The 237,789-nt window shown below is 41.6% G+C and overlaps 1 protein-coding gene and 1 long non-coding RNA gene across 25 annotated transcripts; both read right to left on the bottom strand.

The window, feature by feature from the left end:
• Window positions 1–10,530: 10,530 nt before the first annotated feature.
• On the bottom strand, window positions 10,531–234,857 carry celf2 (cugbp, Elav-like family member 2). 24 transcript variants are annotated; one of them, XM_034225887.1, is made up of 15 exons: window positions 234,648–234,857; window positions 195,037–195,072; window positions 107,861–108,057; window positions 91,530–91,612; window positions 73,600–73,648; window positions 60,606–60,773; window positions 53,445–53,524; window positions 38,517–38,753; window positions 36,233–36,296; window positions 30,599–30,733; window positions 24,968–25,081; window positions 22,110–22,307; window positions 20,791–20,934; window positions 16,678–16,910; window positions 10,531–15,357 (listed from the first exon to the last, which is right to left on the bottom strand). In XM_034225887.1, exons 1-14 carry the CDS (start codon window positions 234,698–234,700, stop codon window positions 16,783–16,785), a joined length of 1,686 nt encoding a protein of 561 aa, XP_034081778.1. In that variant the 5' UTR covers window positions 234,701–234,857; the 3' UTR covers window positions 10,531–15,357; window positions 16,678–16,782. The 24 variants fall into 24 exon arrangements, with proteins under 24 accessions (XP_034081778.1, XP_034081782.1, XP_034081780.1 ...); XM_034225891.1 differs by having other exon boundaries at window positions 38,592–38,753; XM_034225889.1 differs by having other exon boundaries at window positions 60,639–60,773.
• On the bottom strand, window positions 137,902–139,637 carry LOC117552460. The gene is made up of 2 exons (XR_004569970.1): window positions 139,527–139,637; window positions 137,902–138,176 (listed from the first exon to the last, which is right to left on the bottom strand). It is a non-coding gene; the product is annotated as an uncharacterized LOC117552460 (long non-coding RNA).
• Window positions 234,858–237,789: the final 2,932 nt, after the last annotated feature.

The following is a 237,789-nucleotide window of genomic DNA, read 5'->3' as shown; positions in this document are numbered from 1 at the left end:
AGAGGCACACGCAGGGAGAGAGGTCCCCACTGGAACCAGAATTGGTTAGAGGTAAGGAGTAGGTCTGTGGCTACGTTCCACACTCCCCGGCCGGGCTAGGCCTTCTCTGCAACCTGTTACCCTCTATTAGAACCTCGAGAGGTCAGAGAGGGGAAAGGTTTTGGATAAAGTTTTAAATATAAGATCTAAGTTTTTAGGATTTAAGTGAAAGAGTAAGAACTAAAAAAAATGTATAGGTGAAGAGGCACAACGTATCTAAGTCAATGCACTCTTATTAGATTATTTTATTTTATCACTATAAGCTTTATCAAAAAGGAAGGTCTTAAGCGCACTCTTAAAAACGGATAGGGTGTCTGCCGCCTGAACACAAACTGGAAGCTGATTCCACAAAAGTGGAGCTTGATAAGAAAAGGCTCTGGCTCCCATTGTACTTTTAGAGACTCTAGGAACAACCAACAACCCTGCATTCTTGGAACGCAATGCCCTAGTAGGACAGTAGGGTATAATGAGTTCTTTAAGGTAAGATGGCGCCTGCCCATTAAGGGCTTTGTAGGCGAGAAGAAGAATTTTAAATTCTATCCTGTGTTCTATAGGGAGCCAGTGTAAGGCAGCTAGAACAGGAGTAATGTGGTCCCTTTTCCTAACTCTAGTTAGTACACGAGCTGCAGCATTTTGAATCAGCTGAAGCGACTTGACTGACTTCTTCTCAATGTTTGATCAAATATAGGTCCTGATGAGCCATCATCATAATGCCAACCACATTTTTAGGAATAACATTATCATTAGTACAAATAATAATAAACAGATACTACTTCCAAAATGTTACTACTTTTATCTTTTAAATATTTGTGTATTCCTTCTTTATGTCCTATTTATTATATATATATATTATTTTCCTTTAAGGAGCCTCCAGGCAAACGCATTTTACACAATTGTACTTGAATCTTAACATAACTTTTAATTCAACCAGAAAGTGTCTTGATATAGGTAACCAACATGTATTCTATGGAATGAATTCAAGCTCAAACTGGTACATACAAAATATAAATGTATTAGTAAACTTGGATTACGAGGGGTGTCATACACAGATTCATATAATGGACGTAGAGCTGATAGACTAGAGCCAGGCAGGCATGCTCAGACTTGACGTGCCCACAATCCATCTGATGCAGATCAAAACTTCAGATGATGCTAAATATGTTCAGATTCCACAGTTTCATGCAGGCCTGCTGCGTGTTTGGCTTCAGGCCTTAAATGAACTCATAAACTCCATCACACACACTTCACCGTTTTCTGTGGCTTTCTTTTGGAATCTCGGACATTTGTCTCATGTTGCCTGTGGAATCCATTATCTGTACATAACTACACAAAGTTATTCAAGGCATTTAGTTGCCTCTTTAATACATCTGCTCTCCAGTAGCATAAGCATGTGTCACTCCATCTGTGACCACAGTTTTCCTCTGAAAAAAACATAATAATTAACACAATATGTATATCTGTCAGGAGGCTTGCAATGATCTGTTTCTTCTTCTGAGTCTTTTAGTTCACACTGACCTCTATTGGCAGAAACAAGTGTAGAGCTCCACCGGGCCACAATATGTTATATGGCTGACAGAAGTGGGGAAAGAGGAGAACATAAAGATGGAGAGCTCTAGTTGAAATGATCTTAAAAGACAGATCATATTTCTTCGACATTGGACACAAAAAGGATAAGAAAGGAAAAAACTAAATGATTTCGATGCAGTGCTACTGGCCTTTCCGTGTATAAATGACTTAAATACACTGTGTACACAAGTTGGAATTAAACCTTTCTTACCTCTTCTCATGAAATGATTGTGACAATGTGATTTCTTCTTGATAGATAAAGTGTATATCTTCTCAAAACGTTATTGATCATCCCTTCCAAACATATCACAGTGAAAATAAACCACAATTAAAAGAGGAATGTGTCTGGAAAAAAAAATGTTTCCAACTTTAAGGTCAACATGTCTTAATTTTGGCTTTTATACAACCTGCAAAAAATCTGAAATAGTCTTGAATTTGACTTTCTTTAATCATGTGGCATTTTGTAGCTAAAGGAAAGGAAAAGGAAATAAAGAAAGAGATAAGGAAAGGAAAGAATAGTTGCCGATCAGGACAGGACTGTTGCTGGCGGTTCTCTGTTTAAAAACTTCTTTTAAAAAACGGTTAAATATTACTTTCTCTATTATACACTGCTCTTGCATTATATGACATTAAAGGTAGGAAGGGAAAGGAAAATGAATAGAAAATAAGAAACGAGTTAGGATGATCAGGAATATGATTTCTGAATGAAAACGTTTTTTAAAGTCCCAAATATGCCCCTCTTTAATCTGCAGTTTTCTTTCAATACATGAAAGAGAAGGCGAGGAAAGGAAAGAGGAAGGAAAGGAAAGAGAGTGGAAGGAAAGGAAAGAGCGCTTTGACGATCACTGGCAGTTTTCTGTTTAAAAGGGTCTTTCAAAGGTCTTAAATCTCAGTCATTCTCTGTACATCCCTGGCTCTCCTCCAGCTGCAGATCTCAGATCAGCTCGGCTCAGTCTGCTGTTGTGTGTTCCACTTCTGTTACAGCAGGCGGGTGGGGTGGGGGGGGGAGTTTGAATGCTCTAGAGGAGCATTGAACACACACCCAGAGTGCATAATGAGGGATGCACTCTTTACTTGAGAGAGATGGTGTTTATAGAGACGTTATTGATTGCTGGGACTTCACATGATGCTTCACATGCAACAGGGGCGTGGTGATGAATACAAAGAGGACAGGTCAAGGTATAGTAACCAGCAGGAAGAATACTTGTGCCGTTCTACTTCAATGACATGCAGATCTGATTCTATGGAGTTTGAATGCACTGATTTACTGTGACGCTTGACAAAATTGCATTTCCTTCCTCAGAGCAAAGCTGTTTTTGCATTGTGCATTATCTCCATACATACATTAGCTTGCAATATCCTCCTACCTTGCTTTTGTTTGCATATAAATAAGTAGTTTTTGCGCATTACCGCCACCTAATGTAGATCACAGAATAGCAGAAAACCGGTAGTAGCCTGATAATTACACTCACTCCACTCCATATATAATAGCCAACAACTCCAGTGAGTACCTTTAATATAGGATTCTTGGAAAACAGTTGTTTCCAATTGAATGTGGTGTAATGTAAGGGAGACAGAGCCATAGGCAGGGTTATAGAGAGATCATATCCACATTTGCTTTGAATTATTTTGATTATTCTTATTTTTCACAATATATTATTTATATATTCAACCAGATGTTACATGTTTTCGCTTTTTTATAAATACATCTAATATTATAGCTTTTGGTGCGGTTGTTGGGATAAGAGGAGTTCAAATCAAACACAATAAAAATATATATATAAAATGTAGAAACTGAATTAAAACATTTGTTATACACAACTTTTTGAATTGCAAACTGTAAATTCCAGATTGCTCAAAAGTGTATAGTCATTTTTAAAAATAGTTTTGAACTGTAATTTGTTGTAATTTGATTGCCGCTGTAAAGCAAGTCTTGACAATTAAGTGAAGTGAAGGATCTTTTAAATCAGTCAGATTTCGCCTCCACTACAATCGAGACACATCTCTGTTATCTTTTACAGACGCATACACAGGTACTGAGAATAAGTAATGAGTTTCCATCCATTAAAACCCTTGAAGATTCAATATTTTTACAACAAATAAGGGAATAAAGCAGACTAAAATACCTCTAACAAATCTCTGAAATTGAGTTAAATTTGGTTTAGGACCACTTCTGCACCTGCACTTCGGTAATGACAGAGTATTGACTTTCTATAACAACATTAGACTGAACAAAATCAGCTATTGATTCATTCATTTGCTGCATGTTGCGTCCATTTATTGGACATGTCCGTCACTTGTTGTCAGTAAGTATACCCACGTTCCACCGAGGAAGAAGGTAAGTCAAACACTGGAACAAGAAAGCAACATAAATAGAAATGTGGTCAGATGAATGAATCAGTGTTTACAGCATCACAGCAGGTGTTTGGATGTAATATGTGTTATAGTCTCATGTCTGACCGTGCTGCAGACCTGTACCACTTACCTTGTTAGGGCCAGGCGTTACGGCCTGTTTGTTTTCCTAATGTGTCATGTGACCATGTTAAGGGGGCGATGAGAGGGACAGGACTCCGGCTGCGAGTGTTGATTTCACGGTCTATTAATCTGCTGATTGTGGTGCTGCTGTCTGCAACTAATTCTACATCAGTTCCACCTACAAGTGGTGCTGCTCACTGTGTGACATTTACAGGAAACACACACAGAGGAAGGTGATGGAGAAGTGTGTGTAAGTTCAGACCAGTCTTCCACTTTACACTTTTACGGGGGTATGAAGGGATGTATGGAAGCCATGAGCCAAAAAGTGTTGTAAGGCAGATTTAAGTTTTTCCTTCTTGGTTTATGATATAACATTGAAATGTTAACTTATTTGTTTTTATTTTATTTATACATGTTTGCCTTTACTTTCATCTTTTTTATATACATGTTTCCTATTTTATTGATTTTCTTCTTGCATGATGTATATTTTATGTTGCATTATTGGAGTAGCCAAGGATTTTCATTGCCAAAACTACGCTGCGGTTATTGTACATATGACAATAAACCCTTTGAATCTATGGACAGGTTTTGCCGTAACAATCTCACTAATAAGAAAAGGAAAAAGTGTTGCTTTTTGTTTTGCATGATCATTTTTTGAGTTACTTTTGTATCCATCCGTGGATGACCTGTTATAACACATACTGTACATGCATCTTTCAACCTCTTTTAGCCAAAGTAATCAAAAGCTGATATGAAACAAGTGCCGACAGGGCATGAAAGAAAAACTCACTCCAGGTTTCAATGATTACAAGTTTGTGCCGGTAACACACAGGAAGTGACTTCACTGTCCCGGTGTGCGGTAATTGATGGTCTGAACACACACACACACACACACGCACACGCACACACACACACACACGCACACACACGCAGGCACACACAGATCAAAGCTGCTGAAACTGATCCGACACGCCCAAAATTAAATGTGGAATTAAGGGCCTAATGAAAGGCATATACAGTGTTCATCTCATCAAAGAGTGGGCTATTTAACACGCACACACACACACGCACGCGCACACACACACACCACATACACACACACACACACACACACACACACACACACACACACACACACACACACACACACACACACACACACACACACACACACACACACACACACACACCACTCACACTCATACACAAACACACACACTATCCTAAGATAGGTGACATGCTCTTTGTCATGTATGAACAGAGCATAACTTTTTTAATAATGATTCTGCATATAAAAAGAAAAGAAAAGGATGTTTACATTTTGGATTGTTTAATTCTAGTCTTTTAATTTCTCTAATGTACAATGCCTTGTCTTTTTATGCTGCTGCAACGCAATTTCTTTTACCAAATTGGGATCAAGAAAGTATTCTATATCTTACAGTATGTGTACTACTCACTACATTACTGTTTACTTCCCTCTGTCAGCAGCAGATGGCAGCATCGTATCATCTACCCCTTAAACACTAAGCTATATGCATTATTGGTAACTGTTTTTATAATAAAATGATCTCCCACCTACTGCCAAGCTTAAACATTGCATACGCATAACAATTCAGTGAATATGTTGTGGTACAATGAGGAATGAGTCACTTCAGTTCTTCAAAGGAGTGCACAAGAAAGGGTGGGAACATGTAAAAAAGAAAAATGACAAAAAGAAACCCTCTCCCAGGCTTTCCTTTGATCAACACTATAATTTAATTACCTGCATACCAAAGAGAGCCTTTATTTGGATATTCAGTCTCAGTCGTCTCATTTGCTCCGTGGCACAGTCAATTCAAAGACAAGGGAAAATAATAACAATAATAATTCTGCACTTGCTCCATGAAAGTTAAAAACCATGTTATTGGTAATGTATGATTATTATAGTGTAGCTTGATTGAATCATAAACAAAAAGACAAAACAATTAAGGCATATAACGTGGCTATTTTATCCTTGAATTATTGATCCGAAATGACACGTAAATTCTTTAAATATTTGCTTTAAAAAAACAAGTAAATGAAAGGCTGATGTTAAGATATCATGCCTTTAATTGTAGCCTCTTGTTTGAATAATGGAATATGGCATTTTAGTATTAAACAACATGAATCCCAATCATTATAGATTGTATGAAACTATTTGAATAAATAATACTTAACAAAATATATGCATTACTTGTAAGGCCTACACATCTAGCACAGTGCATATATCACCAATAAATAAATAATAATACAATAATAAAACAAAAAACTGAAAGGGGACCTATCATGCAAAATGCACTTTTTGATGTCTTTTATACATAAATATGTGTCCCCGCCCCGGTGTGTCGGGGAACTCACGCAGCGTCAGAAAATAAAACCCTCTCTCTTTTCCTCCGTACCCAAATCTCTAAAAACGGGGGTACAACGGAGCTGATCCAGATTTGCGTCCGATATGACGCAATATCGGAAACGTAGGCTGGCTTTACGCCCACGGCCCTATCAGAAACGTTGCTATCAGAAACAATGCCCGACTGTTTTAGCATCACTAACACTCAGAGCTAACCTGTACTGGAGAGCATGTGTGTGAAGAAGCAGGAAATAAAAAGGAACTCACCTTGTGGTATAACCGGCAAGAGAGAAAGCCTTTGAGCTCCATACTGTTTCAGAAATAATCCTTGATAATCCATGATATGGCGTTTCATCACCGCAATATCTGCCGGTAGCATCTCCCGCATGAGCTCAGCCCCCTCCTTTTTTTTTTAATCAAATCCTTTTTATAAAAAAAAAAGCTTTATACCCCAAATCAGCACTTTTGAAACAGGAAGTGAAATTGAGGCATGGCTAGAATGGGTGATCTGTTTGATATTTGGAGCAAAACACTTCATAGACATGTTTTTTATATTTTTGTATATATCTGAGACCTATGCTATTGCCTAAAAATAGCATGATAGGTGACCTTTAAGAAACACCACAAAATTAAACCTGTGAAATGTGTTGTCTAGACCGGGTCCTAAACCCTCTACGCTCCCACTTCCTCTCCATTTGAGTGTCTGCTTGGATAGTCGCCACATAAAGTGCCCTTTCAAACTAACTAGTTCGTGGGAGTTATAAAACCCTCAAACAGGAAGTCTGCATCGGTCCTGATTTACCAGCTGTCCTACCTGACCATGTACAAAATGAGACAGACATTTAATATTGTCCTACAGATGTAAACGACTTTCATTCTTTTATGTAGGATCATACTGTATACACCCATGTCTAGTGTAGAAAAATGGTTGACGGGTTCATTTGATTGTAAAGTCTGTATTAGGCCCAAGAGAACTGGAACTTAAGTACTTCCTGGGTCATTTTACTCCATGAGGAACCTTCCTATAAAGGCCATTCCATCCTGGCAGAGCATGGGCCTCAGCTGGCTGTTAATCTTCATTAGCTCAAGTCAAACACTTCCTCTCATCCTCTCTCTATGATCTCCCCAATTTCCTGCTCTCCAGCCCACTCCCTCAGCTCCTCTGCTTCCCGCCGAGTTCCTCGCATCTTCCACGTTTTCCTACAGGAATGTGACGGATTGAAGACCAACGTGTGTGTGTGTGTTCCAGCCCCTGAAGCACACACTAACTCTGTGGTTTAAGAGCTTCTTGTATCTTCAAAAAAACATTCACAGGGTGCTGGCAAATGGCCTGCTGATTGTCTGCATAATGCATTAACCGGCTATATTTGATCCAAATATGACCTGAATTACAGAAACATCGCCATTGTTCTGATGTTTCATTGAGCGTGACACTCTTATTTTCATCCGCAAACAATGTCTTTGTGTTTGGGCTATTGATCCAGTATCACTGATGTCTCCTCACTATAAATAGTGTGTTATTGATTGTGGGATTTATTCATGTGTTATTTATTCCCTGCATGCAGCTGAGAGGCTTCATGATTTTGAAGGTTTTCTCAGAAAAAGAAGAGTTTGTCAAGGTTACCTGGAAACATGGTTATCATGACCAGGTCACTCTTGAAAAAGAGATTTTAATCTCAATCAGACTTTTACCTGGTTTAATAAAGGAAATATATACAAACAGTGGTGAAATCAGATGTTTTACTTAAGTAAAAGTAGCAATACTAAATTAAATACTCACTTATAAGTAAAAGTCCTGTATTCAAAGTCTTGTACTTTGTTATGAGTGGTGGCCCTTTTCAAAATGTATAATAAATTATTTGATTATTATTATTGATGCATTCATGTGTTCATAACAGCTGGTAAACGTGAAGCTAACACTATATGAAAAATATGTTTATTTTTTAATTCAGCTAATAATCTGAATGTGTAAACTAACTAAAGCTGTGAAATGAATGTAGTGAAGTGAAAAATACAATATTGTCTCACAAAATGTGGTGAAGCAAAAGATAAAATTAAATTACTCAGGTACCTCAAAATTGTACTTAAGTACAATACTTAGAAACCACCACTGGTTATAAGTAATGTATTGTTCATCAAAACACACCAAAATGTGCTCCTTAACCCTTTCATTTGATATTTGTTGCACATTACTTTGTCTTCAGAATTGCTTGCATGCATTAGTAAAAAAAAAAGAAAGCAATACTCTGATGTGGAAGAATAACATGTTGCCTTGAATCCACTGTCAAATTGAAATGGATTGAATGCTTCCGGTGGCAACGTCGGCCTTCAAACCTCCACACTTGTCTAAATGTGTTGTCTAACTGTGGGGATCTTACCTTGAATTTGAAATGTTCCTGGGCGAGGGTTGATGTATCGGTCATCTTCAGACACTCACTTTGTCCCCAGCAGCACCAAACTCCTCAATATGTGTGCACAACCATCGAAATACACATAACTCCCTGGCTGCTTTCTAAAAGTGATTCTATACGAGGGAATAAAATAAAGTAAACATCTAGGAAAAAAATCCTGAGCTGCAGACAGTACAGGCCACACGCTGACAATAATAGAGGTGTAATATTATCTATCCATGGGCAGGTTCCACAGACTGAGGGCAGTTTATTGTATGCCTTGCCTGAACCTCACAATCAATATTTAATAACAGACTTAGAGGACTGCTGCAGCGATGAAAGGGAAAGATGCCCTAATGTGCCGCAGAGCACATAATGTACAGCAACGTGGATATTGGAGGTATGAAGTTATAAAAGATAACAAATATACCGTTCTAGCTTCGGTTTAGAGTGAGGGTAGGGGGTCAGATTCATTATTATATCCTTCAAAAAGCAGCCAGTGTTGTTCTCGATCTTCCCATACACATATTTTTGAAAATATCTCACTAAGAAAAAGAACCACATCTTATTGAAACACACAGCTTTGATACCTGTGAATGAAAAGGTGAAACTTTGACCTTTGACTTCTCTTTCCTCTCTCTGTACGGGGGTGGGGGGGGGATGCAGTTGTGACGGTTAGACAGTGCGGGAGTGGAATCGAACACAAAAAGGACACACAAGTGGACAGGCCTCGCCCAGGACAGCGGACAGCACGGGGTGGGGTGGGGGGCGTCCCCTAAGGAGGGAACGCTAACTACGGCCAATAACTCAAATATAGGTTTGCCTCTTATTCAAAGAATCTGCCAAATCCAGGGTGAGCTAAGGTAACAGCTGAGAGCACATTTTGTAATAAAGAATAACAAATGTTTGCAATTCTCAGTGGAAATATAAAAAGAAAAGGGGCTTTGTAAGTCAGATAAAATGAAAAAAGAAATGGCCCTTTAAGGAATAATTCAATATTTTGGGAACAATTCACAAAGTTGCTGAAAGTTAGATGAGAAGATAAATACCACTCATGTTGTTTGTGTGAAAAGGTATTTACATACACATTATCCTGTGTCAATTTCAAGTAATAAATATTTTCATTCAAATAAAACTTGGTAAAGTCACTATGAAAGGAACAAATGCTTAGGTACAAATAATGAACCATTGACTAATAACACATCTTATTAACTATCTGTAATTACCCATCATATGTTATTCTCCTCTGCAGCAGTATAAAGGAGTCCATGGTACAGATCTTACCCTCGGTTTGTGATAAGGCATATTTCCCAAAATGGCAAACTATTCCTTTATAGCTGAAAAAAGTGAATGTGTTTCTTTTGACTGGTGCCATTTTTGTTGATATTATATATGGGGTAAGTTTGGCTCTTTTCAACGTATTTCTGAACTGTCACGCGGCGACTTGGGCTACACAGTAATATACATACAAACACTTCGATGTATATTTACTATGTTTAGTGAGAACAGCAGAGTGAGTTGGGGATGGAGTCAACTTTACTGTGGTAAAAAACAAACAAATGTGAACACGAGGGTAAAAGATAGAAATGAACGAGAGACTATGAAAGAAATCGAAAGAGAGAATGGCAGGGAGAGGTTGTGAAACAGTACAACATCAGACAGCCACTGGAACATAACAACACAGAGAGAGACAAGTATTAGGAAAAATGGTTTAATATAGGAGACAGAAGCAAAAAACTGCATCACACAAGAACATACGTTTACAAAAATAATTCTGACTGCTTCAGCTACACAGTTGGTTCACAGAGAAGGACAGAGAAACCGGAAAAATCTAAACAGCTAAAAGCAAAACGTTTCTAATTAGTTGATCTCTTCATTAAACTAATACATTAATCCACTGAAGGTGACTAAATATTTCTATACCTTCTTTTTCTATAATTGTCTTATCGTGTAGACGGCACAATACAGAAGTCAAATGAAACTTACCGCTGTTGTATAGACAAACTTGCTAGAACTATTTAAAAAGCATAAATTAAAGATCTGACACTCACCTACACTCCGTTTTTCAGAAAGAAATAAAGACTGAAAGGAAGGCAGAAAGAAAGAACAACACTTAAGTGAGGAAAAAGAAGTGAAAGAAATAAAGCCAAAGATCTTCTAGAAAATCTTATATCAAAAGCCAACGTTCTCGATGCCAGCTAGAAATCAAACTCGGGGACCAGTCAGGGTCAGGCCACACCACCAGGCCAGACAGCTTTTTTCTAAGATTTTTTTGTTGTATCCTTTAATCTCCAGTATAAAAAATTCCACTGGTACAAAATGCATAAGTACAATCAGTTGTAGAAATAGGAAAGCCTGCATTTTTTGTACTTTTTAAATCCCATCCAGTGACAGATTTCCAAGTGTTGTCAAACAAACATACATCACGCTTACAGGATCCACTGAAATGCATTGACTTTGGCTTCTCTCAAGACAATTTGAAACTACTGAAAACCTTTTTGAGAATTAAAAGAAACAAACCAAAATAAAAATATTGGATAATCTCTACAGACAACAAGCTCTTTTTTTTACGTCACGGAAAGACACAAAACATTTTTCCTCAAAAAACTCGACATAAGCCATAATGCAAAGAAACGACAAGTTCAATTTTTTTTTTCTTTCAAATTTCATTGTTTGATAAATAGCACTTAAGATAATTAAGAAAGAAGGAGAACAGAGAAGTGACGAGATAGAAAGATTACAACGAGCATCGGCGATGAAAGCCCCTGAGGTGAGCCGCTCCACAGGAACTCTGCTTTACGACCCTTTTGTGCTTCGACATTTAAACAAAGACAAGATGCTTCACACTTGACGTCAGGCTGTGTGCAACTCTGTGAGATTTGGCAACATTTTTTTGGGGGGGACATCTAAAACGCCTGTACCCGCACACACAGCCATAGAGTAACGCAGATTGTGTAGCCTCCACCATTAAAGTTACGTGAATTGTGCGAAAGTGAGATGTGAATCGTAGATGCTGCAGCGAAAAACGATGCGAAACCCTGCACACGCGCGAGTCAGAAAAAAGTGGTCCATTAACACTGATTAACCAGCTTTCATACAGGTAGTTATGGCTGTTTGTGGCTCATGTGTAGGCCTACTGCATTTAGGAGAAAGAAAAGTCTGCTCGCCTCCCTCCACTAAAGTTTGGGTATGAGAGGATATGAAAGCCTCCATCTCAGGCTGTTGTTTAGCCAGCGTGGACGTGACCCTTCCTCTCCAACCAACAAGCGCTTTATTTCCCCTGTCGCTAGTCTAATAATACGACGCCGCTTCTAACTCCGGTTAGCTTGGGAGACAACAAGCAGACGAAGAGCGGCTTCCTTCCTCGAGGTCATTTCACGGAGGAAATAGAAAAACTTTGACGAGTGGGAGGCTAACTGCACACACAAGTGAATAGACTTGGCACACATCACTGACAACATCTTCTACTCTTGTAATACTGATACGACGCTCCCTGGTTAAGGCGACTGGTGAGCTTCTGTAGAAAATAATGCTGCCTTTTCTTTCTTTTTTTTGCAGACCGTAAACTAGGCTTTCAGGGAGGGGGATGGGGGGCAGTTGAATAGACTGACAACACTGTGCCATGTAAACGGCTCGACTACGAGAACACACTTTGGCATCTAAACATGATTTTGGCCCATTACACCACACATATGGAGTAGTCTCACAACCACTTATAAAAGACGTGAAAGGATAATAAATCAAACTTGCTCCGGAACGTCCCGCCTCTTTTTTTTTTCGGACGACGGCGTGTGCTTTTTTTTTCTTACCTCAAGAGATCGAGTTTCGTTTTTTGTGCGAGCGAGTCTTACCCTGTGCTTACATCATGAAAGCTAGCGTTCTCGTATGAGGTGATACACAAAAGTAATGATCCTCGCCGTCTCAGAAATGTTTTCAACTCAACTGAAGAGGATTTTAGAATAAGGCGTATGACTCTCACCTCCATTTTATTTTTTTCGGCTGAGGAGCGGGACAGTGCGAGAAACCAATCGAAAGAAAGCAATCCAAACAATACGAAGTGACGCCTGTGTGCGCGAGATACTAATAGAGAGAGAAAAGGAGTGCAACAATTTGTGATAAGGCTTTGATGAATAAAACGGCTGTACAATGGCTAAAAATATCAGTGCGTGTGTGTTAAAGTGTGTTTGTGCACGCTGGCGGGCGGTAGCTGTGGCTGTCGAGGCGTTCACACTCAGGGGCTCTCATGCACAACAAGAAAGTAAACTGTGAGGTCTGCACGAGAATGTGTGTGTCCGTGTGTGCGTGTATATAGATATATATATATATGACACATGGGCACTTTTTTTTACATCTTTACAAAGAAAAAAAGCAAACATGACATTTTCAGGCAACAAGACCACAGAATAGCAAGTTAACAAACTCTTTTTTAAATCTATATTTTTAAATATGAGGGATCCATACAAAACACTTATAATAAAATACCCATGTTATCAAATAATTTCACAAGAAATACACTGACGCGCTAGGCAGGAAGTACCTTCAGAATTTGGCACTAAACTCCACTGATCTTGTCTTTTTTTCATTATAAGACATTTTGCTGAACAACAAAACACATCTAAATATTGTTTCCCACGAGAGAAATAAAATAATAATGACATTGATGCTTCACAAGCTGACATTATATATATAGATATATTTATATTTATATATATTTTTAGGAATTTTATATAGCTAATTAACCAACAAGAAATTTAGCAAATAGGGACTCCTTCAAAAAAGAAGTAACAAAAAGAAACAAATCAACAAAGTAACTATTATAGTAATATGAAAGGCTTTGTCTATTGTTCAAGTAAACTGATTTTTTTGTCTTCTCTTGAAAAACATGAGACATTTAAGACCGTTAGACTTGTGATGAAACCACAACTAAACTCACGAGAAGCACCGACGTTAACGCAGGTTACAAGTATCTTAGTATTTTTTTTTCCTCTATACATTTAAACAGTAGAAAATATAGGTCATTTCATCATGTGCATTTAAACCACGGATTGTCTATCTGTGAGTCAGTTCAGCAAAAGGTGACACAAGTAGGTAGCATTTCTCCCACCCAAACAGGGCAAATGTCTTTTTTTATTTTTACCTTTAAACTACTCTAGAAAAAAGTGGTTCTATATATAGACTTTGAATGAGAAACAGAGCCACTTAAAATGGCCTTATCAAAAAACTTTACACTGCCTGAAAAATGTAAAAACCATTGGAGAGCTCTGAGAGAGTCTAATATTGATCAGACAGTTTTTATTCAAAACTGTTTGGAAGTAGTCTTATTTTTCAGAGAAACTGGCGCGGACTGCTTCTGGCGGACTGTTTTTCATCGGCGCCAGAAGCAAGATGACGCGCCAATTCCTGTAGTGAACTTTCAAGTTTACTTTAAATGAAGAATAAAAGAAAGGAAAAACTGACATAAAGAAGAAGAAGAGGCAAAAGAAAATGCAGGAAAACATACTGAATGGAAATCACTTTGCCACAGGTTTTTTTTTCTTCCAAAAAGAACATTTGTTTTTCCGTAAAAATCTCAGTCTTTTTTGTTTTTCATATGAATGCAGCTTTATATCTTTTTCACATTGATTCATTTTCTTGCCCTCCCCTCCCTTGTTGCCTCCCTGAAACCCTCCCCAGAAAACAGATCCAAATGAGGTCACATGCAAAAAAACACAAAAAAGAACGGGAAAAAAAATCATACAAATCCAAAAAAGCTAAAAGTTCAAAAGGTCAGTAGGCAGCGGAGGAGGAGGAGGAGAACCAGGTTATGATCAGGTGAGCTCGGAAAAGACATCAGAAAAAACAATGACGGGGGAGGAGGACGATGACACTTTTTTTTGGAGGGGATTTTTTTGTTTTTGTTTAAAGTTTTTTTTGTTTGGACGCCACGGAGACATGCTAGGCAAACGATGAGCTAACAGGCATGGAGATGGGTTGTTCTAAAAGGGGGAAAGAAAAAACAGGGGAGAGGAGAGAGTTACACACAGAGAGCCAGAGCACCACAACACTACAGCCTTTTTGTGAAAATCAGGAGAAACAACAACAACAAACAACAACAATGCAAACCAGCAGAACAGCAACACAACTCACACTGGCAATTTTTTAGCTTTGATTTTTTTTATCATTTAATGTTATAGGTCTATGCTAACAACACACACACACACACACACACACACACACACACACACACACACACACACACACACACACACACACACACACACACACACACACACACCACACACACACACACACACACACACACACACACACACACACACACACACACACACACACACACACACACACACACACACACACACACACCACACACACAACAGAGACCACCCAAAGCTTTATCCATCAGATCCCAGATGGATATTGTCATTTGGGAGAAAATAGTCATATTTTTTCAGGGAGAGGGGGAAGGGAGACTTCAAATTTCTTTCCTTTTTTACATGTTCTAAATCTTTGTAAGGGGGGGGGGAGGGGCTACGTACAAACAAAAAACGCAAACACTCAAAGTAAAAAAATTGCGAGGACAAAGGTAGAAATTCGACAAGTAAAGAAGTAGTCCCACTACGGATGGAGAGAGGGAAAAAAGAGAGATGGATGGATGAATGGATGATCGATTAGCACAGAGTGTGTGAATGAATAAATGACACAGGGAGGGAAGGGGGGGTTGCGGTTTGAATGGCAGCGGAGTGTGTTGTGATTGTGGTTTCTGCACTAAAAAAACATGAAAAAACACAGTAGAACCCAAATTCCACGAGACTTCTCCACAAGGGTCTACTTTAATGATGCTGTATACTTTATAGGAGTCCAATAACTTAACGATAGGCAATAAATAAAATCCTTTTTTTTAATCTGAGGCAGTAAAAATGTTGTATAAAAATAGAACTGCTTTTTTTACAAATAAAATTTACAGGCCTGTGGCTTTCTGTACTTTGAATTATTTTTTAAATCTCTCAACAGACATCAAGTATTTGCAGCTACTACCGTAACCCATAAACTCTTATATTATTGGAATTATCATTATAGTCTTCATCAAATTCTGGATGTTGTTTTGAAAATGCTGTTATATGTATTTTCACAACAAAGACCAATGTGATCTGACCCAGAAAAGTAGTTACTATTTATTTTTTGTCACCTTCTGAGAAATAAAAAACTGTATTTTTTCACATAAATAATAAGGTGCTAGTGTTGCTTTTTCTTCTTCTTTTGTTGGTGGAGTGTAACTGACTATAGTGTAAAGAGGCCACTGTTTTGCAGCCTTTGCTCCCGGGTTGCCAACAGGCATAGAGGGGAGAAGCAGCGGCGGCCTGCACCCAACACCGGAGGTCAAAGGTCGAATGTGCATATCGGCATGCGTGTAAAAATAAAAATGAACCCTTTGCCAGGCCTCAACGAGAGAGAGTGGGAAAAAAAAGGTTTAAAAATCGTCATGGCTCCTTTGTCTTTACCTCAGTTCCGACTGTAACTAGTCCTCAAAAATGTATAAATAATCATTGAGAAATAAAAAAAATTCTAAACAACATTTTAGAAAAGCTACCCAAGATCGCTATTTTCGATCCATTGTAAAAAAAGAAAAGAAATTGCACAAAGTAATGGCGGTAATGGAAGCGTTCATGTGTGTCAAAAAAAAGTGTAATAAATTATAATAGTTGAAAGCTAACACAAAAATCTTTAAAAAAGCAAGAAAAAAAATAAACAAGGCGTGTGTGTCTCCCTCAGGGTGGTTGTAGGTCGTCTTCCCCTCCCTCCCACATCCCTCCCCCATCCCCCCCCCCCCCCTGTACAGAGAGGTCGTGGCTCGGTTTGCTGTTTTTTTTGTTTGTCATTTTCACCTTTCTTTGGGGGACTTACCCTAGCAGTGCTAACATGGGGAGCAGATAGACCCTAGTGCTAAGATCAGTACGGTTTGCTGTCGTTCTTGGAGCGCTTCAGCTGCACCTTCAGCCGCTTCATGCCGATCTGGAAGCCGTTCATGGCCTGGATCGCTGCTTGCGCCGACACAGGATTGTCATAGCTGACGAAGCCTGAGAAAACCAGAGAAAAGTGGAGAGTTGGTGAAAAAGTAGCCGATATGAAACTTGACATAGGAAGTTTACTAGCATTAAACTTGCAACATTAAGTGTCTTAAAACATTCAATTATTTAAAAAAGTTATAAAAATAGGTTTGGTTATTTTAAGTTGCATGAGTGAATGTCTAGCTATTATGCTATTATTTGACTTACAGTGTCTCATTTTGGATATGTTTCTTAGTACACTGTCATGCTGTGCTCTGTGAACACTTGAGCAGTGCGTACTAGTGATGTGTCGGTCGCAAACGAGCCGGCTCAAAGAGCCGGCTCTTTTAAGTGAACGACGGGAGCCGGCTCGCGCCCGCGAACGAGCCGGTTGTTTTTTTTTGCGGAGGGATCTAGATCGGCATGAAGGCACATTATGCAATGTGCACATTATCCCGCTTATTACATGGCCACATTCTCAACAAATTAACGACATGACTCCCAATATTAATTGAAATGCTTTTATGGATTTAGAAAATGATTTTATTGATTTATTGAGTTGTATGTATTTAAATTGACATGCATCCGCTAAGAAAAATAGTCCGTTGTTACTGTTTGAACTAACGTAGCAACGGCAGGAACTGCTTCGAGAGTGTTTTTGAGGAGCTTTTTGTTTACAGATTTGAAAACATCGTTGCTTGCTTTAAAAGTAGCACAATTCATTATGTCAAACTTTGGAAAGTATCTAGATATCCCTGCCCTAATGCCAAAGTAACTGGCAACTGAATATGTGTCGCCGTTTGATGTCTATGTCTGGACCGCTGCGTAAAAAGGAGGGTTTCTGCCCCATTACTTCTCTTCTTACTTCAATAAGAATAAAACACAGAGGAGGGAGATCTATTTTTCTCCCCCTCTTCTGACAGCCCAGCAGCTGATCTCAGAGCACGCTGCCCTCTCCTGCAGGGGGGCGTGGTCAGCTGCAGCTCACATAATCATATATATACTTTATATAGATATGGCCCTACAATATATTGTTCAAATATAGCATGATAGGTCCACTTTAAGTAATACAAGACAGAATGATGATGATGATCTCCGCGCTACAGCTGCTCCGTGCATGCATGCAGGTGACATGTAATATCCAAGGATTAGAGACGGTTGGATGCTGCTGTTTTGAGCATTGCAATATATTTATTTTCACTATGTTATTTATTTATGATTATCCTTAGGCTCAGCAAAGATTTGATGTCAGCTGTTGCTGTCTTTTTTCTATAGCTAATAGTTACTGAAATAGAGCCCTGCTGTTTTGTCAGGGCCTTTTCTTTAAATATAATTTTAAAATGTCGATACAGTAGCCCCTTTTTTAAAATAGTTTTTATAGGTGTTGCTATCTGTTTTGTGTAGCGTGGTTCGACAAGCAAGTCAGTGCATTCATTAGGTGGTATCAGAGAGTTACACGGGTCTGTAAATGCAATGAAAACATTTGGCCACAGCAAATCATTTATATTAAACATGTCATTTTTACTTTTGAATACTTCAGTACAAAGGATGTATTGAATAATTTAAGTGATATATGTGTGTACACATATAAATCATTAGTCAAAACAGGGCTACATTTGATTTAATTAAAAGGTATAATATGTGGTAAACTGAAGAGCCGTTTGGGAGCCGAAAGAGCCGGCTCTTCTTGGTGAGCCGAGCCAAATGATCCGGCTCACCAAGAAGAGCCGGAATTCCCATCACTAGTGCGTACATTTCCACCATGTCGTGGCGTCTCAAATTGCACACGGCTAATGTGCCCTCACTGGATGTCACCACTGTTAGCTAGCTAGCTAACCTTTATAAGGGTGTATTACTGTTTGATGCATAGAGAGTGTAGAGGAATTGTTTTTTGTTTACCGGATAACGTACCTTTGGACATTTAGCTTTAGCTCCAATAAATCATTTGATAGACTATTGTTTTTTTTAAATGGGCTAAGTAAAGTCAAGAGCTGAATTGTGAAAATTAGCTAACCTGTTGGCTAACAGATTACTAGCTTGAGTCAGCAAATACTATAAGGTCAGAAACATATTTAATTATTATCTTGCCGAGATGGAGGCAACTAAGCTGGTGAACAAGACCTGGACAAGCCGCAGAAAAAGTATAGATGGAGGGCGTAATGAGAGTTGTATGTTTTTGCTTGCATCCCCTAAAATGAAGAACGAATTTCCCATAATCCTCATTGCTCCCTATCTAACATTATAATTTCTGCAAGTCTGTTATGCCTTCTCTCTTTGTAGCAGATTTCCTGACACTAAAATGAAATGCAGACAGAGACCATTATAGAATGGGTCTTGGTTATACATTTATAAATAATTGTGTTATAATAAACAGGTAAAATACTACAAGAGGCACTCTCAACATCTCTTTGTCTCCAGATCTGATTTATCTGGTTTACATATACTTTACATAACACCCCTGGTACACAATAAGAAATATTCAAATGTAATGACTCCCAAAGAGGTTGTCGCATTAAAAAAGCTATTAGAGTTACTGTAAGTCAAACGCAATATACATAATAGAAAAGCAAATAGGGGGGTGTAGTGACATTTGTGAGGCATGATTCGGCAAAATCCTTAAAACAATATAGGAATCCTGAATAGATATCACAAAAACACAACTCCACAAACATTCAACCACCAACATTTTGATCAACAGCTTGACAAAGGTCACTGTTGGTCAACATTTCAGAGTAAAGGTTTTGGAGCAGAAGGGGAAGTTAAGTTGTGTTTTATGTTGTTGCTGTCTTCTACAGTATGTGCACGATTCACTTCCTCTTGTAAAATCTGGAGCTGAAACCTGACAGTGAACTACTCGTCTCGCTTGTCTCGCAGCTGTCTTCGCGATGCATTTGTCTGTCAAGTATCACTGCTGTCTGTTTGTCTGCTTCATGCTTGATTTATTCCTTTTTCCCTGAGCTGCTACGTGAGGAATGGAGATGCATTATATTTAGGTTTTGTTGTCAACATGGACAAATGCTAGGCACAGGAAATAATTTCAATCCATTTCACCCTAAAATTGAAGCTTACAAGCCAAAAAGGTTGTGCTAGGTTTAAATAGGTCACTTGTCCCAGTCCAGGAGGGGATCATGTTATCAGTTTGAATTAATGTGGCTCTCTATCAATCTTAGATTTGTCTTTAGATTCTTGTACCTGCCAAATGTTTACCTGAATAATGAGAACAACAACAGTTTGTCCTTTGCAACCCTCACTATCTTGGAGTTTGGGTTTGAGTGGTCATTAATTACAGGAATTAGTCATTTAGAGTGATACTTAATGGGACTGGTCCTGTAATTACTTGATCATTCCCTGCTTAATGTGGTGGAAAGAATAATTTGGTACTCATTTTGGAGAAAATAAAGACATTGGACTTCAATACATTGACATTTATTTTCCTAAAATCTGTTTAAACAATTTCTTGCTCATATATAAATAAAAAATACCCATAGAAAAGCATTAATATGACAGAGCATGGGACTCCAGAGGTACTTCTTCAGGAAGTGATGCCAAAAGAGCTTCATATTCAGTAGCAGATATAAAGTACCAGACAAATATATTTAAAGGCCATACTTCTTTTTAAAATAATGCAAATAATATTATGAATATATTAATGATAACCTATTTGTAACACATGTGCAAATATGTAAGTATGCTTGTGAATGTAGCTAGATTTTGTTCGGTTGAGTTTTCGAATATAAGTTTCGTTGGTAGTATGATTCACAGAGTCAGGATGATTTTTCTTAAATGGACTGCGAAGATAAAAATGTTACTGAATGTTCCACCACAAAAAAGTCATCCAAAAGTTCCATCCCGAATGCGGACTAAGCAATTAAAGAAGCGACACATATCTGCAGATGTGTGTGACACGTACCGAAGCACTTGCTCAGGTTCGTCTGTTTGTCGATGAAGACTTTGGCAGAGACCACGTTTCCAAAAGGCATGAACATCTGCAGTATGTCCTGGTCTCCAAACTCCTGGGGCAGGTGGTAGATGAACAGGTTGGCACCCTCGGGACCTGAAGGGGGGGGGGGGACATGCAGAGCGAGTGTGAGGTCATTTCTTTCACTGGCAGGCAGGGCAGCACACACTGTGGCTGTCGTCATAGGAACTGAGCCGACGCATTATACGGCGTGACCTTGGGTTTGTTATTATTTATTATTAACAACATTCTCCAATTGTATTGAACATTAAACAAAAATGAATGCTTTTCATTTAATAACATTTCCACTCTCCAATGAAAATTTCGCATTTGATTCATTCTTTCTTTCTGCTGTGCGCCGTCTCTCTTAAGAGGGGTCTTATTGCAGGTCACCCCCTCTTTTTATTACAATCATTAAATACGCTCTTCATTGCTAAATGAACCCTGTCACATCTTTGTGTTCCTGCAGGGTTTTGAACTGTCGAAGAAAGAAAGAGTCTTTACAAATGAATCGTTGTTGGATGCAGAGATGAGAAATGGACGAACAAACGTGGCTCTATTTCTTTTACAAAAAATGTGATCATCTGTTTTGTATTCAACAATGTCGTTAAAAGCTTTAGTGAGCATTTCAATTCATCTGCCAGGTTCTGTTTGGGGGTGGTACTTTGCAAAATAACTGGTATGTAGACTGTTTTCAATATATTGAATAGAGAGGTCTTATAAAACACAAATGCTCCCTTCTCTTTACTAAATGTTAAATTTTTTGGAACAGAAATATTGTGCAGTTCCTTTCAAATAAGAAGTAAAGTAATTGTCAAGTACTGAGTTATATATTTTATTTCTGGTAAATACACTCTATTGTATACCTAAAAAAAATCCAGCTTTTATTTATACTTCATCAAAAGCTGTTGAAGCATTTCCTAAGCATTATTGACAGGAAAAAACATCTTTATATTAATATATTATCTTTTAGCAGGAAACTAAACTTGGGAGTGGGAATCAAAAATAAATCCTGGTGTTTTTCCACTTCTGCTCCATTTAAAATAAGTGTGTCTTCACATATTTACTATACTGTACAAAATGTATGTGGCGCTTTACTGATATGATATTTAACTTGTGATTTGTCACTACTTTTATTAAAAGGATCATTCTAGGTTTGTTTAAATGTCTGCTGTGCCTCTCTCTGAGTTTCTCCTCCTGCTGTAAACACTGTGATGCCGACTCCCACTGAGCAGCAGTGATGTGCAGACTCGTGGCCCCGGGCTACTGACCTTCCTTCTGGCTGCCGGCGGCCCCTTGCTGCTGCAGCAGGGACTGGCTGTAGAGGGTGGGCAGCGCGGCGGCAGCGTACTGCTGGATCCCTGAGTAAGCCTGCGTCAGCGCGTCCATGGTGCCCGCCGTCCCATTGGTCAACCCTGCGCCACCCAGGCCTCCGTTAAGTGCCGCCATACCTGAGAGCATTTGAGCAACTTTACATAAAACCCAACAATAAAGAAAGAAGAGTGCACTTACTCGTTAGCGCTCCCATTTTAGGTTATGTTATTAGCACACACACACAAACATTACCAGACGTCACACACACATACAAAGACTTTACTGTAAACGTCACACACAGAAGACACATCCATAGACAGACATTAAACTGTAAACACGGGACACACAAAGTTATACTTTTAACATTAAATTACAGCTGATGACAGCCAGCGCTGCACACAGGTTTACTCTAAATCAGAAGCTAGCAGTGACAAACAAAAAGACACACTCAAAGAAAACAGTTGACAATATGTAAACTTAGGGTTTAAGAAAACACATTTTGTAACTAATTTCTAAACCTATTCCTTTCACTATAGGACAAAACACTATCCATTGAATCATGGGTAATGGAGTAGCATCCATTTCTTGAAAAATATTTGTACCAATGTCTATTGTGAGTTCATTAACTTTTTTATTTTAATCAATATTCATTTTCTGTCACAGCTGATCATTATAACCGTATCTCATGCTTATCTTAGTTTGATTACATTTAAAAATAAAAACACAGATACCTTTGTATGGATGTATTAGTTTAATATTCTTTTAAATGCCGTATTATATGTATTGGTATTGACGTGTGACATCCCATTATGGTTCAACTTCACCAAATATCACATAATCCTTCTATTTTGCCAAAGTCCAATCACCGACTGTTTCCAGCCTGTGACGTCTCACTTTGGGTCTGAAGACAGGCACGTGGAGCACAGAGGGAGGGAGTGGGGGGGTGTTAGTCTGGTTTGAAAAGTGAAGGAACGCAGCAGTAACACTCATTAGCTGCTTGTAACGGCATAATATCACGGCGGAGGGCAACTTGTCTGAGGGGGTCTGACATTGGCTCGGCGTCCTGTCGCCTCACCGTCAGACACAGTGAAATAAATTATCACCGCAGAGCTTCGGATTATAGGTCACTCATTTATTCAGGAATAATTGCACTGGTGACCTTTGCAATTCAATTAAGGCCTAGATGTGTTTAAATGAGGGTTGTTGGAGCGTGGATGGACGAGAGGGGGTGCACAATGCGGAGACAAGGGTTAGCCGGGACAAAATGGGATGCAAAACGAAAGCAACCCGTTCTGTTTAAAAGGATGAGCATGTGTGTGTGTGTGTCTACCAGTGTGCGCCTGAGTACACGCGTATATGATTTACACAGCGGATACAGCCGAGGAGCGCTAAAGGTCAGAGGAGAGTAATGTGGTGGAAGAGGCCGGTGGTACAGGATCTCTGCTGTAATAACAGCTCTGATTAAGATCCCAGCCTCGTCTCCCCGGAGGTCAAAGGCAGGACACACACTCAAAACACAACGTCAGACCGCACGAGCCGCGTAGTCCGCACGATTCTCAAAACATGATAGAAAACATGCATCTGCTCTGCATCAAAGCAGTAAATCATCAACCTCCTATTATAAAACTACTATGGGAGGAAAATTGTAATTTCTTTGTTACTTGGTCAAGAAAACCTTAGTCTTGTTCGGCAAGTATAAGCTGATTTATATGCTAGACTTTTGTACTTTTTGTAAATGTCCATGTTTGTTGAAAATGTGTGTTGTTTTTACACAAAACTTTTGTATTGATGTCATTAAATTGGTCAGGTTTTGTATTTATGTGACCACAACATTAAATATAATTGTATATTATAAGAAAGGTGTATCATTTAAAATATTTTGGCAGGATAATTTGTATTTTCTGGAAAGGAGCAGCCAGCGTTTTTGGCATCAAAATGATAACATTTACTTTGTATTGGTCAGGGTATTGGTCAAATATTTAACATATGCTTTAAAGTTAATCATTATTGTAGAGATGGCAGAAAAACCATCAATGGAACAAGAAACCAACACGACGTGGAACAAAGACACCAGCGCTCTTTCAGCAAGCAGCACAAAGGACACTAACAGGAAGCGGATGGAGAGAAGGATTAATGGATGAATGGAATGAAGATCTGCTGCCAGGTGAGTGGAGGATGTAGCCGGATTTGAGCAGGTAAGAACAAATTACAGTCAAGTGCAATTGAGTTGCAGAGAGAAGACAGCAGAACCAAACTCTGTGAGGTTTCGATTGTAGTTCCTTCCGTTGTCCTTGTCTTTAATTTTTAGAAAATGTAGGTTTTTAATGGAGGAAATTATTCAATTCGTAGTCTACGAAAATTGATACATTATCAAATCTTACCCACAAACTAAACTGAACTAGTATATTTACTATAATTCAAATTGATTTTCATTTATACTGTGATATACTCTGTACATCCGTTCATTGTTTTTTTGGCCTTTATATCATTTAGATAAAATCCAGGAGAAATTCTGCAGGATTTATTAACAATAAAACAATTTAAAATGGGTTTTATTAAGATTTGTAGTTCTCTTCTCTTAAAAGTTCTCAAAATGAAAGCTAAAAAAAGAGGAATTCTCAGTTTTCATAAAGAACATCACAACATCGGCTACAGCCTTCAAAATCCCACATTTGTCGAACTCTAATGTGCCGGGAGCTGTACCGCTGCGTCTCTCTGCATGGGCTCACAGTGTGTGTTGCGTTGCTGCAGATGGGTGTGGATGGAGGTAAGCGGAGGTGTGGGTGGAGTCGCTGATGGCAGGGTGAATACTCACTATTGACGCTACCTGCTAGTGCATTAATGTTGTTCAGGCCGACGGTCGCGCCTGCCAGGCCCTGCAGGGTGCCCAGGGAGGTCAGAGAGTTCATGGCGCTGGCGTTGGAGGTTGCTGTTGGGCCCGGTGCTTCGGGAAGAGAGGGATATAGCGGGGGGAGGGAGGGAGGGGAAGGAGGGGAAGGAGGGAGGGGAAGGAGGGAGGGAGGTAGAGACAAAGGTAAAGAGGACGGAGGTGAAGAGGGAGAGTAGGAGAAAAAAGAAGCAGACGTGTTATACAAGCTTCAACAAGGTTCCTATTGTAGAGGTAAGGGCTTAAAAAACTTCTTTATATATTTTATGCAGAATTGATCTTTCTGAAATATTCGTGTTTAGAATGCAATCAACTGAAATCACTGCGGAGAAGACTGGCTGCCTTTATTTGCCTTCATACTTTAGTTTTCTTTGTTTGTAGGATATCACAACATGTCAAACACTTCAATGCCTATTGGTGTTATAGAATAGGTTTGATAGAGATAACACCACAACACTTTGAAACAGAGGGACGTAGACGCAAAGTTCTGCAAGTTTCTTGGATTTATAATTGAAGAAAAATCGACTAATTCTTCAGCCTTAAAAGATTTCTGACCATTTATTTTGGAGAACTCTACGTTTTGGCTACAAATGGAAACCAATATTGACACATTTGGACCATATCGTGCTCAATGATTCCAAAAAGAATAATGTAGGCTTTCATTCACATAATTAGTTTCTAAGTGGCTGAAAGCTTGCGTAGCCATCACATCTACATTTAGAAAGCAAATGTACTCATCAACTAGTTACTTGATTATTCTTTTAGATAGTGCTGCATAAGCAAGATACATTTCAATGTTCACAACAAAGCACTAGGATTTGTACCACTACTATTATTACATTTAATGCAGATCTGAATCCATGTGCGGACAAAAACCTACGTTTCCATTATAAAGCAAAAGCTAAATTGCATCGAAGGCAGAGGTTATACTATGTTTTCTAGTCTCCGAGATTAAATCTGTTGTTAGATATTTGCAGGAACTCTTTTCTTTCAGTGCAAGCCGAGCTAAAGCCTTTTCATAGTGAACATGAATGCTTGCAGGCCGTCAATGAACAAGTCTTTGTTCATCCTTTATAAAACATCTCCCTTTCTATTAGCGATAGAGTTCAAGGGAAATGTGAACTTAGGGCAGCCAATTGTTCCACAGTGATCCCAGTCCCAAAAATATAACTATGCTAACCCTGTGTACACAATTATACAAGGATAAAAACACAGAGAATACAGCTGTAAAAGATATTCACAAAAACAGATGAATTGAAAGAGTGCTGCATTCAAAGTGATGCTGTAATAGCGTTAAAAAAACACAAGGACCATCCAAAAAAAGCAGACATATGTACAGAAAGGCAAGAGCACAGACTTTTTATGCTAACAGTAATCTTTCGGAAAGTGTGAAACTACTCGAATTCTCTCTTATTTACAGAATATTTAATGGACGTTTTCAAGAGCACAGTTTAAATCACCAAAACACACACAATTCAACACAGTGGACACAAACCCACACACACACACCAACGTGAAATGTGTGCCACACATGAACTGCTATGTCAGTGGCGGTGGGTGAGATGGCGGGAGAATATGGTGCACAAAGCTCGCAACCTCGTTCTGTTTCCCTGACAAAATAAAATGTAATCTCTTCATTTACCGTTGATCTCATCAAAGCGAAGCCAACAAAGCAGGATTGCTGCTGAATACACGAAGAAATGGTGTGATAAAGGGAGCGTTATGTCGCCACATGGTGCAGAAAAACAAAAATGCTTGCCTGTCTCCATGCAGAACTGTCTATGTTTATCACGTTTTCACTTTCACTGACACATGCAGTAGAACGCCACTCATTCACACTGCTCAACCTGAGAGTGTACTATTCAAGGTTGGACTGACATTCAGAGTCAGAGAGAGGAGGAGGTGGAGGAATAAAAGAGAAGAGGTGAGGAGTGTGGAGAGATTGAGCTTAGGAAAAAAGGAGACAAGAAGGTGCATGGGGGCAAGAAGTGGGATGTAGAAGCAGCGTTAAGAGAGTGGTGCAGGAATGAGTCCTAAAACCCAGATATGAGTCAGCATTTTACCACTTCCAGTTCCCTCGGCTTAAATTTAACGTTTTCTTGAGTGGTTTCTGGTTAGATGCTTGAAATAAGGTCTGAGTTACATAAGCCTGGTGAATGTCAGCTAACAAGTGACCAAATGAGATGCCTTAACGTCGTCGCAAAGAAGATTAGCCATCTTTAGCTTAGCAGTCGCAGTGGAGAGCCGCCAGGGCCCTCTAGGCCCTCTCTGGGGGCCTAAGATATTCTAAAATATAATATTTGAAAACATTAAAACAATTGTTTTATTATTAGTTTTACAAACAATTATTTGATTTAATTGGATTTAAAATAACATTTCCAAAGAAATAAATCCTTCGAATCTGCCTGTTCAGTTTCTGTTGGAATGTGAAGGGTTAAATGAAAGAAGCACGTCTGGCCCTCTCTGCGAGTTACTGTCCTGCTGTAGATTCACAGAGGGCCCGCTATAGTAACTCAATAGGCGCGTTCACACCGCAGTACTTTTCCCACTTTAGTTCCGAAATGTTGCGTTCACACCAAAAAGAGCCGGAACTAAAATTAGTTCATGAGAACCTTTTCACCCCCTTTTCCGTCCCTGCTAGAGAGCAGGGACTTTCGTGGGAGAAAAAGGTTCCTATTCTTTCACACACAGTGACGTCACGAGCTACCCACAATGCAACACGCGCCATATAAATATATATAAATGCGCCATTTTCCTGGAGGTGCTAATATCCTGGAAGTGCAAATATAAACAGCTAGCTAACGTAGCCAGGCAGAGCGCAGTAGGTTTTTTTTCTGAATTAACGACAGAAATCGCTGCATGTCTTCGGATTACATCTCTGGACTTGAGGGGTGTGCTTTAGGTCGTTACCAGCGTAAACTAGAGCTGTGTGGGTTGTTACAGACTGCCTGCAGATGTATGGAAACACGACAGTGGCCTTCGTCGATTTTGGCTGCATCTACGTCTAATTTATGGAAACACCAGGTGAATACCCCACTTGTCACAATAATATTATCATGCCATTGCATATATGTGGTATTTTAGAGTTGACTAGATATTGATTAAGGCAATAGACTATGATATTCAGTACAGGAAGCTTAGCAACACCTAGACGGTGTACGGCTGCTTGCACCTCGCGTAAAACGGCGCAGACCGGAAGTACGGTGTCACGCTCGGCCCAATACCCGTATGTGTGTGTGAAAGAATGTCTGATTGGCAAACCACGCCCCGTAAAACTCCCAAAAAGTTTTGTGAAGCCGCCATTTTATTATCCTCGCATTAGCATTATTAGCATTAGCATTAGCCCAGCGCAGAAACGCAGAGAGACTAACTTATGGCAACACAAAATAAAACATGGGAGCGGTGGAGATGAGGAGGTGTCGGCGTTCTGGCGATTTACTCGTCCCCAACTCCCCAACTCCGGGGACTTCCGGCCGGGGACTTTGGGCGGCAGTATACGGCGTGAAGTGGTTTGCGGCCTGCCAGTAAACCCAAAGCAGAAGAAGAAGAAGTGACGTCAGCGGCTTAATTTGCCTAATCCTCCCCCAGGGACTTATTCCGGTGTGAACGCGATCTGTACTTAGTTCATGAGAACTAAAGAGTTCTCATGAACTAAGTTCTCATGAACCTTTGTGGGAAAAGTACTGCGGTGTGAATGCGCCTAATGAGAGAGTAATGTCAAATGACAGTACAATTGACCAATCATGTCTTCCCTCTAAATGGGTGGGCTTTATTTTTCCGCGGACTTTATGACAAGTTCTGCCCGGTGGTGCAGTGACGCATCCTAAAACCCGGAAGTAAGCTTCGCTCGGATTCCCTTGACAAAAAAGCAATGGGATTTCTCCATAGGGTTTTGGAAAATAGCTCGAAATAAGGTCTGTGGAACAAACCTGTTAGATAAATGCACGTTTTGTTCAGCCGGATAATATCCACATGTCTACCCTACTTTTATAATTTTCGAATCATAAATCGAATCGATAGATTTATGATCGATAGATTTATGATTAGCATAAGTTTGTTCATGATGGCTCACTTCAGTGATAGTGATGACATCGTTGCGAAATTATTAACCGAGTCATTTTCAAGATTGAGTTACAATGATAAACTGGAGTGGCAAAGGAGGCAGAGGGCCTAGGTATAAAAGTCACAGCTCGCCACTGAGCAGTGGTGATGTGAAGTCATGTTACATTGCTGTAGTTCCTTTATAGCCCAACGTTAACGCTTCTTACTTCAGCCAATTGCATTTAGGCTTCCGAAAAGTTTGGTTAAAATGTCCTGTTGAACAAAACGTGTAAGTATCATCAACGTGTGTTTGCCAGCAAGCTGATTTTCGGCAATATTCCTAAAAAAGGGAGCCATTGCGATGCTAACTTTTCTAGCGCCGCTCGTCTGGCAGTCTTTTAAAACAACTCCTACTCACCGCTGAGTATTTTATATCTTTACTTCTTTATTTATTGTACTTTCTGTAAAACTCTTTTGTAAATACTTTTCTAAATTATTGGTCGAAACATGGACCCCAAACCTGCACTGCTTGCACTGGTTATTTATCTACCATTTTGTTTTTTTGTACTTATTGTGTTATTAATAACAGGTGTATACTTAGTCATTTTTCGTTTTTTTAATATGTAAGTCTATTCTCCTCACTTTATCTGCTCTGGTAATAATGTACATTTCCCAGTTGTGGGACAAAAGGATTTCTGGTTTCTGAATTTACGGGGCAGCCCACAATAACACATCATTACTGCACCACTCTGTGAAGGTGTGAGCTGTGTGAGCTTTTTATAATCATGCTCTGTTGGCAGTGCGCTCCAAAAGAGACGGCAAAACCACGGCCGCTGGAGCGAGGCCCCGCCGACATATAAAGAGAGAATGATGGAGCAGAAACAGAGAGGCTTGTCAAAGGCGAAAAGACGAGGGCAACGAGAAGGAACACAAGGAGAGGAGAGAATGAGGCAGGGTGGGAAGAAAGAGGAAGGATATTTAACCTGCGCCGAGTTCAGACATCAACCTACTAGTTCTTTGACCCCCCCAAAAAACACCAACACACACACATACAGGTGCAAACAAACCCCGAAACAACAAATCTGCCGACCTAACGTTTTCTGTGAAGCACAAACAAATAATTAAAAATAGAAACATCTGAACCGGACAGAAAACATTGAAGCACAGAACACACAGACATGCACACACGCACACATATACAGTGTGTGTATGACAGGATGGTGTTGGTGAGGGAGTGGTTTGAGGACGCAGGTGGGCGGTGCATCGATAACACAGCATGGTTTCTATGGAGATGGAGGTCTGAGAAGCGGTGGATACACACACCATGGGAATGTGCCAGAAAGAACACTGACGGGAGGGTCTGAACAATGGAGATGTTTCGGTTGGTTGATGGTTTTCAGTGATGGCGGTGGAAGTGCCGGGGCGACAACAATGGTAACGGTGGAGAGCGGAGGCAGGCGTTGGCCCCCCCCCGGCGTCGGACCCCCTCCCCCCCGACCTGAGTCACTGCGGTGTTACCTGGGCTGCCCAACGCTCCCAGGGAGGCGGCGCTGGCTGACAGGGGGTTTGCGTTGGAGGGACTGGCTGAGTTTTGGGCCACCGCCGCTGCCGCTGCTAAAGTGGCCAGGTTCTGCAACTGCAGAGCACTCATACCTGGAGAGAGGAGCCAGAGAGGGTGGGGTCAAACCTGGGGAGGGAGGCTGAGCCGTAGCTGGACCGGGACATAGCACCAGAGGACGAGTTAGCTGCTTCATGTGCAGAGGAATAACAGAGGAGTGTATGTGCCTGGAAATAGTGTTTTTTTCCTGCTCTATCTTTAGCCCCTGTGAAGAGTCTGCAGTGTGTGAAGGCAAACTACAGCAGCTGATTTCGCTAACAAGTCCCAAATGTGTTTAAATCAGTAAAAGCAGCTGTTCTAGTGTTGAAGTTTGGTGCGTTTCTCTGAGCTGCTCTGGCGCCAAAAATAATCTCAGTGATTTAGTTAAACTTCTATTTTTCTTTCCAGGGAACGCTCCGTGGAGAAGGCTAAAGAAATACAGGAAGACTCTAACCTCCCTGGTCTCGTTATCAAATGAAATGTTCTCAGCTATAAAAACAATTGACATGGTCTATAAACATCGACACATGTACTAAACTGCGTGATGAGTAGAGCTTGACTGATGTGGAACTCCTGAGGCTTATAGACAATGTAGTATTTTGTATTAAATGGAAGCCTTACCAACATCTGTCAAGGGATATCAAACAAAAATGTGCCGTTCAGAGGAACTAAACAATATGTTTAAAAAAATGGTGGTAGCTTTTGACTTACTTAATATCGACATTTCAGGTCAATTAAACATTTCCATAAATATGGCTATAAGTATGTTTTAAATGTAACTTAAGTAAGTTAAATAGTTTCCTTCTTTTTCCTGGAGAATTTGATTATTTTTAAAAGCACTGTCCTCCAAGATACAATTGAGCATCTTAGTATTATAAATCCATTCTAAGAGACTCTTTGTTATCTGCAATTAGGTGGAAAAAATATGGTGTTTCTGGTACCAGCCAAAATAAGTAAAAAAATGTAGGTATTCCAGAAATAAATCTGTGCATCCATAATAAAATAAAGATGTATTTTACACTTGAATTGAGGAGGCTGGTGTGATTTATATCAGCAATAATCGGCCTCCTGTCGACATCAGTCATGCTCTAGTCACAGTGGCCCATTATTGAGTCTTTTAGCTTTAAAAATACAGATAATAAATATTAAACTGCGCACCACTCAGCACTGCTGTATTACCTGCAGGCTGAACTCTGCACATTGTTAATCTGCCTGCTTGCATTAGCATACGAGCCTGTACTTAAGCATAATTAATGACTACATGCCAACACCCAAACGATGGCGAAGCAAAGGCTATAAAACACCTTCTGTGCGAACAACTAAACCTTTCACCTCATTCAGTGGATGTGTGTGTGTTTATGTAAGTGTGGAAATTATGAGGCAGGCGCTCATAAAGCGGAAACAGAATCAGTCACCAGTTCTTACCACAGGAAGCTTCCACTGAGCTGGTTAGAATTAGAGGACGGACACTGTCAATGTGAGGTGTATGTGTCGTATATACAGCCTGAGTGTATATACAGTACCATGGGAATACGCACACACTCACGCACACACACATACAAGTAGACACACACAAACAAGACATCATGAAGAAGAAGATCCATGTAAAAATACAGATATTTCCTTCACCCGGATACAAAGTGGCCAATAACAACAACTGGCTGGATCCATCGCTGGGATGCACACTTTTCATTGGTTAAATACATATTTAAAAAAAGAACACTGCCACTTTCTATATGGTCGAGTTTGTATGCCTGCTGTTATATGCATGTACACTTTTTTTTTTAACATATCTGTGCTTACCTCAAGCCAAAACCAACCAAAACAGTGCCGTAAAAATACAATATATTCATATATATCATTTTCCCTTTCCCCTGAGTTACATCTTTCAACCAATTTCAGTTCTGATCATAAGTATCACATAAATGTCACGTATCAAAGTTAGAAAAATATTACAAACAATCATTTTCAATCAGGGCTTTAGATTGAAAGCTTGATATCTTTTAATCCATGATGTTATGGTGTAATTGCTGAAAATATTGGTTTTAATAAGTTTCAATGAGGACATTTGTGTGAGTGTTTGATTTAATATACAAGCTGAGGTTAACATTCCAAATTCACAACACCCACATGTTAGGCCAGATGCCTTTACACAACCAAAGACATGGACATATTTCACATTAAAAGACAAACATGTCCTATAGTGAGGCACAAGGGTTGGTTACATATGGAAAAAGGCCACTGCCAGTTTCTAAATGCTCTGTTTCTCCCCGGGTGTGTATGCCTGCTGAAATGAGCACTTGTGTGTGTGTCTTTTTTTTAAACTAATCTGTGCTTACTTATACATCAGAGCCAAAACCAATTTAGTTCTCAAAGCGACTTTCTCCAATTTTCTGTGACAAATCAAAAGCTGAAATGGATTTCTACTTCTACGCAAGGTAAGAAAACAGCCGCTATCATTGTTTCTTTCTCCTCCTGTGAAGGCACGTTTAAATCGTGCACTAATTCCAACCGTGTTCCTCTCTCTGAAACGCTCCACATGAGCGAGCAGAGCTGCGCTGAGAGAAGCCGGCTGTTTATACGAGCGCTCCTTCATGTCTCTTTATTATAATATAAAAGCCATTTTTATTTCACTGCCATTTCCCCCTTGCTGGGTTTGACCACAGAGGCTCAGATCGACCCACTAAAACATTTAAGGACAAAAAGCCTTTCACTAGAACGTAAACAAATAGTCCCTGTGGAGCCATTCTGTTGTTACTTCGCCTCACCTTGACTGACATTTCATTAGTTTTCTTGACTTTCCTTTAATTTCTTTCATTCATATTTACCTTAATTCATGTCCCTTTCCTCTTCCTTTGTCTGTTCTTTATTACATTTTAGATGTATTTCCTTACCCTTTCCTTTAAGTGCTCCTTTTTGATTCTCAATTTCTCCCACTATCACTGGCTTTGCTCTTTTTGGACTGTCCTTAACAAACATTTGTTTTAGGTTTCTTTCACTTTCATTGAATTTATCCTTTTGCTTTTGAGACTCATCTTCTTTCTTTTCTTACTGTATTTTTCCTTCAATCACATCACCCTTTTCCCTCTATGTGTTTGCTTCCCTTTCCTTTCTCCATTTATATCTTCATTTCCGTTTTCCTTCCTTTCCTACCTTCCTTTTCCATGCATAATTCCTCCTTATTTCCTATTCTTTTCCCATTTCCTTTCCTTTGCCTCCTTGCATTTCACATTACTAATTGGTCCTTTCATTTTCTTGCCATTTCCCATCTTCTTTCCTCCATTTTTATTTTCCTTCCCTGTTTCTCCGGCAAGGCTTTTCCCCCCGTTTCTCAAAGCTTCTCCACCCCAAATCTTCCTTGCATTTGTCAAAGGTCATCTCCCTCATTGAAAATAAATGTTGAAGGCAGTCACGTGGAGAAAAAGGAGCAGGCGGGATGTAAGAGTAACCGGGTTAGAGGGGAATAAAGTGGAGCCGTACGGAGAAAGAAAGAGAGACAAATAGAATCTACTCCCCACATCACAGTATCCGGGCTGTGCAGATGGTGCGTGTGTGTGTGTGTGTGAGGGACTGTGAGCACATATGTGTGCGAGGATGCATGTGTGTGTGTGTGTGTGTGTGTGTCTGTGTGCAGCCTGTATGGCAGCGCTGTGCTGGCTGCGTCTAATTGAATGCTCATTGGTGTAATTGAAGCCTCTCAGCTCTGCAGCTCCTAGTGTTAAAGACTGGGACCAGATGTCATTCAGCTGTGTCACATCTCCTGCCAATCACTAATGCTAACTCTCTCGCAGATGGACGACCAACAGATCTCCAGATTCAGACACCGTCACTCTCCCTCGCTTCCAAATCCCACAGCCTATTTATCCGTGCGAGTGTGTGTTTGTAAGGAAATGCGTGTTTGAGCTCACTGAGCAAACGTTTTAATCAGCCAGAGGGAAACGGCAAGGCGTCGTAACTCAAGGGAACAGCAAACTGCAGGATACAAGACGGCCACTTTTAAGAAACTCCCATCACACTTAGAAAATGTTATTGTGTCTGCGCAATTTCCTTATCCTGTCTTCCACAAGTCAACTGCCTAAACGGCGTGGAACTAAGAGCTGACACCTTGCTAAGAAACTCACAGATGAACAGAGGAAGAGGAGAGAGAACAGACAGAGTGGGAAAGGCTGGAGGGAGGCGTTGAGGTGAGGTAAGAAAGTGTGATGGAAGAGGGTGGGAGGCGCAAGAGTTCCTGCTAAAAGAGGCTTAAAATAAAGAAAAAAGAAATGAAAGTTTAATGGAAAGAGAGAAGAAGAAGTCAGAGATGATGAAAGCGAGTATCCACGGGTCCCTGGAAGTCTTAAATAATCTAAATTTAAAGCCCAAAAATTATATTACTTAAAGACAGAGATTTTATCTTGTTCAACATTTAATAGGAGTCTTCCTGGCACGCTCAAGGCTCGGATTAATACAGAACTGGGTTAATGCATTATGCATTCCTTATGGCTTCAGCTTCACTTAGGAGAGTTTCACTGTCCCTTACCACTTTATTTCTCGGTGTCCTTTCTCTTACTCAACCCATTTAGAGTTTGAGAAACTTTCACCGGCCATTCATTGCGAAATAGATACATTCATATCTTTAAGTCTTTTTTAAACTGGCTTTAAAACCTATTTCGTATACGTCTCACACAAAACTCATGTTGTATTATTTATGTTGCTTTGGACCCCATTGGTAATTTGACATTTGTTTTTGTATTACATTTTAAATTCTCTTTTTCTTTTCTCTATACTAGACACTGCATTTGTCTTACCCTCTCCTGTAATGACTTAATTACTCAATTAAAAAATTTAAATAAATGATTGTGCCAATGAAACCGTTTCTGAACATGGACTTGTAGGAATGTATTTTTTTTACTTTATTATTTTCTTTTCACCCTAGAAATAGGTGTATATGTGTACATATGTATGTGTATGTATATAGAATGTGTCTTTATCCTGCAACTGGTTGACTAACGGGAGGCCTACCTCTGTATAAGCTATACTTTATACTAATTCTGTTTGTTTGTCGGATGTATAAATTGTCTAATTGTTGAAATAGTAGAATCAATAATAATAAAAAAAAAACCTATAAGAGGCTTCAATTTGCCATAAACCTGCAGATGCTCTTGAAAGGAAATCTTAGTACAGATGACAGAAGAAGAGAGCAGTAGATGGCGCCAGTCTGCAGTGAAAGATATCGACATGAGAGCCCACTTTCACCCATTTGATCCACTCCCTTTTCTCCCAACCTCCCCCTTACCCACGATTCATCCATCCCCGGCACAGCCTCGGTGTTACTGTCACACGCCCAGGGCACCACTCTTGGTCTGGCCTCATTAAAAGATCAAGACAATTCTTAGTAACAGTTAATACATCTTCAGGGCAGAGATCTCTCTTTACTGCACCACGCGAGTTCATCTGTTATGCTCTTTGGTCCTCTTTTAGAAGTCTGTGGAAAAGAATAGGCGCAACAAAGGGTCCGTTCCCGTCGTTAATGGCGGTACAGTGAAGGTTTATCTACTTTTCTTTGGACTCACCGGCCATCTGCTGGATCCCGCTGAAGGCTCCGAGGTTGCTGGAGGAGGTTGCCTGCTGGAGCAACTGATGGGGAAAAGAGAGAGAGAGAGAAAGAAAGAGGAAGAGAGACAAGGCAGAGAAAGAGAAGAGGGAGAAACAGAGTGCGTTAGGCGGATTCAGAGAAACTTATAGGGTCAAATGTGATCCGTTGCTAAATGTTTAAACATCAGAAATAGGGGGAACAAACATCACATGGGTGGTTTCTAGCTTAGCAAAAACTGTTAATGATGACTACTTTCATTGAATTAAAGGCGTTTTATTCAAATGTAAAGCATTTGTTTATTCAATTTGACCTTATTTTATCGATAAAAGTAGGTCGAATTTCACGGAAAATAGGCCTATTGATCATATATTCCAAAAACTGCCACTGTGTGGATTGACATTCTTACATTATCTATTTTACACGCATAAACATACTCTTCTCCATTTCTTTTTCTTCTTGCACTCGCTTTATTATTTATATCTTATATATATATTTACGTTGCATTGTTGAAAGAACCTGAGATTTTTCATTTTTCATTGGCCAAACTAGCGATTGTAAATATGACAAAAAAGCATTGGCGCCTTGAATCTTGAAACAAACGTTACATGTGTATTAATGTGTTGGGGATGAAGTTGGCTAAGAAGGTGTAACACAGATGTATATTTTATGAATCCTAAGCAGTTAAACCTGAGCAAAATCAACGGGACAGCACATTGCTAAATGCATGGCAACACCGAGAAGCTAATAACGAGAGCTTTACTGTGGGTTTTGCCTCAGTACTCGTAAATGAGCTGCTAATATAGTTTGATCTCTCCTCTAAGAAAACACTGTTTGTATTCCGGTGTGATTCTTCCAGACAAGTTGAGCATGAGAGCTCTAATCTAGCCAACTAATTAGATTTCCAAAACAAAAGTGGAATACTGATGATCAAAAAGTCATCCTCCAAAGACTTGAATTAACAGCAAATTAACATCTTGTTTCTGTACTGTGTGTGACTTCTTTCCATCTAGAATGGAGCTTAATATAAAAGGGGGCTGACAGAGGAGACACATGTTGGAGCCCAATTTAAACATCTCACATTTTCACACAAGCACATGCATTATTATCCAGTAAAGGTGGGATGTTTGCCTGGGCTGACAGGTGTTAATTGCACTTAACAAATCTCTAAACTTTCACATATAAGTAGAATTTGGGCTGTTAGTTTAGAAAGGGAAGCGCAATTGAGGAAAGGGTTGGGACTTTCTACACAAAGAGTCCCGAGTATAAGGCTCTGAAAATGTAAAGACTGAAGAGAGAGAGAACGAGGTTTCTGAACACTACTTTAAAACCAGCAAATCCCCCAAATCAAACAAATGAACTGCAGAGGGTCTCAGATGCTGAGCAGCAGACCCTCCAATGCAGGATTCCTCAAATTGGGGATCAGTGGACTCCCAGGGGCCCCAAACTGTCCCTGCAAGTCTTTTTTGGGGGGGGTTAATCCCACACAAGTCTTAAGAATTGACCATAATAGGTGAATATATAACATTAATTGAATCTCTGAAACTTGACTTGGTTATGGCCAAGTATTTTACTTAATCAATTAAAAAACAAACAAACAATAATGTATTGTTTGTCGAAAGGTTTAAATTAGCACATTTGGAGATAAGGTACATATTTTTCAATGGATAACAATTATTTACGGCATAAGGAAAACCAGAGAGAACATGGGTAAATCCTGGGTCCTAAACATGTGGTTTGTATACTATGAAATTGTTATGGAAATGTATGTATTTGGATTAACACTAAAAGGTAGCCACTGGGGTGTACATCCTCAGTTTCAACCACTTTGACAAATGCTAGGAAATATTAATAAATGTATTTATTTCCGGGCTTTTGCCACAGAGACTTTTAATGAATATCCAACCAAGCAAGTCAATGACATTTCTAGGAGGAAACAGTATTGGGTAAAGATATGTACAATTGTTATTTTGGGCCAAAACATGTACTGCAATTTACAACATTTGTAAAGACAAAAAATGTGTCCTTGCATTGATAATGTATAGGGCACTAACAGGTGAAAAACAGAGGATGTATTCTATATATTTTTTTCTCTTGTTACATTTTTGATATACATAACATATGATTGGCTTTTAGCATCCTGTTCAGAGACCTCATTTCCCCGTCAGCCCATAGGAGAGGATGGAGGAGAGGAATAAGGGAACAAAGGAAAGAAGGGAGGAAGATTTCAGGGGATCTGGATATTTTTGAATATGGGCACTGACTGCAGCGACGTTGGCCATGGTGCTGCAGTAAGGGGTGTAGGAGGGGGGGGAGGTGATGGAGGCGGCGCTCCTTACAGCCAGGTACTGCGGGGTGAGCCCCCCCAGGCCCGTCAGGCTCCCCCAGGTGGTCGCACTGTTGAGCTGCTGCATTTGCTGCGCCAGCTGCTGCTGCAGACGCCGCTGCTCCTTGTCCTTCTGCGTGTCAGCAAACTTCACCACGATGGGAGACGAGCAGCCCTGAGAGGGAGGAAGGGGGAGAGGAAGGGGATGAGGAAAAGAATCAAGAAAGTGTAGAGGAGAGAAAATGGGAGGGAGGATGAAGATGAATGCAAGAGGAGAGTAAAAGAACAGGGGAGCAGAGGATACGAGAAGAGAGGAGACAAGAAAGTACATAGAACATGAGAGGAAGATGAAAGAGAGAGGAGGAAGTAAAAGAAAAATGGAAAGAGCAAGAAGAACAGAAAAGGATATATAGAAATGAAAGGATAGATGTAGAGAGGAAAGGGAAGATGAGGACAATGGGAAAGGAAACAGAAGATAATTAGGGAATCTGGTAGGGAACACACCTAAACATTCAAATGAATAATACACTGAATACATACAGTATAATAACGGCAAGAAAATGAAGGTTTTTACGATGAAGGGGAACACACGCACGCACGCACGCACGCACGCACGCACGCACGCACGCACGCACGCACGCACGCACGCACGCACACACACACACACACACACACACACACACACACACACACACACACACACACACACACACACACACACACACACACACTGGAGGGACTCACAAAAGAACAACCACACATTTCTGTATTAACGAACTTTACATCAGCAAAGAGAAAAAAATCTATTCTTAATTAAAACCACCAAATACAATTTCCTCGCACTCACACACACACATACACACTGAGTGACATAGGACACACACACAGAGTCACACAGGAAAGTTGACTCTAAAGCCGGTGGGCTTTCTTCTTCCCCCCACAAGGGCTCAGTTATCTCTTAGTCCAGAACACTTTCACCAGAAACAGATTTCCTGAGTTCGCCAACTATTTCATCATCTCATATGAAGAGAGACTTGAAGTGTGTGTGTGTGTGTGTGTGTGTGTGTGTGTGTGTGTGTGTGTGTGTGTGTGTGTGTGTGTGTGTGTGTGTGTGTGTGTGTGTGTAAGAGAGGAAGAGTGTGTAAAAAAAGGCAGAGATTGGGAGACCCAGAGGTGGAGAGGGCAAGAGGAAGATTTTGAGATTTGGACAATGGGACAATGGGAAGTGTGACTAATTGTCCACATGTCTATCCCCTGTGTGTCACAAAAGAAACGCTCCTGATTAAAGTTGCAGCGACGGTTGGAACACACAAAGCTTACCACAGAGTCATAATCACACCACAGAATTACTCACACGCTGCAATCAAAGCCTAACTAGGGGCGAATCCGTCGGAAACAAAGGCAATCTGCCACGGGAGAATAAAAAGCTTTTGATTGAAACATTTAGTTTGAGGCACGATCCGCACTCGGCAGGGGAGAGGAGGGATTTGGCTTCTTTACAGTCAGGAGATATATGTCAAGTGTGTAACCCCGTGTGTGTGTGGGGCGGAATGTGTCAGTTCAGGTGTGTTGTGTAAAAGTGAGGTTCTCATTCATAACACTCCGTTCGATGTCTCACTATGGGATGCGCCTCATCGCGGAGCAAACAGAAGCATCAATCTCATTACGCCAATCCTGATTGGCTGGTGATCTTGACGTCAGCGTCAGGGAAATCACCCCCTATAAGTAGCTTGCGCCACAACGCATGCGCCATTCAAACACCTCTTCTCGCTTCAGAGCACATCTCTATAGTAGCCGGACAAGCTTAACGGTCCACAGACTGAACCCAAATATAACCAATTCGGTCGACGGGCGCTCGCCGGCTACTCCTTCTGCTTCGCAAGAAGACGGTAATACTAACGCCAGTTAGTATTAAAATCGACCTCGCCGTTCTTTCCCCGGAAAGTAAGGTAAGGTTTTGATTTTCTCAAGCTAGCTACGCACCTGTTGCTAGCTAGCTTCCCCTTACTACCGACACCACGGTAGCGAGGACGCTTTTCTTTTTCTCTCTCACGGAGGAGAAAAGGATTAGAAGTATATTGACACACCAGTCAATATTCTTTGAGAACAAAGGACCCACACCGTCCCTTTTTCTCCGGATTAAGGACGGGTTGGTAACACTTTTTCTCTCAACGACGTACCTGTTACGAGCGGGTCCTCTCCACGCCACGATGCGAACAAGATGGACGCCTCTCCCCCTCACACCAGAGGAGTCAGGGACTCGGAGGCTCGGTCATGCGGCTGCGGGTTGAAGATAGCAGGCACAGACTCACACCAGGTCTGCTCGTCCTGCCTCGGGCTGGAACACGCCCAGGAGGCTATCGACAACCCCGGCTCGTGCGGGCATTGTGCCCTTTTCACCCGAAAGAGCCTCCACCGACGGCTAGCACACCAAGCTAGCTTGTTGGAACAGGACTCCCTCATGTCCACTGATTCGCCGTTTGGCAATCAAGACACGGGGGCGTCCGCCGCAGAGACTGAGCCCCTCACTGTGTCGGTCTGGGGCTCACTAACAGCGGCAGCTGCGGAACCGGGATCCCACGCCGTTCAGGCCGGGACCCGGTGGCGGCAAGAGACGCGGGAACGGAGCCCCACGCCTCACCAGGCGGGAGCTCCCGGCAAGACCTCACCATGGTCTCGCCCGTAGAGGCTCGGCCTGCTCCGCATACCGCCGATGGAACTGCTGGTGGCAGCCCACCTCCCACCGAGGATGGGTCACCAAGCAGGAACCCCACGCTGCCAGCGAAGGTGGACCGTTTCCAGTCGACCATGACTGAACGGTCCTACAGAGCCGCAGCGTTGTCCGCCAGGGCTCTGAACGTTGTTCAGGATGTGCTTGACATGCCCATCGTTCCCGAGGGGATTTTCGGCTCCGCTCTTGCCTCCATGCAGAGGAGATGCGAGTCGAAAAAGAAGGAGGACGAGGCCCTCCACCTCTGCCTCCCTCGAAGGGCCCAGCCGCTGCCTTCGCAGCGGCAGCCCTTCGTCCAAGCTGCTCCGAACTCTGCTCGGTTCAAAATACCGAAAACGCAGAGGTCGCAGTCCGTCCCGAGTCCCCAGCCCAGGCAGGGGACGAGGGCGAGCTGGCCTAGAAAATCTCCGGTTCCGGCTGCAGCCCAGGCGCAGCCAACCCAGAATTTCGGCCAGCAGTCGAGGAAGAAGAAGCGAGCGGCGTGACAGCCCCTCCTTCTCCCCTCTGTGACAGAGCTGGAAGTCTACGGTTCCCCAGCTCTAAATGTGTTGCCGCCGCCTCGAGAGATGCCTCAACACCATCCTCAAGTCCGCGTAAACACATGTCACACACTTATTGATTTTTCTGTCATAAAACATTTTCCGCTGACGTATCCAGGCTTCGAGCCAAGGGCGTAGCTCGAAAATGAAAAGAAAAACAATAAAAACAATAAACAGTCCGTCAACTGTTCCCCTTCTGAGAGCAGCTACGGCCTCTCTCAAAGGGCGGACAATTGACGGGTCTGTGAAGGCACCACCGTCACGCGCATGCGCAGTGCCGGCTGGGGCTGTAAAGGCACCACCGTCACGCGCATGCGCAGTGCCGGCTGGGGTCGTGAAGAAAAGCCCGCCCCGAGGGCGAGCTGGCCTAGAAGGGCGAGCTGGCCTAGAAAATCTCCGGTTCCGGCTGCAGCTCAGGCGCAGCCAACCCAGAATTTCGGCCAGCAGTCGAGGAAGAAGAAGCGAGCGGGCGTGACAGCCCCTCCTTCTCCCCTCTGTGACAGAGCTGGAAGTCTACGGTTCCCCAGCTCTAAATGTGTTCCCGCCGCCTCGAGAGATGCCTCAACACCATCCTCAAGTCTGCATTAAACACATGTCACACACTTATTGATTTTTCTGTCACAAATCATTTTCCGCTGACGCATCCAGGCTTCGAGCCAAGGGCGCAGCTCGGAAAAATGAAAAGAAAAACAATAAACAGCCCGTCAACTGTTCCCCTTCTAAGAGCAGCTACGGCATCTCTCAAAAGGCGGATTACAGGCGGGTCTGTGAAGGCACCACCGCCACGCGCATGCACAGTGCCGGCTGGGGTTTTTAAAAGCACCACCGCCACGCGCATACGCAGTGCCGGCTGGGGTTGTGAAGGCACCACCGTCATGCGCAGTGTCGGTGGGGATTGTCGAAAGGGGGGCACCACTATGTTCAGACACTAGAGGGCCCCATAACACAACAAATAGAGACTCAGAGGGGAAGAGATGTGACATCTCCACTGGCTCTAAGGAGCATGCAGTGGAAGATGCTCACATCATCTGCCTGGGTTTTCAAGACAGTAACACGGGGCTACAGACTCCAATTCGCTGTCACCCCCCCTCGCTTCTCGGGCATTCTGCATTCGCAGGCCCGAGGAGAGTCAGCCCATATTCTGGAGAAAGAGATTCTCTCTCTCCTAGAAAAGAGGGCTATATCTATTGTACCCGCCGAGCAGAGTCAGGGCGGCTTCTATTCCAAGTACTTCCTCGTTCCCAAACGGGGAGGGAACGGAATTCGGCCAATACTTGATTTGAGGGCTCTGAACAAATATCTAAGAGGATATAAATTCAGAATGCTCACTCACACATCTCTGCTGCGGCTCGTGCGACAAGACGACTGGTTCACATCAGTCGACCTGAAAGATGCGTATTTTCACATCCCAGTATATTACCCACACAGGAAATATCTGAGATTCGCATTTCAGGGGATCTGTTATGAATACAGAGTACTCCCCTTCGGTCTGTCTCTCAGTCCAAGGGTGTTTGTACGATGTACGGAAGCCGCGATAGCCCCGTTAAGACAACAGGGTATTCGCCTGGCGACCTACCTGGACGACTGGCTGCTTCTCGCACAGTCGGAGCAGGAGGCTGTTACGCAGACGAATGTCCTCGTAAAGCACCTGCTCAACCTGGGTTTCATAATAAACACAGAGAAGAGCATGTTGTGCCCCGCGCAGACTATACTCTTCCTGGGTTTACACCTGAACTCGGTGCCCTTTTCAGCTCGCTTGTCAGCGGATAGAGTGAAAGCTTTCAGAGCTTGTCTCGCTCTCTTCCAGCTGCGCAAACATGTTCTCTTCAGATCATGCCTGCGATTGCTGGGGCTCATGGCGTCAGCCATCCTGGTCGTACGACTGGGACGCTTACACATGAGGGAGTTTCAGCGCTGGGTGGCCGCCCTAAAACTAAACCCTGCGCGCCATGGCGCGCGGAGAGTGATGGTTACTGTGAAATGCGTAATGACACTGCGCCACTGGCTGCACCCGACTTTTCTAGTACGAGGTGTGCCTATGGGTGCTGTCCTTTCACGGAAAGTGGTCACCACGGACGCATGTCTGACAGGTTGGGGAGGTATTTATGAAGGTCGCCCGGTGAGGGGTCTCTGGAGCAGAGACCTCCAGCGGGCACACATAAATTACCTGGAGCTTTTAGCGGTGTTTCTCACCCTAAAACGCTTTCTGCCTTTCCTCAGGGGACATCACGTCCTCGTGAGGACAGACAATACGACCACGATATCGTATATTAACCGCCAAGGGGGTTTGCGTTCTCTCCAGTTACACACACTGGCGCGCAAACTTATCCTATGGAGCGGTAGGAGTGAGGAACTTCGGGGGCAGATCTACTGTCCAGAGGTATACCACTTTATGCAGACTGGACTCTACATCCAAGGATTGTGAGCCAGCTGTGGGTGCGTTACGGCAGAGCCGCGGTGGATCTGTTGGCATCGAAAGACAACGCTCAGTGTCAGCTGTTCTTTTCGATGCGCGATCTAAATGCACCGTTAGGCGTGGATGCACTCGCGCACAATTGGCCCCCGGGCCTTCTGTACGCGTTCCCACCCCTGGCTCTGATACCCCCAACTCTGGCCAGAGTGAGAGAGCAACGCCACACACTTATCCTGATAGCTCCGCACTGGCCAGCTATGTACTGGCTAGCGGAGATATATCAGCTGCTGTGCGGGCAGCCATGGCAGCTCCCACTACGCAGGGACATATTGTCCCAAGCGGGGGGGGCGATCTTTCACCCACACCCAGAGCGCTTGGCTCTATGGGCCTGGCCCGTGAGTGGTACAATCTGAATACAGTGTGACATGATGCTGACCCTGGCAGCTGCCAAGCGAGCCAGTGGCACTCATGCACTATCTGTACAGTTTTCATGCACTCAGTTTGCCCCAGGGCAAACAGAGTGTGGTTGAAGCCTGACCCTGCCTTTATCTTAAGGCGGTCGGTTCGGGTACCACATTTGACATTAAGGCATCCTCCCCGCCACTGTATTCCTCCGGGGAACAGCGGCCGGATTTGCCGTGTCCAGCCCGTGCTTCACGCACGTACAGGGACAGATCAAGGGTGCTTTGTCATAATGACCAACCCCTTGTGTCCTGGGCTAACCCTTATAAGGGCAAGCCTGTTACTAAGCAACGGCTCTCCCACTGGTCTGTGGAAGCAATTGCTTTGGGGCTCATACGAGTCAGAGTTCGCAGGCACCCTCGGGTCCACGAGCTCTTTCGACTCAGAGTCTGGCTGCATTCTGGACTCTGTCCAGGATGTCTCCCATCAAAGACATTGGTGCAGCGGCGAGCTGGTCCTCGCCGCTCACTTTTGTCTGCCTCCTAACAGGCTGGACGTTCTGCTCCCAGTGTGACTCAAGCAGTGCTGGGCACCTGGTTGAGTCAGAGCTCTACCTGTTAAGTTCTGGTTGGTTTGGTGATTTTCGAGATAATCTCGTCTGGCAATACGGGAGCTACAATTTCCCATAGTGAGACATCGAACGGAGTGTTATGAATGAGAACTATAGGTTACTTACGTAACCCCAGTTCTCAGAGTAACATGAAGTGAGATGTCTCACCAGACGGCCCTCCTTGCTATGGTGAAGCGAGAAGAGGTGCTTATTTTGAATGGCGCATGCGTTGTGGCGCAAGCTACTTATAGGGGGTGATTTCGCTGACGTCAAGATCTCCAGCCAATCAGGATTGGCGTAATGAGATTGATGCTTCTGTTTGCTCCGCGATGAGGCGCATCCCATAGTGAGACATCTCACTTCATGTTACTCTGAGAACTGGGGTTACGTAAGTAACCTATAGTTTTCGTGACAGAGGCTTTGGATGGCACTGCAAAAAGCAGTTCTTTGGAGAAAGAGGTTATTTCTGAAGCAATGAAAAAAGAAGTAACTTTGTTTATTCTTTTTCATTATACATTTTTTGTATTATTTATTTTCAATGTTCCTTTCTCTTTTCTTTATATATATGTTTTAATTATTTATTAATTATTTTCAATGTTCTTTTCTTTATTTTTCAAATGATTTTTAAATATCTTTTCTCTTTTCTTTCCCAATTTTTACTGTTATTAATATCATCACCCAGATCTTAAAAAAAATAAGAAATGTCTTACTATAGATATATATATTTATCTTAATACTATTGATCTGTATAAAATGTAGTATTTTTTGTTGCATTTTATCATATTTTTAACTCATGTGCAATGCCTTGTAAACATGCTGCTGTAACAAAACTATTTACCAATTTGAGATCAATTTAGTATATCTATTGTCAATAAGAATAATACAAAAAAAGATAAAAACCTATCTATATAAAAAAATTCCTATTCAGTAAATGCATCATTTAAAAGCACACTTTTACAAATGTACTCTGTATATGTTTCTCCTTGTGTGTGACTACGGCTGGACGTTATCAGCTGAGCGTGCATCTCCCCTGTCTTACGGCGGCCATATTTACTGCCCCCCCCCCCTCCATAATTTCGCCTCTTTATCCTGCCCGCTAACAGATAAAGGAGACGAGGGGAGGATTGCATTGGGAGGGAGAGTGTCAGTGGATTCCCCCGGAGACAGTACTCCCCAAACCTCTCTGCTAAATATCTCATTACTCCAGCTGACACCCAGCGAGCGGGAGGAAACAAGCCCAGAATGAGGGTCCTGCCCTGGGAGAGGGGCCGGGGGCCTCTACGCTCGATGCTCCCTGAAGACTCGGCTGCACTTGAAAGTTTTACGGGCGATCGGATGGTTGGTCAACTTTGGCCTTAAGTGATGAGAACATGAGGAGGGAAAGTGGCATGTGTTGGTTTTACTTAGAGAAACAAAACCAGCTTTGATCTGACCGTAGGGGGATATTGAATAATGTATTAAAGATTAGAAACAGCTCAAACTTTCAGATATGTCACTAATGCGTGGGAAACAACATCAATGATCAGGCAAAACCATGAATTAACAAATGATTTGTAAATATTACATTCAAGTCTTAACAATGAACAGGAACAGCAAGGAACAGGGAAGAATCCTGACTCCCATCCTCTCATGCACGATTGAAGATTTTTGTTGTCGGTTTCAGAATATAATTTTTATAGATTTGAGTCTATAAAAGACGTCTGTTAAAACTCTGCCTCTGGGTGCGATCACACTTCATGTTGTATTATTAGTAAAGCATCTGATTTGTTTTGAATGGGCCACCTTTGGACGAACAGCAAGGGGCAACAGGATGATTCTACGTCGCTAGAATATTCCACGAGTCCCTTGTAGATTGTAAAGATATAACAATACACTGAATTTATTAATAACAGTCAATTAATGTTAACCAACAAACTTTGTGGTCATTAAAAAGTTGAAACTGCTTTGTGTTTAATGCTCTCTCGATTCAGATATTTTGAAAATAACATGTCATTAACTCGATACCGGTGGTGGAGCATCAATTTATTTTTGATACTATTTTAGGAGAGAGATTTTCAGCGGCAGACTGTCTCCAACGTTGCACAGTTTTCACATCTGAAGAGAATAAAGCATTCACAGAAATCTCTCTCCCCAGGAGACAATTCCACTGGGAAAGAACTCCTCTCTGAAATGTTATTTTTGTTTTGTGTCTTACAATTTTTGACAAATCTACACAAAAATGCCTCACGTGGATACTTTTCTGCATAATTTGGATCGTTGAAGGCACACAATGTCAATCATGCTTTAGCAAGAGGATTGGCCCTCATAAAACATCTCCAAACACACACATCTCTACTGTATGTTGTGTGTTTTTTCATGTTATTAGTAGATGGATCAGTGTGTGTATAATAACCATTCATCTCAAAAATAAACTTCATACGTATAGAGTGCATAGGGATGACGTATTGTTGTTGACCAACCCAAGAAGGTAGCATCGTAAGGGCTCCCCCGACAAAAAGCAGTGGTATGTTTTCATTGGATTTTTGAATATTGCAGAAAAAAAGCTATGTGGCAAAATATGATACTTTAAAGAATGTTATGGCAGGATAATCTCCACCTATTAACATCAATGTTATGATTGTTAAAGCATTACTAAAAGTAAAAAGCTAGGCTATAAAATAAGTACAACACGGTCACATGACATAACGTCAGCACCGCTAAGCTAAAGTCTAGCATAATGACATTAAGTAGTCTCATTTCACTTTTGTAGCAGTCACTGTTTTTATTTTTTTTATTTAAAGTTATTTTTGGGCAACCAGAGCCTTTTATTGTAGCGACAGATTTGAAGAGGGCAGACAAAAGAGATGAAACCAGCTCTATCGCTCTACCAATTGAGCTACACTGTTTTACCACACAGGCTTCAGACGTTAGCCAGATGCTAACGTTAGCCAGATGCTATTTACTGACATATTTTATCGTAGAACAAAACATGAAAATCTATTCAGCTTGTGTTGACCACAGACCTTATTTAACCTTTACTAAGATTCCGTTTCAGAATATATCATAGAGTTTGGATGATTGTAGCCCTTGATATACGTGTTTTTCATCCTCAGATGGAATGTGCCTCAGACCGTGTCTCCAGAAGTAGAAATCTCCTATTTTTATGTGATTGACATATGCGTCAGAGTAGCCATGACAGCCTATATTCTCAAAATGATACATAGCAATAAGCACCTGCACAATTATGGAATCCATATGTATAATTATGTAATTACAGTGTTTAAATATACACCTCAGCACCTGCGTCAGGCCGTGGTTTGACCCTCCGACGCAGAGAAGTAGAACTTTTTGTCAGAAGTTACAGACTTGAGCAGGAGTTCTCTCCCTAATAAAGCTGACTAAACTCCCTGAGGTCAACTCTCAGAGACAAGCGTGGAGAGAGCCTCACACATCACTTCCAATCTCTCCCAAGCATACACGCAAACTGAACTTATAAGCTCCGGTCCGTTTACCTTGCAAATCAATCTCTCATAGCTTTCAAGAGAGTTTATGCTCTGAGCCTCCTCCATCTCATTTATTTACCACCCACTGAGCCTTTAAATGTCAAACCATGTTATCTGCAGCTACTAAAAGGGAAGCAGGAGGCCCTCTTGTCCGTACAAGTGTGCACATAGAGTCTGGAGCATCCGTGCACATTTATTTTAACCTTTTGTCTCCAACACACGAAAAGCACAGAGAAAAGCATTAAAAAGGGTGCTTTTCCCTGATATTTACAGCTACATGATTTGGAAAAAAGAACTAATTGTGATTATTTTTGACTCATATTGCAAAAACAATAAGTGATTGGAAATGTTTTGCCTCATTCTCATTGAAAACATATTAAAATGTCATGGTGTGATTGTTCTAAGAAGATCTGTACAAAACAAATATGTGTTGGTGATCTTTAGAATAAGATGTGTAAACCTGTTGCTACACAAAATATTTAAAATGATATAAAACAATTGTATTCTAACATATATTTAGCCTTTAACAAAGATTGTGCTTCCTCTAATTTGAATATCGCACTACTCCATATTGCAAATTCAAAACAACGACTTCACTCTAGCCTATACTCTCCTTGGTCTCCAATGCCATTTACAGATAATGGTTTGATTTCTCAATTATTTCTCAATACATCAATTTTTTAATAACCGATCTCTGCAATCATTTCTTTGTCTGTTTTCTACAGACAAAAGGTAGTTTGTTTGTTTGCATGATAACATAAAAGCTCCTGACTCGAAACAATGTTATCCATATTTTCATAGTAGAAGGTATAGTAATGCCGTCCCTAAAACGGATAACATTTGACGTATTATCACTTAGGGTTTCTAAAAAAAGAAAACTGGTGATTTACAACCCAAACATTAAAAATCCTTTGTCAGATGTGATAAAACACAGTCAAAAAGTAGATATCTTGAGACTTATTTGTGGAAGTGGATTTTATAAGATAACTTTATTGATCCCTGTTGGGAAATTCAAGCGTTAAAGCCGCAACATGAAAACTATTGAATCACAGGATAGGACAGGTAAGAGTGGGCCATGGTAATACGAATAAACATATAAATAACAGTATATTAAATAAACAACTACGGACTTCGGTGAAACTTTATATGTATACACCTATGGTTGTGTTATATTGACACCTATGGGATCATCCAGCTTTATATGTCCCTCAACATCAGCCCTTATTAATCTAATAATGTCTTCCTCTTGTCTGATCCTCTTTACTGCAATTGACAGATGTGGTTGTTTACTATTAAAACAGACACTGCTCTGTTGTCTCTCATGCTCTACTTAAGCTCTCATTTACATGCGCTCGAACGCGTGTGCATTGGCGGTGAGAGTGTGTGTGTGTGTGTGTGTGTTTGTGTGTGCAGCGGGGGCAGGATAATGTTTGAGTGGGCCTCTAGTGTCATGTGGGGAGAAAAAGGAGCGTCGGAAACAGAAATCAGTGTTGATGAAGCGTCGCACAGGGGGAGCTGAGTGCTAAATGAGTATGTATAAAAGGAGTAGATAATGTAAAGCACAACGAAGCCAGCCCACTTCCTGTGTGTGTCTTCAGAGGTTCGACAGTGAATTACCTGTCTCGCTCATATCCACTTTCATTAGGGCCTGACATTCAGCCAGCGCGTGTGTGTGTGTGTGTGTGTGTCAGTGAGTTGTGTGTGTGCCACCGTGTACCTGAATGTCACGCCTTAATGAGAATGGATACGACAGTGACAGGGCCATCAACACACACATTCCCATTTATTTTTTCAGCCATGACATGTACGCACAATCTCGCTCTATCTAAGACAGAGGAGTGCAATAGAGCCAAGACAATAACCAAACTCTATTTACCAGACCTCATTCCCTCACACGGACTCGAAGTAATTACTTTTAAATTGCAAAAACTGAGGAACATTAACAAACGGTTGCGGCAATTTGGAGCCCGCCTGGGGCTACACAGCGTGTTTTCAAATGGAAATGAAGGTATTTTGCTTTTGTCCACTGCAATATCGTTATGGTTTAAGGCTTCTTTTTCTGTGTGCCTGATAAAAGCGGAGGACACTGGCAGTGTTTACCTGGCTCAAAAAGAGGATAATTCCAGCTTAATGCTAACGCCGTCACTGCTTCTACTCAGACAGAAACGCCGCTGCTGCTCAGCGTAAATCCACACACACTTCAATGATATCCGCATCAAGGAAGTCACTTTGTGTTAGTGGTGGGGACTTATTTGTTCAAACAGTCTTCAACATGCCATTTCAGGAAATGTAATAGGTGGATTGGAATGAGGTAGATAACGATGGCGGAAAAAATTGCGGTGCATTGAAAGAGCGTAGGATATTACAGAATTGACAATGTGAAAATAGAAAAACACAATACAAAACCCTCACACTGTATACCAAGGCTTCACGATTAGAAACATAAAAAAATGATGATGATTATTTTAAATGATATTGCGATATGATATGAGATATTAGAGGGATTTAAAAAAAATCTATATAATTCACATTTTAATTGAGAAATATATTAAATAACCATGGTGTGATTTTTTAAGTAAAGATATGTTATTTAGGCTGAACATTATGTTTGTTGGCCAGAGCTTATCTGCAGCTTCACATAACTTAACAGCCTTAAGTTAGACATTTTCACATATTTTGCTTTTACCAAAAAATACACTAACTGCACTTTGGATACTGCACTTGTCCATTTTGCCTTTTTAATAAAATGTGGATGAATTGCGCAGCCCTTCTGTAGTCTACAGACAGTCACAGGGTGCAGCATGCGTTTCCCCCATGTCAGGGTCACAGCACATCAATAGCAGCCATGATTATCATGATCAGTACTAATGAGGGGGCTCGGGGGTGAACGTCTCTTTTCTTGCACACTGTTATTACCACTTTTTGTTCCTCTCTCTGACACTCGTCTTACACCATGTAATTCGGTCCCAATCACAGCCTGTCACCCTGACCTGTCACCAGCCTCACAATGTTGACAAAAGCGCCCCCCAAAAAAAGAGGGAACACAAAGGAGGAGCGGCCGGGGCCCATTACGGCCCCGCCGGGGTCGCGGTGCAGCTGATGAGGTCTATAACACCACCTGCACATTGTGACTTTCAGGTCAATGGTGCTGCTTTTTTCTCACATTGGAGCCTCTGCCAAAGTTTGTTATTGGGAAATGTGTGACCAAAGACATAACACTGCTGGCTTCTGTTTCAGCAATGCAGGAGCCTCAAACTACGACATCACGCATTTTCTAAGACATTAAAGGAACACCAAATAAAAGCCATTTGTATATCAGTTGCTCACGCTGCGTTACATTCAAACACCGAAGAAAAGTTGTGTTATCTTGCACGCCTCCACATGCACTTAGAATACAAAAATGGAAAAATAATCTTATGAATTAAAGTAAATAAGGGCCAAAGGCAGAACTATATTAAACCATCTGTTTACAATATTTCACAAAATGCATGCTGTGTAATCCAAATCTCATTTACCCATTCACACCCCTTGCTTTCCTCACACATGCATATTTGTTTTAACCAAAACACTTATGCAAAATAGTCTCATCTGCAAGTTAGAAGTATATCAGATAATAAGGTTATAGTACAAATGCAAGTGTAGTGAACATTTGACTGAGTAAAACAGACTTTTAAAAGGGTTTTCTGCTTTAGAATTTGGCCCAAGTTTACGGTTATTCCATATCTGGAATATTTCTTCAGGGTGGAGGCATGAAGGACATTTAAAAAAAAAAATCACCTATTATAAGCATTTTCAATGATATATTATAGGTTTCAGATATATACAAAACATGTCTCTGAAGTGTTGAAATACCAAACAGATCATGCATCCCATAATCCCCTCTGTTTCAGCCCTGTTTCAAAATGGCTGATTCTGTAGCTTTACATGCTAATGATCTGCTGCTGGCCACGCCCCTCTGAGAAGTGATTGGTTAAAAAACACAATGGCGCTCTAGGAGGAGATTCAGGTGATAAGGTGGGGGTGGGGCCGAGGGGGGGGGGGGGGGGTGGTGTTACCTTGGTTGGTTATTGGCTAATGGTACACAACCCAAAAAAACATTGTGACATCACAAAGTGGCCAAAATCTGATCAGCTCATTTTCAGACAGGTTTTTATATAAATGGATAAGGACAAAAAGAGAGAGGCTATTTTTTCCTGAAACTTCCCCAATCTATTTACACAGAGGGGACACATGTGTATGTAGAAAATACATGAAAAGCGGATTTTGCACAATAGGTGACCTTTAAAGAACTTAAGATCACGTGGGGGAAGTAATTAATATAGAAATTGGTGGAGTACGACTTTACGAGAGAAACGTCTAAATATGGCAGTGTGATCTGAACGTTTTTTTCATTCCCACATTTCCAGAAAACTCGTGACATGTGAGATTTATTTATTCTTGTGTTTAAAATCAACTGTAAAACCTGTCTAAATGTAACCAAGTGCTGCCTAGACCTTAACATTAATATGACAGCATTCGATTCAGGCTCGTAAATTAGATTAAATGTTACTCGCCCAACTTCAGAAGTCTCGAGGTGTAACACAAATTCAAACATGAGAGCAGCTATTTAAAATGCGTGGAAATGAACAGGGTAAAGTGCATGTTCAAAATGAGAGACAGAAAGAGGCAGAGAGAGTGAGAGTACAGTACCTCCATAGTCTGAGACTGGTGCATGGCTTTGATTGCATTCTGTGCCATAGCTCTGGTGGAAAACGTGACAAACGCACATCCTGTAGGGGAGGGGGGAGGGAGGGATGGAGGGACAGTGGAAGGGAGGGGGGGGCAGGAGGAGGAGGAGGAGGAAGAGGAAGAAGAGGTGGGAGGACAAGAAAGAACAAGAACAAGACAAAAGGGTTGGACACGTCGTTGTTATAAAAAAAATTCAAACAGAGATTGATACAGAGAACAGCTCACAGGAGGACAACGGTGTTATCAGTCGCTGTGGAAACAACAGCCGGAAGAACAAGCACAGTGTCATGACAACAACCCGGGTCAGCCTCAAAGTGTATACATGCACACAGAAGGATTCACAAATGTAACTGGGGATTTATATATAAATATCTTCGTCCAAAAATGTTTTCAATGCACAGACAAAGTATTTATATTTATAAAGTATTTTAAGGTTGACTGTCGTTGTTATGCTCTGTTGTGAACATTGGTGGAACGTAATTACGTACATTTACTCAAGTACTTCTACTTAAGTACGCTTTTAATGCAAGTCTTCAAAGAAAACCACAAACAATTGCAACAAAGTTCATAAATGGAGAGCGTTTTTTATGTTAATGGTACAGAAACTTGCGAATACTTTTAAATGCATATATTTGTGTATTTTTTATTATTTTAAAAACGAGAAATATGTATCTGTGGAATCCCAAATATATTTTTTATTATTTTTTATTTTTCTATTTTTTAAACTAAATATTTTTTGTGTGCATTGAATTTTTGTGGGTGGAAACATTTATATATAAATCCCAAAGTACATTTCCTTCTGTGCCCATTTATTCATTTTGAGACTGATCCGACCACATACCCCCCATAACCCCATCCCACCACCTTTCCCCCGTAACCCCATCCCACCACCTCCCCCCTGTAACCCCATCCCACCACCTCCCCCCACCACAGGACAAAATCATCATCGGGGGCTTTTGATTGGCTCTTCCTCCTCCTTTTTCTCTCTTTCTGTCACTGTCTCTTATTCTCTCCTATCGCTGCTACACACTGACCGAATTAGTCATACCTGAATTCCACTCAATGTAAATCAGGCCGAATCTGCATATATTTGAATTAATTTGGCCCTGTATCGTGCGTCTGATTGGCTCTTTCTCACTCTGTCGAACAGGAAAGAGACGGGACAAAATATCTGCGGGCGCCTCGAGAGTCAGATGGAAAATCGTATTCAAATCAATCCACGGAGAGAAAAGCAGGAGATGAGCGGAGGTGTAGTCGACCTCCTTTGTGACTGACACTGATTTTAGTCAATCAAGTTTGGACGCAGCTCGAGGGGGGTTTGTTATTGGCTGTTGGAGCGTAAGGAGGTTGTGTTTGTCTGACTGGTAAGGGAGTGATTAGAGGAGATAATGTGAGAAGTGCTTCAACAACCCCCCAGACTAATAATATGCTAACAAACTCACTAAGCCATGTTAGCGCAGCCAGGCCTGAACTGATTACATACATGCTCACACACACTCTCACACACACACACACGTTCAGGTTCGGCTGGCTGACTCGTGGTTTGGCGATAGAGGGGGGTATCTGACAGCCCTGGTCATCAGATAGACTGTGAGGATGGGATGAAAGGTTTTGGAGGAAATAGGGAGGAGGGGATGGATTATGCAAGAGAAAGAGAGAACGGACCGATGTGTTCAGGAAACAGATGCCATCATGTCCTGCTTCACCTTTATCAACGCTGTTTCGATGACAGAAGCTGTGTAGAGTGATCAGTTTTTCTCTTATTCCTTTTGTTTAGTGTGTTATTGGACATTTTAATTCAACTTCTTATCTTTGTAAAAATAGCATAATTGTATTTCATTTTGTGTTTATACTCTTAATCGGATTTATTTGTTATTTATCTTATATCCATATTTTATTTTATATTTATTTGTATTGCTAGTTCTTAGATTAGATGGTGGTTATGGTTATGGTTATATACATCTTTATTTAATATATTTTATTGTTACTTTTTTTAATTTATTCTGATATAAAGTATTTTGTATCAAATTTTTCCGATAACCTCACTTTGTACTTTATACTCATATTTACTTTATATTTTTATTTAATGTCTCTTGAAATGACAATATAGTTGAATCCATCCATTTATACAATACTGTATGGAAAAGTGTTTTTGTTAGTTAGTGTTATCTCTTGACAAAAGTCAAGGTTTCTTTTTCCAATCACCCCAATGTTTAGATAAACTGAAGTGGTTTCAATTGAACAAAATCAAAGGACATGGACAACTGTGGTTCCCATTATATTTGACATACCATTCAATAAGGTCTAGATTCAATTTGAGTATATATTAAGCATGATAACGATCTTTCCCTAACCTTAATAAAGTACTTTAGTAGCTTAAACTTATCTAGCACTTTAAAGAACAAGAGAACAGTGCTTATTTGTAAAAGTTTTAAAAAGCTTACATGAAGAGGCGTCACCTTTGAATAGGTCTTTATTCAAATAAATACATACAGAACTCAGCCTCAGAAAGATGAGAACTTTCAGCAGTATGCACCACACCTGCTTTTATTTTGTATAACACATATTTGACCTGAAAATATTTATGTTTTCCTCTAACTGGTAAAGTGGAAATGTGCTAAAATGTTGTGTAAATCTGCCTTTCTGACCTAACATTAGAGAACAGTAGAGACTGAGGCTATCACATGTTGCAGCACTGACCTAGTAAACACTGCACAGGGCTGCAGTTCTAGCTAATGTTATTTTAGATAGGACATTCAAAAAGGGGTCATTTCATTCTATTTTCGACGGGCCACGATCTGTCTGCTTAGCATCCAGCAGGTTTCCCCGTCCTCTGCAGAGAAGAGCTGCCCCAAAACTGGGTTGATTTAGTTAGCTCTAGGATAGTCCTCCAGACTCACAGGTCCTGACGCTTTACTACCATTTATTTGTATTTTTATAAAACTGTTCAGGAAGAACGTAATTGGTTGTCATCTCATGGAAATACAATGTATTATTATTTATTTGATCTTTTATTGCATATAATTACTTTAATTTCCTGTGATTTTATCTTTAATCTTACATGTTTTTGCTTGACTCTTTATTGCCTATTTTCACTTTGTTATTTTCTTATTGTCTTATGGTTAAATCATTATTTTCTTTTTTTTCAATGAATATGGAGCGACTGTTTCAAAACGCAATTTCCCCCTGGGATGAATAAAGTATTCTGATTCTAATTTCAAAAGAGCGATTCTGCTGAAGCTTCTAAATAAAGAAGTCTTCCGTCCCCGAAAAAGTGCTTTATTAAAGTCAGAGCTGCTAAAGAAAAATAAAACTGTAGAATCCGTGCTTTGGCTGGTTGGTGCTTGTCTTATTTTTCATTTTGGCAGAGGGGTGGGACGAGGCTTAAGCGCTAAAAATACCTCACGGGCCGCATTCTGTCGTCAGCGGAGAACCAAACAGTCCTTTAATGAAAGTAGGGTAGCTCCCAAGGCCCAGACATCCGCTGGTGGTGTGATCCATATTTTATTAATAGTGGGATAGAGGAGCTCTCTGCTGATTGATACCGTGCTTTAACACGAGTTGGTGGGACTGAAGGCCTCTAGGGACCGACAAATCCTTAAAGACCTATTTATTTACAACCTGGTTAGGCTTTTTATTTACTAGCCAGATCCGAGCTGGACTAAAAGCACATTTCCCAGCGCTAAGTGGTTTATCAGATCTAGAGGAACAAGGATTTGGCCTTCAATCTGAAATATTCATGAGGACAAAAAAGACGAGCTGAAAAGGGATGGAAGAAGAAAAAACGGAGGGGGATGTCTGGGCGAAGGAGGACAAATTGATGCAAGACTGGATTCTAGGACAGCGATGGTAAATAGAGACTATTTGAGGCGCAAAGGAACATGGAGTTTGAGGAGTGTAGTTTGAGGCAAAGATTGCTTCTAGATAGGGACAACCTTAAGGAGAAAGAGAGACATTGAGAAAATGAGACTCGAGTCGACGAGAAAACATCCACAAGGTCCGACAAGCACAGAAAAAAACATACGACAGATCCACATTGAACCTTTCGTGACGATGACAGTGACAGCTCGTGTGACAGGAGGAGGAAAAGGAGGACAGAGAGTTTTTCAAAAGCCCCTCCATCTCCTCAGCACATAGAAACCACAAAGGGGAAGAGGGGAGGGGGAGGTTTTGGGAAGAGAGTAGAAATGAGGGGAGGAGGGCAGGGGCCTGTGTTTGTGGGGCAGGATGGTTGATGATGCAAGGGATCCCTGTGTTACTACAAGGGCTATTTATAGAGCTACAATCGCTGGGTGGGATTGATAGATGAGTGGTCAAAATGCAGACCTTATGATCCACTGAAATTGTGACTTTGGCCACTTTTAAAGTACTTATTTTAAATCCCTGTACTCTAGTTTGATGGGGATTTCAGAAGACGACAAATCGAATTGGTTTGACAGCCTGATAATGGGCCTGCTTCTCGTTTTCTAACCAGCCCTGGAGCACTTTGTTTAGAGTACATTATGTCAACTTAACGTACTGCAATTACATTAAGCAAACACGGCATGAAATCAACAAGTAGACTGTTTGCCTGGAAGCAGTTTGTACCCTTCTCCACATCTAGTAGAACAGCTTAGTGAGATACTGCCATATTTGGAGTATTGATGATATTTACTCTTGTGTTGACAGATTATTTACCTTTTATTTCGGAGCAGACTTATTTTATTCTTCATTCTCCAGAACAACAAACAAGAAATAGTTGCTATTCCATTGGTTTCCATTCTTTTTTATAATAATTACAATTCGCTTGGTACTAATTGTTTTATATTTGAGGCGGTAAGACAGACACTGCCAAGTCAGATTCATATTATTTGACAACCCAATGTCTTAATAACATCTTGATAATTTTAAAGTAAAGCTGCTTTTGACATTTGAGACTTTGGCGTATTTTGATGAATAAAAAAAGGGACTGTTCAAATACTGTATTGAATACAATTTGGTAACTATTAACTTAAGTAGTTTCAGTTGCTTTAATGTAAACCAACCAGAGTGTTAGAATATTTTCATGTCATTAAATAATGAATCATGACCACCATATCTCCTTTACCTTAATGAAGTAGTTATATAAGCCTGAGCCCTTTATACATTTGTATTGGCTCCAGTATAGAAGATTTAAAATAATACCTAACCCTACTTATGCATTTTATAAATGAATATATTTCTTTGTTACAATTGCAGCATGTTTACTTGATTCTGGTTCTACTAATTTCCTAGTATAACCTTTTAAGAACGACAGTCTTAAACCAATCCAAAAAAAAGGAAAGGAAAATGGCTGCTTGGCTTTGAAATTTAAATTCTTCTGTGTTAAATAAAGCCAACGCACTGCATAAATGTAAATGCAACAAGCAGCAACATGTCTCCCTAAAATGCCCTTCAGCTTCACTGCGGAAGTATCAAAGAGCCGAGGACTGTCTTACAGTGAGGCTAAACTGGAGCAGCGGGGAAGGTGGAGGATGTGAATGGAGGTTAGGAGGTCGGAGGGGGGGGGAGAGGGGTGATCTGGGGCTGAAGCTGAGAGAGCGAGGGGGGGGGGGAAGAGAGAGAGAGAGGGGAAAAGAGATATATAGAGCGAAAAGGAGAAGCATGTATTCACAGTGGTCACAAAAGCCTCAAGATGTCGCTGAGGTTCGTGTGCGTTTACTTCTCATCGTGACTCTCTCAGAACCTCGAATAAATCTCGACCAACAAGCAGCTGGTAGAAAACAGAAGCGGATGCAATGAATTAAGTAGATGCAGATAACATCATTTAAATACCATGCTGTCTTGAAAGCCTTTGGTCATATTATAGTATTTGGACAACGCTATGGTATTGTTGCTGGTTGCTATTGTTCATGTTCAAATGTTATTCACAAAAGGTGATAATGCATTATACGCAGCTTTCAGGGGCCAAAAATCGTTTTTAACTACGATATCCATAAGATGCTAGAAGCACGTTTCTATGGGACAAGTATTGACTAAAGTATTTTCATTTTTTGCTAATGTTATAGCTTATACCATTGAATCATTAAGTCATTTAGGGTTAGAGTTAGATGTCATTTTGAATGGAAACCACCCACTAAGATATGCTTGGAGACTAAGTGGCCTAGGAACTTGGTACATTAAATAAACGGCCACTATCGTAGATATAGAGTGAAATATAACGTAACATTTCTGATTCCAACCATTTTTTGGTGGATTTAATTGGTCTTCTTTAATCACGGTATGACAATTATCTCAATGATTTTGGTATTCTGAGGCCTTACAGCTCACAGTAAAGACATCACTTAAGATTAGCACTATTCACCAGTTCTTTTTGCTGCTAAGATGTGTACAGAGCACCCTTCCCCGACAACCCAGTGAAGCAGAAGAGGACTGATGTTCGATTTCATTTCAGTCAACCATTTCACTATCACTCTTGGTTCAGGAACATTACATTACTCACACCTGTGCTCAGCATTTTAACTAAAAAATATGCTGCTAACTGACATAGCTCTTTTTAGTGACTGCAAAGGAAGAAGACTGTGTACAGAGAGCTGGGATTGGTCAGTGTAAAGTCTGCCATATTTGTTGGCCAAGGTATGGCGAGAATTCCATCTTAACACAGATAGAAATAATATTTTTTTTAGGTAAATGAAGCAGATTTAAGGCAACTGTCTTCAGACGTGTATTTCTCTAGAAGCGTTTTATGTTTTTTTCTCAAGGAAGCAGTCACTAATAATCACCAATGTTTACAGTAAACATTGTCTTCCTGCGACATTGACAGCTCAGGAACAACATCCAGTAATAGACAGTGAGGAGAAAAATAGTTGGAAATGCAAATAAGCTGCTGATTATGCAGTAACAACTTCTAAGTGAGTAGAAGAGTGCTTTGAATGAAGCCTTTTCTTAAAAAAAACATTAAATTCCTCGATTTTTGGGTACATTATCACTAAGAAAAATGTAGCTTACACTCCAGCCATTGGCTCAGAAACCATCTCCACCAGCCAACTGTGGTCAAGACTTCCTGCAGGGTTTTGAGTTTGAGTCACGACAGAAGCAGACACACTGAACAGCAACATCTGCTGGAGGCCGTTGCGGTAATAAAATTCACATGAGGAGCATTACGTGTGGATGGAAGTGAGTCGGAGTGACACACACCTCTGCTCAGTCCGTCCGGCCCTCTGAGGATTCGGCACTCCTCGATCTGTCCGAATGCAGAGAACATGACCCGGATGTCGTTCTCGTTGCACTTCTTTGACACCATGCCAATGAACAACTTCCTGTCTTCCACAGCTGCAGAGCCAAGAAGAAGAAGGATAAAAAAGATAAAAGTGTTAATAAGACTTGATAGCACAGTTATAGCTTTATTTGCAGTGTTGGCTGTATATCAGAGCATTGGTTGTATTTTCTTTTGGCAACATTTTTCTTTAAATCTCTGCACATTTAAAGGAATGGGCAGACATGGTGTCATTTGTTTGAATGTGGTGTTTTTGTAGAGAGTTAGATGAGAAGATCAAAAAAACATTTAGGTTAAAACACTGAACAAACAAACTAGATAAAACATGCATAATTAATTAGCTTAAACCTCATTGGTTGGTGGATTCTGTTACTTTCATATAGAGCATAGCTAGCTGTTTCCCTTTTCCCCCAGTTTTTGTGCTAAGCTAACCAGCTGCTAGCAAACACTTCATATATACCATACAACACGAGAGGTATGAATCATCCTGTCTAACTCTGGGCAAGAAAGTCCAAACAGTATTTCCTATGATTTGGAGCTATTTATTGAACTGTAAACGGCATGGATGTTGAGTGTTTATGAGGTTCTGTGTGTATTAATACATAAACGTGAGAATGCATGTGGAAATGTGCACTTGTAGTATTGTTTCCCATTGCAATGGTATGCATTGCTTCTTGAACATTGGTGGCGTTTACACCGGGGACGCTTGAGACCCACCATTTTTTATACGGCATATTACTTTTTCAATGTATCATTTGTAAAACATCTCCTGAAAAGAAAGCTTTAATCAAGAACTAACAATTAAAAAAAAGAATTGCTCAAATAAGGGAACATGTTAAAATAGAACAAATCAGCTATGAGCATAACCTAAATAATCCCGAGTTTACTAGTTATGAAATAAACAAAAACGTTCATGTACGGATCAGTGGCGTCAAAAATGTGCAACATAGTTTTCCCAATCTCAGTAACTATCGACTTTGAACGTGAACCTGATCCCCCCGCGATTGCATTCCCAGAAATACTATTTGTTAAGAACCATTTAAAAATCTTCTGAACCCGTTGTTCTTGAACATACAACAATATAGGAGAATACACTCAAACATATGACAGGAGAAAGAAACGCCTGGTGGGAATAAAGACAAAGAACAAGTGTAATCCAGAGCAGAAGAAGAAGATAAAAGAAGTATGGAAAATGCAATGAGACAGAACAAAACGCCAATCAAAAGAAACAGTCAAAGAAAAAGAGGAAGAAAGGGAAACAGGACAGTGGGAGAGAGATGAAGACAGACAGAGTGCATGCATTTCATCATGCCATCTGCCAGGCTCTGATCAATGTCTCATTATCACTTCAACAGCGACCGCGTGCTGAGACTCTCCAGCTTGTCCTCTCTCACCCTCTTCCTCCCACCACCTCTCCCCCCTTTTCCTCCACCCTTCTCCCTCATGGATTCCTCCTCCCTTCCTCCCTCGCTGACACAATCCCTCCTCCTCCGGTGCAACATCCAGGAATGTGATCCGGCGGCAGGTAGCGGTGAGAAACGTTGTGTACGTGAGAGAGGTTAAGTGTGAATTAGGCTGAGAGTGAAATCCTCAACGCTCCAAGAAACAATATGTGTGTACGTGTTCCCACCACATTCAATGCAATGCTAATCCAATTCATTTTTAATGAGGAAACTGTCAGCTCTTACCGCAAGGCGAAAGAGATAAGCGGTCTGTTGCACTCTGGGAAATCAATAGCGCACTTGTTTATTTTGCTGTTTGAATTGTTTGTGTGTTTAAAAAGCAAACCGGCGGGATACGCTGTCAAGATAAGTGTTGTTTCAAAGAGCTTTAACTCCTTTGTACACAGTGTGAGTGTGTGTGTGTGTGTGTGTGTGTGTGTGTGTGTGTGTGTGTGTGTGTGTGTGTGTGTGTGTGAACATCACTCCAGAGGAAGATTACCACAAGTCTAACAGCAATGTAATTAATTTACTCTGTGTCGATAGAAAAGAAAAGAGCGGCGATATGGTTACAATTGACTGTTTCTGTTTTTCGGGGGGGTGATAAGACTTATAAATCCAGCTCTGAGATGAACTGGAGTCAGCTTTGCATTCTGGGGGATATTGGAGCAGAACCGGCTTCACGCTGAGTTTTAACACTTTAAAAGAGGCCGGAAAAAAATAATTACACAAGCTTAGTGAATGGAAAATGCACTGCACAGGATTTAGCAATAATGTTATCTCTTTGTTATAATCAGTGATGGTTTGTATATAAATACACACTCAAGCTGTGTACTTTGCCTGCATTTTTTCTCTCACATTCAACTACTTTATACTTCTATTCCACACCATTTTAGAAGCCAACATTGTACTTTTTCTTCTGCAACATTTCTCTGACAGCTTTCACATTATTAGCTAATGCCGATCATTTAGTACTTTTACTTAAGTACAATAATTATTATTTGTAAAAGAGTATTTTTACAATTAAATATTGCTACTTTTACTGAAGTAATAGGTCTTAGTAATTCTTCCACCACTTGGAATAATGTAGCTCTCTTCTTCTCCTCCTCCACTGACTAGACTAATAAAGCTACAAGGATCCATTTGTCACTGTTACACTGAATTTACTGAAGGTCATTCATTACCATTAAGTGGATGGATATGTTACGTATGGTCTGCTTTATATTTCACTATTAAGCAGCTTATTAAGTTCCGCCATCATTACCCTGACGGTTATGTCTTATAAAGTCGTATATCCACATATAGAGCTACAGTAGAGCGGATGATGGCTTTCATAAAGGTTACTCCCCTAACTTTGTATTGTATTCCCCGCAGAGGAAAGCAGTTGTGAGTATCTGAGTATTCAGATCCTTCACTTCAGTAAAAGTACTGATAATACACTTTCAAAATGCTTATCTTCTAAGGTACTGCATTGACAATGGTTATTAAGTAAGTATTTCGGAGTGGTCAGGATACAGTAATAGGAGTAACAGTAAACTCAAAATATATATTGAAATATTTTAAAAATATTTTTAAGGGAAATCAGCAAATCTTCACATTTTAGAAGCTTAAACTGTGAAATGTTTAAATGTTAAAATTGCTGCCAGTTCATAATCTGTTAACCAACTCATGGTTTTATGTACTTAGATATAATGTTGTATGGGTTAATCTATACCAAAGAGCCACATTTTAAAAGTTCTCCGTTGTGTTGTGTGTACAAATCTGAATTTATAAGGTAACTTAATCTGTAAATTAAATGTATTGAGATAAAAACTTATAATATTTCCCTTTGAATTGTACTGGAGTAGAGGTATGAAGTGACACATAAAGAAATGTGTTGGATAATGTACCTCAATTTGTACTTTAATATAGCACTTGAGTAAATGTACTTTTCCAATGGTGGAGAGTGATGGAGCAGGCAATGCTTTTATGTTTAAAAAAAAATAACCTATTTTTAAAACCGGCACTGGATTTTAATGGTCACTTCATCCAATCATGCTTGTATCCATTTTCATATTCTGCTCAATTACACATGTTTAAGGGTCACTTCACCAAAATTGCAAAAACACACATCTTCCTACGTAGCCATGCAAATCATTTCAATTTTATTTGCCAAATTCTTCCCACATCTGCTGTAGAGATTTCTAGCGCTATGTCACCCTGAATAATCCACTGAAAACAACTTGAAATGGTAAATATTTTTCCACCTGAGGTAAATAACCGCTGGTAGTTCTTTGGATTATTAATGGAAAATTGGCTCATGTTGCTGTTGTGCTTTTCATGTTTGTTATATTGTGTGCGCATAGCAAACAAAATTCAATTTATCTCGAGAATATTTGTGAGCAAAAAGCTCCGCAGCAAATATCTTCAAATACCATTTCATGAATGATTTACCAAGCGGCCCTAAGAGGTCAAAGAGACCCCGAACATTAAGGTTTATTCAGATTTTTTTAAGCAACTGCTGAAAGAGATTTAAAATCCGCGGTCACAAGATGGGTCTCCTCTTTAGCAGTTGTGGACGACAAACTTATATCTTTTTCCTAAGTAAAATCAGAACTACATTAGTCTTAAAATAGTCCAATACAAGTAACATTTCAGAATTCAAAATGTTACTTAAGTAGAAGTAGAGAAGTATTTTCAGCCAATTGTACTTAAAGTATCAAGGGAAAGTACTCAATTTCAAAATATTGTCTTTTCACAGTATTATATTATAACAGGATCCTGATTCATTACAAACAAATACATATAAGAGTATTTTATTCTTGAAGTTTGTCCATGTTGAGTTTTTATACATTTTATATATATTTTTGAAATACAATATTGGATCATATCATATAAACATATCACGTTTTGTATATGTAAAAAGTAGCTAGCGACTATAGAGTGTTAACAAATGGTTACAGTGGGAAATGGATGAGTAGAGTAATTACAGTAAGTATGTCTATAAAGTATTTCATTATAGCGCTTAAGTAAAAGTACTTTGTTACTTTCCACCACTGCTTAAATATGTTATTGTCTAGAGGCCTGTCGTTTCAAAATCCCTCCATAACACATAAAACTAGAAAACAATCCTAAGCAGAAAATAATATATACCAGGTTAATCAACCCTCAAAGCCTTAAAATAGAAACCAAATAAAATGTCTTTAGGAAAAATGATGTCAACCATATTCAACTCTCAAAAATCTTTAATTACATCGCCTTTTAGTTTCCAAATATACCTTGACTAAATATCACAAAGCATAATGAACCTGACAATCACACTGATTGGAATAATAGAGCAGGAGAGAGTTGATTAAGTCACGTTTTAACGCTTTTCTCCTGAAACTTATCAGCAAGATATAAAGTGATACTTTTGCATGATTCTGTGGGATTTTGCTGCCCTACTGTGAATATCCTGCACTTACATAAAGGGCCATAAGTCATTATTTGGTAAAGGAAAAGTAGGTGAACATATCTTTATGATCCACGGTGGTGCTGCAGAGGTCCAGGTATTCTACAGACTTAATAAAACGTCTTTGTGTGGTAGTCTTAAAACAATCCCACCATGATTATTTTAATATATTTCCACTGAAATGTGAAGAACTTTTGTATCAATCCCTTCATTATCGCGAATCCAATCCCAATTGCATTATCAGTGAAAACATTTGAAATGTGTTCGTCTTTTATAAATGCCGCATGCAGCCCTGTTGCTGTGTAGTCAAGGGTTACAGATATGTGTTATTGTCTGTAGGAAACACCTTGTTGTTGTTTTGAAAAGTTTGTCATTTCTTCATCTTTAACAATGCAGGTGAGACCGCTTTGGTTCCCTGTGGTTCTCCTGAGACGCTGTGATTGAAAGGTCATGCCCACTTCGAGGCAATCAAATTAAATTAAAATCTCTCCTGAAATGATGCCCTGCTCAGTGCTCACACATTTCATCTCGCTTTTACACAGAAGCAAGATGCTATCATTCAAGTACTCCAAAATAAATTCCCAGCGCACCCCAGGAAGGAAGCACTGCTGAGCATCTTCAGTTTCCTTGGGGTAACATTAGGGCTGTGCATCTTCACTGGTCTCACGATTCGATTCGATTACGATTATCCTGTCAACGATTCGATTCAATTCGATATCCCGATGCATCACGATTCATACCAATGCGTTGCATCCTCAATTTTCTATATTATTGCACATGGCTTATTTTTCATCAATGCATACATGCAGTAAATACATATGAACTCGCTTTTTATTATTTAGAAAGTGCTTCAGAAATCAATAACAAATGTCTTGACATTAATTTATAAACCTAAATGAATTGTATAGGTCTAGCCTCCCTATATCTGTGTGTGAAGTTGTTCCATCCTCAAAAACAAAAAAATAATGCTTCTGCAGTCTAGCTGCAGCTTCTAGCAACAGTCTTCTGTTCAAAAAAGGACACTGAATGTCCTGAATGTGGCATCACACACAGGACTTGAGTCTGAACACAGCAGACAACAGGAGTATTTACAATAGCATATACAAACAAAAATACTGCATGTGGGTGCACACTTACATTCTCTGTCTTACTGTTACATAAATCCCATGAATGTATGAGATTAAGTTAGCTTCATTATATCTCAGTGATTAAGTGAATAATAACGTTTCTATTGGGTCACTATCAGCCTGTCACTCATTATTTTCAGGGAGGGGGCGGGGTTTGGAGGAACGGAGAGGAGACGGTGATCGCGGAAGCTTTTTTCCTCCTGCCTTCACAAACTTTACACACGTATATATCGTCTGAAAATTGATAGAGGACATTCATATTCTGCAATCCAAGACTTAATTAAATCCACCAAAAACCTGACATGATTGTAACGCGATTATTTTTGAAAAACTGAGCCGCAGCGACATGGAGTGATTCAGAGCGGGTCCTGCTGCTGTTGGTTCTGGACTGGTGTTCTTGTGTTGGTGGATAAAGCAGACTGCTCCGTGTTTGGTGTTGCTGTGCCGCTGTCACGTCTGTTCCCTGATCTCTGCGTCACCGACCAATTTGATATTAAAGTGACAGAAAAAAAAACGTTATAGTAAAGCCGCGGCCGGAAAATCAGGAAGCAACGTTACTACGCTATAATCGATTATCTTCCGTCACTGCATCGATACCGAATCGTCCACGTCCGCATCGCAATGCATCGTAGAAACGATTATTTTCAACACCCCTAGGTAACATATGAGTATAATGTTTGCTAAAACAAAATAAAACCACATACAGTATTTTAAACTGTTTTAAAAGATTCACGAAATAAGTAAGAAACAATAGGGAGGGAATGTGTTTGGTTTATCCACTCACACCTCTTTGCTATACACTGACATATTTGTGATATGTCAAAAACCAACATCTGGTCAAATCTGGAAGAATATAGATTTCTCTCAAAATGTGATTGACAATGCAATTTTGTTGTATGGGAATGTACTTTTTAGGAGACCAGCACAGGTGGAAGAAGGACTCATACAGTATATTTTACTTAAAAATAGCAATACTAGATTGTACAAATACTCTCTTACAAGTCAAAATCCTGCACCTTACTTAAGTAAAAGTACAAAAGAGTTGGTATTAAATTGAAATATTTAAAGTGAAAGTACCTCTAAATGCAACACACTCTCACTCCATAATCGTCCAGGAGCGAGGTTTGGTCAGGGTCCCGTGGCGTGCAGTTGTGACGCTCCTAGGCTCCTTCAGCTTCATAAAGGGACGCAAATAGCTTTCAACTGATTGCAATGTATTCCCATCTGCGGCGGGATTTGACGCTCATGGAAGCACGGCATTCGTTTGTGTCGGCTGCCCTTAAAGGCAATGTGAGCGTCCATTCCCATTGGATAACGGAGAATTGTACACCCGGAAGTAAGTATTCCCCTTACTGTCGATTGATTTTACAGTGATATCTGCACTACTCATCGACTAAAAAACACCAGATTATCCTTGTTAATTACACAACATTGATTGGTTTAAATTGTGTGCAATGCTTTTGTATTTTTCCCCTTCGATTCGGAGAAACAAATATTTTTTCGGAGTAAAGGATGGCAGAAGACACTACACTACCCAGAATCCCCAGCTATCGTTTAGGACTACACCATGGGCTCTGTTTGACAAACCCCGTGATTAGTTCTCAAGCTCTGTGATTGGTTGACCTCCAACTGCATTCAATATGAAAAAAAAAACGTTTCGTAAAAGATAAAATCATACTTTATTCAGCAGTGCTTTCTTTACTCTTTGAAAGTCATCACATGAATGCATTGTAATAAATGGTTCGGCTGTATTAAATATATTACACATCTGTCGTAGTTCTTTATTTTTATTTATCTACAGAGATCGGGCTCAGAATAGACCGGAAACTATTCTTTTACCGTTGAGTTTGAATTTCACAATAAAGTTAGTAATATTTTGTTTTGATATTATTGTTTTTTATTAACTACTAGACCGCTGGGTCATGTTAAGACCATCTTTTCTGTGTTGCTGTGGGTTTTTTCCATCGCTTTTGTGTTACAAATATCAAAACAATAACTAAATGGGTCATTCCAGAATTGGAGGACAATTTCAACACCAACATTTTAGAAAAATGAACCTTTTTTAAAAAAAAATGTTTTTATGTATTTAGGAAAAACAGATAATAAACCATCAAAAAAAGTGATTTGCCCAGCTAGGCATCAAATGTATATTTTCCAATGAAGAATTACCCCTGTTACTCTAATTATAGTAACAGGGTTGAAAGTAACTCTTTTAAGACTGAAAAGATTGTAAAAATATGAACAATAAAAGAGAGGACTTAGTTTTGGTCTACCCATGGCACTAGCACATGGCTTGCTGATGTCACTTCCACTGTGTCATCTGACTTACAGTTTTTTCACTTCCTGTGCCAATCAGTAGCGTGGCGTGGGAAAAAAATTAGGAGAAGCCAATAATACGTTCTTTCTTTTGGATCGGGGATGTGGTGGTCATTATAATAACGTAACCAGATTAGTGATTACAGCACCCGGTATCATTTTACACACATTTGTATCAGATGCAGGACTTACACACGCCTGTTATCTAACCGACAGGTCTGCACGCTCTCTCCAGCCGAAACTCTAATAAGCATTCATTCACAAACTAAATCAGGAGACCTTTGACGTTTTACGTCCGATTTGCTCCTTTTTTCCTCGCTGTACACAGCTCCAGTTTGGGCATTGGCCTGTCATCAGATTGTATTTGTTGTTGCTGCTGTAGCGGAAGTTTAGTACAATTATTTTTGATGAAATACTCCAAATCTCCACCCTCCATTATTGCACTTGCTTCAGTTGCTTGTTACTTTCTAACGGCAGTGAGAGTGATGCAGTGACGCTATCTATCTTCTATCGATTAGATTTATGATTAGAAAATTATAAAAGCTTCACTGCAAACATCGCTGCTACAACCCGTTGCTGCAGATACACGCTTTACAACATCAGGAAGATACGTCCCCAGCTGACTCAGAAAGCGACTCAGGTTCTGGTCCAGGCTCTCGTCATCTCACTCCTAGACTGCAACTCCCTCCTGGCTGGTCTACCTGCATGTGCCATCCGACCTCTGCAGCTCATCCAGAATGCAGCGGCTCGTCTGGTCTTCAACCTTCCTAAATTCTCCCACACCACTCCGCTCCTCCGCTCCCTTCACTGGCTTCCGGTAACTGCTAGAATCCACTTCAAGACACTGGTACTTGCTTACCATGCTGCGAATGGATCTGGCCCTTCCTACATCCAGGACATGGTTAAACCGTACACCCCAGCGCGTGCACTACGCTCTGCATCAGCCAAACGACTCGTTGCACCCTCGCTGCGAGGGGGACCCAAGTTCCCATCGGCGAAAACACGTGGGTTTGCTATCCTGGCTCCAAGATGGTTGAATGAGCTCCCCATTGACATCAGGACGGCAGATAGCTTGCACACCTTCCGGGGGAGACTGAAAACTCATCTCTTTCGACTCCACTTCGAGCGTTAGAACTATTAACGAAGCACTTTTATACTAATAAAGGACTGGCTTACCTAAAGCCAGTTGAGTAGCATTTGAAATGTTTGGCTCTATGAAACCTGATGTACTTATATGATTCTGTTTTCTTCAAGGTTGTGTCTTCCTGGTCGAATGTACTTATTGTAAGTCGCTTTGGATAAAAGCGTTAGCTAAATGCAATGTAATGTAATGTAATGTAATAAAAGTAGGGTAGACATGTGGATATTATCCGACTGAACAAAACTTGCATTTATCTAACAGGTTCGTTTTCCACTGACCTTATTTCGAGCTATTTTCCTAAATCCTATGGAGAAATCCCATTGCTTTTTTGTCGAGGGAAACCGAGCGCAGCTTACTTCCGGATTTTAGGACGCGTCACTGCAACACTAAGTTGATGCGATTTGATTGGATTGTGAGGCAAGGGAAGCCAGCCGCCTCTGGCTTCCCTTGGCATGACCCTGACCAATCACAGGTTGGCAGGGGCATCACGTGAGCCTCATCTGATTGGTCAATACCTCAATTTTTTTCACCAAGGGAAGCAAGATTCGGCTGGCCTCCTCTCGCAACAGTGAGTGCAATCTACTGTTTCACCATAACATCTAGAGGGGCGCTGTTTGTTTCACTCTTTGTAAAATACTCAATGAGAATGGGGGAGAGACGGGCCGGCAGCAACACACAACAAAGGAGAATTATCGAAACAAAACAAAGTGTTTTTATTTATTTATTTAAATGATAACTACAATCCGAAAAAACAGGGGAAGCCTGGCTTCCCTTGGCCTCCGGGAGAAAACGCCACTGGTGCCAATCTAAAAAGGTTTGGGTAACAGGGTTGAACGCATGTTGAGGGACACACCTTTTGTGCAAAATTACTGTTATTTAAAATATGTTTATGATTTAACAAATTGATTTTACCATAAAAGAGACATATATCAAAAGAATAATACCAGAAAAAGTAAATAAAATCCCTATTTTAAATGTTATTTTTGACATGCAAGTTGGTCACCAAGAAGCGGGGACAAGAGACAAATGCCATTTAAGGGGATGTTCGAGAGCTATTTGATCATTTAAATAATATTTTGAAACCACTTTTTCTACAACTTTATATACATGTTGTCTCAAGACAAGTATGTTTAACACAACAAGTGCATGTTTTAGCATTTTGGGCATGGATTATTAGATTTTTTATATGGGGGACATGAAATGTCCTCCAATTCTGGAATGACCCAAATATATCCGTCGTAAACTAAACCAGAAACAGCAGTATATTTTATTTTGTTAACACTGTAAATTTGACAGCTTTTAAACCCAAACCACCTACTGGTTAAAGCACGTTATTACACGTTTAGAGTAATGCAATGCAGGTAGATTGTGTTGCTTTTTAATGACTGTTTAAAATGCCTTTTTCTTAATGTATTTTATTATTATTAACTACTTGTTACTTGTTGCTAGGGACGCTGCTATCGATATTATTATTATTGTTACGATTATTATTGTTATGTTGTGTAACTGTTTAATGGTGTTATCTTTATTGCTACCCCCTTCCCCGTCGGTTGGTCATGTTGGTCCACAGCGCAAACGTATTAGTTTAACAAAATCTGCATCTAAAATTGTGGCATAGATAGCCTACGTTATTTTCCCCTGTGCAATTCTCCATTTACTCAACAATAACACATAATTATCCTTGTGTTTATTTATTTGTTTGATTAATTAACACAAGTTGGAGTCCGTCAGGACCGAGGGTCGGAGCAGCTCATTTGCTTTAGAGAATATTACACCGGGAAGTAAGTATTCTCTCCGCTTCGCTTGACAAACCCCGTGATAGTCCTCAAGCTCTGTGATTGGAGAGTGTGCTCCGAGGGTTAGCCTACGCCGAGCGTCGAACAGCACTTGAAATGGGATGGAACCACGGCAGACTGTCCAAAACTGGATTTGAACGGGTCCACCGCGTCCATCTTATAAGAGTATAATACATATGTATAATATCAGTTAAAATAAGTGCTTCAACATAGTTAACATTGCTGGAGGTATACACAAATATTGATAGATGTCTTGTAATGCACTATTGAGGAACCTGCGACCCAAGTTTTTCATTCAATGCATAACTACACCGTTTGTGAATATAATATGTCAATAAACCTTAGAAAATCTTGAAATCTTGAAAGGGATGTGCAAAATAGTCATTATATACAGTCTTTAGTGAACTATTAGTAGAGAATAACGAGTAATGAATATACTTTATAGGGATCCTATTAATATCTAATAATATAAATAATACATTTCAATAACATGCTTTAACCACTAGGTGTCCCTTTATATCAGCTGTGCACCTTTATGGTGTAAATACAGCCTATCTACCAATTGGATCAAATATAAAAGTCAGCCGAATTAGTGTTGATACTGCAAGGAGACGTATTGTGTGAAAAGAAATGTAAGATGTTGTTTAATTGCTGATATATTTATGATCCACGTCACGTTTTCAGTTCCTCATGTTTGTCTAGAAGTCTTCTCCTCAGGGCTCTATAAATACAGAACTACGGCAGATATGTAATATTTAATGCAGCCGAACCGTGTATTACAATGCCGTTATGTGATGACTTTCAAAGAGAAAAGCAAGCACACTCTTACACACTCTGTCTTATTTTTAAAAAATGTTTTCGGTCTGTTTTCGGTCTGTTAATGACGATGTGCTGTGAGATGTGAGACTGGAATTGCACAGGGTAAAATAACGTATCTTTAGACACAACTGCACGCCACAGGACCCTGACCAAACGTCGCTCCTGGACGATTATGGAGTGAGAGTGTGTTGCTAAATGTTACTAAAGTACAGTACTTGAGTAAAAGTACTTCATTATATTCCCCCAGAGACAATGTGTGTACGGTCAAACAGCCTCTTTAGATTGAAATGGAATGAAGTCTCGGTTATAGGAAATCTCTGGAGAACTAGATCTGCAATATGTAGTTTGGAAATGGGGTGATCTGAGGGTGTGTGACAGCGCTTGTGTGGAATATATGCATACAATTGCATGTGTGTGTGTGTGTGTGTGTTTGTTCAGCATGTTTGTTGGAGCGATCTGCCTTCAGGAGAGGGAGGCCGGTTCACCATGAGGCCAAACCGATTCAACTCGCTCTGACCTCCTTACGAAGCACTTTAATAATTCATCACTCATATAAGAATATAGTTATAGATGCATTCCCCCCCCCCCCTTTCTCTATCGCTCTTTCTCTGTTCCCCTTTATGTCTTTCGCACAGTCTTTTCCCCCCAGTCCCCCGTCCCGTCTGCGAGCAAACACACGGGTGAGATAGCTATTACGAGGCAAATTTAAAAAGGCCATTGATGCGTGTGCTAGTGAGATATCGACGTGTCTGTCTTGTGTGTGTGTGTGTGTGTGTGTGTGTGTGTGTGTGTGTGTGTTTGTATGGACACTCACCGTTAGATTTCTCACTGTCTGCAGGTTTCATCTGAATAGGGTGGTGCATCTGTGGAGACAGAAGAGGAAAATAAAACATCTGAAATCCCTGCACATATTAACAATGTATGGGAGACCGCTATGGCTCCCTGTGGTTCTCCTGAGAAGCCGTGATGGATCAGATGCTGCCATCACTTACAGTTCTCTCGAATCCAGAACAAATCCAGATAAACATTCATTCACTCATGGGTGTATGAGTGTGCCAGATATAGAATGTGATAGCCCTAGATTTGTTTTTCTGCAACACAAATCTTGCTCAACCTTAAAACCCTTCACTGCAGAAGGTGTTGGCAATCACCCAAAGTTGTTTGCCGGTTTGTTAAAAACACCACGAATAGAGAAGAACAAGCCAAAGACCAGAAGTTTAAGAGCAAAATAATGGAGATTCTTTCAAACCAGAAGACTAACAATAAGTGCACTTGGAGCGCTCTGACCTCTGCTAAGGCTGTGAGAGATAATGTGTGCCCTGTGATTTGGATCTTTTCCAAAACGTAACCTCCAAGCAGAGGCAGTCCAAAAACAAGAATGTACAACGAGGAGCAGCAGCAGTTTATTATGCTAGAACCAGTGTAGCTTTGCAAGCTATTACAGAAAGTAGCCCCCAATAGAGACACAAGTCACGCCTGCCTTAAGTCCAATCACACACTGCCTTCTCTTATTTAGTCACAATCAGTGGTTGAAAGACAAGGTGTGTGATAAACAGGAACAGTACTCTATGAAATATTATTTCCCTTTACTTTTGATTCTATTTATTTTAGCTCTTGCCTCTCCTTTCACTCCCCTGTCTCATGCAGGCAAATGGCCTCTGAGCTTTAACACCGTGTGACCCAGATAGTTGATTCTGCTTGCAGTAAGGACATCTTATCAGGTGTATAGCTCCCTGGAGCCAGTCAATCCCTTCTAGGAACAGAGCTTGCTTTGACTTGTTATCAAATGTTGATTATGCTCTTAGGAACAGTAATATATCGAGGAAAGAATCGCAGAGTTGCTTGGGCAGAGGCTGTGTCACTATGCAGTGTTTCCCCTACCATTGTCTTGCAGGGGTGCTGCACCCCGCCAACGGAGCCCCGCCAACGGAGCCCCGCGCCCCCCCTGAAATTCAAGGTGTTTAAAAAATATATATTATAATTAATTATTTTTTTATTATTATTATTTTTTTATATATATATATAGCACCAAATTGCAAATAATCTATAACTACTGTCACTTTTCACATTGAACATGTGCTTTTTTATTACATAAACTAAACGCTTTCATTTTAAGGTGTGAGTTTAGTGTTTGTGACCCTAAGAAACACTGAGCATTAATCAATAACAATAATCCACAGCTCCTCTCTCTGCTCCAGTGGATTTAAAAAATATATATCCCAATGCCCCAGTAAACCTAGGGTTTACTGCTTTGGTGTCTCAGCATATGTCCATTTCAATTATCCAGCCACCCTTCCAATAAATATTCAGTGTCTGACATCAGTTCAAAGCTCTCTCTTGTTACATCTGTCAAAAGTGCCGATATTCAATGAACTGTAGCATTAGGAAATTCAGTAGAGACAACCAATTTCAGTTTTAGATACAGGAAGTGTTTGACTAATGAAGTTACAATTTGCCATTTTGTTTCCTAAGGTATGTTATTGTAATCTGTAATATGAAACCGTGACTCTTCGCCAGATTTTCTTGACATATGATTATGGGCTAAACTCTCTTTAACCTTTAAGCCTCTGGAGTAATTGACAATGATGTTCTGTATCTGATCTTGTGTCACTTCCCATTTCTCCTTTATAAGCGTGGGGTGAACAAAAGAGCAGTAAAGATTACCTATGCAGAGATGGATGCATTTACTGCGAGGAATCAATCAGGTCACTAAGGTGGAGGATGGGAAATGAACCTCTGTAAGCCCCTCCCAAGGTGATTTCAGACATCTGTAATCCATCTCTAAGACTCTGGTTATACGTTATTTACATCCAATATGTATCAGATCATATGCCTTTGCATTTAAACCTGGAATCAATAAGTGCTCATTATCTCGACTCTGCTCGGAATGGCATCGAATCTCGATAAACTCATTTTCATACAAACTCCCAGGATGAAAGGTACGGGGATACATATTGCTTGTGTCTGCCAGGTGTAAATGGTGTCTAAACGCTCGCATTTACACTTGTCTTTTAAGATATCTCTCTGATGCGCACAAGAAGCAGTTTAATGGAGCTGAATGATGGATGTGTTATTAAGCTGCCGGCTCTTCTTTATGGAAAACAAGAAAACACTTCACAGCTCAGAAGGCTTTGTCACCTCTCTCTCTCTCTCTCTCCCCCTCCTTCCCACTCTCCCACTCTGTCCCTTTTTTATTCCCTTCCCCATCTCTCTTTCCTTTATGGGAGATTATGTGGCTGTTTGATCTGCGAAGAGACGAATGACAGTGATTCTCCAAATCTAGCCCAGTATCAATCACACTCAGAGTCAAATACCAGCAGTGAGGGTGAGGGTGAGTGTGTCTGTCCATACGTACGAGTGCGTGCGTGGCCTGTCTTACCCATAACGCCCCTGGGCTCAGTCACGCTGCGACAGAAGGCTTTGATCTTCCAATTCTATCACACACCTTTATCCCAACTCTCCCCTTCTTGCTCTCTTCCTTATCATCCTCACTCTCCGCTCCTTTTTCCTTCTCCAGACATGTCCCAGACACACACACACACACACACACACACACACACACACACACACACACACACACACACACACACACACACACACACACACACACACACACACACACACACACACACAAACACACGCACACACACACACATCCACTGATTGGTTCCCAAACCTGCCTGAAGGGGGCAGTGAATGGTGGAGGGGGAACAAAGGAAGACAGACAGGCACCTGACACTGCAGACCATTACAGACTCCCTAAAAAATATAACCAAAAAAATATCTGCACGGAGAAAAACAAGAACGTCTGAAAGACAAAGGGGAAAGAAAGAACAGAAGACATAAAGACTACAGAAAGATAGAAAAACAAGGAAGCAAGGGTGGACAACAGAATAGTAGGAACCGTACAAAGAAAATGAAAAACAAACAAAAAGGTATTTAAGAAACTATAAATGTACAGTGATTGTTGAATGTTTCTCCTTTCAATGTATTTTCACACAAAGGTCTTCATATAGTGAAGGAAAAAACAAAAAAAACTACAATAAGTAACAGACTGAAAGAGGGCGCTCAACGACAAAGTAAAAATGAAATTAAAATGTAATGGTTGAATGCTTTAACTTGCACTTTGGTGATTGCATCAGCCATGAATGTCTACGTGGGGAAAGAAAGGAAGAAATGACGATGTCTAGACAAGACGGTAAGACAAAAGGAATCTCAAATAAAAGAACATCAGAAAATGGAGAGGAGAAAACAAAGAAAGAAATAACAGACAGTGACAGAGATGTGAGAAACAGATGAGAGAAAGGGAAGAGGGTCACTTCGAGAACCAACCCCCCAGGCTGGAGTATCACTAACGAAAGGACAGATGGAGGGACATGGATGAGGTGTGTGTGTGTGTGTGTGTGTGTGTGTGTGTGTGTGTGTGTGTGTGTGTGTGTGTGTGTGTGTGTGTGTGTGTGTGTGTGTGTGTGTTGGAGCCACATCAAAAGAGGGAAAGTCGTGTCAAAGCAAAACCCTGGAAGTCACATCAAGTCAGCTCTCGTTAGTCCATTTCAAAGTTTGTCCTCTAACGGCGAAAACACGAAAACAAAAGCCACGACAGCATCCTCCGTGCTGCCATCATTCACTCTTCAAAAACACAGCCAAAAGCTGCCAAACACATACACACACACAAACAGCTCTCTGCTTTTCAGGCGTCTCCTCCTAAGGTCTGTCTACCCAGAATGCCCGGCGGGTGGCAGCGCTGTCGACGTGTTTGATCTCTGAAAGCTCCCGCCGGGACCCACAACTCAAGACTCTCCTTCGCTATCCCACAATTCCACAGTGCTGTTTCTTCTCGCCTGGCAGGCCCACAGCCGCAGCCTGCCATTCATTACGCGCTCAGCGGGAGCCCGGCAAAACTACTCAGTGCTCGCCTCGTAAAAAAGCACAGAGAAACCAAAAGCTTCTCCACGTAAAGCCATGTGTGCAGCCGGCATGATGCTGCGCTGGCATTTAGCTTCACAAATGTATCCGTCTAGTCAGGAGGCCGCTCTGCTTCCTGTTTACCTTCCATAACAGAATCCACATAAAAAAAGCACTACAGTATTGTTTTTCTATGCTACTGCAACGCAACCATTTCCCAATTTGGGATCAATACAATACATTTCATATTATCGTAATCCAAGTGCGGAGTAAAATATGGGGGGGTTGTGGATTAGAGATTGAAAGCTGGAGTGAATAAGTGAGTTTTGAATGGGGGAGGGACTTCCAGAGGGAGGGTGGGGGGGGGGCTGCAGCAAAGACCCTGTCACCCCCAGGCCCGGAGCTTATATATTGAAGTTTATTGAGGGTGTGAAACATAGAGAATGCTGTTGCAGTAATCCAGTCGGGTTGTAATGAAGGCATGGAAGAGAGTTTTAGTGGCAGTGGATGAGAGGGAGGGTCTCATGGAAGCTGTGTTTGTGACCTGGTTGACGTGAGGGAGGTGTTATGGAAATGATGGTATTAAAGCTTAATAAAGTGTAATCCTAATGAAATGTAACTTTTAACTAAGTGGTATCCTTCCAAGTGTTTTCAATCCTAATGTATGAGAAGAACATTTGGTCTGTGTTCACGAGGGTAAGATGAAGGGTTTTATGACTGCGACACTTAATTGTGCTTTGTAGGGTGTGAGTTTTGCTTATTTGTGATAAGGCGACCACCTGGGCCCAAATGTTGTTGTGGTGTCATGTGATCTTTGATGTCTTCCTATAAGAGAGCCTGTCACATACAGAGCAGGACGCACTCGAGAGGAATCGTCATGCTTGCAAGCATTAAACAAAGATCTTAAAAAACGTTATATGAACATTGTGTTTCTTTGCATATTTTGCCATATTGCAGACTCGCTGTAGGTTTGGGTGGAGACGGGTCAGATTGGAATTGTGCATAAAGCAATACCTTTGAATCTTTAATGAATCTTAATCAACCAGAGCATGACTTTACAAAATAACCAGGCTGAATACTTTAGATGACAGATGTACAGTTAACAAGAAGGACTCAAATTGAATGTCATTTCCTGATGTTTCGATTATTACGTTGTTGAAGTTTGTCTGAGCTTTAATCTTTATTATTTGCTCGTAATGCGTCTGCGGTGCACCTCAAGTGTCACCATTCGTTTTTTAATCTTGGAAGGAGCACTTGAATTGCCGCATTACAAGCTGCAGTGTTTCAGTTGTAATCACAGAGGCTCGCTGTAAACCACATGGAATACGCGAGACATTAGAAAATCGATTAACAATCATATTACAGATGCAAAATGAAAATCCTCACTCACACCACTACGGTAAGTTGTCCCACTCTTTAGGAACTACTTTTCTGAGAATAACAAGTCCTTTCTACAGCTCTACAATTACTGCAAAGCAATGTGTTACATTTATTAGCCTGCTATACAATTGTTTAATTTGGATTTATAGAGTTGGTGGAGCAGCAGCTACACAAGAGTCAGCGGTGAGTGTTTTGCTTATTCATGTCGAAATCACATTTTACTTAATGACTTTATTCATCTTACAAACGAGGGGGGGGGGGGGGGGGGGGTTCTGATTTTGTTCAAGTTGTTATATAAGCGGAGTTCGTTCCTTCTTCCTGACTGAGAGCTTCATAATGTCCTTTTTATTGAAGAGGCTAAAAACATATTTTTTCATGAATGTACTCGTAATTTAATAGCTACAACTCTGGCTGCACGGATATGTAGTGTAAGTGTAAATAGATTATACTCATCCCTCAGGACAAATGTACAATATTCAAGCATCGTATCAGATTTGTAATAATTTCGTATAACATATTTAAGACCCAATAATAACAAAGTATATTTCATTTGAATAAAAAAAATGCAACTTACACACTTGAATAATGTATGTATATCCTATGTTTGTATATTGAATTGTACTAGTTTAGTAGTAAAAGTGGTTGTTCTATTAAAGTGTATTCTAACTTTCTCTGTATATTTTATTTTCTAAAGAATAAATACATGGCAAATCTTATCTAATCAAAACTAATTACAAAAGGGCGCAAAAATCTCTTACGCAGAAAAATATGTGCGACTGCTGGCTTGTGTTATAAAGTGCTTAAAAGACTATACACAAAATAAATGCTGTATATAAATGCAACACATTTCCTTTCTTCACTTTTAGCCGCTGGTTGTCACTCTGGGATTATCGCTTCATTTCTCACAGTGCTCTCTATTAATATGAAATATTCGAGTAATTGAGCTTTAATTTGTCTGCGAGCATGACAAGTCAAAATTGTCACCTTGCAAGAAGAGCTTATCGAATCACCAGAGGATATTTATATCAGTTAAAAGCCAGACGAAGGGAAGCACGAGGTCCACATCACACCGGAGGGATCAGAGGACGGATTTGACGAGTTTCCAGTTACAGGACAGTGTCTCTAGTTCCTTTCAGAGGCAAAGTATCTACATGTAGGACTATCTGACACCCGCTAACCACCCTCTTTCCCTTTCAACCTTGTTTATATTTATGCCCCCCATCATGTACAGACTCCGAGCAACCTATCCTGGCGATATGTGCTAAGTAACCCTCCCCCAATAAAATACCCCCCTTGGTACATTGAGTGCAGGAAACTGGACACTTCCTAAATGTTAACTGCAGCTCCGGGGTTAACGTGATCCCCCGTTGGCTCCAAATGCCCGCCGACGTCTTCCAGAAGTGCCCCCATGCTTTAAAGTTCAGAGGTCGACGTCTCCTGGAGCCACCGGACTAACTCCAGGCTCACGCTGGGAATAGGATGAGTGTGTAAGGAGTGTGTGTGTGTGTGTGTGTGTGTGTGTGTGTGTGCCCTTTGCCAGCACCTTCAAAGCAACGGCCAACTTCACATGACCAGAGTGTGTGTGCCAGAAACCAGAGAGTGCACATACTGTATGGCACCAAACACCAGCGTCTCTCTCTGTCTGGGACACACACACACACACACACACACACACACACACACACACACACACACACACACACACACACACACACACACACACACACACACACACACACACACACACACACACACACACACACACACACACACACACATATGCACATGGCTGCACACACACACTCTCTTTCTCCGCCCTCGCCTCTGAAGGTGTGACGGTGAGCTGCTGGGTCAAAGTCAGGCAGATGGCCCTCGCAGTCGGGATTCAATATCAGTGACCGGGACCATACGACCTGCCACACACACACATGACCTCTAGACAGTGATCTTCGGCAAAACACTGAAAAAAACGCATCACCTGTGTTCTTATATAACACTCATTGACAAATTCCACTTAGGAAGAAGAAATAAAGACACCTTTCTGAAGCTTTTGCAGTCTTAACAATTTTCTAAATTAAGTAGTGTTTGGGGGCTTAGTAGTGATTTTGGATTGGTGGTAGATTTGCTTTTCTTTCTAAGCTACAGTCATTGGCAGGGCTTGAATAACATGAGTACAATTAACATATTGTAGTTATAACAGTGGGTATGGTATTTACACACACTTTGTACTTTGCCATCTTATTTGCAGCTATAATTACCATATTCATCTTTCGTCATGTCATTGTATTACCGCCAGAAATGTTATGTGTTAGATCTAGTGTGTGGGTTTTACTGAAATAGGCCAGATTTTCATGAAACTTGATGGAAGGGTGAAGAATGGATGACTTAAGGGCATTTTGAAATCTGAATAACAATGTGAATACACTTCTAGTTATTGTCTGTGTACTGGTGGTGGTTTTCGTTCTATACTGTGCGTTTCCTTGAGGGTGGCTTTAAAGACACATTTCCATTTTCTTATGAGGATATATCAGGTCTTTATTACATTACATTGCATTTAGCTGATGCTTTTATTCAAAGCGACTTACAAGTACATTCGACCAGGAAGATACAATCTTGAAGAAAACAGAATCATATAAGTACATCAGGTTTCATAGAGCTAAAACATTTCAAGTGCTACTCAACTGGCTTTAGATAAGCCAGTCCTTTATTAGTATATAAGTGCTCTGTTAGCAGTTCTTTGTTAGTAATTCTATCGCTCGAAGTGGAGTCGAAAGAGATGAGTTTTCAGTCTGCGCCGGAAGATGTGCATGATGCGTGTTAAGTATTTATGTTAAATAAACAGCACACAAAGTCATTCAAAGTGATCCAAACTTCCAGATGGCAACCACATTTGTTTGGTGTGTCATGTTTCCAGCTAGTTGGTGGTTTTCTTATTGATTAGGGATCAGGGAATATGCAATTTGATTCAACTTCCTATAAAGACGACATGAGTGGCCTAAAGTCTGTCACACCTGGTGTTTAAAAAAAAAACAGCAAGCATGAATCTTATACTTCTATCAGTAAAAATCATGGTTTGAAGTGCCTGGTTTCCTATGATGTAGTCTTGAATGTACATCACATAGACAAAAGTAAACTTCAGGTGGGTTTCCCCATATGCTAAAACACAAGCTGTACACACACTTGACACATTACAAACTCTGCTTCAGCACATCCCTCTGACAAACACCTTGATACAGATAAAGAGTGACTTTAATTCCCCCTCTCCTTTCAGCAAACAAACCACTTTAAATCAAATTGTCCTTTACAATATCCCCTGTCTTAGAAGTGCTTAGCGCGCAGTTAGCCTACATTATCCCCACTTCATTTAGCTCGGTAAACAATTAACCCAGCGCGCGCGTGTGTGAGCTGAATGATTGAGGGATTTGGCATTAGCTATGCTGCGTGGCATCTCCACACTAACTACTCTAAGTGTTTAACATAGTTAGCCACCGCCCCCCCCCCCCCCTCCCTCCCGCTGAATCAATATGTTTAAACGCTGCTACAAACTCGGAGAGAAAAGAGGAGTTAGGGAAGTTTAATTGAAACAAGCTATTCATATTTCCTTCCTTAAATAAAGAACACTCGGCGCATCGATGAGGTTTTTCTTCCTTCAGCCCTGTTTTTGTTTTTCAGCATTTGGGTTCCACTACACTAAGCAATTACAGCCTTTAATTGAATTGATTTCGATAATGAGCTCCTGTAATGACACCGCTGTGGGAACGGTCGCGTGTACTATGTGTGTGTGGCGTCGAAAAAAATTAATCGTCTTTGGGGACTTGAATTATTTAACGGTGAAACATTTAAAACACTGGTGTCTGTGTGCGTGTGTGCGTGTGTGTGTGTGTGTGTGTGTGTGTGTGTGTGTGTGTGTGTGTGTGTGTGTGTGTGTGTGTGTGTGTGTGTGTGTGTGTGTGTGTGTGTGTGTGTGTGTGTTGGTCAGCTGTCAGCCTTTTCATAACCCGCCGCTTGTTCGAGGTCTAACCTTTCAGCTTGTTGCATAATATCCTCCAGGCTATAACACATGAATGTTTGATGACACATGGCTTAGTACATGATAGATTTAATATCCTACACTGCTGCATTTCCGCCGTTTCGGGCTTAGCCCCACCCAAAAGTATTTCCCAGCTCCTCTGGCGGTTACGGTGGTCAGATTTTTACGAGGGCTTGTCTGCGGAAACTTAAAGTGGCCGCAGAGTAAATCAGTCAGTAGCATTTACCTCGTCTCTTTTTTCCTGCCAGTCTGCTGCTTAAGTGCGGCGTGGAGAGCTATTGTGATAGAGCAGCGATATGTGTAATAGGCTCACATCTGAACAAACAACACACATGGACTGACAGGCTGTGGACATGAAGCTTTCCTCCCCTCACTGAACTGCTATCAAGCTCTACCGAAAATATACACTTGTGCACCCTTGAGGGGAAGCCCAGGTATCAGTTAGCTGATAAAAGGGGCTGCTGCTGCTGCCCTTTATTTGTCTTGCTTGCGCCGTTGCGCCGTTGCGATGATGGATTTGTTTTGATTATATTCAGAAGGTGTTATTGAATTGTGAAATGCTGTTTGGATCGGATTCCACTCGCATCAGGTATCTGCTGAGACTGTCAGTGTCTGGTGGTCTAAATGCTGTCTGAGACGCTTTTATGTCTGAATAAAAACAGCCATTTCTGTGCAGAACACTTCTTTATCTTCCAAAATACAAGATGGGATCTACACACCATATGAGTCGATGAAACTCAACATAATTCACAGTTGATTTCAAGAGATAAAGAGTAAACTGGGAGGACATTTGGGGATTCAGGACACTATAGGATGTATGATATTGTTAATGCTTAATAATCCAGAATAAACCAAACAATAGGTACATCTTTTAAGTATTTTTTGTTTTGACTGAACGTCCATCCATCTTCTCCCGCTTATCCGTGGTCGGGTCGCGGGGGTAGCAGTTCCAGACTGAATGACTGAACGTATTGTTTGAAAAATGAATTGTACACGAAATAACTGGTGGTTTTGTGATTTTTCCATCAATCATACTAGGACTTTTAAAGGTCTCCTATTATACTATTTTTCATCAATATATTATAGGCCTCGAATATTTACAAAACAGGTCTCTGAAGTGTTTGGCTCCAAATATCAAAAAGATCATTGCAGCATCCCATAATCCCCTCTGTTTCAGCCCTGTTTCAAAAGTGCTGATTCTCTGTCTGTTACTTTAGATGAAAATCAGGAGCCCCTCCCCACTCTAGGAGGAGATTCAGGTGATAAGGTCAGGGGGTGGGGGGGTTACCTTGGTTGCTGATTGGCTAATGGTTAAACAAGCCAAAAATTCGTTATGACATCATAAAGTGGCCAAAATCTGATCAGCTCATTTTCAGACAGGTTTTTATAGAAATGGATCAGGACAAAAAGAGAGAGAATCTTTTTTCCTGAAACTTCCATAATCTCTTCACACAGAGGGGACACACGTTTATGTAGAAAATACATGAAAAAGTGGATTTTGCATAATAGGTGACCTTTAATAAAAATGTGACTTGGCGTGTAGGATTACTGTCCATCAGCAATAATATCTAGGTTCTTGTGTAAAGATAATGTTTTGAAAGTAGTAGTTTAACCCTAAGTTGTGGATCAAGTCTTCTTAGATAAATGCTTAACTTTCAAAAATGAATGTCACCAGTGAAATTAAATAAGATTTAGACTTATAGTACACACTGCGAGGAGCCACAGTTCTTTAATATTTCTCAAGCATGCTCACTAGTTCCCTTCAAAGGCGGGAACAGTCGCACTCTTCAGACCACAGGGGCTTTTGCATGAAAGAAAACGATTTCTCACATCAGTGAAAATGATAATACACATTATCACTTACAGTCAGTGCTTCTGTCTCTAGCCCTGTCCACTAACTTGAAATAATAAATGACAGATTAAATGACTTATGTCTTTGGATTATAAATTGCTGCTTTTTAAACCTTAACCTTGCTTTGATGAGCGGCCTTTCATGTGCCTCCGGTTGCACGAGCACATTGTTGCGCCTTGTATTCTGGCAGTGGAGCGTCACTAATTATCTCACCAGCAGAAAGGTAAGGGAGGTGGGGACCTGTGTGTGTGTGTGTGTGTGTGTGTGTGGTCTCAGTACGACGGTAGCTTTTAATGAGCCCCACGCTTCTTATCAAGCTTGGCGCTCGACAAACGCTCTGATCCGCCCACATGGAGGACGGGGCTCAACTGATCGCGTCTGAAGCCTCCAACACAATCTACGTCGCCCCCCACCCCACGCCATCCACACACCCCTTCAAAAACCCTGATCACCCTCCCTCCTCCTCCCCGCAGCCTTACTGTCAGAAAAGAAATATCCTTGAGAGAAACTGTGAATCAAAGAGCTTTTCATCCCTCCTCACAAAAGAGAAAGAGAGAAATGAAAAGGGAGAAAGATGGAAGGAGAAATTCAACAGGACAAAAGAGAGAAAGAGAGATAGAGGGTGAGGATGCCGGGAGGGCAAGAGGTCGAGGGAGTGAGAAAAGAAAGAAAATCGGCGATAAAGGAGTGAACTTCTCCAGGCTGGAGGGTGCTCCAGAGGACACGTCCTAGATTAGCTCGCACCCCTCCATCCATCCTTCCATCTCCTCCACCCTCCACCCTCCACCCTCCACCCAGCTTCAGACGGAGAACAGTGGCCTCGGGGCCCTCTTGGTGGGCGCCGGGTGTGTGTGTGTGTGTGTGTGTGTGTGTGTGTGTGTGTGTGTGTGTGTGTGTGTGTGTGTGTGTGTGTGTGGAAAGAAAGAGGAGAGATACCGGGCATTTAGACATCTGTCAGCCACTAATGAATGAGTTCAATTTAGTGGAAAATCTCAAACAACCTTGTCTGACAGCCTGGCTGACAGGCTTTAACTCGCTGTGTGTTATGTTTTTGTTATTGGTGTGTGTGTGTGTGTGTGTGTGTGTGTGTGTGTGTGTGTGTGTGTGTGTGTGTGTGTGTGTGTGTGTTTGTGTGTCTCAGCATGTGTGTGAAACTCAGCGTGTGTTGTGTCTCGAGTGGATCATGAGGGTGGAAAACAAGAAATAAAAAGGGGGTGCAAAAGAACAAATGTAATAAACTCAGAATGTGCCGGGGCATACAGTATGCTTGTGTGCACATAAAAGTGTGTGTGTGTGTGTGTGGTGTGTGTGTGTGTGTGTGTGTGTGGTGTGTGTGTGTGTGTGTGTGTGTGTGTGTGTGTGTGTGTGTGTGTGTGTGTGTGTGTGTGTGTGTTACAAAGTCATGCAGGGTTGTGGATCAGCCCATGCAGCAGGGATTGGGTCTTATTGCTTTAAATCGCTCCAGGGGTACAGGCCATGTTTTTCGTCGATAGATGGGTTATGGTTTGGGTTGTGTGTGTGTGTGTGTGTGTGTGTGTGTGTGTGTGTGTGTGTGTGTGTGTGTGTGTGTGTGTGTGTGTGTGTGTGTGTGTGTGCATATTTAGACCTCACTAGTGCTATTAGAGTTGGAGAGATGAACACACAGCTCTCCAGGCAACACACACAGACACACACACTTAGTCTCCGACCCCCCCCAGAGCTTCATTAGCAGGTCATTAGAAACAACTTCAGTGAAAGCTGTTTTCTTTGCTTCATTGAAAACACTCCATGTCACATGGATTCATTCTACTTTTTATTACGGAAAATATTATCTAAAATGCTAATTTTGCACAAAATAGAACTCTAAAAGTGGTATTCTCTAGGATTGTTTTAACAAACCACACCACAATGTCAATGCTTTGGTGTGAAGGGTGACTGAACATCAGCAGAATTACCAATGTTCTGTGTAGAAACAAACGTTTTAAAAATGGATGTTTGGAAGTTTTGAATCAATAAGGAATCTTATAATTCAAACGTTATACCCTCCCCTGCCCTGACCTCCAAATGAGTTTACATAGACGTCATAATCGCGTTTTAACTTTTATCAACTTCAATATTCTTGTGTGTCACTCATCACAAGACAACTTTGTTTACTTGACACTGAAATGAAATGTCTAAATGTGTTTTAATAACAGAGACACTTTTAGCAGTGGCAGGACCATATTTAAAAAGAAAAAAGTAGGCAGTTTCTTTAAATCATTTAAGAACCATTAGCAAAGCATAATCCAGCTCCTCTTCTGGCCTGTACACATTTTGACAACTTAACTGTATCACTGAAGTATGAGACGAATGTGTGTTATTGAATATACACTTTATGCATGCGTTACATCACGTATGCATACGTTTGGGAAAGGTGCACTGTCGGGCGGCTGATAAAGCTTCAGCACAGACAGCTGGAGAGAGATGGAGAGAGATGTGAAGAGGCGGAGCAGCAGCAGGAGATAATGTCTGCTGCTGATTCCTTCCTGCGTGTCACCCTGTGAGAAAAACCTGAATCTCCATCCTTCACTCTCGTCAGCGGCGCACAGGGACAGATTTATCACATTAACCACAGTCCGCTTCCCTTAATGCCCTCCTAAAAAATGGCAGCCGTTCAAATGTGCCTGCCCTGAACCAACATGGCTGCCGGCTGGTGCAATGCCCCTGTATTTCTCCAATTTGGCCCCCGCCCAGCTTTCCACTCTGATTGTATGTCCCCCTTTAGGTTTGGGAGGAGAGATAGGGCGAGGGAGGGGAAGGGTGCCAATACAAACATTGTTCTGCTGGCTCTTTACAAGCCAGGAGAGTGGGGAAGTTAATAAGCAGCTATTGGTTTTTAACTGCGGCCCGTTTATTGCTTTGCCCTGGAGCGTGCTGGAGAGCTTTATTCATCTTTTTCCTGTCCATCTGCCCATCATTCCCGTTCAATTCCTCCCTCTCCCTTTTGTCTTAAAATTAATTCACTATCTCCATAACATTCTATCTTCTAACCTTTCCCTTTCCTGCCCCTTTTTATTTTATGCTGATATGAATTAAAACAAAAATGATGTATAACCTTCCGCAGTGTCATTATGCCACTATTGATTCAGTGTTTTGCTAGTGTACTGTATTTAATGCTCCTCCTCAGTGCCGGTGTATATCCGTCTATCAATACTCGCACGCTTATTAAAAATGGGATGTCAGCCAGTCAGTGTAATCCAGTTCCCACATGATGAATTGGATGAAGGTTTAATAAAGTACATATTGTGCTGTTGATCAATGTCGTCCGGGTTTTAATGGACAGTCTCTGCTCTCAGAAGCTTTTCAGCAATGCCAAGAATAAAAGGGAGTTTACTGGACACTCAACACTCCATAAAGCATTTCATCTCAAAGCTGAGACCTGAGGTTTCTTACTTTGATGTGTAAACCTTTCATACATACAGTAAATCATGGTTATGATCAATACCAGGTTTATTAGAACAAGCTTGGGTATTGCCTTTCATGATACAAACAGACCTGAGAGGGAGCTGGGAAGGAACCTCTCAGTTGTAGCAAACTTAATAACATTAACAAAATCCTTGCATTTAATTATAGTTGTTAAAGATTAAGGAACCCTTTGATCTGTCCCACTCTGATACTAGCCTCGCAAGCAACTGCAATCCAAATGAAATAACGGATGCTTTTCAGACTTAAAACATGGTCCCCGAATGATTGTGTTTCCATACCCTTTCCCTGAAGACCTCCTTATATTTCTTTACTTAAGCACCACTAAAACTGTTTATTTTTGACCAAATGCAGCACTAGGATTGCACCTTTTTTTTAATATCTGAACCAAATCGCAATATGGAAAAGAGCAATACTGAAATAGCTTGATGCACAATATTTGTTAAAGGCTTAAATATGTGTTCAAATATCATTTTGATTGCACTATTGTGGATCTGCAGCTATATCCCGGCCTACAAGTCGTTTTCTACTCGACAACATATGTTTGTCTGGTACAGATCCTTTAAAAAAAAATAAAAAATCCCACCATAATCATTTCATATATATAATGAATATTATTGATTCCAAAATGATCAATCCCTCCAATATCATGAATGATCTCCATTGCAATATCAGTCAAATCAATCTATGCCCTATGCAGCACTCTATTGTTCCTTGACAATCAAGATCAATTTGAGTGAGGAGCTAAAGGGATGTCCAAACATCAAACTATTCAAAAAGAGGTATAAAGCCACAATTCTCACAAGGTACAGTACAGGGAGGAAACTGCTAAACCATAACTGTTTATATTCTTGTTTTGTATTCTATTTATGAATTTGTGTTTGTATGAATTTGTGTATGTACATATGTGTATATATATATATATATATATATATATATATATATATATATATACATATAGAGACCATTCTCCTAACTTGCCTGTTTATATTATATGAATGATTATATAAATTATTCAAGGTTAAAGTATACATTTATATTGTATGTTAACATATATTAAGATGTAAAACAAACACATTTTTTTTTTTTAAAAGCGAGAAGGGGTCGGATTAAATAAGTGTAAACTTCTTCCGACCCCTTTTCGGACGTGTAATTAGCTAAAGCTTTGTTGTTTATTGATATCAGACAATGATACTATTATTCAATTATTAATTAAATATTTCGTTTTGTTATTGCATTAATTTGTAATGTATCATGTCTGTATCATCTTTTGTTTCATTTGTATTTTCTTTGGTTTTACACGCTCGAAAAAAGAAAAAAAAATTAACTAAACTAAGATGTGCTAGTACCAGACAAAGAAAGAGCCCCACAAATAAGAACCAGATAGAGATGCCGCAGGAGAGAAGCTAGTGAGTAGGAGTGATGACCAGACGGAGCAGAGGGAGGAAGGGTTTTATGGTGGAGACGAAGGCGATTTCATGTTCCTATAATCCTGAAAGTGCTGCAGTATGTGTCCTCCCCAGGGCTGCTTCACACCTCCAACAAGGGATAAGTGACTAACTCTCACGGCACAGGAACACAAACCACATTCTTCTTCCACCAGCAATTAACACGGTGACTCTGTGCAAAAACAACACGTTTGAACTCGGAAAATCAGGAACCCGAGCACAAATCCTGCGTACGGCTCTTTTGGGATTCACAGTATCCACCCTGTCCTGCCCAGGAGGGCTATCCGCTGATCCAACCCACAGAAGCAAAGGCGCTCAACTGATGAGATTCCAGTTAGCCGGCGCAGCCAAGAGGAGAGGCGGGGAAGCAGCCAATAGCCATAGCAGAGGGGATCTAAGGGGCCTCTAAATATCCACCCAGGGCTAAGAGAGAGAAAGCACGAGCAAACACTTCCTATATTGCTCTCCTGGGCAACAATAGAAGAGCAGACAGCATGAAAGAAAGGCAATGCCACAGCATCAACACCTGGCTTTGGAGGCAAGCTCGTGTGCACGTTTCCAGATTAGCACGCACACAAACACACAATTCTTAAAGTGCTTATAAACTCTAATTGTGCTGTAGAGCAGGGTCTCAATGATACCATTTGAAGCTAGCTGGCGTTAATTCAGGTCCTTTCACAGGCTGATCTCACGCACTGTTCACAGTCATACATTAAGAGACGTGCACTGTACTTAGTGCACTCAATTTGTAAACCAAATCAGGTTGGGATGGATGGGTGGTTCCAAAAAACACATTTGGAAAACATGTTCTAAAGATATTATTGTAAAGATATGTTTCCTAAACTAATGTTTTTCAGAGATTCGTCCTACTGTCTGACCCCATCCGTGAAATTAAAAAGGGCTACTATACAATAACAGTACTGATACTAAATATTTGACGAGTTGTAGTCATCATGTACAATATATGGAGACTATGACTGAAGCAGGCACATTAATCTTTTTAATTATTTGCGCTTTGTTTGACAAATTAACTAAGGACACAGAACAATCTGGTGCCACTAAATGTTTTTAAAGCTCGGTTGGATGCTAGTCAATCGGAAGCTATTGGTACCTGTTTATGTAGATAATTATGTAAATGATGCTGTATGATGTCCTTTTGTTGTTCTATTTATGTTTTTATGTTTCATGTGGAACTACTTGAGCAGGTCTCCCTTGAAAAAGAGATCAATGATCTCAATGGGATTTATCTGTCTAAATAAAGGTTTGAAATGAAAAAGAACATACTAGAGTGTTTTCACTTTAAGGCTCAGTTTTAGTATCCCAGTAAGCCAGGAAACTGCGAGAGTGAGCCAACACGACAATATCAGAAACCTAGAAGTGAAGCAGCTAAAAGGAATTCCTCCATCCTTCAACTTAAAAAACCCTTATCATGGGCTAAATTGTTTGACAAACTCACACCTGCAGCCAGTAGCTCACCTGCTCACACGCTTGTATTCACTTACTCACTCGCTTGCAAATGCACTGCAAGACACTGATGCTCATACCAGTGTATTCTCTCACACACACACACACACACACACGCACAAACACACACAGGTTGTGCAGGGGTGGGGCCGCCTCAGGGTGCTGCTGTAAGTGTGTGATTAGAGGAAAAAGTCGGCAGAGGAGAATCCAGGACAAACACTCACCCCTGTTAAGGTCTTTATGTTATGCAGTGCATTCTGGGCTTCAAGGGCAGCTTTCCTTGTGTAAAACGTGACAAAACAGCAGCCTGGGGAGAGAGAGAGAAAAAAAGAGAGAAGGGGGGTGAGCATAAGGAGCAACAAAGAGCATTTTCTCTATTCATCTGCTTGGCATCACCTGTCGACACTGGCAGACGCCGAGTGAATGATAAGGGCGACACATCCTCGCGGAGAGGGAGGGAGAGAGCTTTTGGATTTGTTTCAACGCTGATGACTTGAGCCTCGAGGAAGTGTGCGCACAGAGCAACACATACGCACACACACGAACAATACAAATACACAGAGGAAGAGGAAGTGCTGCCTCTTCATTAATCCTCCAGTAATCTGTGAATAGTTGCGCTCATTCACTGAAGAAAGTATTTATTCACTTATTTAGTGCTCACACTCTCCCAGCTAACTAGTTCACACCCACGAGAGCCTGGCTAATTTAAAGACTTACTTCTAAGCAACTTACACTGATTGAATTAATTGCAGGTGAACGACTTGAAGAAGAAGGTAAAACGTTAAGGAAAATAAGAATGTTGAGTCAGCAGCACCTCATATTATTTATATAAATATATTTCATGAGTCTGATAGTCAGGATGTAAAAAAAACACATTTTTCTTTACAATTTCGCCCGGTTTAACCTTGCCTGTGAACCAGAAAATTACCAAGCAAAAGCTGACTAAGTTGCTTACTCACTCACACACAGCAGGCTACAGTGGGAATGCACACACATACACAGTGAAGGAATAAAACGGGGAAAGAGAGAGAGGGATTTGCCTCTTCTTTAATCTGTGTGTAATCCCTGCAGAGTGGGGCTGAAACTCCACGGCTGCGGGTCATTCTGGGCCAGCACGCAAACCTGCACAGTCAGGCAAAAACCAGCGGAGGGGGGGGGGGGGGATATTTAGGCCAGACACAGAGGTGTGATTTTTCTATTTCCCCTCACATAAAAAGCAGCGGTTGGAAACATTGTAAAAGTCACAGTATGGACTCTGTATTTATGTCCTCTTGACACTTTTGACATTCTTTTTCTAAAAGCCAGAGGGGAATCCTAACCCAGCACTGCAGAGGAAGGATGAGGTTTGAGCCAACTATAACATATTGAGGATTCACTGGAAGAACAAATAGGAAGCCCTGAGATTCACCATGCATCATCAGGAACAATGGAAAGCTGGGTTTTAAGTGATGGCACGACCTTAAGCAAAGCATCTATCTCTGACTGTAAGGCTGCCTCATTCTGCAGAGGCATGTGAAACAAGAGTTTTACTAACATCAGTCTTTGGAGGCCAATACCAATTTCTATCAGCCCATACATGTATTTGAACATATACACATAATGTAGGCAAGCATTTTTGATAAAGTCTCTTGAATTGAGTTACACATTGAAGTGACTAAGGCACTACATTTACACATTCTTACAGAACGTGGCAGAACTGGAAGGTCTTCAACCTACTTGTAAACTCGTGGGGGAAACCCAATAACCACGGCTTTATGAACATGCTAACAACTAAAAGGCAACATAGATAGGTATATTTGCCTCTATTTACCGGAAATAAAACCTGTTTTACATGCACATTGATGTCAGAATGTGCTTCCAAAGTTGGTTGGTTAATTGTAAAAATGCCACAAAAAAAATAGGGAAATCTACAACAGTTACTCTCTTCTGAAGAGGACCTGGAACACATTGCTTTTAACCACCATAATCAGTTTTTGTTAACCTGGTGAGCTAGGTTAATCTACAGGTGATCCACTGGAACATTTGTTTTGGACCTCCTGCCTCCAACTTCGGATAATTTCTCCATTTGGGTTTGTATTTATTTATCCAGAGTTGAGCCAAGTGCGACATTATTTTTGCTTTGTTTCCCTCTCCATTGTGTTCATGGGACAAATAAACACAGTGTGAATGAGGCGTACTGGCGTGGGATTCGCTGCCCACATCGCAGACATCGGCCCCTCTGACACTCGCCCTGCAGTGCATCTTAGTGAAATCCAACAGTGAGCATCTGGTGCGGATTTGGCATCCCGAATCCCAGCGTCCCTTTGATGGGGCTGGGGGCGTAATGGATCGGAATTCCTGGGGTGTCCTCTGGGTGCCACGGCTGTTGAAGAGTTGGCCCTTCGCCTAGCGTCAGCAGCGTGATTGGAGTTGTGATTCAGAAGCTGCAGTGCCTGTGTATTAGCGGGATAACTCCCAGCTTAGTGTTTTTCCTCTATGACCCCCAGCGTAAAAGGCAGGGTGTCACTTCACTAAACCCTAAGCCCCCCACTCCTACTATCAGTATTAATTTACCAAGCGAGACTTTCACACCAGCTTCTCCTAGTTAAAGGCAAGGAGATAAGAGGGGAAATAAGTTACGACTGGCTGACTATCACTGGGCGAATGTGTATACAATTTATTCCATGTAGGTCACCAAACTTATATGGCTTTTACACCCAAAAATGAAAATTCGTGTCCAAAAGTGTAGATCTCTGGCAGCTCTGCTTCATCTTTGGTCTGCGTAATTATGACTGGACTCACTAAAGATAAGGTTGAGGAACTGAGGTATGGAAATTCTTGAATCTTAAAGTCAAGTTACAAGTTAAAGCAATACTAAAAGAATATTTAAAAAAAAAAACAGTTGAAAGAACTTGGGGGGCCCCTGAGGAATGGCCCCTTTTTTCAAATTATTAAAATCAGTTTAAATGAAAATGCTCAAAACTAAAATCTGAAACGTTACCTTTATATTTTCATATTGGAATACATTACTAATTCCCTAACCTATTTCATTTTTACAATAATCTGAATGATGTTTTGTGATTGAATGAAACAAACATTGTTTCCCAACAACATACATATTCAAAATGTATTCAATTAAATGTGAAATGTTTAACTGCAAATTACCAAGGAGCTCCAGCTGTCAGATACAGATACCTCTTTTTTTTAATATTGTAGAAGAGAAGTATTAAAATAAATGTACGAAAACGCAAGATAAACATTTTCAAAGTACTCGAAAAACATATTTTAGTTCTAATTTATGCTAGGTTATGTTACATTTCCAGGAACTAATAGGTGCTCCTTTTTCTGGGCTTAGTCCAAATGCAAACAGTACTAAACTGTCTCTGCTAATGCCCAAAAGTTTTGCTAAAGTTGATCTCTACTACCTTTTAATGTTTAATTATCTGTGCATGGAAATAAAACGTCCTACCTGCCACTTAATATGCTGCCTGCACTCCATTTAAGCAGCTTTCCCTACATAACAAGTGGCACGGCTGAATGGAGCATAGTTAATAACGACCGTACTGTAAAACTGCAAGCTGTTACTTCCTAACAGGTGAAACCAAACTGAGAAGAGAGTGACGAAGTTGTCAGAGAGGTGAGTAAGAACAGTGAGAGTGTGCAGGTGTACCATGTGTAAGGCCCACACTGCTATTGCAATATAATTCAAGATATTGGAGGGATTGATCATTTGTTATCATTATCATTGAAAAACATATCATGCGATTACTTTTTAAGAAGATCATAAGAAGAAAATATATATATTTTGTTCATCAGGTCATTAGAATGTGTCTTGCAGGCCGGGATGTCTCTGCAGCTCCATATTACTTCAAACATTCAGGGCGACTGTTGTTGAAGGCTGTCGGTTCGATGCCAGTTAGTGAAGTCAACATGTCGATGTATCCTTGGGCAAGATACTTAACCCTGAGTCTCTCCCAATGGCCAACGATGTGTGAATGTGTATGAATGTTATCTTCCCTAGAGCAAGTGTTACTGCTGCGTGAAGGAGGTGAGAATGGGTCGTAGTATGTAAAGCGCTTTGAGGGGTCGAAAATATCTGATAAAGCGCTATATAAGTACAGTCCATCTACCATTTAACATATATTTAGCCTTTAGCAAGAGCTTCCTGCGGTTCGAATAATATTGTGCTTCCTGTGGTTGGAATATTGGACTAGTTTGTATATTGTAATTTCAATAACATTTCCATTAATTGTGTAGCTCTAAACACATAAAGTGGGTCTTTCTTTAGTCAAATTATAATTCAAGTTGCAACTGTGTTAGGCCCCTTGTGTGCGATTAGCATTTCCAATAGTCCTGTATTAGTCTTAGCTTCTAGCTACGCCCTGTGAATTATGATTCCAGAAGCATTTGTGCCATATCTGTTCATGGGAGGGTTAGCTTTCAGCGTTAGCATTAGCGATCCTGACAGTGTATAATGTGGGGGAGGTTAGCTGTTAGCGCTGCGTTAGCCGCTGTGTGTTGTGATTCCCGCGGTGTAGCCGGGCCCCGGAGCCATGCACCGTGTGACGGATCGTCCCAGGTGGTGGGCTGTCAAGACGAGGATCAAAGAGCAGTGGAGTGGACCTCACACACACACACACACACACACACACACACACACACACACACACACACACACACACACACACACACACACACACACACACACACACACACACACACACACACACACACACACACACACACACACACACACACACACACACTTAAACCCACACACACACAAACACTTTCCCTTCAGTGTTCCAGTCCCACCTGTTTAAGAGTCAGCACACTTGCAGCTCACACACACTGCAAGCCAATAAGAGCTTGCATATTATTTTCAGTCTGTGTCAGCGTGCGTGCTTTTTTATTTAGAGAGATATGTACGACAACCTTGAGTACTAAAAAAAAGGGTTGTTCAGACTGCCATGAATAAGCTCTTTCCATCAATCTGTGTGCATGTGTCTGTTTTTTTCTCGCAGCACAAACATTTACCTGAAGGCCGAGAGAGGCTCAGAACTGGGAGATACACTGAGCGTCTGCTGTTGAGGAGGGACACTCAAAAACACACAAACTCCAAGTGAAGAAGAGAAAAATCTATCAAGATGCTGATGTTTGTGTGTGTAACAGGAAGAGTATAAGAGGGAGACAGAAGGAGAGGACGTGGGAAAGAAGGGGGGAGTGTTTGCGATACTAAAAGAACGAGAGAAGAGGTAGTTGTGAGTGGAATAGAGAGCAGAGGAGGGAGATGCCGGTTCATAAATGCTTCATGGCGGCTGAAGGGGGGGCCCTTTGACTGAGACATACCCTTGGCACCCTCCTCTGTCAACACATCTTCCCCTTCCAACAACACGTCGACCCCGGGCTTCAGCATAGGAGCCGAGGGGCGTTCACTCATGTTTAGGTATTTCAGGTCGATATTTTCTTTTTGCATCTCCTATCATGCTATTTTAAGGCACATATTATGGGTATCAGATATATAAAAAACATATCTATGATGTGTTTTGCTGAAAATACCAAACAGATCATGCATTTTAGACATCCCTCATATCCCTCTATTTCAGCCCTGTTAGAGAATGGCTGATTCTCTACAAGAGTTCATTTATTTATTTTTTGCTTTTTTTACACTTAATCTCTCCAGTACAGGTTAGCTCTGAGCGTTAGCGATGCTTGCCAATGTAAATAAAGACCATATTACGTCCAAAACACGTCTCTCATTGTTTCTGATAGCGACGTTTATGATAGGGCCGTGGGCGTAAAGCCAGCCCATATTTCCGATATTACATCATATCGGACGCAAATCTGGATCAGCTCCGTTGTACCCCCGTTTTTAGAGATGTGGGTATGGAGGAAAACAGAGAGGGTCTTATTTTCTGATACTTTGTGAGTTCCCTGGCACATCGGGGACACATATCTATGTATAAGACATAAAAAAGTGCATTTTGCATGATAGGACGCCTTTAAACTAAGGCAGTGTAGGCAGGCACTGTTCTGATCATTATTATCAGAACAGTGCCTCGGAGGTGGCAACCTGCACTCCAGCTTTATTTTCTTTGTTCACTTCATTAGTTAACACTTTTCTTTCCTTGTAATTTTCCATTAAAAATTGAACTTCCTTTCGCCCCCTGCCAGAGAACAGGTGCATGGGTCATCTTAGCTTAAGCAGCAACTAATCTATGTAAAAGACTTTCATTAGCCTGGGTTTCAGTCCCATGTTATTCAGTTTAAGAGACATTCGCTGCTTTTAAGGCAAATGTTTAATTGGATTCTTGTGCTTTTTTATTTAGCCTTTTTGTTTTCTTTTGTTGGAGTTTAAGAGGCTAATACCCCATTAGCACTGGAATCTGACAAGAGAATGTTAAAATGCAGAAATGTGTTTTATCGGTGGCTTTTGAAACACATTTCACCAAATCTGGTTAAAAGCCCTGAACAAGGCAGGAATCACCTGAATATAAGGCTTTTAAAATGGTCAATGATCTAAAATAAATACTGGACTATCATTGAAATACTGCCAGAAACTGATTATTTGATATTCAAGTTGCAATTTCAAGCGATTTGTTAACAAAATGAAAATCACGAGGGTATTCTGGTTGCTCTTTTTAAAAACTCTGTCATACAGTCTGATATTGTACATAACTTAGCTTATCTAGCCTTGGTACAATGGTACTGATGGTATGAACATTCAGGTTTGTTCTATCACAAATGTTCTCAACCTGTTTTGCTATTTAAGACATTGTTTCTGTTTTAGATTTTCTTGATCAGAGTCCAAAAAGTCTCAAAGAATGAACATGTTTTTTGTGATTAGTGGCATATTCTTCTGCTTTTCATTCCTGTAAATCATCTCACAAACACTACGATTTTTCTTGCAGGTCTGAACCTGCAGGTTGTTAGCTGTTATATTCAGTATTCACATGTTCCGAGTTGAATCAGCACGGACTGAGGAGAGGAGGAAAAAGGCAAGTGTAGGTGGAGGAGAGTGAAAGGAGTAATGCCCTGCAGTCCGGCAGAATAGTTTATTAAAAGGGGAGAAAAAATAGAGGAGTAGGGGGGGGGGGAGTATCAGAGAGCGTCACCCTTAGCCCTTCCACCCGAGGCAGCTCTCACACTGACTCCCTCTTTCTCCCTCCATCACTCTTCCTTCCCCTCCATAGTCCTTCTGACCCCTGGGGTTCCACTTAGTCGCTGACCCACATTAACTACACCGCTGCAATTACTGCTCGCTCAGGCCTCTGGGTGGCATAAGAGCATACATGCTCTCTCAATTTCTTAGCCCTCTCCCACTTTTTCCTTTTTCCGCAGTAAAAATTCCCCTCAATGTGTATAATTTACGTGTGTCAAAGAGCCTCTGAGTGACAGCAACGATGAGGGGGGAAAGAATGACAGAGAACACATTTTGGATTTGACAGCGCAATAAAGAACAGATTGTCAGATGGAAAAATAGCGAGAGGATAAGTGGATGGCTTCAAACAATGCCGCATGTCTGACGGGCATTTGGCGGACGTTCTAATCCTGGCAGTGCAGGAATGGCTCCACTTCGCAATCTATACAATCCACTGGTTACTTTTGTTGGTAAAACACCAATGTCACCCCCGCTACCCCCTCCAAATCCTCTCTCCCTCGCTGCAGAGAAACACTTTCCCCCCGGAAATCAAAGCCGCTTTCTGGCCGACCCCCCGAAAGAAAAATTCAAGCACTGCAACTTCGCTCATAACCAGGCAACTCTGTGTGTCGCTGAGGCATGCAAAAGTGTAAACATAGAGGGAAAGAAAAGACACCAAGCATCCACACGCACAGTCTCCCATTAAAATCCACCTGCAGCAGCTCTCTAATTGGGCCTCGGTAGTCGGCTAAAAGAGCTAACGCCTAGTTAAGGCGATATAATTGGCCGCTCTGCTTTAGGAAAAGAATGAAATAAATTAGTCCTCGGTCTCAGGTCAGCTCGATCTCAACTGAATCCATTAGAGCAGATAATTGTCTTGGACTGCAAAGCGTTTGCTCGGCGTTGCCACAGCGGCACGAGAGGAAACAGTTGGCTCGCACTTTCAAAGCGGATGTCTGCCATTGGACCGCTGTTTGTCCCAGGCAGCGATATTCTCATCTGAGCAGTGATTGAAAAGCAAATGGCTGTAATCTGGTCATGTGTTTATCTCCAGGCCTTTTACCTTCAAATCTTCATTGCTGTGTGTTTCTTCAGCCATCATGATGACATTTCAACATTTAAAAAAAGATGGTTGATGCAAAATGTATTTCCAATCACCTCTCAGAGGCCAGTATTGATCTACATTTTGTTTTCAAGGCAGCAGAAGCGAGGAACATGTATTGCAGCACTTTAAAGGGGAACTCTTTCTTTGTGTCTGTCTTTTGTGCTAAACACTAGCTTGCTTCCCCAGAGATCAGCTGTCAATCAAGCTGTGTGGGTGGCGGCGTGTTGTCTCTGTTCTCACATTCTGAAGGTTTGATTTTTCTGAAGATTGCCCTTTTGTCTTCCTCTTTTCAGCCATGATGTTCTGGCTGTAGCTTGAATCACTTTTCTGCTGCGGTAACCAGCGACAAAGGAAAGAAAATAGATATTTATTAATGAGAATATTTCACAGATTATTGATTTTGGTGAGAGCTGAGCGATTTGAAGAAACATCTAAATGGGATTTTTTTCGACCAGTGTCATTTCAACTGAAATTGGCATTATTTTCTATAAAACTATACAAAAAGGCCTGAAAATACTCAAATGAAGTACAAGAATAAAAAAATGTACCTAAATACAGTCATTGAGTCATATTTTTTAGCTACTATCAGCCACTTATGATTTTAATCTATATTTGAATTGAATTGATATTATTTAATAAAAAAAATTATACTTCTAAATATGTATAACATTGAATAAAGATGTTATGGCTAATATAATCCCTAATTCATCTCTTATGTACACAAAAACAACGATTATTTGAGCAAGAAAGTTTAAGACATTATATTTCTGTCATTTGACTGATCAAGGTTAACCTGCAAGTTACAAAAATGTCACCTTTTAATATTGATAATGTTAAAACAATTATAAATCTCTCATTCCTAGTTGTGCCTTTTTGTTATTTGCATGGTTATCAGAGAGTCATTTAATGTTTTCCCTTTAAAATGCTCTATATATTCCCCTTCACAAGCTTAATGAGTCTTTTCCATTCATATTCAATTACAAGGCGTTTATTTCTCTTTTGATTTATCTTGTTATTGTTATATTTTGAATGATTTCCAGGTCATGTTGCGCACAGTCTCACTTATGTCGGATATAGCCTTTTAATGAAGACATTAAACTTATGCTGTGCATGTGTGTGAATTTAAGTGTGTTTGTGTCTCAGCTACTCATGTGGGCAGGCTGTATCATTAAGATAAATGACATAGTGTGTCCCCTGCCAAAACACACACACACTCACAGGCTGCAACAAACTCGTCATGGCGCTTAAGGTTGTGTTTTAGCAAAAGGACCATTTTCTGTTTACCCCTCTGGCTCTCTTTGTCTCATTCTCTCTTTATCTCTCCCTCCATCTCTATCTCTCTTTCAGCACAAAATGCCAAATTGCTCCATTTCTCACCTCGCCCCCCCCCCCCCCCCCCCCCCCCCCCCTCCCCGGCTCATCCACTCATCTGGTTATTAACTCCAAACACATTAAACCAACAGTAGTGCTACAATATTCCCCAGACTGTCCTACACACACAAACACACAGGCTGAATGCACACACCTGGGTCAAACTGCAAAATGGATTCTGCATGACGCACAATAGCGACATATTTTAGTGCTTCAGGGCCAATAACAACAAATGAGGGAACTTAATAAAGGAAAGTTCTGGCTTCTTGCTAAGATAAGCAGGCTGACAGGAACCATTTCAATTATTTGCAATATGGATTTTTGGCAGGTGATCATCTTCTTCAAAGCCAATGACAGTCAGACTTGTGTTTGCTCGAGGAATTTTACTCTCGTCAGGCCTCTCAAACTGCACTTACGAGCGCCATGTGATGACGATATTAAAAAACAGGATTACGCTGATCCACAGATATCCACTTTGTAGTTTGACGTGCAAAACTCTACTCCAGCCAGAGCTCTGAGAGAGCATTAAGTCCTGGGTTTTATCTTCAGCGTCCTGTAATTAATCATTAGTTTATTCATGGCTGTCCAACTCGTCCCAATGTCTGATTGCCATTTCTAAAACTACTTATAACGAACCAGATATGCGGGTACAATCACATTGACTGGACAGGACTGATCAATTGATCAAAGTTTTGTACTTTAAACATGTCTAGGTAGCTTGTTAAGTTCACAAAGGAATCAATAAAATTGTAACTTAAACTATAATAATACATGAGAATTCTTTGCTGATGAATCAATAATCTATATCTTCAAAGTAGCTGTCCGATAACTATGAAGATACTCAAGTATAAATATCTTAAAAACGAGTCTAAATACATTTTGAGTGTGTTTGAATAATGTCCACCCCGATGGCTATAGAATAATAACACCATCAGCGTTTTGATTGGGTCCCTATACGTTTTGCTTTAAATGTACCACCAGTATGAACATGCTCCATTTACATCTTTGTTCAACAGGAAGTGAAAAGCACAGATAGAAGAGATATTCCTACATACCAAAGAATGTTGAGCTCTCTACAGTATTAGGCATTGACCGATGACAGAAAAAACAAAGTCATCTTGGAAAACAAAATGAACTGTGTTCTGTTTAGTTGCTGTTTGAGATGTTGTTTGTTTCGGTAGCGCCGACAATAACAAGAAAAAGTTGAAAACTTTCCACTTTAACAATGCTCAGACTTGTATCCTCCATTACTGAATGAGCTGAACACTTCATTTAGAAGTTATCTTGTACTCGCTGTCAATGAATGTTTATCATGTCGTTTTTTCGTTGTTTGTGTTCTTTGTTGGGGCGAGGAGTCACTTATCTGCTCGCCAGCTAATGAGGATCCAAACAAAACCCCGAGAAGGAAACACAGAAGTTGTAAAGGCTTGAAGCTGGGGCCGTGGAACTTTTTCCTCCCTCTAACAAACTAATTTAAATCCAAACTGCTGTATCGAGAAAAAAGGAAAAAAGGACCGCTGGGTCACCGCTGGGGTATCAGAGTGGGCTCATTTGCCCCAAATGGCCGAGATCCTTTTCATACAACAACAGTCGCTAATTTAAAATAAACACACAGAGGGGGCTACAATTTCCCTGACACCGGAGAAATTATCGTCTCAGTTGTAACGGTGAGCAAGGCGAAGGGGCCATTGAGGGTCCCTGGAGTTGAGATGAGGCCACGCAGCTTACTTAACTACGAAAAACAACAAGAGTGCTCAAAGCCGGTGGGTAACAAGGCCAGTAAGAGCCCAATAAAATGCTACATTTCCTCTCAAAACACCTTGCAGCAAAAAATAAGCATGTGGAGAGATTTTCATTCAAAGGAGAAAGAATAAAAGGTAGGTGTTTTTTGTATCTCCTGGAGAAGTGGCGGTGAGTGATATTCTTCACTCATCAGGAACAAAAAGAGCTCATTTCAAGGGCAGGGACGATGGAGCAGGCGCTGCAGGACAAGAGTTGGAACTTTGGACCTTTTTCTCTCCGTAGAAGCAGCAGAGAGTGAGGAGAGACTGGTTGGAAGAGGAGTCATCCCAAGGCTAAGAACACACACACACACACACACACACACACACACACACACACACACACACGTTAGATCATGATAAGTGTGTTGGTGTGCGAAAATGAGTGAATTTGGGTCTTTGCAGAACGCTGTCTCTAGGCTTTCATAAGCTCATATGACTAAGTCAGAAGCCAGAGAGGGGGAAAAACAGAACGCAGACAGAGTGTGTGTGGGTGCAGAAAGGTGAAAGAAACATCTCACCACAAATCATTTAATTTAAAAAATATGACCTGAATAGCTTGTCAGCATTTTTAATTTGTGTCACCTCATCTTCCTCTCGCTTTATTAAAGCTTCACTGGCGAGGAATCTCGGTTATTATAAATAGTATAGTGTTAAAAAATATTAATCAGAAGCCACTCCTGCAAATATATTTACAACAATGTTGGCTAGGTATTTTTCAAGTGGACAAAAGTTGAAAGAAATATCATGAATGTGTCTACTCTTGCAATATTTCTCAACTAAATAAAACTAAACTAAACTTAAAAACTGGACCCTAAGCTTTTCTATTGGGCTTAAATTCAGAGTAACATCACTATTATAAGCATTTATAGACTTATGTCAAAAAATGTATTGGATTGTCAAAAAGTATTAACTGACTAAGCGCTATGTAATGGGTAAGACTGATATTTTTAAGCCTTATAACACTGAACAGCATGTGGAGGTTCTTCATTAATTATGTTCAAGATTCAACAGATGATCAAGCCATTGACTCATTCCTTTAAGACAAGGCAGTTTTTTGTTAGTTTTTTTTTTATGCGGACGATACCGTTATGTATTTTGCAGGTCCCTCCATTAAGGAGGCTGTTGTTGAATTGCAAGCAGTTTTTAACATTATTCAGACTCAGCTCTCTGAACTAAAGCTTCTTTTAAATGTTGATAAAACCAAGGTAATGCTCTTTTCAAAAGCTAAAAAGACACCAGAGCCTGTTTTAGATATTGTAACTACGCAAGGAATAAAACTTGAAGTGGTTACCTGTTACAAATACCTAGGTATCTGGCTTGATGATTGTCTCACTTTTAAACGTCATGTCAATAACCTGCTTAAAACACTGAGGGTTAGGCTAGGTTTCTTCTACAGGAACAAGTCCTGTTTCTCGCTGGAGGCCAGGAAAAGGCTAGTCACTGTGACCTTTTTACCTGTACTGGACTATGGTGATTTGATTTATATGAATGCACCAGCCAATTGCCTGGTCAAGTTAGATGCCGCGTATCACAGCGCATTGAGATTTGTGACAAACTGTAAAGCATTAACCCATCACTGTACCCTGTATGCAAGGGCTGGTTTGCCTTCGCTAACTGTACGGAGGCTCAGTCACTGGTTCATTTTTATATACAAAGCCATGTTAGGGAAACTTCCATCCTACATCTGCTCCCTGATCTCACGGTGAATTGTAAGTGGCTACTGCCTGAGATCGCATGCTGTAGTTTTATTAAATGTGCCAACTGCTAGGACTGTCTTAGGGAAGATAGCTTTTAGATGCGCAGCTCCACTGTCTTGGAATAGTCTGCAATTTAAATGGAAACTGAGCAATCTGGTGCCACTAAATGTTTTTAAAGCTCGGTTGGATGCTACTCAATCGGAAGCTGTTGGTACCTGCTCATGTGGATAGTTATTGTAAATTGTAAAATCCCTGTAATGATGCTGTAAAATGTCCTTTTTGTTGTTCTGTTTATGTTTTTATGTTTCATGTGGAACCTACTTGAGCAGCTCTCCCTTGAAAAAGAGATCAATGATCTCAATGGGATACACCTGGATAAATAAAGGTTTGAAATGAAATGAAATGAAGTTCCAGAGTTTTTATTTAACATTTTTTAAATATATTTTGGACTACTTGCAATGAACGTACTACGTTTTGTGGTAACCAGGGTTTTGTCTAAACCGGGTAACAGGGGCGCCCGTAAATGTTCAAGTGATGCCAGAAAACAATATTTATGTTCGTCAAAAACGGTACAATTACACCAAAAATATGAAAATCGCGTCAAATAGACCGTCAGCGGCAAAAACAGGTTTGTTTTGTGTAACAGGCTTAAACACTTAAACTGTGATTTCTGAATTAGATTGTTTCTTCAACTATCCTTTTTTCTGTAGAAGAAGTAAAAAAAAACACAACTCAGGATTTATTTGTTGTTTGAGGTGCAATATATGACTCAGAAGCCTTAAGACATGAATAAACTATAATTTTCCAATTCACTCTATTGCATTATTTTTCATTTGAAAGTGGGCGGGGCCGTCATTTTGTCCGGAAGTGACGTTAGCGCCCTCATACTATATTTTTCCAGAAAAACCCCTGGGTAACCATTAATTTAAACACGATCATTATAAAAATGTGTAAGCATTTAAAGACCTCAGTCTATTTTATGTCAAACATGTATTACACTGTGGAAAAATATGAAAAGACTGAGCGGTATTCAAAGGAATATAAAGATAAAGCCTCTCATGACTTATATTCTGAAGGCTGCAGAGCATATTTTTGAGAATATATTGACGTCCTTCGATTAGTATGTTCAGGATTGAAAAAGTCATGCCTGTTTAAAAAGGGAGGTGTTAGTTTGTGTGTTTTCAATATACTATACTATTTATTTAGCATGTAGTGAAATGAGCATGCTTCTTTTTGTATAGATCAGCATTTTGAAAACAGGAAAATAGGGACGTTCAAAGACATTTCAGCTGCTCTAACCTGAAGAAGGGGCCCCAACTCTTAAAATAATAAAAGTCTGAGCCCCCTCTGCAATGTTAGCTTAAAGGGGACCTATCATGCAAAATGCACTTTGTGATGTCTTTTACACATACATATGTGTCCCCGGTGTCCCGGGGAACTCACCTAGCGTCAGAAAATAAAACCCTCTCTCTTTTCCTCCGTACCCAAATCTTTTAAAAACGGGTGTACAACGAGCGGATACAGATTTCATCCGAACTGACGTCAAATCGGCAGCGGACCCAAAGAAAGTTGCTATCAGAAACAATGCCTGACGTGTTTTGGACGTCTTTGTTTACATTAGCAAGCCTCGCTAACACTCAGAGCTAACCTGTACTGGAGAGCACATGTGTTTAAAAAGCAGGAAATAAAAAAAGGAACTCACCTTGTGATAAACCCGCAAGAGAAAAAGCATTTGAGCTCCATACTATTTCAGAAATAATCCTTCACGTGGTTTAAACAGGATGGCGTTTTATTACAACCGAATTTAACTTTATCTCCGGTAGAATTCTGATGAGGCATTAGCTCCGCCTCCTCTTCTTTCTTTCTTTTCAAGCTAATGACCCAAGATCCGCGTTTCTCTAACAGGGCTTCAAAAGAGGGGTTTGAGCAGTAAGAGGCATGGCTACAATGGGTGATCTGTTTGGTATTTTGAAAAAAAAACTTCACAGATATGTTTTGTATAGGTATGGCCCTACAATATATGTTTCAAATATAGCATGATAGGTCCACTTTAAATAAACGTGTTGCAATGGTGCAAACACAAAGTCAATCAATACACGTATGGGAATCATTCGTTCCCATACATCCCTAATTCAATTGCATTCTTTTGGCAGAGTGTTTGTTCACTTCAAACCCGCTGAATCATATTCGGTTTCCTGTGACACTCTGGAACTTCTCTTGAAATTTGCTTTACGGTGGGATGGAAGCAAGCGTCGTCTTCTCGTTCCCTCTCTTTGTTTTCCTCCCACTCCCCGTGTCTCATCAGGAGTGTCATCAGCCCACCCCCCCTCCCCGGTTGATGCCTGTTAATATGGCAGCGCGATTGTCTGCCTGTTCGCTGCTGCTGTCTCTATTGTTTGCTCTCACACTTGACAAATTCATCAAAGGAAAAAGAGAAAAAAGGAACGGGGGAAAATAGCTACAAATCATGCCGCTTCGCACAATTGACTGTGTAAGTCTGGCGGGGAGAGTCTTTGTCTTCAAATGGTGCACAAAATGTGAGTTTGCTTCTGTACATTTGCGCATATATCTTTTGTTCAGCTAGTTACTGGATGGGACGGCCCACTCAGACGCTGGGTTCATGGAAGAGTGCCATTGTGAGTGAGTTTCTATATGTTTCTCTGAATCCATTCAAATCATTTAATTACATAATCTAGCAACAACAAGTAGAACATATACCGTCGCAATTCACAAGCAAAAAAGGAAAGAAAACATATATGTATACAGTAAATATATAGAAATATTTATACAAAAGGGGAAAACAACAAGAAGAAAAAAAATGGAGTGAACACATGTTATGTTAAGATTAGGAAAAGGAATGGAAAGAAATTAAATATAGAAAGTTTAATATTAAAGGTAAGGGGCAAGGAAGGTGAGACGAAGTAAGAAAATAATAAAATACAAAGATGAGAAATAAATTGAATAGAGGTATAGAGGAAGAACAACTGAAAGAAAGAGGTTAAGGAAGGAAGAAAGAAAAAGCATTACGAAAAAAAAGGATGTATACAAATCTAGGAATGAAAGAATGTAGAGTATAAAGTACAGGAATACCGGAAAGTAGCAGGGGAAGTGAGACAAAGTAAGAAAAGGTTAAAGGAACAAAGACAGAAAATATATGGAGACAAGAAGGAAGTTAAGAACAATGTTGAAGGAGAGAAAAGAAAGGAGAACATAAAAACATTTGGAAAGAAACACAGAAGTAAAGGAAATACAAAGAGGAAAGGAGAAATACAGAAAAGGAGGTCAGAGAAGGGAAAATAAAACAAAGGTAGAGACTAATAATGGGTTAGGGTAAATGAGAGGGAAAATACAGACTAAAAGCAAATCTAGAATCATAAAAGCTGCTCCAACAGGCTTCAGATCAGTGCAGTCATGTAAAACACCTGAAATGAAATAATTCAGTAAGTAAAAGAGAGAACGGGACAGTCCGTGTGTGTACCTTTGCTCTGTGGAGGGTTCTGGCTGCGGTCTCGGAGGATGTTGATCTGGTAGACGGCTCCGTACGGCTCGAACAGCTCCTTCAGCTCCTTCTCCGACCAGGAGCGCGGGATCTGACCCACGAACATCTTGATGGCGTCCGGGTCGGGCTGGTCCGAGTGCTCCAGCGCGCCGTTCATCTTACCGGCCGTGCCGTTACTGCGGAGACAGAAGGGATAGGGTTATTATACCGATCACAATGATTTAGATTAATTGATATTCAATCGCCTCTTCTCATCATCATTGAGCATGAGTGGGAAATAATGTTCATACTGTAAAGACTCAAAAGACACACCTGCTTAAGTTCATTTCCATTGAATTGTATTAAGTCTTATTTTATTCTGTGTTGTGTTTATGTATTTATGTTTGTATTAAGTGTTTTTATTGATCACCAAGTTATGTATTTTTTTATACGGTTTGTGAAGCACTTTGTGTTACCTTTCTGTATACAATATCTTATATAAATAACGTTTTATTTGATTAGATTTGTTGATTGTTCCCTAAGACTTTTTTTTTAAAACTTTTGCTAGTCCCTATAAATCTAAGGCTATATTTGCAACTGTTGTGTCCCTTTTAACACATTGAGAAACATAACATGAATAATAATCTAGTGTTGTACTGTTGTTGCATTTTTACAAACATCAATGATACAACCTTGAATATCCTTTAACGTTTGAGTTTCATATTCACAATGTTACATTTTCACAAAGAAAAAGGTTTGGTTTTAATGCATTTTTATGACAATCCAAAGGGGTTTTCTTTCGTATCCAATTGTAATCTTTCTTTTTCCATGGACAGAGACATTAAGTGTGTTGAGGAAAGAAAAATACCTAAGAATTGCCATCATCTAAGCCAAAATAACAAAAAGCAATATCTATTTACACACTATAAAGCCAATGTTAAATTCTCTTTTCCAAACTTTCGTGTGACCTTAACTAAATATTCCCTTAAGAGAGGACCCCAATGTCTAATTGAAATGTAATATATGACCTTCAGCACTTCCTTTTTATAACACAGCGGCCTCTAAAACAGCCGGGCCATCGCAGGAACACTGAAACTAATAGAAAATCTCTCCTTACAGCAGAGCGAGGCAGCTTTCAATGCCGGTTTTACAGACAGACATCACTGAAGCTGGCAATTTCTCTATAAACTGGCGACACATCAGGAAACTGACATCACACTGACCCTAAAAGTGGATTTTTTTGATAGTGAAGATTCGGGGACGGATCTCTATTCCTGGCATTTTACAGCACCGCAACAAAATATATCTATAGGATTTCCCCACGGTTGACATGAGATCTGCAGTTGTGGAGAAGATCAGAGACACTTTATGAATATGAGTATGCAGGCCTGCCGCAATACATGTGTGAATGTTTGTGCATGCATGAATGAGTGCTGGATAAGCAGCGCGTTAGCGTTGAGGTTGCACTTGAGGGATTAGGCAGACAAACCAGTACAGTAACCTCCAGGCCCTCTAACAGGACACAGATGCTTACAGGCAAAATCGCTCCAGTAACACTTCCACATCTGGAATGCATATGGAATGGAGGTGAAGTGCGTCCACCCTTTACACTGCAGAGCTACACCACTCACACGTATCTCCACAAAACACACACGTCTGTCCACGCGTGTGGAAAGCTAACTGGAGCTACGGCGAATACATTCTTTCAACATCCAGGCCCTACGGAGATGAGAACAGCACACGTGCATGCATGAGGCAAAGCGTGACTGTGTTTTCAGCACATTCAAGTGGTTACAAACACACACTCACGCATCACAGCCATCAAGGCCTGTGGTCTATTTAAGATGGCTGAAAACCAATCCAATGAAACCAAAGTCGATGGCTGTGCTATTTTATTGCTCTACTTTCGCTTTGTTATTCTCAGCAGGAGAGTGAAAGAGCATTATCTTAAGAGGCAAAAACAAAACAAAGCCAAATCCCGAGCTTGGTTAGCTGACAACACTAATACCGCCCTATAAAGCTCAGCAAGAGAGAAAGAAAGGAGGGAGGGGGAAGAGAGATATGGAGAGAGGGGGGGGAACAAAAACATCCAGACCTTTGAGAGCGAGCCATCCATCTTTTGCAGAAAGAGCCAAGGCGCTCGGCAGAAACGCCCAATTCTTTAAAGGACTTAAAGGACATGTCAAATAAAATGCCAGAACCGGAGAAGGAGTCAACGAGCCACACCAGTGCTAACAGTCCTCGAGGGCAACCACCGCTCCTCGCTAAGCTGTCCGATAAATCGCGGGGGGGCCCGACGTCGTGGGAGCCCCGAGGGTGGAGCAAAGAGGGGAGAAAGGGAGGGAAGGGTAGCGAGGAGTTACTGTCCCTATCTCCCTGATGTTTAGGCACATAAACGCTAAAACGGCCGCATTAGACGAGCCTCAGTGGTCGCAGGGTTTAGACTGCAGCCTTCGCCCTCTGACACACACACACACACAGCTAAAAGAATAACTGGAGACAATCCCTCATTGTTGGCTGTTTATGTGAGGCCTGTGGGGATTGAACGAGTCCACGGTGGAGGCGGTACAATAGCCAGTGTCAGAGGAACACTGTCCACCATTCACTCTTGCCTGTAAGACAATGAATAGGTTGACACTTGCAGCCATAAGGCGTACAAACACAGAACTGTCTTAGTGTAGATTGCACCCTCCGTCTTTCCCTCAGGTGGTTGGAAGTCGGTGACTCTCACTACAAAGGAATGAAGCGCTTCTTCCATGCCCCCTTGGCCAAGACTGACAAGGTGTTATTGCGAGCACACAGAGCTCTGCTGTGCGTGTGTGTGTGTATATGTTTGTGTGACTCTGTGAAGCTCAGCAGGAGAGTGTCCTGAGGCTCGGATTAAGTCGTTGAGTGGATCCACTCCTGCCACAGCCTCTCCATCTCCCTCCCCTCTTCTTTTCTCTCTCCCCCCTCTCAATTTGAGCCAATTGTTTGCCTTAATGGCTTAACTATTGCTTCCATCACTCCAGTCTCCCTGCAGCAGAGGGCCGTGACTGAGGGTTGATCCACACCGGGCGCGTGTACATGTGTGTGTGCTGCACAAAAAAACATCAGTATGGGTCTTGGAAGCAGCTGCTGAGAGCTGTTATTCCTTTGTGTAGCTCTCACATTAGACAACAGGCTCGTTCATCCAAACTACAGCTGCTGATATTGACTATAAAAGCTTACAGCGGTTATTTATTTGTCATACTTATTTAACATTCACGGCTTTGGATGTTTCTTGGAATGGCACAATAGCAATGGGACAGGTTTTGTTTTGAGAACACTGTTTTATCTTGCAGTGCCAACACTTCTAAATACTATACAATACTTTCCAAAGCAGTAGATACAAACGTATTCAGGCCTATAGAGGCTAATTAGTGTCTTTTGTACCATCATTGAGTTCTTTTCAATGCAAAGATGCACTGCTAAGTATAATAAACTGTCATTCTCAACACTAGTTTCCCAGTCTTCTTTGTTGTGCACATTAGGGTTGCAACAAGGTTTTATTTTCATTATCTGCACTGTAATTTTGTTTGTATACTAATGAAATAATTCCAATCCAGTTCCTCACAGTCCAAGGTGACATGTCTTGTTTTGTCAGTCCAAACCCCAAAGATATTACATTTATTATGACGTAAAGCATAGAAAAGCAGTTTATGTAAGAATGCAATTGTTCTTTCTCAGGTGGGTAGAACATATTTGGCTGTCAATGAACATCTCATGAATCGTAGTGGGATTTTGCGGATTTACATTTATAAGAGAGAAAATAAGAAATCATTCATACCAAGGAGCTAAAATATGCTAACACAACTGAAGAGAACCGCTGAGTCGGGTGAAAAACTCCAGTTTGTCACAACAAGCCAAACTTTCAAAATCAGATGTAGGTATGTGAAAAACACTGGGATAAAATAAACCAGATAGAAATGGGCCGCAAAAAAGGAGGACTAGCGAGGAAGGTAAGAATGGGACTGAAAGAAAGGGAGAAATGGGGGGAGGATGGGGGACGGATGCAGATGAGTCAGGTCCAGCAGTAAGCGCAGCTCAGAGCTTAGCAGGAGCTCTACCAGAAACCAGGGGGGTATACTACGAATCTAGTTCAACCTATCCTGGATATGTTTTGAGTTATCCGGTTGACTTAATCCAAAACAAAGCCGCTCTCGCTAAACTGTCCTACAACGCTGGTTATCAACTCGTTCGCTCAAGCCAGCCGTGTCCTATCTAGTTAGGTGCGCGTTCACATGTAAGGGGTGGTATCTGGAGCATTCGACCAATCACAAACATGGAGAAGCGTACTGACAGCGCAGCCTACTTTCTGAATGAAAAGTGAACTATAATATTAGTCAAATATGAAGAAGTTAAACTTTAAACATCCATGACTTAAACACTTTAGCCAGGATCAAAAGCCACATAGCTGTAGGCCTACCTGCAAGGTGAATACAGCTGGTAACAGAACAAGTGTTTGAATGCGTACATTAACAGGTTTATGATATCACTGCCCCGTCTAAGTCACGAGTGGATCTGACTTTCATTACATTTGACTCGAGTCAACTTAATGTGTTGCTTAAAATAATACTTCTGCATACAGTATGTGACTCAGATAAGGAAATATATGATACATTATGATGTGATATAATGTGATATGAATGATAATGGGACACATCGACGTCTGCACTCACAGTGCCGCTGACTAGGCTACGTAATGTTACTTTGATCCGGTTACTTATGTTGTGGAAGATATTTAATTAAGCTTTCTTAACATAGCCTAATAGTATAATAGTTATAATAGTCAGATTGCTCTGAAGATGGGAGGTGATATTCTATTAATTTTCACATTCACACAGTCGGTGATTTTGGCCGGCCGTCTTTCCTGCAACGGCAGTTTAAACTGTATTTCCTCCACACACTGAGCTCTGATTGGTCAGCAGGCGGTGCTTTCGCTGAGTTGATCTCTTATCCTGGAACATATCCTGCTTCGGAGCACAGACTAGGTTCCAGGATAAGTCACCATGGAGATCTAGCCCGCTAAAAAGGGAACCAGCTTCGTAGTACCGGAAATCCCAGAAGTTATCTTGCTAAACGAAAATCCTGCTTCGTAGTATACCCCCCAGGCCCATGTACACACAAGCACACACACATATGACAGATGCACCCACACACATACAATACGTAGCACACAGTCAGGCTGCAGTTAAGGCTGGCTGCGTTGATCCCTCTGCTGTTTTTCCCTTCTGTTTCTGCTCTAAAACACACAGCCTCTGTGAGTCCCCTAACCCCACAATCGAAGCGCGCACACACACACACACACACACACGCACACACACACACACACACACACACACACACACACACCCTCAGTGGGTTCGTGCAGGGGCCGCATTGTCACACACTTCTTCTCATTTGAAGCGTGTTTGCAAGGTGTGTAACGGTCCCACAGGGGAACTAATCTTGTTGACAAGCAGAGTGAGAAACATCAGTCCCTCCCCGAGGGAGCAGGGCAGTCAAGGTCAGCGAAACACACACACACTTAAACACACAAACACATGCATTATGTACTGAAATGTTAACACCCAGGCACAGACCTGGACAGTCACATCTCCTCTCTCTAAGACAGATTCTTATACAACTTTCATACAAAACGTCTGAATATCAAAGTCTTGATATCAAGGTCTGATTCAAAATGATAACAAAGAGCAAATGAATCATGAATTTTTCTGACATTTTATATATATATAATATATATATATATCAAATGGGTATTCCATTAAACTAGAAAATAATCAGAATATACTTGATAATAAAAACATTTGAAATATGGCATGGTGTTTAATCCTATCCTTTTAGAGTTATACATAATATTTTGTGTAAAATGTATGATTTTGTCACACATCAGAGTTTCCTAATATGGGATTATTATTAGGGGTTCAAAATAGGAGGATGCAGCCAAAGAATACATTTCCGACTTTTTCAATGACTTGTGTTTAAATATTGGATAGTTTTACCTCTTCAGGTTGACATGGGATATTGAGTTGACAATTTGTTTTGCCTTTATGTGGTTTAAGACATGAGACCACCGCTGCTGTGAAGACAGACTGTGAAGACAGACTGTGAAGAAACTATTTTTCAAAAATAATTATGTATGATTTTGGGTCTCTATGCGGTAATTTTGTGCAAAACGTGGTAATTGTTTGCCTTTTTGTGGCATCTTCTCTTAAAGGAACACTTGGTAGGCCAAGACAAGTGGGGGGCTCTGAAATGTTGGGCCCCTGGGATAATTCTCAGTGAAATTTCAGTAATCCATCCATGGCCATAACCACAGAAATACTGTACACGTGGAAAAACATTTACACAATTCATTTCATAGTCCTGAGTATTTCCTCTTGCTGTATCAAACTGTAAACAAGATTAACAACCTCACCACAACAAACCGTGAGAGCCGAGCTTTCCCCCCTGAATCCCACTCTGTAACTGATTTTGTCATTGAGGCAGATTAGTGGCTCAAACTAAATGAGTAGCGTTCTGTATCGACTGATTTATTTGGAACACTTCTCTGTAACCGATTTAAAGCGAGGTAAAATGGCTCCCGAGGGTTCTTCTCTTGTCAAACCAGGGAGTGTGTTATTGCCTGTGATTTACTTGAACTTAACAATACGAAACATTCCACCCACCTTATCAAAGACCTCAATATCCAAGCAACATAAATACAGACTTCATGATAAACAAGCTCCAAACGTACACAAGCTAAACAACAACAAAGTCCCCAACAGGAGCCTATAAAAACAACCAATACCTAAATAAAAAAATGCCAACACTTTTTCAGCTGATAAACTATCCATTAGGATTACCAATATGTGATTTGTTTTTCCAAATAATGTATATTTGGCAATTCATGGAAATGTTTGGAGTAGTGAGGAGCTGCTAGCTAACTTAAGCTAGCTAACTTTCAATAGTTAGTGAATGTTCAACCCAGTCTCATGGCATTTCGTGTTCACTAACACGATTTTTAATCTATTGATTCGTGTTCACCAACACGATTTCCCCCTTTTTTTCGTGTTGCACAGCACGATTTTAAAAGTAATGTATTTCTACTGGTAATGACGCTCATGGAAGCACGGCATTCGTTTGTGTCGGCTGCCCTTAAAGGCAATGTGAGCGTCCATTCTCATTGGATAACGGAGAATTGTACACCCGGAAGTAAGTATTCCCCTTACTGTCGATTGATTTTACAGTGATATCTGCACTACTCATCGACTAAAAAACACCAGATTATCCTTGTTAATTACACAACATTGATTGGTTTAAATTGTGTGCAATGTTTTTGTATTTTTCCCCTTCGATTCGGAGAAACAAATATTTTTTCGGAGTAAAGGATGGCAGAAGACACTACACTACCCAGAATCCCCAGCTATCATTTGGACTACACCATGTGCTCTGTTTGACAAACCCCGTGCTAGTCCTCAAGCTCTGTGATTGGAGAGTGTGCTCCGAGGGTTACGCCATTAATTCCAATGGCTGGCGTCTATGGCTGCTTCTCAGGTCGACTATTTTCATTTCCTCGCTCCTCGGTCCTCGGTCTCACCGGAAGTTGATTTGCCTGCGCCATCTTGAGTACCGTCCCATGGCTCTTATTTCTGCCGGAGGACCGAGGATCGAAGAGCGAGGAGCGATCATGGAGGAGCGATAACCGAGGAACCACCAGACCATCCTCCGATGAAATCCTCAGATACTCACCCCGCCCCCTTACTGTGTATCGCTCACTGATTGGACGAGGCAGTGTATGCACTGATCTGATGCTTCTTGACATGAGAGCAGAGTGAAGAAAATACATGAACCTCACGGGAGTCACTCCTCAGTTTATACCGTGTTTTGTTTCAATTCATGTATCATTTAGTTACAAATATGTGATATATCTGAACAACAAAGTGGTCAAAAATCATTTAATTCATTTTTTGGAAACATTTTCATGATCGCTTTTTTCGTTTTACATTTTCATTTATTGTCATTTCCATTCAGTCAGTCATTAAGTGCTATTAAAATGTTAATATGCTACATATCCACACAAACACACAAAGTGTGCAATCCAATGAATGTTAATCTAACTGGGTTTTGATAGATAACATATCTCTTTTTCTTCTCTCAATTATTTTATTTCTATTGTGCACTCTAATCAATATTAATCAAACTATTGTTCGTTTATACATTTTAAGAATGGCGTTTATCTTTTTTGAGAATTAGTTCTTATTTTATTTTATTTATTGGGGTCTCCAACAGATGATACAAATGTTTGTGTCAGTCAATGTGTACTAACAGAGGCGGGGGGGGGGGGTGTGGAAATAACGGGGACAGAGCTGCTGTTAGACGATCAGCTGTGCAGCGTCATCACAAACGGACGTAGCTTCACGTGACGCTCTGGAGGAAAGGACGTCCCATTGCTCTTAAAACTCATTTCCCTGCTTCTCGTGGTTTCCTTGCGTCCCTCCATGCTTCCCTAGTGGGAGGGACTAAACGCAGAGAAACGACGCAAGTGAGGGAAGCAAGGATTTCATTTAATCGACCTGAGAAGCAGCCAAAGTCACTTGATCTTCAAATTTCTCCCTGCAGAAAAAAAAAATATGGCCGAACTTCGTTTTATTCTCGGTGGAAAATGCCTATTTTAAAGTTAGTTTGGCCATTAAAATCCGTTTTGATGTCATTTGATGCGAGAAATATGAGTTGTTATTTCAGATTATGTGTGCAGTGAATGTACATGATCTTTAGTTTGCTAGTTATTACGAAGATTACTTCAGGAAGTTTTCATTGTTACCAATGTGGTTGCTAGGGACGCTGCTATCGATATTATTTCTGTTATGTTGTGTAACTGTTTAATGGTGTTATCTTTATTGCTACCCCCTTCCCCGTCAATGTATAGTGTTGGTCCACAGCGCAAACATATTAGTTTAACAAAATCCGCATCTAAAGATAGCCTACGTTATTTTCCCCTGTGCAATTCCAGTCTCACATCTCAGAGCACATCGTCATTAACAAATACCGGAAACAGACCGAAAACATTTAAAAAATATATTAATAGGATCCCTATAAAGTATATTCATTACTCGTTATTCTCTACTAATAGTTAATTAAAGACTGTATATAATGACTATTTTGCACATCCCTTTCAAGATCTCAAGATGTTCTAAGGTTTATTGACATATCATATAGGCCCACACAACTATGGTGTAGTTATGCATTGAACTTGGGTCGCAGGTTCCTCAATAGTGCATTACAAGACATCTATCAATATGTGTGCATACCTCCAGCAATGCTAACTATGTTGAAGCACTTGTTTTAACTGATATTATACATAATGTATTATACTCTTATAAGATGTATGTAGATATTTCATCTCCGGCCTTGTCAGGTATTGAAAAATCAATAAATAAAGAACACAGAATTGTTAAATATAAAACACAGAATTTGTGTGATTATACTAAATGATTTACAAATAAACACCACTGCATACAACTGTTACACATGCTGATGTAACGCAAATGTTCCAACTTGGGATCAATAAAGTATATCTTATCTTAAGCTGATCGATGGCTACTGCCATATTTGCAAAATTTGCCTCTGAACCTTGACAAGTGCATGTTTCAGGCTTATCAATTAATGTAATGTTATCAATTAACAACAGGGGTCACAAACATAAAACCAGCTGTTAAATAAAGCTCTTCTGACCTTAGCTGGCATGTGTGTATATATTGTAGTGCCGAGAGATAGGGAGTCGGAGGCGGTGCAATGGAGGTACAAAGCTTGCTTTAATGAGCAGCAGAAATGTAGATGTTGTTGGGTCGCAGCCCGGGACGACAAGAGAAAGAGCCAGGAGGGCACACAACATATATAGATAACAACATATATATGTCCGTGTGGAAACAATAGCCCCAACTGTAGTTCCATGTATGAATTATGTCCCAGTGTATTAATAGGTGGTCACCACACAAGCCCCCCCAGAATTCAAACATGGCAAAAAAATCCTCGCGTCCGTGGAGGAAGCACCACAGGGGCCGAGGAGGGTGGGGCCGCAGGTGAGGACCGGGCCATGGAACGGGCCACGAAAGGGGGCCGCAGGAGAGGGCAGGGGCCCTAACGAGGGCGAGGGCACCCACATCGGGGGCCGCAGTAGGTGTCGCGGAGAACCCAGCAGGAAAGAGCGCAACCCGGCCGCAGGCAGATGAACAACGGCGGTGGGCACGAAGCCCTCGGCAGGCGTCGAGGTATCCCCGGAAGAGAGGAGCAGTCCCCCCGGGAGGAAGGAGCGCAACCCGGCCGCAGGCAGACGTGCAACGGCGGCGGGCACGAAGTCCTCGGCAGGCGTCGAGGCATCCCCGGGAAGCAGGAGAGCAACCCGGCCGCAGGCAGACGTGCCGCGGCGGCGGGCATGAAGTCCTCAGCAGATGTCGAGGCATCCCCGGGAAGCAGGAGAGGCCAGACAGGGTCCCGGAGCGCGCCACCCACGGGCCGACGAAGGCATGGGCGACGTCCGAAACTGTCGAGGCGAGACGGGGGTCCAGGAGTGCGCCACCCAGGCGCCGATGAACGTGAGTGGCGTCTGGATATCCCCGGAAGGCAGGAGAGGCCAGACAGGCTCCGGAGCGCGCCACCCACGGGCCGATGGCAGCATGGGCGACGTCCAAAACCGTCGAGGCGAGACGGGGTCCAGGAGTGCACCACCCAGGCGTCGATGAAAACGTGAGTGGCGTCTGGAACCGCCGTGGAGGTGGTGAAAAATGTGAGAGTGTCCACCTGAGGTCAACCGGCTGGTCGAACCTCCTCTCCGGCACCAGAAAAAAAGCAAAAACTCAAAAGGGTCGATAGCCGTTAGCTGTTGCCGTTAGCTGGCAGCCACCGGTAGCTGCTAGCCGTAGTTAGCCAACGTGGTTAGCTGCTAGTTGTCGTTAGCTAGCGCAGCTGGGACGTGCAGCCGCACGCCCCGAAGAAACAACCCCACGAGGTAGCAATCGGGTTCATCCCTACCCAGCAGGTCGTGCATCGTCCCCCCCCTGTAGTCGGAAGGCAGATGCGGGAATGGCGAGCAACATCCTCAGCCATTCCACGAGGCGCGCACCGAGCCTCAGTCCGTGTGCCTGTAGCAGCCACGGTCGACTCCAAAAAATCCCCGGCATTTCGAGAAAGAAACCTGGGTTTCCTTTGCCGTGTTCGGGTCCGTCTCGGAAACTTCCCAAGACGCTGTCGGTGTCACCAATGTAGTGCCGAGAGATAGGGAGTCGGAAGCGGTGCAATGGTGGTACAAAGCTTGCTTTAATGAGCAGCAGAAATGTAGATGTTGCACACAACATATATAGATAACAACACATATATGTCCCTGTGGAAACAATAGCCCCAACTGTAGTTCCATGTATGAATTATGTCCCAGTGTATTAATAGGTGGTCACCGCAATATATATATTAATGCTGCCCATTATGGGCACAAGCCATTTTCACCCATTTATTAATTATATGTTTTAAATTTGAGTGTTTTCTACCCCCTAAACCTCCAGGGATGTACACAGTTCAATACTGGCAACTTCGTATTATGGGAAATACGAAAACGTCTTTTAAAACTACAACTCCCAGTAGAGATGTGCCATAGATAAAGAACATGTTGCGAAACAGAATAGCCAGCATGTGTAGTTCTGGGGAGGGGGAGACGCGGTGGACCCGTTCAAATCCAGTTTTGGACAGTCTGCCGTGGTTCCATCCCATTTCAAGTGCTGTTCGAGGCTTGGCGTAACCCTCAGAGCACACTCTCCAATCACAGAGCTTGAGGACTATCACTGGGGTTTGTCAAACAGAGCACATGGTGTAGTCCAAACGATAGCTGGGGATTCTGGGTAGTGTAGTGTCTTCTGCTATCCTTTACTCTCCGAAAACATATTTGTTTCTCCGAATCGAAGGGGAAAAATACAAAAGCATTGCACACAATTTAAACCAATCAATGTTGTGTAATTAACAAGGATAATCTGGTGTTTTTTAGTCGATGAGTAGTGCAGATCACTGTAAAATCAATCGACAGTAAGGGGAATACTTACTTCCGGGTGTACAATTCTCCGTTATCCAATGAGAATGGACGCTCACATTGCCTTTAAGGGCAGCCGACACAAACGAATGCCATGCTTCCATGAGCGTCATTACCAGTAGAAATACATTGCTTTTAAAATCGTGCTGTGCAACACGAAAAAAAGGGGAAAATCGTGTTGGTGAACACGAATCAATAGATTAAAAATCGTGTTGGTGAACACGAAATGCCATGAGACTGGGTTGGAATGTTATGCAGTGCAGTGTTCTGCTTGACAATGTCAACCATTTTAGAAGATTAGTTTCTGTAGATTAGTTTGTGTTATCCCATATTTCCTTAACAGTTGTTTAGATCATATTTACGTACTGATCAACCTTTATCAATATCTTACTGCTGCAGGATGAGCTTTAATGGAGCTAGCATCAATGAATAACTGTGAATACCTGACAGGAACTGGGTCTCTGTAGGACTTCATTACTACATTTGTGTGTGTGCGTGTGTGTGGGGGGGGGGGGTTGCCATGGAGACGTGGCAGCACATGCCACGCAGGGAGAGGATCAGATAAATGTCACGGCAGCTAATGAAGCTGCACCAGTGCTCTGACGCTCAGCTAGCTCTTTGCTAACGAGCTACTGCATGCTGCCATACACTAATGAGACACACACACACACACACACACACACACACACACACACACACACACACACACACACACACACACACACACACACACACACACACACACACACACACACACCATCACACCCTCACTCACACACACTGATGTATGCCACACATGGATACAAGTGAAATGTGTAATTTTTCTTATTTCTCCAGTCTCATATTGTCCTGCATGTATAAACCACTGGCAGTGTTTCCTCAGGAAAAAATACTACTGCAAGGGTGTTTGGGCCTGTGGAAAGTAAACATTTCTTGATAAGGATATTTAAAGAATAATTAACAGTAATGACAATGTAAAACCTTGCTCTGCATGGGATAGGATAAAATGCTCTTTAAAATACATGAATGAATCATGGACTTCAGAGAAGGATGTTCAAAGGGAGATTAAACAGGTGTTGGACATTACCTTCACTTTGAATCAGCACTTTACAGTAGGCCTATATACTTGGTATTCTGCCCAATAATATAACTTGTAAAAATCTCTATCCCTCCATCCCTATATTTTGTGAGTTGGCTCTTTTCATCTCTAAAAGCCCTGAATAAACAATCTTGTACATAAATGTCATGTTTGACCTTATCTCAGTATAGACACGGTATAACAAGCTCAGACGAAAAAACAGTTGAAGCAAACCTCAAGTTTAAAATATCATGAATATGTGCTAACAAGGTCAATAATAAACCTCCTCTCTCATGTATATGAATAGCTTTCTTTGTTTTTGTTTTTATTCTACCCAAAAAAGAAGATAATTTTTTCAATACATAAAAAATTCCCGAAGAGAAACAAGAAAAGAACACTGCACTCCGTGTTGTTGGCACTTAACAAACATAATTTAAAGTGCAAAGAGAACATTTTAATGTGTTAAGCAGACTCAATTTAGATTGAATGACACTCAACTATATTTTCTTTTATTTCATCAGTTTTTTGTTTTATGAACTCCTCATTTGTGTTCCCCCTCCACTTGCTTTGACTGTAAGCACACCCAAGCAGATCTCCTCACAAGAGGACCTTGTAATAAACAGTGCTCACTTGCAGCAGAAATAAAACATTTAGAATACAATCCAGGTGAGAATCATCTCCAACAGATCCTCTTCTTTGGAACACATTGAAAAACACTCAAAACGAAACGAATGAGTATAAATGTATCACAGCTGAGAGCTGAAAGGAAGGACACAACACTTGTTAAACAGGTTATTTGAATATCTCTATTGAAGCCAAAGGTTTTTCTCAACTTCCCTTAATAATATTTGATGTTTTTGATGAATGTAAGGTCCTTTCAAAGCCGGCACAACTCCTGTTCCACGGGTCTGGTTATATGTGTGAGTTATTTAAGTTGCAAAAGGAAACTTGAACTCTGTATTTGTCATGGTGCCACCTCTTCACTTACACACACAGACTAACATTTCACGTTTTCCCGAGAGCTTTGAGAGGGACACCGCCACACGGAGAGAAGATCCACTTAGAGCGAGTCACATTTACAGAAGAGCTGAACTCTGAACTGTAGGCACCATTTATATATAGTTGCACATCCAAAGCTGATACACTGAAGACCTTTCAAAACATAATAAGCTAAGAAATACAGTATATACAGTAACATAGTGCCATGCCAATGTTTGTGCAAGCTGTAGTTCCTTAAGTAGAAGCCATATAAAAGTCACATTTCAACTGTATGCTTTAAAGTCTTACATTCTTAGCAGCCATTGGCTACCATTAATTTGTGAATGTACATCGAAAATCAATATAGAAGATACTGTACAATTTAGGATTGAATCAATCATTAAAGCAAAAACTGGAAGAATAATTCGAATAGTCTACCGCCATTTTTTTATCTGCAACTTTCATGATCATAAATCAACATTATGAAGATTGTAGAGCTCTCCATTCAGTATTTGATTGAATTGTTTGTACTTTGTTGTTATTTTTATAATTTGAAAACAGTGTGTCATTCAAATTATGAACAGGGTTTGTAATAAATGTACACATTTGAACAGGTCACAAAAATCCATATGTTTGTACTAGGGCCGGGACTCGATTAAAAAAATTAATCTAATTAATTAGAGGCTTTGTAATTAATTAATCGAAATTAATCGCATTTTTAATCGCATATACATATTTGACCTAAGAACAGTGAGAAGCAATTTTTTTTCACATGGATTTTAGTATACCATTAGGCGCATTCACACCGCAGTACTTTTCCCACAAAGGTTCATGAGAATTTAGTTCATGAGAACTCTTTGAACCTGGGGGTGGATTAGGCAAATGAAGCCGCTGACGTCACTTGTTCTTCTTCTGCTTTGGGTTTACTGGCAGGCCGCAAACCACTTCACGGCGTATACTGCCGCCCAAAGTCCCCGGCCGGAAGTCCCCGGAGTTGGGGACTGGCTTCAGTAGAAGCTGCTGGGAGTCCCAGCAGCCTTCCGAGTAAATCGCCAGAACGCCGACACCTCCTCATCTCCACCGCTCCCATGTTTTATTTTGTGTTGCCATAAGTTAGTCTCTCTGCGTTTCTGCGCTGGGTTAATGCTAATAATGCTAATGCGAGGATAATAAAATGGCGGCTTCACAAAACTTTTTGGGAGTTTTACGGGGCGTGGTTTGCAATCCGCCCAGCCAATCAGAAATATAGCTCTTTTCTCACAAGAGAGCCGCACGAAAGTCCCTGCTCTCTAGCAGCTCTCTGCTCTCTAGCAGGGACTTTCGTCGGGGTAAAAAGGTTCTCATTAACTAATTTTAGTACCGGCTCTTTTTGGTGTGAACGCGATAAAAGAGGCTAACGTCCACGCTAGCTTCCACGCTAGCTGCTATATGTTTTGCATTGAGGTGATACTTGAGGCTTGATGTGCTGCGGTGATATGCGAATTCCTTTTTGCATAATTTGCACACAACCGTGCTCTTATCGACGCTTCCATCCGTCCGTTTTTTAAAACAACATTTCCCACTGTTGTTCACTGTGGTTTGTTGTTGTCTGAAGTCATGAACGTTAGTTGGTGCTCCAGTATAATCGGTACGCCTGAAACTCATCCAGTGAGAAACGTTCCGCGGTGCAAAAATAAGTGCGATTAAAATGCGTTAATTTTTGTGTAATTAATTAATCTTAATTAACGCGTTAAAGTCCCGGCCCTAGTTTGTACCTTTTGGGGAAATAAACGTAAACTACATATATCGAGTTTTAACATCTTGGGAATAAGGACAATTTTTTCATTGGAAATCGAAAGCATGGCTTAAAGGTGGCGCGGTAGAAAAGGTCAAAAGGTCACTTGAATCGATAGAGTTCTTCCTCTTAGGGGTGTGAATGAGCAAAGCAAATTTCACGCACATCTGACTTATAGGCTTTTAAACGGTCAGGTGGAGGTGATCACATAACCTCTGATCAAGAACAAATCCCACTTGGGAAAATTGCTAAATCTTCCAATATCGTGTATCACATTGAAATTGTAATATCGGGGGGGAAAATTGCATTTCCTCCAAATCATGCAGCCATATGTGGATATATATTGCTTTAGTGTGTCCCACTTCTCCTTCTACTCTGTCACTGCAGTTCCTAGAATTATCTTCCTAAAATTATGCTTTCTAGCCCACGTCAGCCTGACCTGGAGCTCTTCTGTGTGTGTGTGTGTGTGTGTGTGTGTGTGTGTGTGTGTGTGTGTGTGTGTGTGTGTGTGTGTGTGTGTGTGTGTGTGTATGTGTGTGTGTGTGTGTGTGTGTGTGTGTGTGAGAGTGAGTGTGTGTGCACATGATAGAGTGAAGGAAAAGGGAAAGGAATTAGAGCATCTTAAAGCCTCAACACCAGATTGGTCAAATCCAGGCAGCAGCAGCAGTGAAATTCCTCCCTAATCTTTAGCACACTTCCTCTCTCTTTTTCACCCCCTGCCTCCTCTTCGTGTCTTGTTGCTATGGGAACAGCAATGTCGAACAGGGGCATGGGGTGAGGGTAGCTGGGGGTACTGGGTGTTGGGTAGGCGGGTGTCTATTTGGATGATGGCGCTACAACACTCCCTGTTAGATTTGTGGTGTGTGACTAGTTTTTGTTTTTTATCTCTTGCCTGGAAAAAGCCTCCCTGTTCCTCTTCTCTTTTCCTTCAGCACCTCCCGCTTCTCTCACTCAATCTCTCATGTTTGCGTGCTTAATGAGAAACAGCTTGTGTGCGGTGTGAGTTTTGCGTGCGTGGCTGTACGTCCGTGTGCGACCGTGTGATGAAATGGCAGAGGCTCTGATTGTCTGGCATCTCGCTGCGGCTGCATTCTGCCAAAAGTCATCATCTGACTCGCCGACGGGGATGATGGCCCATTTGACTAATGCTTCTCCGCAAAACGGGCCAACAATGCCAATTCAACTAACAGAAGAAATAGCGGACGGGGGATTTGGGATCATATCAGATTGGTATCGGTTCAATTCAACTGATCCAGATTTGGGACGCAGGTCAAAGAAGTCACCAGGGCCTTTAGAGCTTGGTTCAGAGGGTAACTTTAAAAATGTGATGTATAAAATGAATGTACCCTGATTACTCTCTGTTACTTACTAAATGGCAGAGATGGCAAAAGTACACACATCCTTTACTCAAGTAGAAGTACAGATACTCGTGTTTAAAAATACTCTGGTAAAAGTAGAAGTACTGACTAAACTTCTTTACTCAAGTAAAAGTAAAGAAGTATGGGCTTCGAAATGTACTTAAGTAAGAAGTACCCATAACTACCAGCTGTTTTAAAGAGTACCTGACCTCCCTTTATATTAATAGAACAATAATGTCATTGTTAGCTAATGAATGTTTCGATGCTGAACAACGGCAACATGACAACGTTTTCATTGGTCGCTTTTCCTTAGAGAAGACCAGGAAGTGATGGATACACGGATCGTGTTAAAATCAATAGGCACGCAATGACTCTAAATAATAATGACCACTCCACAAAACGCAGATTAAAACTAAAGTAACGAGCCTGTTTTGAAAATGTAAGAGGTAGAAAGTACAGGTATTTGTGTTAAAAATGTAAGAAGTAAAAGTAAAAAGTCGTCAGAAAAATAAGTAGTGGAGTAAAGTACTGATACCAGAAAAATGTACTTACAGTAAGTACAGTAACGAAGTATTTGTACTCCACTGCTTCCCACCTCTGCTAAATGGACCATGTACCTTTTTAGTGGTTACCCTTTTTTTGTATCTGGTTGTGTTATCCCTTACTCCCCAAGCTTTGGAGCATCCTTTGGCTTTGTGTTTTACAGTAAATCCTAGATAAAAAGGACCTGTACATGTAACACCTCCACCGCTATGTCATGCTTGAAAAACAGATCCCCCGATGTGGTCACGCACAACAGTTGTGACACCTTTAAAGGGGACAACAGAGCAGAAAGCCACCGGGTACTGACCGAAAACGGCATGATAAGTGCAGCGGAGAGAGACAATGAGACCCAAAAACGCTGCTGATTCAACAACACGAGTACATTTCTTGAACTAGCTCCAGCTCAATGACCTCCCATTGTGAGTAAACCTCTCCTCCATTTCCATTTAAAGGTTACAAAAGCCTAGATACAACCTCTATTAGCATTTAGCTGATGTTTTTACATGTGATGGCAATGAAAACTACAAAAGTGAAGCAGAAATTGTAGGTGCTCCTGTTCTCCTAGTGTGTTCCTGTGGGGAGGACAGGCAGAAAACGCCTCTGACACTTTAATAAACCACCATTAACACTCCTCACACACACACACACACAACAGAAGAGGGGAAGGAGTGAAAGTCGTGGTGGAAGTGAAGAGGTGAACTTGGACACAGTGGTGACAGACAGCCGGAGGAAACATACTTATTGGAAAGCAAGCGAGGGAAGTGTTTTCTTTGTGATTTGGGCATGTTGTCAGAACGACAAAAAAGAGCTGAGTATCACTGAGTATTTACTTTTATATGAGAAGAAACATCTGCAGCTTCTTGTTTTGTACGTAATATACTTGGTTGATCGTTTAATGGTGGTTGCGAGTGAGTGTGGTTGTCCTCAGGCTCCTTTCATAATACACAATACAACTAATTCATTTTGTCCACATTCTCCAGTTGGGCGTCACAAACCGCTGTCCAGAGTCTCCCTGTGAGTCATGTGCCCCGAGACACGCTTTGCCAAGTCCTAATCTACTCCTCTCTTTAAATTTTTCCCCTTCTTCCCTTGTTTTATTATTTTCTTGCCATTTTTGGGGGATTTTAAAACTGCAGCAATTTGTCTGTGGACAAAAAATATAATGTAGCTTCTATGAACAACATCATTTTGAGGGAATGTAACGTATATCATTTTATTTCAGAATAAACTATTGGGGATTACCAGAGCTGCGTTCCTAAAGTATTCTAGGGTTGAAAAAGTTAAGTTAAGTCTTAAGTCTGGTCTTAACAAGTCAAAGTCAAGTCTCAAGTCTGGTTTAACCAAGTCTCGAGTCTGTCCAGTTGGTCTAAGTCAAGTTTGAGGTCGTATCAAATCTAATTTAGGTTGAGTTTGGTCAAAATAACCCAAGACTCAAGTCCAAAATCTTTGAGAGGAAATGCTCAAGCATTGTAAAACCAAGTCTAAACATATGCAGTTGTTTAATTGTGTCTTTAAAGGCTAAATTCAAGCGATTCACAGTGCACGTTTAATGTTTAACCTAAAAAATCAATAATTTATCAAATGCAAAATCTGTTCAATTTCATGGAGCTGTGTTATCTATATTTTCACAACACAAGAAGGGTTAATTGGGTTAATTACTCTATGAGTAATGACACCATCAACATTTCATGTCATTCATGTATTTATTGACTCTTTTGAATTTGTATATCCCTTCCTCCCGTCCCTCTCTGCCTGTATGATTCCTAAAGTGTAATTATGCCTGTAATGTTGTACAGGAGGAAGGGTGGGGGGTGGAGACTAGGGCGGGGCACCCAGCGAATGATAGCATTAAGTGATATTAGGGCGGGTGGGGTGTTCATTTTCATTTGGTTTTATGGGTTGGAAAAACATTGTCATGCATACCAATTAGCCGTGGAACAGATGGCTCAATATGGTTGTATGTTTCATAACACACACTTGTTATTAAAATGGTGTGTGAGGTAGAGGAGGAGGAGCCTGACAGTAACAATCCAGAAGACAGCATCACGCCGCTGACAGCTGTTTCCTTTGCTTTCTCCTTCCCTATATCCTTTTTTCTCTGTGCCCTCCATTCCAGGTCAGGACCTCCAGAGCCAAATCAAACCTGGATCAGTCTGTTCAACAGTCTCTCTGAGGAGGGAGCCATATGCTGACATATGCTGATAGAGTGCAGAGAGGGAGCGCTTGATTATGCATGGGTGTGTGCTGTGTGTGTGTGTGTGTGCTGTGTGTGTGTGTGTGTGTGTGTGTGTGTGTGTGTGTGTGTGTGTGTGTGTGTGTGTGTGTGTGTGTGTGTGTGTGTGTGTGTGTGTGTGTGTGTGTGTGTGTGTGTGTGTGTGTGTGTGTGTGTGTGTGTGTGTGTGTGTGTGTGTGTGTGTGTGTGTGTGTGTGTGTGTGTGTGTGTGTGGGGGGATACAGCCCAGAGATCCCAGACGCAAACACTGTCAAATCAACACAAACATTTTTTAGGGCCAAATGTGACTAGCTGATATTTTTAGGCTATATTCGGTATCTTCAAATCAGTTTTTTCTCTTTTGGTTTCAAATCAGCATTTTTTCTGAGGACCCTATTCATGTTAGCATGGAAAAGCCTTCCAAAAATGCAGTTAGGCAGTCAAGAGACAGACTCACGCTGAGAATAAAACAGCATTTTCCACTTATTAATGATGCTAATCATAAAAATACAACCCTTTTAGTGCGTTTCTGTGAATAATTCAAACACGATGCATCAATTCAGCAGTCTTCCCATACTGAGCCTGGTCTGTATACAGCAATTTTACAATACTTATGCAACAAAAAACCTGTAAAATACCCATTATATCATAAGCATGACTGAGGAACAACTCAATATCCAGTGTGCAAGGCTTTCTGGCCACCGGAGGGCAGACAAATAGCAAAAGAAGCTGACCGATATGGTCAAAACCATTTTTCCAGCCAATAGAGGAACAACATAAGCCGCTTTCACACCAAGTACTTTGCGGTACTTAGTCCCCCCGAACTCTTTAGTCCCTGGAACTGTCCTGTAGATCGCGTTCACACTGGAATAAATCACTGAGGGAGGATTACGGAAATTAAGCCACTGACGTCATTTCTTCTTCTTCTGCTTTGGGTTTACTGGCAGGTCGCAAACAACTTCACGGCGTATACTGCCACCCGGAGTCCCCCGGAGCGTCTTCCGAGTAAATCGCCAGAAGCGCCGATACCTCCTCATCACTCCACCGCTCCCATGTTTTCTTTTGTGTTGCCATAAATTAGTCTCTCTCCATTGGTGCGCTGGGCTAATGCTAATGGTGTCGTTTTCTCATACTGATATTCTGCACAAACTGTGCTGTTGTATTTACTGTATAGTGTCCTTACTGTAAGGTAATTATTATATGTACAGCACTTTGGCTCGACCAAAAATCGTTTTAAAAATGTACTATATAAATAAAACTTCATTTGATTTGATTTGAATAACGCTAATGCGAGCAAATAAAATGGTGGCTTCACAGCACTTTTCGGAGTTTTACGGGGCGTGATTTGCAATTCGCCCAGCCAATCAGAAATTGTTAGTGTGGCCGACACACCCACGAACCATTTCCTCCCCAGGAAAGTACCACCTCTCTAGCAGGAACTATCTGGGGGTGAAAAGGTTCGCGAGAACTAGGTTCTAGTTCCAGATATTTTTGGTGTGAAACCAAAATCCCAAGAACTTTGGCCTAGTTCCTGGGAAAAGTACTCCGGTGTGAAAGCGCCTATACTCTCTTCATAGCTCTTATCTGGTTCCATCCAACATATAGGGATCACAATCTGAATCTTAAGCTGCTAAATGCTCCTCTATGTCAATGTATCCTCATATATATAATACTTTGTATGATATCTTACAAAAAGCTTTTTATCAATTTTAGTGCATTGTAAGATGTCTACATTTCTTTGGGCAAGATACTGAACCAAAATTCAGTGTGTTTAAACACTTCTTATGAGCAGATGGCTCCTTGTATGGTAGCACAGGCCATCAGCGCATGAATGTGTGTATGTGAATGTGTGAATGCTGGCTTGTGTTGTAAAGCACTTTGAGAGGTCTACAAAAAGCGCTATCTGAATGCAGGCCATTACCATTTACCACATTCTTTGAGTGCAAGTTTTCAAAGATTTGAGCACAACAAATTAAATCCCTTTCACCTCCTCTGCATTCTGGAAGCTTCATCTCATAGACAGATATCTGAAAGGCTGATGAATAAGCCCGAAACCATCTGCATGGCTAGATATCACAGTCAGGTTTTTTTGGGGGTGGAAATTGAGTAAATCAGCCCTTTAACACTCATCCACTGGGCCAAACACTGCCGCATCAAAGGCTTCTTTGTACGACTCATCTTCTTCTTCTTCTCATCACTTGTCCACAGTCGTCTTCTCACGTCTCACTGGCTTTAGAGCTCAGCTTTACATTCGCAGAAGCAGGGCGGGTACAGGTGCGCCTCCCTACTTCAGAGATTTTATACTAGCAAACACTTTAGCTGTGGAGTTAGCCACGGCTCAGTGGGTCTGAATGGGGATGCGCTAACAGGCTAGCGCTGCAGTCCCAGAGCCCATTGATCTGTGCTGCTCACTAATAACAGACAGCAGAGACTCCCTGCCTCTCTGGGGCCATTAGGATGCACGAGTGGAAACCGTGCTAAATGGGACAATACACAGAGGTGTGTACAAGGGTAAATACAATCCAGTTTATATGGAGCGGCAGATACACTGAGGGTAAGCTCGACTAACACGTAATTCCTTTGGCTAACCTTGGAATTGCATTTCTCTGCGTGTTTGTCTTTGCATGTGTGTTGTGATATAGGGATTAAGCGCAGGGTTACAACATGACCGTGGTTGCTATACTTAGGACCGGTTGTTACATTTCCAAGCTATTATCTAGACCTGTAGGGACAAGAAGGGATTTGTGTGCGGCAGGAAACTACACAAACACACACACACAAATACAAAAACGGTGGTGCAGACTTACATTCAATCTCCTATCTCCTGAACAGTAAGAGGAGAGAAATAGAGAGGCCTGTCTGCTCTCCATCCCTCTAAATGTTTAATGAACCATCTCTCTCTGTCTCCCTGCCTCCCGCCTCTCTCTCTCTCTCTCCGGCTCTCACCCATCATCTACTTTTCCCCCACTTCATCCTTGTTTGTCTGTCGGTCTCTTCCTGCAGGCTTACATACACCGCACATTGGTTTGAATGCTGACGAGAAAGAAGAAGAGGAGGAGGAAGGAATGGTCATCTGCATCATATTTAGCCTCCATTATCCATCCTACCTATGGCCTGGGTCCAGCCTTGCCAAATATATCATTTTTTCTCGGTCAACTTCTCACTCGATGTTTAATATTTTGCAATATGTAAGTCTTGGCAGTTTCCCCTCTGGTTTGGTGTTGACATTATGCTGCATTCTGAGTGGATGCTAGCTATTTTTATGTTAACCACATGAGGAAAGCAGGCGGCGGCGCCGATCCAGCGCCTAAGTGTTTGTAATTTAACTGGCAAATATTTTTGGCATGAGGCAAAGTAAATGCTGCAGTGCTATTTGTGAACTCCATAGTCACAGCTGTTATTGTTTAGACAACGGGATTTGGCAGTGCAGAATAAACGCCTCTCTGTTTTATTAGGCCTAATCTACTGAACTCCTCTGTATCTCTTAATTCGGAAGAAGCAGTCTTTATCTCTTCTACCTGTTCTGAATAAGCTGCTTTTACCTGTTAAACAGCTCTGGGAAATCTGTTCGGTGTCAGTTAATCTACTCGGAGAACCTTGTTTACGGGTTACACTTTTAATCTCCATCTGGAGACAGATACATTTTAGAATCTGTCACACCTCAGAGAGCACATATTGGCAAAATTAAGAGATTGGATCCAGGTAGAGAGATTTTACCTGGTTTCATTCAAATGAATGATGACTTGGTTCTTGACTACTCTCAAAATTGGCTTGCTTTAGATGTTACCCTAAAACACCTGTGTTGACTTAATGCAAACACATTTGGTTTTGAATGGTAAAAATCAAGAAAATGCCCACTGTGAAAATGAACACATAATACCAAAGACAAGCGGGAGCACACAGTTTCTGCAAGTGTGTGTTTCCGTGCCTGTGTGCATGCAAATGTGTGTGTAAGCAAGCAAGTGTACTTCTTCTCTCAGCCCCAGGACTTCAAATTATCCCGAGGCTCCTCCAAAACACACTCCAGAATTTTTGTCTGCTTTCCAAACTCATTACTTTAGTAGGGCAAATCAAACAGGGCGCATTAAACGGAACTCAAACGTGAAGAGAGTGGAGTGCAAGAAGAGAGATACGTGTGTGTATGCCAAAGACAGAGCAAGTTTGCCTGTGTTAATTAGAAGGATACTGCTCTAATTAATGGACTATGAATAGCCATGCTGGGTGAAGAGTCAAGGTTAGACACCTGCACGGCCATATTGATGCACTCCTTCTCAGGGTCTATCAAATTACACCGATTTAATGTAAATACAATATTGGCAGCCTCATCTACTGCGGAGCCAAGAGAGGAAGTGTGTGTGTGTGTGTGTGTGTGTGTGTGTGTGTGTGTGTGTGTGTGTGTGTGTGTGTGTGTGTGTGTGTGTGTGTGTGTGTGTGTGTGTGTGTATGTGTGTGTGTGCAACAAGGATGATGTCAATTAGAGAACATATGAATCATCACCGGGGAGGAAATGACCTCAGAGCACCACAGAGGAGAGTCTATTACTTCATCATACCGAAAACCTGGCAGTAATACACATTCTTTGTTATTCATTTCAGAAGTGATATTATGACTTTGCCATGCTTCGTGGTACCATTAATATGTTATAATCCTCAAATTATCAATTGTTGCGGGCTTTCAAAGTAGATAATTGAATTATTGCTAGCGCCAGAAGCATTTCCGGAGACTTTTTAGACCAAACTGACACAAATGTAATAACTTGTCATTTACATTCAGTTTTCCTTTGGTAACTGAGCATAACTACAAGACCCAGAGCTCAAGTCAGAACCAACTCATATAGAAGCTGACATGGACCATATGTCTGTTTACTGCTGATGAGTGCAAAGTCTTAAGTTTTTGTTAATCTGCTAACATGATTACATTGAGATTATGCAAAAATCTTGAATTGTGTTGCTTGTTTTTGGCTTCACCAACAAAACTCATGCAACATGGCAACAACATTTGCGTCTTTTATTTGTTCATTGATCTAAGGTGTTTGGCCATGATGTGCTTTGATTGACTTTTGTGGACTCCTTTTTTATGTCTATTTATAAAATTAGGGATTTTGAATTGTTTAATTCATCTGTGGATATACTTTTGAAAATGCAAATCTGGAAAGTATGATTTACTGACTAGTAAAGAAAACAGAGTCCTCTATAATGACAATTTTGAAGTGTTGGCGTCCTTACTCATGAAACCATTGCTCAGAGTCAAAGCAAGATCCATCTTTTGGTTGCAATGGATTATGGTCTTTTGAGGCTAATGCCCGTGGACACATTTGTATTATGCTACGATGGATTGGAAAGTTGGAAAACCAAATGTTCACTGTCAATGTTTCAGGGTTAGGGTTAGGGCCAAAGAAACATTTATACAAACATCTCAAAGGTCACCAGTTTCATGCAAATTGAGTTTATGCAAACCTTTAATAGAATTAAAAGAACGCTATCTTTCTGTCTCTTTATCAGATTTACAAGAAGTTGGATCTAACACTTTCTATAGAACTGTCTACATTACAGTTTGATACCATTGTGTCCAGTGCTACTTCTTCTTCTGTACATCCAATCTGACTACAGCTGTCTTCTGACAAGAGGAAACACGCTTTTGAGAGCTACACAAAGTGAGTATGTGGACATTAGAAGACAAATGGTATCCCTTTAAGAATGTAAAGGTGCCTTTTTGCCTTTAAATCCACTGCAAGTCTTAATACCAAGTTATTCAATCTTCTTCTTTAATTTGAAGGTAGGAGACAAAATAAAGGGTTGGAGGGGAACCTTATACTTAAGTACTGTCCAACCACATGTTCTACTTCCTGCACAAGAGCTAGAATTTGAGAGTTGACAGGTGTTTTCCCTTTTCAGTTTGTTGTGTGTATGAAAAGAAGAGAGCATTCCCTCACCAACAGATCAATACCCCGGATCCATTCTGGTTTGTTAAGAGTAATAGGCATGGATTTAAAGCGAGAGGAGGCAGGATAACGGGCGCTGATTTAGCCGGGCTCCACCGGACCCATTTACTTCTCAGCTCCAGCTAACAGGGTTTCTCCTGCCTCCAAAAACACTTTGTACCGCTATTACAGCGCTGTATACGGCAGAACAAAAATTACCCCCATTATGTAATCTCTATAATGATTCCTATTGAGAAAGCAGAAGCTACAACGGCGGTACAGTAAATGACACTAAACACCATTACTCTTGACAGCTCCTTTTGATTGTGCGTGTTCGTTGGTGTGTGTGTGTGTGTGTGTGTGTGTGTGTGTGTGTGTGTGTGTGTGTATGTGTGTGTGTGTGTGTCAGGTGAGTGAATGATTGAGTGTGTGTGCACGAGTGCGTGAGCGACGCTCTGGCAGTGAAATTAAACTGGGGCTCAGGTGAGAAACAGAGCAGTGCTTCAGCACAGAGAGAAAGAAGAAGAGGGAGCCGCGGCGAGGAGTTTAACACCCCGAGGACTTTGCACACGATGTAGAACAAGCCTGTCTGGGTTAAAGAGGAAAAGGAGTGGGGGGGGGGGTGAAAAAAGAGGGAGATAGGGACAAAGAAGGGGAACAGAGGGGGCTGACAGGGAGATTGAGAGATGGGGAGATTGATGGCATGTAATGATGAAACGGATGGAGGACTAGACAAGAGAGACATGCATGTCTGAAGCCATTACTCATCTGCGGCACACACACACACACACACACACACACACACACACACACACACACACACACACACACACACACACACACAGAAAACGCCACCCAAGGGTGCCTGGGAAACTGTCTACCATCCAACTCTCTCTATTCCTCTATTTTGTATCACCTTCTTCTTCACCTCCATCCTTTGCTTTCCTCCTCTCACACTCTCTGGAGATTCATATCAAATCATGTTTGTTAAGAAACTGTGAAACCTGTTTGTGCCGTAAATATTTCAAGTGGAGCAGCGACGGACAAGATATTACATGTTGATAAATCTTCAGATGTGATTTTAAAAATAAACAATGTTCTTGCATGTTTCCCTAAAAGGTTTATAGCACATCAATCAATGGTCAATTCATAAAATAGGATGCATTGTTAGAGATTAAAGGTCCTGCAAGCTACGAGCATGAGTCACCATCTTGAAACATGTCCGTCATAAAAAGCAGCTATAGATAACACTTCTGGCACACAGCTTAAAAAAACTAAATTCAAACTGGAAATGAGGATTTGGTTTCATCCCTGAGGCAATATGTGTTTTTTTGCATCTTTTGTTGATCCATGCTCCTCATGACTATGATACACCAACTCAAGTTTGGTCTCCATATGCTAGAATATGAATCAAGACCCACAACTTGACCCTTTGACTCTCCACTGTTGTGAATTACGTGATTTCACCATGCGAGCAGAGAAAATCCCCGTCTACATCTGGGTTGTATGAGTGTGTTTTAGAGTTTTTTGGCCTGTTTCAGAGAGCAACATTTTCCATAATGAGCACCCAGGGGACTTGTTGCATTGCTCTCTCTCCCTGCTCAAAAAAATGTCTGCACAGACTTCTGGGAAACATCAGATGCCCCCATGAGGACTGAGACATACTAAACTTCCATTTCCATAACAGCATACTCACAACCAGCACCAACAGTCTTATCCCACGGGACTTCATTCACACAGAGGGCTTAAAACAGGGCCCAGAAAACTGAAGACTTGTGCAAGAGGTGTGTAAATTATGAAGGGCCGTGTAGGCCAAAATTCAAACTCCCCTTGCACACACACTACTGAAATACTCTCACATTCACTACTGAACACCTCACACACACACTACTGAAAACATCTGGCCTTGCACACACACTACTGAAATACTCTCACATTCACTACTGAACACCTCACACACACACTACTGAAAACATCTGGCCTTGCACACACACTACTGAAATCCTCTCACATTCACTACTGAACACCTCACACACACACTACTGAAAACATCTGGCCTTGCACACATACTACTGAAATCCTCACACACACACTACTGAAAACATCTGGCCTTGCACACATACTACTGAATCCTCACACACACACTACTGAAAACATCTGGCCTTGCACACATACTACTGAAATACTCTCACATTCACTACTGAACAACTCACACACACGCTACTGAAAATTAACGTCATACACACACTATTGAAATCCTCTCACATTCATTACTGAACACCTCGCACACACACTACTGAAAATTAACCTCACACACACACTACTGAAAAACATTTTACTGAAAGGTTCTCAGTAGGGAATGTGCATGTGTTTCACCTATGTGTGTGTGAGGGGATTCTTGATGTAACGGAAGTCATTCTTGCTGTAACGGAAGTCATTCTAATGTAACGGAAGTCATCTGCTAGTGGTCTCTTTGCTAGCCCCGTTAGCTTCATTAGCTCCAGGCTACTACTCGGACGTGTTTGTTGTGTTGATGCCTGGAGGAGTATTCTTCATTGAAATATCGCACTTATCTTATGGCTCTGCAGTTCAAACAGACCGTCCATGAATGCAGTTTATTCGGTAAGTGAAATTCAAGCACTTTATTTCTTACTTGTCTTTTTATTCAGCTAACAAGCGAGACGAAGCTACATCTGTGCTAACGATGCTATCCATAGCATACAAGTTAAAACATAATGGAGAAGTGTAAAACATTAAGAAGGATTATACTGTAAAACATAAGGCTTCTCGGTGAGGTTGGTAAAATAAGGTCATGCTTGTACATTAGTTAGTTTGCTAGTTAGGTAACTGCATTGTTATTGTTAATTTAAAATAGCTATGCTCGACGATGCAGACAGCTAGCGTCACATTAGTGTTGAAGAGCAGAGTATGAGATTAACCTCACTATAAGATCTGTGTATCTGAACAATATGAATCTCACATTTCCAGTTGGTTCCAGAAATAACGTTGACGTAGATATTGCAATATGGTTTGTTGAGCTGGAGTTGATTGTTGAAGCTTACTGGTTAACGTTCATCATATTAAACGAACGAACCCAAACGTTGTTGTTTTTATTAATATTATTACCAATACTTACTTAGCATTTTATTATCATTACACTGGAGAAACCGACTTATTGTGGCAGCAGAACGTGAACATGTAACTTAATGCCTGCATTTGAGGACGAAAAATAGCTCAGTCAATGCTTTAGGGACAAGGAAATGATTTGTTTAAATATTAGATATGACGTTATGTGTGCTTCTGTGACAATGAAGCTTATTCATTGCATTACATTTGTTGAAGATGTTTGTCTTTTACCCTTACGTGTGTGTGGGCTTTGATATCCAGCACTTTTTTTTAAGGATAACAAAAAGATTATCACATGACGTTTGCATGTAAAAACAAGTCTGTGACCAACACATTGTTACTTTACATATACATCTGTTTGTTTAAAGTTTCCAGGTGATGCAGACAGACCAGAGGATGCTGACCACGAGAGACAGACCTATTCCTAACATCAGTGAACTTCAGCATGGACTCAAAGGTACAAAGACTCCTTTCATACTGTACAAAGAATCGAGAAACGTTCTGGTTTAAATAGATAAAGTAACAACTATAATCAGCTTTCACATTTCAATGTATTTAAGGCAATTATTATTTTACATTGTGAGAATTGCTACCATTTGTCTCTACATATTGTCTGTAAAAGACGTGGTAAAAGTGGTTCTTGCAGTGAGACAACCGAGCAGTTGAATATTATTTAATAAGATATGTTAATGTTGATTAACTGCAGACTGTTCATTCATAATCTGATTATCTTTGTAGTACAAAGTGATGAATTAAAAAAACACATTAAAATTAAAAAAATACATTATTTCTACAGCCGCTAAATAAACAAACCTCTTTCATAAATAACACACTTGCTCTGCAATAATGTCATGTTTCTTGTCATTTCTGTTAGGAAAGGACATACCTGAAGGACACAACTGCCTCACCGTTTTCTCAGAGGGGCAAGAAGAAAATGAAAAGCTGATTTCAGATTAAAGACCAATACAGGACATTCACTAAGAAACTACACTTTTATTGTGAACACAAAGTCAAACAGGACCATCATTTGTTTGTGACAGCTGAGCCCAGTATGTGCTCACAGATGCAGTTAGGGGGTTTCTTCATCAGGCCTGGTCCTCCTCCATCAGGCCTGGGCCTCCTCCATCAGGCCTGGGCCTTCTCCCAGAGAAAGACCTCTTCATCTCAGTTCTCTCCAGCCAAACCCACAGACAGGACATCCGTCATGCTGAGGTTTCTCCCAAAGTCTCTGCACGCTGTCTCAATTGATCCACACTGTGAATATGAGGGGGAAATGTGTGTCATAAATGCTTTAGACAATAAGAAATATGAAGTTAACTGTAAGGAATGGCTCATTCTTTTTTAAATAGACAAAACTATTACTGTATTTCAATATCTCATGTCTGAAAATTTAATTTAAAAGAAGAAGAGGCCCCAAAAATAAAGATTGGTATATCAATAAATGTAGTTGATTTTGTCTTTTTAATTGTTTAAAGTAGATAGAACTGGTACTTAAGAGTTTGAATACAGTCTGGTTGCGGAGGAGGCACACAGGTAAGAGCATATAGCTCCCATCACATGTAACTAAGCTTGACTTGAATTTATTAAAATTAAGTAACAGCAACAAATCAATAACAAATCATGCAAAAATGTGAATCTTTGCTGGGTCCACTGTTGAATTTACCACATATTGTATGTTTTAGAAACCTTAAGGCATTTATAGATTTGTATGCAAGTAACATCCCAAAACTCAATACCTTAGATTATTATTGAAAGTTTTGTTGACTCACTTTGGGGTCCTTTTTATTTTAGAATCGTTTTTCATGAGACAGTCAATTTAAATATTTGTACTATGCCATATTCACATTCATTTGTAACACACACGTAAGGGTAAAAGACAAACATCTTCAACAAATGTAATGCAATGAATAAGCTTCATTGTCACAGAAGCACACATAACGTCATATCTAATATTTAAACAAATCATTTCCTTGTCCCTAAAGCATTGACTGAGCTATTTTTCGTCCTCAAATGCAGGCATTAAGTTACATGTTCACGTTCTGCTGCCACAATAAGTCGGTTTCTCCAGTGTAATGATAATAAAATGCTAAGTAAGTATTGGTAATAATATTAATAAAAACAACAACGTTTGGGTTCGTTCGTTTAATATGATGAACGTTAACCAGTAAGCTTCAACAATCAACTCCAGCTCAACAAACCATATTGCAATATCTACGTTAACGTTATTTCTGGAACCAACTGGAAATGTGAGATTCATATTGTTCAGATACACAGATCTTATAGTGAGGTTAATCTCATACTCTGCTCTTCAACACTAATGTGACGCTAGCTGTCTGCATCGTCGAGCATAGCTATTTTAAATTAACAATAACAATGCAGTTACCTAACTAGCAAACTAACTAATGTACAAGCATGACCTTATTTTACCAACCTCACCGAGAAGCCTTATGTTTTACAGTATAATCCTTCTTAATGTTTTACACTTCTCTATTATGTTTTAACTTGTATGCTACGGATAGCATCGTTAGCACAGATGTAGCTTCGTCTCGCTTGTTAGCTGAATAAAAAGACAAGTAAGAAATAAAGTGCTTGAATTTCACTTACCGAATAAACTGCATTCATAGACGGTCTGTTTGAACCGCAGAGCCATAAGATAAGTGCGATATTTCAATGAAGAATACTCCACCAGGCATCAACACAACAAACACGTCCGAGTAGCAGCCTGGAGCTAATGAAGCTAACGGGGCTAGCAAAGAGACCACTAGCAGATGACTTCCGTTACATTAGAATGACTTCCGTTACATTAGAATGACTTCCGTTACATCAAGAATCCCCTCACACACACATAGGTGAAACACATGCACATTCCCTACTGAGAACCTTTCAGTAAAATGCTTTTCAGGAGTGTGTGTGTGAGGTGTTCAGTAGTGAATGTGAGAGGATTTCAGTAGTGTGTGTGTGAGGCTTAATTTTCAGTAGTGTGTGTGTGTGAGGTGTTCAGTAGTGAATGTGAGAGGATTTCAGTAGTGTGTGTGCAAGGCCAGATGTTTTCAGTAGTGTGTGTGTGAGGTGTTCAGTAGTGAATGTGAGAGGATTTCAGTAGTGTGTGTGCAAGGCCAGATGTTTTCAGTAGTGTGTGTGTGAGGCTTAATTTTCAGTAGTGTGTGTGAGGTGTTCAGTAGTGAATGTGAGAGGATTTCAATAGTGTGTGTGTGAGGCTTAATTTTCAGTAGTGTGTGTGTGAGGTGTTCAGTAGTGAATGTGAGAGTATTTCAGTAGTGTGTGTGCAAGGCCAGATGTTTTCAGTAGTGTGTGTGTGAGGTGAGTTTGAATTTTGGCCTACACGGCCCCTCATAGTAAATACATTCACGCCAAGGACGTCCAATTAGAAACACATCAGGTCAGCAGGCCCCATATGGAACAATGTTAACGTCACTGGCCTGCACACTGCCCTGAAATCCACCCAACACTTTTTGGATGAACTGGAAGACGTTATGGCCCAAAGGAAGGTCTCTGCAGCCAAAATCCAGTGGGAAACCTTTCCAAAAGTGTGGAAGTTGTGACAGCAGCAGATTTTGGTTTGGTAATGAGAAGTCCAATGATCCCACAAGGGTGTTATTGAACAAAATATACAATCACAATCATAGCCCGATACTAGTAGTTGCAAGGAATAGTAATGTCATGGTCTGTTATGATGTTAAATATTATTGAAAAAAAAATATATATATATTAAACTTGAAGGATTGGAAACCAATATATTTTTTTTAATATATAAACGTATGCAAATAAGTTCAAATGTGTTTAAAGGTGGTTTAAATTCTGAGAAGACTGATTTTACTGATTGTACATAAAACAAGAGTTTAACTAGATGGTCTTTATCTAAGATCCTCAGATGAATCGCTTGTGTCCACCAACATATCGGTATTTTCCTCACTTGAGTATAGTTTTCGCAGAGGAACCATTTCTTTCACTCGTGTGATTATTCTCCCCATTTATCAGGGGTGTCAAATTAGGTTCACATACTTTTGGCCAAGTGTTGTAGTACCAGAGCCAATTATCTCCTAAGAACAAGACATGAAAATGTTCTTATCACTGCGGGCGGCTCTCTATAAAACAACTTGTATTCATTTGAGAACCACTGAACTGGTGTAATACAACTCAGGTGTTACACTTGTATTGAAAAGTGGACACTATTCTGCCATGTGAATGCTTTTTTACTGCTGCGGTGGACTCCTTAAAACGAGCCCCCTCTCCACTAAGCTGCATTCACCAAACATCTGCTTAACATCCCGCACACACACCGCTTAATACGCTGAGCCGATATGCCGAGCGGCGGAGTGTGCGCCGTCCTCTCTCCTCGTGGAGGCTTCAAATGCATCACGCCTAATCAGAGAGGGAGGCTCAGCTCGTAGCGCCGGACTACTGCTGCATGCTAATCCTCTGCAGATGAAGACGCTAAGCTAGGCGAAGGATGACAGCCATGCGGTGGGAATGGCAAAAGAGGCTAATGCTAACTGCTGTGTCACCGCTCCTTCCTGCCTTCCCTTCACACAAACACACACTCCTCAAAGCTCTTAGAATGTGGCTATTTGTTGTATAGGAATTCCAGGAGTAAGTTAGTGTGTGTGTTTGTGTGTGTGTGTTTAGAAAGACTAGCCAACGACAGCTGCATTAAAGTCCTTAACGTCAGCGTGGCCGGCTGAGATTTGACTTGGCTTTGAGCATCTGTGTGTGTTTTGGAGTGTGCCTGGGGGTGTGTGTGTGTGTGTTGTGTGTGTGTGTGTGTGTGTGTGTGTTCATGAAGGAATTTGACAATAATACTAACAAGCGCCCCGAGCCAAGCAAATAAGGGATGCAAGACAACCTCTCAGCATAAAGTTTACTTGCACACACACACAGTTCAGCGAGTTGCTGCGATCACTGTTGTTTACCAGCGAGGTGAAACTGAGCCGTGGCCTTCTCATTAAAGCAAAAACCTCTGTGACTTTTTCTCATTAGTGTCTCTTCAGCGATTGTCTGCGGCTTGTTTGTGCGCCTCACACAGAGGGAAGAATTGCGAGTGGTTTTGGCTCAGACTGAGCTTAAACACACTTGTGAGTAGGTAAACACAACTATCCATCCATCAGTGTGTTAGTGTGTCAGAACATCTGTGTGGCGGAAGGTTTTTGAGAGGAAATCGCCGGCCTCAGAGGGATCATAGCACATACTCATGGATACACACTAACTGGCTATCGTTGTGTGAAAGCACCCAAGAGAACCACAAAAGGCTATATAATGTCTGCCAGTCAGAAAAGCACTTTCACAGAGCGGCCTGCCAATCTCAGCCAACCACAGCAGCCATAATGCCCACTGCTGTGCCCACTCACCATCAATCACATTTCACCACCACACCCACCGCCTGACAACCTGCAATGTCTTGCAGGGACCAAGCCAGGACTCCTAATTACAACCACCGCTGTCAAGTGAACACTAACACTCCACCGCGACCAAAACCACAACTCAACATAATGTAAAATCTACCGCCCGGGGGCTTAACATTCAGAGAAATATATAGCAATGCCCTAAAACAAAAACTCCTCCTAGCCTCAAGTTAGCTTCCTGCTTTACCCCCTCTGACACGTTATATCCCATTAACAAGGTGTCACCACTAATATCTAGGACGTTAATTTGTGCCGCTCCTGAAGCCGCTTTGATCCAAACAGAGTGTGACAACTTTAATGACTAAACAAAATAGAGGACAAACAAACCTAAAGACCTGCTGCTAAATCAAGGCGGGGTGGTCTGCGGGGAGACAGCTTTTGAAGTGAAGGAAAAACAACCCGGGAAGCTTTTTATGTGGCCGCGCCATCATTACGCCAAGCGAGGTGAGGCAGAGGCCTAATTAGGGCCAGCATTGATTGAAGTGTTGTGTTCCTCTACCTTCAGACTTACACAAAAGGAGAGAAAATGAGGAAAACCCTAGAGAGAATTATCTTCCGAAGGGGATATATTTTATTTGAGTTTTGCGTTGAGACATTTGTGAATTCATCTTACTCTGGAACTGGATAACTTCACTGGTAGGTAAACTATGAATTGGGAATGTGGTTGATTATTAGAAAACTATACAGAGCTTGAGCAATACTGTATGTAATTATGGTCATGCTCATAAAGCTATTGAATTGAATTGATAATACATTTAAAGGTTAAGTGAGTTAGATCCTGCCTCTACTTAGTTAAAAAAAGTTCCTTTAAGTCTAAGTCCAGTACAGTTCTCTGTGGAGAAACTTAAACGTTGGTGATCAACTGAATCATTTGTCAAAATGATAGGAATATTAGGAATAACTGAGAATATCTGTTCTAAAACAGCTGGAATCAACACTGTATATAACACATTTTCTCTTAAAAGATTTGAGATTGGTCAGGTTGCTAGAAAATAAAACATGTTCTTGACATTTATTGACATTACCATTACAAATGGTTTCCATCAGTTACTTTCTGCTGGCATTTGTATTTACGTTGCAGCTTCAGGGTTACATTAGCATTAGCTGTAAGGTTAAATAAATCAATGAACTTGTCAATAGAAGTAGTTATGGATAGGTTGGAGTATTCAAAGACAGATATTTATCTTCTGTATGCATGCATTTAGGAAAGAGAACAAAGTCATTTTATTCTAAATGCTATGCCATATCCCTTCTCATTTTGTGGGAAGACAGCAGCTCATCCTCTCCTCCCACCATCTCTCTCCTTTTCCTCCCCTTCCATCGTCTAAACCAGGTTATTCTTGAGAACCGGGGCTCCTGTCAGCTCCCACCAGCACTTGCCTCTAAATGACAGAGGTAACCCTCTTATGTGAGCAGCCACTGCTAAAAGCATGTCATTTTCTCCTACTAATGTCAAGTGGGAACAGATCAGAACAGGCAAGGGGAGTTAATAAAGCTGCGTTCTCTCCTCGCACTGATCCCTTGGGTGCTCCCGATTACGTGAACTCAAACTTCTTGCGTGACCTTTGCCGATTTGAATTGCGAGTAATCACCTGGGGTGAACTGTTCTCTGGTTCTGTAGGAATCTTGCAATCTCCTAAAAAGCCCTGACTCATGATAAGTGGATGGGGGTGTGGGAGGAGGGAGGGTTTTGGGCTTCTTTCCTTTGAAATCTTTTCTCCTAACCGTAGTTTGAAATTATCTTGTCTATCACTGTGTCCTGTCTTTGTTTTAGCACATTGGATCCACAGCCTCCTCCCATTAATCCACTGTTGTGTGTAATTATTCTGTACATCTACGAGCCATTCTCTGCTACTAATTCCACACAGCACATATTGAGTGACTTTCCCTATTGATCTCTACATTAGCAGGTTGTTGAACAACCCGGAAAGAAATAATGGCAGTTTGATTGGCCTATTCAGAAGGGTTTCTTGGTAATCAGAGGTCCTTTCCAAGCCTACAGGCTCATCAAAGAAAAGATGGAGCAATATATTGATTAGAAAACGTAACAATACACCATTTACAGTTTTTCAAGGCTTACATTGATGTACTTGATTAGCTATTGTGGTTACACATGTTATTATGAAGAAAACTGCTTGAAGATGACCCATAGCTAGCTTGTGGGATATACGATGCTACGCTAAGATGCTAAGCTAAGATGCTAAGCTACAGCCAGCTTGTTTGCAAACAATTTTATCTTGCTTTTCTCATGTGCTTTGTTGTGTTTTTGTCTTCTGACACCTTGGAACCATGTTGGCAATAAGTGTTTCAATTGTAACATGTTATATTTGAGGTATTTCTGTTTGTGTGATCATTCATAGTCAATCAAACCACAACTATTATATAGATTTGAACTACCATGTAAGGGATCACAGCAAACCGAGTCAAGAAAGGTTCTGACTGTATATATTCATGGTTCATTTTACTTATTGTTTACACTGTATATTGAATAAAAGCTTCAACCTAATGAAACGTAAAGTACCAGTGAGAATGAACTCTGCCTAGTTTATGTTGACACCTATTCTAGAGAGATATACATCTAAACTATTAGGTGTGTTTTCATGTAGATTTTTATCAAATGTATGTATTACATCATGGTAGAATGTCACCTTCTGCTTTCACCTCCTAAGCGTAAAGGAAATGTACTTGAGGTTGACACGTGTTAAATCAAGCCTACATCCTTGATGCTGATAAGAGGAACATTAAACCAGCTTCCCACAGAGCCTCCTCCAAGAAAGGCCAAGCTGCTTCATCCATAACCAACAGAGCCATCAGCGGCAGGAAAGAGGGGCATTTTGTATTCCTCTCATGCCCCCCTCCTCTCCACTGCAGAGGCTAGAGGTCCACACACACTGTGGCTCCACTCATTACCTTCCCGCTTGGATGCCAGACCCCATTCACCCCGCTCACACACACACTGCAAGCCCCCCCTGATTAATCATCTCTTTTTAACCCCTGCCTCTCTGCGGAGCCTCACACCCACGATACTGGAGAATGATACGTGATCCTGATTCTGATTGGTCCTGATTCCTTCGACCTCACCTTGCGGTTACAGAGTAGATTTGGACTGGTTTCGCTTTATTACGAACATATATTTGAGGGAATCCGATCAAAACTAGATTATAGTCAACCAATCAGATTTACTGTATTCATATTTACAGCCAAGGTGACAGTACAGGTATAGACTGGATGAAAGAAAAGACTTGCATATAAAATAAAGCTGCAAGTTGACAGCAAAGCAAATTACCTTTACTCCACATAGAACCTGAACGCACCATTAAAACAATCCAATGATTATTCCAGTCTCCACAATCACAGCCAACTCCCTCCCTGAGCTGCTGATCCCTGCATCAAGATTTGAATTAATGGGATATGTGATGTGACACTTTTCGGGGCCATTCTGCTGATATTAAATTAATGACTGAATACCTGAGCTCAGAGATTCCTTTGCCTCAGGTAACCCATCCAAATGAGTTTTATTTGAATGTATGACTTCCAGCTGTGAGTGAGAAAATGTGTTCCGCTGTCACCGCGTCCTGGGAGCCGCTCCATTACTCACTGTCTACAGAGCAGATCCAGGACTTTCTCCAGATAAAATCATCTCCACACTGCATCTCTCTGGTGGTTTGATGATGAAGGAACGTGTTCAAATACACATATTGACTCTGAATTCAGAGCAGTACAACAAACAACCTGTCGCTTTTCCTTTAGGGTGGACTTTGTGCAGTGATTTGGCAGCAAATAAATCATTTTGATAATAAATGATTGTTCAAACACATGTTTCAATTGAATAACCTGCTGCGTTTCTCTGTTTATGGTTATTGAATTACACACTATGGGGGTGCATGGGGTTTCCCTGCTTTTGCATACACCCCTCTCTATCTCCCCTCGTTAGTCCTCTGCCCCCCACTTCTCTCCATCTTACTGAGACAATTAAGCTGAGCAGAGCTAGCTAGAAGGGGTTAAACACACATAACCCTACGCTGCCTTGACAGAGAGGAATAAGCATCCCAGAAATGCTCACACACACACACACACACACACACACACTCACTCAGAGGTCCTCGCTGCAGCTTTAAGAGCAGTGATTGCTGTAATAGCCTGATAGAGGGGGAGAGAAAAAGACAAGAGAGAGGGGTGGAGAGGATTGAGAGGAGAAAGAGCTGATGGATGGCTCTGCTTTCCAGGTCACTTAGGGGGCTCCTCCCTCCGTGTCACACTCTGTCCCCGGGGTCACTATTACTGGGCACACACACACACACACACACACACACACACACACACACACACACACACACACACACACACACACACACACACACACACACACACACACACACACACACACACACACACACACACACACACACACACACACACACAAGAGCGCAAGAACAGAGGCAGGTCGCACCACAATGGGCAACATCGATTTTACAATATAAACTAATGAAGCAGACCAAACTCAACACATATAACACAGACACGCACCAACACACAGGGGAACGATGTGCGCACACACACTTACACAAACCATGTAAACACATACCAACACTGTCCCTTTGTTCCTTTTCAATAACCATACTGTAATTGCTGATGTAAAGATACATGTGTACATTACTGAAACACAAACCAATTATACCTTGCGATGCAGATATTCTTAAACTCAGAAACAAAACCCAGCTGCACACACACACACACACACACACACACACACACACACACACACACACACACACACACACACACACACACACACACACACACACACACACACACACACACACACACACACACACACACACACACACACACACACACACGACCAAATACAGACACGGCTTCTAGGCCCTGACTTAGAGAGTATGTGTGTTCCCTTGAGGCAGTGTCTCTCCTCTCTCCTCCTCCTCTCTCTATTTCCTTGGTGACAGCTGTCATCCTGTCAGGCCTATGGCAGCCCATTCTGCCTACTGCCACACAGATACACACACACTCAAACTTAACAGCCCCTGCAGATTCATCTCTGTATCGCTGCGTTTGAAGACCATCCCTGCAAACACAGAGAGGCTAAACTGAGTGCTATCCAGCAGAAGTTACTCTTCTGTAGCCATTAGTCTAGTGCAGTGGTTCTCAAATGGGGGTACGCGGACCCCTAGGGGTACGTTGGAGTACTGCAGGGGGTACGTGAGATTTATTTTATGTTAATGAAAAAAATACCAATTTTAGGAAAAGTAACGAAGTTTGAGCAGTGTGGGTATTATATGAACAGAGTTACGCATATTTCAAAACGCGAAGTGTAATAACTGCAGTTTGCCTCCCTGTCAGAATGACAAAGATCCTCAGTGAAGCACAAGCCCATGTTTCACTACATTGTAAGAACAACTTATTAAAAAGATCAGTTCAATGCAACTAATGTCGTCTTAGTGTTATTGCATGATGTTAAAATTGGTTTGCCATGAATTTAGTGATGGAATGTAGCATTTAAGTGTTTCTCAGTTACAAGGTTGTTGTTTTAATAAATCAGACACTGATGGTGCAGCGCTGTACTGTACCTCTTTATATAGGCATTTATTTCCTAACAAATTGTTTTTGCGCTGATCAGGGGGTACATGGCTGAATTATTTTTTCAAAGGGAGTACATTATTGAAAAAAGTTTGAGAATCACTGGTCTAGTGTGTCCTTGACAGTACCTGTTGCACTGTTGAGAATTGATTACTACTCCATTTCAGAATTTGTTTTATTTGTACTGAAGTATAGGTTCTGTAGACATCCATACTAGGATAAAAAAAACTTTCGCTGATAAGATTACATTGTGAGGTTTTAAAAATAAGTGCTTCCAGAAACGGGGTGGATGAAAGTGGTAATTTGGAACCAACACTATTTAAAATAACATTAAATATTGATAAGTGCAGTTTTAAAGAGGCAGGTTTTAATCGTCTCTTTTTCAAATAAAGACTTTCTTATTCAGTTTCTTCTTGCAGCAGAAAATAAAATGTGTTTTGGCTTTCTTATTTCATTCTGGTTTTCTATTACAACTGAAACCAGATTTCATGCTAGTACAGTATATGAAAAATGTGCTTTGCGACATCTTGAATTTTAGTGTGTAGCTACGGCCCGACCAGAATAACCTTCCATTGCAGACGCTGCTTGCTCCTCTCAGAAGTACATACAACTAAAATATGACTTAATGGCATCTTCAAATTCAAAATGATCTGTGTTGGCCTTTAACGGCACATATTGGTCCAATCCTATTCTGTAATTCTACACCAGGCCGACGCAAAACCTGCTGCTCACACACATTCCAGTCATGTCCTGCACATCGGCAGCAGCATGCCAAACACATCACTCTGTTCCCCTCAGTGCGCTGACCCACTGCTGTATTACTTACAATCTGAAGCTCCGTGTCAGATCCACAGCCCTGTGGTCAAGATGACCAGAAACACTGCTTTAAACCCTTAGAGTAGTATAGGATGTCAAGTCAAATAACTGACAACTCATTGAAGTGTACAGCATTTGATTCTTGATCTATCCTATATGTATATTTTGTTCCTATTCCTGCAGCCTACTTCATGTCTTTTGCACTTTTTGATGTATGTTTCCTTTTTATTTTCAGTATATTGGTTGTTGCATTGCTGGAGGACACTGGAGATTTTCATTGCCAAAATTGTAACGCAGCTATTGTGCATTTGACAAATAACGCCTTTGAAACCTTTGAATTAGTTGCCAGAGTTTAATCATTTTGATTATGATTAAAAATATCAAACAGTCTGCATTCTTCAGGATAATAATAATAATAATAATTTCAATTTATATAGCGCCTTTCACGAAACCCAAGGACGCTTTACAATGGGAAGTAACAAAACAAAAAGTAATAATAATCATACAGATACATAGGCTGAAGAAAACAAAACAGGAACAGGTTGCTGAGTACTGTATATTAGTTGAGGCCAAAGGCGTGAGTGAACAGATGGTGTTTGAGGTGTTTTTTGAAGGTGTCCAGAGTGTCTGCATTCCTGATTGCAGAGGGGAGAGAATTCCAGAGGGTGGGGGCTGCGACACTGAAGGCTCTGTTGCCAAATGTTTTCAGCTTGGAGCGCTGGATGGAGAGCAGCCCTTTGTCAGAGGACCGCAGGTGACGAGAGGGGGTGTAGGGCTGAAGGAGGTCAGAGATGTATGGAGGGGCTAGGGAGTGGAGAGATTTGTAAGTTAGCAGGAGGAGTTTGTACTGGATGCGTGACTTGACCGGGAGCCAGTGAAGGTGGATGAGGGTAGGGGTGATGTGTTGCTAGGGCTTAGTGTGGGTGAGGAGCCTGGCTGCAGAGTTCTGGACGTACTGGAGCCTGTCCAGGGCTTTGCTGGTGACCCCGAACAGAACTCCATTGCAGTAGTCCAGACGAGAGGAGATGAAGGTATGAATGAATGTTTCGGCAACGGGGTTGGGGAGAGAGGGCCGGAGTCTGGAGATTTTTCGTAGGTGAAAGAAAGCAGTTTTGACAGTAGACCTGATGTGGGAGTTGAAGGTGAGGCTAGAGTCCAGAGTGGAGGATAGAGAAGGTGTACAACAGACTGTACACATTTGCATGTTTATTTGTTCAACCTACACACCTTGTTTACAACCTGTTTTCAGTACTTCACAACAAATCTTTATGTATAAGGTAGAGTACAATATTTTAAACAGAAAGGCTCAGACATTATAAACAAACACATATGCCTATAAAAGCAAACACATTTGCACACACACACACACACACACACACACACACACACACACACACACACACACACACACACACACACACACACACACACACACACACACACACACACACACACACACACACACACACACACACACACACACACACACACACACACACACACACACACACACACACAGAGACTGTTTGGTAAATGGCACCCGGTCGGAAAATGTAATTGCTTGAACTTTAGAGAAGCGACTGCAGCTTCTGAAATACCCACGGGAGCCATCAGCCCAGTGTTTTACAGCACACACACACACACACACACACACACACACACACACACACACACACACACACACACACACACACACACACACACACACACACACACACACACACACACACACACACACACACACACACACACACACACACACACACACACAACCACCAACCTCCCTGTCAGCAAGTGCAGTACTTTAAGTAGTAATAACCGCTCTAGCTGTTAGGGTGAAGAGAAGGAGGGAGCCTGGAGAGGAAACATGCATAAGGAGGAAGAACAGCAGCGCTTTCATCTCTATCAGTCTCAATGTTATTATTCCCGAGATGGCTAGCACCTCTTTGAGAAACTGGGTTCTGTATGTCCACAGTTATAGAAATACGCTCCATAATATACCTCGACTCTTGGGGCACTTCACCAATTTTACACATGAAGTTCAGATTAAACATCTTGAGGAATTCTACTCAGAAAGAGAGTAAAAAGCTTTCTCAAATTGGAGAAATAACCCTTGATTCTACATCTGCTGTCCTCAGAAAGGAGGAAGCTACAAATGCTCCAATTGAGGTTACACCATTTATCTAAATAGCAATATATGAATGCAATATCCAAAGGTAAAAATCTTGAAAATAGAATTCTAAATCAATGAAGTCCCTGCAATATTAGGCATCATAATTACAATAAGTGACTTTCTCCAAATGGTGCTGTCCTAGTTTGAATCCCTACATCCACCAAGTGTTTGATATATAGGTAATTGTGGCGTTTTTATTTTAACGTTGCTCAACAGGGAATCATTTTGAAATTTAATTTAAAAGTCAAATAGTGAGAATATCCAAGAACTAGAAGGGCATTAGGTGAGGGCAGACCCCCGGAAATGTTGTTATATAATAAAAATAATATGCAATTATTTGACGCATAATTAAAATCCCCTCTAAAATGTATGGTTACTTATTTTTGCCAATGCTACAGTCTCCCACCAAATTTCAAGAATATTCAGATGGCCAAACCTTAGGTCAAAAAGTGTTTTGGTGGCCAGTTAAAAAGGTGGGTTTTCAGTCTGAGAAGAAAGATGTGAAGCCTTTCTGCTGTCCGGATATCAATGGGGAGCACATGCCACCATTTTGGAGGCAGGATAGAAAACATGCACGTTGTAGTTAAGAGGTACCTGTTCACACTCGCAGTAAAAGAGAAGCCAATTGGTGGAGTTGATCATTGATTATCAGCTTAAATAAACTGCCGACCCCTAATAACTGATCATATCACACAACTGGATTAAAACAATGTAATCTGACAATTCTACAGAGCAGGCAGTTTATACAGCCCCCCCCCCTGCCAGATTAATCCCATGCCTCCTCCACTGGTGTTTCTGCTTGTACCTTGTGCACACTATTGTGTTTCCATGCTTGTAAGTGTTTAAGTGAGAGCATGTGTGTGTGTGTGTGTGTGTGTGTGTGTGTGTGTGTGTGTGTGTGTGTGTAAGCCTCGGGCTGTCCCCTCAGCACTGCGTCTGTATCGACCTGCAGTGGAAAACACGCCTGTACTTGGCCATGTAGGCCAGGGAGTCGATAGGGACATCAGAATGAGGGCAGCCGTCCAAAACGGCATCACAATGTGCCCAGAGGCCGTGCACACACACACACACACACACACACACACACACACACACACACACACACACACACACACACACACACACACACACACACACACACACACACACACACACACACACACACACACACACACACACACACACACACACACACACACACACACACACACACACACACACACACACACACACACGCACTGTATATATATAAAGGCCTGGCCATTTTTCAAATAGCCTTGGATTTATGGTTTACAAATCCCCCAGATGGTGATTCATGTGTAATAATGGTTACTTTATAAACTCAGTTCCAAACCTCTTTGGGCTGTTTCCTGTTGTGTTACCAGACATTAGCATCATTGGATCGTTACCATTTACAAATATATTGCACCTGCAATTATGTTTAATTGTGGAGTGTTTTATTGGTGAGACATTACCGTTAAAATAAATGGTTCTGACGTTCTGTTCCTCTGACAGACAAGTGGGTTTTTAAGTAAATCCGCTCATATAAATCTACAAAATCAAATCAAAACAATTTATCATACTCGAATAAAAAGCATGTTTTACTCATGCCAACAATAACCAAAGCCGGATTACCAACAAACTGCCCAAAGGAAGTCCAACAGTCCCCCGAAGCTTTGGGTTTACAGTTGGTTTGATTGTTTTGGCTAATTCCATTGAAAATGTGTTTGTTGTACAGCGCGGTATGAAGTCACCACAGGGCCCTTATGGTTCTTTATCTCCTAATATTTGGCCAATACCTTGAGTATTACACATGGGTTGAAATCTAGTTTGAAAACTTCCTTATTTGGGGTTTTTACATAGCTTGATACGGAATAAATGTTCTTTGTATGAAATACCTCAAAGCAAAAATAAGCTTTTATAATATATATACATAGGAACCCAGAAGCTCAATTTTGTTCAAGGCCCTCCAACAATCATATAACCCGTGGTGACGATGAATATTTGTGGTGTATTTTCTCTTATTGTTAGATTTTTCTTGCAGATTCTCGCTCAGCGGAATCATCTGCGAGCAATTTATTCTTATTTTTCAAGACATGCTGTTTTATGTTTGTGTTATTATTATTGAATGAGTTCTATGATTTATGAGTGTTTCGGATAAATCAACACAAACTCTGCACCATGCAAACACCGCCTGACTCTCAACTCAACAAGCTAGTATCAGAACGGTGCAACCCCAGTAGAAATACTGAGGGGTTTCCATTTAAATCATTGTGAAATATTGGCAGTACAGCATGATAACAGCATTATATTCAATGAATGAGTAAATGAAGTTGTAGACAATCAAAGGGAACGACAGTCATTAAAGAAATCCAAGAGAACTGCAGAGTAAATGTTGAGTTGTGTATTACTGACCTCCTTTCTAATAGATCAATATGAACCTTCAAAGTGGGATGATCCAATCAAAAACATTAAAGGGGAATACAAGTGAACTTTTTAGAAGAAGTGTTTATGGACAGGTGGGTGTGCCCAGGAGGGGAATTGAACCCTCCACCCAGAAGCCCCTTGCCCAAACACACAGACAGTGTCGCTCCCTCCATTTCAGCTAATCCACTGCAGATTACTCCGTCAAGCTGCAGCAATGACACGTGGAAACAAATATGATGTCTCTGGGTTTAGTTGAAAAATACATGTGGCACTTTTATCAGGCGGAGGCTTTGATAACTGTGAGCAAGTTGCAGGATAAGTTTAAATCATTGAGCCTGGCAGAGAAAGAAATACTTTTTGTTTCAACTTGAGATATTTTTTGCTGCGGTCTGATAAAAAACTGCACCTGCAAAAAACAACTTCAAAATGTCAAGAGACAAATAAAAGCTTCTAGCTAGACCACCATGTATTTTTGTATTCGCTCCATAAATAAAGTTCCCTCAAGTTGTGAGAATTTGTCAGAATCTGAGCAGCACTTTAATTTAACCTACAAAAATAACTCCAGGCTCATTTTGGAACTACTTTTCAAGCCAAATACAAACCTTTTCCTTGCAATCATCTATATTTAAGCGTATTAATAATACATTTGAAGTGGTAATGCCTCAGAGTTTCACTTGGGCTGAATTAGCTACGGTGCTAATTCATGCATCACTGGGCAACATCTTAGTGCTGCCGCTGTCTGCCCAACATTTGAACTGCACATCAGATGACTGTTTTCAATTATAGAAATTAGGCTGACTTAAGGGGGGGGGGGGGGGGGGGGGTCTTGATCACACACGTATCCAAACATGCAGAGAGATCACACGAGCTAAGCATCCCTGGTGGGAAATGGTCTGGGACATTGAAAAAAATAGATCTGTGCTGAGGGAAATGAGCCAAGCAGTGGAGATTGCCACTCTGCTCCTTTAAGGTTCTTTTTCCCGCTTGAGTTAATGTCTTTCCAGTGGTGCCTTCAGTTTCTTCCCTCTGCCAAAGCCATCATACCCGTTTGATCAACAGCAGCTTGGAGGAATGAAGCCACGTTAGCCCCAGCGTCCTCCCACCCACCCCCCTCTTTCACATACTATCCGGGTTGAGAGGCCATTCTCCACTCCCATGCCTTGTATCGGGTTATTACAGGATAAAGCGAGGCACTGTTTGGCGTACATGCATGCATGAACGAGCAGCTACGCTCGCAGGCAGTGCACACATCCATGCACAACAAGCATTACAACATCTAACTGAGGGAAGCCAGAGCCCTTAAACGCACCAGATGTCGGTGTTTCATCCACAGCAATGGCTTGGCCCCCGCTTGTTTTCACCCTCTTGTTCCCTTTCGGCTTAGGCCAACAGGAATCGATGGCTCCAAAGACACCTCATGTTTCAGCCTCTCAGTGGCAAATTACAGTGCCCTCGCCTAAGCGGTGGTGTTTGAAGGAGGATAATCAGTCTGCTTTCTCTGAAAAGGGTCTTTGCTGTTCAAAAAGAATGAGAAGCTGACATTGGTTTTTAGCCATTATCGCGATGCTCCGACCTCTGTCAATCGCTTCATTGTGCAAAACTGATATGCCCACCTTTGCACACACTGAGCTCAGACACACACGATGCAGCTGAAACACTCACAAAGAGAAATCACAAATTGCTGTCATCCAGCGCAGTTTAGCCATGCTACGCTAGAGAAAAAACAAGGTAAATGGAGGTTTCTGCATGCTCCACTGATCTATTACTGTTTACTCAAACTTTCATTTAAACATGGGAAATGGAATAAAATCTCTTTGAGGTAAATGCAAAGGAAAAGGAGGAAGGTACGGTGACTAATATAAAAATACACACTATTCAACCCAGAGAGAGTCTAATTACATACATTAAAGACACCCACATACTTTACCGTCACTCACCCACTGTCACCTGTCATGTGACATACTCAAGGCATATAGGGTATACATGTGTCCATATGATACCGACTCAGCATCTAACATGCCAGGGCATGCAGGCCCTTAAGGAGGCTTCTCACAGAGTGGAGGGAGACTTATAAATCTGTCCACCAATCAAAGTAAAGAGAGGCATATAATGTAATTCGTGCCTAAATGGACGCCTTTTCCAAAAGAATCCCCTCCATTCGTTATTATTCAGTAAAAAGGTTCAGAACAATAATCCAAAACTCCTCGTTCAGTGACGTTCACACATACATTCTTGAAGAATTTCTTAAGAGCCTGCAAGATGTCGGGATAGTGCCAGTGGAAATACATCATTTCTACACTGGAATGATTTATTTAATTGGATTTTAAAGTCCTTAACCCTAAACAGGGTTGACAATCTAACACAAGGTCGAGCGACAAATGACAAATTCCATGGGTTTTCACTGTTTATTTCTCTGTTTGAAGGTTTCAAGTACGTTGCCCCTTTGACCCGACCAATGGAGTGACCGTAGTATAACGACAGACCTTGGGGTACACTTCTACAACACTGCAACTTAGTTGGAATTGAATTTAACAGAGGTCCACAAAAGCCAGGTTTGTAGCAGGTGCTAAGCTGCTCTTTAAGGCTACTAAGTGTCAGACCTGGAGAAAAAAAACCCAACCGTACTAGAGTGTTAAAAAAACATTGACAAGATTGCATGGCGACTCTCAAACTCCGAACCTATCACCTGCCGGGCTCGGCCCAATCTTTAGAATATTATAGACTTTTTTTGCCATGAAATTGGCCAATTTGAAAGCTATTGAATATCAGCACAAAATATCAGCCGTCAGCAGCTTCAATCTGAAATACTTGGCATCGGTTTCTGCCTTTAAAACTCCATTGAACCCTACGGCAGCAGAAGGTAAATGGGAAAGAGTGGGGGAGGAAGGGGGAGTGAGTTAAGGCCAATTGGATTTCAGCAGGTTGTAGTAGTGGAAGCACGGATTGAAAGATGGAAGGAATTCTGCGGCATAAAGGGGAGGATAAATTAAAAAGTGGAAATGTGGGCTGAATGGATGGATTGGATGAAGGGCAGATGGATGATGGTTTAAATGGATGATTGGTGGCATGGGCACAGAGAGTGTGTGTGTGTGTGTGTGTGTGTGTGTGTGTGTGTGTGTGTGTGTGTGTGTGTGTGTGTGTGTGTGTGTGTGTGTGTGTGTGTGTCTCCAGAGGTGCAGATTAGATCACTGTTATGAATGCACAAGCCCTCAGGACACAGCAGATAAACATCAACAGATAACCAACACATTTACCTCTGCACCATCCTCACTTCCTGCCTCTGTTTCCTCCCTCTCATGCAGACTTCCTCTACATTCCTCTTCATTCACCTTCACTGACTCTTTCTCTTTTTTTTGTTCTTCCAATGCCTCTTTCTTTTCTGCCCTCTCTAACTACATCTAGGAGTCCCGGGGCGGTGCAGTAGATCACGCTTCTCAATAAACCCGTCAAACTCTCCCCTGCCCCCCCTCACCCCATCTCCCCGTAGCTTTTCCGAAACACAATAACAGCAACTCTGAACACCCCCCCCCCCCCCCCCAACAATACTCCCATCGATCACTTTGCTATCTAGAACACAAACATCTATCACTGCTGGGGAGTTTACCGCTGAAGGCCCGGCTGCTCTCTTTATAGCTTTGCAAACATTTTCAGGTCGTAGACTCCAAATCGACAAAGAGTACACCCCAATGACTCCAATGTGTTCGGGCCAGGAAACATCACGAGGGGGGCACATTTGTTATATTTGATTAACTCAATGTCCCAAGGATATACAACAATGGAGAGAAAAGGGTATGAAATCCACATCTATAGGGATAATCTATAGACTCTAAAGTCATGCATGTGTTGCCTATCAACTCAGTGGATTCTAAGTAGTTATCAATTTGACACATTCTAGGTTCCATCACTTACACTTTCCCAGCTTTGAGAATAGCTTGCCAGACTTCTGGTAAATTACGTGAAAGCATTGGTTCATTGTTTGAACTGATTTGGACAGACTTTGGAGCACACACTGACACAAAGCTGGATAAAGTGCTGCTAAAGTTTGGCTGTATTCTTAAATCAATTGGACCAGGTTTACAGCAGGGCCTGACCAGGTTCCAATAGCTTGTTCATTCGTCCAAGGGATGTAGTTTCATTTCTAGGCTAGATAGATGCTTACCATAGAGCAGAAGCACACCAGAAACATTATACAATGATAGATATGTTATGTTTGAGTGGATTGGTGGTTTCAAGTTTTAAAGTGTATTACCTTGGCAGCTGTGCAGCTTTACATATGATTTCATTATCGATGTGGTAGCATGAAACACAAAAGCAGGGTTCATATCATCAAGGATTATTATTTTAGTGTGAATTTGGTGTTGATTTGACCACAGTGCTAATCTCCGAAAACGGTTATTTTTGCTTTTAAGCTCCTGGGATCAGTTTAGTGAGAAGAGAGAAAAAGAAAAGGTAGCTGTTGCGGTTCAGTGAGAGAAGAGATAAAATGCCTCCAACAGAAAGACTGTGCTGAGTTCAGGCTCCACAGGGAAGAAAGAGGTAGGTCGGGCAGAGACAAGCAGCATCTCTCTGACATCCTGTTTGTGCCCCCCCGCCCTCCTCACTACATTACCATTCATTCTTTGTGCGAGTCAAGGTTAGACCTGTCAGCTCTGCAGCTGTGTATGGATATGTGTGTGTTTTTTTGTGCGTATGTGCTCACGTGTACGTTTCGAAGCGCCCATATAAAGCAGATGGGAGTGGAGGGAGTCGGATGGAGAGGAAGAGACAGAGAGATTTATGGGAAGGAAGTACAGTCTGTGCTCCGCCAATGAGGCTGGGTGGCACCCTAAGGTAAGGGTGGAAGAATCAGATTAATCCCCCATGCATGGCTGGAGGTTTGATTCCTATTTAGACGCCATTATAAGGTCAGGACGAAGATTTTCGGAGGCTAATGGAGTGCGGTAATCGTGATTTACTTGTCTTTTACTTATATATTGCCAAACCAAGACAAAGAAGTCATTGATATGTGTGCAATCATTTTCTTTTTGACACAATTGACTCCAAGACAAGCTACATTTTCTTGTATGGGTAAGCTATTTATAAGCCAATTCTTTCAGCGCTGAATATATACTGTTGAACTATGCAACACGTTTACATTCAGATTTAAAGGTTAGACAAGGAAGAAATGGCACATAAATGGAAAGTTTGACCCCATCAACGTCATTCTGTTTGCCACAACTACCAATCTAGCTCCAAGAGCCTGCAGGTTTCTATTTCAAAGTCAATACTAGCTGATTGAAGTTACCTCTTGCAAACATTTGAAAATGCGTTTAAAAAATATTCATCTCCCATGAAAATGACAGTTTTCCACCATCTTATTCATACCACACACAATGATTCAACCTTACCAGTCTTAAACATGATGGCATTTGTGTTCAGTGTCTGGCATGTCTTTCCTGGCAAACACCTCACTGTGCACAGGAAGTCATATGATTCACAATGATGATTTGTTTTGAATCAATAGGAACAGCACTGAATCATTTGCATGTGTATGAGCCGAAAGTTCATCAAGGGCAGATCCAAAAAGACTTCACAGTGCTGATCACGGTGTTTGCTTGACAAGTGAGAGGTTCCACTGCAAATAACCAATTAGCACCGAAGACTGCAACAAAATCAAACAATAAAGACAGAGGGTTATGTCTTTAAAAAGACAGCTGCTGAGGTGTCTGGAATGAAACCGTGGTATGATTTGTACGGCAGGAGCTGCTCTGCACGCGCATAGCAGTTGGCTCTGACCTTTGTGTGACCTTTAGCCATCATGTGATCGGAGACTTTAAGTTTCTATGTCACCGGGTCTGCTCAAACATATGCTTCCTGCACGCTAACCAGCGTAGCAACTGTGCAGGGTTGGATGCACGCACATCCATGGAAGCAATATGTTCTGCCCAGGATTTGTACAACACCATGTCACTATGACAGGTAGATACTGGAGTCTCACCCTGAAAGGCCAAAAACACGACTTGGTCAACTTTCTGCTATTCTGGAGCTATTCATTTAAGTTTCTCTGATCTCTATCTTACAACCTCGCTCCAAATAAGTCCAGGTACAAAACTGGAGTGCAAAATATGTGCAAAAAAAACACAAGACACCATGTCAAAATAGCTTCATGCAACTTGCCTGCCAATACCTTTAATAATAACCTGAAGTCCTCTATTCACATAACTTTAATCCATATTTCATTGAGGCATTATATAGAAGAAAGATCTTTTAAATCATCAATATTGGTCGATCGAAGTTAAACTTGGTTGATATGCAAGAATTCCCATTTAGCCAGGAAAAGAGTCATGCCTATTTGAGGAGCAATCACTTTAAAATCACATTGAAACCCTAACCCAGGCGATTAGTGAATAATACCGCACACTAACGCAGGTAAGTCTATACCCTTCTCTGTAAATCTAATGGCTCTTTTAGCTGCACAAGAGCCTCAGTCCACGAATGTTGCTCCTAATCCCAAATTCCTCTCCTTCTCCACAATAATGAGCTCCTCTCAGACTCAAGAGTTGACAGAGGTAAAGCATTTAGCACGCTTGAATGGAGAAGGAGGGAGAGAGTGGGAGTGAAGAGAGAAAAGAGAGGAAGATACAGGCCAAAGAGGGATACATCGAGGGATGGGGAAGAAGGGGTAGAAAAAAATCGACTGAGACATGCATGAGGTAAGCTCTCCCTCTGGCAAGGCAGAGTAATGCCACTGCACAGAACAAATGCATGGCTGACTATTGAGAATAAGACAAAAAGAGCGAGAGGAGAAGAGGTGGTGGAGCGGAGAGATATTCATACACCGGGAGAGGAAGAGAGATGATCACTGTGTTCACTAAGTCTCTTTGGGTTCAGTTGTTTTTCTGCCCGTCACTACAGCCCAGGGACATGATGTGAACAACGTGGAGACTGTGTTTGTGTATGCGCGCGTGTGTCACGTGGGGTGCTTTCTGCCTATTTGCGTGGGTGGCAATGTGCAGCATTGAAAGCATGTGCATGCTTCATTCGTTTCAAGGCCAAGTGATGAAATACTCCTCTCAGAAAACAGGAGACTGACACGTACAATTGCACACAGAAAACTCTCTTTGCAGAGCTTAATCTACAGTATGTGTGTGTGTACCTATGTGTGTACTCGACATGAATAAGCACAGAGACTAAATGCAATGTGCTGCGGTACAAATAATCAAGGAGAGCTCGATAGTGAAGCTCGGCTAACCAAGAGACAATGAGAGGGATTGGAATGAATGCTGGGTTTTGCCGGCCTTGAATGCAACATGGCTCACGGAGTAAATGGAGTTAATCATATGTGTGTGTTATGGCCGCTAATTGACGCCACTCACTGTTGCAGTTAAGGGTCTGGTCGCAGTAGGAAGTGGCAGATCGACATTCCTTCGTGCATTGTCGCCATAATAATGTAAAAGCTTCTTCTCCTAGCAACCTTCTTCTCCACTAGCATCTGCAATTTAGGATATTCACTTTCCACAAAGCTGGTTTGCATGTGTGACTTTCTGATAATTTCGCTTGGGTTTTCTGTCCATATTTTAAAAGATAAAGGGGTGTCTATATCTAAAAATGTGAAAATCAACAATTTTCTTGTCAGCTTACCAGCTACGTCTACTATGAGGTTTGTTTCCATTTACACATGAAGCAAAACTCACACACAATTATGGCTTGTGGACTCCATCATGTGTCCATAAACACACACACACACACAGACACACACACACACACACACACACACACAGACACACACACACACACACACACACACACACACACACACACACACACACACACACACACACACACACACACACACACACACACACACACACACACACACACATACACACACACACACACACACACACACACACACACACACACCACACACACACACACACACACACACACACACACACACACACACACAGAGAGACCTTGGTCATGATACATCACCACCTACACACACAGTGTCATCCACAGACAACTGCTCCTGAGCCCCAACAGAGCAAAGACATTCATCATAATGACACAACACACACACAGCCACACACACACACACACACACACACACACACACACACACACACACACACACACACACACACACACACACACACACACACACACACACACACACACACACACACACGGAGAGAAAGCGACATAAAGCAACATTGCAGTCACTGATGCGTGAAGACGACTCCATCACATCGTATATCACAAATACGGTACGTGTTTCCCGCCTAAATAACATTATTATGAACAAAAACAATAATAACGGAAATGACAGAAGGCTGATGCATTTCTCCTCCATGTGTGTGTGTGTGTGTGTGTGTGTGTGTGTGTGTGTCATCCTCACAATAAAGAATGTAAAGGTCTCTCTCTCTATAGGTTGGAAGACAGATAGAATCACCACCAGCACTACTGACTCCCTTTTCTAACTCATTTCTTCTTAATCTCGACATCAGATAAGACACAATTCAAATCTGACCAGATGTCTGTCCAGGGAGTCAAATGCTGTCAAACCATCACTCCTCCTCCTCCCTCTTTCGCACCTTTCCCCGTTTTATTCCTCTCCCAGTCAATTTTCACCCTTCTTTTTCAGCAATCTCTATTTCACTTCAAGGATAAGTGTGATGTACCAGTTAGATCATCCATACTGGCCAAACAATGCCATAAAATGTTCTCTATCAGAGTCAGAATCAGGATACTCATAATTGATTAAACTGGGGGAAGTTGGGTTAAACCATTTTGACAAGAAATATCATTTTAGTTCAAACTTCTTAACCTTCATCAATGAAGAGGATCTGTGGTTCAGGAAGGACACATTTTTTGCGGCCTACATGAAAAATATAGATTCATTGTTGAGCGTTTCTTTGTTATTGACTTAAATTATGGAATCTTTAAAAAAGGAAAGAATAAGGAAAATTCTCTCATGGTTTTGGGGGAAATCTGCATAAGGACTTTAGTCTGCCGGAGGTAAAAAGAAAAACGAAAAGAATAAAAAACAGTAATACAAAATTGTACATAAAATGCATTTAAAGTGCAAAGAGGAATATCTGTTTTTGCAATCTTCCAATAAAGTCCATTATCAAAAGAAAGGGTGTTTAATATATCTAGCACACAATAATATGTTTCTCTGTGTTGTTTCCATGGTGGTATCAGCCAACGAAAGCAAGGCACACAAGCCTTTATTCACCTCCCTCTAAAACGCTGCGTTCTGTCCATACCGCCCCCTCATCTAAACAAACAGACCCTCGTATATATGTCTCACTAGAACCCTATGTTGTCTGTCACAGGACCCTTTCAGCTGTTGGCTTCGTGATTTGTGTACTTTCAGGCTTGGAAAGGGGGGAAGAGAAGATAGGAGTGGGTGGGGGGGAGGTCGTAAAGAGAATCAGTGGTCAGATATACATTTTCCCTCTGAGAGCAGCAATTGTGTGCGGTGGGTTGTGTACACACTTGGCAAGAATGAGGCATTTTCAAGCATTATCGCCAGTCTGTCTCATGTTTTCTGCACACAATGTTCTTGTTAAAGTTAGCAGCCTCACGTCCGTGTTTTCTTGAATTTTGAACACATTGCTATGTGCGAGAAATCATTTCTAAATACTGTCCGCCCTGCAGCCTCAGAAGTGTAATAATCCCTGAATCTAATAGTTTCAGGATTCAACACAGTGTCGAAGAGGTGAGGGGTCACATATTTCCCATAGAGCCAGCGAGTTTAGTCTTCAGAGTTAGAGTAAGAGGGGAAAGTAAAGGGCAGAGGTCCTGCCCCTTTTTTCCTGAATCTCTCACTTTACGTCCTTTCATGTTCCCAGCCCTGATAAGAATGAATAGAGAGAGATTGGACTGTTAGTTCCACTTAGTTCTCATATGATCTCAGCTAATATTTGACAAGTCTAATGTTGTCAGGAGCTGTCAACATGGGAGTCTCTACAGGAAGGACAGGAAAGGGAAAGCAGCCAGTGGAAGGATGTTAAGAGGAGCAGCATGAATGCAAATGTTACCATTACTGAAGAAATAGTGCCATTTAACGCAAGGACGCAAACAAGTAAATCAAAAGATCACTTCCCCCGAGGGGCTTAATGGGCGGGCGCAAGAGGCGTGTTCGCGTAAATACAAAGTGTCATCTCCATAAGCGCTCTCATGGTTCAACCTGTCCGCCTCCTCCTCGGCTGGGTAAGAGGCCACAGATAGGCCTGTCTAATGCCGCTTCACACATTATTCATAAATCCTTCACTGCGGGGCGGATGTACCCGCAACTGGTGGTGCGAGACGCATCCAGGGGAGGAAGGGAAGGGAGGATGGGAGGGTGATGGCTTCCCTGTCCACCCCCGCTGGTCCTACGCGGGGCCCACGCCGTCACAGCCGCTGACACTGATTAATGAGAAAGCCTTCTCATCACTGTAACATCGAGGTAATAGACTACATGAGAAGTCAATGGAGGGAGGCTCTGCAGGGTGACGTGCACGCCCCAGCCTCATAAAATGCTTGAATCTGAGTAATTTTGTGATTCATGCCGTTGTATAATGGGAAACACTTGTTGCTTTTTTTGATCTCATATTGTGCCTCTGTTATACATCGGTGAAATAGAATGAGGATTTTTGGGTTGTTTAGTGCTGGGTATAGGTTGAAAAAATGACAATATCAGTATTGTTAAAGTGTTGCCAATACCAATGGAGCCTTCCTTTGATACCCATCTTGTGAATGGAAGCATGTCATTGTGTAAAATGCAACCAACACCGAGTAGAGCCATACATTAATATGGTCATCAAATGTGTCTATGACCTGGAAATGAAGGAAGAAAGTCATTTTTTCATGAATTTGAAACATTATTTTTAGCCACAATCGATAAGCCTATATTTAACAACAGAAAAGGGTTGTGACATAGTATTGTGATAGTGACAAAAAGTATGGCTGTGGTACTATATATAAATATAATATACATAATATTTATATAGTGCTATAGAGCTAACAATCATACTGCAACTGTAGTAACTTCTACATTAAACAGTCTTTTTTCAGAGAATTATAGTTAGCCTAAGGTAAAACAGTGGGTTTAGTCTACGATCAGCTACTTTATGATGAAAACAGTATTTTATAGTGAGTCAACTGAAGTTAATTTCCAGCTGCTGCATCATTTTATAAGATGTGTTATATTTATGCAGTATCCTTAAATGTTTTGCATTATGAGTCTAAATCCGTTTTTCACAACACCACCCACACACACAAACACATAGACACATATTCCCCCTTCATTACGTTAGTTCCATTCTTTTACACCATGACTCACCATAAAGTCAAGTGTAGCATCCCAACAAACACTGTGGATGTACGGGGAACAAATACCTACACAGAAAGATAAAAGAGACAACTGCAGCAGCACATTGTAACCTATATTTGATCTGGTGGGGAAACAAACATGATCCATCAACAAGGCGCTGTGAGCTGAGGGGACATAAGTGGGATATGCACTGTGAACAAAAAAAACACATGACCATGATGTTGGGATGAAAACCTCCCTTTGTCCCTGCTCTACACATTCCGGAGCGTAACTGAATTAAAGCAAATCCAATTGAAAAACACGGGATACCGGTCATCCATGCATTCCTGCATTCACTCAAAAAGCTCCATTCACTCCTATGTGTATTGTGAGTGTATTTTTCTGCAAATGCATCCAAGTGTCAAAAGTGTGGAGAATAACAGGGCGCAGAAAAACGCCTCGGGTTAAATCATGTGATTGAGATCACCTGTCTTCCACCCTGAGCTTTTTCTGAACCAACAGAGAGAATAGACGGATCGACTTTGTGCTCTTGTCTCAGCATGGTGCGGTCCCGACCGGCTGCACAGTCCCGAGCACACCGCTTCCAGCCCCGGAGACCCACAGACATTATGATGGGCGGCAGCCGCAAATCAAAGCAACTTCCCCTTCTCTGTGCCACGGAGCGAGATGGGGAACCGATGCTCGAAAAGAGTCGACCCTGCTTCAACAATTTGACGACATGAAGCAGATAAACAGCTTCATAAAGACAAGGTTTGTTCACGGCGGTGGCGTTAATTCCCCATAATGGCGTTCATTCATCACCATCCTGTCTATAGCTGATAACAGCCCCGGGCGCTCTCCGTGCAATTTATAGACGGATATTAATAACAACAAGGCATAACTAACACAATCACACAGAGATATAGAAACGCCGGCTATAGCGTTCATTGTGACCCCGATTCAAGTCACATATCCAGCAGCGGAGCAACATTTCCACATCGGACAGCTGCTTTTCAGGACAGTAAAGATCACACACACTCAAAAAAAGCAGACATTCACACGCGAAAAAGAGAAAGATAACTCACATTCTGTCTCCGGGAACAAGCAGGCGACTCTCCACCATCATATCGGGCAGAAAATCCAGATTGTAGGATGAAGTCATGTTGCCTGCCTGCCCTGTGTGTGTGCGTGTGTGTGCGTACAGTATCTTGTGTGTGTGCGCCTCCGCCGTGGTGCGCCCTGCCTGATAAATAAAAAGGAGCGTCGCTCTCGCCCAAACTGCGCCTGGCCGCGGAGACGGAGAGGGACAGGTGCAAGAGCCGAGACCTCCCTAAAGGCAGTGTAGCCAGCCGTATACACTCTGTCCGCATCCAGCAGTTGTCACATTCTCCACCTCCTCGCTCCCATTCGCTTCTCCTGCCTCTCTTCCACCGGTCCTGTCTGAGATTTCGCTCTGCAACAGCGCAACTGACGGACTGTTGGAGAACCAGGTGCCGATCCGGGGAGGCGTGGCGCATAACGCTGCAGCTGATCTTTAACTATTAGGTCTCCTCAGCTATAGCTGTCTTTAACCGCTGTGTCTTTAACCATTAGCCTTCATTATTGCCACACTCGTCTTAAAAAAACAAGGCTTCAATTATTTAGGCTACTAAGATGTTCCTCACTCGCCTTCAAACAAAATGTGTTCACTTATTTAAGACTCAAACTGTCCTGGAGGATTTGTATTATCTCCCTGACCTGAAACAACATGATCTCCCTGACCTGAAACAACAGGGCTGTTTTCTGCCTGACCGCCCGCTAAATACAATGCACAATCATGATTCAGAGTATATAAAAGGCAGACTGAGAATATAATATCACCCATGCTTCAGTATTTCGACTTCATAAAAGCATGGCCAGTTAGGTGATTTACAATCCAATGAGTTTGCCAAATTTGGAGAGGTGCAATTACGCATGGGGATAGCTTGGTAATAATGAACCAGCCCATAATTTAGCTGCACATTTGCTGACTCTATTTTACGCCGCGTTAATTGTGTGGATGCAGTGTGCCTCCCTGTGGAACGGGAATGGGCTTGAATGCACCCCTGTACCAGGTTGCCCCACTTCCTCCCTCCTCTGTGGGAGAAATGAGGGGAGGCACTCTAGTAAAAATAATGAGCCTCTCTTAGACTGAGAGAGGCGGTTCTCTGGGGGAAGAATATGAGTATCTGGGTCAATGGTAAAAAAGAAAAAGTGCTCAGTATGCACACATTCAGCCGGGTAAGTGTATGGCGTGGGTGGGACTTGGCCCACGGCTCTGCTGGGGGGTCAGTCTACATGTTTGCTTGCAAGGAGCGAGGTCATAGTATGGATGGGAAAAGCTGATCCTACATCAGCCCCCGAGGGCTCGCAGTGTCCCAGGAGTGGGGACGATGTTGCATGTTTCACCGCACTTGACCCTTCTTCACAGAAAGGGGCTGTCCAGGACATTATTAACCAACTGCTGCAACGTACTGAGTTCCCATCATCACAGGCTTTCCTGTTTCAGGACTGAATGTGATGCTAATGGCTGCTGCTTTAGGTGAACCCAAATCCAACAAAGTTGTAAAGTGATTACAGATTCACACAAGGCAGCAATGCAATAAGACATCACAATAATTCATGCACGTATTTTCAACAGATTTTTCAAATCCTTGCTTTATCTAAACCGAGTCATTTATTCAAACAGCAGCCGTATCTTTTCAATCATTGTCTTCTGCTCATTATTGTTCTGTTCACAAAAAACAAACGTCCCACAATTATATTTCCTAAAAATGCTGACTCATACCCAGTTTTTCTGACTCATTCCTGTAGCGCTCTATAGTCTTCATTGGAACCACTTTAGGAATAGTACCAATGAAAATAACCATTGACAATGCTTTCTTGTGACATATATACAACCTTTTTTTCTTGGGACATATGTAAGACACATATAAACCATGGAAATTAATTACTACATGAGAAGCTTTAATAATAATTGTGGTTAATGACAGGAGGTAGCAAAATAACTGAATGTGCATGTTGCTCTGTGTTTGCCGGAAGCTTAGGAACACCTGTCTCACCATGAGCAGGCGTGTCTGCTGTTGAAGCGAAAATGCAGCGGGTAGAGCATGTTCTCGTGCTAAACAATCATGCAATCAAATGTTCTCATTTGCTTTCGAAATTCCAAACAGATCCGTTCCTCCTGTTCGCTAAAACAAAATGCGTCCATCCATTAATAAAACATGCACATTCTCAATGTTCTATGTAGTCATGTGAAACCGTCAGATTTAATATGCAATTTGTGTTGCAGCTGTTTTAATATTGCATTTAATATGATACATGTGTTTGTTAGCATGTGTGCAGCTATGTGAACACTGCGGTGGTTCTACTCTGCACATTGAGGTGCAAAGGCTTGGATTTGAAAAGCAAGTCATTTTGGCCTCAAGATCAACATTTATGGAATATCTTCAAGGATCCTGCATTGACATCTACTTCCATCCAGATAATACTCAATGCTGACCAACAGATTATTGTAAATGTAACAGTAAGGTCGATGCTGAATAAATCCTGCCTTTGTGTGTACTCCATATAATAACGCAGCCTTGCATTGGTTAATAATGGAAGCTTTTTTCCGTGGACCTTCGTGCACTCATGTAATATGCACTGAATGGCAGGAGGACATACATAAGTTGGTCTGACATAATTTAAAACATTTTTAAAATGTGCCTATTACTTACTGTACTTGCTTGAAATTATTTCGTTCCATTATGAAAGATGTATGCAAGAACTTTTGAACATGCATGTACAGAATATGCCATTCCACAAATACAGAAAACAGCAATACTTAGTGAGAAATCCTCACATTTGAAAAGCTGAACCTTTTTTTATGGCTTAAAGGGGACCTATCATGCAAAATGCACTTTTGTACGTATTTTATACATGAATATGTGTCCCAGTGTGTCAGGGAACTCACCAAGTGTCAGAAAACACAACCCTCTCTCTTTTTCTCCATACCCAAATCTCTAAAAACGGGGCTGCAACGGATCTGATACAGACTGATACAGATTTGAAATATCTCTGACGTCAGAAACGAGGAGCTCCACCTATATGGGCAACTCTCCACCTATCAGGAGGAGACAGCAACGGCCATTGCCGTTCGAAAGCGCTGGAGACGCTGTAGTACATATGCCAGGCCTGTAGGTGGCGCTGTAGTCTGCAACAAAAGCAGCGAAGAAGACTTCTCACAGAATCAGCCCTTGCAAAAACAGGGCTAAAAAAGAGCAAATAGAGCGAAATGAGGCATGGCTAAAATGCAGGATCTGTTCCTTTCACATATTTCTTTTTAAAAATAAGTGGCAGGTGGTTGCAACCCAAGTAATCATCTGCTCAGTCTCTTCAAAACAAAAACATCTTGCTTAATTTTCAACGTTTCCTAAAGACCTGATGCTATCAGAAACTGAAATATCACAGTCTGTGAGATTTTGGAAAGAAGCAACAGAGCCTATCACTTTTTCTTTCAAACACAAAATCACCAGGAGGCCATCATATCTTGAAGACCAGAATAACAAGTACAGTAACTAAAATGAAACAAGCAATTGGTGTAACAACTTTCAATGGTTGCCATTTTACAGATCATATAAAGGAATTGGTTGTCATTGCAACGGCCCCCCCCCCCCCCATTTTGTTGTGGGCTTCGGTTATGACGCTTCAAATTTAATGACGCCTTAATCAAACTGATATGAATGGAGGAGCTGTATGCTGAATTGTAGGACGAAGGCATTAACAACACCCAATCCGGGAGCAAATATGGTAGGGCCTGTCACAAGGTAGCCATTCCCTAACACATATGTTGCTTTATCCTCTAGTTAACTCCTAATGGGAGCATCATTTAAAAAATGAACATCATGCTGTGTTAAAGAAAACTCAATTGAGACCATCAACTCATTTGAAAAATGTTTACAAGGGTAATATTACATTGCATTTAATAAATCAATTGAGTCAGTAGGTTCATTTCTTATAGATTTCTAGACAATCAAATGCAACCAATGGAGTCGCCACCTGTTGAATATTAGTAAGGATACAAGGCTTTATCGTTTTTTTAAAACAGATAATGGCTCACAATTCACAACATGAACATCATACTAAAAAATACTTGAATTTTCTCATAGACTTCTATACAATCAGTCGCAACTACTGGAGTCGCCACCTGTTGAATATTATTAAGGATACCAGGATTTGTCTTCGTTTTTTCAGATAATTTCAAAAAATTCACAACATGAATATCATACTAAATTTTAAAAATACTTGGATTTTCTCATAGACTTCTATACAATCAGTCGCAACCAATGGAGGCCCCACCTGCTGGATATTAGTGATAATGCAAGTACATTTAATGTATCACCTTTCTAACCTATAGAAGATGGGGCTTGGTCCATTTCCAAGCTGCCCCCAACAGAAAAGCATCCTTGAGCCTAAATTCTACTCAAATATATAGTGAACGTAACATACATTGTGTTGTACTGTATCTTCCCGCTATGGTTGCTGTTGTTCTGCCCTTTTCCCACCCTCAGCTATCCCCTCTCTTCACCCTAGGGCCCCTTGCTCTCCCAGATCCCCCCCATGGCAAGGTCTCCCTCCAACCTCCCATGCTCCCATTCTTCTCTTTCTTTCTCGCCTCTTCTCTCTGTCTAGTTATTTCTATCTTCTCACCACCTTAATCTCTCTCACCTCAGTCTGTGGGGCTCAGTTGCCTGAACATCAAAAATCGATCACTTAGAAAGGAGGAGAGGGGAGGGGGGCAGAGAAGGAGGAGCAGACAGGACGGGGTGAGGAAAAAGCGACAGGACGAACAAATAGGTGGTCTTTCATAGCGAATTAAAAAAAATAAAGCTTTTAAAGTAGCCTCTATGTTATCTCAGACACTGTAGATGTGTCTCTATGCTTCCTTGCTTCTTACCCAGAGGAGAGGATTGTGGGTAGCTGATGGTGCCGTCTTTTCACACGTGAATATTTAATGAAGAGCTCATGAATAATTCAGAATAGCAAGCAGCTGCGTTTGAGCCTAAGTGGACATGTGAGGAGCCCGAAACCAGACTGACCCGACTGCTAACGTTCATCCACAGCGCTCACACAGACACGTAAAACACATCCGGATCAGTGTGTAATCTACGCTACATGTGTGTGTGTTTGTAGTTGAATCGCTTCTTAAATGAAAGGAAGACTCAGGCATCCCAATCTAGTCTCTCTTCTCTACTTTCCTATTCTGTCAAGACTGAAAACCAAACAAAAACAGAGATGGAGTACTCCCCCACACCTCTCTCTAACACTCTCTCCATCACTCTCACTGCCACTCACTGTTCAATCTTCAAATCTCATTCCCATATTTTCCCCAGCCCTCCTCTCTCTCCTCCATTTTCATGCCTTTCATGTGTCTTGTTGCCTCTCCTCCATCACTCACCCCATCCCTCCCTCTCTTCTCCTTTTGTTAGGAATCCTTGCTGGACTCTCTTAGGCTAGGACACCGTGTTCCAGTTAACATGGATTCTCAGATTTACCTGTGGGGCTGCAGCCTCTAAATGCTCGCTGACCTGTTTTACACACACTCTGACACAATACACAAACCCCAGCAGACTGATTTATCTGCTCAATGCTCTTTATTAAATTGTGTTTGAAATGTCTATTTTCATTTTATGTGCTGTGTAAACATGAAAGCTGATCATCAACCTCCAATACCCTTTAGTCAACATGTTCAGGTTGTGCATATTTCACAGTATTTAAAGGGGACCTATCATGCAAAATGCACTTTTGTACGTCTTTTATACATGAATATGTGTCCCCGGTGTGTCAGGGAACTCACCAAGTGTCAGAAAATACAACCCTCTCTCTTTTCCTCCATACCCAAATCTCTAAAAAAGGGGCTGCAACGGATCTGATACAGACTGATCCAGATTTGAACACTGTCCTGACGTCAGGACGGTGGCGCTACGGCTATTGGTCAATTCTCAAACTATCAGGGGAATGAGAGGTTGGGCCACGGCCGACCATTGCTGCTCGAAAGCGCTAGAGACGCTGTAGTATATATGCCAGGCCTGTAAGTGGCGCCGTAGTCTGCCACAAAAGCAGCTAAGAAGACTTCCCTTGCATGGTTGCCATGGTTGCCCTTCTGTTTATTCTCCGCTGTGGCTCTTTTTCTCCCTCCCCGAGGCAAGCGTTTGCGCCTCCTGCTTTAAAACAAATGAATAATGACTCTATATAATCACATGTAAGGGATAATGTGCAGTGACGCAGTCATTATGGGGAAAAGAACACCGACAGGCTGATCAGGAGCCCGACGCGAAGCGGAGGGATCTAGATCGGCATGAAGACACATTATGCAATGTGCACATTATCCCGCTTATTACATGGCCACATTCTCGACAAAGTAACGACATGACTCCCAATATTAATTGAAATGCTTTTATGGATTTACAAAATGATTTTATTGATTTAAAAAATAGTTGTATGTATTGATTGAAATTGACATGCATCCGCTAAGAAAAATAGTCCGTTGTTTCTGTTTGAACCAACGTAGCAACGGCAGGAACTGCTTCGATAGTGTTTTTGAGGAGCTTTTTGATTACAGATTTGAAAACATCGTTGCTTGCTTTAACAGTAGCACAATTCATTATGTCAAACCTTGGAAAGTATCTAGATATCCCTGCCCTAATGCCAAAAGTAACTGCCAACTCCCCTCTCCTGCAGGGGGGTGTGGTCAGCTGCAGCTCACAGAATCAGCCCCTTGCAAAAACAGGGCTGGAAAGAGCAAATAGAGCGAAATGAGGCATGGCTAAAATGCAGGATCTGTTTGGTATTTTGAAAAAAAAATAATATTTATATACTTTATATAGGTATGGCCCTACAATATATGTTTCAAATATAGCATGATAGGTCCACTTTAAATTCAGTAAATGGCTTTTTTTTCACATGACATCTAAAAAATGGCATCATATGATTGGAACTATAAGATGATATAATTCCTTTGTTGTCATTGCACCAGGTACAACAACATTATAAAAGGAACCCTTAATTTTCACATATCAACTTTTGTGCTTAAAAAATAACTTGTATTCATATTGAATGATTTTATAGTTGTTGAAAGGGTTACAAATTATAAAAACCTTCCCGGGCATCTGACCCTGATTCACACACATACATTTTGACAAGCACACATTTACACACACAAGACATTCAGATCAAGAACTGTTAAGCAGATACCCCCTGACCTGCTCACTGACCCTCACACACTAATGCCTGCATCGGTGGTCGAGACATGACTTAAAGTGTGTATATGTCTCTCTCCCCCACACCCTCCCACACACACACTTGATTTCCTCTGCCCCTGAAGAGGCCTCCGGGCTATACTATGTGCTGCTGTCTGCTAGTTATCATGCTATCTGCTAGACTGGACTGGACAGCGTTAAACCATAGCTGCCATTGAGGAAAACTTGTATCTCCAAAACTCTCACCATGACTCTGACCTGGTTTTGTCTCGAGCACCGTGTTCTTCAGGGTCCATCCTGTGGGATTTTAAAGGAACTGATCACGCTGAGTTTAGTCAGGGTTTTTACAACCCTATAGCAGACTATGGAACGCTTTGAAGTTTAAAGTAGCAGCTTTAGCCTAAAGCGCTACGTGATAAAATAACTTTTATGGGGGTTCTCCACCGAATACCTGTGTTGTAGTTAAGCTCAACACAATGTAGTAAAGCACTAAGCCAACTTCTGGAGCCTTTAAAATGCCTTACATCTTCAATTTCCTACTTGATACTGGCGGGAAGTTATAGTGTGATGGCACATTTCTTTTTTATAAACAAAAAATATTTTAAAGAAAGATTGTTATAACGCTGCGTCCACACTACAGCTTCGACAGCTTCAAAAACGGTTTCCAACGCGTCTGCCCATTCACTTTGAATGGGGTGACGTCACGTTGCCTCGCTTTTCGCCGAACTGAATTGTGGGTAGCATAGCGGTCCGTCTCCGGCGTCAGAAGTTGAACAATGTTCAACTTCTGACGCCGGAGTAGCCAGCGCCAGCCAATCAAATCCCGTTTCTGAAAATCTGACAGCTCAAGCCGTAGCCAATCAAACCGCGTCTAAGCTGGGAGAGATATCCCGCCGTTCATTTCTATATTTTAAAAAAAAGATGGAGGAGAAACTAATTATCGCCGTAGCAAATCACCCGGTTTTGTATGACCAGACCCTCTTTACCTACCGGGATACAAACCGGAAGAACCAGTCATGGAGGGAGGTGGCAGAGACGGTGGGTGAAACTGGTAGGTTTTCGCCTGTTTGGGGAGTTTATATATATATATATATTGCTCGCATAAAATCCCCGGGGTTTTTTGCTTTGTATGTCGGGGGCGGGAGATTCATGTGATTGGTTGTTGGTCGCGTTGCTCGGATAAAATCCCCAAGCTTCAGACACGCCCAGCTCCAAGCTTTTTTTGAAGCTGTAGTGTGGACGCTCCGTAACTGTGTGTGAGCCTACAGTTATGAGTTCTGATAATTTAGGCAAAATTAAAAGTCAGTAAAGGTTAATTTCAAAAGTATTTTTCACCGGTAAGAGTGACATGGAGCAGATTTGGTCTATTCTTAAATTCAAAACTGATGCCATTTGGGGACACTGATATACAAAACTCAGAAAAAAAGAAAGCCAACACATTGGCAAACTCCCGTTAAGCGTTTGGTATGACAGAATCAATACAAACTGTAACAGATATTCTATATTTTGAGATACAAAGAAATAACACGCAGACCTACAATGGAGCAGGACATGAATGCAGTCCTTCTGAATTGAACAGTGAACCCCAAAGCTGCTCTCAGTCGTACATTGTGCAGTGATTTCTCCTCTCAATGCAAATGGAGGATGGAGGGATATTCTCCGGCCACTCAAAACACTGTACGCTCCACCTGCAGTGCAGCGGAGCGCGCTCCACTGTAATTGGCCATCGCATCGGTGACAGAGAGGGGCCCTCCATTCATCACTGCCCCCCTCTCCACTCGTCTCTCTCGGCACCTTCCAACGCCAACTCCAACCAATCTCTCCCTCATTTTCCATTTTCTCCCCCCTCTGCCTTCGCCGCACCCTCCTCCACCTCTGTCCCTCTTCTCCTCCCTCTCCTCCCTCTCCTCCCTCCCTCTCTGCTCCTTTTCCTCATTAAAGTGGGACCCAGGCAGTAGCGGTCACTGCCTCTCATTTATTTTCATTTGAAACTGGTGCAGCTCCACTGATCCTCTGGGGCTGCAGGAGAGAGAGCAGGATGGTGTTATTCTGATAACAACTGACACACACACACACACACACACACACACACACACACACGCACACTAAGAGGGAGGTACTGTACGTGCACAAACACTCACACGCTCAGAGAAACAGAGAAATACAACTCATCGCCTGCACATGCAATAAGCACACAATGGGAAGTCACCATTTGCATGCACACACACACACACACACACACGCACGCACGCACGCACACGCACACACACACACACACACACACACACACACACACACACACACACACACACACACACACACACACACACACAAACACAAAGGGAGGTGTATACGCATCTGCCTGCAAATAGATGCACTTTCACACCCATTTCAATTCATTTCACGCACATATTCAGACATTTCATGTACCTGCAAGCTCCTGCCCTCCGTTCCCTCCCCCCTCACTTTTCACATATGAACCCTCTTCTCCCCCCCGCTCCCTTGATTGTGTGATTGTGCGAAGGTGATGATAGCATGGTGTGAATCAGGGGCCGATAAACCCCTAGGCCCATTGTCACCTGGATGATTGCGAGTATCGATCTGCGCCCGGGCGAACGGCGTACGTGTGCACGACAGTCTCTCCCGTCGACCCCCCCCCCCCCTTTGTACGCCCCCCACTTCCTGTACGCGTGTGTCCATGCATTGTATTAGTCGTGTCGAGAGCGGCCCTGCCTGACACTCTTTGATTGAAAAGGTGCTCGGCAGATTAAATCGTTGTAGCAAGGAGACAAGGTGTGCTCCCTTCGCTCGGGCAGGTTTAGCAAAATTCAGTAAAGCTTGGAGGAGGATTGGGAGGCTGTTTTAAAGCCCATTGGAAGGGTAAATGGCAAGGGGGAGGGAGACGACTCTGAACCGTCGGTCATATCCTTAATAGAAGACCCATATCATCCACACCATTAGCTAGGCACACTGTGTGGGTTGAGTGGGAGGGGACGCTTGGTTTAACCGCCAGCAAACCCGGAGGATGAGAGGGAAAAAGAAAGTGGAAGGTTGGAGCATAAAATAAAACATATGAAGTCACAGGTGCAAGCTCTCACAGGTAAATGTGCTGATTCCCTCCCTTAAGGTCTTGCTTTCACACACACACAGCACCGTCTGTACGTTATTTTTCGGAAAATCTTTGAAACAGTGACTCTGAAGTTCCAGCTTTTACTGGGTCTACTACAAGTATTGCACTTTCATAAAGTTCGAAGACATGCGAGAGACAGACTAAAAAAAGGATTGTCGAAATTGAAGGCCAATATATCCTAACTTTTAGTCTCCAGTGTGAGTTCAGAAATCACTTGATCTGCACTTCCCTTGATGCAACTTGGTGGCTTCTTCTGTCTCCCCGTCTGGTAAACATCACGCAGCAAACTCTGCACCCCCTTGGTTTTGTAGTGCAAACATAAATATTTGCCGAGCCAAAGCCAAAATACTGGAAGGCACTTGAGCATTTTTCTAAGACCTTAGAAAGCTCCCTTCAGAGAAAACATTTTCAGGACTGGAGGAGAATTCAGTGACTCGATCTATGTGTGTAAAATCAATGAAGCCACTTTTTATTTGAAGGTATTGCATCCATAACATATAAACAGTTTAGCAGATGTAGCAATTTCTGCACAACGCTCAATGTATTGATCAAATGAAAATACAGTTCATAACAGTCATCATCTAATATTTGGTTTAAATTCATTTCAGATGCGTGTGTAACCCACACAATAAACAAGTTCATTTCTGAGGCTAATGTCTTTTATCTCACTGTTCTGACTGCAACACATGCATTACTTCCGCTGTGTTAAACGCTGCACTAAAAAGGTTTTGCTGGTCTGATGTGCCGCTACCCCCCCCCCCCCCCCCCCCCCCCCAACCCAACAACAGTAACTCAACCGTCCTGCATACGAGTTTAAACCTCTGGAAAATGTCCCCCGTGTTTTCTCGCTTGGAGCAACCGCCTGATGCAGAAACCGTTCAAAGTCACATTTTTCCTCGGGAAATTGCAAATGAAGTACATGCCTCAAAAGCTGTTTCATTTGTCACCCAATGAAGCGTTCACTGATTCAGTCAGTAAATTATGGTGCAATAAATTACTACCTGCAAACATGAATGAAATATGTTGACTCGTTGCAAAATAAGTCAACCTCAGCATGACTGTTGTTCATGATCAGGTGCGCAGCAGACGCTTGTCTCAATCTGTTATGCAACAGGAGGACAAAATATCATCATCCCTCCATTTGTGTGGAAATATGAAACGAACCTGACTGAAGGAAATTTAATAAATAACTAAGACTGGAATTCTGGAAAATGTCAAATCCTGCTTCAGTCGAGTGAATGGTCTTACAATGCAGACTCTATTTCTAGCTTCTTCTTTTTGCTATTCAATGCCAGAAAACAAACTTGTATTTGTTTTTTCAAAATGTTTATTTGCCTCGAGGTGAATGTTAAGTAAAACTTGAATCCTTAAATCTTGTTTTTTCGGCAGTAACATTCAAGATTCACAAGTGTCTGGTGTTTTAATAAGCTGAAAACTTGGTTTCAAATTCCAAAACATTAAGTTATAGCATTAGGGAAAAAGAAAAATCAATAAAATGAAGAAAATATATATTTTTCTCCAAGGTTAGTAAATCCGAATATTGTATTTGTAAAAGCTCTAGCGACACCTTGAGATACTCCAACTCTTGACACTAAGTAGAAGAATAAAGAATATAAATGATACATATTCATGCATATGTGGGTGAAATAATACAAAAATGTAAATTAGCTAAAGGGCAAAAACAACTCTATAATAAATACTGTATACATATAAAAAAATATATAGCTGCGAAGCATCCATGATGTCAAAGGTGGAGGACAATGAACTCCCGGATATTTCATACAATCTGGAGGAAGAAATGGTGCAACTGTGGAAGAATATGTAAGGTTCTTTGGATAAAAAGCATCAGCTAAATGTATCTTTTGTACCATACTGTATGTCGGTACAATTCCACTTCCTATTTTCCACTCTTTTTAAATCATGAGGTTTGAGAAAGAGAGACAGAAAGTGAGAACACAAAAAAAAGGAGAAGTACAAGCGTTGGATGTTCTGCATGACTGGGCAAACAGTTGCAGGGAGAAATCTCCTGCCATCAAACAACAACACTGAGACAGAGCCAGGTAGGAGGCATCACAGTAAAAACCTGTTAGGAGCAACCATCCCTGATGTCAAATCCTCTCAAATGAAGGATTGAGCCAGCACCTGTGCTTTGTTTACCCCCTCCCCCCTCCGTATCAAACACATTGTGGATTTCAAAAACACCCATTCGATGACGCCACACCTTCCATGGAAGTGTGACATTCCCCCCAGAGGGACGCAGCATCTGGGTCAGAAAAATGGGTGACCACATGAGTGTTTGAGGGGGGGGGAACAGAATCCACACACACTCTCCTCACAATGCCGAGCTCAGGCGAGTGCTCCAACAAACTGACAAAGGCGCCTTATCACGCTTCCTCTTTCTCTCTCTTCCTGTTTTCACTACCTCTCCACCTCTCGCCCTGTTCCTCTCTCTCTGCCGTTGTTCCTTTTTCCCGCAGAAAACAAGCACCCCCCCTCCCAACCTCCTTTCTCTCTCTCTGTTAGAGCAAGCAGACCCCGCTGGCTCGCCTCGCTGAAGTAATCCACTGTGACAGCGCGGCTCATGTTGTTATGTTGTGGGCCGGTTTGAGCCTAATACTACAGAACCGGCTGACCCTGGTCCAGCTCTGGACACCCGGCCCGCCTGCCTGCTGGGCCTGGCCCGGTCCGGCACAGCTTGGCCCACAACATGGCACCACATTTACTGCACATCAGCGCTGTGTTTTTCTCAGACTTTACATTCACAGTCGGGAATAGAAAACAAACAACCAACTAAAGTTTTTATGACGTAAATCAATCGTAATAAAGTGGTATTTAACCGATGGAATGAGGCCGAGTTCAACATCAAGTCGAGCATGCAGTTTATTAAACACTCAATTAAAATTATCTCAAAACAACATGTAAGCATATCGTAAAGAGATGCAATATATCCAGTCCCTGGCATTATTCCCAAGCCGCCATTTGTATGACTCTTATCTCATTCAGAGTCTCACAAAAACATATTTGATTTATGCTTCTGGTGAAATGAGATGAAACTAGACGTGGTATTTTCGCTGACCTTTATTTGCAGGTACACCTTAGATGCTGTAATATTAAAGCTTCCATCACTCGATCATCCAAGTCCTTCCTAAGCTTTCCACAAATATCCAGCAAATGGTTGGACCACCATCTTAATTAAGCCTTATGGAAATGCTCTTAAATACCCATCATTCCTGGTATGAATCCAAAGGTCATAGAAGAACCAGTAACTAGTTACCATTACTTCATTTCCAACGTTACGTTACTAGTTACGTACACAAAAAAGTAATGCGTTACTGTGAAAAGTAACGTTTTGTTACTTGGAACAATGTCTCCCATTAATGCCCTTATAGCCTTCATTTCAGTACTGTTATTGCATTGGAGAATAATACAATCTGTTGATCAACTTGACATGCATTATATGCAATCTGGATTGCATCGATATTAGCTGGCTTTCCATGTTTGTATATTCTTTCTCCAGGTAGTTGGAAAAAGTTTTCCGTCCCATATGCCGTGTGCCGCCCGGACATGCTATCATGCTAACTAGCTCCCTGAAAGCGGGTGACTCCACTGTAGCAATAGCCTGCATGTGTTCTACAACATACCGTGCAATGGCTTTATCGACTTTTCCCTGGCTAGCAGTCCCTTGGTTAAAATCCAGCCGCTGTTGCTTAGCTGGAGGTGGAGTGGCGTTGGCTGAGTCTCTGTGGTCTTAGCTACTAGCTTCGTCCCAGCATGTTGTTTTTGCAGATGTTTTAAGAGATTTGAATTACTGGTTTGGGCAGTAGATAGGATCTTTGACCCGCCAGGACACAACTTACATTTAACTAAAACGTTATTTTCTTTGTGCTCGACAAAAGTGAAATAGTGAGAATATCTCCAGGTGGAGAAACTAGACTTGAGCTCCGCCGCCACCATGATAGCCTTGTTAGTAAATAACACAAACACGCCCACAGCGCGTCTCCGCATGTGACACAGGAAGTATCTAAGTACATTTACTCAAGTACTCATCTCTGTTCGCCTGGCTGTTGACTATATAAAAAAAACTAACGGAGTAACGCACCATGTAGTAACGGTAACTGAGTTACTGAATTTAAAAAGTAATGCGTTAGAGTAGCCTACTAGTTACTGCCAAAAATTAACGGCGTTACAGTAACTTTGCAACGCGTTAGTCCCAACACTGTAGACAGGTAAGTCCAAACAGATGACAACATGACTCTTTACAAAATTAAATGTTCTACCAATCTATACTTTATTCATGAAAATCAACAGGTGTGATTGATGTCCCAGCTACAAAGCTTTGATCAGGTGTTTCGGCCCGACCAGTCTCCGGAGAGAGGGCCCGGTCCAGAGGATCATGCGCAGGAAGAAGCAGCGCAGACAGGCATGTCTCAGTGAGGAGCACTCCCGAAGGAGGCGCTGACATATCCTGCTCCACATACCTGGCACATCTCAGCCTCTCCTCCCCATAGGAGGCTGTGGCTGAAGACACAGGCAGGGAGCTGCTGATTAAAAATGCATCTCTCTGTTTATTATGATTTATGCATGTTTCAATGAGCCAGGAACGAAAAAAGAGAGGAGAACAGCTTCATTAGTGTATATTGTGTGTGGTATGCCTGTTTGTGTGCTCTATGTGTGTGTGTGTGTGTGTGTGTGTGTGTGTGTGTGTGTGTGTGTGTGTGTGTGTGTGTGTGTGTGTGTGTGTGTGTGTGTGTGTGTGTGTGTGTGTGTGTGTGTACATGTGTGTGGCTAGCTGGCAGGTGGGGGATAGTTAAAATTATGGATTGTACGTGAGCTTCATTAGAATGTTTGGCATACAGGGCAACATCGTCTGTCTTCACAAAACACCTGCATTTCACTGAAAAACAACAACAATTGAAATCCTAAATTATCCGGCGAGCGCAGGCCATCGTCATTAAAATGCGGCAGACACTTTCGCTAACTTTTAACTAAATTCCCCATTTCCCGCCTCTTTTGTTTACCCTTCAAATGGGATCGGCCTCTCATTGCACTTTGTCTAAGCCAAAAACTGATGGCAGGCGAGAAATGATGACAAATATTAGCACATGGCGAGCGCGTCAACGAAATACGTGTTGAATAAGAGCAAAAAACGGGCTCTGATATCTCATGCATTTGAATTCAAGATGCTGCAGCTGCCGATCATATGTTACCTATTTCAGCTGAATGTAAAGAGCATAATAATATGGAGCATAAAAAGAGCATAAAGTGGTGAATGCAAATTAACATACACAATTAAGTTCCACAAATGTTCCAGTTTTAACAGGCTGACAATGATGACTGATGATTTGTTATTTCCACAGACAATAGCTCATATTTCCACAGATATTAAACCTTCTCTAGGCAGTATTTTTGCATTAAAAAAACATTTAAAATGGGGCTGTAATAGACTGATTATGTGCAGGAGTTAAACCCTTTTTTTCTAATTAGAATAATCGTGCCAGTTACATTATCAAGTTTACTGCACTGCTCCACCAGCAGGAAGTGGGACGAATAAAACTGCATCCATAATACTCGCCTATTGTGTTTTAGGGCAGCATCCAAAAGCAGCACCAGGGTCATTTCAGGCTACGCCATTGTTCAAGTCGACCTGCCAAGACAGCCTTGTGAGTAATTCCAAGACATGACACAGCAGAATAGCCTCATTGTCCCCCTTGGATTCCCACATACCATCTAATGTACCTTGATTACTCCTTGTGTCTGTGTAGCATGACCAGTGTGTCACATGACGTGATGCTAAGTGACACAGCCTGTGCATTTCGCCCTTTAGACATCTTGCCTCTCTCTCTCTGCCTCGGTAATCTTTGGAATCTCATATCTTTGGAATCTCATGTCACATCGGCCATGATTTCTGAATGCTGACAACAAATACACTGCTGACATGTGAAGCTTTCAAAGCCGCTCCTAAACTCAAAGGAATCCGTTATTTCCTTAGAGTCAGGCTGGGGAGAATATGTTATAAAGAAGTGGAAGAAGTACTCTGAAGTAACAATTAGAAATACAATCATCTTGAGTTAAAGTCCTGAAGTCAAAATGTTAACTAAGTAGAAGTAAAGAAGTATTGATTAGCCAAATGTACTATAGTATCCAAAAAAACAAGTACTCAGTATGCAGAATGGCTCTATTCACAGTGTTATGGAATATAAATACACATTTTCATCAGCAAACTATCAATTAAATGTTTTTCAATGTTGAGAAAATGTTTTGCCTCCAAAATGTAGTCAAGAACTATATGTAGCATAGTGTTGAGTAAATGCAACGTGGAGCACTACACAAAGGCCTTACTGTAGTTCAGGAACAATTATGATCATGGAAGATTTGTTTAGTCTTTATTACAACTACACATTTATATAATCTGGCTTGTATTTTTATCAGCCTGGTCTCGAACAATGGCAAAAAAGGAAAACATATTTTCTCTAAGCCTTGGTTTTTGACATAGCACAATTACTTTTCTAAGGGTTTGAGGTCAAAGTCTGAGAAAATGTCTATTTACGCAGAAAGTATGGTGGATTGAGTTGGTATTTGGATATATTTCGTTCACACGTTTTAGAATATCTAGAGGTACTAAGTTGCACGCGAGTGGATAAACCATCAAAACCAGTTTTTTTAACAACTTATCCTCGAAACCAAGCTCAACATGTTTCAATGTGATCCAATCCAATAAATGTCCCCATCCCCTAAAACCTGCTCTCTGCATGTGCTCCTCTGTTGAACAGCTCCTGTTGGAGGACAAATGGCAGCGTCTTGGAGAAGAAGCTCTCCATTTGCAACATGTCAAGTGTAGCCCCATTAAAACATGTTCTTTTTCCATTTAATAGGTTTTGGAGCCTCCTCGATTTCCTGCTTTTAAATAAGAGCATCTTGTGTTTGTCATTCGCAAGAAACACTGTGACATCGCCCTAACTTGAGGCCACGAAATGGAGCAACCTCTGTCATTCTCTTCAATTGTGTTTACAATTTAATGACCTATTTGTGTTTGTTGTTTCCGGCGAGTGCTTGCTGCCCTCTCTTTCTATCTCCGTCTCTTTCTCTCTTTGTATCTCTCGTTCCCTAACACATTCAGACAGCAAAAGGTCAATGCCCATTGGCTACATGGGGGGGGGGGGGGCACTGAGTGATGTAAAGGGAGGGGGGGGTTGTCATGGTAACGTACAGGGATGGGCAAGGACGCAGGATGCTTTGTGTGCCAAACACCAAGGCCAGGACACAAGCAGGGATCAAAAGACTCGAGAGCTCGTCGGAGGAAGTGCACCGGACTTGGCTTTGCTTTTTTTGTGTGGTTTTGCTTTAATTGACTGGAGGTTTACTGGCCTGGAAAATGGGAGGGGTGGGATTCAGCCAGTGAAGCAGATCTGTATGTTAGAAACAGACAGAGAGAGTCAGTTGTGAGCAGCGCTGTTATGTCTGTGAGCCTACATTCTGCTGAGCTTGGCTTCATATTAATAAAAGAGGGATTACCAAAGTCTGCAGGCTCCTCTCTGGCCCCCCTCCAGCCGAGAGCCAAGCGTGGGTTCACTCCCCCCCAACCCGTCTGCCTCCCTCCTGCCATCCTTTGCTCCTTTTTTCTTACTCTGCTCAGCATGCTCATCACGTGTGTTCCATTCAAAAAAAGAAGAAGAAGAAAAACACTCATCTGCCTTTCTTCCTGTCGGTCCCATTTCTCTCCACTCTCCCTCTAAGTACAGGAGGGGGAAAAAAACACCAAAACACAGATACATTATTTAGATTTCTCTCCCCAAAGAGGGAAGGAAAAAAAATGCTTGACTCTGCAGTTTGAAAGAAAGGAAAAAGGAGGGAAGGGGGAGTGAGAAATAAAAATTGCATTAAATACAAGATTCCGCAATCAGCGCGCGATATGAAGAATTCATCTTATCTTACACCGGCACACACGGCCAAGTAGGAGGGCGCCTGCAAAGACTTCAAGATGACAACGGGACGAATTCTCCTTTCCATTACGCCGCCATTCAGCCATTGTGGCAGCCGACACCTGGCGATAAGCGGGCGTATTGTTGCCGTTGACAATGTCATTATGGGACAGTAAACAAGTGTTGCAGCGGAGGGTCGGGATAAACCAGGCAGGGCCAGAAAAGTCACCAAGACAATCTGGAATGAAAGGATGCAAGACCCCTCGGGAGAGATAAGATTCCTCTTCTTTTTCTTCTTCATCTATCTCCTTTTCTCTCTCGCCAAAGCCAAGGACGGGCATACGCTTAGAACAAAGCCCCGACACTGCCTCGTAATCAACTCCTCTGTACTCCAACAGCAGCAACACAATCTTCCCTGGAGGTCATCCACGGGAAGAGGCTTAGGAGGCAGAGCGGCGGCAGGATCATGGGCTATTAAGATGGGAAAATAGGATGACATTCACCCGGCCCACCCCCCTTTTTATTCCTCTCGAAAACATAATGTATATGTACAAACATGAAGAGAGACTGCAGGCAGATTGATGCAGGTGTTTGAGTAGATGAAGCTGTAATACAGTAGCTTTTCGTGCAATCTGGGTCTTAGTCCACGTCAAATCACGAGTGTTCCTAAACAAACAGGACGTCATCTAAAGTAACAACCCATTTGTCATATGAACACATAAACATTCAAGGTGTCTGGCTATGCAAATCCTAATGGTGTGGTATGGTTATTCTGTTTTTTACAGGACACGTATAAACGTATGCCTTTAGAGTCTCAGATATGTCTGAAAGAATTCAACAAATTCAAGTCAAGATTAGGTGAAATACATTTGGTAAATTATTTGAATTAGGGTCAATGGAGTAAATCTAATCTTGTGTGTGAAACAATAAGGTAAAGTCATAAACTTATATCACAACATCTTGACTTGAATTTCCTTTTTGTTAGACGTATCTGAGACTCTAAAGACATAAGGCAATACCTATAAAAAAGCGACATAGCATACAAACATGTGTTTTATACATACAGAAAGACATAGCTGACTTATTCTTGAATTTCACTTGCACCATTGTTCAATAGCTCTAGTCCCTTACGTCTTGATTATACAGTATGTTGCACTGTTGTCAAGGCCAGGTACGATTTTCATTGTCAACAACCACCTGTGGCTTTTGTGCAATAAAACCTTTGAATCTTGAATCTTTCAATCCTAAATCAACAAGTGGATGACAATTGATCCCGGTAAACCAATCTGTATTTCCACCTTCTTTTTTATTGCACTTGGCAGCAATAACCCTGTTCAATTTAAGCCCTACTGTGACATTTTAGCACCTGTCGTACATCTTGCAATCCTCTTTCTGAACTGGGTCTTAAGGTCTATGCGCAGTAAGACAAAGTCAAAGTATCTACGCATGCCAATTTGATCTGATAGCAGTTCTATCTTTTCTCAAGTTTTCCCTATTGCCAGAGATTGCCTTACAGTAGCTCATCTGTATTGAATGGAGTTCTGAATTGGCGGAGAAAGGGTACTTTATGTGGATTTGTCATATAATACCCAGTCCATTTCACCATGTTGGTATCAGCACTGATACTGCAAATTGGATCAGTGCATCCCTACTATAACCTTTGCTGAACATAAGACCACAAATAGTCTTTTAAATGGATATTTACTTTTAAAACCAAACAAAGTGTCATCAAGTAATATTCCAGCACCAGACACTTTTTACGCTGCTATGGACAATCTTGCACTAATGTACATTCCCAAAGATATTGAAGTGTATTTTGTATATATTGATTGTTGTGTTTGTATCTTAATGTGTGCATATGTATAAATATGTCTGTTGATTGTGTATATATAGGATATACATATTTTATACATAATTGAATACATATTTGTATTGTTGTATTCGGGATTGTGGGAAACGGTATTTCGATCTCTCTGTCTGTACACACAAACTGAAAGATTGACAATAAAGTTGACTTTGATAATCACAATAATCATGTTCAGTACCAGCAACTATATATTCAGGTAAGAATCAGAAGAAGAATGTGCCTTATAATACTCAAAACTCAAACACCAAAAACAAAAGTATTAAAGGGTCTTTGGTTGGTTAAAGTTGTTTCGAAAAAAAACCCATCATAATATTCTTTAGAGCTCTTAAGCTATTTCTGGCAACCTTTTTATATGCCTCCAATTCTAAATCAAACTACTGCATCATCCATCATCAGACATTACGTTATATCAGGCTACCTGACACTCTCTCTGACTGTAAGCACTCCATCACAGCAGGTTGGTGGAGCATGGTGGTGGCAGGAGTGGTCCTGTTCCATTTGCAGACATTAGCACAGGGACATTAATTTGTCCACTTCCATTAGGTGGGAAAGCAGCCTTCATGGTGGCTCAATTATCCCTTAACAAAAAGAAAAATACACAAACAAACTATGCCATCTGAATAATAAGTGCTGCATTAGTGTGCATCGTAAGGATGCATACGTGAGCATGTATTGTTTGACTATGTGAGGAGAGTCTGGGGTCAGGTGAGGGTCTTCCTCACAGGCTGATGGTTCATTAATATGAAATGTGCATTTTCTACATCCAACATTCAGCACTGAATTAGAGTGACACGAGAAGGAAAGAAAAGTATGGAAAGAGAAAGAGATGAAGGGAGGACGAGAGATAGACGTCGCTGTTGTTGTGGTTAGACTCGCAGTCTTCCTCCCGCACCCCTCTTTTGTGGAGACTTCGACTTCATTAGAATTATAATGAACATCAGCAGAGCTCGCTGAAATATTTTTGGCTCCTTGCAAATAAATGAATACACAAGCAAATCAATTTGAATCTGCCTATTATGCCTGTTTTCTGGGTCGTATAAAACATGCATAATGGGCCACACTATAGGCTCACAGCACTGTATGTTGCTAAGATAATAAGCTAGAATTAGAGGAGCGTTTGTCATCATTCCCAACATCGGTACATGTTGCAAAATCAGTTACGTATTCACGATGTCGGCGAATTGACTGACTGAGAGACACATCAGAGCATTATAGTGGTAATGTTAACACTACAGTGGAGTCATGTGGAATGTTTCGTGTGTGTGTGTGTGTGTGTTTGGCAGTCGTGCTCTACCGGTGTGATGATGTTGCTGTGTAGTGAGACTCGCTAATTGGCTCACCTGTCTCTCAGCCATCTGGAGCCTCTCGAAAAAGAGGCACAAAAAAAAAAGAAACGTCACACTGAGTTCCCCTAACAGCGCACACACACGCACGCGCGCACGCACGCGCGCACACACACACACACACACACACACACACACACACACACACACACACACACACACACAAACACGTGTGCATATGTTACTAAATACAGCAAAAGACACATGTGGAAACGTGCAAACGAGCAAATGTAAATGAAGCGGAGCGAATCTAAAGATATCTCCGTGTCTTGTTATCGGAGGGTTTTTGCTCGCAGAAGTGAATTAAAAAAACAAAAATAACCAGGGTGGTTCTTTATACCGAGCTGTATGGTAATCATGCTTTTTAAATTAAGGCGATAATTATTAATTATGGCAGCAACAATGTTTCTGCCGGGGTAGAAGTCGGTGGTAAGTGCGAGCACGCAATCAGGACAGAATTACGACGCATGTACAATAATAACAAGTGATGTATTATAAATAAATGGTGGTATTGTTTGAGGAAAGCTCTGGAATGTGGAGAAGACACACCCACGACTTCAGCTTCCCCCAACCTCGAGAGCATCAGCTGGAAGAGAAAACACTCCGCTATCCCAGAACACCCTGGGGCATGCCAGTGTGTGTGTGTGTGTGTGTGTGTGTGTGTGGGTGTGTGTGTGTGTGTACTGATGGTGGTATGGATGACACTGTTGTCATACCGAAGGGTGGAGGATGTGACAAAGTGTGTGTATGTTTGTGGATTGATTTACTGCCTATGTCAACTGAACAAAGAGGTCAGGATGTGGAGCTGATAACCATGGTAACCTCTGTCACTGCTGGCAAAAGACCTAGTGTTTAAAATGTGGGTTATCATTTTGTATATGAAACAAAACTGTAGTAGGAATTCATGAATAAATAATAATCAGATAATGAATAAGAAATGATGCAATGAAGGAGAAAATTGCTGTTAACAAAATGAGAACATGATAATAAAAGCATTATGAGGATTAATGCTGTCATTATCATTTAATACAAACTATAAAATAGCTGTATAAAATGCAATAATTAACGGAAATATATATAAATGTATTTAGCATCATAAATAAAAGCTTTATAATATAATTGGATAAAAGAACAATCAATAATATTTATGATAAAATAATAATAAAACATGTTATGAAAGTGATAATGACCATTATTTCTGTAATGGAATAACCTACAACAGCATGGTCTTAGAGACAGTACTGTGTGGGTGTGTGTGTGTGTGTGTGTGTGTGTGTGTGTGTGTGTGTGTGTGTGTGTGTGTGTGTGTGTTTGTGTGTGTGTGTGTGTGTGTGTGTGTGTGTGTGTGTGTGTGTGTGTGTGTGTGGGAGTGTGTGTGTGTGTGAGAGACAGAGTGTGTGTAATAGTTTTTTATTCTCTCAACACCCAATGTGTTCCAGGTCAATGGTCTGAATCACACACAAAGAGGTAAGCCCCTCCCGAGCCACTACATGTTCACCTGCCACCCAGTGTGTGTGTGTGTGTGTGTGTGTGTGTGTGTGTGTGTGTGTGTGTGTGTGTGTGTGTGTGTGTGTGTGTGTGTGTGTGTGTGTGTGTGTGTGTGTGTGTGTGTGCATGCGTGCTTAACAATGTCCACAAACAAAACCTGTGTCACTCAGACAGACAGAGGGAAAGGACATATTGTGAACAGTGAGGGAGGAGAAGATTTCTAAACGGCCATCCAGCTCTCTGCAGAAACCCCCCCCCCCCCCTCCGGTCCCTCCCCATCATTAGTAGCTCTTCATAATTCATGTGTTTGTATGAAAAATGTATGAACAGCGAGTATGACACCAGCACAGCCTCCCACAATTAAAACCCCTGTGAGAATGGTATCCCCCTTTTCCCTGCTGCCAGTGTGGAAGTGCACAGAAAGACAGAGGGGGGCGGGGGGGACTTCCTAAAGGGTCAATTCACACAAATTGTAAATATATTCTATCACCTCGAGTTAACGTTTACCTATTCAGGTTTTGGGAAATCCATCTATTGTTTTTCTTTCACCAGCTACAAACAAACACTTCCATGCCTAATTCTTTGTGTACATTTGGCAGAAATGGCAAAAGTACACACATCCTTTAAGCCCCTGTCACACTGTCCCGAAATTGACACCCGATGGACACACGAATATGGAATTGTGAATTTCGCACGAAGATGGCCCCGAACCACACACGAAGGCAACATTTACATTACATTTAAGACATACAACTGCAATGAAAGTACCAAAAACAATTATGTTACAGTACTATGATACTGTACTGATATCTTCAGACTTTGTTCTTTACTTTATCCGTCGTTATATGTAGAAAATATTACGTTTTCTCCGTAATGTTGTTTCCATAACAACAACAACTTCCTGTCAACTGTCCTTCAAAATAATATATGATATCCTTTTTAGTTTCACAGAACACAAATTGGGTTATTTACATAATATATTTACATGATTTTGTTGTGCAATAAAACAACCCGATGGACACACGATAAAGGAAATGTTCAAATTCGGCTGTGATCGTAGCAACATCGGGCCATTCGTGAGGGCATCTTAAGCCATCGTATGACTGCCGGTGGAGTTTCTCAGGCTCCGGCAGCAACTTCGTGAGCGGTGGCAAAATCTTTGGCATGCCAAATATTGCCGAAGGACCTTGCGAAGGTTCATTTTCGTGTTGAATTTGTGTGTCAATTTTGCCCTTCGTAAGGCCATCGTGAGGGCATCTTGTTATCATCGGTGCCATCGGGCATTCGCCCCGATCAGAGTGAGGGTGAATGCACCGATGATAACACGAAGATGACACGATTTGACAAGATGCCCTCACGAGTGCCTTACGAAGTTGCCGCTCACGAAGTTGCTGCCAGAGCCTGAGAAACTCCACCGGCGGTCATACGATTCTTTCACACACAGTGACGTCACGAGCTACCCACAATGCAACGCGCGCCATATATCTATATAGAAATACGCCATTTTCCTGGAGGTGCTAATATCCTGGAGGTGCTAATATAAACAGCTAGGTAATGTAGCCAGGCAGAGCGCACTAGGTTTTTTTTCTGAATTAACGACCGAAGAAATCGCTGCATGTCTTCGGATTACATCTCTGGACTTGAGGGGTGTGCTCTAGGTTGTTAACAGCGTAAACTAGAGCTGTGTGGGTTGTCCGATTGCCCTTACAGACTGCCTGCAGATGTATGGAAAAACGACTCTCGAAAGTGGCCTTCGGTCGATTTTGGCAGCATCTACGTCTATCTTCTAGAAACACCAGGTGAATACTCCACTTGTCACAATAATATTATCATGCCAATGCATATATGTGGTATTTTAGAGTTGACTAGATATTGATTAAGGCAATAGACTATGATATTCTGCTTGCACCTCGTGTGAAATGGTGGATACCGGAAGTACGGTGTCGCCCTCGGCCCAAAACCCGTATGTGTGTGTGAAAGAATGGCTTAGATGCCCTCACGAATGGCCCGATGTTGCTACGATCACAGCCGAATTTGAACATTTCCTTTATCGTGTGTCCATTGGGTGTCAATTTCGGACAGTGTGACAGGGGCTTTATTCAAGTGGAAGTACATATACTCGTGTTTAAAAATACTCTAAAAGTAGAAGTACTGACTAAACTTCTTTACTCAAGTAAAAGTAAAGGAGTATGGGCTTCGAAATGCACTTACGTAAAAAGTACCCATAACTACCATCTGTTTTAAAGAGTAACTGACCTCCCTTTATATTAATAGAACAATCGTGTCATTGTTAGCTAATGAACGTTTTGATGCTGAACAACGGCAAAAATGACAAAGTTTTCATTGGTCCAGGACCAGGAAGTGATGGATACACTGATCGTGTTAAAATCAATAGGCACGCAATGACTCTAAATAATAATGATCATGCCACCAAACAGATTAAAACTAAAGTAACCAGACTGTTTGGAAAATGTAAGAAGTAGAAAGTACAGGTATTTTATATTAAGAAGTAAAAGTCGTCAGCAAAATAAGAAGCGGAGTAAAGTACTGAAACCAGACAAATGTAGCCTACTTAAGTACAGTAAAGAAGTATTTGTACTCCACTACTTCCCACCTCTGTATACGTTGATAGTTGGTTTACCTGTTCAGGTTCGGTGATATCCATCTATTTGTTTTCTGTCACCACTAAAAACAAACACTTCCATGCCTGTTTCTTTGTAAAAGAGACCAAGAGAAAATGTGGTGATGTTAAAAACACTTTCCTTTGGCAATACACTTTAACCGTCATCTGCAAGAAGTTGCCTCAAGACAAACATGGTCTAATTTTTCATAATCAAGGCCGTGAAATCATCATCAGTGTGTTTGTGTGGAAGTCTGCCTCATTCTCCTGATTGACAGAACGCATGAGTCATCATGTTTTGCCATAAATTGGTGCCAAACGATCAGATTCCTCCTCGCTGTCAAAATGACGGTGCATTTTTTTTGTTGCTAGCTGTTCTGACTTGGAGTGTTTTTTTTTGGAGAGCGGCCTCTCAACGGACATTTCCTCACTGGGGGATCAATTAGAGCTGAGGAAGGGAGCCTTTAACAGTGATAACTGTCACTGTGAGCAGAGAGAATACTCCAGCCAGTGTCTTGTGTCTTCTGCAGTGCATCCTCTCATAAATATTCAGATGTGGGAATACGGAGGAGGGGGGGGGGCGGGGTTTAGGAACGGCGCACTGAGGAGTCTCCGTGGTAGGGGGGACCGCTGTTGTCATGTGGCAACCGGGGAGGCAATAACGGACGCAGCGTACCGGGACGCCACATTGTGCGAATCCCTGTAATTATAGTGTCTTCTGTCTATGTGTGTGTGGCTGTACACAGTAAGTGTGTGTGTGTGTGTGTGTGTGTGTGTGTGTGTGTGTGTGTGTGTGTGTGTGTGTGTGTGTGTGTGTGTGTGTGTGTGTGTGTGTGTGTGTGTGTGTGAGTGTACGCATACTCACACACACACACACAGCCCTCGTGCCAAAGAAGAACTTGAGGCCTTTAGAGAACCGTTGTATCTCTTCCACTCATGAGCTGATGCTTTTCATACGCTAATCAAAGCTTGTGTACGCCAATTTCTGTAGCCTATTTATTTTTGCGCGCGAGGGCGGTATACGTGCCTGTGCCCCCCGTCTCAGGAGGTCATGTCAGAGGCAATAGTGGGTTTGCGGCTCATAATGACCGACGCTGAAAGGCATCTGCGGAGCTACGCTTGCCAATTATCAGCTGTGTGCCTTCAAAGAACATTATCAGCACAAAGACCTGCAATTATACACACACTTGCACGCACACATTCAAATACACACCCTTTATCACCCCTGTATCCGCTTTCTCCTCCCAAACTGTCTCTTTTTCTCCTGATTGCTGTGTTGTTGCCCTTTAAAAAAAAACTCTATTTCATTTTTGTCCTCCTCTTTTCACGGCTGGACTGCTTTTCTCCCGCTCTCTACGACTCCCAGGACTCTCTTTTCCTCCATCTCCACTCCATCTTTCCCGCCTGTTTTCATTTCCTGTCCTCCATTTATCCACCCCCATCCTCCAAATTCCAACCCCATCCTCTCTTGCAGTTCCCTTGTTGCCACTTTTCCTATCCCTCACTCTCCATTCCCCCTTCTTCCTCTTCCTCCTCCTCCGCCGCCTCTTCCTTTTCCTGGCCCAAAACAGACACTTAAATAACGAGCCGGGTGTCAGTCAAACCGCCAGAGAGCTTCATTAGAGGAGGAGAGAGCAGAGGATCAAATTATACGCCCAGTTCTCTTTTGTGTGATTGTGTGTGTGTGTGTGTGTGTGTGTGTGTGTGTGTGTGTGTGTGTGTGTGTGTGTGTGTGTGTGTGTGTGTGTGTGTTTGCTGGGGATTGTGGGGTGTCTGAGATGGTGGTGGTTGTGATAGTGGTGAAGGCAGAGAGGAAGTAAACACCCGCTCAGAAATGACGCAGCTGTGTGGCGGATTAGTAACACACATCACTTGTGTGTGTGTGTGTGTGTGTGTGTGTGTGTGTGTGTGTGTGTGTGTGTGTGTGTGTGTGTGTGTGTGTGTGTACTCATTTGCCAGTCACAGCCTTGCCTGTTTTCTCCAATCAGAGAGAAAAACAAAAGCTAACTATATTGTCTAATTATTCACAGCCACAGACATCGTCTCTTTCTTCTTCCTGCCGTGTTTTTGCTTCCTTTCCTCCGGCATCTCGTTCAGTGCCAGATTTTGTTTTTTGATCTTGGCTGATTTACCTGCTGCGTTTTGCCTGTGAATACCATCACAGCAGCTTTAGTCTGACTATATATAGGGGTTTTATTATTTCAAATCAATGTCTTTCAATTATCTTATGAGATATAGAGGTGCAGACAGTCGTAGAATTGCACAACAATACATCCCTTTTCTTACTGCACTACCAAAATAACTTCTTTAGAGGTTAAAATAATAATTAAATAAACGTCATAAATAAAAAGTAAAATATAAGTCTATATAGCCATTGAGTTACTTAAAGGACTACATCAGTGGTCAAGCAAGATTCACCCCATTAAAATCACATATTCTCTACATTAGAGCATTTTCTAAATATACAGAACGTTTTTTTGTAAATGGATTTCTTAACATTTGCCATTAGACTCAGTTCATTTCATTACAGAATGCAAATCTGTTCGTAGAGACTCACTGGCTCAACATGGATAATCCATCACTGTGAACTTTTTGTCATCTTTGTCTTGTTTTTGTTTGCCGCCTCGTCGAAGAGAACCAATTCATAACTTTCTTCCTTACACGTTAATGTTTGTCTGCTTTTATTTCCTTCAGCCATTGTCTCTCAATTTTTGGAGTGCCCTCAACACAAAAACAAAGATATACTTCAACTTATAACTCATTTATTATAATGTGGTACAATACCTGAAGCATCATGTAACCACTGTAGTGTATATGTACTTTAAATAGATGCAATTTTACTCTCAAACAACACAAAACACTGCTGAATATAAGCGATTCTACGCATCCCAAATATGCCTAATGCAACTAAACTACTCATCCATAGCAGAAGAACACATTATAACTTAATATTTCTGCCAGTATTACAAATATGACCATGTATGCGAAATATTGCATTATTCCAAGGGTCCGATCAACAAAAAAAACACAAACAAAAATAATAAAGGTTAATGACAATACCTCACTGCTGATGCATTACGGATCCTATAAATGTTAGGTCCTTTGGTAGATAACCAGTCATTAGCATTTGCAGGTGCGGATCTAACTAGCTGTATTATTTAACGATTGTTGCAACAGAACGCATTATCTCTGATAATAATCTGGATCATGAAACATTATAGGTGCTATATAATTCAGTGTCTTCATATGATGTTAAATGATTCGAGCGGGTAAAAAGTGTTCGAACCTTCTATCTCTATCAATGTTGGATGGAATGGGAGTGCATTGATGGTTTTCAGGGCAGGATATTCATGCTGTTAACTATGCCCCAGATGAGGAATAGGTACTGCTATTTTAAGATCGGCCCTTATTTAATCCTTCTCCCCCCCTTGCTTGATCTGTCGCCCCATCGCCAAAGGGTTTAGTTTAATGACTCTCCTCGGTCGTAGATCTGAGCCGTGTCAAATCTCTCATTTCCAATTTCCCTTTTTCTCAACTCTCTTTATTTCTCTCATTTTCTACGTACAATGTAGTATCATCCTTCTGCTATCCTTTCACATGCCCCAAAACCAAACAAGACCGCCAACACCACTCCAGTGTCTGAGTTATCAAAGATGTAGTCAGTGTTTGGTCCGAATGTATGCCCCATTGAGGACAGGCCAATAGAAAGAGAAGTGAGGGGTAAAACTGGTAAAAAGGAAAGAAAAAGGAATAAAAGATGTAGAACAGTACCTTTGAATCGGCCCGGAGAGGTCGTTAGCGTCCTGCCTGCAAGACAAGAAGAAAGTGATGTATTAATACTTGAACAAATACACAGATATTGATACAAAAATAAATAAAATACAAGTCATATAAAACATGATATAATAAAAGTTACAGATGGTGAATTTTTGTTTTGAAAAATTAAAAAAGCATCAATATTAACCAAGGTCAGCCTTTCATTCCCACTAACAAGACATGTAAGGTTTCCCTGTATGCTGATGACATTCTGCTGTCAACACGGTCACCAGTAAGACATTTTCTCCATGATGGCAGTGATAAATCGAAAAAATGGCGGCTATGGAGTACACATAGAGACTTGTTGTGATCTTGACTGTATTGCTAAGACATTTTTCAACTATGAACACTGTAAGGTGTAAGGTGCAAATATACAATATAAAAAAGCAACACATAACAAAATATTAAAACAAGTGCCTCAGATTTCTCCTCCAAATGTGCTAAGCTGCGTTGAGACTTAAGCATTTAACAACCACAACAACACTCAAACTGATTGCGTGACCATTTAACAGCCATTTTTGGTACTTTTCCCCAGATAACGATTGCATCTTTTGGAGATGAAGCGCCATTGACTGCTGCCAATTTCCATACTGAGTATTTGGCACTGCAGAGTTTGCAGATTTAACTTCAATTTAGCTACTTTTTAACAGAGGAAGTAAAACAGTTGGGTGCTGCAGATGAAGGCAGTGTTTCTGGAAATATGCTGCAAATCACATGACACCGGCAAAACAAAACACACACACAGGCTGAGCAATCTAAATAGTAAATTGGTCTTGTCTGTCCTTGGGAACATGAGAGAAACTTGTTCGTTCCTCTGGGTTTTCTCCATAATTCCCTGCCGTTTCCTCTTTTTCCTTTTTTGTTTTATCCCTCCCTCCAATCCTCTGTTCCTCTTCCACTGCATGTAAATAAATTGGTCCCCAGGCCCCACCACTAGACAGAGAGTGTGTGTGTGTGTGTGTGTATGTGTGTGTGTGTGTGTGTGTGTGTGTGTGTGTGTGTCTGTGTGTGTGTGTGTGTGTGTGTGTGTGTGTGTGTGTGTGTGTGTGTGTGTGTGTGTGTGTGTGTGTGTGTGCGTGTGTGTGTGTGTGTGTGTGCAAGCCAGCATTACACTGAATGCAACACAGACACACAAAAAGAACACAATCCTCCCGAGCTCAGAGCTGCTCCAAATTAGCCTGGGTTCTGTGCCACAGAGGTAAATAAAAATAATAATGATTTAGCAATGGTGTCATTAACAACCAGTGTGTGTGTGTGTGTGTGTGTGTGTGTGTGTGTGTGTGTGTGTGTGTGTGTGTGTGTGTGTGTGTGTGTGTGTGTGTGTGTGTGTGTGTGTGTGTGTGTGATAGAGATGTGTGTTTATTATGATGAAATGCTGAGAAAAAACTCCTTGCTCCTCCTCAACACAGTGGCCAATCACCGCTATCGCCACTCTTTGCATTTCAAAGACACACTCTTGTCTGTTTCATCTCCGCCCACATAACACTCATCCTGTTATACTGCCCCCAACCCCCCCCCACACACACACACGCATGTTTAGACACCTCCGCTCTGTCCATCCTACCCATGAATTATGAAACAGGGTAAATGGAACATCAAACACACACTGCTCGCACTCACTGGTTTACACACCACACACAAATATCATATATAATGAAGACACTACTACACACACAACTCTACTACATTCACTATCCCTCATATTTTGGAATCTACACACTTATTTACAAGCAAAGCGTTTACACTGCACAGTTATTACTTATTTAAGCAGAGCAGCTTACATTTAATAGCTACAGTTTTATAAAAAAGACCCTTCAATACCGCAACTTTATGAGCGTGATGACACTGACGACAGTAAAACAACCAAGCACTACTTCTTTTTATTTAATAAGACAATTCGGATGTTCATATTTATTTTAGTAAGGGATTTTAAAGAAGTGCAAAACTTTCCACTTACGTGTCCTGTTAAACCCCGAGCCTGTTTTTCAGGTTTCAGGCTCGAAAATGACATTCCCAGAACAAATGACCATATCTTCCCTTCTAAAAGGGTTAAATTAATAATCTTTTTTCTCAAAGTAATGATAAACCTGTGAGTTGGATGTAGAAAATTCAGATTCAATATAGATGTTTTTTATTTTAAAGAAAATTCAGATTGAACATGGTAAAAAACTGTAAAGTATGTGTCCGTCCAAAAAATATGTTGTACTTATAGTGAAAACTAACCTTGGATGATGGGTTAGTAGACTAAAAACTTTAGGAATCCAAAGTACAACATATAATAAGTACCCTGTATCAAGATTGATGCAAAACAAGTGATATTTGACCTTTTTAGACAGATTTAGCAAAAAAAACCCTCTTTTGGGGCCATTTGGGTGGATTTTACATACCTCTGGCCCCCCTTGCTGGATTTTGACATGTGACATCTCTTTCTGACCGTCGGAGCCAATGGAATCGAGGGGAACTCCCACATAGTGCTTATTTGGTAATGTGTGTGAGTTAGACTGCCGCATTGCCAAGACCGGAAGCAGCAGCCACTCTGGTGGCTACCATTAGCAGCTAACTTTTGCTCTGCGATTTTTACATAAAAATGGAATTATGGATTATAAATGAAATAATTGTTTTATACAGAGACGTTAAAAACCTATGGATTAACCAATTCAGCCGCGTTTTTTCTCGTTTTAATGCCATTGAACACGTCTTTTGATCAGATTGACAGCTACGGTGAGACGATCTCCCTAGAAGCTCCGTAAAGGTACGTGTTGTGATGTCTGTGTTTGCTTCCCCTGTCGCGAGTTCGGATCACTCAGTGATGATACTATATACCTAAATAATCTGTGGAACCTCAGCTTTAATTGGATATCTTGTATGTGTAGCTACGATAAGTAATAAGGGTACTTTTATCTTGAGTTCTGTGCCAATGTCCGTTAGCATTTTTCGCTAAGGGGTCATTTAGATGCTTCTTATGAGACTTGTGTTTTGTTTTGGTAAAAATTGTTTGTATCGTCAGTTAGCTGAGATTATTTCCGTTAATCCGGTATAACACATTAATAGGTTCTTAAATATTAAGATCCCCTGAGACACAGTGTCGTGAAAAAAAAAACCAGGGTCCCCGCGGACCTTGGGGTTTAACAATTAAACTGGTCTAACATTAAAAAAACGTTTTTGCAGGAAGTGATTTAGTCTCATATCTCGTTACGTATTCATTTAATTTCATACAATTAGTATGACATAAATTCACATTCCTGCTTCTAGCTGTCTAAACAGCCAGAAGTACACATTTTCCATATGAATATTTCAAGTTTTTTTTTAAAAAGTGTGACGTCTGTTGACTGGGAATTATTTGTCTGTTCAGTTAACCAGGCTATCTGTGCTAAGATATCCATTTCCTCTTATAAAGTTAGACTGATGACATAGTAAATGCTTCTTTATTGGTTAAGAACATTACTCTTTTTTTAAATCCATTAAAGCCCATTACAAATACATTGAATTATCTCAAAAAACTAATTTATTATGTGTCTTGAGTGTCCCCTTTAATTGTTTTAAATTGTATTGCTCGACTACAGTACAACAGTGGAGTATCTTTGTCAAATATAGGCTGTTGATATATGAACGAAAATGTTTTTAATATGTTTTCTTGTGTGGACACTGGACATATCTTGAAAAATCCTTTCTGAAAATCATATGTACAGCTACAAGCTACAACTTTAAGTCCGGATGGTCTCTTTCTATTTTATTATTTTATACTGACAATCATTTTATTAGCTGTCCCACTGCAAGGGCACTTAAAAAATAAACATCTCTTTAGAGAGCAAGAGTTGATTTTGTAGAAAGCTTTCAGGTCGGATTCCAAAAGTATAATTTCCCCCTTGTTGGTCTACATAAGTCGAGCCGACATGATTTTGGGTCAGAATGTATCACTGATGGAAACAGATGGGAAAACAGTGTCCAGGTGGAAAGACGCCAGACTTATGCTTCACCACGACAGCTTTTTGGCGGCGCTCATGAACCCGAGCACAAACTCCTGCGGGCCCCACGCCGCTGCACGCCTGGCAGGGGTGTAAAACGAAGCTGAAATGCTAGGGACTCCTTGGGCGGCGGCGCCAGAATCGCGGCAAAGACGGAGCAGGTGGCAGAACCCGGCGAGTACCACGGGTGCATTTGGACACACACATACACACACACACACACACACACACACACACACACACACACACACACACACACACACACACACACACACACACACACACACACACACACACACACACACACACACCACACACTCTGTTAGCACGACATGAAAAGAGAGACTATGAGCCAGCTGTCACAACACTTCTAAACACAATCGATGAATGGGAAAGCATTCCCACGTTGGAACTTTTGAAGTGATTTCCCGTCTGTCTCTCGTTTTCTTTTCAGCATTGGCATATTGGAAGTGACATGGATGCTTCTATTATGTTGTAAAACATGAGATACCCTGCCAAGCCCTTATGGGTAACCAGGTTACTGAGAAAAATCAGGTTACAGAAAGAGTTAAGAATGAGATTACATGCACTGCAGTAACCTAGATTACATTGCGTTTACAAGCACTTTTTTTTTAGCAATGGACATGTTTCCTAATGAGCTGGAGGAAGCCAGTATAGTTAGAAAAATAGAAGATAGTATTTGTTTGTATTGGTTTCCTTTTTATTCGAATTTTGGGTTTAAAGTATCGAAGGTGACATATCTAAATTGCTTGTTCCAAGATGTCAAGTTTAATAATACGGAGACATATGCTCATTGACAATCTTTTTATTGTCCAATTTGATATTTTTGGTGATTTTAACGGCCTTAAAAGTGTCTGAGTCGCTCTTTCACCCCCAAACTGTTTTTCCTCCTCCTCCATCATCCCCTTTCTGCAGGCCATTTGTGTCACTCTAACACGTTCTGTTCCAAACACTTCTCTCCTTCTCACCTGCCATCCTGCCCTCGCACACACACACCACAACCCACTTCACATACCGTACCCACCATCCCCAGCCAATCAACACACATCTGAAAACACGCATCTTTAAAACCGATAAATACATTCACACGCTTGACTTTCACACCCTACAAAGACATCACAGTTCTCTCCTCATCTTATCTGTGGAGCAGGTGCGTGTGTGTGTTGTGTGTGTGTGTGTTGTGTGTGTGTGTGTGTGTGTGTGTGTGTGTGTGTGTGTGTGTGTGTGTGTGTGTGTGTGTGTGTGTGTGTGTGTGTGTGAGAGAGAGAGAGACAGAGTGTCATTCTGGCAAACTGAGCCAAGTCTTAAGATGATGTCAGATGTGTGCTCCTGGCCCACCTCCAGATGGAAATAAACTCTCCCATTGGACGATGAGTCTCGTAGATGGCCGTGCCAAAGTGCTAAAGGGGGGCTGAGGATTGGATGATATCGGGACCTGAGTGACACAAGCGAGCTGCCATTTAATTAATCATCCTTCACTGATGCTGCATTCGTGCTGTAGTGAGAAAGACACAACTCAGAGTGGTTCACCGCTTTATAAAGGCAGTGACTAATAAGTATTTGTGTTTGCAAAACTGCTGAGATCAAATTATTTTTAAGATCTTAAATTGATTTTTCCACCCAAAGTATTTTTGAAAGGTGTCTGCAAAGACTCCCTCTAACCTTTAAAGGTCACCTATTGTGCAAAATCCACTTTTTCATGTCTTTTATACATAAACATGTGTCCCCTCTGTGTAAAGAGATTCTGAAAGTTTCAAGACAAAATATTTGCTCACTTTTTGTCCTGATCCATTTCTATAAAATCCTGTCTGAAAATGAGCTGATCAGATTTTGGCCACTTTATGATGTCAGAACGATTTTTTGGCTTGTGTAACCATTACCAATCAGCAACCAAGGTAACCCCCCCCCCCCCACCTTATCACCTGAATCTCCTCCTAGAGCACCATTGTGTTCTTTTTAACCAAATCTCTCTCAGAGGGGCTCCTTATTTTCATCTAAAGTAACAGACAGAGAATCAGCACTTTTGAAACAGGGCTGAAACAGAGGGGATTATGGGATGCTACAATGCATGATCTGTTTGGTATTTCAAGCCAAACACTTCAGAGACATGTTTTGTATATATATGAGACCTATAAAAAACAGTATAATAGGGGACCTTTACAATCCTGCCACCATTATGTTCGAGTCTATTCACCAATCGTTAGGGAACAACACACTTTTTACAGCCACTTTCCCATTGGTTAACACATACTAATGCAGCATTGGCATTTCATAATGAAAAATAAACATGAGGCATATTGATGTCAGTGTGGAAACCAATATAAGAAATCAATGCAATAATAAAACATAATGTTACAGTCTATTCAATCAGCAATTCAGATGGAAATGCTCGGCATGTTGTTACAGGAATTGCTCGGGAAATGGCCATTACAATGTAATGTAAAGCTGTAAAAATGTGGAATGTGTGCGCCATAAAAAGGGACTCAGACAATTGCCCAGATAGACTTCATGTTCAGTTTGTGTGTGTGCACAAGTGAGTGCATGTGTGTTAGCGGGATGCTAGCGTTCATTCATGCACGTGTGACATATTGAGGACATTTAAATGCAGAGAGGGAAACGACCTGAGTGGAGCAGGGTGAACACAAGGGGGAGGTGGTAGTAGTGTGTTAGGCCTCATTTACCTTGTGATATTCAAAGGGTGTGCAGGCAGTACACTTACACACCATAGACTGTATATATAAATGGACGTAGTGTCCGTGACGTCACCCATAGGATTCTGCAGAGTTGCCGAGAAGCCCTTAGTAGGCGGAGTCGGCCACTAACGGCTTGACAGCAACGTCAGAGTCTAATCCCGCCTGCTCCAAATAACGGCAAAGAGGCGGAGCCGAGGCGGGACCTGCTGCCTCCGAACTGGAAGTAAACAGAGCTAGCTCAGGCTAAGAAGCTAAGCGAACATGAAATACATGCATACCAAGTTACTGCTAACAGTGTAGTTCCCCTATATAAACGTTACATTCATCTGCAAGAGAATTAGCTATATTTTGTTATTCTTAATGCTTGTCATTCACACGTTAAGAAAATAAGTACCGATACATAGCAGAACAATTGTGGCGATGTTCAGCTTAATAAGCCTTGTTCAACATAATTGATTTAGCTAATACTACAGCAGGTGAACCACGTCTGCGTTTCGCTCTGGTTTCGCTGCATTCCTTGATCTCCAGTTATAACGACGGACTCCACCGCCTGGACCTAACGGAGCCGCAGTGGGCTAGCTCCGGGACGCCGGCTGGAGCTAGCCCCCTGCGGCTCCGTTAGCTCCGGCGGCCACCACTGGGATAATCGGGTCCCCTATTAACATTAGCTCCCGTTTAGCATTATGGGCGTCATAGCCATAGACTATAAAAATCTTACCCAAGGCTGAATCATAAACTAAAATGTATATGTATGCATAAAGGGTTACGTCCTTAGCTGGCTAATAAGTAACAAGCTAAGCTACCAAGCACACAAACACCTGCGAACGGGGTTAACATGTATAATATTATCATTTTAGACTTTTTGGAAGTTCTGTTAGTACATTCAAGCGCACAGCACGACATTTTAATTGTCTGGTATTTGTAACAATATTCCCTAAAAGGCACAATCACCACGAACATGGCTAAAGCGCTAAAGGGTCAAGTACAGTAGGCTACTATGACTAACTAACGTTGTAGCCTCTATGGTTGTAGCCTAGCAGAGTGGACAAGTTGCTGTTAGCTGACAGTGAGGCATGTACGTGTCCATCAAAGTGACCACGCCCTAATTTATGCAAAAACTTTAAGACCTAATATAAATAAAAAGGTCGTGTTAGAAAACAATTCACTCACAGATTCATAATCATGACGGTGGAATCTAACTATATCGATAATAATATGTATTGCATCCATGGGTGGAAACATGTTTTTTTCTGCTGTAAAGTTGGGCATTTTAACATGGGGGTCTATGGAAATTGCTCCTTTCTGCAGCCAGTCCCTAGCGGCCCATGTATGAACTGCAGTGTGTGGCACTTCCGTATTGGCGTCCCGGCTGTTCCACAGAGTTTGCCGCTTGTTACACACACATCCAAACATATCGTGTGTGTGTTGCTGTGTGACCACTGCAAATAGTTAAACGACTTAAAGTCAGTTGAGGAGGGACTCCTGAATCATCCATCACTGGGAGAGGAGAGAAGACCTCCCCTCTGTTTGTCACCCCCTCCTCCTCCTCTTTAATAATAAACCCTTGCACCCATCTCCCCGCCCCCCTTGCCTCCCCCTACTCTTTCTTGCATTTAATAACAGCGCAACGGATCAGCTCCATTAGCCCAGACCTCCTCACACATGCAGATGAGGCATTATGGAGGCACGCGTCACGCATTACTGATGCTGCCCCCCCCCCCCCCCCCCGACCCGTAGAGAACAATAAGCTCTGCATGTGTGTATGAAAGAGAGGGAAAGTGTATGTGTGTGTCTGTGGATTAGAACAGTCAGTGGTTAAATTGAGATGCATTAAGGTTTTGATTGGGGCGACGTTTACGATGGCCATATGTGTGGATCCCAGAGCAAGGCCATTACCGGGTGGCCGGATGAAAACATCGTGCAAAGTGAACACGGAAGGAGGACAAAGGTCGGAGGAGACGGGATAAATAGGGGAAATAAGATATGAGGAGTAGGGCTACATGAACAGTATTCAACATCACATTTGATTGTGATTTGATCTGCTGTTTTGCCATCCGTGAGAAAAGTAAATATTATCCTATCCTATAGGGTGGTGCAGAATGAGTCCTAAAACTCAAACATGTGTTAACATTTTAGCATTCATGTGCATGTCCCTCATCTTGAAGTCAAGGTTTTTTGCACTTGTTTTTCGTTAGATGTCTAAAATAAGGTCTGTGCATACAAGGTCATACAAGCTAAAGAGATTCCATTGTTTTTTTCTACAACGCAAAATACATCAGAAAATACCCCACTGGTGATTGTCTGAAACTTCTACATGTTTCAAAACAGGCAGTATAGCTAACACATGTCTAAATGAGACTACTAAACAACACACATGCAAACATTAGCCACCTTTAGCTTAGCAGTGGGGACGATTTTTTACTTCTGGCTATTGCATTTACACATCAACAATGATTTAAAAATATATATATAATGTGAGGAGATTATCCTGTTGAACAACATGTGTACATATCATACAAGTTTATAGCAACAGATTATTTATTTTCTGCTAAATTCCCTTTGCTTTTTGGGAACCCTTGAAATGCTAACTTTGGCTTACTATATATGTCATCACTCCAATTTCATGACACATGTTTTTAAATCATTGCACAGCCAATCAGAAACAAATGAACTTCTTTGCACTATAAACCACACTATGAATGTTAAAATGCTTAATAATAATTCATTTATTTTATATAGGCGCCTTTCAAGGCTCTCAAGGTCGCCGTACAAACACATACAAAACAAGATATACAATACATAACACCAGCATAAGAGACATAAACAAGACAATGCATCAAATAACCAAATAAATAAAAACAGGATGTGTGATGGATAATGATCAGGGTGGATATGCGAGTGTGAAGAGATATGTTTTGAGGCGTGATTTGAAAATGGGGAGAGAGTCAGTGGTCGAGTCTAACCTGTAGTCCAGCAATAATCACATTTGACTCGAATGCACTAGGTGTGAGTGGATGCATCTGTGGAGGGGGGGGGGGGGGTATCAAAAATCTGATGAAAACAAATGGATGTGAACAATGTATGAATGGAAATACATTTGAGTGCTACACATAAGACTAATAGAGGAAATCAGTCCCGCTACCTTGTTAGCCCTGACAGATGTGAAACATAATTGGGCTGAAATGATGGTTTGTCATAATTGGAAATAATTGATGCTCTTTTGTTTGTGCCGTTGTTCTATCTGAAGCTTTCATTACCGCGGTTCAATACCAGGGCATTGCTTTTGTCCACTTGAGAAACTAAATCAGTCATGTCCTTGTCCGCCCTCTCTGCTGCTCTTTCAAAACTACAGATTTGATGAATACACTTTTTTTCCTCGACAATCATTCCTGGCATCCTTTTCGGCGGTTACTTAGCGCCCAGGTCCCCGGTGACACGGCGCTTCATAAAAGGCCACCATATCAGATCTATAGCCGCACATGTGACTGTAGACCGATAAAAAAGAAGCAGGGGAATAAATCAATATCATGAATGCCAGTTCATCAGATTGCGAGGTAGCTCAGACGTCGGAATCTCAGCCACTAATCTCTTTAATAGTCTGATATTACATTTTAATCCCAGTCTGATTCCTTCACTCTTTAATTGTGCTGTCTACACAATGCCTGTCAAAGAGTGAGGGGAGGAGGACAGAACATAGAAAAGACAGGTATCAAAATAAGGTGGATTGAAGACAGGAAGAGGGACATACAAGGTGGAAGAGAAAAGGAAGACAAATTGTAGAAGAGAAATGGTTGGTTTATGAAGCGTTGTGGCACGCTGCCATTTCAAGTCAAATTTACAGCATTGGGTGATGGACTGTGAGAGACGGAGAGGCAATAAAGTGATGTCGATGAGAACTGAGGACAAATTGATATGATCATAACATGTCACATTAAAGACAGGCCTGCCATCCATCAACATGATAAAAGACCTCCTTCATTCCAACACTAACAACACTGCCATTGATCTCAATGCTTCACTTAGCCAAGCGCTTACCATTTATGATAACTATCATCATGCAGTTATGGGGATGGTGACGATCTATCAATGCTATCGGAGTCCACAAACAAAAAAGATAACCCTCGCTAATTCATTACGCTGACAAGCCCTTATCTTGGAGAGGAATTAGGTAAAAGGGAATGATCTCTTTCAGTTTTTTATCATTATGTCATAACATAGTGATGCAATGGCAGAGTGGGAGGACATGGCGAGAGCCACGGTTGTTAAGTAGGATTTGAAGAGAAAAGTCGACTTGAGGAAAACACACTTCACCAGAAAGCAAAAACGTCTTTACGGTGAGCTTTTTGTTGTTGTTGTTACCAGAAGGATTGAGTGCTAATGCCTTCAGAGAGAGACAGCGAGAGAAGAGGGAAAGCAGCATTGACGATTACACCAAACATGCTTTTAAATCACCCTTGAGCAAATCAGTAAATCAATATCAATTAGGCTGTGAAAGAGCCCAAATGGACAACAGGCTTTGTTTTAACTAATGAAGTCTGTGGAGAATACGATCGGTCGTGCCCCCCCCCCCCCCCCCCCCCCCCCCCCCCCCCCTTCACTATCACCCACACTTCGCATTACCGACCATGACAATGTGAACACAGACAGATACAAAAACTTTGGCACTTGCTTTTCAACATTTCAAGAGTTGTTTTTTTAAATAAATAAACATTTCTAAAAATCATATATTGCCCAGCAACTATTATTCATGTTTAATATGATGGAGGTTATGTAGTTTGATTGAATATTGATCTAATCCGTTTTCTACAGATGTGCATTTCCCTGTCTTGTGTTAAACATTTCCCAGCATCAATATTGGTTATGAATGAAGCTGAAGAGTATGGTGTTTAAAAAGTCCATTGATTGTTTTATAAGGGATAATGTGTACTATTATTGGGAATTTTACTTGGGTAGCCCCAGGAAATCAGTCTACACGTTCTTTGTGTTAGTAACGGCGTGATTTGATTGAACTTGGTTGAGGGGGTAGCATTAGCAAAGGAAGAATCCATTACATTTTGTAGCAGATCAGCTACACAGATGAAACAAAATCAGTAGTTACATACACTTATGTACCGTAGAAAATGGGGCTGGGGATTGAGCCACTGACCTTCCAATTGGTAGATGCCCATTCATCCTTTGAGCAATAACTGCCTAGTTTAACAACATTTCTTTAGAATAATGCCTGTGATTTCATGGAGAATTAGTCCAATGAGACCAGAACCACAAGTTACTAACTAAGTCGTTGAAAGTTTGACAGTACATGTCATTGCTGCATGATTTGGATATGATATTTACACAAACATTTCCAAACACACACACACACACACACACACACACACACACACACACACACACACACACACACACACACACACACACACACACACACACACCATCCCTGGCAGGCGACATGCGGCGAGGCTGCTCAGGGTTGCCGTATCATTTTAAACATCCATCAGCTCAGCAGAGATATCATATTAGCTCCTCATCTGCATACTGCGCCGACAGAATGACAAACGAGAGAGAGAGAGAGAGAGAGAGAGAGAGAGAGAAATAGGGAGCGCTCTCTCCTCCTCTCCTTCCTCTCTTCTCTTACATGGCTGCCTTTCACCCCTCCGCTCCCCTCTTTGCTCCCTCTATCTCCTTATCCCTCCCTTCTAACCTCCCAAATTGGATCAACACTGCTGGCAGCGCGTGAGTGAAAATGTGTGCGCGCTGTTGCGGTGTAATCACATCTTTTAAATGGAAAAAGGGATGAATCTCGGGAGGAACGATGACCACTGTGGCCGTATCTCTCCAGACCCCCCCCAACCCCCCCCCATTGGCACTCTTTGTATCTCTGAATACTCCATCACACTCACTTTCAATGAGCAATCTATGACTCTTGCAAACTTTGTCCTAACTCGTCCTACCTTTTTTACTGTCCAAAACTTTGTCTGTGTTTTTTTTCAGTCAATCTTCTCAGTGTTCTTATTTCTCTCCACAGATAATTATGTGTTGGACACAAAGGGCCTGGACACCAGTAATCCAAGCAAGACCATTAAGCATGTGAAATTAATCCAAAATACCCTGTTTTAATTGCACAAGTCAAGATATATTAGCCTGTACAGACCTACATGCACACACACCATTATACAGGAAAGGGAAGACCCCAAAAAGCATTATAGGGCTTCTTTAAAGGAGTATATTATTAGTATTACTATTAATATTCTTATCCAAAGTAGCGATAGTGAAGTAGTATCCCAAGCAAAACTTCCTAACACAAAGTATATAGCTCTGAAATCGACCCGTCCCCATCCTCCTCTAAATGTAATCTTTTCCCCGCTGAGTTTATCTCTCTCGCCCGCCCTTCCTGTGTTCCCCACATGTTGAGTAAAGAAGGACGAGTGGGAGGGTGTCACTCTCCACCCTCCCCCCCAACACCCCGCGCAGGACGCAGACATAACAACACTTGAGAGTGCAAAAGCAATATCATACAAAAGTAGAACAATACTCAGGAACACACTGGTACACAACACCGCGGCAATGGCTTCGGATGCTGCAACACAACAGGGAGAGTTAGAGGAAGAGAGAGGGGGGATGAATGCAGGAGTATCCTCAGATCTGAAGGCAAATCCCCCTTGGTGGTAGTTCTGCTCGAGCGGCTGGCACTGACACATGAATATTTCATACTGTTGATGTTTAAATCCCATCATTTGCGATGTGGCGCGTGAGCGTGTGCGTGGAGATCCATTGGAATGAGGAAAGAACAAGAAAAAATGCATGTGTGTGTGTGTGTGAGGGAAAGAGAGGGTGTTGATCTATGATGCATAGTTTCAGTAAGTTCACTTGTGATATGGTCTATTGCATCTTTATTTCAGTATTGTGAAAGAAGTGGACGTGCTCTTGAGTGCCTTGAAGCGCATATTGCCCCGTGTTAGCTCATCCATATGCGGCTACGACCGTGAACATGCAGGGTGACACACACACACACACACACACACACACACACACACACACACACACACACACACACACACACACACACACACAGGCATGTACAGTAAACCACATTGACATGCATAGTCTTTACGGCTCAACACTGGGGTCAGGTCAGACGCTTTAAAACCAATTAGTCAACCAGATTCAGAAACTAGTTCACATTCTGGTTTTTAGAGCATACAACTAGAACATGAAGGCCTCATTTCTAGCAGGTGGTGGGGGGGCTACACCAAGATGGCTGTCGGGGGCTGAACATCACCCACAGTTTATCTGGTGGGTTCAGAACACGGTGCTGCAGTTCTAGCATGAGAAGTTTGATTTCATGTTCAGCCTTGGACCAAAGGGTGATTACCTTTTTGAGACCAGCTGAATTAAATCAGTTACAGGTCTTTTCATAATGATGTAAATACAGTATGTGATATGGGACACTCTGATAAGCTATCTGAAGCTTGAAAAAAGGGGCCTAGTCAGTATTACACAGGAACATTACAAGCTTAAAAACACCTATCAATAACCAAGGCAAATACACTAAAAACGAATCTAACCCTATCTACGAAATGATCCCATAACATCAACTCATAAGGTTTATGTAAAAGCCAGGCTGAGTTGTTAGAAAAGTCAGTGGTCACACATTTGTCATATTATAAATAATAATCAATGGTTCTGTTTTAACATGCAGGTAAGATAGGCTTCACATTGAAAAAAGTTGAAGCAAAGGTTAAATGAAAAATTGGCATCACTTTTTTCCCCATGTAAGTAACATGGAAGTGTTTCCTTGTTTGAAAGCACTATTACAAATAAGCGATGTAAATAAGCCATACAACCTGTGCATTAAATAATATAAAATAGCTATCAATTTATCTTTCCACTCTCGGTGGGCTTCAGTCTACATTAGCTAACCGGCCATTTCTCTCCAACTCATCTCCCAGGCTCACTCACTGTCTCTTCTTGACTCCCCCTTTCTGTCTCCCTCTAATTCTTTGCATTTTTCCAGGTAAGCAACATCGTCAAACCCTGACTCTCCATTCTGACTTCCAAATGCACGATTTCCCGGCTAATAGACTGTACTCAGAGATGACTAATTGAATCGCAGCTACCAGGAAAATTAATTTAGCATTATGTTCTTCCAAAATTGTAACAGGGAGGGCCGGCAACCTTGTGTTGTACCGCCGCAGGGGAAAGTAAACAATTATAGGGACTCGGTGACTAATGAATTCCATGATTAACGAGTGTGTCGGAGGTAAATCTCGACAACACTGACACACACGTATGTATAAACAGTTACACACTCAAAGTGAGGCGCTCCTTATCTATACACACCGTTCATGGTTGAAGTTAAATATTCCGCGCCTCTTCCAAATAATTTTTTCCCCCTCCTCAACCGCCAACATTTTCACCCTGCATGGTTAAGTGAAATAGCTGGCATATCCACTCACAGATGGTGAAGGATAGCAAATGTGTACATTCTAGCAGTGTGTGTGTGCGTGTGTTTACATGTAGAAGCAAGAGAATCAGGATAGAATTGGAAAGTGTGTGGTGAGAGAAATGAGATAAGGCCAATGTGGTTTGTATTTCAGTCCCTGATAAAGAAAGGAGAGTGGTTAGGGGAATATAGTGAAGCGCTGCAGAGGGATGGCACCACTGTGGCAACAATATCCAGAAAAAGATGACTGTTTTCACGGAAACATTTCATGAATTTGTCCAGAAAAACAAATAAAGTATCTCAGCTTCTATCAGCTAGGCTCTATTATACACAAAACCCAATGGACCGGGTCCCATCTGGGGAGCCGGTAATGATAAATATAGAGGGAACATTAGGATTAGATGAGTGCGAGTGTGTGTGTGTTTGTGTTCCCGTGAATAAAATGCATAAAATCCCCAAAGCGAAGGGGCCACAGGCTTAATTGAAGGGTGTAGTGGCATGGTGATAGATAAGAAGAGACAGAGGAGACAAGTTTACTGTGCACATGTGTGTGTGAGAGTCCCACAGCGCTGTAATGACTCCCCGAGGGAGTAGCACCTGGGGCTGAGGCCCACCCTGACTCCCTTCTGACTCCCCTCTGCCAACCGGGAGGAGGTCTGGAGGAAGAGGAGCAAGACAGAGATGGCAGTGAAGGAGAAGAAGATGGTGGCGACAGCTGTCTGCTCCTCGGGACAGTAATTGGTTGGCTGAGAGAATGAGAACACACACACACACACCTAGGGCAGCACATACGCTAACCCACCATCCAAAAATCGCCGGCGGTCATTAGCCTCTTCCTGCCTGGCACAAGCACCCCCCCAACTATCACACCCGCAGGGGGTTTCCTGGTGGCACGAAGCAGGGTTTTGGAGGATGAGGAGGAAGGGGGTGAGGCAGGTGAGGTGGGCTCTTTCAGCGTGACACCTCCAGTCACATCTCAGTAAACAAGCCATCGAGACCCCCACCCCCAGCCAGAAAGAGGGAGCTGGAGTGGCAGCTCTAAATCACACATGACAGCTTGACTGACAGGCCGGTACTGGCAGAGGGAGGGATGGAAATATGAAAAATAATAAGCTGTAATATTATCCAGACAGGAGAGGATGGGTGTTGGTGGAGGAGGAGGGAGGGGGGGGTTGATGTGAGGCGATGAGGGTGGCAGGAGTGGTTGCAGGAAAATAAAATGAAATGTTGAAGCTCTGACTTCCAACATCAAGAGCGTCAGAAAGAGTTTCATTCATATTTCTATAACTTTATGTGTAGATATTGAAGCAAGGGATTGGCAGGGAGCACCATGGTCTCATATGTTCTTAACTGTGGGTTTCAATCATCAAACTGAACAAAATATCTTGAAATTAAAGTCACAGTTGCATTTAGAAAAATATTGGTAAAAGCCAGTTAGCCTTTAGTATGCACTTGACATATGTTAGACCTCCATTTTTCTTTTATTTAAGACTATAACACACCTGTGTGTATTGAAAACTAGTATTACTTTAGAGCTAACTGTCACACTTGGTACCACCTTTATAGTTTTTACAACATTTGTAGTCACATTGTATGATATACTACAAAATAGATTATTTATTCATTTTCTATGTTTTTCAAACCAAACTATGAATGAAACCAGAACCATGGTTTTGATATTAATGAAAAAAACATATCAATCATAATTTCATCATCTGTTTTGCTGGGGGTGGATGATATGACCGTACCGTATTTCATTAAAAAATGGCCATTGGTGTCATCAGTCAAACCCTAGATAATAAAGTAAGTGGAAAAAAAAATAGTCCGAAGAAGAAGAAGAGGGAAGCAATGGAGAAAGAGGGGTTAAAAGAAATGTGACAGGAGAACAGTGGGGGGGGAAATGCAATATATTTTTAATCTAGTGGATGTAATCAGATTATGCGTCTGCCAGGAGCGACGTATTTCATAAGGAATAACCAGTTTCGGGGAGGGAAGAGGAAGCGGAGTGGCGAGGAGCAGCGGTGGAGACGTGCACTTTGGCTGGCCGATCTACATCGACACTGACAGATTCTAATAAATGCGCTGGGAGGCGCCCGGAGAAACACAATGCCGTGTAATCATTTTATCATGACAAACCGGAATTCCAATGCTGTCCCATGTGAGCCCAGCCGGGGGAAAATTGAATTAACTGTGAATTGCTCATGCTTGGGGAATGGGGAAGAGGGAAAAAAGGGGGACAGGGGGAAGAGGATAGACAGAGAGTAAATGGAGGAGGGAAAGAACAGAGGAGGATTTGGCCTGCTTTAGTTTTGGCAGAGTTTCTGAACTCTCTGGGTTTAGAAGGCTTCACAGAGGAGCTCTGGTGTCATGAGCGTCAAGCTAACGACGCTAACGCAGAGATCCAACACTGACGCACTCCAGCCCTGCATGACTTGAGCATTGCACGCTTGTTAAATGAGACGTGGACGCCCTCAAGTAATCTGAGGGAGGGGACTATAAAAACAATCACCCACATCTGCGAACACATGTTGAAAATACTCTCCTGCTACACACACAGGTGTTAGTGATACTGAGCGCGTGAGGATCTTTCGCTAGCTACATTTATTCCCTGAATGACAAGAAAAAGCAGGTTTTGGGAAGATTGGCACTTTGGCAACCACAGAAACCAAAGTTATTGTTGTGGCCGTGGTAAATGATTGCCTTCTTTTGCCACTCAAATTACTTTATGGTAGAATTTGTAATTACATGTCACTTGTTATCTGGGAGCGTGTACTCCTCTCAAGAAAAATCGACTTGGTTCTGCATCAAACAGCAGTCGTATTATATTGTTACTTCAATAAACAACTTTATTTTAATCTTCTTTTTAAAGGTCTGCATCCCGTTTCAAATTGTATGCGATGGCTGCATGTGTGAACACTTTGGCCCAATGTAGACTAAGCTGTGACCATGTGTGCATCAGCTGTTGACCCTGCTGTGCAACGGAGGGTATCATTACAAGCCTTCAGAGCTCCATATCAACCGTAAAAGCAATATCCAAACTAAGGGCAGAGACTCTTTCTTAGATCATGTTTCATTGCCTCATATTCAGCTGGAATGTCAATGCAAGCATACAAGCTAAATGCAAATAATGGATCGATGGCACGAAGGGATCTGGTAAAGCACTCAAAAGTGGTTTGGTAAAGGCTTAAAAATGCCAGATGAAGGTTAAATATCAGAGTATCAGCTTAGTAACTACTAAATCTGAGATAGCTCGCCAACAACTAGCCCTCAACCAACACAAATATATGCATGACTTGCTAATAGTGATAGGGGAAGCTAACTATGAAAATGCAATTGTGTGCAATAGTTGACCTTCCACTTTCTGTTCCCTTATTTATGTCACTCTGGTTGTATCCAGAGCTTATATTTACTTTTGTATTATGCTAGCTTTGAAACACTGTGTTTAGTTTGAAATCTAAAGCACATTTTCTTACCCACATTTCCACACATGGTTGCATATCCTTAAAGAATGATGTCAATCACTACATAATAGCTCAAGAGTGACTTGCAGTTCTCTCACGTCTGAGACAGTGCCAGAAGGTAACCAGTGTTAGCATTAAACCTGCCATCCAGAGACACCTTTTGAAAAGACTATACTTCATGCACATTCTTAACCTTACTCTTAAATCCAAACCCCATATGAACGTTAAATAAATGTCTCCTTTTTTGATGGAATTTGCTCAGCTTCTTTTTTTATCTCTGCGGAGGCATTAGGTGCTCTTGAGGAAAGACGTTAAAGATCATGCACATCGAAGGAGAACAGAATCTGCCCTGCTGCGGCCTATGACTTCAGATTAGGGCCCGTCAGGGTTTCGGGGGTCGCTACGGATACAACCCAGATGTGTCGCTGTGGAAACGGGAAGTGATGACTGCTGGGAGATAAAGGGCTCCATTCCTCCCCCCGCTGAAAACACCTGGAAGGCAAAAATAAACGCACACACATGCTGTACATGAAGGTGCTACTTCCTCTAATCCTTCCACACAATCCCTCTTTTTCTGTGCCTTCTGCTTTCACTCTGTCACTCCTTAATCATTTATATCACAGCGTTGACCCCAGCTATTGAGGATGAGGCAGGGATTTGCATAATTAGCCCCTCTTGGTGGACAAGACCCACTCCAGACCCGATGAGAGTGTCTCCAGTGGGCTTGCTAAGTTTCACATATTGGAGACTGCGTACAGTAAGATAACCAGAGCTAAGATGAGGGAAAGTGCCACACTCATGACAGGCAGACAGAAGAGTGCATGTTGTAGGTCTGTGATAAAGAAGTGTTGCCACAGGATAAGAAGAAGAGACTGAAAATAGCATCGTAGTTTGACATTGCTTCAGTCAAAATGCCAGTGAATTAGATAACTTTTCAAACTTAGAGATTTGAGATTGAGAGTGGGTGGAATTTCTGTGCTGTACTCAAGTAGATACATTGAATGAACACAATTGTTCTTGACAGCAAACGTTGAAGTATTTAGGGTGATTACTTAAGTTAAACACAGCAATAACACAATTGAAATAGGCTTAATTTAAGAATTGTAAGAAGAATGCACTTCAGTATCGAAAGTTAAAAGACTAATGTTTTAGTTTATTATAAATGGTCGTTGAGTTGTTCATGGTTTGCGTGTACAATCTTAGTATGAGAAACTAAAGCTGTGTGATAAATAAAGTGGACTAATAATTATAATTTACACAATGAGTAGCATCATTAAAGCGTCCTCCAGCACACAACAAGATTAATGTCTTGGTGTTTCTTGGTACTTGTGTTCTGAAAGTAAGAAATGTTGCATTGCTCATTGTATTTATTAGCATTGGTGAAGCAAATATACAGGATGTAAGGATATCCCAAAGCCTAAAAACAGTTGAAATATGTCAAGAAAATAACTGGAATCCCACCCAGATCTATTGTCCTGTCATTCTTCAGTTAGATAAGATGTAGTGTAGTCATTTCACAGAAAGCTCTTCAATGGATATTTCGCAACATAGTTTTTTGGCAAATCCACTTCCTTTGACATTTATTGCATAACTTTATTGTCAAACCCCTCACCGCCTTACATAGAGCATATGAGGTAATAAATGATGCTATTGCTACATTTAACTTAAGTAAAGTACATAAAGTCCTCAAAATTTCCTCTCAAGAACCATATTATCATGCAATGAATCTACTTGAATGTAGCAATGCAAATCACCCACTGTCATTCTCATATTTTCACATTTTAAAGAGTTATCTCATTCACTTGACATTTTGACTGAAGCAATGAAAGCCACTCAAATAAAATACATGACTTGACGTTTTGGGATGAAAAGGCAGCTATTCTAACTGATAACACAAAAAAGGAAAACCCTATTGTGATTGTTATAGCACTATGTTCTCATACCACATACAACTCCTGGATTTGCTACAGCTGCACGACAAACAAGGCATGAAAGTCCATATACGTAAAGCAAGCATATCAGAAAGGATGAAGAAAAGGAACAATTGCAGGGATAAAATGATGGATGGATGTAACGTAGAGTAGATGTGCAGAGGAATACCATTCAATAAAGCAGCACTGCAAGAGCACGTCCAAACAGAGTGGTCTTAAGCCCAAGGGAGGCTAGCCTGTATCACGCACGCGCACGCACACACACACACGCACACACAACACACACACACACACACACACACACACACACACACACACACACACACACACGCACGCACACACACACACACACACACACACACACACACACACACACACACACACACACACATACACACACACACACACACCCACACACACACACACACACACACACACATACCATGTATACATCACTTCAGGGGACATTACATTGACTTACATGCATTTCCTGGAGACTTATCCTAACCTTAACCATAACCAACACATGCCTAACCCTAATCCTAAACCTAACCAAGTCTTCACCCTAAAATGAATGATTCCCCTCATGGGGACCTCCAATTTGTCCCCATAAGGGAGGCGAGTCCCCACACGTGACTTTGTAAACAGATTTAGGTCCCCACAAGTACGTATAGTAATGCTAGGCCACACACACACACACACACACACACACACACACACACACACACACACACACACACACACACACACTCAAACTAAAGCACCTCTCATCTGCTTGACATTGCCCCACACCATTAGCTTGTGTAAACATTTCTCTTTTGGGGTTATGTAATGCTCTGAGTTCTCCTAGAAAACAGCAGTGCCTAGTTATGAAGTAATAGCCTTAATCAGATGCTGGCTCTGCGGCTGAACCTGGGCTTGTAGCTTCATCATCGCTGTTTGAATTTTCTCCATGGATACAGCAAGGACATCCCAAAACAATCCCACTTCATGACAACATTCCCAAAAGAAGGGAAAATGAGGCCCTGAGTTGTTGGAGAAGAATGAAGCGGTTGTGTAAGTTAGAAACGGAGTGTGTTGATACGTGAGAATCACATTAGGCCGATAACATCTTCTTTTACTTCATCCAGGTGTGCCACGAGAAAGAAAGATATGAGCTGAATGTGACAGACTGAGTAAAGTAAAAGGAAAGTAAAAGACGTGCGAGCCAAAGTTTTTTCCACTGTCAGTTTCCAATGAAGAAAGAGCATCAACTGGAGAGCTTTTTGGAAAATTCAGAGAGGAGAGGTAAGCAGTGGCGAGGTGTTACAAAATTGTTTGCTAAAGTCACGTGGACATTTCTTTGTGTCTGCTATAACGCTTGATGTATACGGGCCTGAAAAGCTTTTTTTAAATAGATGCATTAAGCCAATATTGCCAGACTAACAACCAACATGTAGGAAGGATTAAACAGAGCACTGTCCTTGGTCTGCTCTAATAGGGTTCAAGAGAACGAGACTAAGAGGGCTGCAATTGACCCGTGATAACCCAAACACTTCATGGTCTCTCTCCCTGTCTTGAATATATACTAGATTAAGCTTTGAGGAACGAAACACTGTAGAGTAATATAACATTTTTGTTTCACTAAGTCTTTACAAGGTCCGTGAAGGCAAAGCACCACATGTCCGAGTGTTGATTTATAGGGGTTCTTATAGCAGGGAAGGTATGTTTAACAGTACATTTAAGATTTATGATGCTGCCAAATACCATTGGACGGATGTGAACATTTGAGACTTAACACCTGCCAATGCACGCCTGCTTTAAGACACAGGCCATGTATAGAGTTGGCACATACAGTACTTAAATAATAAAAAAAAAAAAATGGCAGCCAGCCAGACACTATAAATTTCGCAGATGGCAGGAAATGGAGTTTTATTTATAATCCCTTGGAATTATTTGTACATGGGACAGATCCATGGGACGCCAATGTTTTGCAACCTATATGGAGCAACACAACATTATGTTATGGAGATTGGGTGGTGAATAGATGTGTCTCAAATTTACTCCAGAGATCTGTGTGTGATAATTTCGCAAATCAACAAGTTATTAAATAGGTTTACCGTACAACCATTTTCTGGGAAAATTATAGATGTGGCCAACATAGAGATGGTTCTAATTTTGCTAACAAGACTTCAGTGTTCACATGTAAATGAATGGATTAGCTTTCACTATATTTCAGAATGTAGCACTACTGAGATCAGTGCTACATTGTGACAGTGCTTTAAATGGGTTAACGCTTTATTTTTTTGGACACAGTGCTCTTCAGAATAGGATGTATTTCTAGAAAAAAGGAGAACAAAACCAATTTATTTTCATACTATCTATAAAAAGAATACTTGAAGAATATTTGTATATTTGGTGGCTTGTAGGTTTGACTTTTTATGAAGGACTTGATTTTTTCTGAAGCAGTTGCTAATCCTTTATACTGATGATTCGCTTGTGTATCTTGCCTATACAGTACATACCTCACAAGTGCTCCACCTGCCTGTTACTTCATAGCACTGTGTATAAAAACACAATGTGAATCAGTAGTACCAGGGCCTTCAGGGTTACTTCTGTATCCTTGAATGCACCCAATGCCTCATCCCAGTTACTCTGATTCTCAGACAGTATCTCTCTCAGCCACACTTCCATCCCAGCAGCTGCACACTCAGGTGGAGGGACTGCCGTGGATCAAATGTGGAAGTGGAGCGTGAATGGTGGAGAGCTACAAGCTAGAGTCTTAACTGCCACTGCCTCTCCTCTACGTCTTACTCTCTTTCCACTGGAGTCACTTTCGGCCGATCAACCTGTGAAAGGGTGTGAAATAGCGGCACTGAGACCTCATCCATCAAATCCACATGGAAAGCCCCCGGAGAACTGTAACCACATCGTAGTAAAACAATGAAAGAACTGGGCTTCCATCTTCACAAAGATACTGAGAAATTAAAGATGTCTGTCACGGATCACTTTACTGGCTACCAATATGGTCTGACAGATCACTTTAGAGTCTGCTGCCATCAGCATGGATCTATTTGTGAGATTAATGGTGATCAGCTTGACAACTGGGCCTGCAATTGGTTGCTTTTCTCTGTTTAATACGGCGGCATTGAGCTCATAGTCTCCTCCACAGCCTTCTCCATCCCGAGGAGCTTTAATCTCCCACTGGGCCTCTGGGCGACCCATCCAACATACATTTGCATACATCTGCATATTTCCCATTAGGCTCCACTTGTTGCCTTTTCATGGAAAACTCGGATATGGTGATGATCACACTCGACGGTAATGGTGCTATCTTTCTCTGCCTTTTTCTTTCTTCCTTTCCTCCCTAACTTCCCCCCACCTCGCGATCCCTTGTTTCCACTCTGCTCCCTCTCCCCTCTGCCTCTCGTAGCTGTGATCAGAGAGCAATATGGATGGACATCTGATCCGGAGACAAAAGGGGAGGCTCCCCCGTTAGATCAGCGGCGCTAGCTAAACCATCTGGGGCCACTGACAGCCTCCGGCCTGAGAGAACACAATAACAAGACAGAAGAAATGAATTCTGCGCACAATGACCATGACTGAACTACACTAATTACATTCATATGTGATCAACTATTCAATTAGGCTCATTCATCTGCAGAGCTCAAGAGGTATGGATACATGCAAATGAGATGAGTGAGCACAAATTGCAGGAAAGAAATGGCTTTTATGAGACACAGAGTGAATGGATAAAGCATGTTAACAACATACACATATATATATATTCATTTAGACTGTTCGTGTTTAAACAGGAGAGAAGATTTATAGAATAGCCAATGGTGTTGGATGTCTTGTCGCATGGGCAACAATGCTGAATGGCAACACATGATTCAAGACAGCCAGCTGTTGAGGATAAGCCTCCTATGGTGAGGTTGAGTTATCGTCGTTGAGGTCAAGCCCCCAGAAAATGCATAAGTGAAGAAGTTTCATCGGGCTGAAAAACCCTTTTTCCAATTGAATTACATTGGGAAGGAGATATCATCATCATATTTATGTGTTACGTAAATCAACTTCTTCCTAACCTATACAATTTCAAATGCGCTAAAAAACAAATCTAGAGTTAGTCACCCATTCACTTGAATTAGCCAGGACCAGATTGAATGCAGGACCTAGGATAATGCAAATGAGAATGCTCTATAGGCCCAGATAGGGCTGTTTTGTACTACAGAATCAGGCAATTTTACCCTTATGCGGCATTAAGCAACTATCATGAAAGTGGGCCCAGCTCCTAGCTGGATCCAGCTCTTTTATACATCCTTGGTTGAGGTTGGTTAAAATAGTCTGACCGAAGCTAATGTTTATGCACGTATGTTTCAATTCCCTCAGGAGTCTCTGGATTGCTCATTAATGTCAGATTCATGGCAGACAGGAGGACAGGAGACGATGTTCTGCCCGGAGTGTGAAGTGTCAGTGTCGAGCTTCAACAGCTGTCTCAAGGGATATTTTTAAAAAAAACTGCAGCTTCCAACCAAACTTAAAGGGTCAGTTCACCCAAATGACAGAATCCCAATTTCCTACTGGCCATCTCTGTCTCCTGAAAAGTCACGTTCCCATGCAACTGACCTGCTTATTAAATTACGTGACACGAACAGTTAATGACAATGTATTTACTTGTATGGGTTGTTTCAAAGGCAGCATGTCAACATCTGGGGAAATTACTAGCTATTGTTCTCACCAGGGGGAAATGTAAAATATATTTGTCTGATGAGCATGTGTAAAGAAAGTAATGATCATTTTCAAACCAACACTAGACGGAATAAATATTTTCGCAGCACCTACTGCACATAAATTAGTCATGACAGTATTACCTGAATACAATATGATGACAGAAGCCTTTATTAGCTTCCTCTTATCAGGCCAAGTGCTATGCTATGAAAAATAGAGTGCATTAAAGAAGGTGACATTCCAAAAAAAAAAACCTCTCAGCATCACCTTTCCCCGGGCTACTTAATTTTCTGCAGGGTGCTAATCAAGCGCTTGTCTCTGCTCATGAATGCAGAGGGAAACCTTCAAGCACTTAAATGTGCATTTAATTGCATTGGTTCTGGAAGCATCGTTAAGTAAGAGCTGGGAAATACATTTCTTAATGCGACTTAGTGATGCCCGGCAAATCAAAGACCATCAAGCGAATTAATGAGGGTGAGCAGCAAGCGCATTAAGAGTGGAGACGAAGCGCCTCCATAAACAAATACATATCTCTCAACTAGACAGCAGGGACAGAGGGATAATGTGGAAGACGTAATAAATAGACTTCCCTGTCAGTAGGCATGGTACGCTATCCATTCCAGCACAATATGCCCCACTTTAATAATGTAAACACACACCTTTTTCTACGATTTGAAAAAGGTGCACAGATGCTTCCTTGAGCGGCGTTCCTTTGCTTCTGAATAGAGCTGAGAAAGCTTCAAAAATAATAAGAGAGGAGCGGCCAGGAGGTGGGGGATACGGCAGCAGTGAGGAGGGGGCACAGATGAAAAAGAAGATAACTAGAAATATGAAACCTTCCTGGTTATTAAAAGCTGTCTTGAGAGGGGCAGCGCTCCTGTCGTTAAGTACTCTTTCAATTATTAACGGCGGCACCGATTTCATCCGCTGGCGTGTGAATGACAATACATCTCCAACACACACTTCCAACGCATGCCTTTCGTCTCTTTTCTACTCGGTAACAGGCAAACACACACTCATCAGGTATTCAGTGGTAATTGTAGCAGAGACCGGTGGAGGGCAGGTCAGCGGTTGATTATATAAAACGGGATGTTTGTGTTAGAGCTCGCACAGATGGTGAGAAAAAGAAGAAAATAACTTTATCGTAAATGTGAAATTTAAAAGCCTGAACATTTTTTTTCCACCTGAGCCTCTGGGGGGAGCTGCAGGTATACACTGATAGCCAACATCACTCAGGTCAGGCCCAATTTGTGGAATTTTTTCTCAGCTGTCAAGTGCCCGTCAAGCTTCGGCAATAAAGGAGAGGCGATAAGGACAGAGATTTCAGATAGTCTGGATTGAGGCGTGGGCAATAAGAGGGGGAAGCTTTTAGGGTGTTATCCTGCCTCTGTGTTCGCAAGCTCAAATGTTCCCCTGCCTCCAATGAGACGGGCTCAAGTGACAGATTACCGGCCCAAATGCTGCTCGAGGAAAAGCTGGCACAGGGAGAGATCCAAATACACTGCCGTCAGATAAACAAGTGTGTGTGAGCCAGTGTGAGGAAGGAGATGGATGTATCTGGTTGAATGAGCAGGATCGTATTCACTGGATGAATGTAATAAGATGTTGTCTGGCATTAGAACACAGGACATCACTCACACAATCATGCTGCTGCAGATCTCTGTGAAGTGTAAAGGTCCCCTATTATAATGTTTTACATCAATATATTATAGGTCTCAGATACATACAAAACATGACTCTGAAGTGTTTGGCTCGAAATACCAAACAGATCCTGCATTGTGTTATCCCATAGTCCCCTCTGTTTCAGCCCTGTTTCAAAAGTGCTGATTCCGTGTTTGTAGCTTTAAATGCTAATGAGCTGCTGCTGGCCACGCCACTGATAAGGGGGGGGGGGGGGGGGGTTACCTTGTTCAGGTTCAGGTTCAGGTTCAGGTTATTTATTTGTACCCGTAGGTAGATTCTGTTTGCAGAGAAAAAGACAAGGGTTCCATCCTGACACTAAAAATAAACACAAACAACAGACACATCTCTAATAAAGGACTAGTAAAAGTACAAGTACAAGTATACCCTGCTCAACCAAATCTCAAAAATATTTAAAAAAAAAAAAAAAAAAACATTTTAAGAAGGGTTGGTTATTGGCTAATGGTTACACAAGCCTAAACATCGTTATGTCATCATGAAGTGAATCCGATCAGTTCATTTTCAGACAGGTTTTTATATAAATGGATCAGGATAAAAAAAGTGAAGGAATCGTTTTTCCTGAAACTTTCAGAATATTGTAACGCCGAGGGGACACATATTTATGTATAAAAGATATGAAAAAGTGGATTTTGCATAATAGGTGACGTTTAAGAGGAAAAGAGGAAATTATAAACAGGCTGGAATACTCTTTTAGCAGTCACTCAATTTAAGAAAATCACTTCAAGGACTCAATTGTGGACATAAAGGACACGACAGAGATGTGTTTTCATTTAAAGCTCTCTGAAACAAGTTCTGAGGTCATATGGTCACGCCTCTGTTGGCTCTTAGAGAACACTTGCGCTAAAGTGCAGCCCAGTCATTGTGCCCATTGAAAGTTAGCAGAGTAGGGAATGTTGGACCGAGCGTGAGCACTGCTTATCGACCACGGCCGGGTGCGTTTCCACTCTGTAGATGGGACGCGAGGCACTGGGGCGTGCTGACGACCGTCCCCCGGGACTCCTGTCCAATTACAGCTCAAAATGAGCCAGAGGAGCGGGCGAGATTGGGCTGGGCGCACCAAGGTGATGAGTGAAGCAGGGAGGGGGCTGAGAGATGGAAAGTAAGGGGGCCAAGGATATGAGTAGCACTTGAAATTAATGGGGCAGGGTGGTGCGGGACTCCCAGGGGCTCACATGGGGCCAATGATGACGTTAACTCCGCCCTCAAGCCGCCATTAGGGGGCTCGGGGTTCTCTGGACACGCTCCAGAGGAGGTTCCTCTGATTGCGGAGCGGCAAACATCGAGCACGGTGATGTACAGCGAGTTAACTGTGCATGACACTATTAGACAGATCTAGATACCCCTGATGCTCAATACAGCTCAGGAAATCTTTAAAGCATGATCACATAACTAAACGGAGAATTGCAGGTTGCAAATCCAGATTCCATTCTGACCACGTAAAAACTGACAAATTGAAAGATTTCTGCTAAAGATTTTAATAAGCACTGGCGTTCAGAGGGCCGTCATTTGCAAAGTCATATTTGGACGACTCTGCTGCGAGAGCTATTAGGCAGAAATGTGTTCGTCTATAAAAGAGCTCTTGTGTGTGTGATTGCCATTTAATAGACGGCCATACGTTCACGCTCCAGTCTCGCTTTAATGTTGCAGAGCACCGGGGAGAGCGGAGAGAACCCAAGGCCTCCAAACATCCTGTCCAAATTACCGTCATCTTCCAAAGCGCGCGGTGTCGAGGGGATGAGATGAAATGCTGTCATAATGTTGCCGTGGAGCTCATTGCCTGCACATTCAGTGTGCACAGCCAGAAGATATTCGACACAGACTGGAATAATAACACACTGACACTGAACACACACTATGATTACAACGGCTAATCTGTTTTGGTTACATATTCAACTCTGATTTAATTAATGCAACACTGATTGTGTACGGAAAGCTGTGATTGTCTCCATTTACATTTGTATAATTCCTACTGGTTATAATGAAGAGATGTACTGCAACAAGATGGCTTCAATTTGTTTTGGGAGGATTCAACATTGGCGCAACGTTTTTCCATGAACACGTTGAACTTTATTGTATTGCCTGTATTTGATAAAGTCACCTGCAACCGGTTAAATCCTATCAATAGAAAAGGTTCACTCAGATTCTCTGTTTGACACAGAAAGAGTTGAGAGGGAAAAAGGGACAGACGGAGAAACACGACGTTTTTGCCGGCAGTCAGCGATGCTTTTAATACATACAGTCACATCAATGGCACATTAAGACAGTGTAACCACGGCAACAGACAGCGGGATTATGTCAAAGAGAGGCAGACAAAAGATCCAAAGATGCTTTGTTTAAAAACACTGGCAACACAGTCCTGAGAGAAGAGGAAAGAGAAATAAAAGGAAGAATTGAAGACAGAAATAAGCAAGGTTTCAAGAAAGAAAGCTGGAAATAAACTCAGGCGTGCAAGGGCAGGATTTGGAGCTCCTGCTGAGTGTGTGTGTGTGTGTGTGTGTGTGTGTGTGTGTGTGTGTGTGTGTGTGTGTGTGTGTGTGTGTGTTTCTATTAATCACAAAAAGTCATATTTTAAGCACTCACATCTATTTGGGGATACAAAAGCAGGTCACTACGATATTAAACTGAAACATTTTTAAGGGTTTCAGACTAGATACTCAGGTCAAAGTTTGGAAAAGTCTCGAGAAAATGTCAATACAATGACTTTTTAAGCTTTCTCTCCCTAGAGTCCTGACTAAACATGGAGAAATAGCATTTAATATTATGCTCCATAGATATGAAACAAACAGCAGGTCTGCTGCAACTCAAGGCTTTTCTTTTGTCGCTGCTTCCCTTTAAATCCAATAGTTATTCATATCTTACAGTGCACTATAACTTGTATTTTATACTATCTTATTCTATTCAAGCTTATTCTATTCAAGCTTGTCTTAGTTTGTTTTCTCTTTGCTTTTTATTGACTGTAAATATAGGTGTACTTGAATGTCTGACGTTTTTCTGTTGCATGATATGATATGTATAATTACTTTTAATGTTTTTTAAGCACTTTAAAATGCCTTGTGTTGAAATGGGATACATAAATAACCTTGTCCTGCCTTTGTGTCCTTAAAATGTGCTTATGAAAATCCTCTATTCATATGACACTAAACTCTACAGGAAGAACTGAGGTTTCTGCTGCCCACTTCATATGCATGTCTTTCTCTCTTACACACACATGAACACACACTGACCCACACACAAACCCACAAACACACACACACACACACCCACAAACACACACACACCCACACACACACACACACACACACACACACACACACACACACACACACACACACACACACACACACACACACACACACACACACACACACACACACACACACACACACACACACACACACACACACACACACCGAGTATGTGATCTAATGACAATGATGGCTCCGGGGCTCTTGCTCGAGTCATCTGACTGTGAGCAAAACATTAAGCAACAGTCCACTTCCATATAACACACAGAGTTTCTGGAGCTGCAGCAACACTGTCTGTCTGCTTCCGTTCCCCCCCCCCCTCCCCGCTTGACATTTCAATCTTAATCCAATGTTTTGGCCTTCAAAAGCCAAATCCATTCAGGTCAAGCATAGGTCGCGTCTCAATACCTGGGTGCTTTAAAGTTTTTAAATAAGCAAAAAAGTGGGTGGACAAAATTAAAATAACATCTTGTAACATAAAAAACAAGTGTACTATAACATGTTCCAATTATTTTGTCCACCCCCGGTGACAACTAAATAAACATGGTAACATTTTGATTAAAGAAAAGTCAATTTAAAGTCCAACAAGTTATGTCAGAGAATTCAAATAAAGACACTTAACTACTATCAATATCAAAGTCACATGTCAACAAGCTAACCAATCACAGCGCAGAACTAACATCAATCGATTTGCATTGCCCAAAACTACGCTGCAGCTATTGTGCAGTTAACAATACAACATTTGAATATTTAGCACTTTTTAGTTTGACAAGCGTCCAGTAGGAATTGACCATTAAAAGCAAATGGTTAAAAAGTAAGCCTTAAAGCAAAATGATCTGCTCTTTAAGGGCGTTATTAGAGAATCAGCACGGCAACAAAGAGTCTGACATCATAACAAACATAACGTCATGAGTTTGGTCTCAGAAACGAGGAATGGAGTGAACCTGTAAAACTCTCTCAATAATGTAAAAGGGGATTTCCTTTCTTTCACTCAGACAAAACGACTCTAAGTCTGGAGCAAATCTCCTCTGGTTGTTACATCATACAGAATTCCTGATATCTGGACTCCACCCTGCAGCGCTGTTCCCTTTTCAGTGTGTGTGTGTGTGTGTGTGTGTGTGTGTGTGTGTGTGTGTGTGTTTGATCTACTTCATGGCATACATTGAGTTTTGCAAGTCCAATTTGTTATTCCTACTGTGGTTAATCTCTTCCCCCTTGCCAGTACCCTATATGTTGATGTCATAGAGCTTCAGCCTCTGACCCCAACACTCCTATGTATATGTGGGTTTATTTTACAGACACAGGGTACATTATTAAATATTGCTGAATCGGAGAGAAGAGCGACCTTGGGTCCCATGAAAGGAGCTATACAAATCTAAGCTATTATTATTATTATTAAGAGGCTATCCTTCATCTCTATTGCCTCGACAGATGTTTCAGATTCACCCAAAAACAGAAAACATTATATATTAAAAAAAAAGATAAATTAATAAATCATTAAAAATAAGCAACATAGAGGCTCACAATGCAGGAGAAAAAACCACAACATGCATTTTAAATGGAGGTAGTAGCGCTCACTAAGAAATAAGGGTTGTCTGTTGATCAATATTACATTTGCTATCTATCTTTTCATGTTAGTAGAAACTCAAACTGGTTTCATCCAGTTGTGTTCATGACTGTGATTAGAGATGACTTTGAACCCTCTGAAGTGAATCAGCCGTACTTCCTGCTCTGTTATATTGAATGAATACAAAAACAATCATCCTTCTCTATTTTCACTTTCTGCTTCGCTCCGTTTTTCCCTCCCTCCAGGGTCACCATCTGCATGGCAACACTCGCAGCGTGACACTTCCATAACCCAGGAGGAGGAAAAGACTCCCTCTCAATTTACCCATAATTCATTAGCTCCCCCTCTCAAGCTCTCTGTATGTTTCCCTCTCTCTGCAGTGTGACTGACGCGGGTTTCTGAAAGCTCATTGGGACATTTTCTGGAAGGAAGGTGCTGACGGTCCGAATTTCATGCCACCATTCAGCATGTTTTACATTTGGCTATTTTGTATGCCAAACTTCATTCAGAAAAATCTATATTTTCTCTGTGGAACATTAAAATGTCCCATCCATCCATCCATCCATCTTCTCCCGCTTATCCGTGGTCGGGTCGTGGGGGTAGCAGTTCCAGCAGAGAGCCCCAAACTTTCTTTTCCCTGGCCACATCAACCAGCTCTGACTGGGGGATCCCAAGGCACTCCCAGGCCAGCGAAGAGATATAATCCCTCCACCTGGTCCTAGGTCTACCCCTTGGTCTCTTCCCAGCTGGACGTGCCTGGAACACCTCCCTAGGGAGGCGCCCAGGTGGCATCCTAACTAGGTGCCCGAACCACCTCAACTGGTTCCTTTCGACGCGAAGGAGGAGCGGTTCAACTCCGAGTCCCTCCCGGATGACCGAACTTCTCACCTTATCCCTAAGGGAGACACCAGCCACCCTGCGGAGAAAATCCCATCTCGGCCGCTTGTATCCGCGATCTCGTTCTTTCGGTCATGAAAATGTCCCATTGGAACCAAATATGGCTTTTTAATATTAAGCCAATATCTGCATTATTAAGCGGCTTAATAGTAAATATCACCAACTTATGAGGTTCTCTATACTCTCTATGAAGAATGATGATTTCCTTTGGGACAGCTTTAGTCTGACCTATTGAAGTCATCCTTGCTAAATTAACACTGGCTCTGATTGGTCAGTTTTTGGTCATGCATTGTCTGCATTTTGTCTTTCTTGACTTCACTTCCATCAGTCACACACACACACACTTTTTTTTTACCGGGCAGAGCGCCAATGTTTTCCTTTCCTCCGCTGACTCTCACCCCTTCATCCCTCCTGCTCTTCTTCTCCTCCCCTCCCCCCTCTTCTTCCTCACCTCCTCCTCCCCTCTTCTTCTCCGCTAAGCTTTCCGTTTCGGTTGCAAGCAAAAGCTGTTTATTTATTCAGACAAGATATTTTCTCCCCCCCCCCCTCTATCCTTCCCTCTTTCTCTCACTCATCCTCCTCCTCTCCCCCCCCCCCCCCCTCTGGTTACATGCTTGTAGAGGATCACTGCAAGGGAAAACAGGGGGAGGGGAATAAACTCATGCATGGAAAAGAGAGGAAGGAATCTGCGATTGAGAGGTGGAGGAATTTCAGAAAGAGAAAAAGACGAGATGTAAAGACAGAAGGTGGAGAAGTCTATATTCTTTACTTCTGTGTCTCTTAAGCCATACAGCACAAAGGCAATAGTGTCTCATACAGGGGGAAACACACACGCACACACACGGACACTAATCATTCCCTCTGGCTGTATTTTAGTGCTGTACTTTGTTACAGTCTTATTCTCATGACGGCTTGGCTCGTAAAGAAGCTCTATACCTCTGTGTGTGGTGTGTGTGTGTGTGTGTGTGTGTGTGTGTGTGTGTGTGTGTGTGTGTGTGTGTGTGTGTGTGTGTGTGTGTGTGTGTGTGTGTGTGTGTGTGTGTGTGTGTGTGTGTGTGTGTGTGTGTGTGTGTGCGTATCTGTGTGTCAGTGAAGGTTGGTGAAACAGAGAGAGATAGAGACAGAGTATGGTGCTGCAGGTGGTGCATTATTAAACAGATTTGTCACTTTGGGCCAATGGCATTACATGTGTGCTTGTGTGTGCTTGTGTGTGTGTGTGTGTGTGTGTGTGTGTGTGTGTGTGTGTGTGTGTGTGTGTGTGTGTGTGTGTGTGTGTGTGTGTGTGTGTGTGTGCGTGTGTGTGTGTGTGAGAGCATGTGTGTGAGAGCATGTGTGCAAAGGCTAATGTATAGGATGCACTGAGCAGTTCAAGTTTGGATAGAAGATGGATCAAAGGACCTCTTAAAAAAATGTAAAAGAGAAAAAGGAAAAGACATCAGTTAGTAGAAAATGCTTGGTTAAATAAAGAAATACAAAGACATAAAGCAGAGGAAGAAAACCAGCACGAGGCAACACAAACAAATTGGTAAATATACAGAAAAAGCAAAAAGAAATGTGTGGATAAAGTTGGCCTTCCTTATACGTTTGACATGTTTGATTTGCACATGCAGTCATATTAGCTCATGCTCACTGTTTCTATGCTGTATGCACGCACACACACACACACACACACACACACACACACACACACACACACACACACACACACACACACACACACACACACACACACACACACACACACACACACACACACACACACACACACACACACACACACACACACACACACACACACACACACACACACACACACACACACACACACACACACACATAAGCACCTTGTCATGTCAGGTGTGTGCTACAGTTGTGTTTTAAATCCCAGCGGCTGGTGTTCACTAAGCTGATCTTTGTTCGGGTTGAACAAAGAAGAGAAAAACAGCAGCACCTGTATCTGCCATGACAGGCAAGAACACTTGTATAGCACACGCGCACGCACACACGCACGCACGCGCGCGCACACACACACTGTAACCTGTGAGCACTCTGAGCACGATGTACCGCTGCAACTGAAATATACTTGAAAAGGCAGACTAATACCAAGCTTTTAAAGCACGAAATCTAAACTACAAAGTCCAATATCGAGTGGCAATAGAAGTTCCTTAAAAATTCACTTAAGGACTACATTTACCTTTAATATAAATATAACTTTATATCAACGTCGGAATTTTCGGGAACAATATCAAACTATATATAGACAATTTTCTGCTGAACAACACACCTGGGTGATTCCGGCTATCTCCTTCTGTTCCCCCCTCTCCTGTAATTTCTAGTCTTCCCCGCTCCCCTCTCCTGTCTGTCATCTTCCTCCCGTCTCTTTTGTGTTCGGTGACGCACTTTGGTCTGAACTGTGTAATTATCTCTCGCTGATTCCAGGGGTTTGAAGGAATTCAGCCCTCCCTCCCTCTCTCTCTCTCCTCCCGCCCGCCCCTCACGCCTCCGTCACTCCGATGCTCAATGCAGTATTGTTCTCAGCCGTGAACAAATACTTTGATTGACAGCTGTGGGAAGTGGAGAGTTCAGTTTTGAGTAGAGCCTCCCTCCTGATGCCATTTCTCTCAGTTAAACTTGTTATTTGCATCTATGCACGGTAGCTATATGAAAGATGTATTTGTGGTGCGTCATTTGGCAAAACCCGACCAAAGCTAAGGTTGAAACATCGCTTACTGATACCTCCTGATATTTAAGCATGATATTTTGCAATTTGAAAGATACATATTTTTGGAGAAAATCTTGATAAACGTGTTAGGGACTGGTCCCCAAAAGCACTATAAATAAAAGAGAAAGGTGGTGAAACTATAGAAGTTACAAAAAAAAACAATAATTTCTAACATTTTACGGTCTTTATATTATATTATGACTCCTGAAAATAAAAAATATTGAACTTAATAACACAGTTTGACCCCACACTAAGGGTTTCCCCAAAGACGATTACACTTTGATCTGCTTTTCAAATTGTGAGGATACATTCACAGTCCATGTCCTAATTCTGTTGTTTTCCCCAATATCATCCTCTAACGCACCCCACACAGAAAAGCCCTGCTCCTGAGGACACCCGAAGAACAGCAACATACATTTAGGGCTTCTCAGGTGTTTCCTCCCAGCATAAATCCCTGGAAATAGCTTGCTGGGACATCACAGGCTGCAACACGTCATCACTCACAATCATGCGTCAAATTCAGTAGCAGTCAGAGCGCGGATCTACAGGGAGGCAACAGAGACTGTCTAAAATAACAACCAAACAATGCTTAATCCTACATCGGAAATACAGGGATGGAAAGGAAGGAGAGGAGCATTTTATATCTGATTTTCAAACTAAATACATGCTTTTACTCTCATGATGTCTTCAACATATTGGCATCGGTGAACCGCGAGTCAAACATGCCTTTCAGCTTTTTCAAACATGACAAAAAACACTTTAAACTTTGTTAATCTCTAAGCCTGAAAATGCTCCAATTTGAAAGGTAAAACAGAGACTTCACGGGGGGAAATATCACAAACGGCTTTTACCAAAAATGTTTTCACTCTAAACCTTTAGTTAAACCAGTATAATCCCAAGCGGAGAAAAGGGTCTGGCTTAGCACCACACACACTCTCACACACACACACACACACACACACACACACCACACACACACACACACACACACACACACACACACACACACACACACACACACACACACACACACACACACACACACACACACACACACACACACACACACGCGCACACACACACACACACACACACACACACACACACACACACACACACACACACACACACACACACTCTCACACACACGCTATCAGAGGGGATTTAAAGATTCCAACAGTGGTCCTGGTAATTAGGCGGATGGATTTGAGTCTCTCTTCGCGGTCCGGCGGGATATTAAGTGACACATAATGCAAGCGGACCAACTCTTTAAGTGGATTAATTCAAACCAACACAGCGGGGTCAAAGGTCAAGCCCCCGTCCCGCTCTCAACCTCTCAGACTCTTCCTTTTCCTCTGAAACTGCAGGACGGTGCACCTGTGCGTGAGGATTCAGATGATTGGATGACGGTGAAAGCAGATATAGAGGGAGCAGCGGAGGAATGACGGTGGAGATTTCGCCCCAAAAATACGCATTTAAACTTCATTTCTCTTTAACGACACACTTTTATCTTCCTGTCTCTGAACACCCAGCCTTGATTTAACCAGACATTAATAGAATAAAAACCTGAGCGCTCCTCTCTCCACGCCCTAATTGAATCCAGAACGCACCTCGCCGTGTGTGTGTGTCTGTGTGTGTGTAGCTGGATGTAATCAGATGGAATTAATATGCATGCTGTTTCTCATTATGGCATAACTGAACTGCACTTCAGATATGTGACGTGCACTGTGAGAGGCACCGACAGATTTCAAACATCCATCCTCTGCAAGTGTGTGTACATGCATGTGTGTGTGTGTGTGTGATATAAGATAGCAGATAGTGAATGCATGAGACACACCCCGCTGCTGATCAGATACCACTGGCTTTAACACATGCATGCACACACATTTGTCACTTGCATTAACTCTTTATTGCATTTAAAGCAAATCAAATTCCACGGAGCTGCATTAATCAGCTAATTGTGCTAATGTGCATATCATGCCGCCTAATAGTGTTACAGCAGTGAGGGCTCATCTTTCATCTCAATCATAATGTCCTTGTTTTAAATGTCTCTTTTATATTATTTACCAGAACGATGATGAAATTCTGTCACTCAAATCCAGCTGTGTTATCGTGAGTCAAAATTCAAAATTAAGAAAATGATATCTAACTAAATCAAGTGTTTACGCTCCTTCATGGCTTCCCCTTTGTTCAACTGCTTCTGGTGCTCGAAAACAACAACACACACCTTTCTTGTTACCGCTGTGTTTATGATATGAGTGTGTGTGTGTGTGTGTGTGTGTGTGTGTGTGTGTGTGTGTGTGTGTGTGTGTGTGTGTGTGTGTGTGTGTGTGTGCATTAAGTGTGTGTCGGAGCATGACGGAGGTGAGTCTCATTACGGAGAGAGCGACACACACAGCGGTGACGAGAAGCTTCATTATCATAAATGATTGAGAAGTGTGTTTGTGGGCGTGAGTGCTCGTTTGTGCGTGTGTGTGTAGCTGTTCGTGTGTGTGTGTGTGTGTGACCCCAAGAGAGTGTGAGTGACGGCCGGCGGTAAGCTGCTCTTTATTAAGATGTGCCGTCTTTGGAGAGGGACAGCTGCTCCTGCCTCTTATCTGGAATAACAAAGGTTTAATAAAGGAGAGACAGAGGGGAGCTAAATAACCCTCCTTCCTTTCATCCTTCCTTTTTCTCCTCCTTTTGCTTCCTTCCATCCTAACTACTAATGAGCCTCTCAAAATGCCACAACAGAATTTATACTCTGGGCAAATGTTTGCAGAATATTTGTCCATTTCTAACTTTCAACCTCACTTTTGACCTTTGGACTTCGTGGCTTCCATGGCACCAGAATGATCAAAGTCTAATTTATTAACTCGCTAGCTCTGCTAAAATTAGCTAAAAGTCAAAGACGTTTGTAATGCTACCAGGAGATGTGTCCTTGTTGAGCAAATAGACTGAGCGGAGAAGAGTGTGTGCTCAGAGAAAGTATGTACTGTGGCTATTAATGAATGAATGAGTGTGTGTGTGTGTGTGTGTGTGTGTGTGTGTGTGTGTGTGTGTGTGTGTGAGGTCAGATGCATGTCCTATTTCTCACTGAGGATGGTCACCACATTTGGAAATGACATCATTTAGCCCCCTCCTTAGTCTGTCATTGAAATATGCCTGCTCTACATTACTCCACTCATTTTCTATTTTGGATTTGTGGATGATGATAGTGGGATGGAGGGCAGCGAGGGGGGGGGGTTCAAATGATAAAAGTAGGGAGAGGCAGCATTAAAATAATAATGTGATGGTCTTGAGGGTTTCAGTCTCCTCTCCCCCGTTTCTAAAATAGAATTTGCAATAGTCCCCGCCGCTGCCGCCCGAGTCCGTCGAGGGAATAATTACTTATTTATCAAGTGGCTGAAATATTCAAGGGACAAGGCCTTTTTCAAAATCCAGCTTTTTTAAATTCATGGGCTTTTCCGCAGAGATGCTTAATGACAGTGGATGTATTCATAGTGATTTGTAGAGCCTTATATCCTGCCTATGAGTCTAATAGCTGTTTGACAAAAAGGAGAGTGCTCACTAGAGACAAGGAGAGCAATAAAAAGTTTCACCTTTGACCTCATGGGAGGTTCAGTGAATCATCTCAGGACCGCCTCCTCCTGCCAAAGCACTAAATGGATGTGTTGCTGAAAACATGTTTTGCAGCTCGGGGAGATAAAATGTAACAGTCTGTAAACGCGCCGTGCTGCAGGCAACCAGCCATGAGTAAATGTTTCAAGATACATTCCTGGAGGGGCTTACTTTTTTTTTCTTCTGGCAAACATTTTTGAAGGACCGAATCAGCATGGGGGGGTGGGGGGGGGGGAGAGGGAAGGAAGGGATATGGAGGGAGGGAGTGGTGGTGATAAATGAGTGTTATTCCTACTTCTACACTGGAATGGAAGTTTGGAGATGGTGGTGGTGATGCCGGGGTTAAAGAGATGTACCCAGACACGGAGCAGCTTGCATGCGTCAGCCTCATGACAGCGAGAAGGGGGAAGAGGGAGAGAGGCTCAGAAAGTACACAGAGCGCTGGACATTACAGCCAAACGGCGCAAACCGTGCGTAATTACGCGCCAGAGCTCAGAAAGGCAAAAGGCAACCTCCTGCCTGCACCGCGTCCCACCCTTATTCCCTCCACAAAACCCCACTTCTGTCTCTCCGCTATCACCATGTTTACTACGAAACTGACACGGGCGCTTACCTTAACACGTTCCAGCTTTTCAGAGGGTCCAGGTCTGAAATTATAGAAACCATGGTCGACTTTGCTGGGCAGCACCGGGAGAGAGGGAAGGGGTGCGGCAGAAAAAGATCGAAAGAAAAAGCGGCGCAAAGGCTGTAAACTCCGTGTGCGAATGGCAGCGATTGCTCGGATGCAACCCGTCCTGGTTTGTTCAGTGGGTGATGAGCGCTGTCAAATCTATCTCTCTATCTCTCTCTATCTATCTCTCTCTCTATCTCTCTCTCTCTCTCTCTCTCTCTCTCTATCTCTCTCTCTCTCTCTCTCTCTCTCTCTCTCTCTCTCTCTCTCTCTCTCTCTCTCTCTCGCACTCTCTCTCGCACTCTCTCTCTCGCTCTCTCCCTATCTCTGTTTCCCTCTCCTATCTCTCTCGCTCTCTCTCTCCCTCCGCCCCCTCCCGTTTAAAGCCTGCGCTCTGCACACGCGTATCCGAGCTTCCTCCGGTCCCTCTCGCGCACAGCCTGCTGCTGCTGATGGAAATGCAGCAATGTACAGTAGATGAAGGTATTGGGAATTGGGTTGGCGAGCAATTTTAGGGTTCGCACACTGTAAAAAGTGTCCACCTCTATGAAACCCTTTCAAAAATAAAATAGCTTATTATTCAACTAAAGCTGATCAGGAGTCACTTGATAAAGCATGTCAAATATATAGCACAGCTCTGTTAAATCATTCATGATAATTTCATTGGAAACAAGTTATACAAAATAAAATTAATTCAGTCTGCTGGTCAGAGTCTTATACATCCATGGTCAGAGTGGGTTGCAGTTTCTGAGGCATCATCACAGCCCTGCAGATCATCTCGCCCTGACTTCCTGTCTGACACCACCACATCCTGTTGATATCTGTTGTGTTTTTTGTTCCTCCTCCCCTAGACATGGCGGCAGGTGCGTCCCACCTATTCTGAGCTGCTATCTATTTGCTCACTGGGAAAATAACAGATGAGCCCCGTTGGAAAGAGAAAAAGTGTGTGAGAAGTGTGTCTGTTTCAGATAATTGTCTGGGACAACAGAACAAAGTCTCTGCCAAAGCTGTCAAAGGTATGGCACAAGTGCTTTGTTATTTTCAGCCTGATGAAATGAGTCATTGCTTAACACAATTACAGTCTATGATGCCTTAAAAGTAACATAGTTACATGAGGCGCGTTCACACCGCAGTACTTTTCCCACTTTAGTTCCGAAATGTTGCGTTCACACCAAAAAGAGCCAGAACTCAAATTAGTTCATGAGAACCTTTTTACCCCCTTTTCCGTCCCTGCTAGAGAGCAGGGACTTTCGTGGGAGAAAAAGGTTCCTATGTCTGATTGGCTGTGCGGAATGCAAACCACGCCCCGTAAACAAGGCCGGATTAGTACCTCCAGGGGCCCCTGGGCACTGAGCGCTCATGGGCCCACCCCAACCCACGTACCAACAAGTAACACCACGCCTACCCAATCATACCAACATGACCAATATTTAGAATTTTCAGTCAATCTGGCATGTCAAATCGCACACCTATTTGTCAAAAGCAGGGACGCAGCCACATAGTTCAACCAAAGTAGGTCTAGCCTTTTGCCCTTTTAGTAAAAAATCACAAGACAAAGATACAATGGATAAGATCCCAAGACATTATGGCTCAGGAATACCTAGGTAATATCACTCAAAACCTCAGAGCAGCACCCCACTTAATGCCATAATATGACTGGCTGGCTGTACAAGTACACAAGGAGTTTAATTAGTTACGAACGTGCCGGGCAGCGTGGTCCCGTGGGTTGGATGCGCGTTCATAATGCTGAGGAAAATAACTCTCAGAATAATGTTATTAGCACATTTTACAACTTGAGGACCGAATGTTTTAATAAGGGCTATACAAACGTTCATACTGGGTAGTTTAAAAACAATTATCCAACGATTTACAGACCACTCTTTCCCAATGTAAATCAATGGGAAAAAGTGTTTCCGGGCCCAGCAACCTAACGGAGGTGTAGTACTGCCGTTTGGCCACAACGAATATTCTCATCAGAGTCCGGCGCACTTCCTGGGGGCTTGAGTGAGACCTACAGTAGGCTATACAGAGACGGTTTAGAAAATATATTAATTTGACCCTATAGAAAAGCTGTGTTATTTATGGCGAAGAGTGAGTGTCATTTAAAACAATGTATGATGAGTGAGGTTGTGGCCGAAAAAAAATTATAATTAAAATAGTATTTTTTTTTTTTTTTCATCTTGTCACTGAGGGCCCTCTTTGCTCAAGGGCCCCTGGGCCCAGGTTGCCCATATGGTTAATCCGGCCTTGCCCGTAAAACTCCCAAATAGTTTTGTGAAGCCGCCATTTTATTATCCTCACTTTAGCAGCATTAGCATTAGCCCAGCGCACAAACGCAGAGAGACTAACTTATGGCAACACAAAAGAAAACATGGGTGCGGTGGAGATGAGCAGGTATCGGCGTTCTGGCGATTTACTCGGAAGGCTTCAGTAGAAGCTGCTGGGAGTCCCAGCAGCTTCTACTGAAGCCAGTCCCCAACTCCGGGGACTTCCGGCCGGGGGACTTCGGGTGGCAGTATACGCCGTGAAGTTGTTTGCGGCCTGCCAGTAAACCCAAAGCAGAAGAAGAAGAAGTGACGTCAGCGGCTTCATATGCCTAATCCTTCCCCAGGGACTTATTCCGGTGTGAACACGATCTGTATTTATTCAACTAAAGAGTTCTCATGAACCTTTGTGGGAAAAGTACTGCGGTTATTTCAATTGAATTCATGAAATGTAACATAAAAATTGCACATTTTGTAGATTTTTACTTCTTGTCCCTCGTTTGGCTTTTTCATTGATCAAAGTTTGCTTCAAATAGCATATACAGAACCTTACAACATCTATTAAAAAACTATTTAGGTTAAAACTATATGAATTTGAACACAAACAAAAAAAATAAAGATTGAAGTGATAATACTGCAGAGAAACAATTAGAACATATTTTGCCCAAATACTTTGTAGGCATACAAAGGGCGTGTTTATGGAAGCCCACTCCCGCCCGGTAAAGACAAACAATAAATGAAGTTGTCAAACCTAATGTCTGTTTTTTTAATCATGGTCAACCATGGCTCTGGGGGGAGTGTAAATCGGAGGTTCAGCGGTT

Source organism: Gymnodraco acuticeps, unplaced genomic scaffold (assembly GCF_902827175.1).
Source record: "Gymnodraco acuticeps unplaced genomic scaffold, fGymAcu1.1, whole genome shotgun sequence".
NCBI lineage: Eukaryota > Metazoa > Chordata > Actinopteri > Perciformes > Bathydraconidae > Gymnodraco > Gymnodraco acuticeps.
This window is presented reverse-complemented; position numbering and strand designations above follow the sequence as displayed.

Bases quoted from the DNA above. Each gene is read 5' to 3' on its own strand.
- celf2 (XM_034225887.1), bottom strand. From the start codon at position 234,700: ATGGTTTCTATAATTTCAGACCTGGACCCTCTGAAAAGCTGGAACGTG. The intron at 36,297-38,516 runs GTCAGTGCCCAT...TTTCCCCATCAG, and splicing joins CCATGGCCAACGTCGCTGCA to TTGCTCCAGCAGGCAACCTC. The intron at 25,082-30,598 runs GTAACACCGCAG...CGGGCCCAACAG, and splicing joins GGGAGCGTTGGGCAGCCCAG to CAACCTCCAACGCCAGCGCC.